General features: G+C 39.0%; 6 protein-coding genes and 1 long non-coding RNA gene across 16 annotated transcripts; 2 read left to right on the top strand and 5 right to left on the bottom strand.

Moving 5' to 3' along the window:
• Window positions 1–2,336: 2,336 nt before the first annotated feature.
• On the top strand, window positions 2,337–7,601 carry LOC138239404 (neurexin-4-like). Its single transcript, XM_069191068.1, has 4 exons — window positions 2,337–2,485; window positions 2,962–3,088; window positions 6,049–6,234; window positions 7,453–7,601. Exons 1-4 carry the CDS (start codon window positions 2,366–2,368, stop codon window positions 7,476–7,478), a joined length of 459 nt encoding a protein of 152 aa, XP_069047169.1. The 5' UTR covers window positions 2,337–2,365; the 3' UTR covers window positions 7,479–7,601.
• Window positions 7,602–10,586: 2,985 nt separating this feature from the next.
• On the bottom strand, window positions 10,587–26,511 carry LOC138216050 (carnosine synthase 1-like). The gene is made up of 9 exons (XM_069190827.1): window positions 26,212–26,511; window positions 23,023–23,271; window positions 22,320–22,409; window positions 21,023–21,519; window positions 20,314–20,518; window positions 16,395–16,480; window positions 15,800–16,031; window positions 13,061–13,323; window positions 10,587–11,931 (listed from the first exon to the last, which is right to left on the bottom strand). Exons 2-9 carry the CDS (start codon window positions 23,243–23,245, stop codon window positions 10,705–10,707), a joined length of 2,823 nt encoding a protein of 940 aa, XP_069046928.1. The 5' UTR covers window positions 23,246–23,271; window positions 26,212–26,511; the 3' UTR covers window positions 10,587–10,704.
• A 7,056-nt stretch (window positions 26,512–33,567) lies between these two features.
• On the bottom strand, window positions 33,568–45,277 carry LOC138239376 (transcriptional repressor NF-X1-like). Its single transcript, XM_069190826.1, has 6 exons — window positions 45,273–45,277; window positions 43,678–43,776; window positions 42,104–42,170; window positions 41,278–41,423; window positions 37,655–37,759; window positions 33,568–33,705 (listed from the first exon to the last, which is right to left on the bottom strand). The coding sequence occupies exons 1-6, from the start codon at window positions 45,275–45,277 to the stop codon at window positions 33,630–33,632; spliced, it is 498 nt and encodes a 165-aa protein (XP_069046927.1). The 3' UTR covers window positions 33,568–33,629.
• Window positions 45,278–45,298: 21 nt separating this feature from the next.
• LOC138239405 (uncharacterized) lies at window positions 45,299–48,742 on the bottom strand. Its single transcript, XR_011189878.1, has 3 exons — window positions 48,639–48,742; window positions 47,550–47,669; window positions 45,299–45,352 (listed from the first exon to the last, which is right to left on the bottom strand). It is a non-coding gene; the product is annotated as an uncharacterized lncRNA (long non-coding RNA).
• A 13,739-nt stretch (window positions 48,743–62,481) lies between these two features.
• On the bottom strand, window positions 62,482–79,016 carry LOC102683811 (carnosine synthase 1-like). Of its 2 annotated transcripts, none has more exons than XM_069191066.1 (9): window positions 78,993–79,016; window positions 76,340–76,588; window positions 75,614–75,703; window positions 74,316–74,812; window positions 73,635–73,839; window positions 70,296–70,381; window positions 69,701–69,932; window positions 66,952–67,214; window positions 62,482–65,828 (listed from the first exon to the last, which is right to left on the bottom strand). In XM_069191066.1, exons 2-9 carry the CDS (start codon window positions 76,560–76,562, stop codon window positions 64,602–64,604), a joined length of 2,823 nt encoding a protein of 940 aa, XP_069047167.1. In that variant the 5' UTR covers window positions 76,563–76,588; window positions 78,993–79,016; the 3' UTR covers window positions 62,482–64,601. The 2 variants fall into 2 exon arrangements, with proteins under 2 accessions (XP_069047167.1, XP_069047168.1); XM_069191067.1 differs by lacking the exon at window positions 78,993–79,016 and adding an exon at window positions 77,291–77,936.
• Window positions 79,017–84,525: 5,509 nt separating this feature from the next.
• On the bottom strand, window positions 84,526–116,536 carry nfx1 (nuclear transcription factor, X-box binding 1). 4 transcript variants are annotated; one of them, XM_069191064.1, is made up of 25 exons: window positions 116,376–116,536; window positions 114,693–115,616; window positions 113,953–114,114; window positions 112,977–113,054; window positions 112,186–112,291; window positions 111,952–112,023; window positions 111,534–111,673; window positions 111,159–111,258; window positions 110,038–110,255; window positions 109,514–109,611; window positions 106,974–107,004; window positions 105,606–105,688; window positions 104,698–104,806; window positions 103,603–103,722; window positions 101,753–101,832; window positions 100,769–100,999; window positions 100,119–100,192; window positions 99,324–99,425; window positions 98,761–98,802; window positions 97,585–97,683; window positions 95,998–96,064; window positions 95,170–95,315; window positions 92,161–92,265; window positions 86,934–87,094; window positions 85,990–86,067 (listed from the first exon to the last, which is right to left on the bottom strand). In XM_069191064.1, coding segments are annotated over exons 1-25 (3,369 nt in total). In that variant the 5' UTR covers window positions 116,395–116,536; the 3' UTR covers window positions 85,990–86,065. The 4 variants fall into 4 exon arrangements, with proteins under 4 accessions (XP_015209981.2, XP_069047165.1, XP_015209980.2 ...); XM_015354495.2 differs by lacking the exon at window positions 86,934–87,094 and having other exon boundaries at window positions 84,526–86,067; XM_015354494.2 differs by lacking the exon at window positions 85,990–86,067 and having other exon boundaries at window positions 86,074–87,094.
• A 13,256-nt stretch (window positions 116,537–129,792) lies between these two features.
• On the top strand, window positions 129,793–282,141 carry asap1b (ArfGAP with SH3 domain, ankyrin repeat and PH domain 1b). 6 transcript variants are annotated; one of them, XM_069191061.1, is made up of 30 exons: window positions 129,793–130,081; window positions 130,549–130,635; window positions 132,373–132,499; window positions 203,290–203,362; window positions 210,951–211,096; window positions 215,511–215,585; window positions 217,754–217,803; window positions 220,415–220,544; window positions 223,343–223,428; window positions 229,058–229,133; window positions 230,047–230,133; window positions 234,406–234,506; window positions 237,246–237,315; window positions 239,898–239,985; window positions 240,368–240,416; window positions 243,787–243,950; window positions 249,041–249,174; window positions 251,130–251,221; window positions 253,192–253,378; window positions 256,234–256,319; window positions 259,578–259,693; window positions 259,999–260,066; window positions 261,198–261,305; window positions 263,840–264,065; window positions 266,786–266,941; window positions 270,638–270,713; window positions 271,167–271,225; window positions 276,094–276,587; window positions 278,851–278,973; window positions 279,946–282,141. In XM_069191061.1, exons 2-30 carry the CDS (start codon window positions 130,577–130,579, stop codon window positions 280,018–280,020), a joined length of 3,381 nt encoding a protein of 1,126 aa, XP_069047162.1. In that variant the 5' UTR covers window positions 129,793–130,081; window positions 130,549–130,576; the 3' UTR covers window positions 280,021–282,141. The 6 variants fall into 6 exon arrangements, with proteins under 6 accessions (XP_069047162.1, XP_006634377.1, XP_015209936.1 ...); XM_006634314.3 differs by having other exon boundaries at window positions 266,786–266,956; XM_069191060.1 differs by lacking the exon at window positions 129,793–130,081 and adding an exon at window positions 130,146–130,209 and having other exon boundaries at window positions 266,786–266,956.
• The last annotated feature ends 1,229 nt before the right edge of the window (window positions 282,142–283,370 follow it).

Here is a 283,370-nt window from a genome sequence, read left to right as displayed (position 1 = left end):
ACCTCCACCTCTTTAGCATTTCTTCAGCCACAACCTGAAGAAATGATTCTCACAAACACGTGTACACATTGACACATATATTTTAATAATATTAAAAGTGCCCCTTTGTCCCCCATACTCAAAAAAGCAGAAAAAAAATCATTAATTGTCAGTTATACATCATAAAGACTTGTAAATCAAAACACCTAATATTTTCTTTATCCACTGGACAAAAGCTTACCTTCACTTTCGATGGTGGAGCATGGAACTTCCTGGAGATTAAAGGAAACTGTGTTACTGAATATCTGTACTTTACAGCTGGTGAAGCAAGCACAGAGTTCTTCATGGACATACATCCTAGTAACATTCTTCAGCCATTTAATCCCACATAATTACACATAAAAACTATTTTTACTTTTTGGAGCTTCCAAAATATATTAAAAGAAACTTGCCACTTATAACTACAATAGGTTCATTATGTTATTATCAGCAAAAATAATGTTACAGTTTTAGGTGACTGAGAAGTGTCTCTCAGATTTCAGATAAAGTTTGTGACACTTAAAGATAAAGTTTTTCAACACTTCTCACTTCAAAGCAGAAATGATGTTTGCTGAGGTCTAGGGGGTCCCTTGAGCAGAAACAATTTTAAAGTGTACTTTAGTATACCTAAGTAAGTTGTGGTGTAATGACTGTCAATGAGGAGTACAGAAACACAATAAAAGACCATATGAATGAACAAGAAGAGGAGGGAAGGATAGAAAGCAGGGAAGAAGGAGAGGAGAGACAAGAGTCCAGAGTTGTTGGCACCAGGCGAGAGCCCCCACTTCATGATCATCCAAACAAAACCTGACTAGAGCTACAGTAAATATTTGAACCTTGTTAGAGAAAGCTTGCTATTCTGTGTTTTTAGAGAACTTGGGCTTCCTGGGTAAAAGGTACCGGAGTAAGAAATGTCATTGCTGCGTAGGGTACATTTTTATGGATAGGGATATAGGCTCCCATTTATTTTGTGGCAATCCGGGGTGGAGAAAGAGACATTTAACTGTAGGTTGCTTTGTATTTAGTTAGAAGGCAGATTATTTCTTATTATTTCATGTGTAGGCTTTAAGGGTCTCATGCTTAGTACTAGTAGCAGTCTGGGGTTTTCTGGATGACCAGAATGTTAGGCCTCTGAAATGCCTGGTTTGTAAATATTGTACATAGAGTAACTTGTGTGTTGTATGTTTTGGTGTGTGTAGTGTAGTTTGTCTCCTCACTTTGATAAATATTTGTTTAACTAAGTGTGCCTGGATTATTGCTCTTCTCAACAAAGATCTGGCAGAGAAATAATTCACGTGCCTCCTACTATACCAACCGCCCGGGTATATTCTGGTGAAATCACTTACAAGTTGGGGTTTATGAAGAATTTTTTCACTTATTGACTAAACCGCTCAGACAATCTCTTTTCACCATTTTAGTAACCCCATTTTAGTCAGGGGGCCTTTTTTTAAAAACGATACAGTACATTTTCTTATAGTTCAGTATTTTGAGAGTCTGTTACATTGTGTGTCACACCACAGTGTCAGAATGGTGAGACGTTTTAATAATCAGGGGGGAGGGCCATAGCAATACAGCAGAAAGTGCAATCACCTTTTCCCAGTGCAAGTTCGTGTTATTGTGAGTTTTTAAAATTGGTTTGCGATTTTCTGAAATATATTCCATACAAAAATACAATTTGGACAGTCGCTATTTATTTGGATTTCCCCTTTCACTGAGGATGTCTACAGTATTCCATCTGGATTAGTACTGACCGAAGAGAGCCATCTACAGGCGAAAGGCGACATAACATCACTGCAGCAGCATTTAAGGTGGAACGAAAAACGCGCATAAGAATTTGGCAAATTAGAAACCAGCTTTTTTAAGTTGAATCAGAAGCATTTTTCTTAGCAATATTAGGAACTGCACTCCATTTAGTATCCGGATTCTACCTTGTTTTGGTGTTGGGAGGACCTAAACCTCCTAACTCACATTTTATTTCAATTTCTGAAGTACATTTTTGTGCTTTGTGAGCACTCATCCTCTGGGTCTGGATTTTACTGTGTTAAGCAAATTTTTACAGATTTTTTGAGCACTCTTACTGCTTAAATATAAATAAAATTAGATTTTGCCATCTCACTTTTACAATTTCCAGATCCTTTGTTTTGTTGATGGGTGTCATAGTACTATGATTCTTTTTACCATTTGTGTATATTGTCTCTACCACAGTGTGACTTCTCTGAGTTTGGGCCACCTTGTGCTGGCCCTGTGCTTGCTGCTAGAACACTAATGCAGGTGTATCTGTGATCTTGCTGGGCTGTGTCCTCCTGACTCAGGTATCACAGTGGTGAGTCACAACAGTGGGCACCGCATGCGTGTGGCTCCTTGCGAAGAGAAAGGCTGTTACAGGAAAGAGCTCCAATACGAAGCAGATCTCCCTCAGCTCCACGCCTTAACACAAGTGTCCAGGTCCTGCCAGCAGTATGTCAAGGTGAGCTGGGAGCAGAGAGCAGGAGAGAAGACAGCTGCACAGCTGTTAAAACGTCTGCTGTAGAATGTTTTCAAACTGACGTTGAGAAGTCAAAATAGCTCTTTCCTGAAGCCTCCATCAGAAGTTATGATGAGGTTGGTATTTTTCTTTAATTGACAGGTTATGAAGTGTTAAGTATTTCATAGAACTCATTTGCACAAACTCTACCCAGTTACAGCAATGCCAAGACTTATCTAGACTGAAAAGTAGAAAGACAAACAATTGTTAAACTTTCTTCATTTGCCTGTATTAAATACCCACAAATCTTCAGACACCCCTGTCATTAGATTTCACGGACATGTGTGATAAATATTTGTGTTCAGAATCATTTGTGTTAGCCGTTGAACTGTGGACAGGATTAAACTGGATTAAACTGCTTTGAACTAGTGTCCTAGTGTTTGAAATGCAGAGCCTGAACCTTGTTTTTCGTCCTGCAGCTGGACTGTCGGCACACTCGCTTTGTTCAGTCTGGCTGGGGCTGGTGGGTCTCATGGGACGGGCAGAAGATGCTGGACTGGGGAGGAGCTGAGAGGAACAGTGGGAGCTGTGCGTGTGGCATGACAGGTGACTGGGCCCGCCATCTTGTGCTTCTGTCCTCAGTCAGCCTGACGGACAGCTCTCACTCATTGCAGAGTCTGCATGTTTGGTGTGGTTAATTCATATGGATTCATTTTTCCATGGATCTATCTGTGGCATACGGGTGTTTGCTTTAATTTATATAATGCTCATTAGAACATAAGAACATAACATAAGGCCCATCTAGCCTGTTGTTGGTGGTGAACTTATCTAAAAACCTCATCCAAATAAGATATTTTACCGTGTAAAATTATTTTTTCAATTAAAGGGGGGTAATCCAATGTGAAACAAAAATCACATTTTCTGAGAAACTGGAGTTCAGAATGTAATATCATTATATGATAGTTATATGATCCAAAAATGTTCATAGTTCCACACTACTAATCCCAGAAATTTGTTTTTCAGTGCAGTCTTTTCGGTCTAAGCCACATAAAGATGCCTTTTGTACAGTATATAGCACCATTTGACTGTTTTCACTAATGTCACCAATGAATCAGTGTTTTACCTCTCTCATTTACTCATTACAATGTGCTTTTATATGCTAATGCCTTCCTATTTAAAGGCAGCTAAACAGCACTGAGGACTCAATATCTGAGACTGAATTGCAGATATACTGTAGCTGACTCCTGATTTTCTAACTACATATTAATTAGAGCTCAGTAGTGTTTCCACACAACTTTCGGCACATCCTAATATGTGACCTTCAGTTTGGCACTGCTTACAACTGATATTTTGTACCATATTTCTCCTTTAAGAGGTGATAAAAGGAGTTGTGTCATTATGAACTACATATACAGTACCTGTATATACGTACAGTACTATATAACAGCAACACACATCTCCCTGCCTGATTCCTTCTCCAATCCAGATGTTATGCTCTTCTATTCTGATGTATAAAGTAAATTACGAATATAATTTCTGCAAAACCTACTGCCATGATAGCTAGTAATCAAGAGTGATACAGATTGCGTTGCATTGTTTGTATGCATAAATGGTGTGCATACATTTTATTTATAATGATTTCAGAATAAAGACATGTGTCCCTGTGAGTTTCTCTGGTCAGGTAGTGGGTTTAAAGCAAAGACTCAACCATGAAGACCAAAAAGCAACTTAGGGAAATTCATTGAAAAGCACAGATCAGGAGAAGAGTAAAAAATATTGAAGTCTCTGAATATCCCTGTGAATACAGTTGATTAAATTTCCAATAAATTAAAAGTACCTGGAATGTCCATGATTCAATAATCAAGATTTATTTCCCATATACAACAAGTGTATTAAAATGCTAACTCATTCACGTGTACCCAGTAACATTAGAGAAAAAAATAGGCGCAAATTAAAAACAGACATGCACAATAAATTTAGACAACAGACATTATAATACAGGCAAGATAGGACCAAAGTATAGGTGGGAGCCCTGAGTCAAGAATATGATGTCTACTCCACAAAGCTGGCCTAAATTGCAGAGTGGAAAACCCATCAACTAAAATCCTGTATGGAGTTTCACAAAGCATTTAATTGATACTGCAGATGTGTCAACAGATTATGTGGTGAGGTGGAATGAAACTGAACCTTTTTGGTCTAAATGCAAAGAGTTATAACTATAACAAACTCAGCACAGTGCATTACCTAGTCATGAGTGCCATAAGAAACAAGAGTAAACAAGCTTATGTAGCCCATGTGGTAATTAGTAGTTAATTGATCCAAAGATCTCATCAAGCTGTTTCTTGAAAGAGCCAGTTCTTGGATGGGGAGTCAAATACAGTTTCAAAAGAAAACCTGCCCCAGTTTGCTAAAGACCATAAAAAGGGCAAAACATCACTTTTCAGCAGGACAATGGGCCAAATTACAAAGCCAAAGCTACACTGGAGTGACTTAAGAATAAAAAAGCATTGTGCTTGGGTGGCCCAGTCAGAGAATCTGTGGAAGGACTTGTAAACTGCTGCCCATACTCAATGGGACATTGTAAGCAAATCTACAAAGAAGAGTGAGTAAAAATTGCAAAAACTGGTGCACAAACTTACCTAAGACTTGTGTAATTGCTACCAAAAGTATGTACACCAAATACAGAGCTTACAGGTCTGAATGCTTCTGCAATCAACATTTTATCAGCTCTTTATTTTTTTCTGACATTTACTATGTTATCTTACCCTTAAAAGTTTTCCATTTGAACTCCCAGGTTTTGAGTAAAGTATTAATTTTACCATGCGTATGCAAGGTTTCAGTGTTATCTGCGTGTTCGCATGGGTTTTCTCTTGTTGCTCTGATTCCCTCCCACATTCCAAAGACTTACTGGTAGGTTAATTGGATTCTGGGAACTTTGGCCCTGGTGTGAGCGTGTGTATGTTTAAGTCAGTGTGTGCCCTGTGATGGACCGGCATCCTGTCCAGGCCTTGTTTCTGTTGCATGCTGGGACTAGGCTCTGGCTCCCCTGCACCCCTGTATCAGATAAAGTGGTTAGAAAATAGCCGGATTGATGTATGCATCAGTGTTACTTCACAAAGTGATACACCATAGGAGTCTGAATACTTTTGCAAAGCACATTATACCTGCATAAGGTTTAGCAGGCATTAGAGATCAGATTCTTTTAAAAGGAAATACCTTTATTCGTAATTTCAATATTTAAACGTAGCTTAACAGAAATATGGCTTCTGGGCCTCTACAAAAGTAGAGTGCCTTAGGAATAACATTCTTTTAATGCTGTAGCATTTTTTTGAGGTTCAATGTTATAATAATAATGCTTTTATTATTAGCTACTGAAAATTGTTTGACATCCAAATTTGTCTTACCGTATTTTCATTGCAGAACCTAAGAATTAGACTAATGTAAATGTGTAGATTTTGCAACAAGATAGCATACTCCGATTTCACGTCATGGTAGATCTTTTGTTTTTCATTTTTTATAATGTCCTAATAAGAATTGCAATCCAACTGCCTTGGTATTGGCCACAGGTACATGCTTTGGAATGAGGAGCCTGTGTAACTGTGACAGCAATGATCACGTCTGGAGGATGGATGAGGGTTTTCTCAGAGACAAAAACTCGCTGCCTGTGAAGGCCGTGCACTTTGGGGACACTAAGGATTCCCCTCTAGAAATGGCCTTCCACACTGTAGGAAAACTGACCTGCAAAGGGAAAAGTAAGGTTTGTTTTCCTTTTCTTCATATTTTGTCTAGTGTTATGTTTATGTCATGCTAGTGGCACGGTGGTGCAGTGGATAGCATCGCAACTTCACAGCACTAGGGGCTTGGGTTCAATTCCTGAGGTGCTATACAGTATGTGAGGAGCTTTTATGTTTCCTCTGGGTCCAGTATCCTCTCACAGTCCAAAGACTTACTGGTAGGTTAATTGCCTTTTGGGAAAATTGGCCCTGGTGTGAGTGTGTGCATGTCTGTGTCTGTCTGCGCTGTGATCGACTGGTATCGTGTCCAGGGTGTACCCTGTTTTGAGGCTGTTGCTTACTGGGATAGGCTGCAGCTCTCTTGTGACCCTGTATTGGATAAAACGGTAAGAAAATGGATTGATGTTCATGTCATATTCTTTTTTGGGAACATCAGCAGCTTTAAATACTGAATTATTTCAGCAATATCCATCTCAGCGATATTAGAGCCAGGGCTTCTACCATGCGATATTAGAGCCAGGGCTTCTCTTTACTGAGTTCTGCTTTTGCATATGAACTAGAGGTGTGGATTAGTAGAATTCCACTCTCGGGCACCATGGTAGCACACTGGTCAGTACTGGGGGAGTTCCATTTTGGACCTGGGGTGCCTCTGGGTGAACTGGTTTCCTCCCACAGTCCAAAGACGTACTGGTAGGTTAATTGGCTTTTGGTTAAACTAACTTTGGTGTGAGTATGTGCGTGTCTGTGTTTGCACTGCAGTGGACTGGCATCCCATCTGGGGTGTATTTCAGTGCTTGCTGGGATAGGCTCTGGCTTCTCCACGATCCTAAATCGGATTAACCCGTTAAAAAATGAATAGATAACATATCCTTCTACCACTTTGGGCTGGATGAGCTTGAGTTCTATACAATGTGGCATCCTTCATCATGGTGCTTAATCTCTGCTTGTATACAGTATGTGTATTTGAAACATCTGAAAATATCTGGAAAATGTGATAATTTGGACATTTAAGGATCATGCATAATAATACATCAATATAAGGAAATGACAAGTTAATTAATTTTAATTTACTGATGCAGGAATGTCTAATATTGATAATGTGAACAAAATAAGTTGCACAGTGATCCTATTTTACCTACAGTACCTTTTTTCTACTGAGGATCAGAAAAGGCAGCCAAAACCTAAGATTAAGACTGAATGTTGCTTTGATGATTTTCTTTTCTGATTTCGTTTCAGTCTCAAGCACATCACCGAGCATCTAAACCAAGGCATAAAAGGACAGCAGATATAGTTATTGGAGAGAGGGCATACCGAAGATTATTGGAAATTGTATCCCGACTTGCCTGAGAAACCAGTTGATTGTGGTTTGTTATAGAGCTTTTAGGCAAGACCTGCTGACATGCTGACATTACTCCTGAGACAAGAAATTCAAAGATGACCTATTTGAATTTTTAGATGAGAGGAAAGATTCACATAAGGATACTGCTGCACTGACTACAGGCATACAGTAGGAGGAGCTGCTCTGGTATTTAGACCTGGCGAACTGCATCTCTGCACCAGTTAACAGGCATCACTAAGAACTATTCAGCTTCCACCTTCAGGAGCTCTGGGTAGAAAAGACAGAAGGATTTTTAAAATGTGATGAGTCACAGACAATGATTATCAGTGAGTTGTGGATGCAAGAAATGTTTAAGAATAGCATTGGGGAACTACTGAACCAGTACTGCAGCACAATACACATTGGAGAGTATGTGTGCAAAATTCCTAAAGATTAAAAACCAATGCACTTTTGGTTTGTTAAAAGTTAGGGCACATTTATAATATTTTGTGTTCTCATGCATACATTATTTTATAAAAAGGTTAATCAATTTGGTAAAAATGGTAAAAAATGTATTGAAAATATTTCTGATTTTTCACTCATTTCTATGTAAGGTGGCAAATGATATCATCATAAGAAATATTGATGCATACAGTTATCAGTATAGTAACACTGAGTTATACCAAAACACAAAGTAGTTATGGTCACTTTCAACACTTGGTAGTCCTGTGTCCTTTACACAATGTGAAATGTCAGATAAAAGTCACAAGTAGCTGAAGTGACATTTATACAAGCTCATTTCAGTAGTGTTTCATTCCTACCCAGAGAAGATACAATGCGTAATCTTATGAGAAGCTGTTAGTGCCACTTAAGTTGAACTTGCTGCAGAAATAAGATAGGTTAGAAGAGGTATTGTCCAGAATAAAATTATCAATGTTATGTATTTCTTAAGGAAAAATTAAGAATAAAAAACTGAAGAATGCTTGTGTGTTGTTATTTCTGGCACAGTGGATTAATATGTATGAAATAATACCCGAAGGAGGATTGTACTGTTTGTTGTATTTAATGCAGAGCTATTTCACCCACTTTCCTTTACATTTTTAAAACAGTTCACATCATTATAACTTTAACTCTGTTATACAATACACAAATAAACACAAGTCAGTACATATCATCTCTCCATGACTTCCATCGGCTTGTAACAATCCCAACATAGCTCATTTATCTCCTAACAAAACCCAGCACCAACTACATATGTTTGACCATTATACAGTATATGGCCTTGCCTTTATGAGCTACTTTTCATTGTAAAAAGTTTGATATTTCTGATGTTCCCAGGGTTTTCATATTTTATTATCCTAGGAGGCCAATGAAAAATAAGTAGGTAAATGTTCAGAATCTAATCCAACAACCTTCACTGTTACTAGAAATTCCCTGAAGGCTTCTTATGTGATGAGAAAGGACTTTTAGCATGTAGTAACTTTGGCATTATGGTTGTCTTCAGGTTTTTTGGTTACGCAAGTTATCATTGAGGTATATTTTTTTTTCTTTATAATGTCCAGCTATTTTTCTTCAGTTAGGAACAGCAGAACGTAAGAAATTAGACAGTGGACTCATACAGTTGCCACTGAGAGAGTTAACACTGCAGTCTTACAGGAATACAACCAAACCAAGGGGCACTGTTACAAGACCTGATCTTTGACCCTCCCCCATCTCTACAGTACTTCACAAATCATGTTCCTTTTACAGCATTAGAGACTAACTTGAGTCATTGTGCAGCACAGAAGGCTATTAAAATACGTTTCTAAAAAGAAAACAATTTAAAAAACTAAGAACAGTTCTTTCCATTACAACATTAGTTTATTCAGTTCAGCTAGCCGTTTATCAACACCACCCTATACTGTAGCAAACTACTGATTACATGACCCAAATAATTCAAATATTAGCATCACACAAACTGTAAATTGACCCAAATTCAGCTTCTAAATGTAAAACAATGACTATAATACTGTGAGGTGAATCTGACATCAATGTTAGCAGTGTTTGCAATTCCCCTTACCTTCCTCAGAAGGTCTGAAATGATGTACACGTTTGTAGAAATGGCGGTATTTACCTAGCAGTCCTTAAACAAGGGGGAGAGTAAACATGGAGGAAGACACTGATAAACTCAGTGTGAGTAATTTACTCAGGTTAATTAACTCCAGTGTATATCATTTGGACCACCATATTAAAGAATAAACATTGAACAGTGCCAGGGCCATTCCTAAGGAGGTCATTAAGACAATCTCCATTGGAATGGATCACAACATACAGTGCATACAGGAACAGAGAGGGAGTAAGAGAGAAATGACAAAAGAAGGGAGAAAAGAAGTGGCTGAATGATGGGAGAGCTCTGTTTTAACCAGGCTGGGTTACCAGACAGGTCGTCTGAAAGCTGAATAGTATATTGAACTATGAGCATTATTATGAAACAACTTGATGTCTTATCTATTTGAAGAAATGTTGACGTCTTATATAAGATAAGATAAGATCACTTTATTGGCCATATACAATTTCTTGCTTTAGGAATTTGTCTTAAAGTTTCTCTCCATGAGACACACAGGCAGGGAGAGAGAAGCTTGGAGTCAGAGTGCAGGGTCAGTCATTTATATGGCACCCCTGGAGCCATTGGGGTTAAGAGCCTTACTCAGGGGCCCAACAGAGTAGGATTCCTCTGCCAGCTGCTGGCTTTGAACCAGCAACCTTCCAGCCACAGGTTCAGATCCTTAGCCACAGTGCCACTGCTCAACTAAATTATGGAATCCTCTGGCTAAAAATGTCCTCTCCTATTTTAATGATACATTGTTAGTAATGGAAAATTGGTTTTGGTCTGCCATCCAATGAATGACCATGTGCTGCTAAATGTTTGCTTATTTCCTGTTTGGTATTTTGGTTATAATACACTGATTTTCATGAATCGTGAGTTTTTCAAGATATTTGAAAAAATGCACTTTACAACAAACATGAATATGAAATTAATATGAAATTTTAAATGCACATTTTATACAAATTTATTTTAAAAATGCTCAAATTCTAAAAATATCCCAAATATTAAAATTACCAATGACAAAAAGCGTGTTAGATCCAATTCTTCATTCAGTAAAATTGCTTTGTGAAACCTCTCGCTTGTATTATTTTATGAAGTCCAAAAAGTACTTGACGGGATGTTTTTCTGAATCCAAATCAAGAATTTTGGAAGCAGCAATTAGCCTGTGGAAGGCCTCGTCTTTGTTGGGACTGAAGCTGGTAATGTTGAAGGAGGAAAAGTCAAAGTCAATTTTATTTTTCATGTCTCCAACCTTGATTGAACTGATAATCCCATTTTCCTCCAAAGCCTTTAATATTACAGGAAAAGAAGGGTTTTCCAGGGCCTGAACATGCTGAAAAACAGGGCTAGATATACCTACAACATAGCCTCTGGGTTCAGGGGTCCAGATGTGTGGATGGACATCACAGGCTATCAGAAAGGTGCACAGAATAATATCAGTGCCATAGACCGTCTTGATCCAGCTAGGCAGATAACTTCCACCCAGTCGTGGGTTGATCTCGATGAGCTTGGGGCCTGTTTCAGTCAATTTCATATCGAGATTGTAGACCCCATTCTTTAGGCCACAGTGGAGGCAACACTGGTATGCAGCAATGGCTAACTGGGTCTCTTTTTCAGGGCAGAGGCAGGTGGGCATGATGTGTGATGTGTTGAAAAAGTAAGAGAGTCCGGGAGGCCCACGATCAGAGACAAATGCTGCCAAGAGCTTCCCCTGAAAGATTATCAGGTCTACGACATACCTTGGGCCACTAATGAACTCCATCAGAAATGGTTCATTTTTGAATCCCTTGTTTATCATGTGATAAGTTGTTCCTTTTAAGTCCCACTTTAGGCTCTTGAAGTGCTGCTGGCACTGCAGGGAGTTCTCCACTATTTTGACACCCATTCCACCACTGCTTTGCTCCAGCTTTACTGCTGCAGGGAAGCCCACCTGTGCCATGGCCTCTTCGAGCTCCTGTTCACTGTCCACGGGTAGGCAGGGCACTGCGTAGAGTGAGGGATTGGGGAGATGCTGCAGGCCGTGGCAAATTCCCCCCAAGTGCCGATGAGAATTACTCTTCTTTTTGGCAGTAACGAGTGCTTCAAAGCCATCACTGGGAAGACCTAGTTCTTTGCACACGAGGGACGTCAGTATAACTGTATCGCAATTAAAAGTTGTGCAGCCATCGACAATCACGTTCAAATCCCGGACCATCTTGGATATGATATGGGCATGAGACTCATCTTGCGTGTGATCGCTGAAGTCGTGATGAAGAGTTTTCCACACCAGCGCAAAAGCAGGATGGGATGAATTGCAATCCACCAAGATTATCTAAAAAAACAGAAATTAACACAGTGGAATCTTACCAGTCTTTTTTGGCCATGGGTTTCAAACTGGGAAGAACAGCGTGTGTTGATGTCTATTTACATTCAGATGCTGTAGGATATTGTTCTGTACTTGAATAATCCTGTCATACTCTGAAATCATAGTTTTGGGGTGGCAGTGGATGGATTTGGAAGCAGAAACCTGTCAACTAGGACATATCTGAAACCTTTTAAGATCCTTAAAGGGGAAAAATAATGCCAAAATGTGACAGCAGTCACTTGGGAAACTAGCTCTTGATCTAAGTCACGAGACAACGGCATATACCCGTTTTATTGAAGTTATTTTTGTCATGAAAACCTTTTACATTTATTTTTGGGAATTTCAGATAAAACTCTCGGAGAGACCAAATTAAATTTAGGTCTTTATTGGCCACCGTTTCCTTTTTGTCTTTCTAGTTTCCTAGTTTTACTTACAAAAGTTCAGGATTTGATTTCTTTTAAAAAGGAGGCTTGGGAGATGAGCAATGGTTAAAATGTTTTTCCAGGCACGCTAAAGATACAATTGCTTCGTAATGATGAAAATCCATTTCAAGATGTATATTAATGCTACAGAGATACAATAAGCTTAAGATGTAATAAATAAGATGTAAACTATTTATTATTAAATGTTCAAATAAATACCAGCAGGGATTGACTGGTAAACAGATGAAGAAGGATACTAAACCATTTGAATTCAGTTTTGTCAATATTGATGGGGTAAAGTAAGATTGTAGAACATTTCACATATTAAGAATTTTTATTTTCTATTTTTTTAAAACATGGAAGTTAACATAACTGATTTATCTCCTATTGTAGAACAGCTCAGCTCAGGCTGTTCACTAGCATTTTAAAATTATGTGTCTTCAGGTAGGAAAATTAACATGCTCTGCTTATTATTTGCACCTCTGATCTCATCGAATGAAACTAGAAACTGAGACTTTTAATCAAAACAGTGCACATGTGATTTTCTTAAAAATAAGAAACACCAGCCTAAATATCACTTATGTATGCCCTGGATACAGCAATAAGTATCTTTAATGACGTCAACATTGTATGCATCAGAATTTTGATTTTTTAACTGAGGAGAGAAACCTTACCTTGATGTGATATTTCTTGGCTGACTGAAACACTATCAGCTTATTTACATTTCCTGCTCCTATGTACAGGATGGTCTTGTCAGCGATGAAAGAGAAGTGGGCTCTGTGGCACATGGCCTGTACGAGAGGCCCGACAGTGCTGCCCCGTTGGTGGGGCTGCAGGAGCTGAGTGGCAGTGCTCTGAATTCCTCTGTGGTGAGAAGTCAGGCTCAGGAGGAAAGGGTGCAGACTGTCCTTGTGCTGTGTCAGAGCAAACTCCACACCTGAGAGAGGCATATTTACACAGAAAAGTTCAAATATCTTCACACAAAAACTTATAATGAACTATAGACCATGAAAAAGGATATGTTTTGCAATGGTCATTTACTCATTTACTAGTTTACAATAATATTGCTTACGTTTATATAGCGCTTTTCTAGACACTCCACTCAAAGCACTTTACAGGTAATGGGGACTCCCTTCCACCACCACCAATGTGCAGCATCCACCTGGATGATGCGACGGCAGCCATAGTGCGCCAGAACGCTCACCACACATCAGCTATCAGTGGGGAGGAGAGCAGAGTAATGAAGCCAATTCATAGATGGGGATTATTAGGAGGCCATGATTGGTAAGGACCAATGGAAAATTTGGCCAGGTAGCCCGTGTTACACCCCTTATTGATTACATATTGAATTAAAAAAATCTATTTTTGTATTTTTTGGCCAATTAAGTACTTGCTTTTCACAGATTTCCCCTGTTACCCAGACCTCAATATCAGAAAATAGTTTATTTAGCTTAAATAAGATATTGTATGAATATGAATTAAATATACAACAGAACTCTGGAACCTGCTGGAATGTTATCTATGGACTGAATTTTTAAACCATGTTTTAAAGTTAGCTGAATTTGTATTTTCTAAATTTACTACCGGAATATTCATACAATATCTCATTTAAACTAAATAAACTATTTTCTGATATTGAGGTCTGGGTGAAATGTGTGAAAAGCAATTACTTAATTGGCCGAAAAATACAAAATATATTTTTGTATTCAATTTGTAATTGAATTAATGACAGATATATTTTAGGCCTTTTCAAGTACTTAACTAAGATTTTATGACAATTAAAGAAAATAAGTGTAATCTTCCAGTACTTACCAAAAGATAGAAAAAACAAAGTTTTCAGAACTTTGCTAGACACAATAGCCTAAGTTTTTATTTATTTATATGCGTCATAATAAAATGTACCCAAATATTGTTGGTTCGATTTTGAACCAGTACCACTAAAGGCATTAATCTTTCAATTTGTCCAGTTGGTCAGTATGAATCTGATACTGGAAAATCATAAATGATGGTACTGGGACTACTTCAGTTAGCCTATGTTAACCATCACCAAGCTGCCCAGCTAAGAGAAGACTCCTGAGTTAAAACTGAGAATTTTTCAGAAAGATAGGTAGCTACTGTAGATAATCACAGATGAACTGGTGATTCTGGACTACAGTTTATATCAATAATATCCTACAAACTACAGAACTGAAGTTAATCTACTGGACAATAAAACAATTCTAAGGTCTTAACAGTACTGTAGGTAGATTGAGATGTTTTGTGAATTTTTAGGCTAAAAAATAATGTAAAACTGCTTTGCATCTGTAAGGTTAAAGTTAAAAAAGAAAGAGTTGAACTGCCAAGTGGCATAAAAAAATTCACCCCATTTAATATTGTATTTGTAAAAAAGAGTAAGAAATTTAACCAACTCTAAAATACTAGAGAGGAACCAAGATAGACCAGCCAAAGGTAGGAAATATTGGCAGCATACAGTGAGATGTGATGCTTTGTTCCATAAATGTTAATAAGTAAATTGAAGTATTCCACCACACAGCTGGTACAAAAGGTTTCAAAGAGAGAGCAAAGAGCAGAGGACTAAGAGAGCAGCCTTGTCTGGTTTCTCAAGTCAAATGAATTTGAGTAGGTATCACTGACCCCAATAACATTCAGAAGCATTAGGCTGGATGCACTTTACAGAGTAAAGATCAAATTGATAAATTATCTTTCTTTCATCAACCCTCTCTGAGGGTGAATTAAGGAGAGAATACACGCATCAAGCAAACGGACTAGATATGTTACATACAATTTTATCTGTGTTTAGAAGAGATAGGCGATAGTTCGAGTATTTTATCGGGTCCTTTTTCTGATCTCAGTGAAAAACATGGAATAATTAGCTGGGGAAGTTATGCTTAAGATTTACAATGCGCTAGTAAGACCTCGCTTAAAGCTCATGTTCTGTTTGCCTCACTATATCACATTATAAAATGTATGTTTTATATCTTTGTCTCAGGAGATTATCAGACAGTTTAGGATAAAGGGGGGTTAATGTTTCAGTCAGGGAAAGAACTAAATCTCTTCAATTAAGAACAAAGGAGATTGAAAGGAGATTTAATTCAAAGATAAAAGATCCTATGAGGTTTTGATAGCATCAAGTTGAGAAACAAGGATTTGGTGTCAAACTGGAAACTAAAAGGGGATTTATTTCAGAAGAATACTAGGAAATACTTCTTTACAAGAACTGAAGATATCTGCAAACCTCAGGCTTTCCAGCCAAATACTTGAGGCCCAGGATCTGAACTCTTGTAAGAAATGGCTGGAAACGTTTAAGTCTCATTAGCTCCTAAATTACTAAATGAGAAAATCTGGCATGCATCATTTCTTATGTCCCTGTGTTCTGCCTATCCTTAGCGTATAAGGTCACTAAAGAGCAGTACCTATGAAATCAATCTGAGCAGTAGTCCCTCCCCTCTCTTCACTGGAGAGCTGGGACTGGTAGTCCATGATGCCTTGCATGGCTGCCTCGGCCCACTGCTTCAGGAGCTGCTGAAGTTCTGTGAGGTAGTCCTGCTTTGTGAAGCCCCAGTCCTGAAGTGTCACTTCCAGAGACTGCAACACTGTGGGGCTGCTTCTAATCGGAGCTTCTGTCCTGTTCACCCAGCACACTACCTGAAATGCAGACAAGCAACATTAGCACTGATGTCCAAAGCAGTGATACTTCCCCAGAGATCCTGCAGGATTTAAATTGTAAGATAAATATCTTCAAAAGATAATGGCATGGAAAAATTATTACTTCTCTTTAGATAAGGTAGGAAACTGGATGCTGGTGTTTCTTTCCAGATGTATCTTGATACAGATCATCTGAACAGTTTTTCATGGGGTGAAATTATACAGTTATCTTTACACACATATGGGGAACTTATTTGTTAAAATAACAGACCCCATAATTTGATAATTATCTAATATTATTCTACTTGGGTTCAACATCTACTGACAACCACCTGACTACAATATATTTTATTTGCACTGTACCTGCATCAACTGAGGCTGATCATCAGCAGAACGGCAAACTGTGGCTCTGATGTGGAGATCAAGCTTTCTTCTTGAAACCTCTGGCTCTGAATAAATATACAGTATACAGGCAGCTATAATAAATGTTTAAAACATATTAATTCATATCCATGTAGTTTCACTACCCTGTGCTTTACTGTTCATCATAACTTAATCAGAGAATGTCTGATTTCATTATCAACACCAGAAAACCAAGCCCGAGGTGTAAGAAGAATGTCAACTTTCATTTTTTAAAGTGAAAATTTTGACTGAATAGGAAATAATTATCATTATTTCCCTTAACCGTGTGACCCTTAACCATGTGGGTCATCAAACAAAATGTGAGTTCACATGTTTCAGTTCTAAATAGTGGAAACAATATCTTGATTTTCAGTGAAATTGTGTATATACCTATGTTTCATGTTAGTCCCCGTACATTAACTTTAAATAGTAGCAGGAAATGGTGTAAGTCTTAAATACATTCAGTCATTTATTTATTTATTGTATTATTAATGTGCTAATAAGCATTCCATTGTCTGTCCTTCCTCATTATATTGTTGTCGTACAATGGCACAAAACATTCTTGTGAACACAATACCCTGTGTCTTTCCTTATGCACTGTGGTACTAGAATTCTCTTGACGAACATTTTATGTGTAAACTGGTGTCACTAACATTGTGCAGTAAAAGACAAAGTAATGTTTCATAGGAATGACAATGCCCAAGATCGAAGCATAATGAACTATTATGGAGCTGATATTTGGCTTAACCTGCTTGGCTGAGGGCTGACCTCCTGCCCATAGGACGAGGAGGCCAGAACTCCCAAAAAGAACCAAGCGGGACCCCAAGCCACCAATGCAGAATTTGGAGGAGCCTGAAGAAGGTGTGGTCTTTGACGTACAGATTTTTGCAGCAGTAGGGTGGTCGGAGTGACTGTCTGCGTTCTGTATAAGTTTACTGTAGAGAAGTTGGCTTCTGTTGGCATAGGCGAGTTGCTTATTATACTGTAGGTACGTGTTGAGGTGTTGACGGAAGGGAATTCAAATGAACACGGGGTGTAAATGATGAGAAACCATGTAGACTCTTTGTAGATGGGAAAGGAAATTGCTGCTATTATTAGATTGGGTTAGTGGTGGTGATGTTATCTGGATGGATACGGGCCCATGTTTGTGATTTTGTCCCCCAAAAGCAGCAATGGAAATTGGAGACTCCTGCACTTGATTCGCACAGTGATCAGGAGGAGAGATGGAGGTAGACAGTAGCGACTTGGCCTTTTATAGCTGTTATAAGTTTGATGAGGGTTTCCTAGACGGACGGAGTAGCCGGCTCGAAGGAAATGCGGAGGCTTGTAGACCTTATGGCAAGTAACACCTTTGCTATCTGACGATAAATTAAGTGTAAGGAACTAACTGCTGCAGCTCTTGTGGACTCTGGAACTGGATAGCGAACACTGATGGCCTAATGACAGATCCATGTGGGCACTGTGGAGAGAAAAACAAAAATTCCCGTTGGGAGAAAATCAACCTCTGGGGGTCCCGGCCCAATGGATGCCCCCCCTCAGGGCAGCTAGGCATTTTTTGGATAGCTCCAGACTCTGGCTGTAGTACTGTAACTCATGGAATTTACATGTGTGGATATTACGTGAAGTGAGAGCAGTATTGGATCCAAGGAGTAGCGGTGTAGAGTGGGTTGAATGACCACGGTGCTCAATTGGATGTTGGGGATAGGGGCTTGTGTCAAGGGGTGATCGTTGAGTAGGCAGAGGTAGGAGGCTGGGTGGACCCAGAAACGAGAGGTGGCGACAGCAAGAGGATGAGAGGAGGAGGAGCATCCGGAGGATGAGAGGGAGAAAAATGGGCCCGGGGCCGGATCGGATGCCGGGGATAAAAACATGCATAGGACAGGGGAATGAGGTGAGGGACTTACCTGTATGGATGTAGAGGGGGGTGGCTTTGGTAGCTACAGAGGACAGAAGGGATGAGACTGAGGCTGAATTGGGGAAGGGGGATAAAGAGGCGACGAGAAGGGGATGCGAAACATAGAGCGGTTGGCAAGAGAAATGAACTGGATACGTGGGGATGGGGAAGCGAACGAAGCAGGAGCAATGTGGACATGGGGGAGAGATAAAGGACAGGGATGTAATGGGGACATGGGATGAAGGACTTACCTTAATGAGCTGGACTTAAAGGACTTACCTTAATGAGGTGGTACCAGTGGAAGAAAGGGCGAGAGAAAAAACACAAAGTCGGGACAGAGATGCAAGACATGGGACTTACCTGTATGGACATTAAATAGGTGAAGCCAAAGTAGCAGGGCTGACACGTGAGAGCTACAGACTGGGCCGGAAGTAGGACACCGGACAGACCCGGGGCTGGGGAGATGGCCGCAGTAGCAGAAGAGACAAAACGAATAGATCCAGGGCCAAATTGAACTCCGGGGATAGGGAAAATGAGACATGAATTTTGAAAACGCACACTTCCAAGACGAAGACCTGACTCCGTGAGCAGTGCTGTCTGAGCCTGGGAAATATGCAGTCACACGGCAGCCTGGAATGTGTTTTTTTTTAATAAAACGGAACACCAGGGGATCAAGACACAACGAGACAAGGACGTGAGACATAAGGGCTAGATTGGACGGAAACATGAATAAGACAGGGACGCAAGATGCAGGACAACTGCTGCCTGGGCCAGAGGTAGGACACTGGATAGGCCCAGTGCCAAGGAGTTGGCCGCCGTAGCACCAGAGACGGGAACCAGGGGCTAAATTGAACACTGGTCCAGGGACACGAGACGGGACAACTGCTGGCTGGGCTGGAAGTAGGACACCGGACAGACCTGGGGCCCAGGAGATGGCTGCAGATGCAAAAGTCGCACGCGAGGGAGAGGGATATCAAATTGGTATTTATAGCGTTTTGTGGAGGAAGGATGAAGGGAGTGATTGCTGATTAATGACGGCTGGGAACGATTGAACGTGGTTGTTGTCATCCCTCCCAAACTTTTGTTATATAAACTCCATATATCATATAGCAGATTATAAAATACTGTATATAATATATAAGCTATGCAGCTGAAGGGATTTGTATTATAAAATGCTTTTGCAATGTAGTGTGGCAGGTTGCCCCTTGAAACCACAGACCTGCCACTAGAAAGGTCATCACAAAGGACCACTTGCAAGGTAGCCTCATATGAGATAAGATCACTTTATTGGTCATATACAATTTCTTGTATTAGGAATTTGCCTTTTCACTTATCCCAGCTTGCTCTCCATGAGACACACAGACAGGGAGAGAAACTTGGAGTCAGAGAGCAGGGTCAGCCATATGGTGCCCCTGAAGCAGTTGGGGTTAAGGGCCTTACCCAGGGGCCCAATGGAGTAGGATTCCTCTGCCGGCTTCAGGATTTGAACCGCCAACCTTACACCCACAGGAGCAGATCCTTAGCCTCCATGGGTGTGTATTAGTCACTATTTTCAGTATATTATTCAGTAATGGGTTGGAATAAACATTCTCATCTGTCTGTAATTAGGGGGTTGACTTTAGTATAGAAGGGTGTCCAACTGCAACAGCTGCCGTTTGGAAGAAATCAGGGTGTGAGCTAGGAAACAATGGTGGTACAGCAGGTGTGTAATTTTGTGGTAAGACAGTTATTTCTGAATAACGAGTTTTATTTCTTTTAGAGTATTTTATTTGTGAGTTTTGTGCAAAGCCTTTAAATAAATAAACCCAGGACCCACACTACCAAAAGTAGTTGTTAAAATTATTTTATTGGCCATATGGTTGTGCTCTTCCTTGAACTTTATGTTAACAGTTTTTCACCTGTATATTGGTCTTTCCTCTTTATGTTTGCACTGCTCCTACTATTATGTATTGTTCTCTTAATTATGTTGGAGAGCCGAGCTTTTACCTTTGAAGATGACACTTTGCTGCAGCTTCCAGGGCTTCAGCGGCTGGACTGAGTCGTAAGACGCTGTGATGAGGATGGACTCTCCCTGCTGGATCCTGGGTAGGAGACCTAGTGCTGCTTGAAGGATTTCTTCTCCTGCGCTCTTTTGGTGAACTGTCACGTTGTCACGGAAACACCATTTTGCCCCAGAAGGTTGGACCATCACCTGTGGAGTCAAGAAACAGAATTAGGGTTTCTCAAAATTCTGGGCTCCCTTTACTCTTCAATCCTACAGTGTAGCCCCTCTTTCCAATTTTTCAGCATCATAAAGCTCTACAGCTTATTAGAGACATTGTTTTACAGAAATAGGAATCTGAAGTGTAAAAATGCAAATCCTAAAATTAAATGTTGGGTTTTTCTTTTCTGAAACAGAAAAGGAAGTGTTTGTCATGTAAAGGGTAAAACTCAGGAAAAAGTCAATCTGTTTAAAAAGAAATGCAATCACGTTGCAGTAAACTGGTCATTTTTGTAACATACATCATAAACTACCTTTTCTATATTTGTTCTTTTTTGGAAAACACATAGTTGTCTGTCAGCTTCATATTAAAAACCGATTTGAAATGCAAACTTGTATTTCATCGGACTAAAGAAAATCTGCCAGTTTATCTCTGAATCTTATACCAAGACTAAGTTTTATTGCGAACCCTGTTTACTCAGAAAATACACTTGCTTTGTGGCAGCTCTCAAGGTCAGGATGGTGCAGAAACTCTTCAACAGCCCCCAGCATGGCTTTCTGCAGCTCTTCTTTCTCCTGAGCAGAAACCACGGTCACCTGGGTGTTCGGGGGCAAGGATTTAAGGTTGGGGCGAAAAGCAAAGGCCAGGGTTGGTGGTACTTTAATGCCTCTCTGAGCCACCAGCTGTCTAGTCAGAAGTACATCCTCAACCACTCTGGTGAGCTCGGGAGAACCGCAGGTTGGACAGTCCAGATCCTCTTGCGTTATGGTGCCCAGAACTTGCCCATTTTCAGCCTCGTGTGGCATGCTGTGGTCACCCAGGGAGCTCAGGAAATAGCTGGCACATCGGGGAGGCTGGAAGGTGTCCAGGTTAGTGCAGCCCCCTGACCAAAAGGTGACGGCTTTGTGGATGAGGAGAGAGAAAAGCCCTGGGTGCTTTTGGGAAGGAGCCTTGGAGAGCCAAGAGGAGGACAAGCAGAGCATCACATGACCTGGGGTGACAGCAGAGCAGGAAAACGGAAATTATCAGCATTGATTCTTGTCAGCAACATTACTCCTAGGACCAACCCATGAAACATTACTCATCATAATGAGAACACTATAGGGCTTAACCAAGTCTAAGTCTAATGTTTAATGTGTAAGTTTTACTAAGTCTATTTGAAATGAGGTTCGCTTTCAATCAGAGAATTCCCATTAACCAAGAATTCATCCTTTCAGATGATAAAGAGATTGATGTGAAGCATTTTTCAAACTGGCCCCAAATGTGTGACACTAATTTGCTTTTGCAGAAGGTAAAACAGTCTCTTCAATAATGTACATTAATATTACATTTGCATACACTTGGTTCTTCTCTTAACTTGACAATTTTATTATGGCATGGGATATCCCCTGTACTGCTGCTACTCCCCACTTGTGTCCCAGAAGGCTCTGTGCTACTCCCAGGACCACTCACAATTTTCATACCACTTCTATGCAGATAACACTCAGATTGTATTCTCGTTTCCTCGTTACTCTTGTCTATTCCCATATGAAAAACCTGCCTCTCAACCTAAGCATTCATTTCTGTGCACTATAAATGTACAACCCAAGTTAGTAATAACTCATGCATATATTAAAATGTTACCTTTATTAAAAAAGGTTGTGATGAAAAGCTAAATTTAGCTTTAACAGATGTCTTGGTAAAACTGATGGCTGGATTGTAGCTGAATCAGTGACGAGCTTTATTTCTAGACACCAGAGTAAGCAATGGGCATTGATGCTGAAGGAATTCAAAGACATCAACAAAACATACCGGGACATCGCCTGCCTCCCTCCAGCAGAATAGGAAGATATTTGTCAGGTGAGGCCAGAACACAGATAGTCATGTTAGGATCAGTCAAATCTGCAGAAAGAAACAGTTCTATTAGTAATGTACCAAGCAGCATAAATGATTTAATAACCTTATTTAGAGATGAAACAGGGGTGGAAAAACATCAAATTAACCTTTGGCCCCACTGAAATGTCTTTGCTTCCATAAAGCTTAAAAAAAGGGAAATAACTTTTTTCACTGGAGGAAAAAGTTTAAGTTTTGAAAGTTGTCCAGAGTGTGCTTCGACCCAATCTAATGGCATTGCTAATAGGTTTCCATAAATCTTATCTTTGCTGTTGTTGAGAGAGAAATAAACAAAAGGTCCACTTTTTGAATGCTTTTTGAATGCTTCTTCTGTAACAATGCATAGCAATACCGCATTAAATTTAAGTAATTGCACTGCTTGCTCTTTGCAGTACTTCACTCAGATTGCTCCAGCAAAATAACCGGTATACAAATTAAGGCGGCTTGGATGGAAGTATCAGCCAAATAAATTATTATTAATAAATTAAAAGCAGAATCACAGGGTAGTGAGTCCATGGATGAGCACTGATATCACAAGGAGTACCTATTAGAAATAGAAAAGTTTGACTATTTCTAGACACCTTCAGAACCACTTTGCCAAAGAGCAGTGGTTCGGACCCACCTGCTCTTGGTGTAGCTGTGCGGTCTCTGGTTTCAGGAAGCCCCAGTTCCAGTAGTATCTGCTGTAGAGAGCTGGAATACTCTGACAGCCCCTCCTCCTGTAGGGCTGGGTCACTCTCCTCCCAGTGAACATGCGGACCGTCTCCTTCATTATAGCTCTGGCAGCCCACCTCATTCTCACATACTGCTTCAGGTGCCTTCAGTGTGTCCTTATTCCTCTGCATCTCTGATGGACCTTGTCAAGTGAGGCCTGCAGCACAAGTTGTTCAAAACACAATTTTAGCATCACCAGTGCTGTGAGCTGCAGATTACTCATTTTATTTTTTAAGAAGCAATGCTTTTCTTAAATGGCTCAAGATTGATATATATTTAAGGCTCTTAAATTCCTGCATTGCCTGATCTTTTAATGGTTGCACTATCTATTCTCTTAGATTCCCCACAGTGGGTAATGGAAGAAGCTTGATGATACATATCTAAAATTCGCCACCAGTTCGCTACGTTTGGCTGTATTTTACCAATGTACTTTTAATACAATATATCACAGGGAACATTTGTAAAGGCAGGTCTGTGCAGCGACAGAAGTCAGCATATGTACGGGCAGGACAACTAGCTCACAATTAGAGTTCAGATTTCCAAGAAGTCAGTCTTATTTCCTTGAGAAACTACCCATTAAGTCTTAAAAGAAAGACGTACATTTAAAATACATTTTAATCAACTTAAATGTATTTGTCTTAATTCATCCCCATATCTCTGAGTCCTCAATCTCTTACAGGAATGGCATTCATTATCAGAAATACAAACGTCAATTTATTTAACACTTCATGCTGAAAAGTACAGTAGAAAGAAGAAATACAATATGACGAATCAGAAGAAAGCTCAACAGCTGAAACTTTATGGTTGTTCTTTCTTCATGAATGAACCTTTAAGTTCCTTTGCAGTCAATGCATGTTGACACAGCTGTCCATTTATTATCAGAAATATGCTTGTTCCTGGTAAGGGACACAGTATCATGATTGTAATCCCTCCCCCTTAAGGGTGCTCCGGCTCTTTCACACAATCACAAACAAATGACTATTTTAAAGGAAATATGACTTGACAGTATTTTTTCAGAAGATATACTTTATTAATATTTAATATAGTGTTCCAGCCCTTCCCTACAAAAGCTAGATGCTCCCACCATTTCTGACTCTGCATTGAAAGATGAACGCCCGGAGGCCCGCCTACCACCAAGTTGCCCTACGCCTGTGTCTTTTGGGCATTGGCCTCCTATCGGCATCCTGAACCAGCCGACTCTGGGGCTTGGAACGCCTGGCCCCGTTACCCCTTTTTTATCTCCCCAGCCCTTCACCAAATTCTGCTCCGGTTTTTAACTTTTGTCCTCTACATCTTGTACTGGATTACCCGGCTTTGGACTTTTGCTTACTCTGGATCTCCTTACAGACTCCCTCTGGATTGTCGCATGGACCCCCCCCCCCCGAGCACCAGCGCACAGGTCAACACACCCCCCTGTTCTTCTACCAGCCCTGACCCTAGGCTACTTCCCCCTGTGTTTGTTTCACTCCCTTCCAGATTCTGCTGTCTGCATAGGGTCCTGAATGACGCAGCGTGATACACAGCAGCCCAGAGCCTATTCTGGCTCCACAGTGCTCAAGGTGGGACTATACAGTAGAACAGTCCACTGTAAGGCAAAAACTGGCACACAACCACTCAGGGACAATTTAAAGACACCTGTTAGACACCTGGCAGCCTTTTTTTGGAATGTGGGAAGAAAACTGAGCATTTGGTGAAAACCTGGTGATGATTTGTCTGGAAGTCAGGAAATGAGCCCTGTGAAGCAGAAGTCTTAAAAAAAAAGAGATGTAAAAAATGTATCGTGTTACTTCTTAAGAGGTTTCTGGCTGAGCAAGCAGAAATCTCTTTCCATCACTCTCTGTACCTCATAACATAATATTCTGCCACAAAATACTGTGGGTTCAGTTCCAGGAAGCATTGGGCAGCGCAATTGTTTATTTGTTGATTGAAATCGGAGGTTTGTGTTTTCACTGTTGTCTGTAAATAATTATGCATTTCTTTACAGTCATGACACTTGTTGATGAGGCAACGGTCAAGACCTGCTGTGCAAAAGCAGAGCATTTTTTTATGATTTTTTATTTTAACTACAAACCTTGGAACCACCCTGGATTCTTAGGATTTCACCTGTACGAGGAATGTGCAGAGGTCTCCAGCTGGCCAGCGTGACCTGCAGATCTTCACACAAGGCTTAGTTCCTGACTGAGCAAATAGCAAATCGGTCACACTCCTAACATTTCTAAACTACAAACTGATTTTTGAATTTTCCGTTGGATACCAACTTTTTAAAAAGGCATTTGACACCTTTCATTCAATATCTTTATTCGTCAGCTCAATTTTTTGTGAGATTTTCCTGTAGTGTAAATGCTTTACTTTTTGTACCCTTTTTGTCAACCTCATCAACCCTTGACAGAACCCGGCTTTTTCAATGACCAGCAGTTTATGGATGCTGTTTTCTATAAGACATTCATGGTATTAGTATTTTTGTTGTTGTATTACAGCTGAATTTAAAACATTAATTTAATATTATTCTAGAAGTCAAAATTCACTCTCCCACCCCCAGCACAGAGACCTTATACAGATACAGCTACCCTTCACACAATTACACATATAACTATTCTCATTTATACAGCACAGTGAGATTTGTATTCAATATAAACACTGGGCTTTCACATCGTCAGACTACTCGTTTAAGAAAGAAGTCACCAAAATTACACCAATATTACATCTGAAATGTAAGCTGTAAATTGGGCAATGTCTTGCAAAAACCCCCAAACATAAATAATAAGCTCATCACAGCAATATATAACAAAATTCACAAGAATGCATAGATATCTAGTGATTAAATGATCTTCGCATTTAACTAATCTATTTTTTGACAACTTGATTTTTTGCACTAGCAAAATAAAAGGCTAAGGTAACTTCTCTGGTCTACTAAATAACAAAATTATATAAAAATAACATTATGCAACATTGTGCATAATGTTTTTTTAAGCAGTGAAGAATATTTTATTGCAGGTATCATGTAAAGAATGATAATTAGGTGGTCTTCACAGTCTGGGACTAGACCAGGAGTTACTGTACAAAGCATTTTGCTGTCAAGTTTCAAAATCATACTCACTGTCGAGAGCTGGTGACGTCTCTTTTTCACTACTGGGACTGCTTCCTTTATCACACGGTTTTAAACGTATCGATGAAAACACAAATTATGCATAACCAAATGAGTTTAGGAGGGCTGCATCCAGTAGCTTCAGTTGTTTAAATGACATAGGCAGGGCATTCCAAACTTACAGTAATTCCAGCTTGTACATGAAGATTCTAACAGAGTCTCGTGGAATTTTATCAAAGAAGAGCCAGGAGAGGTATTCTCATTCACTCAGTAAGGTCTTTATTCATATTGCAATATGGGAGCCCTGCTGTCACTCTGGATAGTGCGTCAGAGACTCAATTGTTACAAGCAGTCCAGGGTTTTTATAAGATGTTCTGCTGTAAAAAAGCTCAGTGCTTTGTCCCTTCTAACACTTACCCTTTCCCTAAAACAAAACAGATTACATCATAAAAATGAAAGAAGAAGCACCACTAGATTTGTTTTCAAAGCTTATCAGTTACTTATCAGTTATCAGCTAATCTAATGACCCAGACAGCATATATTGTTTTGGTACATTGTCTTCTAAAGTAACCTAAACAGTATGTACTTTGTTGACATACTGTTTTCTAAAAATCTACCTGTAGCACAGCAGTTACATCCTTGAAATATATTTTCTAAAAGCACCAATATATTTTTTGCAAAGCTCTCTACATTTTAAGAATCAATTTACTTATTAGATTTCCATTTCAAGAGCTAGTGCACATAATGTATGTTTTAATAAACAGACTTTTCAAGCCACTTGGACAGGTGTCCAAGACACTTTTTCCTGAAACTTAGTTGCATTTCAAGATCATGCAATCCCAGCTTTCATTTTCATGTACTTTTTTATTTAATGAACCTGGTCCTTACATTTAAATGCACTGTAGCAACTATTAATTCACTTAGAATTTAGTGTTATTAAAGATTTCTAATAATCTTGGCATGCCTTGATCAAGCAGTCATTTGCTGTCTGTGGATGGAACAGGATTTTGGCTAAAGAGGCCCCTCTGATAAAAGAGATCATAAAGCTGTATTAAACTGAACAATGTTATCACATACTGTATAGAACAGACGGACTCCAGCCAGTCTCCAGGCTGATTTCTTCTTGAAATCACAGGTCAAAGGTTGCTATTCATCACCTAAAGGAAGATGCACCAATAAGTGATCAACAGAGTGGATATCAGAACCAAACCAGATGGCATTTCAGCCATTCACCAACTTGTGATGTCATCCATAAACTAGAACCCAAATCATTCTGGCAAGAGCTTCTTTTCAATGCTAAAACCGGTGGAGGGCAATCTTTGCAGACGATAGTACTCAATGGTCAGTCTGCAAAGGTTATGGAGAGTTTAAAATATCTGGGAACACATATTGATCAGAGGCTGAGTTACACTGATAATACAGAAAACATTTTTAAGAAAGCAAATCGGAGGCTGTTTTTAATTCAAAATCTCAAAAACTTTAATGTTAGTCAAAATGTCCTATAGAAGGCATATAAAAGCCTTGCTGAGAGCATCCTGGCATTTAACATGACAGTTTGGTATGGAAACATGGGGTTGAAAAACAAAACCAAACTGTCCAGTATTGTGGCAGAAAAAATAATTGGGAAATAGCAGCCCCAACTATTCAACTACTCAACTTGATCAACTACTCAATGAATGTATGAACTTTACATGTAGTCCCACCACTACCTATTTATTTATCTATTTATTTAGGTATCACATATTGTTGTTGTGATTTAATGTGATTTTATGTGACACTTTTGTTTCACTTGTGTGTTTTGTATTTCTGATGGAGAAGCCAAAGACAAATTTCCACAGCAGTGGACAATAATCTTTAAATCTAACTTTCAATCTAACTGGCAATCTGAATTTTCCAACTGCAAGCTGTCTGACTTAAACTTTTCTTCAAGAAGCTGTAGCGGCAATACTTGTTAATAAGACAGAATTAAGTGTTGCTGTGCTTTCCCAAATGAGGCCTCATCTCTCTGTTCATCTCTGTGGTGCAGCCACAGAGAAACTATTCAAGCAGGCTGATTTAAAGATGTTTTCTTTTGATAAGGGACAGCTCCCAAATGGGGATGCACTTAGCTAAGCCTGGCTATCATGATCAATGGTCATCCATTGGCGCCTATCTGTCTAGGGAGTGCCAGATGGACATCTGGACTGCATTCCTAAGTGTCAGTAGTAAGTGGCTCATATCTCACCTTGTTCAACCAATCACGGACTGGTAGGGCCGAGTAACCCACGTGGGACTCTGATGCCCAGGAAACTTTCAGCCAATGAACGAGCTGAAGTTCCTCCAGGTAAAAACAGGCAACACAGAGGGCCTGAGAGACTTTTTCAGACAATTCTAAAGGGAATTCAAAGGAGAATTCCAGGGCAGGATGGCCCAGGAGCAGAAGGCGCCCAAGGGCAGGACATTCTCGCAGCGCGCCTCCTGACCATCCTGAGACTCAGCCCGGACAACCACGGAACGGCCAGTGTGTCCGAGTGCCAGAACTTTCCTCTGTTCTAAGAGTCTAGAGCGGAGGTTGCCAGAGAGTAACCAGAGGATCCACCCGAGGTTAGCATCAGCAGCAAGCCTCGTGAACAGGTCGGAACTGTGGACAGCTGAATCACTATTCAGAACTAGCGCTTCATCAGGAATGAACTGTCATCTTCCTGACCTGCTGGGACCCACAGTCATCTTTTCTCCTGTGGACAAACTGCGCTAGTTAAAGCCAACACTAACTAGCAGGTCAGTGAGCATCAGCAGCGCACCGTCGCAAGCCGCACAGCACAGCCTGGCACGGAGCCAGAGAGCCCGCAGGAGATCTGAATCACCAGAGATTGGATGAGTATTCAACTTCAATGCATTACAGCTCGAAAATTCAATTGTTATCCCAACCAGTTGATATCAATTTAATTCCTAAGTTATGTACTTGTTTTGAGTATCCAATGTAGAAGTTGTAACCAAGTTTATTTACGAAACGGTCTAAATGAATGATATACTGAATGTATGTCCTCTTGATATGTGTAACACTTTGTAACTGATTGAATATATATCTTTTGTATTCTGATAACCCTCTCGATAAGATCTGTTAGATTTACATGCATATTCTATGTATTAATAAATGTATCCTCATGTATTAGTACCTGTGTGTGTGCGTTGTTTGAGTTATATCGCATCAAGAATCAATTTTGTGATTTACTGCTACAATTAATAACTGTCCCAGTAAATGTCCAAACCCTACAGAACTGGTGCCTTCAGAGACCACACTACAAAGCCATGCCAGGAGAGTGAGTCAGTAAAGTGCAGAATTCTGTCCAAGATATTCTTCTTGAAACAGATGAATCTTGAGCTTATGAACCCACTGTTATTTGTGCCTGATCACCAAAATTAGACAGTTGGACTCCTTTTTGTCAACATCCAGAATATCCTAGAATATTCTGAGCAAAGCTACTGTATATCCAAGGTGAGCTGAGTTCCCATTTTGACTAACTTGTATCTCAAGAAGACAAACTGCAAGATGCTACTTTGGCAGAGGTACAGCAGCAGCCTAACCAACGCAAGCTGCTAGGTAACGCCAGGCAAAACTTTCTCTCTCTTCTCTGTCTGTATCAGGACCCTCCCAGCAGAGAGAACCTGATACGGAAACCCAGCCAGCTTTATTTACCAGATCAAAGTTTAAACTCATCAAGGACATTTGGCCAACAGATTGTTGAGTATTATTTCATTATTAACATCCTAATTCTCAAGATCTGAACTGTTACCCCAAACACATTTGATGTTTAGTTCACAATAGTAAATGCAGACTAGTGTCTGAGAATATAAATGTGATTTAACTATATGAGACTGATAGAACGTAGAATGTGACACAATTTAGTCAAAGCGTTTTTTAACTTTTAAGTTATTAACTCTGATCTTTGTAATCCCTGAGTGAATGAAACATTAAAGTACAAAGAATTTGTTTCTTGCAGTAGCTCTTAAAAATCTGGTTTTATGCCTTGGCTCTTATACAGTCCACAATGTTTATCACAAGATCCATCACCTTTTCATTTGATGCCCCGTCACCAACGCATAAAAGGATATCCCAAACTAAATGAAACATCCACAAATTCATTGTGTACACCAACAGTAATTGTGGGTACTATTTCTGTAGTGGATTTCATTATACACATCTTATTATATCAAGGTATTACTGTGCATAGCTCCACCAAATAGCATGGCAAAATATTGGCATGATAGCCACTCTGATCAAGTATAGCAATCATCCTTTCACATGAACACAGTACCTTTGATTAACAATTACCCAACACTGGCACAGGTGGGAAACATTTGCCTTCCTAGAAAAAGGCAAAAACACCTGGGGATTGTCAAAGAACCTTCAAATTAAGGCAAATTCAGTTTTAAATTTTCAGGCAGAACGTTTTGAGCTAATACTGTATGTGATGAAACATGAGCATTTGAATGCCAGCTTCTTTGTCTTTTCCAGGGTTTTACTGTATATAAGTAAGCCCCTGCTGTTAGCAGGTGTTCAGCATGTGCATGAGAACAGAACAGAACTTTAGGTTAGGTTAAGTACTCTCACCATTGCTACCTTAGAGATGTGCACCATGAATATCACTGGGTTAAGTGTACTGGAAATGTTTGACAAAATAATTGGACTCACATCTAGTCACTAAGGTAACTTAAGTACAGGCCCTGGTCTGTTCTAGAATGAAGTATGACCCTTAATAGGTTGCAGTGATCCTTGCACTTCTGAGTAAGATAAAAAAGCATGAAGTCAGTATCCTGTCTTCTTTCAAGAAATGGCTGGATGAGATCCTAAGATTAATTAGGTATTAAAATTAGCTATTAAATTAACTATTATCTACTAAACAGGCTAGATGTGCCACTTTTCATTTGTAACATTTCTTATATTCTTAATATACACACAAGCACCAATAAAGAAGTTACAATAACAGTTAGGTCAAACAAGATTTTTGTCTTAAGCGAATGAGAGAATTACTGAATGTTGACAAATGCTCATAACTGATTTAATGTAGCGGATTAAAATACGATGCAAACTCAGATCAGTTATCTTTTAAGAAGATATTTTAACATCAGTAAAATACTTGAAATGTATGTATATATTTTTCAAGAGCTGATAATCTGTAAATTTAAAACAATATTTTGGTGTAGTCATCATTCTACTTTCAAAGGCCCTGTCTTTGTTCAAATTTAATGATCTAGTTACAACCACAGCCATTAAAAAAATTCTCAGCATACTGAATCACCAGCCTTAAATATACTGTCTAGCTCTCTGGTTCAGTTGATTGAAATAACGATTTAGCACTCTCCTCAGTGACAAAGAGTACATTACAAGACTAAAGTAAAATATTAATTTTGGACAATTTAAAATTTACTGTTGGTTGCATTTCTAAAAGCAGAAATTCAAACTGAATAAAACAAATTTTACTCATACAGTATATACTGTGCTGTATACAGTATACATTCTAAATTTGCTATTATTCATGTTATTAACTTCTATTATTAATGCATTATATATTCAAAATATTTAATACATTAAACCAATTATTTGCTTTCTGCAAACCATTTTTAAAAATCTTTTAAATATGGATGAAATAATTTACATACAGTATTTTACTATATAAAGCTATAACATTATATTCTGTATAATATTATAAAAATAACTCTGATGCATACATTTAGTGTTCCTTAATGGGAGATATTTCAGACAAGCTCCTGGAAGTCATTTTGATCAAAAATGTGTATCTCATGTGGAAAGGGTACAATTTTGCAACACCTACATCCATGGGAAAGTCAGTTACAGTAGGCAATGGTGTTTCACACACAACTTTTATCTTCAGATATGGATTAATTTAGCACTGTAACTAGTTGACAAAATAAGAGATTTAATAACACACCTTCAGGCTTTTTGGCTATGAGAATTTTATTTCTTAAGCAGGAAAGCTTTATCATACAAATTGATGCAAACGTGCAAATCGATAAACAGAAGGCCACACACATTGAACTGGCAAGTCTGAAAGCACCACACCCTTTTATTATTAAAAACAACCACAGATTGTCTGTTGATCAGCAGATCTGCAGAGGCTCTCCGAGTTATCAGCAAATACAGAAATTTTCAGGCTTTTACCATTCATGTGACAATAACATAATAGCTGTTTACCAATTCAAAAACTGAACTGCCCTTATACCTTGTCATAGCTTTTACTTGTTACAACTCTTAAAAGACATGTCAAGTTCATTTTAAGTAAGAAATATGACTAATGAATGCTCCTTTAGGTTGACTTCAGAAGATGGGAAGTCTTAATCTGCCAGTTTTAGGAATTATGTTATAATTATGAATTATCATTATTATGACAGACATATTTAATATTCTGAAGCTGGGGCACTTTCATAAGTGGTTTAATATTAAAGGAGGCCTGAAAAAAAGGTAAAAGATGATTATTGCTCAGCCAACAAACTTAGTGCAGCTAGAAAACAGTGAAAAGAGGCTGCCACAGAAGAAACGCAGACCGTTAAAATATCTGCATTTCTAAAACATCATTTGTCAAATTCAAATTATGTTGTACAGTATATGAAACATTTTAAGGTTTTTTTCAACAGTAAGGGAGAAATGTCTGCTTGAAAGTCACAATAATTTCCTATTGAGTATGAAGAAGGCACCATGGCATGGGGACTGAGAGACATCTGTAATTTGACAACTACTTATGCTGAATGAACATCACTGTTTTTTTCAGAGCACAATTCACAGATTCTAAAACCAAAATCACCCAATTTAAACCCAAGAAGGCACGTGGGAAGAATTAAATGTAAAGTTTAAAGCACACATATTAGGAATGACCAAAGATAAATTGACTACAGGAACAAAACTAATTACATTGTCGACTCGGCAAAAATTGTGACTGAGCACAGAAGAGGCTTTAGTGGAGTCGTGCTTTCCTTAAATATCAAATGCAACACACAAATGATTGCCAAGTCAACAATCTAAGGTAATGCACTGGTAGTTCCATTTCCAATACTGTCCTATTAATCTTTTCATACATGCAACAATTCTGGAGTCACTATGTACCAAATGATATACACTTAACCGTTAAATAGGGCATAATGTTTTCACTCCCATACAGAGATGACAACAATAAGAAGTGGTCAAGAATACACACAGATTGGAAGAACATTAGAGGGTCAAGCTATAAACCGTAATATTTGACTGCACAGAGCCAGTGTGCCTTCCCTGCTGCAAATAACTGCAGTAAAGAAGGAAGTCTTGCATTTTGATCATCTGGCCAAAAAAAAAACACAAAATGAAGGGTAGGAACCTGTCAGTTCGGTATTTGTTTGGCAGAGCATGTCTATGTATGTACGTTAATGATGCATTCCTTTTTTCACGCTTATCACTTCTTTTAATCCTGAACATCGAAGTAGTCAATCATGGGCTTCTCCTGCATGGGCTTGTGCCAACTGCTGCCGTTGCCAGTCCTGAAACAAAGCAAGTCAGAGAACATACCTCATTAAACTAGAAATGTTTCTTTTCCCAATAAAAGGAATTAAAAAAAGCAAAAGCCATAACGTGCAAAGAACATTATGGAAAAAAAGAACATAGCTACAGTGGTATGAAAAAGTAAATACACCCCATGAAAAGGTTTGTCTTTTTTTACAGTTTGGGACGAAAGGATATTTGATTGTCACTTCAACAATATTGATAGATAAAGGTTATTTTTTTTAATTAAGTCACATTGAAAAATCACTCATTTATACTATTTAAAATCAACAGAAATGCAATTTCCTTGTGCGGAAAAAGTTAGTACACCCCTACCTTTATCATTGCATCAAATGCCTAAAATTAGAATCAGGTGCACCAAAACAGTTGCAAATGATTAGAACATTGTTAGAGAGTAACTTGGAGGGCCCAGTCTTAAATAAACATCAGAAATCTGTGATCTGGTTTGGTCTTAGCATTTGAAGTGTGTGGCTACATCTTGCCAAGATCAAAAGAGAGCTCTGTGGCCCTCAGAGGAAAGATTGTTGATGCCTTTGAGTCTGGGAAGTCATTTCCAAGCAAACCACTGGCAATCTATCCAGGCCAGGTTGTCCTGCCAAATTCAGCCCAAGAGCTGACCAAAAGATGCTGCAGGAAGTCTAACCCCAGAATAACATCAAGGGATTTACAGGCAAGTCTTGCCTTAGTGAACGTCAAAGTGCATGAGTCAACCATCTGAAAGAATTTGCACAACTTTGCCCTACATGCGAGGTCAGGAAGGAAGAAATATATGCAAAACTGAAGTTTGGCTAAAATGCCAGATGTCTTTTCTGCCTCAGGGTCTGGCCAGCTTGACATCACAGAGTCAACCATGAATTCCACATTGTACCAGAGAAAACTTGAGGAGAATGTGAGGCCATCTGTCAAAAAGCTGAAGCTGAACCATAAGTGGACCTTGCAATAAGACAATGACCCAAAACACTCAATTCCACAAAAAATGGCTGAAAAAGAAGAAATGGAGCATTATGGAATGGCCAAGTCAAAGCCTAGATCTTAACCTCATAGAAATGCTGTGGGGGGACTTGAAGCGGGCAGTACATACAAGAACGCCCTTGGGCAGCACAGTGGCACTTTGGTTGGCATTGCTGCCTCTCTGAGCTGGGGCCTTGCGTATTTGTGTTTGTGTGCCCTGGCATCCTGTCCAGGCTGTACCCCTTTCCAAGACAGGCTCCCCTCGACCCTGAATTCGATGAGGCGGTTAGAAAGTGGATAAATGGATGGTAAATATTCTATATTCAGCTTAAGGTCTACATAAAATAAAATAGACCAGCCGGTATTTCCAGACAATATCTTTAGCCTATGGTAGAGCACACCTCTATTTGGATTTTAACATTTTATTGACATGCCCCCAAAATGCAAGATTTAATGTAGTGGATTCGATTTGAAAACTGGAGTTTTCAGTTCAGTCACGCTCTATACAGGTGTCCCCCAGCTTTATGCGGCTTCAGTCTATGCGAATTCGCTTTTATGCAACTGAACCCTTTCTTCCAAGTATCCTCTTTGTGTGAAAAAAAGTTTTTATGCGATCTGTGGTGGTACAGCAAATTCCAGCGAAACGCCCAGAAGCCCGCCAAAATGCACCGCAAAAACTATATATAATAGATGCAGACCCCATTTACGAGAGAAGCCAGTATTTTAAACGTGGTCTTGATAACATCCTGACGCCTTGAAAGGAACAGACTGGCTCAGTAGGCTAGTATTATGCAGTTTCTCAGGACTTCATCTCCTGCTCCAGGAACTTACTCTACTATGTAATCGTCAACCATCAGCACCCACATCTCGTTCCCTTGAGCCTTACTGTCTGCCCATTTTGGGGAGTGTTGATTTATTTTTAGTTAAAATAATATCCCAAATAATATATCAAGTTTAGTTTTAAATCTTAATGTATGTTAGCATGAATTTATAGGATTAAAAACGCAATTGGAACACCGTTCCACGCAACCCCCTTTTCCAGCAGGTTTAAGGTACTGCTTTAAGCGATTTCCCTTTTCGCAAGGTTTTTGCAGAACGTAACCCTCGCATAAAAGGAGGGATGCCTGATATGGGATTTTGATCATGCAAAATAATCCATTCACACATTTTATAACTGCTTATTCCAATTCAGGGTGGTGGGGAGCTGGAGTCTATCCTGGCAAGCAATGGGTGCAAGGAAGAGTACGTCCTGGATGGGACGCCAGTCCATTGCAAATGTAAAACGTTAATTCTCAAAATTCACAGCAACTTCTTGCTCTTAAAAAGACGCCTTTAGACTTAAAGATGTTCCTTATCAGATTAACAGAGAGATCAAATGAGTCTATCAGAACATATTTTACACATTTTGCTTGAAGATCAAAGGTACAGCATATTGGAATTTCAAAAAAGACCATAGGTGCCTAAAGACAAACTGACAGTCATAAGGATGTCTGTGCTCATGAGATTTAATGAGCTGATATCAATGTTTATGTGCCAAAAGTGTTAAAGGCCAAAAAGCTGTATAAAGACTAAAGAATGCAGGACCTATGACTTTTCACACTGTTGTATTTACATTAAAATATATATTAGGCCAAGAGAAAAGATCAATAAAATAAACTAGGCCAGAGTGCATTGAATATTCGTTTTCTTACATCTTTCTATATATTTAAGAGCTGTAGGTTACCAAATGGTGTAGATAATCAGAGACAAATGTTACAATTCTATGAGGAGGATTAACCCTGAAGAACTAAAAAGATTGTGATCTGTTAAGTTGTACAATGATAGTGTACATCACTATCAGAAGACATGACCAGATTATCCAAAACATTTTGTTTTAATATGATCCTATTTAAGCTTTTCCAGTATTACTAGTGATGAACAAAATAATGAAAATTGCTGTGTTTTTCCAAAGGTATACAGACCCTTATGCAGTTTTTACATTTTGCCTAAAAACTTGTCATGGCATTTTCATGGATCACATTGGCATTTACAAATATTATTTCTCCCTTTAAGAAAAATGGAAAAGTCACCGAATACGTGCACAGTATTACCTTAACAAGCCACAGAATTATCTGTGTGTCTGTGTGCATTATTTCAAAATAACACCTATCTCGGTCAGGTTCCTTGGTCAGGTAGAGCATGTCAAGCCACAGATTCAACCATGAAGACAAAAAGGAGCTTTCAAAGCAAGTTTAGGATAATAAAGTAATTGAAAAGCAAAGATCAATAGAAGGAAACAAAAATATTATCAGTCTCTGAGTATACCCATGAGCACAGTCTACTCAATCAAAACTGGTGAAGCAAAGTCCAGGCAAACACTCAGGGAAGAACAGTTTCAGTCTGCTACAGTTAAAAATGGAATGAAAATTCACCATTCAGCAAGACAACAACCCAAAGCACAAGGCCAAATCTAAATGAGACTTTTAATAGAAAATAACAGTAATTGTCCTTGAATGGCCCAGTCAATATTTTGACTTGAATATTTCTGAGAATCTCCAGAGACTTGAAAACTTTATACTATTACAACAGACATATTTCAGTTTTAGTCTTTATAGACATTTAGTAACTGATCCTACCCATAAAAATCCACAGCTTGAACATTCAGGTTTTTAGTAAAATATTATGTTTAAAACAATTTGAATGGACTATTTCGTAATTTCACAAAATAAAGGGATTCATAGGTATTGTCCAAAAAGCACTGCACACTTAGTGAGCACTACTCAACACAGCACTTGCCAAACTCATTTACGTCTCCAATATCAAGTCACTATAAATTAGAACGTTAGCCATATAACGTTTGGGTGCAAATATGTTTCCATTGCAAGACTAAAATAAAAATGTATTTCTTCCACCAAAGATTTTGTAAAAAAACAAAAACAAAATAGCAATAACTGGCCATTTCTGTTATTTTAGATACAGACAAATACAATGACTTACTTATTACTCTGCTGTTTAATGTGAGGGATTGGGGGTGGAGGTCTCACTGCAGCTTCTCGCTCTATCAGTGCCGTTAGCGTAGTGTTAGGACAGACAGACTTTCCCCTGGAAAGACACAATCGCATCAGATGGTTAAAAGTCACGTCTAGCTTGAAGAACGACACCTTCAGATAGGAGGTTTTCCAGTACTGAAAAGGAAATGTTTGAAGAAAACTCTCTGACAACTGGCATTTTACAGCTACAAATCAAGCTGAATTATTTGAGAACAAAAAAATCTAGATTAAATGATATCATTGCAATACAACAGAGATCAAAACGGGGAAAAGAGGGAACTCGCAACAGAACTAAAATGAAGCCTACTGAAGGGGTGTATTTAAATAAAGCTTGCAAATTAATAACCATCTATACAAGATTACAGTTTGTGGAGCTGAACCATGAAGTTTAGCTGTAGTTCTCTGTATAAATCCTACAAATTAATCCAACCATGCGAGTCCTTCCAGATATGCTGTATGTGTAACGAACAGTTCTTTCCGGACCCTATGCGGACGACACAGTCCGACGGAGTGGGGAAACACTAGGGAAACGTCATGCAGGAAAACGGGGCTGAAGACAGGGGGGCGTGTCCAAGGTGCGCTGGTGCACGGGGGAGGTGTGGCCGAGGCGAACAATCCGAGAGAGTAGTCCTTTGGGAAAATCCAAAACACACGAGAAAGTCCAAAACCAGAAGATCCATCAGAAGAAGGTATTAAAAACCACGAAGGCCGGGTCGGAACCGGCGGAGAGGGAACGGGAACGGGAACCGAGGTTAAAACCTTAACGGGACCAAGCGCTTCCAGGTCCCGGACTCGCACAATATGGAAATCAGATGCAGAGCCCGGATGAGCGTCAGCGCCTGGCTTTTAAGGTGGGCTGGGAATGGGAAACAGGTGCACAGAATAAAGTCTTAAGTGAAAGGGCTGGAGCACCCTTAAGGAGGGGGAACTAATATCGTAACAGTATGTTTGGTTGTAATGAGGCACACAACTGCAAGACATGGTCTGTATGAGAAAACAAAGGACTCTCACGAGCACCACAATGTTTCAATACCTGTATATCACTGGGAACAAAGTTGCTATGCTCTCTAATAGACAGCCAGGTGAAAGTGGACATCCCTGTTGAGTGCCCAATCAGATACAAACTGAAGGGATATTACTCTACGTTCCTAGTCTGAACAAGCTACAGAGGTAAAGTCTAGATTACGGACGAAATCACTAAATGAGTCACCAAACCCATATTGTTCAAGGACAAGTGAAACAGCTTCATTTTAAATGATCAAATGTCACTTCTGAATCTAAGCAAAGCCATATAAAAAACTGACTGGTGAGAGGTTTTCTCTTCAATATAGAAAAGTAGCATTATGTTATCAGAAGTCAATGCGCCCTTTCATAAATCCTGTCTAATCGTAATATACTGTATTAGACGCCTTATATGAGCTTTTAGTTTACTCAAATTAAGATAAAAGCAATACAACAGCCCCAAATGAAGCATTTATTGACCTTCCAAAAGGAATCAGTGTTTACTTTTTGCCTGTGAAATGTTTTCAAAAGCACAGTGGTCTATATGAAGCATTTAAAAAGGCTGACTTATTGCCACGTCGTGTCATTTGCCAAACCACTTTACCATATGGTGTTGAGGGAAGCCGGAGGCTACCTGGCACGCAACGAGCACAAGGCAGGGTACACCCTGGACGGGGTGCCAGTCCATCGCAGGGCAAGTGCAAGCAATCATACATGGGGATAATTTAGAGGCCACGGTAAAGGCTGAGGGGGGGAATTTGGCCCGGACACCGGGATAACTCCCAACTCTTATCGAGAAATCTTTAATGACCATTGAGAGTCAGGACCTCGGTGTAACGTTTCATCCGAAAGACAGCGCCCACTACAGTATGGTGTCCCCGCTACTATACCAGGGCATTAGGACCCACACAGACTGCAGAGTGGGCGCCCCCCGCTGGTCCACTAACATCACTTTCAGCAGCAACCATAGCTTCCCAGCAGGTACTGGTATGGAGCAGGCTCAACCTGTAACGAACAGTTCTTTCCGGACCCTATGCGGACGACACAGTCCGACGGAGTGGGGAAACACTGGGGAAACGTCATGCAGGAAAACGGGGCTGAAGACAGGGGGGCGTGTCCAAGGTGCGCTGGTGCACGGGGGAGGTGTGGCCGAGGCAAACAATCCAAAAGAGAAGTCCTTAGAGTATATCCAAAACACAAGGGTAAGTCGAAAACCAGGAGATCCATCAGAACGCGAAATTAAAACACGAAGGCCGGGTCGGAACCAGCGGACAGGGAACAGGACTGGGAACCGAGATTAAAACCTTAACGGGACCAGGCTTTTAAGGTGGGCTGGGAATAGGGAACAGGTGCAGAGAATAAAGTCTTACGTGAAAGGGCTGGAGCACCCTTAAGGAGGGGGAACTATAATCGTGACACAACCCTGCTTAGCTTCAGTGGGTAGCCAGTTGAGAGCTGCAGGGTGACATGGCTGCTGGCAGTCAGACTTATTATTGCAAAAGATTAATGTCAGAAAAATGACAATCTATTTTCTACCCGGTACACTACAATTGAATAGATTCGATTATGCCGATTAACATCTGTCATCAACATTTGTCATCAAAGGCATCTCCTCTGAAAGTCACAGGCTAGCAGTAAATGTGGCCACTGCTGGAAGCCATACAAGCTGTACATCTGCTACATGTTTGCAACAGATTGCTGATGCTTGTCTTCTGGGATTCTGCCATATTTCTCTCATAAGACTGGACAAATATATACTTTTTCACTGGTTTCTGAGCTCTAGAGGATGTACTGTATATGGTCACAACAATTCCCATAGACATTCAGCGGGACTCCTTATCTGGTGATAAGGGCATCCGTGGCATAACTCTCTCTTCCCATTTTGCAATTAATCAACTGTTAAGCAAGCAGCATGAAGACTCAACATGATTATTATTGTGCTTGAAGGTTGTCATTTCAGGTAAGCCCATGGGAAATGTAAATTTGGGGGCAACCCACTTACTCAGTCTCATCCTGACAGAGCGCTGGATAAAAGATTACATCAAGGCATTCTTTGGGACAAACTGTGCTTAACCATTTCATTCCTACATACTATACTGTAGTTCAGATAAAGGATGATACAGAGATGTTATGAAAAACACTGCTCTGCTACTATAAATTTGGGTTTCTTTTGCCGATATCCATACACTATGGATAAGATCATTTTATTGGTCATATACAATTTTGTGCATTAGGAATTCATCTTTTTAGCATACCCCAAGTTGCTCTCCATGAGACACACAGAGAGGGAGAGAAGCTTGGGGTCAGAGTGCAGGGTCAGCCATTGTACAGCGTCCCTGGAGCAGCTGGGATTAAGGACCTTGCTCAGGAGCCCAACGGAGTAGGATTCCTCTGCTGGCCACAGGATTTGTACCGGCAACCTTCCTGCCACAGATGCAGATCCTTAATCACAGAGCCACCTCTCCGCTCAGAGAATAAGAATGGCGAAGGAATATTGGACTCCCTAGAGCAGGAAGAGATCACTATTTTCTTGAAAAAGTTAAACGGACTGATGCACTGAAGTCTCACCTCACTGCTGTAATAACTACATTGCGCTTTGGTTCACTGTCATAGCTCACACTCTCAATCCCATAGACTTCTGCCAATTCATGGATGATCTTGCGATGCTCTCTGTTCATTGGAGGGAAGCAATGGCTCCTTTTTGTTTGCTTTCCCTAAAACATATGAATTACATTAATATTAAACATATAACATTAATATTAAAACCTTACAATTTTCATTTAATTATAGCCTTTGAAGTCAAGTTAAGATTGCTGAATGGTCAAGCAATGTGCAAACGTCTTAGAGATCTCAAGTACAAAAAGGAGTTATTAAAATCTGAGAGATTAAATCTTATGAGCAGACAGAAAAATTAATTTGAAAAGGGTATTACAAAACAATCAGGATGACCTGTAAGAAGTGTTAAAATGATTACTTGATCAGAAGCATTTTTCTAATTTAAATATCTAAAAAATGAAGATGCTTTCTGACATTTTATCTGTCACCTGAAGATTTAAGGCCACAATTTAACATTTCTGGTTAAGGAACTACAATTATCCTTTGTAATGAGGAATTCCAACACTTGCATATTTTATGTTTCTACTGCAAAGTGGGAGTCACATGAAAAAGTAAGTTTTCTTTTGACTGAGAAAAGCGAATAGAAAACTGTGACTGATTCCTACACAAGTGTAGCTTTACCTTTTAAACATTTACCCAGATTCAATAAATTATTGAATTTTTTACTGACAGCACATTTAAGTTGTGGATGGGAACAATAAAAATTCTACTGTAGAAAAGAAAGCTTTATAAATATATTAGACCACTTAGGCAAAGGTATCAAAAGTTTTGTTGTTACTTTACTTGCCAGTTCTACTAAGTTTTTCATTTCCTCCTCCACTTCACTTACAAACTTTAAGTCCTTCCTGTATTGACAAAGCAAAAAAATATCAGAATATGGAGGAGAGCTCAGTGAATAAACTGTGGAAATCATATAAAATGTATATTAGTCTTACGTATGCATCTGCCAAGATTGACCGTGATTAACAGTTATACATAATATATAAGGTCAGCAGTCCACAATAATATAATTAATTATAATGAATATATTATTTTGTATATTAATTTGTTCAGCACAAAGTTATCAAAATGAAAAGATCTGTTTGTAGATTTATCACATGTTGTACATGGTTGAGAAAAGGTCTGAAGTATTACCTTGACCATTCTCTATGATGTTAAAGAAAACTAAGCTTGTTGAAGTTAGAACCATCCTACTTAAATTTTGATGCTGCTTCCAGGCCTGTTAATGCATGATATTAGAAACTGCTTTATCATAGCTGCTGGTATAACAAGGAGAGCAATGAATTGAAGAACAGAAGTAAGAATATTAGGGTGTTACTGTATTGTTCAACCAAAATCTACAGTTTTGAAATGGGCATCAAGCAAGCAAGTCACACCCTGTATCTGTAAACTGGGATTTGAAATTGGGAAATATTGGAAGGAAGAGAAGGGCAATTACGTTTGGATTGAACGGTCTGGAAATCTGACACGGTTAGATCTGCAGGCCACCATTGATGCAATAATATACAGACCCAGCATACATTAAATGACATGCTCTGTGAGACCAAAACAATCCAGCAGAACGAGAAAAACTGCTACAAAATTGGAGTGCGGAAATGTTGAAATTCCTTAAAAGCAGAAGACTAGACAACGACTATTTTGAACACTTTTGCAAGTCTAAAGATTATATTAAAAAACAGTGGTTTGATATACTGCATACTTATCACAGCAAAAAGCAGACCAGACAGGGATTCCAATTCTCAAAGTAAGGTGTAGGCAGAAGTCACAGATAAAAACAGGATTTGTGAAAAACTGCTAACCTGTCTCTACCATCTGAAGAGCAGGACTTTTCTACAAAGCAAATAGGCTAGCGCCAAATATAAATTGGCACTAGCCCACATAAGTAACTCAACATCAGGGTTGAACTCATTTAACAGCAAATCCTTGTGTGTTAAAGAACAGGTTAAGGGTTAAGGTTCTGTGCGCAGACAAAACGGAATAATATCAATATCTGTATTCGCATGGGGAGAGAGATAAAGAAATGCCAGGTAGTCGCAACACCAGGATCACAATTCAAAGCAGCTCTTCACCAGAACCGTTATACATTTCACTGGCGAACAATGCATTTTAATTTAATCTGCTGTCTGACGTTCTGGCTTTTCTGCACTTTAGAGTCTTTTCTCATTGGCTTCAAGGAAAAGTACGACAGCTCATAAACATGAGTAAGAAGGAAATGTTCCTAAACAAAATAACAATGTGTTTACTGGCATGAAGTGTGGATTTTTTTTCCATGAGCACTGGTATGTTAAAAAATATGGAGTTTATTTTTTATTGTTTTACAATAATGGTACAGTATTTACAGTCACTTCTCACCTTGCATCATCCTTCAGGCTGTTGCTACACTTGGTGGAAGAGTTGCAGATGTTGAAAGGATCTGCACTCTGGTCTATCTGCAGAGCCTCAGCAAAGCGCCTTACAGGCGGAGGGAGAAAGTCAGGAAGTCACACCACAGTTGAACATAAAACTTTACATTTAAAGCACAGCTTGCCATGTGCTAGAATAGGGTCACTTCTAGCTCTGCCCCTTGGTGAGAGCATGTTTCTGTACTAGGAGGACTTAAAATTTAGAAATCTAGCCCAGACATGTGAACATGACAGAACTGCACAGCCAGGTATCTCCATTAACAACCTATTCAACCAGCTAAAAAGTGCGAAGATCCTGTATGTCAAAGAGGTATTTCACATTCCAACCTACAACATAGAACAGGAGACACATTTACAGGTTTCAGATGCATGTGCTCTTATGTGACCTTTAAAAAAGGTCAATAACAAAACAAATGAAAGATGAATTACATGCAAAATTAAGAAGATGCTGTAATATTTCAATTATAATAGATTTTGCATGATACGATACATATAACATATACCAAGAGGCATTAATATAACACTGGATCACGCTATTCATGACGAATGCCCAGTATTCATTTGATGCATTATTTCTTATGCCCTAAACGCCTCTCAGTAAATTGGTTGAACTTCAGGCACACATCAAAATACATTTAATGGGCTTGGATGGAAATCTAAACCTGAAAAACACAGAGGCCCTGCTTAGGATGGACAATCCTAAATCTCAGGGCCAGCAACTGGCTACTAACTTAAAGGACCATAAGGATCAGCATCATTTTTATTTTGTGTTGGCAATTCAATTATTTCAGATTACAAGTCTCACAAGAAACATTCACTGGCAGAAATATAATGCAATACCTGGCTTTTTTCATTTCCTTCTTTGTAACCAGCTGTCCAATTTCTACAGAGTCTCCAGGCTGCAGGTCAGAAAGTTATTCTACAATAAGAAAAAAGTAACCAGCTGTGGCCAGCAGAGGACTCCTACTCCGTTGGGCTCCTGAGCAAAGGCCCTTCACCCCAACTGCTCAAGGGCAGTATAAATTGCTGACCCTGTGCACTGACCCCAAGCTTCTCTCCCTTTCTGCGTGTCTCATGGAGAGCAAGTTGGGGTATGCGAAAACACAAATTCCTAATGCAAGAAAATGTATATGGCCAATAAAGTGATCCTATCTTATCTTAACAGTTCTAGCTCTCTCAGGACACAGCACTGATATTGCTGCATCAATCATCTTTGATGGTATTGCTGCATCAAAGCACTATTCAAGGGATTATGTTTCATTTTTGGTCTGTTTTAGTTTATTGTATATTAGTCTATTAATAAATCCTATTTTTAAGGATAAAGTCTATTTTATAAGGATCACTGGCTATAAATATATGCACAATTCAAAAATATTCATCAGTTCATTTTTCTATAGGTGAGAAGGGGGTTATATTCATAAGAGTCTGCTAAAAGGAAGTCAGCTTTGTGTCATTACAGTTTGTGTTGTATTACCCAAAATGTGCTGAGATAAAACAGGTTTCTAAAAAACAAAGCACTACTGTAAACTGCATTCATCTACTCACTTCATGGTTTCCCATACACCATTTCTAGGTGAGGTAGGTACAAGGAGGGCATGTCTCCTCGCTGTGACAGTTATGAAACACTAATGGAAGAACAAAAAAGAACAGTCATATCTTTTTAAAGTACATCTGAAACAATCTTAGACCCAACTGATGAAGGACAGTTACATGGACACAGTTAAGGTTCTATTATGTAACAGCACAATACAGTTCAAACTTAAAATACCTACAGGCTCTTATACAAAGTAAGAGGTGCTGGATATTACAAGTCTTCACATAAGAAAATGAATAAACTCCAGAATCATCAACCACCAGAAATACCCATCTGGTGATCTGACTGGGCCCTGCTGGCCTGAAGTCACTCTTCTGAACATGGACTATCGCTATGCCATGAGCTGTCAAGGAACAGGATGCCTGAAGTATGGTGTTTGTTTCAATCTTCCTAATTAAGTTAAATTAACCTTTAATTCGTTTTGTTTTGTTTCAAACAGAAAGGCTAGAAATTCAACAGCATGCTCCAGCAGAACAGATTTCTATATATATATTAATTATATGCCTAATATTTAAAAGTTAGCACCTATCTGTTTAGGGAAATTTTTAAATCCCAACTTAAGTGTTCTAGGGAACATTGAACTGTATGGTTACCTATTTAAACACAAACCAGAGAAGACGGCACAAGTACTTATTCACTGTTCGCATAATCACGTAACTTCCTCTGGGTTGCAACAAGTCATTAGCTTAACTACTAATAACTTCTGATATAGTGCCATGATACCATCGTAATACAATCTCAATAGTACAAAGCATAAAGCATGTTTTAGTTAAGTAAAAAACAATGCTGTCACGGACGTCCGAAGGGACTAACCGTGGGGAGCAGGAGAGCAGAAAAAGACCCATATGCGTAGCGGCGAGACGGGAAAAAGGCCCGGGCTCATTAGTGCAAAGAGTTCAGGAATGCCGTATAGAAACCTATGCCCTCAGGGAGCGGACATGGGGCGCCCTGGTGCTAGGCGGGTCTCAGGACATCCTAACGTCAATGCTGAGCGAGGACAGAGTGCAAGACCCGGAAATATATAGCCCAAGGAAGAGAGGGACAGGAAGGACAGCAGACCGGAAACTAGGGACAGGACAGAGAAGGAGCGCCCTCTGGCTGCAGAGGGCGTGACAAATGCAAAAGCATCAGTATATCTTTGAATTTGGTAGATCATTAAAATACCTCAGTAATCTTAGTATTCTTGCTTTGCAAACATTCAATACACTCAACTCTACCTAAGGTTGGAAAAAAAGATGCGCTTAAATCTATTATAAAATAATTACAATATAAATATAACCATTAGGGAAAGTATAAAATTGGTTCAGATGGTATTGCGCTACTCAAAAGGCTAAACGGAGAGGGATATGTTGTAAGTAAATTTCTGATAATATGCTTGTACTATAAACATTTGTTAATGTTTTCTTAATTGTATCTGCTTTGGAACAACTGTAATTCACTGGTCATGCCAATAAACCTTTTTGAACTTGAGTCTTGGAATGATAAATGTTGTTTGAGGTATTTACCTAGCTGTGGATAAGCATAGTAAAAAATATGATCAAAAAGGATCTTCTAGTAATATACTCTGGTTAATTAACTTCTTGGCAAACCACCTGACCCTTCAAGAGCTATAGAGTGTAGCATAAAAGACAGGAAAGAGACAGCAAGGAGGAAACAGAAAGAAGACAGGGAAATTGAGGGCACAGGGAGGAAGAGGAACACTATCACTCTCCTCTTTCTCTAAGCTTGTGGCATGCATTCTTTCTAGGTAATCTCAACCTTATTATTCAGACCTTACTCCCCCTTTTATGTAGCAAATCTGCCATATTGTAGGATCCTCAGACAGATTCCCATTCACTTTAAGGCATCTACTGTATGTTGTAGAAAGGGTGCTTTAGGGTTATATTTTTCATTTAGGGCACAGGGTTCTTCTCTTGTTGGCCTGTTAAGGTGCCTGTTGCAGTGTTTCAGGTAACAGGGGGAGGATTCCAGGAGAATAGGCCTCTGAAGCACCTAGTTTTGCATGTTGTATAATGTTTTCTGTTGTCTGGTTGTGTTATCTTATTGTTACTATACATATTTGTTTGACATCAGTTTTGACTTGATTTATTGCTCTTCCAGCAGAGCTATAGTAGAGAGTATAAAAACCTCACAGGCCCGAATTGTTTTCTTACCCCTCAACTTTATTTCCCATTCCTACATAGTAACAATATAATATAGAAATAATGAATAAGATTGATTGGTCTTACCTGGATGATCACATTCATGCTTTCTGGTGCAAAGGTTTTTGCATTCAGGTGGTTTTGTACCACAGGAGATTGGTGGGTAGATTACCGTTTCTCCACAATAGCATGTCAGTTCATCAAAGCCTGAGAGTGAAATAACATTTTTCTTAGAGATGGCACAGAAGCAGGGGTTGATTTTGAGCACACCACAGGCCCCCAACCCATTAGAGAGGCACTGAACTGAATGAGTAGGACAGCATGTCATTCAAGAAGCTCAAGGATTTGCCATATCTGATGGCTTAATTTACATTCTGCACATAAAAACAAGAAGTTTTAGCAAGATCAAGTTCCTTGGATTGCATCTGTCACAAGTCATTTCATTTCAAAGCATTATTTAAGGTAATAAGAGTTGTGTTTTGGCTAACCTCAATATGGTGTGCACAGAAATTGGTGCATTGAAGGTATCTTTGGTAAACAGTTGCCATATTTCAATACAACCTAAAACTGTAATTTTCTTCATTGAAGTCATCACTGTTTAGCAAAGTAAAATTTCACCTGAAATTTTACTCTGCTAAACAAAAAGTGGTAACCTGTCATTATGGTTAAACATAACGCAGAGAAAACACACAACAAATCACACAAAAAAAAACTTGAGCACAACATAAGAGTAGTGCATGCATGGACTGGGATGCACTTAGCATCAAAATGCCCCCAGGATCAGTGTCGAGGGAAAATAGATATCAGAAATACTACTAGATTTTATTCATATATTTCAGGGATCGTCTATGTTGTAGTGAAATGTCAGTGCTTCAGGAATTTTTCAGCACATTGTTTTTATGTTTTATTCAAAACTTCGCTGGGGGGAACTGCATTGGTAGAGGAAGCTTAGTGTATGCTCACTATTTACCGTTACAATTTCGAATTGTGAAAATACAGTAAGCTTCCTCCACCAATCATATCACTACACCTGTCTCTTGATTCATCTCGGGGCACAGCAGTAGAGAAATGTTGATACCTGTATCGGGAAATACGTGTCTTTGCGGTCCCGGTTTTGCACTGTGCCACTGTTTAAGCTTGGCAACTGGACAGCAGAGAAGAGGGCCGAGTACTTACTGGTTTGCCAGCAGGGCTGGCAGTTTCCCCGGTGGCAAGGCTCCTGGCACCGGTGCAGACCACAGTTCAGTTTATACCCACAGATCAGAGAGCACTTGTGCTCCCTGTCCTGTCAGGGGAAAACAATGGTGTTAGAGGTGTTTAGCAAAACTTAACCACTGATCCCCCAATCTTGTCAATGTCAGGAAGAAAAAATAAAATAAAAACAACCTTAATTCCATTCCCATAAAAGACGTCACAGAAAAAACGGTCTCTTAATTATTCCAATTGTATTTTCAAGTGCTTATATCAAATAATGAAGCTACAGTTAATTGTAAACACAATGTAGTTTATGTCATCACAGCTTCACAAGCTTCATAAGGTAAAAAGTAACTTCATAAGGTTGTACAGCTGCTTAGGTGGTGTCAAAACAATAACCTGGACTTGAACAGAAAGAAAACGAAAGAGCTAATAGTGGACTTTCGGAGACACAGGCCACACACTCACAGCCCACTCAGTATTGATGGAACGGAAGTGGAAACAGTCACCAGCTTTAGGTTTTTGGGAATTCACATCTCTAAAGATCTAACCTGGACTGTGAACACTGACTCTATCATGAAGAAGGCACAGCAGCGCCTTCATTTCTTGAGGTGCCTCAAGCGATGGGGGATGCCAATACATGTGTTGGTGAACTTCTACCGCTGCACTATCGAGAGCGTCCTCACCAACGGGATCACCGTGTGGTATGGCAACACCTCTTCGCGAGAAAGAAAGGCACTGCAGAGAATGGTCAATATGGCCCAGAAGATCATCGGCTGCGGTCTCACCGAGATTAAACAGCTCTATGAGGACCGCTGCCGTGGTAGAATTCTGGCCATCACAGAGGACAGTCACCACCCAGGGCATGAGCTCTTCACCCCACTGCCCTCAGGCAAGAGATATAAGAGCATATGGACACTTACCACTAGATTCTTCAATAGCTTCTATCCACAAGCAGTGAGACTGGCGAACACATTTAGCCATCCCCCTCGGACCACACCCACACCATCACCATCTACCTCATTGTAATGTATTTATTGTACGTCTCCAGTCATTGTTTACACGTCTGTATTGTTTACATTCAAACTGCCTGCATGTTTACTTGCACATTGTCTATTGTTTGTACATTGTCTTGATGCACTGTTTGCACTTTGTTTTGTTTTTTTACACTTGTTTTACAATCGAGAGACTTTCTGTAAGTAAGAATTCCATTGTACCAGTACCGGTTACATATGGCAATAAAGTTCAAGTTCAAGTTCAAGTTCAAGTAGAGGAGAGCTGTCTCAACAAAACCAAAAAGCTTATTACCACTAGGACCTTATGTCTATGTCTTTTATGACTAAAAAGGAACTATTACTGTCAAGAAAACCAAAGATGTACAGATGGACAATGAGCAGTGATAGTTGGCTGCATTGTTCAGAGTTTGGCTATTCAAGATTTTCTGTGAAAGGCAGATGTAACGATGGTGTCTTAGATGGTGATGATTAACTATCTTTGAAAAGAAGAGGGGGAAGCCTGCGTATTTTAGCACTCCCTTTTCCCAGTGCTTCCAAGTTTCTACAACACAACCATTTTTATCAAACACTGGCAATAACACAGGTTTCTCATTTATTACAAACTCTCAGATCTCTATCTGAGCTAAAAACAGAAGAGGTTACACATTGTACCTTAGCACACAATGTAATCAGTAAATCTGCAGGGCAGTTAATTGAAAGCATTCCAATAAGAGTACAGCGCGTACGTTGAGGAGATTATCTCTGTGTTTTATGTTCATTGCAGTTCAAGATCTGGGATTTAAAACATGACATTGCAATGATACAATCATGCTTTCACACTCACCATACAGCAAAGTTCATTACAATTGTGTCGGCCACAAGAACGCTTTTTGTTGCACCGCTTCTCACAAACTCACCTGCAATGAGAGATGAGTGGTGTCTGGGTAATCACTTACAGTAATGTAAAGCAATCAGAAGACCTTCAAAATACAGAAAAACGATTCAACCACCTTCCTATTCTAATAAAGCTGCTTATTTCTAAGGGTTGCAGCAATACAAATACACTCTTCTAAGCACAAGGCACACTTAGATAGGAAGCCAGCCCATCACAAGACACATACACAGAGGTACAATCTATACGCACCAGTTAAAGGGAACTGTGATCCCACTTTCTCAGACTGGTTATTAAATCTCCTTAAAAACAATACATTTATTGATGTTATAGAACAATTTAACAAAATTCAAATTAAGTACAAAAGTGTGAGCTTTGTGAAAGTCACGAACACACATAGGAGTTCCTACAAATTGCGACGTGATGCAACCCTTCCTGCTCACTAGTCACCGAAATGACTAATGTGATGTACGAGCAAATAAGTACAGTAGCAGATATTTCACTGCAGTAATCTTCCAACGTGATCCGCATGCAGAGTTAACAAGAAAGTAGTATTTGTTCACAAAACCTTCACAAAGCTGAGATCAATATTTCTATTGGATTAAAAGAGATTTACTCACAAGAGTAAGTGCTTCTTTACAATGTAATAAGGCCACATCATGTCACCGAACTTTTGTTGCCTTGTTCAGAATCACAGAACATGGTGCTGTAAATACTTGGAAATCTCGTCAATTTATGATGTAATTTGTAGGTTTTATAAGTTACTGTGTACATCTTACTTTTAATGTGGTTTGAAATGCACTCATCAATGCTCTTTCTAACCCCAAAATATAAAAAAATAGCATTGCAGTTCCCCATTAATCTAGGCTATGCCTTTGGAAGGTGGGAAACTGAAGAAGCAAGTGAGGACTTATACAAACACATGGAGACGTCCAGGCTCCACACATAGAGACCCAGGCTAGAATCAAATCCAGTAACCAAGAACTGAGAAGCAGCGGAGATAAATACCACACCACTGTGTCACTTAGAAAACATGATATCTATATTATAGTATTTAATAGTTAAACATGTTAAAGGCTCCACAGAGTGAAGAGATAAAGCACCTCTTTTGTGTTTGATTTCATTATAACCAAAGTTCTTATCCTGCTCGTATGAGAAACTGATACTCATTTTGACAAAAAAATCTAATGGATGATTAAGTCTACTCTATGATAGTTGCAGAAGACAGAGAACTAAGCAACATGACTTAGAGAGAGATGCAGGTACTACTGTGACTGCACAGGCCAGTCGATGATAAGTGATGTTCATTGAAGAATGACTCAGAGGTATCACTGACTGGTAAGGATTTATAAAGTTAAAACAGATAATATATTAGGTGATTAGTTTTCTTCTTCAATTCTTCATAATTTCTTAAATTCTTAAAGTGTTATTATACTTAAATACATCTTATACTGATGCTGTTTGTTTTGAGGGTGATGGTTAATTTTAATGGATGAATATCTGCTTATTTTAAGCTCCAAAATAAATTAGATATATAAAGTAACAAAATCAATGCAAGAGCCCTAGCTTACTAAATATTTTACAAAGCAGTGAATTATCATTTCATAATCATTCATTTCATAACATGCAAAGAACTACCATTTTGATCCATGTATCACAGGGCTCATTATTTGAACAAAAAAGCAGACAACATAATTATGTAGATCTCCAGGGCTAAAAAAAATGCTGAGATCTGAGCCAGAATTCCATGTACAGTATGTTTCCAAGGCTGTCATAACAAGGTCGTTCACATTTTCAGGTGAAACAAGTTTCCATCTTTTAGTGCGTAAATGAGATTGACACCACCTCCACCTCTTTAGCATTTCTTCAGCCACAACCTGAAGAAATGATTCTCACAAACACGTGTACACATTGACACATATATTTAATAATATTAAAAGTGCCCCTTTGTCCCCCATACTCAAAAAAGCAGAAATAAAATCATCAATTGTCAGCTATACATCATAAAGACTTGTAAATCAAAACACCTAATATTTTCTTTATCCACTGGACAAAAGCTTACCTTCACTTTCGATGGTGGAGCATGGAACTTCCTGGAGATTAAAGGAAACTGTGTTACTGAATATCTGTACTTTACAGCTGGTGAAGCAAGCACAGAGTTCTTCATGGACATACATCCTAGTAACATTCTTCAGCCATTTAATCCCACATAATTATACATAAAAACTATTTTTACTTTTTGGAGCTTCCAAAATATATTAAAAGAAACTTGCCACTTATAACTACAATAGGTTCATTATGTTATTATCAGCAAAAATAATGTTACAGTTTTAGGTGACTGAGAAGTGTCTCTCAGATTTCAGATAAAGTTTGTGACACTTAAAGATAAAGTTTTTCAACACTTCTCACTTCAAAGCAGAAATGATGTTTGCTGAGGTCTAGGGGGTCCCTTGAGCAGAAACAATTTTAAAGTGTACCTTAGTATACCTAAGTAAGTTGTGGTGTAATGACTGTCAATGAGGAGTACAGAAACACAATAAAAGACCATATGAATGAACAAGAAGAGGAGGGAAGGATAGAAAGCAGGGAAGAAGGAGAGGAGAGACAAGAGTCCACAGTTGTTGGCACCAGGCGAGAGCCCCCACTTCATGATCATCCAAACAAAACCTGACTAGAGCTACAGTAAATATTTGAACCTTGTTAGAGAAAGCTTGCTATTCTGTGTTTTTAGAGAACTTGGGCTTCCTGGGTAAAAGGTACCGGAGTAAGAAATGTCATTGCTGCGTAGGGTACATTTTTATGGATAGGGATATAGGCTCCCATTTATTTTGTGGCAATCCGGGGTGGAGAAAGAGACATTTAACTGTAGGTTGCTTTGTATTTAGTTAGAAGGCAGATTATTTCTTATTATTTCATGTGTAGGCTTTAAGGGTCTCATGCTTAGTACTAGTAGCAGTCTGGGGTTTTCTGGATGACCAGAATGTTAGGCCTCTGAAATGCCTGGTTTGTAAATATTGTACATAGAGTAACTTGTGTGTTGTATGTTTTGGTGTGTGTAGTGTAGTTTGTCTCCTCACTTTGATAAATATTTGTTTAACTAAGTGTGCCTGGATTATTGCTCTTCTCAACAAACCTCTGGCAGAGAAATAATTCACGTGCCTCCTACTATACCAACCGCCCGGGTAAATTCTGGTGAAATCACTTACAAGTTGGGGTTTATGAAGAATTTTTTCACTTATTGACTAAACCGCTCAGACAATCTCTTTTCACCATTTTAGTAACCCCCCCTCCCCCATTTGTAACAATAACATATAATAAAAATAATCTTTTATAGCCAATGCACTAACAGTTTACTAGACAGAGATCACATCAACATAATGCCTTTAACTTTTGTCATCAACAGTGTTCATTTACAGAGGCTCTACTGATCTATAAAAGTTAATAGTACATGTGGGCACCTTTAGAAGTAACACAAGCACTGAGGTGCAGATGCTGTCTTGTGGGATTCTGTCCCATTGTGTTTGGAACCCCTAAACAACCATTTGACTTATACAAACAGGATGAGGATGCTGTCATGTTGGGAAGACTCTGGAAGTGAAACAAGCCAGGGCACAGGACTATATCAATGTACAGGAGCCCTGTAAAGTGAAGCTACCGTCAATAATTACAAGTTGTGTTCTGTAGATATCCGACAGTCCTGTCCAGACCACCACACTTTGACCTGCCCATCAATTGGTATGTACAATTTATGTGTTGTTCTGCTGACGTGCATGAGCGCGGTCTAAACAAAAACTTAATATAATGCTGAAGAGGACTTGGTTCCACTGCTTGCAAGCAAACGTGAGATGTTGCTCCAGTATATGAATGGCATAAAGGTGCTGTTCTCTTGACAAACAAGGCACATTGCTTTGCTTTTTCTTTCACCAGATTTGACATTCAAGAAGTCCAATAACTGTCACCGTTGTCCAATCAACTCTCATTGAAGATGTAAATGAGGGCTTATATAACAGTCAAAGTCACTCAAGTATGAAGGTTAGTCATGAATGTACAATTAATCATGGCACACACAATGAAATCAATATGTAAAATATGAATACATTATTCTTCTTAAGGTATTCAAGCATAAAGGGAGCAATAGGTTTCTTCTGATGTTCAATGTACAAAAAAATGCTAAACTTACTACTGTATCTTTAGCCCTGAAGCTAACATAAACTAACTTGAGGAAACTGTTTCAGATAAAGAAGATAGAAACAAATCCTAAGTTTCATAAAATTTTAGTGTTATTATTCTACAATTGTTGAGAGGATCTGAAGGAATATTCTTAAATTTTGCAAAAAGAAATTTATCTGTAAGAAATCTTTTTATTTTAATATGGGGCATTATTTTCAGGGAGAGCCTTGTAGTTTATACTTGTCTTGGATGTGTTCACTTTGGTTTTAAAGCCACGTCTGCATTTGATGATGGAAGTCAGAGAACAAGGACCACAGCTATCTTCATGGCAAAGTTTTTCACAGAAATGAATGGAATATACAATCCAGATGAAGAGAAAAGGACAGTGGTTTAAAGCTGAAGCAAGGATAAAGTATTAAACAGGCCATTACTGTACTTCCATACTCAGATAAAACATAAGGAAAATAGGTGGACTGCATTCTCCACATAAAAACGATCAGATATTTTCTTATCAAGAGAAATACTGTATTCCAAATATTGTATTGCACGAACTACGAATTTATGCATCCGAGACAAAACTTCAGTTTGAATAGTACAGCATCAGGAAGTGAAAACTTAAATTATTTAAACTGTTTCTTCAAAGTCAAACTAAAGGCAATCAATGTTTTTGGTTTCGTTTTGCTCAGCTTCAAGACCATTTCAGTTCTCTTCCACCACACGAGAGCGAATCGGGAAGACTAACCCGATATCAAGACTGGACCGGCGGGGAGAGAGCTGATCCGGACGAGCCGCGAGAGCGCTCACTTGCAGAGCCGCAGGGCAGTGGCCTGCCACAGGTCTTCCCGCAAGAAGGGATTGCGTCTGTGCAGCTCCTGCACTTGGAGTAGCCCAGCTCCATCAACTTAAGCAGCGGAGTCTGCCCGCAAGGACAGGTCCGTACAGCCTGGGGGAGACGGGGGCACAGGAAGGCCCATACTGTATGTTTTCATACCCCTGCTGGTATGATGATTGAGCTGTAGCAGTGAGTCAAGCTGATTGGCAGCCCAGGTGGGGATGAAAGAAAAGCCATTAGAATCCATTACCAAAAGCATATCCAGGACTGCCTCAAACCTTCCGAGTGCTAGAAGTGCCTTTGCCTGTTTGGAGTTTGCATGTACTGTATTACCTGCGTTGGTGTGGGTTTTCTCTTGGTACTCCCTTCTCCTCCAGTCCCCCCTAATATATGCTAACAGAGTGAAGGGACTACACCCCCTCCTAGCAGTTGTCCCTTCAATAGTCCAGACAATCCTTTATTGTTGAAGAATTCTCACAGACCTCCCACAATTCTCTGCGTAGCTGGAATGTCGCCACACCCGGTTTCTGGGAGAGGAGTGGGGCTGGTGGGTATCCTGGGATGGACGCAGGATGAACTCTTGGGGACAGTAAGACTCTACGGTCTACAGTAAATCTACGAACAGTAAGAAATGTGCCTGTGGAGAGAGAGGTAATACTGGTTATTAGGTCATTCTCTACCACTGAAATCAGGGGATTCTTAACTCTTATTGTCGTTTTACCTCTTATTTCTGTTAAGAATCCCTGAACTGTGTTCCAGGCTCATCCAAAAGGGCAGAGAAACATTATGTGTTACTTGACAAATGTGGCTGATACGATTAATAATGTGACAATAATGAAAGTATTTTTAGTGACTTCACATGTATAAAAGAGAAAAAGATTTTTCCATGCATTTGGTATTTTCTTAAGGATGATAAAAAGGATAAAATGATAAAAAGCTTTGCATGTTTTAGTGCAAGTATGTACAGTACATTCTAAACAGCATATACTGTGCATGCATAAAATGGTGTGTGTATTTTATATATTTGAAATATACCATATAATTATATAATAGGTACTATTAAAAGCATAATGTGAAAAACAACTGTACATAGAGTGTGTGCATACATATTGACTGTGATCTTGGAGACGTGCAACTGCGATGCTAATGACGAAGTGTGGCGTTCAGATGAAGGCTACCTGTCTGACAAGGCCTCCCTGCCCATGAGAGAGGTGAGATTAGGAGACACCCGAGACATGCCAATGGAGATGGCCTTCCACACAATTGGAAAACTGTTCTGCACTGGACAAAGTAAGGTCATAAAGCAAATATGTTCTGGGAAGGTCTTAACTTCTGATATGTCTTATATTCATTTAGACCTACTAATTCATTTCCTTCTCTTTATACACTAACACCATCACTAACTTTTTTGCAATTCCTACTCAGCACAAGTCACATTGACCTTAGAATACCAAGGAAACATTGTCATATCTTGCCAAAAACATTCTCTCTGTCTGATTGCCTATTTTGACACTGCAGATTTAGTATTATGAAGAGCTTAAGCCACAGCTAATGCACAGCTTGGTACAGTACATCAGTCCTGAATAAATAACACAGCTCAGCACAATAGAGAGGAATCACATCATAAAACTGGATCGTTCATACTTCTTCATTAACAAGTTTGTAACATACTGTATTTTAAGACATTCTCAAGATATACAGTATGTTGGTCTTGTCAATTAATATATAGAGTAAGTACATGAAAAAGGAGAGCCCCAGTCTCAGGTACTGTAAGTGATTAGAAATTAATTAGCAGATATATTGTTGTGCAAACCCAACCACTCTTCACAAAGTTGGAAACTGACCCAGCAAACTGCCTCACTCTTTGTTCAGGCAACATTGTTAAATTCGGCAAAGCAGAAGACACATGGTTTCATATGACATAATCAATGTCACCATTCAATGCTAAAAATTGGATTCACAATCACTTAGGCAGTTGGGCTAGTTTTTGCTGGGCAACATTTTTTATTCCTCAGTCTCTCATAGTCGTTTCATGTTCCGATTGGAATGTATCCAGGCACAATATGAATTTAAAATTTCAAGCACTCAGGAAAGAGGATTTTAAATATAAACCAGTCATAATTGTGTGATTTCAAATTGACTTAAAATTAAAGGGGATCCATAATATTACATCTGATCTTACAAGCACAGCTTCTTGTGGATATGCAGTCTAGGTTTCCAGCAGTTGAGGAGTTAATTGCTGAGGAATTCTCTGACTGCATTCCCACAATTAAACTGAAGCACTCCGAGATCCGATTCCCTTTTAAGAGATGTTATTTCATGTTTCCAGCTGTTGTAGATTTCTTAAGTGTGAACAAAGAAATGACTAGAAACTGAGATGTCTTGGTGTTTTCCTTTGTGATCAAACATAACATCTCCATGTGGTTCATTTCTGAAAACAATGGATTATGTCTTTCAGCAAATGTAATGAACAACCTTTGGTGTTAAACCATGAAATTCCATTGATTCCTTTGAATGTCTTGTTTTTTTATGAGGACAGAAATAACTAAAATAAAGACGAAAAACACTGAATTTAGCAGATTTCAGTTCAACAGTATTCTTGATTAACGACATTAAAAATAGTTCTCTGACGGTACTGTATATTTATTTCTAAATTTGTATTTTATGGGTCGTATATATTGATTGCTAACAATTTGCCATCCATGCGTGATCAGAAATCCTTGTCTGGACTGTGGAAAGCCGGAGCCTGCCTCCATGGGACACATAACTGCTCTTCTCCTGGACAGGATGTGACTTGCAATTTAGAGCGACCAGTCCAACCTGCCAATATTTGCATTAGAAATTCAGCCAAAGCCAGCATCAAACCTCAAATCCTTCATTTGTGAGGCTGTCACGCCTGACATCCCTCCCTAGAGGGCGCTCCACTACTCCTGTTATTGTTATTGTTCTTGTGATTAACCTCCCCAGGTGTACCTTCTTAGGTGTATTATTTAAAGACTAGCTCCTCCAGACCTCGGGGCTCATCATTAGGGTAAGGATGTCGCGAGGCCCGCCTGGCACCAGGAAAACCTACGTCCGCCTCCTGAGGGCATAGGCCTCATCCCCGACACCTCCTGCTTCCTGAGCCCGGGGTCTGGAGAATCTCGCCCCGTCACCCTTGGACCTCCATGTTTTGTATGTCTGTGTGTTCCCCCCCTCCCGGGGACTTTAACCTTGTCATGTCCCAGGATGGATTTCTTGTTAATGGACTCTCAGACTGTACCCTGACCTGCCTTTGGACCCGTTTGGATTTGGATGCCGTTCTTTGTCTTCCCCGTTCACTGTCTCATGGATTGTCACTATTATTTTATGCACTATTAAACCCCTGTGTGTTCCCTTTTTCATGCCTCCTATTTTCTCCAGCTCTTACTGCATTGCATAGGGTCTACTACAAGACCTGACACGGATCTCAGTCCATGTTTGTGACAGAGGCATCACATCTGACTTTGCCAGGATTGGTCCTTGCTCTGTCTGATGCTGTATATTAATAGATGCCTTAATTTCACTGTGTCACTGTGATGCTCAACCTACAGGGTTATCTGCAAAGATAATAGTATTAATTTTGAAAACTTTCCAGTCTCTCACATGCAGGCCTTGACTCTCCTTTTACAGCACTGCCTGCCAGTGAAACTTATTTCTGCAGTGCTCAGAGCACACCTCTGTCTGATGCATTGAGAGTTATGTACTGAACATAACTGTTGTACTGTATTTGTTAGAAGGGTGTTACCCTGTCTTTACAGGGTTCTAGCCCATGCTATAAAAAAGGTTACACTGCAGTTATTAAATATGCCATATGGATTTTACTGTCAATTGACAAGAGTAAGGGCACAAAAGCATGCCGTTATTGCCCTGTTGTCCATCAATCCATTTTCTAACTGTTTCTTCCAAATCAGAGTCACAAGGGAGCAAGAGCCTACCCCAGCAAGCAATGGGCACAAAGTAGGATACATCCTGGACAGGACACCAGTCCATTGCATGGCACACACAGACACAGACACGCACACACTCACACCAGGGCCAGTCTTCCCAGAAACAAATTAATGTAGCAGTGTATCACTGGACTATGGGAGGAGCACCTGGAGTAAACCCACATGGCCATGGAGAGAACATATCAACTCCACACAGATGTATTTAATTAAAGGCCCCAGTATTGCAAGGCAGCAATACTCACCACTGTACCGCTGTGCCACTCTTTAGCACCCAGCTGAGTAAAAGATAAAAGCTTTACTTCTACTCTCTTAACTATCTGTGTTGACATTGTGCAGAGACCTTGGATCCAGTGCTGGAGTCTTGTGCAGCTCTGAAGGAGGCTGGCTTTGTGGAGTCAAGGCGATACATCATTGACCCAGATGGGCCAGGACAGGGGCTCTCCCAGTTCGATGTGTACTGTGATATGGCTTCTGACCCACTGACAGGTAAACTGAAGGCTAATAGGGGCAACACTTCACACCTAGCATTCTTGGATGACCTTTCACCTGTTCTTTTAATTGCTAGCTCGCATTTATCTAGTTACTCGAATCCCAGGTAAGAGTTCCCAGTTTTAAACCATTCCCTGCTTAATTTCCTTAAAGGATATTTTTAATTCTAACCATTGTTCTTAGATCTGCCTGCTAACCTGCTTTGTTAAAAAGCATGTAAAGCCCAATGATGGGGAATGAAAGTGCAGGGTCATATATATACATACTTTATAAAGTAAATACATTTTGTACTGTAGATATAATATTATTGCAAAATATAATTTAATTCAGATAAATTGGGGGCTGATAAATATGGATGATACAACTTAAATCTGTATATTTATTTTTTAGTATGGTTCAGAAAAACAAAACTACTTTTTCAATAAATCAGCAATTGATCTATAGATCAGTATAGCCAAATTAATTTAATGAGAAATTAAATTAAATCATAAATCTGTTTTCTGCAGTGAAATTTTCATAGTTTGGAACTTGTCTGAAGCATGTTGTGTAACTGTACTTTTTTGACACTTCGGTATGACATAAAATATGCCAGAATGAATAATCATGGAACAAATGCCCACAGTGGACATTCATAGTTGCGATTACAGGAATGTTAAAAAAACAGGTGGGGAGCTGCGTCAGGAGAAAGGCTGTTACAGGAAAGAGCTCCAATACGAAGCAGATCTCCCTCAGCTCCACGCCTTAACACAACTGTCCAGGTCCTGCCAGCAGTATGTCAAGGTGAGCTGGGAGCAGAGAGCAGGAGAGAAGACAGCTGCACAGCTGTTAAAACGTCTGCTGTAGAATGTTTTCAAACTAACGTTGAGAAGTCAAAATAGCTTTTTCCTGAAGCCTCCATCAAAAGTTATGATGAGGTTGGTATTTTTCTTTAATTGACAGGTTATGAAGAGTTAAGTATTTCATAGAACTCATTTGCACAAACTCTACCCAGTTACAGCAATGCCAAGACTTATCTAGACTGAAAAGTAGAAAGACAAACAATTGTTAAACTTTCTTCATTTGCCTGTATAAAATACCCACAAATCTTCAGACACCCCTGTCATTAGATTTCACGGACATGTGTGATAAATATTTGTGTTCAGAATCATTTGTGTTAGCCGTTGAACTGTGGACAGGATTAAACTGGATTAAACTGCTTTGAACTAGTGTCCCCTGAGGAAACGCAGAGCCTGAACCTTGTTTTTCGTCCTGCAGCTGGACTGTCGGCACACTCGCTTCGTTCAGTCTGGCTGGGGCTGGTGGGTCTCATGGGAAGGGCAGAAGATGCTGGACTGGGGAGGAGCTGAGAGGAACAGTGGGAGCTGTGCGTGTGGCATGACAGGTGACTGAGCCCGCCATCTTGTGCTTCTGTCCTCAGTCAGCCTGACGGACAACTCTCACTCATTGCAGAGTCTGCATGTTTGGTGTGGTTAATTCATATGGATTCATTTTTCCATGGATCTATTTGTGGCATACGGGTGTTTGCTTTAATTTATATAATGCTCATTAGAACATAAGAACATAACATAAGGCCTATCTAGCCTGTTGTTGGTGGTGAACTTATCTAAAAACCTCATCCAGCCACCATTAATAAATAAATTAATGAAAACACCAAACAAGATATTTTACCGTGTAAAATTATTTTTTCATCTAAAGGGGGGTAATCCAATGTGAAACAAAAATCACATTTTCTGAGAAACTGGAGTTCAGAATGTAATAGATCATTATATGATAGTTATATGATCCAAAAATGTTCATAGTTCCACACTACTAATCCCAGAAATTAGTTTTTCAGTGCAGTCTTTTCACTCTAAGCCACATAAAGATGCATTTTGTATATACTACCATTTGTACTGTTTTCACTAATGTCACCAATGAATCAGTGTTTTACCTCTCTCATTTACTCATTACAATGTGCTTTTATATGCAAATGCCTTCCAATTTAAAGGCAGCTAAACAGCACTGAGGACTCAATATCTGAGACTGAACTGCAGATATACTGTAGCTGACTCCTGATTTTCTAACTACATATTGATTAGAGCTCAATAGTGTTTCCACACAACTTTGGGCACATCCTAATATGTGACCTTCAGTTTGACACTGCTTACAACTGATATTTTGTACCATATTTCTCCTTTAAGAGGTGATAAAAGGAGGTGTGTCATTATGAACTACATATACAGTAGGTAGCTATTTCAGTAGTGTTTCATTCCTACCCAGAGAAGGTACAATGCGTAATCTTATGAGAAGCTGTTAGTGCCACTTAAGGTGAACTTGCTGCAGAAATAAGATAGGTTAGAAGAGGTATTGTCCAGAATAAAATTATCAATGTTATGTATTTCTTAAGGAAAAATTAAGAATAAAAAACTGAAGAATGCTTGTGTGTTGTTATTTCTGGTACAGTGGAAATAATATGTATGAAATAATACCCGAACGAGGATTGTACTGTTTGTTGTATTTAATGCAGAGCTATTTCACCCACTTTCCTTTACATTTTTAAAACAGTTCACATCATTATAACTTTAACTCTGTTATACAATACACAAATAAACAGTACACATCATCTCTCCATGACTTCCATCGGCTTGTAACAATCCCAACATAGTTCATTTATCTCCTAACAAAACCCAGCACCAACTACATATGTTTGACCATTATACAGTATATCGCCTTGCCTTTATGAGCTACTTTTCATTGTAAAAAGTTTGATATTTCTGATGTTCCCATGGTTTTCATATTTTATTATCCTAGGAGGCCAATGAAAAATAAGTAGGTAAATGTTCAGAATCTAATCCAACAACCTTCACTGTTACTAGAAATTCTTATGTGATGAGAAAGGACTTTTAGCATGTAGTAACTTTGGCATTATGGTTGTCTTCGGGTTTTTTGGTTACGCAAGTTATCATTGAGGTATATTTCTTTTTCTTTATAATGTCCAGCTATTTTTCTTCAGTTAGGAACAGCAGAACGTAAGAACTTAGACAGTGGACTAATACAGTTGCCACTGAGAGAGTTAACACTGCAGTCTTACAGGAATACAACCAAACCAAGGGGCACTGTTACAAGACCTGATCTTTGACCCTCCCCCATCTCTACAGTACTTCACAAATCATGTTCCTTTTACAGCATTAGAGACTAACTTGAGTCATTGTGCAGCACAGAAAGCTATTAAAATACGTTTATAAAAAGAAAACAATTTAAAAAACTAGGAACAGTTCTTTCCATCACAACATTAGTTTATTCAGTTCAGCTAGCCCTTTATCAACACCACCCTATACTGTAGCAAACTACTGATTACATGACCCAACTAATTCAAATATTAGCATCACACAAACTGTAAATTGACCTGAATTCAGCTTATAACCATAAAATAATGACTATAATACTGTGAGGTGAATCTGACACTTATCAATGTTAGCAGTGTTTGCAATTCCCCTTACCTTCCTCAGAAGGTCTGAAATGATGTACAAGTACAGTATGTAGAAATGGCGGTATTTACCTAGCAGTCCTTAAACAAGGGGGACAGTAAACATGGAGGAAGACACTGATAAACTCAGTGTGAGGAATTTACTCAGGTTAATTAACTCCAGTGTATATCATTTGGACCACCATATTAAAGAATAAACATTGAACAGTGCCAGGGCCATTCCTAAGGAGGTCATTAAGACAATCTCCATTGGAATGGATCACAACATCATACAGTGCATACAGGAACAGAGAGGGAGTAAGAGAGAAAAGACAAAAGAAGGGAGAAAACAAGTGGTTGAATGATGGGAGAGTTCTGTTTTAACCAGGCTGGGTTACCAGACAGGTCATCTGAAAGCTGAATAGTATATTGAACTATGAGCATTATTATGAAACAACTTGATGTCTTATCTATTTGAAGAAATGTTGACATCTTATATAAGATAAGATAAGATCACTTTATTGGCCATATACAATTCCTTGCATTAGGAATTTGTCTTAAAATTGCTCTCCATGAGACACACAGGCAGGGAGAGAGAAGCTTGGGGTCAGAGTGCAGGGTCAGTCATTTATATGGCACCCCTGGAGCCATTGGGGTTAAGAGCCTTACTCAGGGGCCCAACAGAGTAGGATTCCTCTGCCAGCCGCAGGCTTTGAACCAGCAACCTTCCAGCCCCTTCCAGCATCCTTAGCCACAGTGCCACTGCTCCACTAAATTATCGAATCCTCTGGCTAAAAATGTCCTCTCCTATTTTAATGATACATTGTTAGAAAGGGGAAATTGGTTTTGGTCTGCCATCCAATAAATGACCATGTGCTGCTAAATGTTTGCTTATTTCCTGTTTGGTATTTTGGTTATAATACACTGATTTGAATTTGTGAGTTTTTCAAGATATTTGAAAAAATGCACGTTACAACAAACATGAATATGAAATTAATATGAAATTTTAAATGCACATTTTATACAAATTTATTTTAAAAATGCTCAAATTCGAAAAATATCCCAAATATTAAAATTACCAATGACAAAAAGTGTGTTACATCCAATTCTTCATTCAGTAAAATTGCATTGTGAAACCTCTTCAATTGCTTGTATTATTTTATGAAGTCCAGAAAGTACTTGACGGGATGTTTTTCTGAATCCAAATCAAGAATTTTGGAAGCAGCAATGAGCCTGTGAAAGGCCTCGTCTTTGTTGGGACTGAAGCTGGTAATGTTGAAGGAGGAAAAGTCAAAGTCAATTTTATTTTTCATGTCTCCAATCTTGATAGAATTGATAATCCCATTTTCCTCCAAAGCCTTTAATATTACAGGAAAAGAAGGGTTTTCCAGGGCCTGAACATGCTGAAAAACAGGGCTAGATATACCTACAACATAGCCTCTGGGTTCAGGGGTCCAGATGTGTGGATGGACATCACAGGCTATCAGAAAGGTGCACAGAATAATGTCCGTGCCATAGACCGTCTTGATCCAGCTAGGCAGATAACTTCCACCTGGTCGTGGGTTGATCTCGATGAGCTTGGGGCCTGTTTCAGTCAATTTCATATCAAGATTGTAGACCCCATTCTTCAGGCCACAGTGGAGGCAACACTGGTATGCAGCAATGGCTAACTGGGTCTCTTTTTCAGGGCAGAGGCAGGTGGGCATGACGTGTGATGTGTTGAAAAAGTAAGAGAGTCCAGGAGGCCCACGATCAGAGACAAATGCTGCCAAAAGCTTCCCCTGAAAGATTATCAGGTCTACGACATACCTTGGGCCGCTAATAAACTCCATCAGAAATGGTTCATTTTTGAATCCCTTGTTTATCATGTGATAAGTTGTTCCTTTTAAGTCCCACTTTAGGCTCTTGAAGTGCTGTTGGCACTGCAGGGAGTTCTCCACTATTTTGACACCCATTCCACCACTGCCTTGCTCCAGCTTTACTGCTGCAGGGAAGCCCACCTGTGCCATGGCCTCTTCGAGCTCCTGTTCACTGTCCACGGGTAGGCAGGGCACTGCGTAGAGTGAGGGATTGGGGAGATGCTGCAGGCCGTGGCAAATTCCCCCCAAGTGCCGATGAGAATTACTCTTCTTTTTGGCAGTAACGAGTGCTTCAAAGCCATCACTGGGAAGACCTAGTTCTTTGCACACGAGGGACGTCAGTATAACTGTATCGCAATTAAAAGTTGTGCAGCCATCGACAATCACGTTCAAATCCCGGACCATCTTGGATATGATATGGGCATGAGACTCATCTTGCGTGTGATCGCTGAAGTCGTGATGAAGAGTTTTCCACACCAGCGCAAAAGCAGGATGGGATGAATTGCAATCCACCAAGATTATCTAAAAAAACAGAAATTAACACAGTGGAATCTTACCATTCTTTTTTGGCCATGGGTTTCAAACTGGGAAGAACAGCGTGTGTTGATGTCTATTTACATTCAGATGCTGTAGGATATTGTTCTGTACTTGAATAATCCTGTCATACTCTGAAATCATAGTTTTGGGGTGGCAGTGGATGGATTTGGAAGCAGAAACCTGTCAACTAGGACATATCTGAAACTTTTTAAGATCCTTAAAGGGGAAAAATAATGCCAAAATGTGACAGCAGTCACTTGGGAAACTAGCTCTTGATCTAAGTCACGAGACAACGGCATATACCCGTTTTATTGAAGTTATTTTTGTCATGAAAACCTTTTACATTTATTTTTGGGAATTTCAGATAAAACTCTCGGAGAGACCAAATTAAATTTAGGTCTTTATTGGCCACCGTTTCCTTTTTGTCTTTCTAGTTTCCTAGTTTTACTTACAAAAGTTCAGGATTTGATTTCTTTTAAAAAGGAGGCTTGGGAGATGAGCAATGGTTAAAATGTTTTTCCAGGCATGCTAAAGATACAATTGCTTCGTAATGATGAAAATCCATTTCAAGATGTATATTATGCTACAGATATACAGTAAGCTTAAGATGTAATAAATAAGATGTAAACTATTTATTATTAAATGTTCAAATAAATACCGGCAGGGATTGACTGGTAAACAGATGAAGAAGGATACTAAACCATTTGAATTCAGTTTTGTCAATACTGATGGGGTAAAGTAAGATTGTAGAACATTTCACATATAAAGAATTGTTATTTTCTATTTTTTGAAAACATGGAAGTTAACATAACTGATTTATCTCATATTGTAGAACAGCTCAGGCTGTTCACTAGCATTTTGAAATTATGTGTCTTCAAGGAGGGAAAATTAACATGCTCTGCTTATTATTTGCACCTCTGATCTCATCAAATAAAACTAGAAACTGAGACTTTTAATCAAAACAGTGCACATGTGATTTTCTTAAAAATAAGAAACACCAGCCTAAATATCACTTATGTATGCCCTGGATACAGCAATAAGTATCTTTATGACGTCAACATTTTATGCATCAGAATTTGGATTTTTTAACTGAGGCGAGAAACCTTACCTTGATGTGATATTTCTTGGCTGACTGAAACACTCTCAGCTTATTTAAATTTCCTGCTCCGATGTACAGGATGGTCTTGTCAGCGATGAAAGAGCAGTGGGCTCTGTGGCACATGGCCTGTACGAGAGGCCCGACAGTGCTGCCCCGTTGGTGGGGCTGCAGGAACTGAGTGGCAGTGCTCTGAATTCCTCTGTGGTGAGAAGTCAGGCTCAGGAGGAAAGGGTGCAGACTGTCCTTGTGCTGTGTCAGAGCAAACTCCACACCTGAGAGAGGCATATTTACACAGAAAAGTTCAAATATCTTCACACAAAAACTTATAATGAACTATAGACCATGAAAAAGGATATGTTTTGCAATGGTCATTTACTCATTTACTAGTTTACAATAATATTGCTTACGTTTATATAGCGCTTTTCTAGACACTCCACTCAAAGCACTTTACAGGTAATGGGGACTCCCTTCCACCACCACCAATGTGCAGCATCCACCTGGATGATGCGACGGCAGCCATAGTGCGCCAGAACGCTCACCACACATCAGCTATCAGTGGGGAGGAGAGCAGAGTAATGAAGCCAATTCATAGATGGGGATTATTAGGAGGCCATGATTGGTAAGGACCAATGGAAAATTTGGCCAGGTAGCCCGTGTTACACCCCTTATTGATTACATATTGAATAAAAAAAATCTATTTTTGTATTTTTTGGCCAATTAAGTACTTGCTTTTCACAGATTTCCCCTGTTACCCAGACCTCAATATCAGAAAATAGTTTATTTAGCTTAAATAAGATATTGTATGAATATGAATTAAATATACAACAGAACTCTGGAACCTGCTGGAATGTTATCTATGGACTGAATTTTTAAACCATGTTTTAAAGTTAGCTGAATTTGTATTTTCTAAATTTACTACCGGAATATTCATACAATATCTCATTTAAACTAAATAAACTATTTTCTGATATTGAGGTCTGGGTGAAATGTGTGAAAAGCAATTACTTAATTGGCCGAAAAATACAAAAATATATTTTTGTATTCAATTTGTAATTGAATTAATGACAGATATATTTTAGGCCTTTTCAAGTACTTAACTAAGATTTTATGACAATTAAAGAAAATAAGTGTAATCTTCCAGTACTTACCAAAAGATAGAAAAAACAAAGTTTTCAGAACTTTGCTAGACACAATAGCCTAAGTTTTTATTTATTTATATGCATCATAATAAAATGTACCCAAATATTGTTGGTTCGATTTTGAACCAGTACCACTAAAGGCATTAATCTTTCAATTTGTCCAGTTGGTCAGTATGAATCTGATACTGGAAAATCATAAATGATGGTACTGGGACTACTTCAGTTAGCCTATGTTAACCATCACCAAGCTGCCCAGCTAAGAGAAGACTCCTGAGTTAAAACTGAGAATTTTTCAGAAAGATAGGTAGCTACTGTAGATAATCACAGATGAACTGGTGATTCTGGACTACAGTTTATATCAATAATATCCTACAAACTACAGAACTGAAGTTAATCTACTGGACAATAAAATAATTCTAAGGTCTTAACAGTACTGTAGGTAGATTGAGATGTTTTGTGAATTTTTAGGCTAAAAAATAATGTAAAACTGCTTTGCACCTGTAAGGTTAAAGTTAAAAAAGAAAGAGTTGAACTGCCAAGTGGCATAAACAAATTCACCCCATTTAATATTGTATTTGTAAAAAATAGTAAGAAATTCAACCAACTCTAAAATACTAGAGAGGTTCCAAGATAGACCAGCCAAAGGTAGAAAATATTGGCAGCATACAGTGAGATGTGATGCTTTGTTCCATAAATGTTAATAAGTAAAATTGAAGTATTCCACCACACAGCTGGTACAAAAGGTTTCAAAGAGAGAGCAAAGAGCAGAGGACTAAGAGAGCAGCCTTGTCTGGTTCCTCAAGTCAAATGAATTTGAGTAGGTATCACTGACCCCAATAACAAGCAGAAGCATTAGGCTGGATGCACTTTACAGAGTACAGATCAAACTGATAAATTATCTTTCTTTCATCAACCCTCTCTGAGAGTGAATTAAGGAGAGAATACACGCATCAAGCAAAGGGACTAGATACGTTACATACCATTTTATCTGTGTTTAGAAGAGATAACAGGCGATAGTTAGAGTATTTTATTGGGTCCTTTACTTTTTCTGATCTAAGTCAAAAACATGGAATAATTATCTGGGGAAGTTATGCTTAAGATTTACAATGCGTTAGTAAGACCTTGCTTAAAACTCATGTTCTGTTTTCCTCACTATATTACATTATAAAAAGTATGTTTTATATCTTTGTCTCAGGAGATTATCAGACAGTTTAGGATAAAGGGGGGTTCATGTTTCAGTTAGGGAAATAACTAAATCTCTTAAATTAAGAACAAATGAGATTGAAAGGAGATTTGATTCAAGGATATAAGATCCTATGAGGTTTTGATAGCATCAGGTTGAGAAACAAGGATTTGGTGTCAAACTGGAAACTAAAAGGGGATTTATTTCAGAAGAAGACTAGGAAATACTTCTTTACAGGAGCTGAAGATATCTGCAAACCTCAGGCTTTCCAGCCAAATACTTGAGGCGCAGGATCTGAACTCTTGTAAGAAATGGCTTGAAATGTTTTAGTCTCATTAGCTCCTAAATTACTAAATGAGAAAATCTGGCATGCATCATTTCTTATGTTCCTGTGTTCTGCCTATCCTTAGCGTATAAGGTCACTAAAGAGCAGTACCTATGAAATCAATCTGAGCAGTAGCCCCTCCCCTCTCTTCACTGGAGAGCTGGGACTGGTAGTCCATGATGCCTTGCATGGCTGCCTCGGCCCACTGCTTCAGGAGCTGCTGAAGTTCTGTGAGGTAGTCCTGCTTTGTGAAGCCCCAGTCCTGAAGTGTCACTTCCAGAGACTGCAACACTGTGGGGCTGCTTCTAATCGGAGCTTCTGTCCCGTTCACCCAGCACACTACCTGAAATGCAGACAAGCAACATTAGCACTGATGTCCAGAGCAGTGATACTTCCCCAGAGATCCTGCAGAATTTAAATTTTAAGATAAATATCTTCAAAAGATAATGGCATGGAAACATTATTACTTCTCTTCAGATAAGGTAGGAAACTGGATGCTGGTGTTTCTTTCCAGATGTACTTTGATACAGATCATCTGAACAGTTTTTCATGGGGTGAAATTATACAGTTATCTTTACACACATATGGGGAACTTATTTGTTAAAATAACAGACCCCATAATTTGATAATTATCTAATATTATTCTACTTGGGTTCAACATCTACTCACAACCACCTGACTACAATATATTTTATTTGCACTGTACCTGCATCAACTGAGGCTGATCATCAGCAGAACGGCAAACTGTGGCTCTGATGTGGAGATCAAGCTTTCTTCTTGAAACCTCTGGCTCTGAATAAATATACAGTATACAGGCAGCTATATTAAATGTTTAAAACATATTAATTCATATCCATGTAGTTTCACTACCCTGTGCTTTACTGTTCATCATAACTTCATCAGAGAATGTCTGATTTCATTATCAACACCAGAAAACCAAGCCCGAGGTGTAAGAAGAATATCAAACTTCATTTTTTAAAGTGAAAATTTTGACTGAATAGGAAATAATTATCATTATTTCCCTTAACCGTGTGACCCTTAACCATGTGGGTCATCAAACAAAATGTGAGTTTACATGTTTCAGTTCTAAATAGTGGAAACAATATCTTGATTTTCAGTGAAATTGTGTATATACCTATGTTTCATGTTAGTCCCCATACATTAACTTTAAATAGTAGCAGGAAATGGTGTAAGTCTTAAATACATTCAGTCATTTATTTATTTATTGCATTATTGTTCTTCTATGTGCTAATAAGCATTCCATTGTCTGTCCTTCGTCATTATACCATTTTCATACAATGGCACAAAACATTCTTGTGAACACAATACCCTGTGTCTTTCCTTATGCACTGTGGTACTAGAATTCTCTTGACGCACATTTTATGTGTAAACTGGTGTCACTAACATTGTGCAGTAAAAGACAAAGGAATGTTTCATTAGGAATGACAATGCCCAAGATCAAAGCGTAATGAACTATTATGGAGCTGATATTTGGCTTAACCTGCTTGGCTGAGGGCTGACCTCCTGGCCATAGGACGAGGTCCTAGACAGATGGAGTAGCTGGCTCAAAGGAAATGCGAGGCTTGTAGACCTTATGGCAAGTAACACCTTTACTATCTTACAATAAATTAAGTGTAAGGAACTAACTGCTGCAGCTCTTGTGGACTCTGGAACTGGATAGCGAGCACTGATGGCCTAATGACAGATCCATGTGGGCACTGTGGAGAGGAAAACAAAAACTCCCGTTGGGAGAAAATCAACCTCTGGGGGTCCCGGCTGTCGTACTGTAGCTCATGGAATTTACGTGTGTGGATATTACGTGAAGTGAAAGCAGTATTGGATCCAAGGAGTAGCGGTGTGGAGTGGGAGAAATGATCCCAGTGCAGATTTGGATGTCGGGGATAGGGACTTGTGTCAAGGGGTGATTATTGAGTAGGCAGAGGTACGAGGCTGGGCGGATCCAGAAACGAGAGGCAGCGACGGCAGCCGCGGAGGATGAGAGGGAGAAAAATGGGCCCGGGGCCGGATCGGATGCCGGGAATAAAAACATGCATAGGACACGGGAATGAGGTGAGGGAATTACCTGTATGGATGTCGAGGGGGGTAGCTTTGATAGCTACAGAGGATGGAAGGGATGAGACTGAGGCTGAATTGGGGAAGGGGAATAAAGAGGCGACGAGAAGGGGACGCGAAACATTGAGCGGTTGGCAAGAGAAATGAACTGGATACCGTGGAAGCGAACAAAGCAGGAGCAGAGTGGACATGGGGGAGAGAAAAAAGGACAGGGATGTAATGGACACATGGGATGAAGGACTTACTTTAATGAGGTGGACTTAAAGGACTTACCTTAATGAGGTGGTACCAGTGGCAGAAAGGGCAAGAGAAAAAACACAAAGTCAGGACAGAGATGCAAGACATGGGACTTACCTGTATGGACATTAAATAGGTGAAGCCAAAGTAGCAGGGCTGACACGTGAGAGCTACAGACTGGGCCGGAAGTAGGACACCGGACAGACCCGGGGCCGGGGAGATGGCCGCAGTAGCAGCAGAGACAAAACGAATAGATCCAGGGCCAAATTGAACTCCGGGGATAGGGAAAATGAGACATGAATTTTGAAAATGCACGCTTCCAAGACGAAGACCCGACTCTGTGAGCAGTGCTGTCTGAGCCTGGGAGATATGCAATCACGTGGCAGCCTGGAATGTGTTTTTTTTTTTATAAAACGGAACACCAGGGGATCAAGACACAACGAGACAAGGACACGAGACATAAGGGCTGGGTTGGATGGAAACACGAATAAGACAGGGACGCAAGACGCGGGACAACTGCTGACTGGGCCAGAGGTAGGACACTGGACAGGCCCAGCGCCAAGGAGGTGGCCGCCATAGCACCAGAGATGGGAACCCGGGGCTAAATTGAACACCGGTCCAGGGACACGAGACGGGACAACTGCTGGCTGGGCTGGAAGTAGGACACCGGACAGACCTGGGGCCCAGGAGATGGCCGCAGTAGCAGCGGATGCAAAAGTCGCACACGAGGGAGAGGGATATCACATTGGTATTTAAAGCGTTTTGTGGAGGAAGGATGAAGGGAGTGATTGCTGATTACTGACAGCTGGGAACGATTGAACGTGGTTGTTTTCATCCCTCCCAAACTTTTGTTATATTTTGTTATATAAACTCCATATCATATAGCAGATTATAAAATACTGTATATAATATATAAGCTATGCAGCTGAAGGGATTTGTATTATAAAATGCTTTTGCAATGTAATGTGGCAGGTTGCCCCTTGAAACCACAGACCTGCCACTAGAAAGGACCACTTGCAAGGTAGCCTCATATGAGATAAGATCACTTCATTGGTCATATACAATTTCTTGTATTAGGAATTTGTCTTTTTTCATATCCCAGCTTGCTCTCCATGAGACACACAGACAGGGAGAGAAACTTGGAGTCACAGAGCAGGGTCAGCCATATGGCGCCCCTGGAGCAGTTGGGGTTAAGGGCCTTACCCAGGGGCCCAGTGGAGTAGGATTCCTCTGCCGGCTTCAGGATTTGAACCGCCAACCTTACAGCCACAGGCACAGATCCTTAGCCTCCATGGGTGTGTATTAGTCACTATTTAAAATATATTATTCAGTAATGGGTTGGAATGAACATTCTCATCTGTCTGTAATAAGGGGGTTGACTTTAGTATAGAAGGGTGTCCAACTGCAACAGCTGCCGTTTGGAAGAAATCAGGGTGTGAGCTAGGAAACGATGGTGGTACAGCAGATGTTTAATTTTGTGGTTAGACTGTTATTTCTGAATGACGAGTTTTATTTCTTTTAGAGTATTTTATTTGTGAGTTTTGTGCAAAGCCTTTAAATAAACCCAGGACCTACACTACCAAAAGTAGTTGTTAAAATTATTTTATTGGCCATATGGTTGTACTCTTCCTTGAACTTTATGTTCACCTGTATATTGGTCTTTCCTCTTTATGTTTGCACTGCTCCTACTAGTATGTATCATTCTCTTAATTATGTTGGAGAGCCGAGCTTTTACCTTTGAAGATGACACTTTGCTGCAGCTTCCAGGGCTTCAGCGGCTGGACTGAGTCGTAAGACGCCGTGATGAGAATGGACTCTCCTTGCTGGATCCTGGGCAGGAGACCTAGTGCTGCTTGAAGGATTTCTTCTCCTGCGCTCTTTTGGTGAACTGTCACATTGTCACGGAAACACCATTTTGCGCCAGAAGGTTGGACCATCACCTGTGGAGTCAAAAAACAGAATTAGGGTTTCTCGAAATTCTGGGCTTCCTTTACTCTTCAATCCTACAGTGTACATCCTCTTTCCAATTTTTCAGCATCATAAAGCTCTGCAGCTTATTAGAGACATTGTTTTACAGAAATAGGAATCTGAAGTGTAAAACTGCAAATCCTAAAATTAAATGTCGGATTTTTGTCATGTAAAGGGTAAAACTCAGGAAAAAGTTAATCTGTTTAGAAAGAAATGCAATCACGTTGCAGTAAACTGGTCATTTTTGTAACATACATCATAAACTACCTTTTCTATATTTGTTCTTTTTTGGAAAACACATAGTTGTCTGTCAGCTTCATATTAAAAACTGATTAGAAATGCAAACTTGTATTTAATCGGACTGAAGAAAATCTGCCAGTTTATCTCTGAATCTTATACCAAGACTAAGTTTTATTGCGAACCCTGTTTACTCAGAAAATACACTTGCTTTGTGGCAGCTCTCAAGGTCAGGATGGTGCAGAAACTCTTCAACAGCCCCCAGCATGGCTTTCTGCAGCTCTTCTTTCTCCTGAGCAGAAACCACGGTCACCTGGGTGTTCGGGGGCAAGGATTTAAGGTTGGGGCGAAAGGCAAAGGCCAGGGTTGGTGGTACTTTAATGCCTCTCTGAGCCACCAGCTGTCTAGTCAGAAGTACATCCTCAACCACTCTGGTGAGCTCGGGAGAACCGCAGGTTGGACAGTCCAGATCCTCTTCCGTTATGATGCCCAGAACTTGCCCATTTTCAGCCTCGTGTGGCATGCTGTGGTCACCCAGGGAGCTCAGGAAATAGCTGGCGCGTCGGGGAGGCTGGAAGGTGTCCAGGTTAGTCCAGCCCCCTGACCCAAAGGTGACGGCTTTGTGGATGAGGAGAGAGAAAAGCCCTGGGTGCTTTTGGGAAGGAGCCTTGGAGAGCCAAGAGGAGGACAAGCAGAGCAGCACATGACCTGGGGTGACAGCAGAGCAGCAACACGGAAATTATCAGCATTGATTCTTGTCAGCAACATTACTCCTAGGACCAACCCGTGAAACATTACTCATCATAATGAGAACACTATAGGGTTTAACCAAAGTCTAACTCTAATGTTTAACGTGTAAGTTTTACTAAGTCTATTTGAAATGAGGTTCGCTTTCAATCAGAGAATTCGCATTAACCAAGAATTCATCCTTTCAGATGAAAAAAAGATTGATGTGAAGCATTTTTCAAACTGGCCCCAAATGTGTGACACTAATTTGCTTTTGCAGAAGGTAAAACAGTCTCTTCAATAATGTCCATTAATATTAAATTTGCATACACTTGGTTCTTCTCTTAACTTGACAATTTTATTATGGCATGGGATATCCCCTGTACTGCTGCTTCTCTCCACTCGTGTCCCACAAGGCTCTGTGCTACTCCCAGGACCACTCACAATTTTCATACGACTTCTGTGCAGATAACACTCAGATTGTATTCTCGTTTCCTCGTTACTCTTGTCTCTTCCCATATGAAAAACCTGCCTCTCAGCCTAAGCATTCATTTCTGTGCACTATAAATGTACAACCCAAGTTAGTAATAACTCATGCATATATTAAAATGTTACCTTTATTAAAAAAGGTTGTGATGAAAAGCTAAATTTAGCTTTAACAGATGTCTTGGTGAAATTGATGGCTGGATTGTGGCTGAATCAGTGACGAGCTTTATTTCTAGACACCAGAGTAAGCAATGGGCATTAATGCTGAAGGAATTCAAAGACATCAATAAAACATACCGGGACATCGCCTGCCTCCCTCCAGCAGAATAGGAAGATATTTGTCAGGTGAGGCCAGAACACAGATAGTCATGTTAGGATCAGTCAAATCTGCAAAAAGAAACAATTCTATTAGTAATGTACCAAGCAGCATAAATGATTTAATAACCTTATTTACAGATGAAACAGGGGTGGAAAACATCAAATTAACCTTTGGCTCCACTGAAATGTATTTGATTCATAAAGCTTAAAAAAAGGGAAATAACTTTTTTCACTGGAGGAAAAAGTTTAAGTTTTGAAAGTTGTCCAGAGTGTGCTTCGACCCAATCTAATGGCGTTGCTAATAGGTTTCCATAAATCTTATCTTTGCTGTTTTTGAGAGATAAATAAAAAAAAGGTCCTCTTTACTTATACTGTTCCTTTTTGAATGCTTCTTCTGTAACAATGCATGCAATAACGCATTAAATTTAAGTATTAGTACTGCTTGCTCTTTTCCGTACCCTCTAGCAAGGTACCTCACTCAGATTGCTCCAGCAAAATACCCAGTATACAGATTAAGGTGGCTTGGATGAAAGTATCAGCCAAATAATTTATAATTAAGAAATTGAAAGGGTAGTGAATCACAGAGAAGTGAGGCCCAGGATGAGCAAGGAGTACCTATTAGAAAACATGGAGAGAAAAAATTATCTTTCTTTCTAGACACCTTCAGAAGCACTTTGCCAAAGATGTGTAGAGCTTCGGACCCACCTGCTCTTGGTGTAGCTGTGCGGTCTCTGGTTTCAGGAAGCCCCAGTTCCAGTAGTATCTGCTGTAGAGAGCTGTAATACTCTGACAGCCCTTCCTCCTGCAGGGCTGGGTCACTCTCCTCCCAGTGAACATGTGGACCGTCTCCTTCATTATAGTTCTGGCAGCCCACCTCATTCTCACATACTGCTTCAGGTGCCTTCAGTGTGTCCTTATTCCTCTGCATCTCTGATGGACCTTGTCAAGTGAGGCCTGCAGCACAAGTTGTACAAAACACAATTTTAGCATCACCAGTGCTGTGAGCTGCAGATTACTCATTTTATTTTTTAAGAAGCAATGCTTTTCTTAAATGGCTCAAGATGGATATATATTTAAGGCACTTAAATTCCTGCATTGTCTGATCTTCTAATAGTTGCACTATCTATTCTCTTAGATTCCCCACAGTGGGTAATGGAAGAAGTTTGATGTTACATATCCAAAATTCACCACCAGTTGGCTACATTTGGCTGTGTTTTACCAATGTACTTTTAATACAATACTGTATATCACAGGGAACATTTGTAAAGGCAGGCCTGTGCACTGACAGAAGTCAGCATTTGTAGGGGCAATACAACTAGCTCACAATTAGAGTTCAGATTACCAAGAAGTCAGCCATATTTTCTTGAGAAACTGCTTATTTCTGTAACTACCCATTACTGTAAGTCTTAAAAGAAAGAACAAAAGAAACCATTTTCATCACAGTCTGTTTTAATGAACTAAATGTATTTGTCTTCATTCATCCTCATATCTCTGAGTCCTTAATCTCTTACAGGAATATCATTCATTATCAGAAATACAAAGGTCAATTTATTTAATACTTCATGCTGAAAAGTAGAAAGAAGAAATACAATGTGACACATCAGAAGAAAGCTCGACAACTGAAACTTTATGGCTGTTCTTTCTACATGAATGAACCTTTAAGTGTTCCTTTGCAGTCAATGCATGCTGACACAGCTGTCCATTTATTATCAGAAATGTGCTTCTTCCTGGTAAGGGACACCGTTGTTAGACCGGGGCTGATCTGATCAGTAGATTCTGTGCAGGACTCAGGAGAGTGAAAAAGACACAAAGCCGAATCGCTAGGCAAAAGGAAAAAAAAAACAGGAACCCGGAAAGAAGGTCTGAACACGCAGAGTCAGAGACGAAGCAACAATCCTAAACACTAGGCGAAGTCAAAACCAGGAGGCAGGCAGTAGGTCGGAACATAGAAGAACAACGAGAAAGCTACAATCCAAAACAGTAGGCGAAATCGGAAACGAGAAGCAAGCAAGGTGATCAGAACCGGTAAAAATAAATCAAGAGAGAAACGCACACTAAGGAGCTCGAGGAGAATCCGTAATAATAAGCGAGGAAATGAGTTAAAAGGAGAACTAAAATAGGGACGGGAGAGAAAGGTGATTGGCATGTTACTTGCAGCGTGAGCTTGTGTCACAGGGTATGCGCGTGGGAATGCAAGAAGGAACAGAGATGCGAGTGGAATGCGTACAGTATCATGATTGTAATCCCTCCCCCTTAAGGGTGCTCCGGGTCTTTCACATTTGAGTTGATTTTGTGCACCTGCCCCCTGTTCCAGCCCTTCCCTACAAAAAAGCGTTTTTTTATTTATTTCTTGAAGTGTTTCAACTACAAACCCTGGAACCACTCTGGATTCTTAGGATTTCACCTGTACGAGGAATGTGCAAAGGTCTCCAGCTGGCCATCGTGACCTGCAGATCTTCACACAATAGCAAATCAGTCACACTCCTAACATTTCTAAACTACAAACTGATTTTTGAATTTTCCGTTGGACACCAACTTTTTAAAAAGCCATTTGACACCTTTCATTCAATATCTTTATTCGTCAGCTCTATTTTTTGTTAGAATTTCCTGTAGTGTAAATGCTTTACTTTTTGTACCCTTTTTCTCAACCTCATCAACCCTTGACAGAACCCGGCATTTTTAATGACCAGCAGTTTATGGATGCTGTTTTCTATAAGACATTCATGGTATTAGTATTTTTGTTTTTGTATTATAGCTGAATTTAAAACAATAATTTAATATTATTCTAGAAGTTAAAATTCACTCTCCCAGCCCCAGCACAGAGACCTTATACAGATACAGCTACCCTTCACACAATTACACATATAACTATTCCCATTTATACAGCACAGTGAGATTTGTATTCAATATAAACACTGGGCTTTCACATCGTCAGACTACTCGTTTATGAAAGTCACCAAAATTACACCAATAATACAACTCGAATGTAAGCTGTAAATTGGGCAATGTTTTGCACGAAAAACCCCCAAACATAAATAATAAGCCCATCAAATCAATATATAACAAAATTCACAAGAATGCATAGATATCTAATGATTAAATGATCTTTGCATTTGACTAATCTATTTCTTGACAACTTGATTTTTTGCACTAGCAAAATAAAAAGCTAAGGTAACTTCTCTGGTCTACTAAATAACAAAATTATATAAAAATAACATGTGCATAATGTTTTTTAAGCACTGAAGAATATTTTATTTCAGTTATCATGTAAAGAATGATAATTAGGTGGTCTTCACAGTCTGGGACTAGACCAGGAGTTACAAAGCATTTTGCTGTCAAGTGTCAAAATCATACTCACTGTCGAGTGCTGGTTAGGTCTCTTTTTCACTACTGGGACTGCTTCCTTTATCACACGGTTTTAAATGAATCGATGAAAACACAAATTATGCATAACCAAATGAGTTAAGGAGGGCTGCGTCCAGTAGCTTCAGTTGTTTAAATGATATAGGCAGGGCATTCCAAACTTACAGTAATTCCAGCTTGTACATGAAGATTCTAACAGAGCTAGTGCACATAATGTATGTTTTGATAAACAGACTTTCCAAGCCACTTGGACAGGTGTCCAAGACACTTTTTCCTGAAACTTAGCTGCAAGGTCATGCAATCCCAGCTTTCATTTTCATGTACTTTTTTTTATATAATGAACCTGTGCCATACATTTAAATACACTATAGCAACTATTAATTCACTTAGAATTAAGTGTTATTAAAGATTTCTAATAATCTTGGTATGCCTTGATCAAGCAGTCATTTGCTGTCTGTGGATGGCACAGGATTGTGGCTAAAGAGGCCCCTCTGATAAAAGACATCATAAAGCTGTATTAAACTGAACAATGTAATGACATATAGAACAGACGGACTCCAGCCAGTCTCCAGGCTGGTTTCTTCTTGAAATCACAGGTCAAAGGTTGCTATTCATCACCTAAAGGAAGATGCACCAATAAGTGATCAACAGGGTGGATATCAGAACCAAACCAGATGGCATTTCAGCCAGTCACCAACTTGTGATGTCATCCATAAACTAGAACCCAAATCATTCTGGCAAGAGCTTCGGTGGAGAGCAATCTTTGCAGACGATAGTACTCAATGGACAGTCTGTAAAGGTTGTGAAGAGTTTAAAATATCTGGGAACACATTAATCAGAGGCTGAGTTACACTGATAATACAGAAAACATTTTTAAGAAAGCAAATCGGAGGCTGTTTTTAATTCAAAGACTCAAGAACTTTAATGTTAGTCAAAATGTCCTATAGAAGGCATATAAAAGCCTTGCTGAGAGCATCCTGGCATTTAACATGACAGTTTGGTATGGAAACATGGGGTTGAAAACCAAAACCAAACTGTCCAGCACTGTGACAGAAAAAATTATTGGGAAATAGCAGCCCCAACTCTATGATTTATATCAAAATATAGTTCAAGTCAATATAAGTCATTTGTCCCCTCTGTAATAAAACTACTCAATGAATGTATGAACTGTACATGTAGTCCCACCACTACCTATTTATGTATCTATTTATTTAGATAAACAACATAATGTTGTTGTGATTTTATGTGACACTTACGTTTTGCTTGTGTGTTTTGTATTTCTATGGGAGAAGCCAAAGACAAATTTCCACAGCAGTGGACAATAATCTCCAAATCGAACTCAATCTAACTGGCAATCTGACTTTTCCAACTGCAAGCTGTCTGACTTAAACTTTTCTTCAAGAAGCCATGCCAGGAGAGTGAGTCAGTAAAGTGCAGAATTCCGTCCAAGATATTCTTATTGAAACAGATGAATCTTGTGCTTATGAACCCACTGTTATTTGTGCCTGATCACCGAAATTAGACAGTTGGACTCCTTTTTGTCGACATCCAGAATATCCTACAATATTCTGAGCAAAGCTATATCCAAGGTGAGCCGAGTTCCCATTTTGACTAACTTGTATCTCAAGAAGACAAACTGCAAGATGCTACTTTGGCAGAGGTAGCAGCCTAACCAACGCAAGCTGCTAGGCAATGCCAGGCAAAACTTTCTCTCTCTTCTCTGTCTGTATCAGGACCCTCCCGGCACAGAGAACCTGATACGTAAACCCAGCTAGCTTTATTTACCAGATCAAAGTTTAAACTCATCAAGGAAGTTTGGCCAACAGATTGTTGAGTATTACTTCATTATTTACACCCTAATTCTCAAGATCTGAACTGATATCCCAAACGCATTTGATGTTTAGTTCACAATAGTAAATGCATATTTACTAGTGACTAAGAATATAAAAGTGATTTAACTATATGAGACTGATAGAACATAGAATGTGACACAATATAGTCAAAGCGGTTTTTAACTTTTAAGTTATTAACTCTGATCTTTGTAATCCCTGAGTGAATGATCAGCATTTGTATTCACAGCAGATCATTTCAGATATATTCTATTACATTGTTGCTGTTTATGTATTGATTATATCAATAAACTACATAATGTATATTTAGAATCCATGCATGAGACTGTAAATTATGATGTTAGCTTGGTTGTTAAAAGTCAAGTACTCTCACAATTTACTTACTAACAATTTCTGATTGTAATTCCTGATATATGATCTGTTACAGCAAATTAAAACCCCCCAGTCTCCTGCAGTACTGTACATGTTTCTCTTACCAATAACTGTGCTTTCTGTGTGAGTGCACTAGTCAAAAAACTGTACTAACCCTTGTTCATATCAATGTCTTCAGAACAAATCTGAATCTGTTTTCTTAAGAAAGTACTTTTTGCTACAGAGTGTAGACAGTTTGACCGTGCCCCAGCATGTGAATGTAATGTAACATATTAAGGTACCAAGAATTTGTTTCTTGCAGTAGCTCTTAAAACATCTGTTTAATTCCTTGGCTCTTATACAGTCCATAATTTTTATCACAAGATTGATCACCTTTTCATTTGATGCCCCGTCACCAACGCATAAAAGGATATCCCAAACTAAATGAAACATTCACAAATTCATTATGTACACCAGAAATTGTGGGTATTCCTTCTGTAGTGGATTTCATTATACACATCTTCTTATTCTATCAAGGTATTACTGCGCATAGCTCCACCAAATAGCATGGTGAAATATTGGCATGATAACCCACTCTGATCAAGTATAGCAATCATTCTTTCACATGACCACAGTACCCTTGATTATCAATTACTCAACACTGGCACAGGTGGGAAACATTTGCCTTCCTACAAAAAGACAAACACACCTGAGAATTGTCAAAGAACCTTCAAATTAAGGTAAATTCAGTTTTAAATTTTCATGCAAAACGTTTTGAGCTAATACTATAGGTGATGAAACATTAGCATTTGAACACCAGCTTCTTTGTCCTTTTTAACTTTTAAGTTATTAACTCTGATCTTTGTAATCCCTGAGTGAATGATCAGCATTCGAATTCACAACAGATCATTTCAGATATATTATATTACACTGTTGCTGTTTATCAATGTATTGATTAAATCAATAAACGGCATAATGTATATTTAGAATCCATGCATGAGACTAAATTATGATGTTAGATTGGCTGTTAAAAGTCAAGTACTCTCACAATTTACTGAAACAATTTCTGATTGTAATTCCTGATTTATGATCTGTTACAGCCAATTAAAACCCCCAATCTCCTGCAGTACTGTACATGTTTCTCTTGCCAATAACTGTGCTTTCTGTGTGAGTGCACTAGTCAAAAAACTGGACTACCCCTTGTTCATGTCAATGTCTTCAGAAAAAATCAGAATCTGTTTTCTTAAGAAAGTACTTTTTGCCACAGAGTGTAGACAGTTTGACCGTGCCCCAGCATGTGAATGTAATGTAACATATTAAGGTACCAAGAATTTGTTTCTTGCAGTAGCTCTTAAAACATCTGTTTAATTCCTTGGCTCTTATACAGTCCACAATTTTTATCACAAGATCGATCACCTTTTCATTTGATGCCCCACCACCCACGCGTAAAAGGATATCCCAAACTAAATGAAACATTCACAAATTCATTGTGTACACCAGAAATTGTGGGTACTCCATCTGTAGTGGATTTCATTATACACATCTTCTTATTCTATCAAGGTATTACTGCGCATACTGTAGCTCCACCAAATAGCATGGCAAAATATTGGCATGATAACCACTCTGATCAAGTATAGCAATCATTCTTTCACATGACCACAGTACCTTTGATTAGCAATTACACAACACTGGCACAGGTGGGAAACATTTGCCTTCCTAGAAAAAGGCAAAAACACCTGGGGATTGTCGAAGAACCTTCAAATTAAGGCAAATTCAGTTTTAAATTTTCATGCAAAACGTTTTGAGCTAATACTGTATGTGATGAAACATTAGCGTTTGAATACCAGCTTCTTTGTCCTTTCCAGGGTTTTACTGTATATAAGTAAGCCCCTGCTGTTAGCAGGTGTTCAGCATGCGCATGAGAACAGAACAGAACTTTAGGTTAGGTTAAGTACTCTCACCATTGTTACCTTAGAGATGTGCACCATGAATATCACTGGGTTAAGTGTACTGGAAATGTTTGACAAAATAATTGGACTCGCATCTAGTCACTAAGGTAACTTAAATACAGGCCCTGGTCTGTTCTAGAATGAAATATGAGCCTTAATAGGTTGCAATGATCCTTGAACTTCTGAGTAAGATAACAAAAGCATGAAGTCAGTATCCTGTCTTCTTTCATGAAATGGCTGGATGAGATCCTAAGATTAATTAGGTATTAAAATTAGCTATTAAATTAACTATTATCTACTAAACAGGCTAGATGTGCCACTTTTCATTTGTAACATTTCTTATATTCTTAATATACACACAAGCACCAATAAAGAAGTTGCAGTTAGGTCAAACAAGATTTTGAATTACTGAATGTTGACGAATGCTCATACTGTAACTGATTTATTGTAGTGGATTAAAATACGATGCCTTACAAACTCAGATAAGTTATCTTTTAAGAAGATATTTTAACATCAGTAAAATACTTGAAATGTATGTATATATTTTTCAAGAGTTGATAATCTGTACATTTAAAACAATATTTTGGTGTAGTCATTATTCTACTTTCAAAGGCCCTGTCTTTATTAGAATTTAATAATCTAGTTACAACCACAGCGATTAAAAACAATTCTCAGCATACTGAATCACCAGCCTTAAATATACTGTCTAGCTCTCTGGTTCAATTGATTGAAATAACAATGATTTAGCACTCTCCTCAGTGACAAAGAGTTCATTACAAAACTAAAATAAAATATAAATTTTGGACAATTTTAAATTTACTGTTGGTTGCATTTCTAAAAGCAGAAATTCTAATTGAATAAAACTAATTTTACTCATACAGTATATACTATGCTGTATACAGTATACATTCTAAATTTGCTATTATTCATGTTATTAACTTCTATTATTAATGCATAATATATTCAAAATATTTAATACATTAAACCAATTATTTGCTTACTGCAAACTATTTTTAAAAATCCTTTTCAAATATGGATGAAATAATTTACATACAGTATTTTACTATATGCAAGATATATGAAGTTATAACATTATATACTGTATAATAACATTATAAAAATAACTCTGATGCATACATTTAGTGTTCCTTAATGGGAGATATTTTAGACAAGCTCCTGGAAGTCATTTTGATAAAAAATGTGGATCTCACATGTGGAAAGGGTACAATTTTGCAACACCTACATCCATGGGAAAGCCAGTTAAAGTAGGCAATGATGTTTCACACACAACTTTTATCTTCAGATATGGATTCATTTAGCACTGTAACTAGTTGACAAAATAAGACCGATTTAATAACACACCTTCAGGCTTGTTGGCTGCTGGATATGAGAAAATTTTATTTCTTAAGCAGGAAAGCTTTATCATACAAATTGATGCAAACGTGCAAATTGATAAACAGAAGGCCACACACATTGAACTGGCAAGTCTGAAAGCACCACACCCTTTTATTATTAAAAACAACCACAGATTGTCTGTTGATCAGCAGATCTGCAGAGGCTCTCCGAGTTATCAGCAAATACAGAAAATATTCAGGCTTTTACCATTCATGTGACAATAGCATAATAGGTGTATACCAACTCAAAGACCGAACTGCCCTCATACCTTGTCATAGCTTTTACTTGTTACAACTCTTAAAAGACACGTCAAGTTCATTTTAAGTAGGAAATATGACTAATGAATGCTCCTTTAGGTTGACTTCAGAAGATGGGAAGTCTTAATCTGTCAGTTTTAGGAATTATGTTATAATTATGAATTATTATTATGACAAAGACATATTTAATATTCTGAAGCTGGGGCACTTTCATAAGTGGTATAATATTAAAGGAGGCCTGATAAAAAGGTAAAAGATGATTATTGCTCAGCCAACAAACTTAGTGCAGCTAGAAAACAGTGAAAAGAGGCTGCCAAACAGAAGAAACGCAGACCGTTAAAATATCTGTATTTCTAAAACATCATTTGTCAAATTCAAATTATGTTGTACAGTATATGAAACATTTTAAAGTTTTTTTCAACAGTAAGGGAGAAATGTCTGCTTGAAAGTCACAATAATTTCCTATTGAGTATGAAGAAGGCACCGTGGCATGGGGACTGAGAGACATCTGTAATTTGACAACTACTTATGCTGAATGAACATCACTGGTTTCTTCAGAGCACAATTCACAGATTCTAAAACCAAAATCACCCAATTTAAACCCAAGAAGGCACGTGGCAAGAATTAAATGCAAAGTTTAAAGCACACAAACTAGGAATGACCAAAGATAAATTGACTACAGGAACAAAACTAATTACATTGTCGACTCGGCAAAAATTGTGACTGAGCACAGAAGAGGCTTTAGTGGAGTCGTGCTTTCCTTAAATATCAAATGCAACACACAAATGATTGCCAAGTCAACAATCTAAGGTAATGCACTGGTAGTTCCATTTCCAATACTGTCCTATTAATCTTTTCATACATGCAACAATTCTGGAGTCACTATGTACCAAATGATATAGACTTAACCGTTAAATAGGGCATAATGTTTTCACTCCCATACAGAGATGACAACAATAAGAAGTGGTCAAGAATACACACAAATTGGAAGAACAGAGGGTCAAGCTATAAACCGTAATATTTGACTGCACAGAGCCAGTGTGCCTTCCCTGCTGCAAACAACTGCAGTAAAGAAGGAAGTCTCGCATTTTGATCTGGCCAAAAAAAACTGTCAGTTCGGTATTTGTTTGGCAGAGCATGTCTATGTATGTACGTTAATGATGCATTCCTTTTTTCACGGTAATCACTTCTTTTAATCCTGAACATCGAAGTAGTCAATCACGGGTTTCTCCTGCATGGGCTTGTGCCAACTGCTGCCGTTGCCAGTCCTGAAACAAAGCAAGTCAGAGAACATACCTCATTAAACTAGAAATGTTTCTTTTCCCAATAAAAGGAATTACATAATTTTCTGTGAAAAGAACATTACGGAAAAAAAGAACATAGCTACAGCAGTATGAAAAAGTAAATACACCCCATGAAAAGGTTTATCTTTTTTTACAGTTTGGGACAAAAAGATATTTGATCGTCATTTCAACAATATTGATAGATAAAGGTTATTTTTTTAAAATTAGGTCACATTGAAAAATCACTCATTTGTACTATTTAAATCAACAGAAATTTCCTTGTGTGGAAAAAGTTAGTACACCCCTACCTTTATCATTGCATCAAATGCCTAAAATTAGAATCAGGTGCACCAAAACAGGTGCAAATGATTACAACATTGTTAGAGAGTAACTTGGAGGGCACTGTCTTAAATAAACATCAGAAATCTGTGGTTTGGTTGGTCTTAGCATTTGAGGTGTGTGGCTACATCTTGCCAAGATCAAGAGCTCTCTAAGGCCCTCAGAGGAAAGATTGTTGATGCCTTTGAGTCTGGGAAGGGTTTTAAAGCCATTTCCAAGCAATTTGTAGTCAATCACTCCACTGTCCAAAAGATCAACTACAAATGGAGAAAATTTCAAATCACTGGAAATCTATCCAGGCCAGGTCGTCTCACCAAATTCAGCCCAAGAGCTGACAAAAAGATGCTGCAGGAAGTCTAGCCCCAGAATAACATCAAGGGATTTACAGGCAAACAATTCCACAAAAAATGGCTCAAAAAGAAAAATTGGAGCGTTATGGAATGGCCAAGTCAAAGCCCAGATCTTAACCTCATAGAAATGCTGTGGGGGGACTTGAAGCGGGCAGTACATACAAGAAAGCCCTTGGGCAGCACAGTGGCACTTTGGTTGGCATTGCTGCCTCTCTGAGCTGGGGCCTTGCGTGTTTGTGTTTATGTGTGCCCTGGCATCCTGTCCAGGTTGTACCCCTTTCCAAGACAGGCTCCGGCTCCCCTCGACCCTGAATTCGATGAGGCTGTTAGAAAGTGGATAAATAGATGGTAAATATTCTAGATTCAGCTTAAGGTCTACATAAGTAAGATAAGTAAGATGGCGCTGACAGGGAAGGCTGCCGTCCTGCAAGCTCCCATTCGTCTTTGTCTATTTCTTTATATTTTGTTGTTTTTCGTACTGCTAACTGCACATACTGCTTGCTCGGTGATTAGATATGACTGACAAACACTTATAGACATAAGATCGAATATTGGCACAGTTAAATCTACACCAATAATTACTGCCGACTACATGGACTGTGGTGTCTCACCTGTACCTGTACTGGGAAGAAGACGGCGCCGTAGGAAGAGGAGTAAACGGGCAGGCGTTCTGGTAAAATTGAGGCAGGGCAGCAATCGTGTCCCCCTCCTGAGTATACTTCTTGCTAGTGTTCAGTCACTGGACAATAAACTGGATGATCTGAGAGCAAAGCTTGCTTTCCAATGGGACAATAAGAACTGCAATGTGCTGGTGTTCACTGAAACCTGGGTTGACCCGTCTGTTCCGGACTCTGCTATCCTCCCGGGAGGATTTTCTATTCACCGTCAGGACAGAACAACAGATTTGGGTAAGAGCAAAGGCGGCTGGGTATGCTTCATGGTAAACGATTCCTGGTGCACACACGTGGAGATTATTTCAACATCATGCTCTACACATCTTGAACATTTGACAATAAAATGTCGCCCTTTCTATCTCCCGAGGGAGTTCACACCGGTAGTTCTCACAGTGGTGTATATTCCGCTGCAGGCAAATTTTACAAAGGCACTGGATGAACTACACTCTCAACTTAACAGACAGGAGAATACACATCCTGAGGGGGCATTCATCATAGCGGGTGATTTCAGCGGTGCCAACTTGAAGAAAACAATGCCTAATCTACATCAACACATCGACTGCCCGATGCGCGGAACAAACACGTCGGACAATGTTTACCCTACCTTCCGGGATGGTTACAAAGCCCTCCCCCGACCTCCTTTCGGCAAATCCGATCATGCCTCCATTCTGCTACTTCCCGTTTACAAGCAGAAGCTTAAACAGGAGAGGCCAGCGTTAAGAACCATTCAATGTTGATTGGATGAATCGGATTTTATACTAAATCACTGTTTTGCTACCAGTGACTGGCAGATCTTCCGCGAAGCTGCCGAAAATAATATCAATCTGTATACGGACTATGTTACTGGCTACATCAGTAAATACATTGAAGATGTGGTTCCCAGGATTACTGTTCGCACATATCCAAATCAGAAACGATGAGTAAATTGCGAGATACACGCAAACCTGAAAGCTAGGACAGCTGCTTTCAATTCTGGCGATATGGATAAATACAAAAAATCCAGATATGACTTCGGGAAAGCAATCAAAATAGCGAAATACAACTACAGAGTAAAATAAGAGTCACATTATCATGTCTGCAACACACGGACCATGTGGAGTGGTATACGCACCATTACAAACTACAAAACGCAACCCAGCTATATCGCACAACGGTCTTCCTCTATTCCTGATGAGCTAAATTCATTCTATGCTCGGTTTGAGGTCAGTAACGCAGATCCATTCAGGAAGATTCCAGAAATCCAAAACGGAAACCCACTGATCATATCCAGAGCGGATGTGTGTAAAGTTTTTAAAAAGACCAATCCACACAAGGCTCCTGGCCCTGATGCTATCCCTGGCCGTGTTCTGAAGGCATGCACAGACCAGCTGGCAGATGTCTTCTCGGACATATTAAATCTCTCTCTAGCTCAGTCTATAGTTCCTTCCTGCTTTAAGAAAACCACAATTGTTCCTGTTCCTAAGAAACCCAGAGTCAGTTGCCTAAATGACTACCGCCCTGTTGCACTCATATCAGTTATCATGAAGTGCTTCGAGCGGTTGGTCAAAGCATACATCACCTCCTCACTGCCCGACACCCTAGAACCACTGCAATTTGCGTATCGCCAGAACAGGTCAACAGAAGATTCTATTGCCACTGCCCTCTCACACCTGGATAAGAAAGGAACATATGTGAGAATGCTGTTTGTTGATTACAGCTCAGCATTCAATACCATAGTGCCCTCAAAGCTTGTCATCAAGCTCCCGACCCTGGGACTGAACACCTCCCCTGTGATTGGATCCTGGACTTCTTGACGGAACGTCCGCAGGTGGTGAGGGTGGGCAGCAACATATCCTCTACCCTGACTCTAAACAATGGAGCCCCCCAAGGCTGTGTGCTTAGTTCTGTCCTCTAATCCTTATTTACCCATGATTGTGTCGCCAGGCATAACTCAAACTCCATCATTAAGTTTACGGACGATACAACAGTCATCGGCCTGATCACAGATGGTGAGGAGTCTGCATACAGGGAGGAGGTTGAAACCCTGGCAGCATGGTGCCAGGAGAACAACCTCTCTCTGAACATCAGTAAGATTAAGGAGATGATTGTGGACTATAGGAAACACCAGGGAGGAGATCACACACCTATCCACATCAATGGGACTGCAGTGGAGAGGGTCAGCAGTTTTAAGTTCCTGGGAGTTAACATCTCAGAGGACTTAACCTGGACCCACCACACCAGCATCGTGGTCAAAACAGCACGGCAGCCTCTATTCTTTCTCCGCAGGCTAAAGAAGTTCGGCATGCCATCACATATCCAGGCCAACTTCTATTGAGAGCATCCTGACTGGTTGCATCACTGCCTGGTATGGGAACTGCTCTGCCTGGGATTGCAAAGTGCTGCAGAGGGTGGTGAAGTCAGCGCAGCTCATTACCGGCTGTGAGCTACCAAACATCCAGGATATCTACTCAGCTAGATGTCTGAAGAAGGCCACGTCCATTCTCAAGGACCCCAGTCATCCCAGTCACAAACTGTTTTCCCTCCTACCGTCCAGTAAACGGTACCGAAGCATTCGGTCCAAGTCCAAGAGACTACAGAACAGCTTCTACCTCCAGGCAATAAGACTGCTAAACAGCCAACCTGCAGCTCCTTTAGCAAACCACCTGTAATGGCTACAATTATTTTTTGTTAAAAAAATGTCCCAAATAATATGTCAAGTTTAGTTTTAGTTCTTAATGTATGTTAGCATGAATTTATAGGATTAGAAATCCAATTGGAACACCGTTCCACACAACCCCTTTTTCCCGCAGGTTTAAGGTACTGCTTTAAGCAATTTCTTTTTTTGCGAGGTTACCCTCGTATAAAAGGAGGGATGCCTGATATGGGATTTTGATCATGCAAAATAATCCATTCACTCATCTTCTAACCACTTGTTCCAATTCAGGGTGGTGGGGAGCTGGAGTCTATCCTGGCAAGCAATGGATGGGATGCCAGTCCATTGCAAATGCAAAATGTTAATTCTCAAAATTCACAGCAACTGCTTGCTGTTAAAAAGACACCTTTAGCCTTAAAGATGTTCCTTATCAGATTAACAGAGAGATCAATGAGTCTTTCATATTTTACACACTTTGCTTGAAGATCAAAGGTACGGCATATTGGAATTTCAAAAAAAGACCAAAGGTGCCTGAATACAAACTGACAGTTACTGTATAAGGATGTCTGTGCTCATGAGATTTAATGAGCTGATATCAAGGTTTATGTGCCCTAAGGGTTAACAGATCACAGCTAAATGGAAATTAAATGTTCCAGTCAAACTTCTTAGGTAGCAGACCTGAATATTACATTTAAAAGCCAAAAAGCTGTATAAAGACTAAAGAATGCAGGACCTATGACTTTTCACACTGTTGTATTTACATTAAAATATATATTAGGCCAACACAGAAAAGATCAATAAAATGAACTAGGCCAGAGTGCATTGTATATTCGTTTTCTTTTTATCTTTTAAGAGCTGTAGGTTACCAAATGGTGTAGATAACCAGAGACAAATATTACAATTCTATGAGGAGGATTAACTCTAAAACTAAAAACATCCCGATCTGTTAAGATGTACACTATCATTGTACATCACTATCAGAAAACATGACCAGATTATCCAAAACACTTGGTTTTAATATGATCCTATTTAAGCTTTTCCAGTATTACTAGGGATGAACAAAATAATGAAAATTGCCGTGTCTTGCAAAGGTATACAGATCCTTATACAGTTTTTACATTTTGCCTAAAAACTTGTCATGACATTTTGATGGATAACACTGGCATTTACAGATATTATTTCTACCTCAAAGAAAAATGGAAAAGTCAACGAATAGGTGCACAGAATTACCTTAACAAGTTACAGAATTATCTGTGTGTCTGTGTGCATTATTTCAGAATAACACCTATCTCGGTCAGGTTCCTTGGTCAGGTAGAGCATGTCAAGCCACAGATTCAATGATGAAGACAAAAAGGAGCTTTCAAAGCAAGTTTGGGATAAAGTCACTGAAAAGCAAAGATCAATAGAAGGAAACAAAAATATCACCAGTCTCTGAGTATACCCATGAGCACAGTCTACTCAATCTTCAATAGACTGGAAAGTTTGTTAGAACTGAAGAAAAAACTGGTGAAGCAAAGTCCAGGCAAACACTCAGGGAAAAACAGTTTCAGTCTGCTACAGTTAAAAATGGAATGAAAATTCAACATTCAGCAAGACAACAACCCAAAGCACAAGGCCAAATCTAAATGATACTTTTAATAGAAAATAACAAAAATTGTCCTTGAATGGCCCGGTCACTATCTTGACTTGAATATTACTAAGAATCTGCAGAGACTTAAAAACTTTATACTAATACAACAGACATATTTCAGTTTTAGTCTTTATAGACATTTAGTAACTGATCCTACCCATAAAAATCCACAGCTTGAACATTCAGGTTTTTAGTAAAATATTATGTTTAAAACAATTTGAATGGACTATTTTGAAATTTCACAAAATAAAGAGATTCATAGGTATGGTCCAACAGGCACTGTCACTATAAATTAGAACGTTATCCATATAACTTTTGGGTGCAAATATGTTTCCATTGTACGACTAAAATGAAATGTATTTCTTCCACCAAAGATTTTGTAAAAAACAAAACTAAAATAGCAATAACTGGTCATTTCTGTTATTTTAGATACAGATGAATACAATGACTTACTTATTACTCTGCTGTTTAATGTGAGGGATTGGGGGTGGAGGTCTCACTGCAGCTTCTCGCTCTATCAGTGCCGTTAGTGTAATGTTAGGACAGGCAGACTTTCCCCTGGAAAGACACACAATCGCATCAGATGGTTAAAAGTCACGTCTAGCTTGAAGAACGACACCTTCAGATAGGAGGTTTTCCGGTACTGAAAAGGAAATGTTTGAAGAAAACTCTCCTACAACTGGCATTTTACAGCTACAAATCAAGCTGAATTATTTGAGAACAAAAAATCTAGATTAAATGATATCATTGGAATACAACAGAGATCAAAACGGGGAAAAGAGGGAACTCGCAACAGAACTAAAATGAAGCCTACTGAAGGGGTGTATTTAAATAAAGCTTGCAAATTAATAACCGTCTATACAAGATTACAGTTTGTGGAGCTGAACCATGTAATTTAGCTGTAGCTCTCTGTATAAATCCTACAAATTAATCCAACCATGCGAGTCCTTCCAGATATACTGTATGTTTTGATTGTAATGAGGCACACAACTGCAAGACATGGTCTGTATGAGGAAACAAAGGACTGTCACGAGCACCACAATGTTTCAATACCTGTATATCACTGGGAACAAAGTTGCTATGCTCTCTAATAGACAGCCAGGTGAAAGTGGACATCCCTGTTGAGTGCCCAATCAGATACAAACTGAAGGGATATTACTGTACGTTCCTAGTCTGGACACATGCTACAGAGGTAAAGCCTAGATTACGGCCGAAATTACTAAATGAGTCACCAAACCCGGATTGTTCAAGGACAAGTGAAACGGCTTCATTCTAAATTATCAAATGCCACTTCTGAATTTTAGCAAAGCCACATAAAAAACTGACTGGTGAGAGGTTTGCTCTTCAATATAGAAAAGTAGCATTATGTTATCAGAAGTCAATGCGCCCTTTCATAAATCCTGTCTAATCGTAATATACTGTATTAGATGCCTTATGCAAGCTTTTAGTTTATTCAAATTATGATAAAAGCAATACAACAGCTCCCAATTAAGCATTTGTTGACCTTCCAAAAGGAATCAGTGTTTGCTTTTTGCCTGTGAAATGTTTTCAAAACCACAGTGGTCTACACAGAGCATTTAAAAAGTCTTATTGCCATGTCATGTTATTTGCCAAACCGCTTTACCATATGGTGTTGAGGGAAGCCGGAGCCTACCTGGCAAGCAACGAGCGTAAGGCAGGGTACACCCTGGACAGGGTGCCAGTCCATCGCAGGGCAAGTGCAAGCCAATCATACATGGGGACAATTTGGAGGCCATGGTAAAGGCCAAGGGGGGAAATTTGGCACTGACACTGGGATAGATCCCTACTCTTATTGGGAAATGCCCGGGGATCTTTAATGACCCCTGAGAGTCAGGACCTCGGTTTAATGTCTCATCCAAAAGACGGCGCCCACTATAGTATAGTGTCCCCGCTACTATACCGGGGCATTAGGACCCACACAGACTGCAGGGTGGGTGCCCCCCGCTGGTCCACTAACACCACTTCCAGCAGCAACCATAGCTTCCCAGCAGGTACTGGTACGGAGCAGGCTCAACCCTGCTTAGCTTCAGTGGGTAGCCAGTTGAGAGCTGCAGGGTGACATGGCTGCTGGCAGTCTGACTTATTATTGCAACACATTCATGTCACAAAAATGACAATCTATTTTCTAGCAGGTACACTACAATTGAATAGATTCGATTATGCCAATTAACATTTGTCCTCAAAAGCGTCTCCTCTGAAAGTCACAGGCTAGCAGTAAATGTGGCCACTGCTGGAAGCCATACAAGCTGTACATCTGCGACACGTTTGCAACAGATTGCTGATGCTTATCTTCTGGGATTCTGCCCTATTGCTCATAAGACTGGACAAATATATGCTTTTTCACTGGTCTCTGAGCCCTAGAGGATGTATATGGTCACAACAATTCCCATTGACATTCAGCGGGACTCCTTATCTGGTGATAAGGACATCCATGGCATAACTCTCTCTTCCCATTATGCAATTAATCAACTGTTAAGCAAGCAGTATGAAGACTCAACATGAGTATTATTGTGCTTGAAGGCTGTCATTTCAGGTAAGCCCATGGGAAGGCAGCCAAAGACTTCAATCATGAATCACTGCACACTTCTATATTAACTAGCACCTGTGTCTTCTAGTAGGGCCAGTATACAACAATTAACAATTTCTCTCCTGCAATAGCTTGATGGTCCAATGACTCTTGATGTTGACTGAGAAGAAAACAGTTGCAATCTTTTCCCCCAGTTTTTTGTGCAAAAAAAAAATTGAAAAAATATGAGGCTAACTGAATAAAAAAAACAATTTTCTTTCAAACTAGTTAAGGTATTACAGTTTACAGAGTTACTGGAGGATGCCAAAAATGATGGCATTTTAAAGCACAACGTAAATTTGGGGGCAACCCACTTACTCAGTCTCATCCTGACAGAGCGCTGGACAAAAGATTACATCAAGGCATTGTTTGGGACAAACTGTGCTTAACCATTTCATTCCTACATACTATATTGTAGTTCAGATAAAGGATGAAACACAGATGTTATGAAAAACACTGCTCTGCTACTATAAATTTGGGTTTCTTTTGAAGATACAGTAGGCATACGCTACAGATAAGATCATTTTATTGGCGATATACAATTTCTTACATTAGAAATTTGTCTTTTTCGCATACCCCAACTTGCTCTCCATGAGACACACAGACAGAGGGTCAGAGCGCAGGGTCAGCCATTGTACAGCGCCCCTGGAGCAGTTGGGGTTAAGGGCCTTGCTCTGGCCCAACGGAGTAGGATTCCTCTGCCGGCCACGGGATTTGTACCGGCTACCTTCCTGCCACAGGCGCAGAGCCTTAATCACAGAGCCACCTCTCCACTCAGAGAATGAGAATGGCGAAGGAATATTGGACTCCCTAGAGCAGGGAGAGATCACTATTTTCTTGAAAGTGTGAAACGGACGGATGCACTGAAGTCTCACCTCACTGCTGTAATAACTACATTGCGCTTTGGTTCACTGTCATAGCTCACACTCTCAATCCCGTAGACTTCCGCCAATTCATGGATGATCTTGCGATGCTCTCTGTTCATTGGAGGGAAGCAATGGCTCCTTTTTGTTTGCTTTCCCTAAAACATATTAATTAAATTCATATTAAACATATAACTTTAATATTAAAACCTAACAACGTTAATTTAATTATAGCCTCTGAAGTCAAGTTAAGATTGCTGAATGGTCAAGCAATGTGCAAACGTCTTAGAGATCTCAAGTACAAAAAGGAGTTATTAAAATCTGAGAGATTAAATCTTATGAGCAGACAGAAAAATTAATTTGAAAAGGGTATTACAAAACAATCAGGATGACCTGTAAGAAGTGTTAAAATGATTATTACTTGATCAGAAGCATTTTTCTAATTTAAATATCTAAAAAATGAAGATGCTTTCTGACATTTTATCTGTCACCTGAAGATTTAAGGCCACAATTTAACATTTCTGGTTAAGGAACTACAATTATCCTTTGTAATGAGGAATTCCAACACTTGCATATTTTATATTTCTACTGCAAAGTGGGAGTCACATGAAAAAGTAAGTTTTCTTTTTACTGAGAAAAGCGAATAGAAAACTATGATTCCCACACAAGTGTATGTTACCTCTTAAACATTTACCCAGATTCAATAAATTCTTGAATTTTTTACTGACAACACATTTAAGTTATGGATGGGAACAATAAAAATCTTACTGTAGAAACGAAAGCATAATAAATATATTAGACCACTTAGGCAAAGGTATCAAAAGTTTTTTTGTTACTTACTTTACTTGCCAGTTCTACTAAGTTTTTCATTTCCTCCTCCACTTCACTTACAAACTTTAAGTCCTTCCTGTATTGACAAAGCAAAAAAATAGGGAGGAGAGCTCAGTGAATAAACTGTGGAAATCCTAAAAAAATAATTTATATTAGTCTTACGTATGCATCTGCCAAGATTGACCGTGATTAACAGTTATACATAATATATAAAGGTCAGCAGTCCACAATAATATCATTAATTATAACTAATATATTCTTTCGTATATTAATTTGTTCAGCACAAAGTTATCAAAATGAATAGATTTGTTTGTAGATTTATCACATGCTGTAGATGGTTGAGAAAAGGTCTCAAGTATTACCTTGACCATTCTCTATGATGTTAAAGAAAACTAAACTTGCTGATGTTAGAACCATCTTACTTAAATTTTGATGCTGCTTCCAGGCCTCTCAATGCATGATATTAAAAACTGCTTTATCATAGCTGCTGGGTATAACAAGGAGAGCAATGAACTGAAGAACAGAAGTAAGAATATCAGGGTATTACTGTATTGTTCAACCAGAATCTACGGTTTTGAAATGGGCATCAAGCAAGCGAGTCACATTCTGTATCTGTAAACTGCCAGGAGTCTGGGATTTGAAATGAGGAAATACTGGAAGGAGGAGAAGGGCAATTACGTTTGGATTGAACGGTCTGGAAATCTGAGATGGTTAGATCATGCACAATACTAGAAATCTGCAGGCCACCATTGATGCAATAATATATAGACCCAGCATACATTAGATGACATGCTCTGTGAGACCAGAACAATCCAGCAGAACGAGAAAAACTGCTACAAAATTGGAGTGCGGAAACGTTGAAATTCCTTAAAAGCTAAAGACTAGACAACAACTATTTTGAACTCTTTTGCAAGTCTAAAGATTATATTAAAAAACAGTGGTTTGGTATACTGCATACTGATCAAAGCAAAAAGCAGACCAGCCAGGGATTCCAATTCTCAAAGTACGGTGTAGGCAGAAGTCACAGATGAAAACAGGATTTGTGAAAAACTGCTAACCTGTCTCTACCATCTGAAGAGCAGGACTTTCCTACAAAGCAAATATCGGGGTAAATTGGCACTAGCCCACATAAGAAACTCAACATCAGGGTTGAACTCATTTTACAGCAAAGCCTTGTGTGTTAAAGAACAGGTTGAGGGTTAAGGTTCTGTGCACAGACAAGACAGAATAATATCAATATCTGTATTAGCATGGGGAGAGAGATAAAGAAATGGCAGGTAGTCACAACACCAGGATCACAATTCAAAGCAGCTCTTCACCAGAACCGTTATACATTTCACTGGCGAACAATGCATTTTAATTTAATCTGCTGTCTGACGTTCTGGCTTTTCTGCACTTTTTAGAGTCTTTTCTCATTGGCTTCAAGGACAAGTACGACAGCTCATAAATATGAGGTAGAAGAAAATGTTCCTAAACAAAATTACAATTTGTTAACTGGCATGAAGTGTGGATTTTATTTCCATTAGCATTGGTATGTTAAAAAATATGGAGTTTATTTTTTACAAAAATGGTACAGTATTTACAGTCACTTCTCACCTTGCATCATCCTTCAGGCTGTCACTATACTTGGTGGAAGAGTTGCGGATGTTGAAAGGATCTGCACTCTGGTCTATCTGCAGAGCCTCAGCAAAGCGCCTTGCAGGAAGAAGGAGAAAGTCAGGAAGTCACACCACAGTTGAACATAAAACGTCACATTTAAAGCACAGCTTGCCATGTGCAAGGATAGGATCATTTCTAGCTCTGACCCATGGTGAGAGCATGTTTACTCTGTTTCCGTACTAGGAAGACTTAAAATCTAGAAATCTAGCCCAGACATGTGACCATGACAGAACTGCACAGCCAGGTATCAGCATTAACAACCTATTCAACCAGCTAGAAAGTGTGAAGATCCTGTTGGTCAAAGAGGCAGTCAGAGGTTGGTAGTCAGTAGGAACACAATAGAAATACGTATATAAGACAGCACGGTCAGTGAGCAAAACAACAAATCAAAAAACAGACCAGTGTAGCTTGCTGCAGCAACAACACGTCTTTGCATCTGACTGGAATTGAGGGGGATTTATTGCCTTCACTTCATATTTGTGCCACGCATTTACGATCTATGCAAAATGTAGCCATTTCATGTGCTGATCGCCAAAGTGCAGCATTTTAGAATTCCTGTATGTCTTTCTTCCACATTTAATGGAAAATGCCAAGAAAGTGGTCCCAACCATGTTGTAAGTGTCCTTGATTACTGAAATTGTATTCAGAGACATTAAAATGTAAAAAAATGATACTGGTTCCAATACTCATTTGTTTAATCTTTAAAGCTGTGTAGTACAGTATATCAATGTACTGTAGCTTGTCACTTGCACAAAACACTACATCATTTAACTTTAACCAATGCGGGAGAAATGAAAGGCAAACATACTTCAAACCTTTTGCTTCTTTTTGTATTGCAAACCCTAAATGCAAGCATTTGTGGTTTTGATGTCTCAAAAATGATAGACATAGCCACTGAGATGGATGACACACAAACACAAAGATCCTCAACAACACCAATAAGTGGTCAGGTATTTAACAACATCCAAATCTTGGATAATTTGCCTTGGACAGTGGTATTTCCCTTCTTCCAGTATAGCTGATGAGTAACACTATCTGGATCTGAAAGGGGGACATCAATCTTTTAGGCCTCAGCCAAAACAACATGTGGTGGCTTTTGACTGCATGACCTACCTGACTCTTTCGAGAGATGCACACTCCTCATCACATTCCAACCTACAACATAGAATAGGAGACACATTTACAGGTTTCAGATGCATGTGCTTTTATGTGACCTTTAAAAAAGGTCAATAACAAAACAAATGAAAGATGAATTACATGCAAAATTAGGAAGATGCTGCAATATTTAAATTATAATAGATTTTGCATGATACGATACATATAACATATACCAAGAGGCATTAATAAAACAACACTGGATCACGCTATTCATGACGAATGCCCAGTATTCATTTGATGCATTTTTCTATTTCTTATGCCCTAAACGCCTCTCAGTAAATTGGTTGAACTTCAGCCCCACATCAAAATACATTTAATGGGCTTGGGTGGAAATCTGAACCTAAAAAGCACAGAGGCCCTGCTTAGAATGGACAATCCTAAATCTCAGGGCCAGCAACTGGCTACTAACTTAAAGGACCATAAGGATCAGCATCATTTTTATTTTGTGTTGGCAATTCAATTATTTCAGATAACAAGTCTCCCAAGAAACATTCACTGGCAGAAATATAATGCAATACCTGGCTTTTTTCATTTCCTTCTTTGTAACCAGCTGTCCAATTTCTACAGAGTCTCCAGGCTGCAGGTCAGAAAGGCGGCTGGCCATGGCTATAGCAGTTATTCTACAAAAAGAAAAAAGAAAAAAAGTCAGCAGTTCAAAGTAATAAATTGTCCTACAGTTTCTGTGCAGTTCCCATCTACAACAAGCCTGCATGCATGGAAAAGTACAGATTTCAATTGAACGGTTAGCATAATCTACATTTAGAGAAGGTTTGGAAAGGGTAATCTGAAAACACATTGATAATATTCACAGTTTTTCTGTTGCGGAAGCATGTGTAATACCAAGCATTACCATAATCTACATTAAGACATCAACATGTAATTAATTCCTTCCAGGATTTTTCTGGTGTTCATGTGATGGACACAGGGTTTACAGACCATATGATATTTGCTGGTTAAAGGACAAAGCACAGCAACAGCTAACACAAACAACTTTTAACTTAAATGTAGTTTGCATGGGGTGATTTAAGCTTTCCAATGCTTTCTGCAACATCACCTTATTGTATTTGGAGATGGGTTAAAGAGCATGATTGTGACAATTGTAATGATTCACCACATAAGAGCAGCAGACTGTCAGTGCACTCTGTCATATTACCTTAAACACACCATACTGTGCCAGAGGGCTCCAGGGAATAAAGAAAGTTTCTCCAGTGACTCTCTCCAGCCACATTAAATATGTCTCCTAATTATAGAGGAGGTTAATAAAATGCTCAGAAAAGATGACAATCAGTGAGGAAGTCATTTTTAATCCTCACCTCTGGTATGAGCTTGAGGCCTCAGAGCAAATCATGGTCTCCTTTCTGCGCCCACAATCGCACTGAAGCGCCACCTGAGGATGATGCCAAAGAAGGATTAAGGGCAAAGGTTTGTAGTCAGGAACTTACACAAAAAAGACATATACAGTATTTATGGCTTTACAGTAAGAAAACAGTAAGACTTCTTTAACTCTACTAAAGGATAGTTCTGTCATCTGATTTCACGAGCTTCCAGTTTTTCCCAGTACATTAATATAGTGGGTTAGGTTACCTGACACCCTCTGTCCAAATGCTTTCTAAAAAATTGAAGAAAATCAAGCAAAGCAATACAGTACAGGAATTTGTCTAAATAGCCTAAAGGACTTAGTCTAAATTGTTAAAAAGTTTTATAACAGCTCCTAAGGAGAGAAGAGAAATTCAGCAGAAGGAACGCAAGGAAAATAGGAAACTAAACTCACAAATGTGAGCAAAAAACCATTCCATAAAACAGCACACTCCAAAAATGTACTACCCACTAATTAAAAGGATGTTAAACAAAGATACTCCCTAACCCAGCAATAAGCAATGTATTTAATCTCTGCTCACTAGACCAGTCTGAAAATATTTTTCCCAAGGTTTACACCCCTTTCCAGGCTCCACTGCAGAAATACCTTGGCAGGGCAGGGTGTCCGTGGACAGGGAGAGTCTGGGTGGCACGGTGCAGCACATGGGTGACCACACTCCTGCCTCGCGGTAGAACAGGGCTGTTTACAGAGCTCCTCCGTCACGCACTCCCCTCTGTGGCAGATCCTTCGACACTTGTGCATCCCACATGTCAAAGCTTTGTTACAGGTCAGGCCGCAGGAAATGTCGGTTAGGTGACAGGGAATATTGCTCCTTTGCTGTAAAAATGCAGATGAAGTTCCAGTCAATGATTTGCACAAGTAAGCTAACTGCAAGTGCACAACTAGGAACTTGCCAGACAAGCAAAGCAATATTTTGTAGTGTTATAGCACCACCACATGCATCTTAAAAGGAACAGTAGCAATAACAGCAGTGCAGTGGCTCTGTGGCTAAGGATCTGCGCCTGTGGCTGGAAGGTTGCTGGTTCAAATCCTGTGGGTGGCAGAGGAATCCTATTCCGTTGGGCTCCTGAGCAAAGGCCCTTAACCCCAACTGCTCCAAGGGCAGTATAAATTGCTGACCCTGCGCTCTGACCCCAAGCTTCTCTCCCCGTCTGTGTGTCTCATGGAGAGCAAGTTGGGGCATGCAAAAAGACAAAGTCCTAACACAAGAAATTGTATATGGCCAATAAAGTGATCCTATCTTATCTTAACAGTGCTAGCTCTCTCAGGACACAGCACTGATATTGCTGCATCAATCATCTTTGATGGTACTACTGCATCACAGCACTATTCAAGGGATAATGTTTCATTTTTGGTATGTTTTAATTTATTGCATATTATTCAATTAACAAAGCCTATTTTTAAGGATAAAGTCTATTTTATAAGGATCACTGGCTATAAATATATGCACAATTAAAAGGAAGTCAGCTTTGTGTCATTACAGTTTGTGTTGTATTACCCAAGATGTGTTGAGATAAAACAGGTTTCTAAAAAACAAAGAACTACTGTAAACTGCATTCATCTACTCACTTCATGGTTTCCCATACACCATTTCTGGGTGAGGTAGGTACAAGGAGGGCATGTCTCCTCGCTGTGACAGTTATGAAACACTAATGGAAGAACAAAAAAGGACAGTCATATCTTTTTAAAGTACATCTGAAACAACCTTAGACCCAGTTGATGAAGGACAGTTACAGTACTGTACATGGACACAGTTAAGGTCCTATTATGTAACAGCACAATACAGTTTACATTTAAAATACCCACGGGCTCTTATACAAAGTAAGAGGTGCTGGATACTGCAAGTCTTCACATAAGAAAATTATCACATAGAAAACTCATCTGGCGATCTGATAGGGCCCTGTTGGCCTGAAGTCACTCTTCTGAACATGGACTATCGCTATGACCCCAGGCTCTCTCCCTATCTGTGTGCCTGTGTGTCTCATGGAGAGCAAGCTGGGGTATGTGAAAAGTCAAATTCCTAATGCGAGAAATTGTATTGGGTTAATAAAGTGATGTTATTATGTTACGTGTTCTAGGGAACATGGAACTGTATGGTTACCCTATTTTAACATAAACCGGAGAAGACGGCACAAGTACTTATTCACTGTTCGCATAATCACGTAACTTCCTCTGGGTTGCAACAAGTCATTAGCTTAACTACTAATAACTTCTAATATAGTGCCATGATACCACCCTAATACAATCTCAATAGTACAAAGCATAAAGGATGTTTTAGTTAAGTATAAAACAATGCAAAAGCATCAGTATATCTTTGAATTTGCTAGATCATTAAAATACCTCAGTAATCTTAATATTATTGTTTTGCAAACATTCAATACACTCAACTCTACCTAAGGTCGGGAAAAAAAAGATACGTTTAAATCAATTTTAAAATAATTACAACAATTATAACTATTAGGGAAGCTATAAGATTGGTTCAGACGGTATTGCGCTACTCAAAAGGCTAAACGGAGAGGGATGTGTTCTAAGTAAAGTTCCGATAATATGCTTGTACTATAAACATTTGTAAATGTTTTCTTAATTGTATCTGCTTCGGAAACACTGTAATTCACTGGTCATGCCAATAAATCTTTCTGAATTTGAGTCTTGGCATGATAAAGTTTGTTTGAGGTATTTACCTACAGTAGCTGTGGATAAGCATACGCCCAAGTAAAAACTATAATCAAAGAGGATTTTCTAGTAATATACTCTGGTTAATTAACTTCTTGGCAAACCACCTGAGCCTTCAACAGCTATAGAATGTAGCATAAAAGACAGGGAAGAGACAGCAAGGCGGAAACAGAAAGAAGACAGGGAAACTGAGGGCACAGGGAGAAAGAGGAACACTATCCCTCTCCTATTTCTCTGAGCTTGTGGCATGCATTCTTTCTTTCTAGGTAATCTCAGCCTTATTATTCAGACCTTACTGCCCCTTTTTTTATTGAATCTGCCATATTATAGGATCCTCAGACAGATTCCCATTTACTTTAAGGCATCTACTGTATGTTGTAGAAAGGGTGCTTTAGGGTTATATTTTTCATTTAGGGCACAGGGTTCTTCTCTTGTTGGCCTGTTAAGGTGCCTGTTGCAGTGTTTCAGGTAACAGGGGGAGGATTCCAGGAGAATAGGCCTCTGAAGCACATAGTTTTGCATGTTGTATAATGTTTTCTGTTGTCTGGTTGTGTTATCCTATTGTTACTATACATATTTGTTTGGCCTCAGTTTTGACTTGATTTATTACTCTTCCAGCAGAGCTATAGTAGAGAGTATAAAAACCTCACAGGCCCGAATTGTTTTCTTACCCCTCAGCTTTATTTCCCATTCCTACATAGTAACACTATAATATAGAAATAATGAATAAGATTGATTGGTCTTACCTGGATGATCACATTCATGCTTTCTGGTGCAAAGGTTTTTGCATTCAGGTGGTTTTGTACCACAGGAGATTGGTGGGTAGATTACCGTTTCTCCACAATAGCATGTCAGTTCATCAAAGCCTGAGAGTAAAATTACATTTTTCTTAGAGATGGCATTTGTTGCAACAGAAGCAGGGGTTGATTTTGAGCACACCACAGACCCCCAACCCATTAGAGAGGCACTGAACTGAATGAGTAGGACAGCATGTCATTCAAGAAGCTCAAGGACTTGCCAGATCTGATGGCTTAATTTATATTCTGCACATAAAAACAAGAAGTTTTAGCAAAATCAAATTCCTTGGATTGCATCCGTCACAAGTCACTTAATTTCAATGCATTATTTAAGCTAATAAGAGTTGTTTAATGGTCGTTTTTGGCTAACCTCAATATGGTGTGCATTCAAGGTATCTTTGGGAAACAGTTGCCATATTTCAATGCAACCTAAAACTATAATTTTCTTCATTGAAGTCATCACTTTCCTGAAATGTTACTTTGCTGAACAAAAAGTGGTAACCTGTCATTATGGTTAAACATAATGCAGAGAAAACACACAACAAATCACAAAAAAACAACAACTTATGAGCACAACACAGTAGTGTAGTGTATGTACTGTATAGACTGGGATGCACTTACTGTAGCATCAAAATGCCCCCAGGATCAGTGTTAAGGGAAAATAGATATCAGAAATGCTACTAGATTTTGTGAAGATATTTCAGGGATCGTCCATGTTGTAGTGAAATGTCAGTGCTTCAGGAATTTTTCGGCATATTGGTTTTATGTTTTAATCAAAACTTCGCTGGGGGGGGGAACTGCATTGGTGGAGGAAGCTTACTGTATTCTCACTATTTACCATTACAATTTCGAATTGTGAAAATACAGTAAGCTTCCTCCACCAATCATATCACTACATCTGTCTCTTGATTCATCTCGGGGCACAGCAGTAGAGAAATGCTGATACCTGTATCGGGAAATACGTGTCTTTGCGGTCCTGGTTTTGCACTCTGCCACTGTTTAAGCTTGGCAACTGGACAGCAGAGAAGAGGGCCGAGTACTTACTGGTTTGCCAGCAGGGCTGGCAGTTTCCCCGGTGGCAAGGCTCCTGGCACCGGTGCAGACCGCAGTTCAGTTTATACCCACAGATAAGAGAGCACTTGTGCTCCCTGTCCTGTCAGGGGAAAACAATGGTGTCAGAGGTGTTTAGCAAAACCTATACCACCGATCCCCCAATCTTGTCAGTGTCAGGAAAAAAAAAATCAACTTTAATTCCATTCCCATAAAGATGTCACAGAAAAAACAGTCGCTTAATTATTCCAATGGTATTTTCAAGTGCTAATATCAAATAATGAATCTACAGTCAAAACACAATGTATTTTATGTCGTCACCGATTCACAAGCTTCATAGGGTAAGAAGTAGAGGAGAGCTGTCTCAACAAAACCAAAAAGCTTATTACCACTAGGACTTTATGTTTATGACTAAAAAGGAACTATTACCGTCTAGAAAACTGTACAGATGGACAATGAGCAATGATAGTTGGCTGCATTGTTCGGAGTTTGGCTATACAAGATTTTCTGTGAAAGGCAGATGTGATGATGGTGTCTCAAATGGTGATGATTAAGCATCTTTGAAAAGAAGAGGGGAAGCCTGCGTATTTTAGCACTCCCTTTTCCCAGTGCTTCCAAGTTTCTACGACACAACCATTTTAATCAAACACTGGCAATAACACAGGTTTCTCGTTTATCTCAAACTCTCAGATCTCTATCTGAGCTAAAAACAGAAGAGGTTACACATTGTACCTTGGCACACAATGTAATCAGTAAATCTGCAGGGCAGTTAACTGAAACCATTCCTATCAGAGGACAGCGAGTACGGTTGAGGAGATTATCTCTGTGTTTTATGTTAATTTCAGTTCAAGATCTGGGATTAAAAACATTTCGTAATGACACAATCATGGTTTCACACTCACCACACAGCAAAGTTCATTACACTTGTGTCGGCCACAAGAACGCTTTTTGTTGCACCGCTTCTCACAAGTAAACACAAGCTCACCTGCAATGAGAGATAAGGGATGTCTGGGTAATCACTTACAGTAATGGAAAGCAATCCGAAGACCTTCAAAATACACAAAAATGATTCATCCATCCCCCCATTCTAATAAAGCTGCTTATTTCTAAGGGTTGCAGCAATACAAATGCTCTCTTATAAGCACAAGGCACACTTCGTGATCCGCATGCAGAGTTAACAAGAAAGTAGTATTTGTTCACAAAATCATCACAAAGCTGAGATCAATATTTCTATTGGATTAAAAGAGATTTACTCACAAGAGTAAGTGCTTCTTTACAATGTAATAAGGCCACATCATGTCACCGGACTTTAGTTGCCTTGTTCTGAATCACAGAACATGGTGCTGTAAATACTTGGAAATTTCGTCTCTTTTGTGATGTAATTTGTAGGTTTTATAAGTTACTGTGTACATCTTACTTTTAATGTGGTTTGAAATGCGCTCATCAATGCTCTTTCTAAACCCAAAATATAAAAAAATAGCATTGCAGTCCCCCTTTAATCTAGTCTATGCCTTTGGAAGGTGGGAAACTGAAGAAGCAAGTGAGGACTTATACAAACACATGGAGACGTGCAGGCTTCACACACAGAGACCCAGGCTAGAATCAAATCCAGTAACCAAGAACTGAGAAGCAGCGGAGATAATACCACACCACTGTGTCACTTAGAAAACATGATATCTTTATTACAGCATTTAAAAGTTAAACATGTTAAAGGCTCCACAGAGTGAAGAGATAAAGCACTTTTTTTTGTGTTTGATTTCATTATAACCAAAGTTCTTATCCTGCTCGTATGAGAAACGGATACTCATTTTGACAAAAAAATCTAATGGATGATTAAGTCTACTCTATGATAGTTGCAGAAGACAGAGGGCTAAGCAACATGACTTAGAGAGAGATGCAGGTACTACTGTGACTGCACAGGCCAGTCGATGATAAGTGATGTTCATTTAAGAATGACTCAAAGGTATCAGTGACTAGTAAGGATTTATAAAGTTAAAACAGATAATATATTAGGTGATTAGTTTTCTTCAATTCTTCATCATTTCTTAAATTTCTTATAGTGTTATTATATTTAAATACATCTTATACTGATGCTGTTTGTTTTGAGGGTGATGAGCAATATTGGGTAATTTTAATGGATGAATATCTATTTTAGGCTCCAAAATAAATTAGATATATAAAGTAACAAAATCAATGCAACATCATATACATCATAAAGACTTGTAAATCAAAACGCCTATTATTTCTTTATCCACTGGACAAAAGCTTACCTTCACTTTGGATGGTGGAGCACGGAACTTCCTGGAGATTAAAGGAAACCGTGTTACTGAATAGCTGTGCTTTACAGTTGGTGAAGCAAGCTCAGAGTTCTTCGTGGACATACATCCTAGTAACATTCTTCAGCCATTTAATCCCACATAATAAAACATAAAGACTATTTTTACTTTTTGGAGCTTCCAAAATATATTAAAAGAAACTTGCCACATATAACTGCAATGGGGTCATTATGTTATTATCAGCATAAATACAGCAATGTTACAGGTTTAGTTGACTGAGAAGTGTCTCTCAGATTTCAGATAAAGTTTGTGACACTTGGAAGAGTCAACACTTCTCACTTCAAAGCAGAAAGGATGTTTGCTGAGGTCTAGGGGGTCCCTTGAGCAGAAACAATTGTAAAGTGTACCTTAGTATACCTAAGTAAGTTGTGGTGTAATGAATGTTAATGGGGAGTACAGAAACATAAAATATAAGATCATATTAAGGAACAAGAAGAGGAGAGAAGGACAGAAAGCAGGGAAGAAGGAGAGGAGAGACGAGAGTCCAGAAGAGTTGGAACTTGAAGCTTGCCCCAGGCGAGAGCCCCCACTCATGATCATCCAAACAAAACCTGACTAGAGCTACAGTAAGTATTTGAACCTTGTTAGAGAAAGCTTGCTATTCTGTGTTTTTAGAGAACCTGGGTTTCCTGGGTAAAAGGTACTGGAGTTAGAAATGTCTTTGCTGCGTAGGGTGCATTTTTATGGATAGGGATATAGGCTCCCATTTATTTTGTGGCAATCCGGGGTGGAGAAAGAGACATTTAACTGCAGGTTGCTTTGTGTTTAGTCAGAAGGCAGATTATTTCTTATTATTTCATGGGTAGGCATTAAGAGTTTCATGCTTAGTACTAGTAGCAGTCTGGGGTTTCCTGGATGACCAGAATGTTAGGCCTCTGAAATGCCTTGTTTGTAAATATTGTACATAGACTAGATAGATACTTTATTAATCCCGTAGGGAAATTGATATGTTACAGCAGTCCAGCCCAAGACAAGCAAAACAGACATCAGAATAGTTATAAAACAAAATACAACAAAATAAATAAAAATAAATAGTGTAATAAATAGTAGACTACATAGTGTGTTGTATGTTTTGGTGTGTAGTGTAGTTTGTCTCCTCAATGTAATAAATATTTGTTTAACTAAGTGTACCTGGATTATTACTCTTCTCAACAAAGCTCTGGCAGAGAAATAATTTACGTGCCTCCTACTATACCAACCGCCCGGGTATATTCTGGTGAAATCACTTACAAGTTGGGGTTTATGAAGAATTTTTTCACTTATTGACTAAACCGCTCAGACAATCTCTTTTCACCATTTTAGTAACCCCCCCCCCCCATTTGTAACAATAACATATAATAAAAATAATCTTTTATAGCCAATGCACTAACAGTTTACTAGACAGAGATAACATCAACATAATGCCTTTAACTTTTGTCATCAACAGTGTTCATTTACAGAGGCTCTACTGATCTACAAAAGTTAATAGTACATGTGGGCACCTTTAGAAGTAACACAAGCACTGAGGTGCAGATGCTGTCTTGTGGGATTCTTTCCCATTGCTTTTGGAACCCCTAAACGACCATTTGACTTATACAAACAGGATGAGGACGCTGTCATGTTGGGAAGACTCTGGAAGTGAAACAAGCCAGGGCACAGGACTATATCAATGTACAGGAGCCCTGTGAAGTGAGGTTGCCATCAATAATTAAGTTGTGTTCTGTAGATATTCGACAGTCCTGTCCAGACCACTACACTTTGACCTGCCCATCAATTGGTCTGTTGTATACAGCCATTTATGTGTTGTTCTGCTGACGTGCATGAGCGCGGTCTACACAAAAACTTAATATAATGCTGAAGAGGACTTGGTTACACTGCTTGTAAGCACACGTGAGATGTTGCTCCAGTATATCAATGGTATAAAGGTGCTGTTCTCTTGACAAACAAGGCACACATTGCTTTTCTTTGTTTTGTTTTTCTTTCATCAGATTTGACATTCAAAAAGTCCAATAACTGTCACCGTTGACCAATCAACTCTCATTGAAGATGCAAATGAGTGCTTATATAACAGTCAAAGTCACTCAAGTATGAAGGTTAGTCATGAATGTACAATTAATCATGACACACAAAATGAAATCAATATGTAGAATACAAATACATTATTCTTCTAAATGTATTCAAGCATAAACGGAGTAATAGGTTTCTTCTGATGTTCAGTGCACAAAAAAATGCTAAACTTACTATCTTTAGCCCTGAAGCTAACAGAAACTAACTTGAGGAAACTGTTTCAGATAAAGAAGATAGAAACAAATCCTAACTTTCATAACATTTTAGTGTTATTATTCTACAATTGTTGATGGGAATATTATTACATTTTGCAAAAAGAAAAGGAAGTTTCCTCATTTATCTGTAAGAAATATTGTTTTCCCCAAAACAATATGGGGCATTATTTTCGGGGAGAGCCTTGTAGTTTATACTTGGATGTGCTCACTTACTTTGGTTTTAAAGCCACATCTGCATTTGATGATGGAAGTCAAAGAACAAGGACCACAGCTATCTTCATGGCAAAGTTTTTCACAGAAATGAATGGAATCTACAATCCAGATGAAGAGAAAAGGATTGTGGTTTAAAGCTGAAGCAAGGATTAAGTATTAAATAGGCCATTACTTGCATACAAAATAGGTGGACTGCAGTCTCCACATAAAAAATGATCATATATTTTCTTATCAAGAGAAATACTGTATTCCAAATATTTTATTGCACGAACTACCAATTTATGCATCCGAGACAAAACTTCAGTTTGAATAGTACAGCATCAGGAAGTGAAAACTTAAATTATTTAAACTGTTTCTTCAAAGTCAAACTAAAGGCAATCAAGGCTTTCGGTTTCTTTTTGCTCAGCTTCAAGACCCATTCAGTTCTCTTCCACCACACGAGAGCAAATCGGGAAGACTAGCCCGATATCAAGACTGGACCGGCGGGGAGAGAGCTGATCCGGACGAGCCGCGAGAGCGCTCACCTGCAGAGCCGCAGGGCAGTGGCCTGCCACAGGTCTTCCCGCAAGAAGGGATTGCGTCTGTGCAGCTCCTGCGCTCGGAGTAGCCCAGCTCCATCAACTTAAGCAGCGGAGTCTGCCCGCAAGGACAGGTCCGCACAGCCTGGGGGAGACGGGGGCAGGACTCGCAGGGCTGCGGGTGGCAGAGCTGGCTGCACCAGTGGATCTCACAGTCCAGCTTTCTAGGAGAAAAAGAAAGATCTGTTGTTATAATATAGCATATAAATGCTTTAAATACAATAAAGGGAAAAATACCAATGGCTCTGTGAAATAGTCAATATACAAGGAAACTGTATTGTTATACAGTAGACGGTTGTTTTTATTTTCTTATAGACTCCCTTAAGGTAGAATTTTTGTTCTTGTTTTTAAAGGGGGAGGGGGTTAGCAATAGTCCACAGAGGCACAGATGTGCAAAGCGCAACTCCAGCTAGCAAATCCAGCAGTACGCTTACAGAAAAGAAAACGAAAACCAAACATCCGTTCTCTTCCAGCACCTTTTTTTGATTAACATCTAATTCCATTGAAAGGTCACATACAAATGGGCCAGAGACATAAAAGTGTTTATTTAACATTTAGTGCCTTTTGAATAAAACTTTCCATCTGATTGTGCAATTCCTGCTTTCTTTCTTCTGCTCATTTAGATGTTGTGTTTGTCTGTATGATATTTCTTCAGTACGCGGCACAGTGGTGGAGTGTAAAGCTTTGCTGCCTCACAGTGCTGGGGCCCTGGGTTCAGTTCTGGACCTGAGGTGCTATCTGTGTGGAGTTTGTATGTTCTCCTCGTGTTCACACACTCCAACAACATACTGGTAGGTTAACAGGCTTCTGGGAAAATTGACTCTGGTGAGAGTGTGTCTGTGTTTGTGTGTACCCTGTGATGAACCGGCATCTCATTCAGGATGTATCCTACCTTGCGCCTGTTGTCAACCTTGAACTGGATAAAACAGTTAGAAAATGGATGGATGGCTACCGCTTCATTGCCATTTGAGCATTTTAGAAGCAGATACACTATATGAGTAAGGCTATTCCCCAGTGTTGAACTGTTTGATGCACACAATAAGGAAGCATATATGCACGATGCTTACTTTCCACATAATTTCTGACAAGAAAAGTGTCCAGATCCATCAAAGTTATCCTTATCTGTTCCACACAGCACTTCCCGAGAAACAGCTCCACAATAGCAGACTGAAAAAACAAAAACAGAAAGTCATTAACACTGCTCATCTGAATAAGAATGCCAGCCGCAAAGCAATAACCATTTCTGCATAAGAGGCTGCATCGAATTCATCCCAAACAACCAGATTGAAGGATATCTTACATTTTACTGCTCATTTATATAGTTCATTTGAACTGAAATAAAACGGACAATACATATCAAACCTAAAATCTTTTGCGATCTGCCATTTAGCTTCCCGATCTGTGAAAACCACGAGTAGCTCCCAGGAACACTGCCCGCTTACCTTGTGTGACCTGAAGCTGGCATGGAGGGCAGTTCCCAGCATGGCATACTTGGGTGCAGGTGTGCTTCCCACAGTTCAGTAGTTCTTCACACACCTCAGAACAGAGCACTGCAGAGGACTGGCCACAGCGCACAGGTTGACTGGGGAAGAAAGAGGGGTTAGACTCATTCCAGAACGTTTTCTTGGATACAAGTAATGCTTGTAGCCAAGGGTTTGTGAGATAATGTATCTTTTGCTCATTTTTTTAATTGGGTGAGAATTACAACTACAAAAGAGTGTTAGTAAATCAACATTATAGTACAAAATATTTCCTTACAAGTTTTGCGTGTTCATACGGAAGCCTGAAAACTGACTCAAAGAATTCCTTTGTGCGTGTTGCTAACTGGAAATACACAGTCAATGAAAGAATGCCTTTTACCTTGTTCTTCCACAGACACAAGATTTGGTTATAAAAGCAGGACATAACGGGCATGGTCCTGGGTGGCACAAACTGTAGAAAAAAAAACAACATTTGAAAACATTATTAAACAGCAGGAATTACTGCTGTGAGAAATGACATCAAGGCACAGTTCACAATTCTAAAATGGTGGGGTATACAGAAAAAATAACTAACAATTGTAAATTCATAGAAACAATATATTTTGTTACTCACATGTTGCAGGGGTGGGGGCAGTCCAAAGCAGATCGCTTTTTACCACACAGCTCTCCACAACTGTGTGGAATCTCATTTCTGTGCCACTCAGGGTTATTAACCTTGCCTTAAAAATTAAATTGAAAGCATATAAATTATTTTTTTTGTTAATGAAACACAAATCATTATAAGGAGCAATACAATCCTCTACACATCTCCTGATCGACTTTACAATACAATATCTCCCAAAATGCAGGAGTGGTTCTACAACCTAAAGCTCTTTAAGTAGTTCAGGTAGCTGTGTCAGCATGCATAAGCTGCAAAGGAACAAGTAAAGGTTTATTCCATGCTAAAAGGAGAAGAAAAACATTTTTTCAGTTGTGTATCCTTCTCTGGGTGTGGCTCATTAATGTTCAATCCAGAAAGCAAGTTTCAGACTTTGGCCCTAATTCCCCAGAACAAAATGGAAAAATAAATATTTGTGACATTTGTCTAGATTTTGACCACCAGGTGATCCTCAGCTTTCTGGCAGTGACCCTTGTTGCTGAATGCTTCTATCGCTGTCCCCCGTTTGACACTTCAGCTTTTATTTTAAAGGTGGAATTCCACTGTAATAACAATCAAACAACAGTATAATGCATGTAAAACGCAATGGCCAATTTGGGAAAGAAAAGTTACAAAAACAAGAAATTTGTGCATCCACTACCATGAAAAATAATCCTGAAGAAACATGCACAATTATGCACAATGTAGAATGGTAATTTATGAAGTTCTCCAAGGTATTTTAGAAGATAACAGAAAATTTCACTTACCACAAAAGCAGGCGTAAGAGTTTGGTACACGAGATGCTACATTTTGGCAGGCAGGACACCTCCACCCTTCATTCCCATCTGGAAATAGAGCCACACAAGGTTTACTCAATCACATCATTAAGTACACTGAGAATTATGTTAGTAAAATATGGCACATGCAATACAGTGAAGGCAAGCACATAATGCACACTGATTAGTGTGGGTTTAAAAAAGGAAAACAAAAAAAGTTGCAACTACTTGATAAATTGCACATCTTGATTTTTTTAAAAAGAAGTTATGAAGTCCAATCATGTTACTTATTGTAAACGGAACCAAAACTGGTGAGAAATAAAGTATGATCATCGTACGGCTATACTCTCTTCTTTTTATCTGTCAACCTCAATCAACTGACGCCCACAGAAGAAAGACTACAGGTAGGGCCGTTTCTACATGACCTTGCTAAATACTGTACATGCTCTCGGATGGAGAGACTGGGACCCCGGCAGATGACTGAATCCTAGCTAACCATTCCCCGCCCACTGTCACTGTTCTCAAAACTGCCAATCTAGAACCCTCCACAGACAGTGAAAATCAGGTTAAGAAATCAATGGGAAAATGTCCATGGGGAAAAAATACAATTTACAAAGGCTGTCATTTGTGGTTTTTTGGTTTTTACATGATTGAAACACAGAACACTTTTAAAAATCTGCTATTCTAACGTCTAATTAAATTGATTTGATCTTAATTTAATGTTTCAATAAACATGACTCCACATAAATCAATACAATACATTCAGGAGGGTGTATTGTGAGATCATGTTTTACTAAAATGTTTAGTCATGGGATTTGATGTCCTTCCTTAAAGCCATCTGAATAATATTTGTATGAAATCTGCACAACACTTCCCAAGGCAGTGTGATTTAAATGTAGCAGGCAGGGTTTGATTTTACTCAGGAAGATACAAAAAATTAGTCCCCTAGCCCCAGGACCAAACTTACCCTCTGCCTGAGAGGCTGGGGACCTGGCCCACTTTTTAATACAGTTGAGATGGAAGACGTGGTAGCAACTCTGGCAGCTCCACACTGGAGCCATCAACCGGATCACCTCACAGCAGACCATGCATTCGTACTTCTCCTCTGTGAGCTGTTCGATCAAGCAGCCTGCCCCAAGAGGGAGAGGGAAAGCACAATGATCCACAGAACTCAAATACCATCTTAAAAACTTGCGTAACGCCACCTGTCAAACTCGGTTCCTTTGAGCTAATGCTGAGAAGTCATCTGATCAGGGCCAGACAATGCCACAGCTGATGAATACGGGTTATTAAAGGGATCACTCTCAAATACATATGCAGTAGCTTTCCAGACATCACCTGCCTGACACCCAAACTGACTTTTGAACACATTCATTTGCATCGCTTTATTCTCCAAAATGCTAAGGGTCACAGAGAAAGTGGTCAGGAAGACTCTATTCCATCCGCTCTTTTGATTTTGTAAGCAAACAGATGCTTAGCATTTTAATGGAATCAAAAAAAAAGCATTTCTTCTCATTTTAGAACTGTTGTCTGCATTTGACAATATGGATACGTAGCTTCGAGTATCCCAACCAAACACTGGCAGGGCAGTGAAACACATGTAGAGAAATACTTCATGATAAGAGGCTAATTTTCATGTTATCAGTTCATGTTATCAGATATCAGATATGGAAAATGAAATAAACACAAATGACCATAGTGGCACACCTGTCTGCGTTTCCTTGCTCTTGGGCATGTCCACCTGCGTTTTATAAACAGGCCTCCTGTCCGCCTTTTGAGGTTTCTTCGGACCACGGTCTTGGAGTGGAAAACGCTTGCCGTGTCCCCTCTCGCTCCTCCAGCTGGGCTCCTCTGGACACCGGGAAGCGCTCAACCCCTCTGACGTGCTGAAGGAAGCCGCGTGGGGTTTGCCTGCCAGGCTCCTGTAGGAGGCTGGTCTTCTAAAGGTCTCCTCCTCGTGCTCTTGTCTGTGCCTCGGGGAGTTCTTCTTCATGCTGTGGTCCCGATACCTTTCCCCCGTCCTCTGACCCTTCCCATCAACTTCTTTACCAGCATCTGTGGACACCGTGCTGGACCAGTCCTCCGCAGTCCGGGTCTCCCCGACAAAAGCCCGTCTTCCCCTCTCGGTTGCCCCCCTCCTGGGCTCAGCAGCAGCAAACTTGTTTGTCTTTTTGGGCCTTACATCTCTCATCTCCTCTTGGGAAAGAGGGCCATTGTAGAAATAATTGTCCCTCTGGTTCTCCGTCTTCCAGTTTGACCCACCAATTCCAGACACTTCAGTGGAAGACTCTGTCCTGTTGCCCCCAGAGGGGTCAGGGTTATCTGCTGGAAGATTCCTTGTACTTCCGGGCTTTTGCCATCTCTGTGCCTGAAAGCTGTGGCTTCTAGCTCCTCTACTGCCTTCTCCCCGCTCCGCATGGTCCTGAGAAGGACTGTGGCTCTTCCGGGAGTCATGTTCATGCCAAGGCCTGTTACTGTGATATGGCCTGTTATAATGCTGCGATCGAGGACCTGCGTAGTGACCACTCCTGTTTCTGTTGTGCTCTGACTTTGGGTTCTCCCTCCTTGACTTCTGCTTGTGTCTTTCTTCAGGCACAAAATCAGCTGCATCTGGATTCAAATCCAGTTCCCCTGGGGGAACAAAAATGGAAACTTAAGCACAGATCAGCATTTTTCTAAAAGCACATCACAATCTTATACAGGGACAACGGAGAGAAACATTTTCTGTACTTCTGTAATAATCTGCAGTAGGGTTATGTCTGCAAAAAGTACTGACGTTAGTTTAAAAATTGGGAATATACGTTATTGTGTGTAGAGCACAAACGTGGATTTCCAAGGTTTATTTATAAGGTACCTCATCTCTCAGCGTTTATATAAAACGAATGTGTCATTTTTTCCTTCAGTACAAAGTTAGTAGGTTTGACTTTTCAGTGTAACTATGAACCAAATATGTTTCTGGACTCTGACCCAGCTATGATAATGTTTAGACACTAGGTAATATATCTACAAACGAAGCAGGCTTTTCAGAATCTTGCAGTTTAATAAATCACACAAAAAAATCTGAATTAATTTTAATAGATAATTTATTCTGGGGGAAAAAAAGGTTTTGTCACCGTGTTTTACGAGGTCACACAGGCAACCATGTGGTGAGCTGACCAACAGCATGATCTGTCACATCGCTGACTTGGTCCCACGACAACAAGTCGACATGTACACATCCCGTTTGGTTCTACATGTCAAATCGGACATTATTACTATAAGCAGTAGCAATAATACCTCAAAAGCATTACTGATAGCTCTGAAGCCAATATAGTAAAGACTAAATTTGATTATAAAAAATAACCTAGCATAGAGTAACATGGTAGCTAATAAAAAGTTTAAATGAAATACCTTCTAGAGATTCAGCCATTTAAAGCCCAATGGAGCGTAAAGTATGTTTTTTTCTGCTGATATGTAACAACGTCTTCTTTTCTTGAGGTTTTACATAATAGATGAACCCGGCCTACAAACTTCCTATCCCCGCAACACAACAAACCTCTGCGCATGCTCACTGTGATTGCATCAACCTAAACTTTATTGATAGGACTGGGGCCTCTGACAGCTTTTAAATACTGTAGGCTTCTTGGACTCTTTCCGAGGAGTGTTAACGTAATTCTGTTTAAGACAGACGTGGATATGGATAGCGGCAGCAGTAAGTGATGCAGTTACACAACCTGCAGTTATATCGATCATACAGGAAACGGATTTCTACCCTGAAGGAATGAAGTCTGTGCTTTGACAATAAAGAAAGGATGCGACGTGCATAACCTGACATTAGAGAGAGTTATGTAGTGTAAAAATGAGAAAGCCTTTGCTCAACGGGTTATTAAACATGCAATAAAAGACATAAAAGAAAATAAATTATTGTGATTCTTCAGGAAAATACTGTGGTTGATGTTTTGGGGTTTAAATTTAGATAATAAATGGTGTAGGTAAATTTAAGAATATTCCTGAATTACGAATTAAGAAAATTAAGAATAAGAGAAAATTAACTAAAAGGTTTAGATATTGATAAAACAAATTTAGAAAAAGCTAACTCATTAACAAAATTATTAAGTAAGGTTAACAGTTGTAGTTAATACTAAATTATATCTTAGATCTATAAATTATTATTTCTAAAAACATCTCCTAGTAAGGATCAAGATCATACAAAATGTTTTCACATGCAAGATGAGATGGTGTACTATATACGTTTTGTCAGTTTAATATAGTATGGAAATCGGTGTGTTATAGTCAAATCAACTGTCCTATTGCATTGGCAACAAATGCATGCAAGTTAATAGGAAAAATTGTGGTTAGGAGGTCTTTTTTTGTAAAGTCATCATTTTTTTCACATTAAAGTGGGTTTGGGAAAAGGAGAACATTTTAGATTAAAGGGCTGAATAAAAAAAAACTTTTCTTAGGTGGCAGTTTTTTATCAATAAAGACTTATGACACTTTAATGAGAAGAGGAACTTCTAATGAAATTGAACAATTTAGGAATAAAAGCATACTGTATACTGTATAATCAAATGGATCAAGGAATTTCTGGTTGAATGGACTGTTCATGTAAGAACAGGAATGGAATATTCAAAGAAAATAGATCTCTTCTGGGGAGTGTGTCATCTGGGTTCTGAGTTTGAAGCATTTGAAAGACTGGGACTGGGTTACAGTTAAAAGTGATGTAGAGCTTCAGATGAAGTCATAGAATGATGTAATGGGTGTGCCTGGATTGTTACAGAGTGATATTATACAGTACCGCTCCCCCTCATATTTGTTCACAGCAAGCATTTAACTCACTTTCTGAATAGGATAACAGAGACAAGGTTGGATTAGAAGAATGATCCACTGATACTTACACCTGTATACTGAAGTCCAAGACCACCATTATTCAAATGTACTCGATACACATGTAATTGTTTGTTTAATTGAACCCTAAAGCTTTGGAAAAAAAAACACTGCTTTTCTATGTGTAGACCTCCATTAGGGAGAGATTTAAAGTTAGCTGATCTAGGGATAGTTGAAGTCTCTAAAGCCCAGATAAACTGACATAGGGATACGTTAGGTAATATTTTGCTTCTTAAAATAACATTTTGGACAAAAGATAAATTCAGTTTTGAAATGGTATTTTGATAAGGGTTATGATTAATCTAGGGATAGTTGAAGTCTCTAAAGCCCAGATAAACTGACATAGGGATACGTTAGGTAATATTTGTTAGTCAGTATAATCATTACAATTTTAAAAGTGTTTAAACAGGCCACAAATTAAAAACTAAACAGAATTCCAGTTGTATTTTTAAGGTGAAGAAAAAGATTTTTGAAGATGGCTGAAAAAAGGGCAACATGTATTATTCTCCAAGAAACACAGCAATGCTGCTTGGAGATTTCATTGACAAAAATCTAGGTCATGTATGGAGGCTGGAATGTCATTTTGTGTTCTTAGTCCTCCTGCTTAAAAAAACTCTAGACATATAGGGAATCCACACACAAGCCTAAACCTAACTTTAGACACAACCGTATTTTTTATCCAGACACTGATTGCACTCTTAAGACTCAGCTGGTGGGTACAAACATCACAGGAGCTAAGTGTGTTCAGACATCAGCTGGAAGAAGAGTTTGGCTATTCCAAAACATGACACAAGTGGAGCTGAACACCTATGTATTAACAACATAAGATGAGAAACTGGCCATATCAGTCACAATTAAGCCACAATGTCTGTAACAGATAAGCCCTAAGATTTTCATTTCTACATTTGATAGGGACTCTGTATTTATACTGTATGATATGTATATGATATGATATTCTTTGCAGATTAACTTAGAATGTCAGAACTCCTGAGTGGGTGATGTACAATTTGGCTGTATGTATTGGGCCTGTGCACCAGAGGGCACCATTATCTAGTAATAATATAAAAGATGCTAGTTACATTTTCAAGATGGTGATAAGGCTTCCAAAAATTAAAACCATGTTGCAGGACCAAAATATCAGATTAACAAACACACTGTGTAAAATTTATTAAATGTAGGTCACACAGAAAAATTGAGGATGAGATGAGGCCTATAGATAAAGGGATGCTGCTGGTCATCTAATAACTCCTGTGTTCCTGTCTGGACCGCTGTCAATACTTTCTGCTGAATACTACTCAACTTTCTGCTGAATACTATTTGCAGGTTTCAAAACCCAGTCGTGAGAAATGGACTTGGTACTGTAGTGCTCTCAGGTTCATGTGGGTATGCACCCTCACCGCTGCCACCTCAGGCCAGGCCCCCACCACTGGGGACTCAAACCCAGGCCTCCGGTGTCACTCAACAAGGACCCAGCCACTTGAACTAATGGGAAATCTCCCTTCAGTCCAACGGCTGCAGTCCCTGCTATTCACAGGGAAGGGCGGTGACGTCACCACGCTGGTAAGCCGGCTGGAACCACCTGCAATGGTGGCCATATGCGCTCCAGTACCAAGCAGTGTGAATACCGTCTGTGACATCTGATACAATCTTGAATCATTTTAAAGTCGCTTCTCCTAGCCATCCAAACCCAACAAAGAAACAGCCATGTGTATCTTTTGAGGAGCTGGCTCCATTATTTCTTTCACATGGAATATCTAAACACGCCTGTATATGTAAGGGCAACACCAGGGCGATACCCCCTCTGGAACATTACAGCTTTACTATTGAACACTGAGCGCAGTTCCCGCAGACCGTTTGTTATCCCTGCCATTGGTTTTAAATGGTAATAAAGAAATCAATTTTCTTATTCTGCAAACTGTGGTTTAATTCCTTTATTCATGTTGTTGTTTTTTTTTATTTCTAGCCCCTTTACACCCACGTTATGCTTTTGAAAAGTGATTTCAAAAATACGCTAAACATTTTATCTCCAGTTGCTTTGCAATTAGAGAGGAATGTGTAAAGGCATTTAATGCATTATTCACAAGCTGCCCGTTTATGCATGAATTAGATCTGATTAATTTATATTGTGAGAATCCTCCTGCTTCCTGCTCCACTAAAATTAGAACCCAAATGCGGCTGTGGATACTTAATGGTATGTCTTACAGTTTTTGCCAAGCGTAGCTCTTGCATGAACACAGAACTCACTGATGGCTTGTTCCTATCCTAATTGACCTGGTCAATAATGCAGATATAGTGTTAATTTTCTTAGAATAAATTCTAATCCTTTATATCTCTGTCTAGTGAGAGTTTTCAATATGAAATGCTCAGACTAATTAAGTTTATATTGCATTAAGGATTTACTTTGGGTAAACTAGCACATTTCACCCATTCACACATAATACACAAAAGAAACATAGCAATCAAAGTGTCATTTCCCTTCCTTTTATGTCATCTTAAAAAGAGTCAAAGTGGTGGAAAGGCTATACCCTATCAGGTCCTAGACTTAATTGTCAAATCACCTTTTTAAAATCCCCAGAATCTGCTGCTATTACACGTTTTCATCAATCTGAATGTTTGCCAGCTGGCCTAAGAGAACAGCTGCTTAAAAGGTATTGCTCTAATTTGGTGGCATGAATTTACCTTATTTATTCCATAAGGCATGGAACTGAGGGTGGTTTTCCTTGAAAGGTATATAAAATAAATCTGGATTGATAGAAACACGATTTCTTCTTTGTCTACTACACCTGGGTAGCTTCAGTGAAGTACCTAATTATGTACAAGAAGGGAAATTGCCACAATAAAAAAGATGATCACATATGGTACATGCAGGACTGTGCTATTGCCAGTATCAGCAAATGGGTGGTTGTTAAGTGCACACATGTGCCAACAAAACATTGGGAGAATAAATGGTTAGCTTTTTGATAGCATGTGCTGCCAACAGGCTGTTTCAGTTAACAAAGATGTTGACTGTTACATCATAATCTCTAGGAGCAACTCTAAGTCAGTCAGTGAAGGATACAATACAATACAAGTACAATTCAGACTAAATAATTGTATCTGCAACACTTACTTGTTGGATGCAACATTTCAGTAATCCTGCTTCTCAAACCACAATTGTATTAAAAACCTTGTTGCATTATGGGAATCTGAATTTAGAAATAAAGCAGAATAGTATGAGACAGAAATAGGAAGTTAGAAGTCTTTGGAAAGATGTTATCTTTCAGAATGTACCAGGGAGCATATCAAAGATACAATAATTATATTTTTTTATTCATCCATTTTCTTAAACATGTTTATTAAATGTTAAATGTTCATTAAGTGTAGCATAAAGGAAACCAATTAGCATGACATATTTACCTTGGTTTTTAGCCATATTGATATAGTTATCTCACAATAAAAATTGAAATAATCAGTTTTCCTGAGAAAAGTATTCTACAAACCCATATTTTTTCCACTACATAGTAACATTACATGTCAGTAGTTTTGGATATCACCTCAATTCAGCTTCCTGGAATGTTCTTAACTGTGAACTTTAAACTCTCAGGTTTAGAACCTTGCAATGTAGGGTCCGATGTGAAAATGATGGGGGAGATGTGAAACATGTAGGAAGCCGTTTAAGTAGTGTATAGCAAATATTGTCTGTGCAGAAAATCTCTAACTTCACCCAAAGATCGAATGCAAAACTCCTTTAAAAGCATGAAGAGAGTCAATGCTTCGTATCGAACACATGAAGGAATTCTTGTACAGTATGCTCAATAAAAATGTCCTCGCCTCTGACCTCCTAATTGCCAAATGTAGAATTGAAGCTTCTATTGCAGACTGTTCTGGTTCCTACTGATCACATATACTGTATGTGGGAATTTTTATACAGTGCCTTGCACAAGTATTCAGACCTTTGCCATGCTTAATAACTTGCCATCGTGACACTTTTAAACAGCAGCTACTGTCCCAGTAAGGACAATCTTGACCTGTCCTAGACATGCCAGTCCATATGTTCAAAGCAAAAAAACAACAAAAAGAAGAAGTAAACAGATAATCAATTTGTAACAGAAATTGAAGTTATGATTGCATAAGTATTCATTGCTGTGGCAAATCTAAATTAATTTAGGTGTACAAAATTACTTTAATGAACCACACATTTAGTTGAGGGGCCTCTGTCTGTGTGCAATGATGGAATTTTCTCATCATTTCAGAATCTACCTCTGGAAAGTTCTTTAATCAGGTAGTGAATTTCAAGTGAAGACTCCACCTTGAATGAAATATTTACTACTTCAGAAATTACTCAATATTTGCTTAGAATATATATATTTTTTAAATTTACCCTAAAAATGTCCCAGCATGTCTTTGGACTGAATTTCTCATGACAAATGGACTTATTACTCCTTAGATAGTGCAATGGAGTATATGGAACACATATAGAAACCCCAAATTACTATTGTTTTTGCAATTTTAAATATTTCCATAAAAGTAACTGCATTTTCTGAAAATACATGAAAGTGCACAGGAAAGTTTTGTCAGAAATCTGATTGAAGTTGTAGCTTACACATGGCTTGGCAACAATATTGGATTTTATGTGAATTGTGAATACCATTTCAAAAATCATAAAAAAACGTAAGAGAGTTTACCAATGAGAGATGGATGTTCACTAAAATGAACAGCTGGGCTGAGATTATCAATGCCTTTGTGGAATTTAAATACTTGCATCAGGTCTCCTGTAGTCTCCTCTGTTTCAGCCTGTCAGCCTAGGGCATTCCCTTAAACCCTGGAATGTACTGTATCTGGTTGCTTGTCCAGAGAAGAGATTCCAGAGCAGCATAAACTTTCATATAATGTGACCAAAATTGTACACAGTATTCCTAATGAGACATTACTAGTGCATTATACAGTACGTGCTTTTCATAACATCCATTGACTTAAATTCTATGGTTCTAACTCTATATATTAACATTTTGTTTGCTTTTCTTAATTGCTTCCCCTTTGTCTAGAAGATGTACAGTAAATGATCTGTATTACCATAAACACCCACTGAGAGTCTTGTTTACCTTTATTAAAGAAGGGATCTTTCTCAAACTATAATGTTGTTTGGCATAATGTTTTGCAGAAATAACCTTAACAAGGTTGTGTTCCACGTTTATTCAAGGCCAGTACTAGCCAATCAGATTTAATCTCTGATCAATTTTGATTCAAATTGATTCAATCAGATTCAGACTAGTAAAGGTCATAACAATGTATACCAGGGTGGCCTCTGGATATTGAATCTTTCTGTTGTATTTTTGTTTTGAAATCCAAGAAAAAAAAAGTTGTTGTTTTTTATTCTACCTAACCTGTTTTCTATGCAAACTGCCTTCAGAACAAAATACATACACTCATGAATGGTAAGTCTTTTTATGATTGTGTGTTTACACTTTCCTTTCTAAATTTAGAGACAAAATTGTACTGTACTGTATGTTAAAAGTAAATGTTGTTCCTCCAGCTGCATGCCATTGTCAGTGTCAATGTTTTATAGTCCTCATCCTCTGAGATTCATGAGTTGAGAAGGCTATTACATTTCATCTTCCTGTTTTCTGTTCTGTTGACGTTATCTACCCACTGTCTTGGACAAAAGGGAAACACCACCAAGAGGAATGATTAAGCCTACATTCCTAAGAGGCACAGTTTCAAAGCAAAGGCTTTGCAAAAGACAGATAATTCTTGAGGGTGAGCAAACATTCTAGGCACAAAGTCAGCAGACCCACTGGGTCATTGAAAACATATATATTTTCTTAATAATCAACCAGAGACATTACAGGGCTTTTCTTGGACTTTCTCTGGACTACTGAATGAGTTATGATTTTAACAAAGCAAAATGTTAGGCCAGAGAAAAGGAAACTGCAAATAACAAAGCAAAATTCTGTAGAGGAATTCTCTAGTCTAGAGTATTTGTCTATAGCTTTAAAACTTCAAATTTACTTTGTTAAACTTAGGAGAACAACTGTGACATATAAATCAAAGTAATAAAGATTTCATATTGTGTCTTGTCAAGTTCAGGTTTTGAGATGGCTCAATCATGAACAGCTATTTTGCCCATTTTATTCACTTTGCTGAAACTGGACAGATGCAAGGATCTCACCCATACATTCTAGAAAGATCCTAGGCAATCTGCTTCAACAGTATGGCTGAGTAGCATCACCCTGACTCTCAGAACCTTTTGTGAAAATAAATGGTCTCTGTTTTCTGTCCTAAATGTCCATTTTCATGTGTCTTTGTGTGTATATTTTTCTGTGATTTGTTTTTTTGACCTGGCTGTGTATAATTCTGCTTTAAGATCAGCTTTGGTCATTATTTCAGTGTGTACAGATAAAGAATTAAAAATCAATACAGGGAGGATATCTTAAATGAGATGATGAGATGATGAATGTGTTACTAAATTGTAAAATCAATTTTGATTTGAATGTTTGTTAAATCAATCTTGCACCATAGTTGAATTTTACATGTGGCAATTGCATCTCAAATAAAACTTAATCAATCCATCAATTTTCTCACAACTTCATCCAATACAGGGTTGCAGGGGATCCTGAGCATAGCCTGGCATTCAACAAACACAAGGCAGGATCCATCCCGGATGGCACGCTAGTCCAGTGCATTGCACACACAAACACAAACACAGAAACGCACACACTCGCTCATTTTCCCAGAAGCCTATTAACCTACCAGTATGTTTTAGGACTGTTGGAGAAAACCAGAAAACCCAGAGAAAACTCATGCAAACATGGGGAGAACATCCAAACTCCACTCAGATAGCACGCCAGGAATTGAACCCAGCAACGCTGGCACTGTGGTGACATTGCTAACTCCCATGTCACTGTGCCACCCAACAGGATCTTTCAGATCTTTCAGTCATACAAATTAATTGACATCTTACCCAGACCAATTTAGCACTTCTCTCTGTTTTTGTTTGGTTTACAGTAGGATGTGCAGATTAACCCCGGCTTACATGGAAATCTGAGTTCCAGCTCTACCTTTTCTATTGTTAATTTGATTTCTTGTGAAAAGTTTAAATCGTTGATTATCAGCCCCTTGGTTCCATGTGTCCTGTACTCATTTATGTCCTCTGACTCTGATAATAACATCTGATAAGTTCCAAAAAATGTTTAAGTCTTTTTAAGCAGTACATTAAAATCTGGGTTATTCCTGAAAATATCAATGTCATCTTTTTGGTAGAACACATACAGTATGTATATTGCATATATATTATGAATGTGTACATCTGGACAATTCCATGACTAGGAATCCCCATGCAAAATCATGCAATTGCCAGGATTGTGTGGTTTTGACCTGGCCTTGATACATGCCTGACTGCTTGGGGCCCTGTAATGTTGCTACTGAAAACTGCAACATTTCTCTCTTGAAGTGTCCAGCTACCCTGGATGGCTGTGGGTCTACTACAGTAGGTGCCAATGAATTGGTGCCATTTTAAAAGCTTGGTCTTTACCCATCCAGGAATGTTGTGATGCCTGAACTGGTAAAGTTAGGCTATGCCTAACTGGAACAGTATAAAAATAATAATTGGTGATTGCATACATAAATCTAGAAAATGTTAAGCATTTTTGAAAGCTTCCAGGCGAATCCTTATTGACTAACTTTAAAAGTGTGAGTGAACTGGGAGAAAACCCAGAGGGAAATTAAAATAACACTGTCAGGTTTGGATGCCCGCTGTCTGCTGTGGATGTGAAAAGCGTCCCTTACCTACAACATGTGAGAAGCAAGTCTGAACCCGGTTTTAGGGTGATAAACCTGAAGCATACTTTAAGAGTGCTTTTTCAACAGCAGTAGTTCGAAGCTTGATAATAATAGTGATTCAGGAGCCCCACTTTGACAAATGTCCATCAGATTGCCACTGGAATGATACTTTTGATACTAACTGCTAAGTTTGCAGTTAAGTAGTTTAACAGTTTTTTCAAAGGAGCAGTTTGTAGTATAGGATGTGTATTAACAAGAAAACAAAAATGGCAGTCAGGCTGTCACCTGGGTAGTACAGAAATCCTGTTTCATTATACTATAATTGCATTGTTGCTTCTGTATATTTAAAAGTTGGAGTTAAATGACCAAACCAAACAGATTTGGCAAAGAATAAATAATGTTTTGGGGTGTATTTTGCAAATCGCTTGATTACATGTGCGGTGTATATAAAGTACCATTACAATCAATGAGGCACAATTAGGAAGCAATATCTAGGTGTGATGAAACCTGCTGTTTCAAGTCAATCAGTGTGTAATGGCTCCTTAAATTATGACAATTTGAATTTTGAGAACATATCACAGCTATGCATGACAGACGCGGCTTTTGATGCTCATGAAATCTACCAGGTTTTAATCCAATCAGTGTAGCAGTTCACAAAACAGACACAGAGTTTCAAGAACAAAATGGTACTTGTGTATGGTATGTGGTACAGTATATCCAAGGATGACAGTAACAGTCAACTGTTAATGGTATTCTCACTAGAATGGCACTTACCACTCTCAGATTTAATTGCCCAAGAGGTTTTTAAACAGCATTAGCATGAGTACAAAGAAAAAGATAGTCAGACTGGCATTATGGTTTATACATTCATCCTGTTGAAGCTAGAGATGTACAATTTAGAGTTAATTGCCCAAACAGATTTTGAGCAAGAGTAGTTTGCATGATGGGTCATGTTTTTCAAAATAGTGTGTGATTTCTTGCAGGCATAAAAAAGTACTGTAACAACATCTTAGTTACAAATGATAAAAAGCTTTGGATGTTGATGAAACCTGTAAAGTCCAATTTGATAGATTCAGTAGTTCAAAAGGCGACGTTCAAAAGGGTTTCTGAGCGTGCAGGCCAGCCTACCATCCTGGTTGACACAGTTCTGGTCACACATTCAATGGTTTGTCTATTCTGGTAAATCTGACTAGTATGAACTTGCTAATCTGTCTGTCTGTGCAGTTTCAAAAGTTCGGAAGAAAAAATATCGCTATTATCTTCCAATATCTGTCTTCAAAGTAGAAACTTGATCACAGTAAATGTTTAAGTGAAACAATCTGCTGTACAACATGTTTAAAAAAGATATTTCATTCGAAGATCTAACAGTTGTGACTAGGAAGTGTAACAAAATTCCACAGAATTGCTGAATCTGTCTTTTGTCTGTCTGAAACCCTTTATCAATGTATGGTGTGGTACAGAAATGCTGAGTAAGATATTCAGGAACCTGGGATAAGCTGAAGATGGCCAGCTTGTACACATTTACGGATGTGACAGGCATTAGTGCTATGTCTGTAGATAGGAGTTTCACTACCTGATTGAAGGGTGTGGGCATACTTGAAATTTGTCTAATATCTGGGGGATTAATTAGCCAATCTACAACATAATGGTGACTAATTCAACTATGCTGCTGTACAGAAAAAGGATTTCAAACATACAGACTTTCACAATCAGGAAAAGTTGTCCTTTCAAAACATTTATGTTACAAAAATTATACAATGAGTATAGGTGCATTATTTCTTGCTTGTCTCCTTTACTTTCACGGCTATAAGATTTTCAATCAGTCAGAATAAGTAAATACACTTACAGTGTAATGATATTATTGGCTGTATTTCAGCCAGTCTGGGCAGGATATAATAAATTGTGCAGGATATCATGATAGTTTCCGTTGAGCAAAACAGCAAATACTCGTGCAAAATACTAATAAGTATTATCCTTAACAATAAAAGGAAAAAACATAATATATCATGCTTCTGAATTTGCTTTATTTCTGTAGTTGTTGATTAATGAAACATCTAGAGATGTATCATAGAGTACTGTATACAGGCTTGTGGAATTACACACCTGAAAACATTATTGTTTATTTTTTATAATTATAAAATTGTTTCTTTCAGTAATATTGAAATGGAAATTATTTTGGGGTGACAGGGTGAATGTATTTCTAAAAAAAATTTTGAAGATAGATTTTATAACAATTTAATCACAGTGATGATTAACACTTCTGCCTCAAAGCTCTCACATCCTGGGTTCGATTCTTGACCGGGTCACCTTCTGTGTGGAGTTAGGATGTTCTCCTTTTGATCATGTAGGTTTTTGGTGGGGTTTCTTCTGACCTTACGAAGAAATAATGGCCAGGTTAATTTAGACAAAACATCTAAATTGTCTATGTGCTTGTATGTGGCTTATTGATATTGTATGGATGAACAGTAAAAATATTCTAATTATTTCCTCTATTTTTAGCATTACAAAACCTCTCTGATTTAAAAGCTTTGCGTTAGGTCCTACAAACAAGTAGACTTGGGGTATCCATGTCCAGACCAAAAAAAAGCTGCTGTATCTGGAGGTTATAAGGTCAGCTTATAAGGAAACAATTGAACTAATTATTGTATTAATTGGAACTATTAGCAACAATTTCCAGCTCTTAAGGTGCTTCTGATTTAATTATATGTTCAACAAAAGCGATTTCATTCACAGCCTTATCAAATCTGTTACATAGAATAAGTTTAACCTTGCAAAACATGCATTAGACTTGCTTTGTGCTTCTCAATGGCTAGGTTATGAGGTTATGTAAGCTTCAACTGACAAACAACAGGAGGATCTCTGGCTACATAAAGGCCACGCACTGATAACGTGTCCTTAAGGATATTCCTGTCATGCCAACATGTGCAGGAGGTCATTAAAGGAAATGGAAAGTACAGAGAGTACTGGTGAATGGCGAATGCATCCCATAAAGCTCTGTGTTGTGAAGAGCAATACAAATCCCAAATCACCTGCTTTATGCCGATTTCCTCACTGTTCCCTGCCCCTTCTCACGTACTCCGTTCTTTTGTTCTCCTATTCCTTATTTATTTGCTACTTCCCCACTCTTCCTCACACCTGGAGAAGGCTCCACAGTCGAAACGTTGAGCGGCTTTTCTTTACCTTTCAGCATGGGATTAATCTTTGCCTGTTCCTTTGCAGCCTATGCGTGTTGATGTAGCTCCCTGCTCAATCGTCTTCAAATAAACCTGAACTATGAAAGTCTGTTCATGACAGATACAGTATGCTCTACTGCACGTACAGTACCTGTAAGAATAACATTTCATGTCCATGTTTCATTTTCACGTTTTAAAGTGTTGGGGTAAAAGAAAGACAGACCAGAGGCCAGGCGGTGTTCCTACTGTACATTTACCTAGCTTGGTAAAAGGTCGGAAGTCCTGAAACCATTAAACTGGTACAAGCAGTCACGGGCTATGTTCCACATGTGCAGAGGCAGAAGGCACGTTCAGTGACACCAAGGAAAATCCGTCGAGCTAGACCCTATTCACACCCACTTTGAAGCCAAGCTGTGACAATGGCATCCGATGTGGGTGGTGAAGCGGAAGAACCTTGAACACCTTCCCATGGCATTGGGGTACCCAGAAGTAGCAATCGCTAAAAAACAGAAATATCCAATCCGGACAAAATGCATCTGAAACCAGCCATTAAGATTTCACAGAAAACGGGATAATACAAATGCGTTTTTTACAAGATTATAAAACACATATTTAATTTAGTTTTTGAAATACTATGTTGCCTTTTTTTTTACTGATGGGTCTTTTACGTGCATCTTCACAAAACATTTTATGAGCTTATACTGTATGACACTCGAGTAATATTAATACTCCTCACGATAATTATTACATTTTGACGTTTTTTACAGTCGTTTTCCGAAATGACTACAAAATATGCGTACAAAACGCACACAGTGAGTAGCCTGATTTATTTAAAATTCCCGGATAATGTTCCAATACTCCGACATCTTAACATTTAAACCGGAGCTAAATGCCAATAAACGCCGAGGAAATACTGCATCACTCCATAGAGTGTGTTTACAGGGATCTCAGATTTCCTGTTGAAGAGTTTTGGATTTCCTGAGTTCCTGTGCTGTTAGCTCCCAGATCCTGTCCATTGTAACTGGCCATGTAACCATGCTCACATGGTAGATTTTCCTTCCTGCCCCTGCGTGGCTGCTGATCTATTCTCGGGACCCACATGAAGACAAATCGCTGCTCTTTATTCGAACCCTTTCTGCAGTAAATGGATACAATCTTTCCTGTCGCTGGATTAAGTTACATGTACAAAATGAACGAAATATGATGGCATTTGGAGATATTTTGTCTTCTTTGCAGGAACTACTGGCTTTCGATTTGCCGTACAAAGTAAGGGTTGTGATTGGAATTGCAGCAGTCTTGGTAAGTTAGTGATTAAATTAGGCGTGGCTGTTGTTACATTGTTCAAATATTTATTTTCCATACATCTAGATGCATTGTGGTCATCTCGTTTAGATGGGAACGTGCCCACCGAAAACTTTTTTGCTGAGGTACTAGAGCCTTTTTTAACGCCCTGTTTTTTTCTTGCCTTGTTCATTATCATATCGCCATGTGAACATTATTACCGTTATCTCTGCTACTGTCCCTCCCTTTGTGTGATGGGCATTAAGACGTATTTGGCTAACAGTTATTCTGATCATGATAGTACATATGCTTAACAAATTATATTCTAAATATATTTTTTAATTAATAGAACTTTTTTTAGGATTTAACTATTTCCAGACGATTATTAAAACTGTTGGGCAGTTTTCAGTGTTCGTTGTGCGTATATGAGAACAAAAAGCATATATTTAATGGTATCTCAAGTGACTTTCGTTTATTTTATTCAGGTAATTTTGTTAAGGTGACTGTAAAGTCATGCGGTCCTCATCATCCCGATTATCGAGTTTTTCATCAAAAGATTCTCTATGGAACCGGTAAGAGAGGATTAACATAATTTATTGCACACATTTTGCTTACATTCTGGTTAATGTCTTTTTTTGTGCTTATTTTTCTTTCGCCTTTTGCGAATTGAAACAACTTATACTCGAAAGCCCGGCATAACACATTTAAAATGCTAAAGGTGCACAGGCCGTGAGCTCAAGTTAATTAAATCAGAGTGCACGCTGTAACAGACCGTAACAGAGTATTTGTAAATTTGACTCAATATTTTTCAGCAATGGTATATTTTCAACAGATCGTTGGAACCGTGGCTTTAACACTTCAGCTGCTCAATTACAGTTGTTGCACATTCTCTGCTACAGATCGCCTGTAGGCTGCGCTAGTGCATCATTGCGCCCACCGAGTTTGACAGAGGGTCGGGGCACGATATCACAGAATGAAAAGTGTTACGTCGACAGAAGTAGACACACAGGGATACTTAGTAACTCGTGTTTAACTGTTCGCCTGCGCTGCTTTATCCGTAGAATTTGTTTGTCACCACCCTTGTCTGTTTGGAAAAAAAATGCTTAAATGTGAAGTTGAAAGGAAATTACACTTTGTAAGAGAAACAGTATGTTACGACACAACGTGATAATTCCCATATTAAATTGTTTTATTTTAATGCAACACTTAATGCTCACGGAATGCAATGCATTACCATAGTATAATACTGTAAATGTATAATCCCCCATGCGGGCCTCCAAAAATAGCAATAAATCAGTATTACTTGTAGGGATATATGGGGCACTGCGGTTTTTCTGCACAGCAGAGGGTTAGACCCTGGCGTGTTTCTCAACGATGAGCCCGAACGAAAGCGAAGGCGGGTGGGTTTTAGTAGTCGGAGATAAAGCACCTTCTGGGCTAGTACGGTTAGAAATATAACGTCGTAGCGGTAGCCTGTGCTTTTTGAAGGGGGCATGCTCCACCCTTATTGTCCTTTTTCAATTTATTTTTTTGTACTGTAAACAACGCAGGGCCATCACTAAATTTGCATCGTAGTATGCAATGGAGATTTCAACGACGAAGACGGGATTCAAAGCATTTTGAAAATGCGTGCAATTCTAAGGACCGGTTCTGGCCTGGACGGCTACAGATGTCTAGCTTTTCAGGGCGGCTGTATTGTTTGTGATATTTAGGCATGCGCAGAGTTCTTCCTTGTTTGTCCCTGAGGTTCGCGGTGGGTGGGTGAAAGGAAGAGAGAGAGAGAAAGAGTGCGTGTATGTATGTGTGTGTGAGTGAGTGAGTGTCAGAGAGCAGAGATCGTCAGGAAGAAAAAAAAATAGTGGGAAGAGAAAAGGGGGAAAAGAAAATCTCAAAACAGACCGTTACAGCTGCTGGATCTACCCAATAAGTGGAATTGCAGGCGCAAACACCTACATTTGCGGAAAACGTAATGAGGACATCTGTTATGCTCCGATTTACAGCTTGTGTTGGTGGAAGCAAAGAAAATAATTAAAACTGTTGTGGACAGTGTTGCAATAGAAGCAGAGGTTACGGAAAAGACTGGAGGGGAGAAGGGGGAAATTACTTGGAATCCCCTGTAACCAAGGGGACTGAAATCGGCTAATTGCATAATTTCAAACAAGGCATCTGTTCTTATTTTTGCAGCTTTTTTGTTTCTGATATTGTAGTAAAAAGACACACATTTCCTCTCCTTGGCAAGTTTGCTCTTTAATGATTTAGGTTTTCCGTTTTTTCCCCCCATATCCCCTTTTCGCGTTTCCTTGCTGAAGGATGCCGGATCAGATTTCGGTGTCCGAGTTTCTCTCGGAGACTACGGAGGATTATAATTCCCCGACCACGTCCAGCTTTACCACCCGCCTGCAGAGCTGCCGGAATACCGTCAACGTGCTGGAAGAGGTAGGGGAGAGAATCACATCGCTGGGCGGCGGGGCTTCCAAATAATACGATTCGTTAAAAATGAGTGGTGCAAGCTACACTGGCAGTCGCTATATACTTAACTGATGAAAGCGTGCCATTTTAAAACGGTACCTACAGAACAGTATTTTCATATACGTAAATTGCAATGCACGGTTGCGATCATTTCCCCCCAGAAAATGAATGCCAAACACCAGCACCATAGATCTGCTTGCTTTTTAATGCTCACAAACCGATGCATTTCAGTGCAACTGCTTGAGACCCTTGTTTATAAACAATTGTTACTAACAATTCAGGCACGTAACATTGTATTTGGACACAATTCATTTTGTATTAACTCATTCAACGGTGTGTGTCATTAAGGGAAAAGGTATAGAATCATTAAAAAAACACTGCTATAACATGTTTTATTTTTTATTTGTACTTTCAGAATATTAGACATGCAAATAACGGTGTGTCACACTAGCCATTTGATATTGTGACTTTCATCTATCTTGGAATGAACGTGGTTCTTGCCGATTTAAACCAAATAATAAGAATGGCGATTTCTGGGTAGCTATCCACTTAAGTCTTGGCGAGCGAGGAAGAGCCAATAATTCATTGCGTATATACAGTACACTGAATAAAAGCTTATGAATGTGACTGTGCTTGTTACAAATGACTTGCGTAGCCCGGGTAAATTAGGTGTATAACAAATCGGTAATATTACGCCAAGGTCAGTTTAAGGTTGGGCTCCTGAGTGATGGGAATATTGTGTTATGAACTATTGTTGTTCTGAACTGAAAACGTTGCTAGTATTGTAACGGAGATTAATTTATTTGGAAAATAGTGATACAGATTTGTGTTGAAGTAGCCGTCTGATGGGATCAAGACAGCAGATTGTGGTGCAGCGTTTTTAAAAACCTGAATAAAAAATGTTACATCATAACATTACAACATACCATACAAAAATAGTTTGGAAAGCTGACATTTAGAACGTTTAAATTTTTAAAGAGGTGCAAAAATGGCAAATCAGCTGCATTAATTGTAATTGTTCTTTTAATATTATTACTGTTTTACACCGAGCAATGGTTGTCGCCCATAGTTCTCTTCTAAGGTACCCATTTATGTTGGGTTTTTGTTCTGCCCTTTATGCTCTTTATAAACCCATTCTGGATATGTTGTGTAAGTAGTTCCTGAAAGGATACTCGGGCCTGGCCTGTTCAATCCAACATTAATCAGCTGGAAGTTCACATGGACCATGAAGTGTTACATCCCTTACAAGGGTGAGATTTTGAAGTGCTACAAGAATTGGCAGCTTTTTAAAATATTTCCTAGCCTGTTATTGTTGCCATTTTGGAACTTAGGGGTGAAGCTGGCTCAGCACAGGACAATAATTGTAGTGTCCCACTGATACTGATACAATGCCCGTGAAGATTGGTGTGTGAACGATACCATCTGTTGTAGGCCTAAAAAGCATCTTTGAGGGTGACAGTCTATGGATTCAGACCATTAACTGTCCAACTACTTGGTTAAAAAAAAAACGTATCAAGGCTAAAGTAAGGATTTTGCACTTCATTAATATAGAGCATTGTGCTCCAATTAATGAGCCTTGAGTCCTTGATCAAAAATACAGCTTCAAAAAACATAGTAATAATTAAGAACCATAAACATGGATGCCAGAAAAGACAACAGAGAGTATCTCTGGCAGAACATGACTGTTTCTTGATGGAATGCTCCATTTTTTATTTAGAGAACACAGCATAGAACTGTGGATGTGAGTTTATGCACCCTTTATCTGAAATAAGTTTCTTCACGTGCATGTAAATGTGAATGGTGTCTTAGTTAAACTCGACCTTTCTGAGGGCATTTTGGGTTTATGTATCCTAACAAGCAAGGGGGTTAGGATGAAGAGGGTTCATAGAGAATCAGCCAGGGTTGTAGAGAATCAGCCAATTTAGGATACAGGGTGCGGAAGAGCAGTAGTTCTGTTTGCATCTGTATTCCCATAATGCTTCTCAATACACCAGTTGAAAAGCACATGCAGTGAGGTCTCTCATATGGGAAAAAAAAGTTTGCACCCTCTTTGACCTCCAGCCCATTCCCAGAGCTTGTTCTTGTTGAGCTAATGCTGATGTCCTGCCAGACAGGACCACAAGGTGACGTGTTAACATCCTAGGTAATCCACCAAGGAATGTTTTTTTAAATGCATTTTCATCACCCTAGTCAAAAGTCTGTTTATACAAAAGATCCCAGTTCTGACCAAAATGAATAATTTATAGTTCAACCTTATCAGATACTAATATATAGTATGTACAGTATATACTGTGTATGTAACAGTCTTGTTTATTAGATGTTCATTTTGAATCTGGCACAGAATTGAAATGCTTTCATATCAGGTACAGTAGTGGAATTTGTGTCTCATGATTGATTATTATTTTTATTCTCCCAGGCCCCTTTATATACAGTACCTGTGGTTTTTTGTCACTCCTAGTTTGAGGAACCACTATTTAAAATAATGGTTTGAAAGCTTCTCAAGAAGCTTGAATAACTACCTTTAATGTGCAGTATGTTCATGCCTTTGGGTGCATTGATGTGGTTTTGAAATGAACGATAATCTTGACTAGGAAGGGATATAGTTGTAGTTTCAGTGCAATTCCCTAGCAAAATATATCCACCAGTTTAAAGCTGAATGTCTCCTGCAGCATGCATTGGTATTCTGTGCGCTGTAAAACTGCAACTGAGCTTTGAAAGTGTAAAGTTTTGGAGGCCTGGTGTGCATTTGTAGGTTTTCAGAGTTCATAGTGTTATTATTAAAGTCGCCTGCTGTTTCACTGCCATATACAGTTGGTCAAAATGCCCACCTATGCCAGAATTTGGTGCAGTGGTTTTCCCTGATACCTGCTTCTGCACTGCTGTTCAGATTAAGAATATGGTGCTCTGCTACTGGCAGCTTTGTGACAAGTGATCAGATGCTTTTGTGGCGCTTTCCTTTTGCAGGAGAACCTTGTTAGGTGTCTGGGGATTTTGGAAAGGTACAGTATAGTGTGTCAGGTTTTACTGTAAAAGGTGTCTTCAGTGTGCATATCAAATCCAAATGTTCCTGACAATTTATGGAAGAAACATTTAATCTGCAACCATACAGAAGTACACCTCAGTGTAGATGATGAAAGTGAAGTACACAGCCTATATGCAGCACTTGCTATTTTCATTCTCACCAAATAAGAGCTGTAATTCTCAGGAAGGCCTTGAAATACATTTTAGAAAACCCCCTAAGGAAATAAGAACATAAATAAGGTTGAGAATGAGAGGAGGCCATTTGTTCCTTCTTGTATATGCGGTTGCGATTGATCTGAAGATCTTGTCCAGTTGTCTTGAGGAAAGCTGAAGTGTTGCTGTTTCAGTAAGGTGGTTGGCTAGCTTGTTCCCAGTTTCAGTCTTTAATGTCCCCCCCGTAACTTTCACTGGACTCCTCTGGTTCGTGTTTGAACATTGATCATGAAGAAGTGCACTGTGTTGACTTTGTGAATGCTTTAAAGGATTTTAATTCACTGATTCATCCCTGTCACGGAGCTTTCATTTCCTTCAAGAAAAAATAGAAAAAGATAAATCCGATAAATCATTGCTTCTTTAAAATATTTTTTTTGGTAAACAAAACACCAGCTGCACAAGCTTGTAGTTCTCTTGTTTTTATGTGCTGTGATTGTGTTTCCTATAATCCACTTCAACCATGCCCAGTTCTTGATGTTTAGAAAAAAACAAAGAAATTATTATAATAATGAAAATAATTTGTGTTTAGTAAAATATTTCTCTTTAAAAATCACTGGATACTATATGTTTCCAATACCATAGGACATATTTTGTTCCTTGAAAGAGAGCATAGGAACATCTAATGAAAAAGCAATAGAAATAGCCAGGAGTCTAACATTTGAAGAGTGTTTTTACTGTAGCTTAGCTAGCTTGTTTGAACCTGTCTTACAAAGCCTGGAGCACCTCTCTTTCTTAGTGCACTGTGCATAGGAATTTCAATTGCACACACACAACACATTCTCCCAGTCTCCCACCTGGGTAGGCTGTTATGTGGTAATGGTTATTCCAAATGGATTTCAGGAAAACAAATTAATTCAGAAATTCTTGCAGGCAGTGTTTGTTAGTAGGGTTTCACTGCTCTGCCCATAGTAACCGAAGGCTCTGTGATTTGTCATTTTGGTGGGATTGATGGAACTGTGAAGGTTTGGAGTAACTCAATCTCAAAACAAGAACATCGTTCTTCTTGCTGATGTGATTAAATAGGGACTGCAGTCCTGGGCTGTTGTTATTAGGCTCAATTAAAGTCACAGCACAATTTACTTCTCACTTTTTTAAATTATGGTTCTAAACAAATTGAGCAAGTGCACATTTTTAAGTCTGTAATTAAGTATTAGAATACTGAAAAAGTAAACAATGCTTGATTTTAGCTTACGGAAACATCCTTCAACAGTGTTAATTAATGAGCTTGTAATTTCTCCTGGGCACAAATTCCTCTCTTTGGTTTAGTGTCACTCATCCAGGTGCGGCAATCTGCATACCTGTATATGTATATGCTCAGAGAGGCAATAAAAGTGCACTCGGTTCTAATACTCAATTTTAATGTCTCTCAGTGTTTGTTTACATATGTCACAGATGTTTACTGGTATTGTCTGCCATAAGTTTCACAGGGTGGGTTGGACGGGGGTGTGAGTGATTTCCTGAGTAGTTTCTCACAGGATTTGAGTTCAGTTCACTTTCGATGACCACTTACAGTACCACCTCTTTTACTATTACTGTGGATGAGGCTGGTGGTGTTGGCCTGCTGCTGGCTTTTCCATGCTGTAGCTCATAATGGACTGTCTCACCGGCTGCAACCGCAGGGTCAGCAGTGGCATGAGCCCTCCAGCACAGGAGAGCATCGAGCAGCTGGATCCTTATTTCAAATGGCCGAAAACATCACTTTGAAAGCATCCTGTCATGGTTCAGTAAAGTCGCAAGGCCCAGACATGAAATCACGCAGGCCTTTTGTTTGTTGCTGCCTCACCCTTTTAATTCTAATTGACAAAGTGGTTTGATTCTCATAGAGTGTCTAAGGTGAGCTAATTGACCTGTGCTCAATGTAATCTAGGCCACATGATGCCGAAGGTTTCAAAACGGAGATAAACTTTTACATACATGTGCAATATGAAAACAGCACCTTGCAAAAGAGTTCAGCCCTTTCTTGTGGTCTCCCATTTTGTGAAATTACAAAATGATGCTTCAGCATTTTTTTAAGATGTAATATTTACTTCAAAAAGTGAATGTTCAAACTGAAGACTTCTGAGGGTAGAATACTTTAGAGCAAAGGTCAGCAAAACTAAAGAGAAAAAACTGCAGTATGTTGATTGTATAAATAGTCAAATTCGTTATCTTCGGACTTTGTGGAAGCACCTCTAGGAGCAAGTGCAGCCGTAGGTCTTTCTTGGTAAGTCTAGCAACTGTGCATACCAGCTTTGTGCATTTTGTGCCCATTCTTCTTGGCAATCTTGCTCTAGGTTTCTCACTTTGGTTGAGGATTGCTTATGGACAGTGGTTTTCAAGTCTTTCCACCGATTTCATAATGGACTCAATAGTCAGCACTTTGGCTGGGCCACTCAAGGGCAATCACTGTCTTGTTCTTAATCCACTTCAGTGTAGCTTTGGATCGTTGTCATGATAAAAGGTAAATTTGGAGTTGTAGGTCTGAAGCGAGTGTTCTTCTGAGGTTTAACCTGTGGCCTCATGGTGGAATCTCAAACCTGCTTCGTCCTTGCCGGACTGCTAAAGTCGGAGGAACTTCCAGATCTAATCGTTGATTGGCTAATGATCGACATTGCTTAATGATCGACTTCACTATACTTAAAGTGGTATTAAGAGTCTCTGAAATGTTTAAATAGCTTCTTCTTATCACTGCCTTTATACAACTTTTTCTGAGGTGATTTGAAACCTCCTTGGTCTCCGTGGTTGAATCTGTGCTTTAATTTCATTACCTAACTGAGAAACTTTACAGAAACTGGTGGATTTACTTTGAAATCAGGTGAACCACTATCATTGCACACAGACGGAATCTAATTGTGTGACATTTTAAGGCTCTTTATTGCATTTGAATTAAGGTGTGTCCCAGCAAATGGTTTGAATACTGTATAATCATCACTATTGCATTTTTCGTATTATTTAATTGTTTAGAGTAGGTTGCGAATATAACAGATATTAAACAGATCAAAAGTGTCTTAATTGCAAGCTTTAAAGCAGCATGTTTTTGTGCAAGGGCCTGAATACTTTTCACGGTGTAGTATGTACACTCAATGTCCAAAATACTTGGATCCTTACTAAGATCAGAAAGTCCGAACAGCTTGTAATGTGTGATTGGGTGTGAAGACAGACTTCCATTCTCTTTGCTCTGAACAATCCCTAGATCTCAATCCTGTTGAGTAGTGGTGGACAAGGCCGTATCCTATTCGAGCTCATCTTGGTGTTTGAATGGGCACATCATGTATTTGGCTTGTAAATGTATTTGAATCATGTTTTAAATTGAGTACAGAGTTTGGGTTTATATAACAATGGTAGCAGGAAAAAGAGGTGGAGAGGAGAATAAAAAGGAGGCATTAGTGGTTCAGAACATGTAGCTGTTGGTAATAAGGGTTGTAAGGAGGACCTTTAAATAGGGTAATATAGAGGACCTTTAATAGCTGTAGGTTTCCCAATAAGTCAGCCTGTTCTTGCTCATAGAGGGCAAACATTGTATTTAATTTGAAGTTCGTAATACTTTGGCAAGCAAGTTCATAGCATATTGAAGACTTAGAACATGTTCTTATTCATGCTTGTGACATGGTGTACCTGGTAATTTGCTAAATTTTTATTTAATGAGACATTTGGAAATACATGGCAATCATACAGCATCCTTACTACTGCTGCATTACTTTCTGTGTTGTGTTCAAGAATAGCTTTTGAGAAATGTCAGCCAAAGTTATGTAGGCTTGCGTTGCTGTAAATGCTCTGTTTCTGTTTTGAATTGATTGAAATCAAGTGCAGCTGCTTATGAAATGTAATTATTTTTTTTTGCTGCCAGTGTGTTACAGCTGTGAAATATTAAGATGACCCTTACTCCTAAATTTACACCCTTGTCAATGCTAAATGTTCAGCGGGTCAATTGCAGATGACAAAGTAGTATGAAAAAAATAATCATTTGAGATTGTAATATAGAGCTTTCTTATCCCAAAGGAACCCAGTACTCTTTATGTGCAGGAGGGGACCCACTTCATCCACTCCTCTTGGGTGTTGGAAAGAAGCTCCACTGCACAGCTGCTTGGGTAGAGAAGTGAGAAGATGCCTCATCAGATGCATTAAGAGAGCTGTAAAGGAACAGCTGTGCCTCTAAGCTGTCTGTGATGGTTTGCATTATGGATGTGCGACGTAAGAGAGCGGTTAGAAAGACAAAAAAAGTAACAGGCAATCGCACAGGGCAGGGAGAGCATAAAATAAGATCAATTTATTTTTTATTATCCACATACAATTCCTTGCATTAGGAATTTGTCTTTTCGCATACCCCAGCTTGCTCTCCATGAGACACACAGGCACACAGCCTGGGAGAGAGAAGCTTGAGGTCAGAGCGCAGGGTTAGCCATTTATACGGCACCCCTGGAGCAGTTGGGGTTAAGGGCCTTGCTCAGGGGCCCAACGGAGTGGGATTCCTCTGCCGGCCGCAGGTTTTGAACCGGCAGCCTTCCAGCCACAGGCGCAGATCCTTAGCCACGGAGCCACCGCTCTGCTGCTTCTCTATGAAAAGGTTCACCACACAGGTCATAAAGTCTAATTGGCAAGTTGTTATGGTAGACTAGTTAAGGGTTAGAGTTAAACGGAGTTAAAGATTAATATTTATTGGAGGTTAAAAGGGAGAAGTGGGATTGTTGTGCCATCAGTTTGGAGAGGGGTTAGAAGGGGTTCCCTTAAAGTTGGGGTAAGAAGGGAGAAGCTCAGCCTCAGCTCTCTTATTATTTAAAAAAATAGGTGTACTGTACAGGCAAACCTGGGGAGGCCGAAGCAGATTATGGACCAAGATAGGATGGGAAGGTTTTATACCAGGGGTGGTTTCACAATCCTTTACTGTTTATAGTGATGGCTTTACTATAAAGGTTACAGCAAATAGAGTTCAGGTACCCTACAGTCCTTCAAGAGATTTATGTGGCACAGGAGGCCAAATTTCACAAGCCCACAGAGGAAGTAAGCCAGGACACCAGGAGTAGCAACACTTCTCTTACAACAATACCATAAGAGTTTTTCTAACCAAGTATCTGGACCTCAGTTAAATGTCGCATTCAATGGATGACATCTCCTCCAGCCCAGTGACTCCTGTCATCATCATCATCATCATCATCATCATCATCATCATCATCATCATAATAGCAAATGGTTACACTTATATAGCGCTTTTCTGGACACTCCACTCACTGCTTTACAGGTAATGGGGACTCCCCTCCACTACTACTAATGTGCAGCCCCACCTGGATGATATGACGGCAGCCATAGTGTGCCAGAACGCTCACCACACACCAGCTATCAGTGGGGAGGAGAACAGAGTGATGAAGCAAATTCATAAATGGAGATTATTAGGAGGCCGTGGTTGGTAAGGGCCAGTAGGAAATTTGGCCAGGGTGCTGGGGTTACACCAGGATTTTTAATGACCACAGGGAGTCAGGACGTCGGTTTTATGTCTCATCTGAAGGACAGTGCCTTTTTATAGTATGGTGTCCCCGTCACTATACTAGGCCATTAGGACCCACATGGACTGCAGGGTGAGTGCCTCCTGCTGGCCGCACTAACACCTCTTCCAGCACAAACTTAGTTTTTAGATAAGCTTAGATGAGCTTCAATGGGTTGCCAGTTGTGAGTTGCAGGGTGATATGGCTGCTAGCATTAATATACTGGGGGATTGGTATGAATAGTCCCTCCAATTGGTTAACTAACACCACTTACAGCTCCAGAGGTCTCCCATCAAAGTACTGAGCAGACCAACCTTACCAGCTGGGGAGCTTTTGCTAATTTTTCCATCACCTCACTATCACATCTAGGCATGCTTGATGCAATTTCACTTTTAACTTGTAGCAAGCATGAATTACATCTACAGAGGAATTTGTATCTTATTTAATTGAAAACAGGGTTGTAATAACCTGTGTTAGATGACTTGTTTTCATTGCTTTGTAATTAGGCACCATTCATATGTGGGGTAATATATAATAGAAGAGTATTAAATTTAGTGCTGTCTCTTGTAAGTGCTGGGCCATTTACGTTTGAATGATATTACAAGCTTGGCTGTCATCTCCCTTGTGTGTTCTTCACTGGCAGCCCTTGAGAAATCTCATTCCTCACCTCTGCGAGTTTCTGGGACTGGACAGGATTGGTCTTTACAGTAGATGCGAGCTGTACTGGAAGTTAACTATACCAACGGATCCCACATGACCCAGCGTCATCATTGTGTGACCAACATGTCAAGTGATGACTACAGTCTGCTGACAGAAGATTTGGGAGGGGAACTGGAGCTCTTTTCGAACATACTTCAGGGCGTCATCAGAGTTATAGGTGTCTCGCTCGCATCTTTGCACCTGACCGTGCTGTATGCAACAAGAAAGCTTGTCTGATGTAACTGTTGCTTTCAATCTGTGATGGTTTTGGAATTGTTTCCATTGTCCATCCATTTTCTAACTGCTTTTTCCAATTTTGGGTCGTTGGGAAGCTGAAGCCTATCCTGGCAAACAACAGGTGCAGGGAAGGGTGTCAAACAAGAGAACATACAAACTCCACACAGATGGCACCCTACTGGATTTAAACCCCAGGCCCCAGGGCTGGAAGGCACAGTGCTAACTACTGCGCCACCATGCCACCATGTTCTTCCATTTGATGGAATTGCTTCCTAAATCACCACTTCTGTTCTTTTAGCTTTTTCAAAAATGAAAGTGTTCTAAACTGATTTTGAGTTCAGAAAAGTAATAATGAGAGATGAAACCTTCTCTGAAAGAAAAGGCTGGAGGTGTTGTTTATCTTCTGCAGTGATTTTTTTTAATGAACTTTTAAAGAAATTCTCAGGTTCATGAATCACCGATTGGACTTTCTGTTTTAGAATTCAGGAACCAAAGCGTAAACTGAAAACATCTGTTGGAGAGGTGCCCTCTGCACAAGGCTGCAGTAGCTCTTTTGGAATTCCAGCACAAGGGATCACATGACTTATTCCATTACATGAGTAACAGGGAAGCAGAGCTCTTTTCACACAATCGGGGATCCGATCCTCATAGCCACTGAAGCTGAAATTTCCATCTTTCTGTGGGGACATAAAAATGAACACACAATAAGGAAAGTTTTGAGCTGTAGTCAGCTTTGTTTTTTGAGTGTTTTGTTTTGTAAAGAGTAGTAATGTAGCTTCTGTGTTTTTCTAGAGCAGATTTATTTTAAAATAACTGATTCTTTTGAAAGCTACTCAGCAGAGCAACGTTACTGGACCATGCAGATTAAGCTCCCTTGTTGTTTTCTGTTGTTTCCATATCTCAGTTTGATACCAGTATGACTTTAAGGATTTTGTTTTGTTTGTGCTTTGTGTTTCGGCTGCCATTTTTGACAATCCAAATCATTGCATTTTTATTTTGCTGGAGGGGGTAATGATGAAAATGATTAATTTTTTTTATCAGGATGTGCTGAGCAATAGAATGACAATCAAACATTAAGCATTTAGTAACATAGCAAGCTGGAATCAGCTCTAAGATGTATAGTACGTTTCTGAATCTGTGCACTTTTACTGGCATTGAAGCAATACATTTACAAAGAAACCAATAGTGTGAACTCACCTTTCTGACCAGCAGTGAATGGTTTGCTGTGCACTTCTATTGTAAAAGTGGTTTGACCCGTTTTCAGTGTGCATAATTGGTTTAACATCCTGTTCCAAAGACCTGCTTTCATTTGTAATGTTTTTTTTTTTCTTGGCTTGAAAGCAGTGAATGTCTAATTGGAAGTCATTCCAATGTTATCAGTCCCTGGGTTTTAAACTTGTGTTTGCAGATATGATTTTCACAGCTACCAGTTAACCTCGGGTAAACCTATTTTGTAGAAGGCAGCAGTCTTTTCAGGAACAGTATTTTTGAGGATGTTAAATCAGTGGTGCCTTTTCCTTTACAATATATATGCTCCTTTCTAATGGTTGTCTCATAGCTCACAGGACTGTGAGTTTGACTTTATAGCTGGTGCATTGCTTTCCCATTTCTACAAAGCTACACTGTTTTTAATTCTAACATTAAACTCTAGACAAAAGTGCAAGGTATGTAGTTATAATAGGTGTAAAGTTCCATTCATTCTTGTGTTCTTTATTTGTTCACACGACCTTTGTAATGTTACACTGGGAAGCAAGACCTTTATAATGTAGCAATTTGATGCATTCCTACTTGAGCCTCAAGCACTAGCAGTACTAAGTGCTGGACATAACATATTTGTTACCTAATTTTCAGTGCATAAAGTGCATAAAAACATGTTAAGTAAAAAATGCACTGTTCTTCTGTTTTATAAATACCATATGTATTAAAGCCTAAAGCTTTTCTGTTTTCCTACTTCTAATCTTCTAATACATGACAGAGTTGTTTCTGAGGATACTTTTTGCACAGACACGATGTCGCTATTAGCATGAAGACCTGGTGACCTGTAAGAAATTGTACATTTTGAAATAAAATGAAAGAGCACTGTTGTCAGAAGTTGCCATTTTATAGGGCGTTCCCCATAAAGATGCGTTGCTTTTGAATCTCAGTCATGTGGAAAGGATCGATCAGGGGAGCAGGTTTTCTTTTTCAATGGGAGTCTTTAACCTGTGTTTGTGTCCTATTTTCTGGGCTCTTCTCCACTGTAATCCTTTATTAGCTGATTATTTTATCCCTCGTTACCTTGGTGCTAGCCTGCAGGGCTTCCATGGGGTTTTACACCAGTGTACCTGCAGATCATTGTCAGGCCCTACGGTATGTTCCTGCGAGGCGCAGACATCCGCTTCAGCAGGCTGGATGGTAAGGTCAGTGCTGTGGGGGACACGCATCCCATGCCTGACTTTTTCTCTTCCCTGGCCCCCCTAATGGTGGAAAGACCTGTCAGCCACAGTTGGAAGTTCACACTCACACGCCATTGTCCAGAAGAGGCTCAAAACTCATCTCTTCAGGGTGTGTCCATCTCCAGAGGATCATGACTCACCCTTACTTACAGTTTATGCTCTTATGCTGCTACTTCCTCCCTGTAAGTTTAGGATCCTACTGGTAGCTGTGCTTAATGTTTTCTGTGGTTTCATTGTTATTTTTATGCTACTGTTTTAATGCAGCTTGACCGGATGCAATTTGAAGTTGCTTTGGATAAAAACGTCTGCTAGATGAATATATTAAAAGTAAAATATAGTCTTGCAAGTTTTTCTTGAAAAGCTTGAAAACAGTTACTTCAGTTTATTAATGCCTTAGGAAGGGCAAGAAAAGCCAAAGAAGGTGCTGAAGCTCGAAACTGCCATTCTTAACTGGGGTAGTTTTTGTTGTTTCTGCTTCGAGAGCTGTTTTCAGAATCTAGGTTTCCATTGCTATAGTAGTGTCCATGGTTATACTGTAGATAAAGATAAAGAGAAGCTACCAGAGGGAATAGGGCAAACAAAACTACTTAATAGGATATGCTAGATATCAAATGTTAGAAGCTAGATAGGAAGGAAACATTATATGCACTGCTCTAGTAAGTGGGTGTCCATCATATGGTGAAGGCTTTGCTTTATCATCACATACAGTACCTATCTGCATAACACTGCTTAAAGAGGAACTGCAGTCCTGTTTTCTCAAACCAGTTATTAAATCTTGGTAACAAAATAAATGTATTGATGGTATAGAAAATTTCAAATTAAGCACTTGTGAAACTACTGTAAACTGCCATGTTGTCGCAAACCCCTCCTCGTCTCGCCATGTGCAAGAGTGAAAGTTCCCACAATTGGATGCAGCCCTTCCTGCTCACTAGTCACTGTATTGACTAATGTAAAGTGATGTACGAGTGAATAATTACAGGTTGTGCAGCAGGTTTGGATTAAAAGAGATGTATTTAAAAGGCTATTTGTTTAAAATGTCAGAGGGCTGCACATGTCACTAGACGTTGTGTTTTCTCGTTCTGAATCACAGAATATGGCACAGCGCATACCTATACATTTAATTAATTTTGTTCTACCTCCAGTTCTTGTGTACATTTTACTTTTATTGTGGTTTGAAATGCACTCATTAATGGTGATTCTTTCTAAGTTCCCCTTTAAAGAGAGCTGGTGAAGGCCTGCAAGGTGATATTTTAGATGCAGTGCATGCTATTCTATAACACTAGAAAAAATCTTGTTGTGGTTGCACTCATCAATGCTGTTTTTTTCTAAACCTGAAACATAAAAATAACATTGCAGTTCCCCTTTAAATGATTAGGAATCATTACAGGTTGCCACACACATGACCTCTACGTAGGCACTTGCAGAATAGAAACCATGGATTACAAACTGCACTTGAGACATTTTGTTTTATCAAAGCAGTTTGTAAATCAATAGGGGAGGGGTAGTGAAGAGTAGTTTTGAGGCTCTGGACTCCGGAACTGTGCTCTGGAGGGGTTCAATTTCTGGTTTTGTTGACGGCTGGTGTCCAACCGTGCGACATACAGTACTTTACCCCAATCGCTTAATTTCATATGGATGTGTGAATTCGTACCCTTATTGCTGGGGGTATCCCTACTTAACACTACAGAGACCAAGGTAAGCTCTGGCCTGTTGAGCTTTTAGGCTTGCCCTTTTCACTGTGTCATAAGCAACTGGTAGTATACATTTAAACTATGTAATAAAAACAGTTCCATTCCACTTTTGCAATAACATATCTTTGAAGAAGGTCATAATAATTGGCTTGTCTTGAAAGCAAGGGACTGTACTTGCTCAATACGCAGACTTTTCTATTTGGCCAGGCCAGACTCACCATCTGTAAGACTCGGAAGAATATGGCCTCAGGTCTGTGGAGGTGGTGAGGATGTTTTTAGGGGTTGGTGAAGAGCAGGGTCATCTTAGAATTCATGTATCATAAATAAGTTCTGAGTGTGTCTAAAGATGTTTTTAAAATGTTTTCTGTAAAGTTGTAAATGAAGAGTGGATTTTTCAAATATAAATATTATACATAAGGTTGTTGTGAAGGTGTGCTTTAACCATTTTTTTGTTTTGTTTTTCATAATAAAGGTGGGGGGTAGAAATTATTTTGGATTATAATGTATTTTCTGTGATTTTATTTTATCAATTTACAATAAAGTCTAAAATTCAGGACACTTCAGTAGTCCTTAAGGGGTCACATCAGTGCAGCAGCATCTGGGTTGCACACTGGCTACTGACGGACAGATGTGTTTGGGGTTAAGAAGTATAAGGTCAAAGTGGACGCTAGGGCTATCGTTTCTGCACATCATTTTAAATTGATCACAATTTGTTAAAAAATCCAGCTAATGCAGTATAATCTGTGATCGAAGGAAATACTTGCTTTCCGGCATTTATTATTTTTAATGAGGGGAGAGGTTTTGAGTAGAGGTGTAATGGATCGGTAATATCCATGTTTGTGTTTCAAATCTACACTCAGTGGCCCTGAGGCTGGGAAATATAAAGCCCTTATACTGTACTATATGTCACATGGAACAGAAACAGTTATCAGAAAGAAAAGATCCAGAGAATATAAGATGCTCTGACTACAGCAAGTTTTCCTTAATATATTTTGTGATCCAAGCTAAAGTTGCATGTGATTCTGAATTTTCATTGAGCTACCTAATTTCCATGGTTTTCTGTACGTGAAGTGGTTTCTTATGCTATAGGAGGAGAGCACATAGTGGATCAATAATTTCCTTGCCTGGAATTGTTTTCTTTTCTCCGCCAGAAAGTAAATCAAAATCATATCGTCTTCAAATGCGCTCGTCACTGCAGGAATCAACCCATGCCCCAAGCAAGCAGCTGTTCATTTTTTGTAGTTATGAAGGGAAAATAGTTTCACATAAAATGTAACCCTCTCACTGTAGGAAGTTTGAAATTGGTTTGTCTTGAGCAGCTGTTGTTCGGTACATTAGAAAGTTAGGGATAATCAAGATTAGGTCTTGTTAAAGACGAACTGCAATCCCAATTTCTCCAACTGGTTATTGAATCTCTGTCAGTAAATAATTTAAATGACAAATTTCGAGTTAAGTTCAAAATCGTTAACTTTGTGAAAGTACTGTATGTACAGTATGTTGCCATGTTGCCGCAATCCCATGGTTTCACCATGGGCGAGGGCAAGAGTTTGCAAGAATTGTGACGTGATGCAGCTCTTCCTCCTTGCTAGTCACCGTAATGACTAATGTAATGTGATATACGAGCAAATAAGTACAGATCGTGCAGCATACATTTGCCCGCAACATGATGTGCGTGTAGAGTTAACACGTTAAGTTCCATTTATTGGCAAAACTGTCACAAAGTCTAAATCAATATTTCTATTGGATTAAAAGAGATGTATTCACAAGTCTTCTAAGTAATGTTTTAATAGGGCACCGGACATTTTGTTGTCTCCTTCAGAATCATAGAATATGGTGCAGTGTGTACCTGGAAATTTCAGCTATTTTGTGATGCAAATTGGAGGTTTTACAAGTCACTGTGTACTTTTTTCTTTTATTGTGGTTTAAATGCATTCTTCAATGCTAATTCTTTCTAAGTTCCCCTTTAAAGAGAGCTGGTGAAGGTCTGGAAGATGGTATTTAAAAGTAGTGCTATTCTCTCTTATCACGAGAGGAAAAAAAGAAATAGGCTCTATTCAAAGAGTAACATTATTGCAACGACTTAATCAAATGGGTCAGATGGGCCAGATGATCTCCCCTCATTTGTAAACTTTCTTATGTTGTGATGGTACACACACAATTGCTTGGGAGTTGGTGTGATTAGTATCGTAGTAATTCTTAACTGAACTTGCTTTAATCTGGATTTCTTAAAATAAAAAAGCTCAGTTTCTGGTAGTGGATTAATTGTACAGTGTGACTGGACTTTTTTGAAAAAGAAAAGTTGTTGAAACAGTTAATGATGTCATATCTGTATGAAAAGAGCACTTGAGACTCAGCCTTCTCTCCTGCAGGAATTTGGTACCTACTGTGGGAATACTTTGATTTACTTTTGTGGTCCCCAGTGCTTTCTGTTCCAGTTCTTACTTCCACAGTTCTTTTCTTTTGGGCAAAATTGGCAGACCAGTACACCACACCAGTAACATCCAGTAAACCTTACTGCAGCCTCTGTACAGTGATGGGCTGGGACTCTGTTGCTGCAGTGTGCTTTATCTGTGACAAATAAGGAAGTGACTCTTGCAGTACAGGTTTGTATTTTGAATGTGGTACCGAGTGTTGCAGTTGTCATTTTTATAGCACGACAACCTAAAAGCTGAGTTCTGTTGGAGCAAAGATGCAATTACACCTTCCTTTAAAGGATTAATACTGCAGAAGTCAGAGGGCAAGCAGAGGAAACAGGTCATACATTGTATCCAGCCCTGTGGTATATGCTTAATGCTTAACATATGGCCTTTCTATTAATGTACTTCTGTATTGTACTTCTCCCAACCCTTCTGTAGACTCTGTAGCATGGAAGTTAATACAGTGACATTGAGTCCAGAGCTTGTAGGATTTATAGGAAACTTAAGTCAATATATCTGAACCGCTTTCAAAAAGAATAAATAATTTACTCAAACTAAGAAATCCAGAAACCCATATGGTTCAGTCTAAGGCTGAGCATCGATGCTTTAATTTATGTATGTAGTAATGCTTTCAATCATGTCCTAGATATTTGAGACAGTGCTTAGATATTGCTTGTGAACTTCTGGTCTATCCCTTTATGGCTTGGATTTCTGTTTTTGTGTAAAAAAAGTTAAAAGTGCTCATATGTTGTAGACTGCCATACACATCTGGCTCTTCAAGGATTAAACTTTGGCCAGTGGCCAGACCAGTGTTCACTGACCTTGATTCTGCTGTCTAATGTCTCACTGAAAATCTTCCCTTTCTCCACCAAAAAATGTTCTAGCCATTTTCTACTGACTGGACTTTCAAGTCCCAACAGGCCGTAAAGGGTTAATTTTTAAACACATGGTCCTTTTTTGTACATTTAGGAAATGCCTGCCTGTACAAAAAGTGGTTGCTGAAGGAGAGCTTGCAGAAGTCTGGTGGAAATGGTGATGCAAGCATGTGACATGCGCTGCATTGCAAAACGGTGGTTGCAGGGAATGGTGTGCTTAGCTCTCTCTGTACTGGGTGTTGGAAAAAAAAAACCTGCTTTGTCAGGATCTAGAAACCAGCTCTGCAGAACAACAATGTACAGCTGCACAGTGAAAGACTCGGCTGTAATTTGAAAAAAGAATGCGCTCACTGAAGTTCAAGCTAGACCACAGCAAAGAGCGTTTTCTCATCTATTGTATTCAGTGTGGGGGCTGTTACTTTTTTATGGTTTGTTTCTGTCAATACTGTAGATCATACATGGAAAGGATGTGTTACCATGGTGACATGACAGAGAAAGGAGCATGGCCCTGTGTCTAGTGTCCCAATCTTGTTTTCGGTTTGATTTGTTTCAACATCTAACTTCTAAAGAGTTTTTCATGCAGCTGTACCAGGATAATTCAAGGTGTTGAGGTATCTGTCCTCTTCACAGAAATAATTAAATAGTCATTTCAGTTGGATGCAAGGAAAGCATTTTCCTATGTAATAGATCACTCTTGGGCCCTTCAGTTTGCTAGGCCTGTGACAGGACAACCCTCTCAAAGTTCTACCTTTGATAAATTGGTCGTTTTTTTCTTGTAATGAGTTTCATTGCAAGAAACTTTTCCTTGAAAGTTCTAATAGAGTAACAATGTTGCACCTTATTCATAGGCATCCAATCAGATATATGAGCTATGTCGATATATTCTATCGTTCTATCGTTTTGATGATTTTTTTCTTTAGAAAAACATGGAGGTGGGGTTGAGAATTTGTCACAATAAATTCCTCTGATTATGTTAAAGGGATTCTTCTGTCTTACTCAGCTAGAGGTGAGTCTGTGATAAATATCCCCAACATATTTAGAAGCAGTTCATGAATATTTACTATGTCGATTCCTTATATTCAGATCTGTGGAGTTATCTGAAAAATAAGTTTACAAAATGTAATATTACCGCAGTCTATTGTATAAGGTGTTACTGTGTTGATCTTAATGTTTTGCAAGGCAGGTGACTTTATTTATGGTGACTTATAGTAGTGCACAATTGTAAGGCAGAAGGGTTGGTATAGCTGTTGTTAAGTTCTCTAATGTTTGATCAAATCATTCAAGTTTTACTAACTAGAATATGCCCTTTTCATTTCCTAGATCATTTTAGATAGTTATCTGGTAAGTAAAAAAGAAACCTTTTCAAGGAGTAAACACTCCTGAAAACTGATGATAATTAGCACTGATTCTCTGTTAAATTCCCACGCAAACATGAAGCAGCTGCAAGTATTTCTGATTGTTAACACATTCGTCAATCACCCCTAATTCGAAAATCAGATTAGCACAATTTCTCCGTGACAAAATAGATGTGACCTAATGAAAATGCCAAATTAATGATTTGTTAATTAACACTGGCATGAAAATCCCCCTCTTCCTGTGTTGTGAAACTGGCTGCAGAAATAAAGCTGTCTTATAAACACACATATGGCCATTTTCTATGAAGCCATTTACTTTTCTTTTTCAGTTTTCTCCCCCAGATTTTCTAAGATGATGTTTGTGGAACATTTGGGCTTGCAGATGATCATCTGTAGCAAAAAGACAACCTTTCTCAAAGTGGCACCTCTCAGATGTTACATTAAATGCTCATTGAAAAGGATGACAGCAGTGGTGAGGTTCTGTAGTTATTTGCCTGACCTCAGAACAGTTAAGAACTAGACAAGGAAATTGATCAAATTAATAAAAAAAAAACAGAATTAAAGTATGTTGATCAGATACAGTATGTTGTTTAACATACTGCACGTGGTCAATGATGTGGTGACTTTGCTGTCACCTGAAAGGCTGCTGTTCAGTGAAGTCAGAAAGCTGCTTGAGTCACGTTGTAACTGGTCTTTGGACAGTGGAGAGAGCCTCATCTGCTGACTACTTTTCTTTTTTTTTTGTTTCCTCTGAGGCCGAGTGAGTTTTTTCTCCACCACTTCGACCAAGTAACACACACTGCTGTGCCTTCTGAGCGCGAGTAGGCTCTGCAACCACGTGAATAAAAATAACAATTGAAATGCTAGTGTTTCAGGAGAAAGTCTGACTTTCTCATTTGGTCTTGATTTTCTTTTCTAATAGCATATATTAAACCAACAGTTCTGTTCGCTGTGAATGAACATTTTTCATTTCGAAGAGTTTAACATGACAGAAAGAGGATCATGGTCCAGTACTACTGGACTGAACAGTACATACAGAGATATACAAGATATTATGTATATCACTAATGTATAGGTCTTGGACAACCACAATGGTCAATTCATAATTCATGGTCACACAGAGGGAATTATTTCTCAGTATGTGGCATGCTTGTTAGCAGAAAGGGCACATCTTTTAGAAACTGACTAAATGTTAGAAATTATTCCTTTCTCTGATAAGGACCAAAAACAAATCTTTAAAAGCTGTTATACCGTTGCTATAAACAACTTCAGGGATCTATAGACTGAAAAACCAGCATGACATTTTCTTAACTTAGCCTATTCAGAACTGGAAGGACCAAATCCATTGAATTACAAGATTTCCCACAAACCTTTCTTTTTTTACTTGATTTGATCTATACGAAATCAAGCCTCTTTTCATGCTTTGCAGTACATCTTCTCTAATAGTTCCTGGAAGTCTTATGTTGTTGATTTTTTTCCTCAAGTGCAATGAATGACATTTTGGTCAAGTTTGGTTTTCTTTTGCAAACTGTACTGCATTTTTTAAAGAAAGCTGAGGAATATGCATGATTAACTCAGGGCAGTTATTGATTGTTCTAAGAAGTGGCTAGTTAGCATAGGCTTTACTACAAGACTGAAGAATAATAACAGGGTTCATGCAGTTGTTTTTACATTGTGTATCTTTAGGTTTCTCATTTCCTTGATTTTACTTCCCTTTCATGATAATCATGAATATGAAGGTGTAAAGCTTGACAGAACAGAAGACTGTTACCACATCATCACATCTCGGGTTTGCAGTTATTCAGTGATCAGAGATATTTTTCTAGTAATTCAATAAATTATCCGTAGTAGGCAGGGATATTCTTTAAACATAGAGCAGCAGTTCTGCTTAAGGTAACAACAGAAGGTTGTTTCTGGTAAATGCTGCTTCGTAAAATAACGTTCAACTTTTTTGAGCTTGTATAATGTGAAAAGGTCATGCTCAAGATTTTCAAGACTGCAGCATTTCTTTTTCTGTAAGATCTGAAAACAGGCGTGATGTAATGAATAAATGAGCTTAAAAGTGGTTTCTTCCCACCCTACTTGCTTATCTGACAAGACACAGCAGTCCTTGAGGCATGACATCATTAATGTCGATTATCATACAGTACATCCCAGTTTAGAGGTAATTAAGTGTAATGCAATGAGGATTACAGTACATTTTAATTACGGCAACATTGTATTGCAGAAGCACACCCTAATGCAAACATAAAATGGATCCAGCATTGACTAATCTGAGTTATTAAGAACTTAATTCTTGCTTTAAGTTTTTAGAAATTATTTTTTCTTGTGTGGTACAGTGTATTTTAAAAACCTGGAAACAGCAGGGCAAAGATATTCATAAGTACCAAATTAATGAAGCAGCTAGAGAGTGTCTTGAGAAAGTATTCACTCTCTCCCAATGAAGTCCCATTTTGTTGCATTTAGAGGTGTTAGTTTTTCCACTGTTTCACCCATATAAGTATTCAGTTACAGTATTCATGTTTTGATTAAAAATAGTCAGAAAATGTGTATACTTCATATGAAATTCAGCAGAATGGGACATAATTGGGAAGGAGCAAGAACTTTTTTCAAGACCATGTAAGTAAAGGATCACTGGGGAATTGTGTTGCTTACGGTTACTTAAGATTTGTTTGTGTGATGAACACCACTATTTTTTATTTATTTATTTGCAGACCAGTAGCATAAAAAACAGTTACAAATGAGACCATTTTGCTTCATCTAATCTATTTAAGGTTGTTAAGAGCTCATCTCATCTGTCTGTTCATTGAAACAAACCAGGGTATCGACTTCAGCTACGTACGTGGCTGGGTAGGTGATTCCAGACTTGACCCTTTTAGGTTAAGGGTGCATTTTTTTTAACTCTCCACTTGTTTTCTCTGGTTGATGTTTCACTGATGATTCTGAAAGAAGTCCACTGGGTTGACTTTGTCAAAGCCTTTGAAGGTTTTGAATATATAGACCAGGTCCACTCATAATAATCTCTGTCAAAGATCACGAGGGTTCAGATCAAGAAAAAGGTTCAGAAATTATGCGGAGCCACCATTATTGATATAGACAGGGTTACAGAATCACCAATATTTTTATCGGACTCTTATAAAACCTTTGATGTTGATCAATACATACAGCAGTATATAAAGAGAATAGAATACAAGGATGTGTGTGTTAATGAAGTGTATGTGCATATAGGTTTATGCAACAGCAAATAGGGGGTCTGTTTTTTCTCATGGGTTTTGGCGGGTTAGGTGTCATAAAAAATATTTTTTTATATTATATATTTTATATATCCTCATATGCTTCTTTAACCTGTATTGTGTATGTGTTTTCAAAGGTTCTAAAGTCGAGATTTTAGGGTTTCTCAGTTTAATAGGTGATTTACGGAGTAGTTGATATGGTGTTTTTTCAGTTTGCTTGAGCAGCTCACACAACACGGAGATTCTTGAAGAAGTCTTGCTCTCCTTTAGCTAGAAAAGGTGTTTGCCATGGCAACAGAAGGACACTGTCATGCTGGAACGACTATGGCTTTAGTAAAGACATCATATTAAACAGACTAACAACTGCACCTCGTGCCATTTTGAGCAGGTGGTGCGATTTGAAAGGTGGACCGACGAAGCCGCTTCATTAAACTTCCTCATGTTGACATGAGAACAGTAATTCTGTTCTGTGATGCATGGGACCAAAAAATTAAAGCTGCTTAAAATTCCACATTGATCCTATAGACAAGTTACACATTAAAACTATGAGGTTATTGGCTGGAAGTTAGAACAGAGTCAATGAAATTATTTTTCATGTGCCATACGCAATTGCAAGTGTTCATTTAAGAAAGTTCCTGTTTTGAAATTCATGTCACTCAAAGACAGCGACCAGTCAGTTTAGATCATTCTAATGTTGCTATTAGTTACTGATGCTCTCAAATTGAAACCTATGCAAGGTTTACACATCACACCTGTATTTTTCAAAAGTACAGAAACTAACGGTGATTAACAAATCACAGATGATCTGTTTTAGACAGAACTGTTTAAAAAGCTTACCCTAAAAAAATCAGTCTTCAGTTAATAAAAAATATATACTGTATAATAATGAAACGTTTTCTGTGTAGTCTGCTTTATATTTTTTATTACACTGGAAACATTTCCAGTGTGATACACACAAAAACACTTTCACTTTAGGAATAATATTTTAGGAAATTGCTTGATGAAGCCAAATGAATGCAGCTCTTTAGTGTCTGTTTGAAAGTGGAGTTAAAATAGTGCTGCTTAACAATTAGGTGGTTTTGTAGTAGTTAAATGTAATGTTGAAAGATAAATGAATTCCTATGGCTTTTGTGCCACCTGCAAGCCAAATTTCCTACAGATATTTTTTGTTCCTTCAAAAGCTCTGAAGTCACCCTGTTTTTTGTCTTGTTTTGGAATTTTGCCACTATGCCAAGCTGTCTAGAGCTCTACTAAGTGAAACATCTGCTGTCATTGTGAGTGTTATCAGACCACTATTTGTTAAAACCTGATTCCTGAATTGAGAGAGCCCGAAGGAGAGTACAGTGATGTCAGTAAGGATGTCTTTTGTATTCCTCAGAGTGTTTAAATCTGGCACTGTAACCTTTTCTGGTTCGCATTTTCCAGTCATAAAGCTTCTAGGATATGACACTTCTTTTACTGTGGATATTTTGTTGTGTAACTGATGTCATGAACTGTGTCCAGCAGTTTACTTCAGAAAGCCACACATGAGCTTTCGGAAGGCAAGGCTGAAACAGTTGTATAAGGGGTAATGTGGAGGTTTACTGCTCGCAAACAGATTGTGGGAGGTGAAATTCAGTATATTATACAGGATGAACTACTCTTGTCCATCTTCTCTGGCATGGCGTGGTTAGCCAGTAGTTAGATGTCCACTTATTGTATATGGGACCAAGTTTCCTGAGGTCCAGTGAAGTTTTCTGACTGCCACCTGTCCTGGCTCTCAGTGTTCTCTGCCGTTATTTAGCGAGCATCAAGCAGTGGAAGTGTTTGTTATTTTGCTAAGCATAAACATTTTATATCAGTACAGCAAAAGTGTAATGGATGAAGACAATGGTACAGTATGTGCCTTGCGTGTGCTTTACAAGGTAAGGACATCTGCAACGAGTGATTTGGCCTCACGACTTAAGCGTTTCACTGAAAATGAAAGTTAAAAAAGTGTGAGTGTTCGTAAGAAATTGAGGGAGGGAAAAAGAGGTGGTTAAAATGCCACAAATAAATACACAGATTGACCTCCGGTGGTCTGCCAAAAGTGTATGACTTGACGCTGGTCAGGCCCTGAGGGCGCCAGAGTAGTGAGGTTCAGCGTGTTCCAGTGCACCAGCTTGTGCAGAGCTGAGCTCTAATCTCATCAGGAGGCTGCTCTGATTTAACCCACTATGGGATTCAGTCTGCTGTGCTGGGCTGATGTGACATCATCACAGTTCGACATAATTCTGACACAAATTATGGAATTTAGCGTCAAACAAATAATGAATAAAATCTGAATGTAAGAAGAAGCTGCAGACATGAGGGGATTTTTTTGCCTTTTCTTTTTCACACAAGACGTTAACGTAAGTGTTCTGTTGTCTGTGGCTCACAGAAGGACTACTTTGGGGATTACCAAATGCTGGCAGAACACAAGAAGCATTGTCTGACTGAGGGCCGAGCTGGTGATTGATACTATAGCAACTGATTTTTAAAAAAGTTTTACAGGCTTAAAGCACAGGTAAGGTGGAGATTTTAAAGCTTTACTAAAACTTCCAAAATAAGGGAATTGCTCAATTCAGAAGATTGATTCTTGATATAGAATTCACAAGGTTGTAATTATACAATAGAAACTGCTTTTAGGCAGCAAAAAGTACCTTTCATTTTCTCCTAGAATGGCAGTCTGGAGCTCAACTTTCTTTAGACAAAGGAGAACTTTAAGCCCTGGTTGAGTTTGTTGACATACTGTAAACATACACAATTGCACAATGATCTTGCTATTTCAGTATCTCTCCTTTTAATAACAAAATAATAATAATAAACTTTATTTTATATAGTGTCTTAAAAGGTGGCTTCTCAAAGCGCTTTACAGAATGACAACAACAGTAGATAAAAATAATACACAAGATAAAACACAATTATAATACAAAGAGGAGACCGGGGATGGTGATACTAAGTAAATTAGGAGCAGAGGGGTAAAGAACAGAACCAGTTAAGTAAAGGCTCTTCTAAAGAAGAAGGTTTTGAGTCTGGTTTTGATGGAGTTTAGAGAAGGTGACTGTCTGATATCATTGGGGAGAGAGTTCCATAACAGGAGAAGGACTTGTCACCCATAGAATGTAGAAAGGCTTTGGGAACAGTTAGGAGACTCGAATTGGAAGAGCGAAGGTTGTGAGGTGGGGAGTAGGGTGATAATAGTTCAGACAGGTACTGAGGTGCCAAGCCATGCAGAGCCTTATAGGTGAGCATGGGGATTTTAAATTCTACACAAAATTTGACAAGAAGCCAGCGCAAGGACTCCAGGATAGGAGTAATGTAATCACTTGCACTAGACCTGGTCAGGATTATGGCTGCTGAATTTTGGACATACTGCAGTTTGTTCAATGTAGATTTAGATACCCCGGTGAGTGGAGCATTACAGTAGTCCATTCAGCTTTTCAATAACAGTGATAACATACTGTAGGGTGTAGTCTAGCGATATCTCTGAGGTGAAAAAATAATGTTTTGACAATATGCTGCACATGTGGGTCGGATGTTAAGCCAGAATCGAATATAACCCCAAGGTTTTAAATTTAGACTGAATCTCAAGTACAGAACCATCAACAGATAGGGTTACAGGATTGGCTTTACAAAGTTGATGGAGGTGTGCCAGTAAGCATGACTTCAGTCAAGATGAAGGAAATTTTGAGTCATCCAAGTTTTTATGTCAGAGATGCAATTAGATAGAATAGAGACAGCCACATCAGTGTCAGGTTTGGTATGGATGTATATTTGAGTATCATCAGCATAGAAATAATAGCTGAGGCCATGTGATCTTAAAAGCTGACCAAGTGGAAACATGTAAATGCTCTAAACCAAGGGCCCAGTATTGAGCCCTGAGGAACACCAGACTTAACAAGACCTATACCCATTAAGAGAGACAAAGTGACAACGTTCAGTGATGTAAGACTAGAACCATTTGAGAGCAGTGTCAGAAACTCCAAAGAGTCTCAAGATGGGAAAGTACGATGTCATGGTCAACAGTGTCAAAAGCAGCACTGAGATCAAGAAGGATGAGTATAGAAAGTGAACCAGATTCAGAAACTATTAGAAGATCGTTAGTGACTTTGACTAGGGCAGTTTCTGTGCTGTGAAGTTGACGGAAGCCAGATTGGAGGCGTTCGAAAAGGTTATTTACAATGAGGTGGTTATGTAACTGAAATGTGACAGAACATTTTAGAATTCTTGCAAGGAAGGGTAAATTGGAAATGGGGTGAAAATTGTTTAGATTTGTTTAACATTGTCCAGAGCCATGTTAGGCTTTTTTGGCATGGGGGTAATGGCAGCAGTTTTGAGGACCGTTGGTACAACGCCAGTGCTCAAGGATTCATTTATAATATTGAGGACAATGGGACAGAGAGAAGAGAAACAGGGCTGAAATAAAGTGGTAGGAATGGGATCTAAAATGGATGCGGTGGGTTTCACGTGTGTAACTTGTTTATTGAGGGATGCTGGGTCAAGAAGAGAGACATTGGGGAGAAGGGAAGAGCCTATTCCGGCAGACAACAGGTGCAAGGCAGGATACACCCTGGATGAGACGTCAGACATGCAAACACAGTCAGCAGCACCGATATTCCCAGAAGTGTATTAACCTACCAGTATATCTTTTGACTATGTGAGGAAATTAGAGCACCCAGAGAAAACTACAAGAACATGGAGAGAACATGCAAACTCCATGCACATAGCACCCCGGTAATTGAATCCAGGACCCCAGAGCTGCGAGGCACCAATGTTAACCAATGTCTCGCTCCACTAAATGTATCATGGTTAATAATTGTCCCGTTTATGTTTTAAATGTTTTAAAGGGTCTTTAATGAGTGATTCCTTGTAATAGGGTCCTTCAGCCTGACAGTATAGAAAATCCTTGTCCCGAATTGGTATGTTTGAACACTATTTTGAAACTCAGAATCTATGAACAGTTGCTTTCAAAAGACAAGACGTCAAAGGTTGTAGTGCCTCCTGTTAATTGCTTTTGAGTCCTCTTTAAGTACTTTCATTGTAGGCTGTTCTCAATTCCAGCAGTGACTGAGAATTTTAAGACAACACTAGTACGTGTTAACTGAAAAGCACTATATACTGTATATACTGTACAATATTACACCCAGAATAAGCAGCCTTCATACACACTGACATCTTGTTGGCTTGGAATTTTGTTTTTTTTGTGAAAGACACATATTTTTCATCCACCTTTGACTTTATGCATCATCTTGCCGTTAAGCAGGATTTTAAGAACGATTCAGTATCTGCATCATTTTCTATTCTGGCTAGGACCCCTTGTATAAATACATGAAGCTGTTTTGGTCTCTTAACCTTTAATTTGTATCTACATCCACATCTGTTGTGCTGTTCTTCAATTCTATCATTTTCCCTGCTCAGATGCACTAATTAGCTAATGAAATAACTCCCCAAAGCTTATTGCTTGATATTGTACAGATGAAGCACGTAGGCTTTTTGTCTGTTGGTAAAGACTTTTACTGCAATTACTGTAATACTTATGTCATATTGTCTTCTGTGTATGTAACCATATGTACATTGGGTACTGAGTGTAGTGATTTCATGTCCCTGAGCTCTCTGGAACATCCAGAACCTCTATGTCAGATTTGATGTTTTCTTGGGCTGTCCAGGGTAGGTGTTCAAGGTGCATTTAAGACACTGATTTGAATCTGAAGTCCAATCGCATGTTTTGCAGTGGTGCCATGATCCAGTTTGTATGAATTCAAGCTCATCACAAGTTGACGTTTTGACCGATTTTGCAGAGAAAGGGAACAGCAGAGCCCATAGAATATAGAGAGATTGCTGTGCAGTGATGTCCAGTCCTGACTCACCTGATTCAAATCCCTTGCGCCTGGGTACTGGTCTGCTGATGCAGTGGGCTTGACCGTCAATGGGACTGTGCTGCTCTTCTGTTGGGGTGTAGGCCTGGGACAATGACTTGAATCTGGGATGTGATTGGACACTCTTGTGGAAAATGTGGACTGTCCTGTTAAGTATGAAGGAGGGATGGGGACTGTTCGCTTTCATGAATAACCAGATTGTTGCCGGAAACTGTGTCATCCTTATGCTCGAATTAAAATGCTCAGAAGGAGTTTATAAACAAAAGTTGTGGTGGGAAGACAGCCCCCGGGCTGTTCCACTGACCTAGTTTCCTTTTTTGTGTGCTTTTGTTTCTTTATAGTTTTGGCTAGTAGAAGTGGTGGGGGGAGGTCTTGCTGTGCCTGTCCAACGGTATTCCTCTTCCTAGTAATTTCCTCCAAGGAGCTGGTGTTTGTGACAGGAGCACAGCCAACAGTCGCATGCAGTTACAGTAGGAGGGATGTACAGCAGCAGTACAGTAAATTCAAAATATATCCAATGTCTTTTAGTGAGCTGTGTAGCCTTACAGCATGCGTTTATTCGGTGGCCCTGTCAGATAATCCAGGCAATATCTGTGTCACTCCTGTTTTGTTTTGTGACTGAAGCAATTTATGCTGCAGTAATGAAGTACGGATGGAATAGCCTTATCTCACAAGGATTATTGCTGTTATTTTAATAGATACAGTAGTGTTCTCCAATAGCTTCTTTCTTCCTAAGAACGCTGTTTTAAAATTCTGCTTGCATTTGTGTATGATGCACACAATTCCAAGATGAGCATGGGAAAACAATGTCTTTTAACATTTCGTCCAAACTCACTACTTTGTCTTATGAAGACACCTTTTTTTGCATCTGTCACTCTCTTTTCATTTTTTAGACTGCACTCTTCATCTCATCATGCTCAACTTGAAGTGTTTACTGTATATGATTTGTATGCTGCCCGGGGCAGAATTACAGATATTGATTCTCAGAAACTGTTTTTGAATTGCTTTAAAAAAGCTGCAGTGACGAACAGTGAGATAGATTCTTACACATTTATTTCCTTGTCTTTGTAACATCTTAACAATGAGAGTCAATTAAGACGGAAACATGACCGTGCTCAAGTGAAACATAGTTTCTTGTACATTACGAGTAACAAAACCACAATCACAGAAATAGTTTCAAAAAGGTCTGTGCACCGTTTAGTTGGCGCTTGTTAGTAACCTTTTCAGATGCCGTTTGTCAAAAATGATATAACACTACTGTGTTCACAAGAGAACCTGGTAATATTAGAAGTTGAATATTGGGTTTCATGGCACTTTTTTAACAGTAGGAAAAGGTTGCAATGGTGTGCTTTCTCAGAGTGTTATTTTGTAACACCAAACAAAGAAACGCATGGGTTGTTTAGCCTAGCAATACATAAGTATTAGTTGTATAGAGTGCATAGTTCACTAACGTGCTATTCAATACTTGCATCTGAAACGTCTGTGCTCCAGCTCACGTAATAGGAGTGCAGTGTTTTCTGTTATGTGGTGTACAGGAAAAGTGGGAGAATATCCAGTCGCTTTTGTGTGCAAGTACTGCAAGTACTTTTGTGTTCCAGTGTGCAGAGTACTGGAAAACATGTAACATTCCTGGTATCCCAGAAGATCTTTTTAGTTTTTTGTTCGTTTGGATTTTAAGCGGATTTCTTATTCTTGGAGAGCAATGTGACATTTTAAAATATCTTTCTTTAAATAGTTTAACCTTCAAGGAGAACGGTGCTGTATGGTTTGTGGTTATCTGTGTTCGGTAATGCATTCAAATTTTGCTTCAGGCAGCAAGGGGGCAAGGAAAAGCATTTGCAATTCCGTTTTTTTTTTTCAGCTGACTGCTCATCTCTAAACATTACAGATACATGGAAATAGGCTGTTAGCATTTGTGTTGGAATGGCCATTCATATGAAGTTTAGCCATTGTAATAATGGTACAAAATAGTGGAATGAAGATGTTGTGGTTATTCAGCAAATGGCAGCCCATGACATTTTCATTATTCATTTTGCTTTCTAGAAAAAGAAGGATGGATAAAACTGCCATTATTAAGGTTGTATGTCTGGGGCTCCAATGTGTTTTTAGCTAGAAATGTCACTGAGCCTAATATTCTAGCAATTATTATTCTAATGTTATTTTCAAGAATTTGCCCATTTCTGTTCAGCCTAGAAAATCTCCAGCGTCATCCTGTGTTTCACATGGAACCCAACAACACAACTGTGAAACACCATCATATTTTCTCGTGTTTTAGAATGTTTTTTTTTGGATCTGGCTCTGGTTCTCTGTTGACACTTCATAAGAACTTGTTAATTATGCAGAGAACTGCAGGGGCTTTGCTACTTAATGTGATAAATTTCAATTAATTTCTTGCCAAGAGAAAGAGTGTCAGTTTGACACCTACTTTGCCTTCAGGCAAATAAGATACTGGCTCTTACAATCCTCTTCTGCTCTAGGAGCTGCCAGGAATCTGAATTGATGTCTAGATTCTTGATTATGTGATACTGCGCAGAAAGCTTTTGTCATTTTTTTGTCATTCCACAATGATTCATTGAACTTGTGGCATGGGTGTGACCTTTTTCAACCTACCAGTTTTCCTTTAATTTCTTACATTTTAAAACCACTAATTGTAGAAATAAATGTATAGTGAACTATACTGAAGATAAGATAAGATCACTTCATTGGCCATATACAATTTCTTGCATGAGGAATTTGTCTTTTTGCATACCCCAACTTGCTCTCCATGAGACACACAGACAGGGAGAGAGAAGCTTGGGGTAAGACCACAAGGTCAGCTATTTATATGGCGCCCTTGGAGCAGCTGGAGTTAAGGGCCTTGATCAGGGACCCAATGGAGTCGGATTTCTCTGCCGGCCACAGGATTTGAACCAGCAACCTTCCAGCCACAGGTGCAGTTCCTTCCATGTACCCTGCCTCATGACTCTTTGCTGGTCAGTGATATGCTCCAACAGTTAGAAAATGGATGGATGAAACTAATGCTTTAATTTGTTGATAATCTAAAGGATATTTCATGACTGATAGAATTTGATGTAAATCATTGAATTGTTCCTTTAAACAAGATATGTATATAACTGTGTTTTATGTTTTCTCCTGATGTTAGTTTCCCTGTGTTAGGGTAGGTTCTGGAGTACATGTTTCTGTGTTTTGCATACATATTGATTTTGCAAAAGAGGACTGCATTACTGTTTTTGTTTTAGCTTAGTGCCATTGGGAAGGGGAACTGTGTTTACTATTTAGCCAACTCGTTCTCTTCCAAGATGTGCTGGAATTCCATCTGTGAAGCTGAGTAATGTACAGTTAAGAATGTTGGAAAGGTATACAAATAATCTGTGACATATGAGTAAAAAACAGTTCCATCATAATTTTTTTCATAAATGACTTGAGGGTCAGGAGACTGCTATTTTAAAAAAAATATATTAAGATGTGTCCGTTTCCCATATTATAATGTTGTATTGCAGATATATATTTGAATTGCATGACAGTATTGTGTTCAAGATTGCATTTCAAAGAATTTGGAAGTATGATGGAGTGTGTGATTGGAGAACTATAGTAAAGCATGATCTTCCATGGATGAAGGCAGGGGAGACAGATGCATTTGTATTTTACTAAATCCATAAATGCAGTAAATCATTTGAAATTTGGCATACAGCAATACTGGAGAAGCAACACACTTGGAAACGAATGTATTTAAGTGTTAATATTCTAGCTTTTCCTGTTGAAAAGACATTTCATTCAAGATGACAGCTGAACATGTGTGCTTTTTTCTGTTGAATTCAAAACACTTTCCAGGAAGAATATCAAACTGAACCTATTCACAATTACCACATACATCTGTAAATAGCATTTTACTGAAGAAAACTATTTTTTGGAAGTGCGTTCTTGTGTTGAGTCATGCTCTTTCACCAGCAGTCTCTTATACTTTATTAATTGGAATACCAGTGGAGTACTGTTGTGTGGCACTGTGAACACCTACATTGTATGCATGTGCTGAACCAGGTTTGACTGTTCAAAAATACTTGAAGATGCAGGGTGACTCAGCTAGCCTCTAGGATGCAGAAGTAATCATCTGCAGACACGTAATAACAAGTATTGTTGTGAATAACAATTGTGAGGCTGGTAAATACATACCTGCCTTAACAAGATATTGGAAATGGTTCACATACAATTGTAATCTTGGCACCAGGGTATCATCTTAGCATTTCAGAGAAGCAGTTTCATTATCTTTAAACTTGTAGCTGCTTTTAAGCTGATTCACTCGGAATAATGAAAGGAAGATCCTAGAAAAGGCTTACATCTTTTGATGTCCAGTGCAGTAATTGGCCACTTTTCCTGGCGAAACAGTGCTTTCACGGCCAGGAAACATTATGAGCATGAAAATGACAATAGCAGTGAATCTACTCTTCAAGAACAAAAAAGGATTGCTTTCACAGTTTCTCCTTTTTTGTTTAATTTTCTTGCCTTTGTATAATTCTGCAGTGATAGCTAGTCATCATATATCTTAGTATTGATACAGATTGGCATGATCTAAGTGAACACAGATGGGAAAAACTAAATCTGAATAACCCGACCCTAATAGGTTCTGACAGCTGTCTGTTTATACATAGTATAGTTTTGGAAAAAACACATGAAATTGTTGAAAGCTAATAGCTTTCAATTACAATTACTGTACAGTATATTCATCAAAATCCACACCCAGATAGATTGTTGCAGAATCTAAATGTTGTCGAACTGAAAGTATGATTGTAACCGTTTACTTTTTAATGAAAAAATAGGACTCAGTGGGTCATAAGATTGATTTGAACAATATTGCAAAAGTAATAAGAATATGGCTCAGGAAGTGTCAACCTGACTTGCACATGAGTGATGACATTGATCTAACATTTTGGGATTTAAACAATTATGTATGTTTCAAGGATGTACCATTTTCAGATATGGCTAAAGAAAGCAGTTTCTTGATAAAAATGAAAATATATTTTTAAACAATTCTGTTGTATGATTCCTAACTGCTAACTCCCCAGGAATGAGTTCCTGACTAATTCCTGACTGCAGCTGTCTCAGCTGCTCTTCTCTTGCCTGTCTTAAGTCTCTTATACAACTTTCCATCTTGTCCATTCCACTCCAAGAGCCTGTTCACCCCTCAGAGATGGGTAGAAGGGAATGATATAGGAAAGAATTTCCTATATAATTCAGAGCTGCTCAGTCCCTGATAAGCTCCTCAAGTCTCATCTGTTTAACACATGCAGTATGATCTCCGAGCTCCTCTAGTTTGTGCAAGACTCATTGATTTATTCTTTACTGTATAAAAATATTTCAATATATTGAAGTTGCTTTTGCTAACATTTTCATCTAAGGCTGAGACTATCACACAATGGTGGATTTAAATTGAATTAAATTCCAAAAAGAAGGACATTTTACCTCAGAAGAAGAAATATAGATATAGGTAACTATGAAAATCAAGAACCAGACTGAATCTGTGCTTTAGTCTGGTCACATTTAGCTATGTTCTAACTCAATAAATATGCTACAGTAAAGGAAATGGTGATTTCTTTCTCCAGTTAAAAGCTCATTAAATAAAGCATTTCTGAGCCAAGGAAAATGATCGTGCTAGAACAAAAACCAAAGTACTGTATGCAAAGTGTCAGTCCTTACCATTAAAATGAGCAGATTTCAGGAAGCATGTTTTATCTGTTTATTCCAAGCTTAGCCTGCTGTAATGGTCATCAGCAGGTTACAAAATGTGGTGATGGTGAATCCGACAGTCAGAATGATTCAGTTGTGGTTTGGAGATGCTAATTAATCTTAAATGAATGACTTTATTCACAAATGAAAAGAGTCTTTGTCACAACTTCTCGGCGATACTTGTGTACACAATTAAAATTGCTCACCAGCTTTCTGGCCAACTAGATCCCAGAGCTAACTTGGATTTTGTGATGTTATAAGACTTTCCCTAGGATGTTGGTCCTATACATGGCTGCCACCATACCTAGTTCATACCCAGTTATATGGCTAGGTGGATTGGAACAATTGAGGTTCAGCAGCTTAATCAAGGATACAGCAATGTTGGTTTTTTGGGATTTTGAATCCGTTTTAAAATTGGACCTGAGCTCTCTAACCAGTAATTTCAGGGCACACAGGGTGGGCCAGAAGTCAAGCAGGCCTTCCCTGTGTTGAAAAGGTAGGAAGGACCTAAAGTTCAAACTGAGAACAACTGGGAGAAGTGAAAGGAGAAAGGAGTGCTTGCTTTTTCTCTAAATTTAAATGTAAACCAAAATACAGGCATTTTGTATTTTGCATTCAGGCAAAAATTATTGCTGTGCAGCAGTTATATCGTTCCATCTCTGTCATCTGTGCTCAGCTGCTCCCAGTAAAAAACATTTGAATTGCAAATTTTTGTCGGGTCTGGTGCTGTTTGATGGTACTTTTATTTTGTTTCCTTCATGTAGTGGCTGCAGCCTGCAAGAGGTACAAAGGTCCACATGGGTGTAAGCTGGCCTAACGGTATAAGTCTCTTCCACCTAGATTGATGAGGAGGCTTTTGAAAGCAGTCTGACCCTTAGAACTCTTGACTTGAAAGCTGGCGTTTTAAATCTTTTGAAATCCTTGCTTCCAATTTTCGGTTTGTGGTAAAGGATGCTGTGGGATGACCTTTGGCCACGATAATTTTCATCACGGTTCTGACTTCCTCTACAAGGTGGTGCTTTTTTTTTTCTGTGAAGCCCAAGTGCTCTTCTAGATCTCATTTTGATACATACATTGCAAGAAATGCAAGAAGTCTGAAACAACCTTGAGTTGTAAGCTTATATAATATTTTTGGCTTTGTTCTCAGAACCATTTTCAGAACGGTGGCTTGCCAAGAGCTGTTAAATATGTTTGTATATCTCTCTCTTCATCTCTCTCGATCTCAGGTTTTTATTTGTGAAAAAACATGAAAGTTACGGTGTGTCTCCTGACGAACAATATCAAAACTAAAACACTTCACTGTGGCAAGTGTCATTGGATGCAAATTAACATTCTTTTCTGCAAAGAAAATGAGATTTTCCAAGAAGCGGTCAAATTTCAAGTCCAAAATACTTCAGAACTGTAGATCAAACACTGAAGTCAGCCAGGGACTTCAAGTGTTTTTTTTTTGCCTTACTTGGTGCACTTCACTGTCATTGGTCTGACAGGCTGGTTTGTGGAAGTGGAACTTGTCACAGACCTGCATTGTGTGTTGGTGTAGCTTGATTGATTTTTTTTTGCCACTTTTGTTTCCTGTTTAGTTTGACTGGGTAGCTTTGCACTCAAGATTACAATTTTCGCAAAGGGCTGACCCTTGAAACCTTGTGTAATTCAAAGAGAATCAGTTGCGCTGTTTTGGGGGAATTTATTTTTGTGTGTGTGCGATGGTGGTCAGGAAGTGCATTTTCCTCTTCTACTTTAATGCCAATGCGAACAAAACCACAGCGCTGCAGTGTTTCTCTTGCCTGATGCCTTCAGCCAGAGAGTGAGAGCTCAGAACAGAAACCTGCGCAAAACTGCACATGCGTGTCTGGCACTGAAATTCTGGATTCTGTCGCTTGCAGCAATAGGGATTTTTATTACTTGGCCTTGAAACCCCACTTGATACTTGGCTTTGGGGTAGTTCATGCAGCTTTGGGTCTTTTATTATTAATAATAATAATAATAACTGCTTATACTTATATAGCACTTTTCTGGACACTCCACTCAAAGCACTTTACAGGTAATGGGGACTCCCCTCCTCCACCACCACTGTGCAGCCCCACCTGGATGATGCGACGGCAGCCATAGTGCGCAAGAATGCTCACCACACATCAGCTATCAGTGGGGAGGAGAAAAAAGTGATGAAGATGGGGATTATTAGGAGGCCATGCTTGGTAAGGGCCAGTGGGAAATTTGGCCAGGACACCCCTACTCTTTTCGAGAATCAGGACCTCGGTTTTACGTCTCATCTGAAGGACAGTGCCTTTATGCAGTATAGTGTCCCCGTCACTATACTGGGGCATTAGGACCCACACAGACTGCAGAGTGAGCACCTCCTACTCGCCCCACTAACACCTCTTCCAGCAGCAACCTTCATTTTTCCCAGGAGGTCTCCCATCCAGGTACTGGCCACACCTGATTAGTTTTAGTGGGCTGCCTAATGATGTAATTAAATAGTTATGTTGGAGAGCTGCAGAGGATTCAGAAGGAGGGTGATTCCATGAAAGGTAAAAAGAAGGAAGCTGCAGCAGATGAGTACATCATGCGTCTTGACTTGTGAGATCAACCACATGAAAAGGCCTTGCTCAAAGTAGAGTGCAGGCCAGCATGATTGAGAGTCATCATCACTCTCATGTGCCTTTGTGCCTGAATAATTAGTCTGATTTGAGTTCAATAGATCCTTCGCTGCTGTGACATTTTGTCAGATGTGTTGAGCCGAGCAAAAACAGCATGTGTTTTTGGTTAAGTTTGTAGACACCCATGCTGTAACCTTTCCTCTGGCTGTCCAATCAGATGCAGCAGAGTTGTAATTGGTGCCTGTCCTCCCAGTGGCATATGGCTGATGACGCATGGCTGATGACGTTTGCTGTGCTCATCTTCAGTGTGGGAGCATATAGGATTGAGTGACAGCAGCCTGTTTTGAATTGAGTTCTAAATCGCAAACATTTAGTACACAAGGTATAACCATGTAGAATGTACTGTATATTGTATATTTTGTTATGTTGTGTTTACTGGTTGATTTTACATATAAAAAACAAAAACAAAATATCATAAATCATGCTTAAGTCATTACAAAAATTGTGGGGTTTCCGTGTTGTTGTCTGCTCCAGAAAATTAAAGGTCATACACAGAAACTGAGATCTGAGATCTGCCAGCAGAAAACGCATAGGACTTTAATAGGGTGTTTTTTTCCCAAAATTGCATGAATGAGGCATACAGCAATTGACTCTTTTATTTGCGATTCTAACTGAAGCAAGCCAGGTAACAAAGTGAAAACCATTTTAGTGCTGTATTTATCAAGTGTTTTCCACTATGCTGCACTGACTGCAATTTTATTTTAGAAAAAAATCACTATACCCCTGCAGGATTGCATAAATGGATCGTTTACAATGAATATGAAGAACATTGTTTGGCATTTCCATTGTGGTGGTGTTCTCTTGCTGTTTTTTGGAAAACGAGTGGAAACTCTTGTACTGGTAAATGTTATAAATATATTTAACTAGATCTTCACACATTTGAGCAATAACGTCATCATCAGCCAGGGGCCTGACAGATGTCTGCTCCTCACAGCCAGGCAATAGATTACTCTGCGGGGATGAAAGTCTTACAGGATGTGGATGGTCTGGAGTTAAATGTCTCATTGGTAATGTCTCCTGATGATAGATGCCGCAGAGTTTATTATAGGGGGTAGCAGGAGGTGGGGATGAGGGGTTGTTTATTTCATTTTCACTCCAGACAGTGGAAAAAAAAAGTCATTGACTGGGAGGGAGGCCAAATTATAAATGAGAAAGCACCAGCCGTTTAGAAGAGAGGGCAACTGTAGGGAACTCATTGGTTGCATTTACGTGGATAATTGCAGAGGCTAAAAATAGGAAGTAGAAGCTTTTTGAGTTTTCACCCATGATGGTTTAATTACTGTTTTTTGCCCAAGAGTGAATGAATACACAGACACATTTGTTGAATATACACATAACGTACATCGGGGATAGCCAGCTCTGATGTTCTTCAACTGTAGAGGTTCCTGTTTTTAATTTAATCAAACATTTATTTTTATAGATTAATTGTACATTTTTCTGGTTCTTAATTGATATAAGGGAAATGAGAAACCGTGTTGGACTATAATGGTTTTCACTGCTGTGTGCTTTCAGCTTTCGGTTTGCGGTTTCGGCCTTTTTAATAAAAAAAATGAAATTGAGGTACTGTAGCAATTTACAGATTCTCGTCTTCTGCTCTTGTCCTGATGATGTCCCTTGGGGGATTCTTTTGAGCGGTGATGAATTACTTGCAGGTTTTCCAAGTCGTCTTTTTTGGGCCCTTTTGTTATTGCCCTAAAAAAAGACTTAAACATTCCTTCCAAACTTTTACATTTATTTGCAAAAGGAGAAGCAAATCCAAATACCTTGCAGCTCAAATGGGTTTTAAGTAGACCCCCATTTATATTTCCACCTTAATGTTTTCCTCTTGAACGGTTTTGCTGTAATGTATAGTAGGTTATTCAAACAAATGTGTAGTGAAAATTATACGCTGTGGAGCAATGACATGTGATGGATGCTCCACTGTGGACTTTAACAGTACTCACCAGAGGACACTGTACTTGCTCAGTGCGACCATCATTAATGTTCCCAATGACTTGCTTCAATCCTGTTGTGGTCACTGGTGATGCAGGAACCTTTTATCACTAACACATGGTTCAAAGTTTCCATGATCTAGATGTTTGAAACCAACTACATTAATGAACCACCTTAACTGCCCCTTTACAAAACCACCTTTGCTTTATTGCCAGTGTCAACGTAAAGGATTATTGTGATAATAAAGAAGTTTTGTATATTCTCAAGGCACCTTTACAGTTGCACATCTCGACTTTTTTGAGCTAAGGAGGTCTGGTGTTTTCCATTGCGTATGAGGAACATATTAGTCAGAGAATGCTAATTTACACTGTTTTACCATAAACTGGCCCTGCAAAAGAAGTTACGCTTTTTCACAGTAGATATCGGGTACCTGGAAGGAATGAGTTAAGCTGCATCGCAGTTGCAAAGAGCCTCCCTGCATAAGGGCAGGGAACAAAAGTAGATCTCTTTTCTCTTCTGTGACTGTTTTGGGCTTATCTAAACAAATTTTATCTTTTAGTAATGAGAATAAATTATTCTGTGTGAAGTCTTGACAAAAATGGGTTATCTAGCCACCTATTTATTTTTACCCTTACGATTGCTGTTGTCGTTATTAATACTTAAATGGCGTTTTCTCTCAGAGGCACAACGCCCACAGGGGAAGAGATGAAAGGACACTTTCTTTTTTTTCTGGAATTAGGTAATTTAATGAATCTGAGAAATAGATATAGACAGATTCAGTTCCACCAGATTGCTTTGGCCTTTCTGACCGTAAGTATTCAGAACTATGAAGGTAGGAGCACATTTTTTTCACCTGGAAATTACAAAAGGTTGGGGAAATTAGATCTTTAAGAGATCCTAGCACAACAGCTGCTCTTTAGGATGCCATTACACAGGATAAAAATGACCGAGTGTTCACTGTGAGTAATTATTAAAGGTGGAAATTGTTTTGCAACATGTGTAGAGTTAAAACTAGTTTGTGATGTGCCAGAAGCTTTCTGCAGCAAACCATTAACTCTAGAGCCCGTTCAATCAGAGCTGGAGCCTTGCATGGCCACTTTTGTCTTTTTAGTTTCACTGGGTAGATCCAGGATTCCATTCTGCGCTTGTGCTGTTGAACATTTAAAGGCAGCAGGTGGACAAAAATTTTCTTCAGTTTAACCTGACGATGAGTGAGAGTGGACCATGGAATGACACTATAAGCACGCAAATTACATTTGAACATGTACTGAAAAGAGTATGAATCTCCAGTGCCTAAGGATAACTTACTGATTTGGTGTATCATACATAAACTAAACTTGTGTAATTGTGCTCAAAATCCTCAAAGACTTTGATAAATGTGGACTTATTCATCATCACGTGACATGGTGAACACAAGTGCTTTTAAAATAGAGAACATTAAACACTTCTTTACACAAAGGGCTGTGGGAGAATGGAGCAGGCTACCCAGCCACATTGTTGACACTGATGCCTTGGCTTACTACAACAAATGGCTAAATGTGATCCTTGGAACAATTAGTTGCTAACTGTCAAACAGACTCACAATAGCGTTCTTATGTCCTAGTTTCTCTCACTGTGCCTCTAAAATACCTGTATCCTTGCTTATGACTGTTGTCATAGTAAATGGTAATACGTTGTAGCAGCTGAGGTGTTTCCTCTAATTGAGATGCATCTGTTCAGAAACAATATTGCTTAATCCAACATAGGGATAAAAAACGATTGTGAAGTTTAGAACTCTTCTATTTTTATTATTGTGCAATTTATTTCTTTCCCCTTTGTAAACCTATATTCCAATTAAATGCCACCATTCATCAACTCTCATCAACAGTGGTTCTCCTGTACCAAAAACAAGATATTATAATTGACCTGTTATGGCCTGGTATTTTTTAATAGTTCAAATTTAAGATAATAAATGTGAAGGGAGAGCCTTTGAGATGCAATGACGTATTTGACTTTGAACCAAATAGTACAGACAAGTGTATTTATTTCAGCATATTGTCACAGGGAAAATGTAATGTAATAACTTTCCTTTACTTTAGTTAAACATATGTTTTGACATTAAGCTATTAAATATGTAGTCCATTTTACAAGAATATCGAGATCATTTGACCTTTTATAATGCATTTTTCTTGTTTCTAGTACTGCTCAAAACACAATTGTTTTTGACATGAACACTGAAGTGGTAAGACAAAAATGTTTCTGGACTGTTAAAATTTATTGTAATGCATTCATAAATTCAAAAACCTTTTTAGTATTTATTCCTCATTCTGAAGTATAGTGACAGTGTAACATCATACACTCAAGCAGTAGTTAACCTGATAAAATACAGTAAATGGAGGCTACCCAAAATCAGTTTGTACAAGTGCATACCAGGAGCATTATATTCTGTGAACAGCACAGGGCATCGTTACTTTCAGGCCTTGAGAAAGGTCAGCACTGAACTGTTACAAGAGTAACACTTAAGTGAGGTTCTGAACAGCACAATGTTTGCTCAGGGCATCAATACTGTCCACTAATGTTATTCCTGAACCATTTGTATGTTTATTTTAATGCATACATTTTTTGCTTTAGGCTCTGTCTGTGTACTTGGATGATGGGTGAACTCATTTTTTCTGAAGCATTGACATTAGTTTGGCCAAGCACCATGAGCAGCCTGTGTTGCTGAGTTTAAAATCCAGACCAGCTTTAAGTCTGGACCAGTGGGGTTTGGGATCCATTACCTGGATGAGCCATGTGACTTGTCCGGCACAGAACCCCTCAATTGAGAGACATTTTGGAAACCTGGTTATCATAGAGGTTCACATTTTTAACTAATTTTTATTCACATAGTAAACAAATTAACAAAAACCAACAGCAACACAAATTAAACAATCAAGGGCGGAAGTGCTTCTCTTTCAAAAGTTTGCCCATGAATTTCTTTTGAGCGGGGGTGATACTGTTTGGTTTCGAAAAAACCTATTGGATAATTAAGTTTTCAACTGAAGCACTTTCTTCTCTTAGGGGCTTTCACACATACACAAATGACTTTTGTAGTTTGAAAAGTGAAAACATTCCCAAGAAGAGAAATGAGTTACACTGTAAAAGGAAAGTTTGTAAATTTCAGGAAATTCTTACAGTAAACAGATGTGTGCTCATCCAGGGTTAGTTGAAGGTGTTTGTGTAAAGATCTGATAGACAAGTGCACACTGACTGAAGAGTTATTGATTGTTTGGTTACTCTTTCTTTTGGTTTTGTTCTCATTTAGCTCTATTAAAACCGGATTACCATTTCAAGGAAAATTTCACAAAAAGGAAAGTGAAATTTTAAGAGAACTGGTTTTATGTACTGCACACTTGTAAATGTTTATTGTGTGTGATGTGACCTGTAATTAAAAGTTTGAGAATGGCAGATCATCAAAACTCCTTTGGGGCACTGTCTTTGTCGTATGTTTATGGGATGTCCATCTTTTTTGCACAATAAAACACCAATGTTTTTTTCTCTTTTGCTGATGTTATCTGCTTGCACAATCAGAATTTTTAATTCTAATGGTGTTTTAAACTTGTTCTTGAAAGGACATATTTATACTGTACAGTATGTATTAAATTGTTACTCTCAGTAGAGAAGTTAATTGGAATTCTGAGCTTTTTCCTGCTCTGTCTCTGCCGAAATAAAAAAAGACAATAAAATTAAGACAGCCTTAACTACAGGTGTTTGTAGCAATGAAGTAATAGTAAGACCTAATTAAACTGAGACTTGACTTTTAAAGCAATTTAAAGCATTTTGTGGAGCACAGAATCAATTCTTCCGTCTAGACTCAGAAATTAAATGATTAATATATAATAAGAGCTCAAATTATTTTTTTGTAATTCAGAAAATAAGTGTTTAAGTGTGACTGGTGAAATTTTGCTTGATATTGCTTGCCTAGTTGTGAATGAAATCTGAGACAGTATTAGTCTTATCTTAGAAAAGATGGCTGTGCATAGCAATTTATAGCAGTATAATAGTTTTACAGGTTTGTGTTATGTAGTCTGCTTCCCTTAACTGGACAGTTTGTTGAAACAACATGCCAAAAACCTCAGATTCTTCTGATTCTTCTGAAATGAGCGTCTCCACAGAATCCTCTGATTAACTATTGTATTGCTATTGTACATGCTACAGTACATGCAAGCATTTTTTACCACTCTCTGGTTCTAAAACTGTAAAAGTGAGTTTAGGACTATCAGTCTGAATAATGTAAGGAAATACCTCTAACAACATTTTACAGTTGATTACAAGTAACTGCAGAAAAAAATGTGCCTTTATGCTGTGTAAATCTCAATTGCTAAACCATTTAATAACTGGATCATTGCTCGAGACATTCCAAATCTCTTCTTATTGTCACTTAAAAAAGTTTTTTAAGGTTTATCCAAAATTGCATGGTAAACCTAAAGCTAGCATTTAAACCTTGCTTCCTGGTTGCCTTGAGTCTTTGTTTTTTTGTGACTAATCTTGGATGGAGCATAGTTATTGTTTTAAATTAAATGTATGATTGCAGTGCTTCAAACTGAAATCCAAGGTGTTTTATAGGCAATTTAAAATAATAACATTGTCGTGATGTGATTGTAAAAAGCTGGAAAAATCCTATATACTGTACAGTATGTCTAACAAAGAAAATAATTAGGTACAGTTTAACTGACTATTTTGATTGGAAAGAAAGCCCAGAGGAAACTAAGCCCTCCAGGACCTGAGACTGCTGCTGTAAGGAAAAGACCTCAAGCAAGCATTTGCTGGATATTCCTTCTTTCATGGAAGTCTGGGTGTTTTAATGGAAAATTGCTTTGTAAGTGACCTACTTCATATGCAGATCACGCTCAGTTCTACTTCAGCAGCATTTAAATCCACATAATCTGAGATCTCATAACTACAGAGCACCTCTGCCAAGTTTAATGGGAGTTGAACCATTCATTCTGCTGGAGTATTTCCTTGGATTTGCAAGTTGTGAGGATTCAGAACAGATATGCGAAATGTAACAGTGAAACGGTGGACGTCGTCACCCTCTTCATTTGGAGACATCTGTATTGGGACTGTCTCCAGTAGTGGAATTCAGTGATTTGTTAAACGTAATACAAATTACATTTAAGAATTTAAAGCTTTATAGTTTACAATTACAGCATTACATTAAGCTTCATATACAGTATTTGACACCGTCTCTGTACTCATCCTGGCAGTTGGTCTTTAAGACATCTTGTGCATTAAATCTGTGCAATTGCGTAGTCATTTCTGTTCAGTCTATAAAATGATTTTTTTTCCCAAGTGATGAGATGACAAGGTCCTTTTTCATCCTTAACGAGAACATCCAAATTAATAGCAGAAGCAGCTCTGTTTCTTGGTTTGGGAAGAGTTTTCCTTGGGAAGAGTTATTTTTCTTTGTTCTTGAGGGGGGAAGGCATGTTTGTTACTTGTGTGCAATATTGTGTTGCGTGGACTTTTACCTGTTAATAGCTTTGACTCCTGCATGATGGCTGCTTGTAACAGCACCTGTTAGGTGAGATAAGATTAATCTCCATTAACTTGGTCAACAGAGTCGTTTCAACTGTGAATTCCCCCATTTCTTGGAAGTGCATGGGGTAAGCAAAAAGGCAGCACACCAAGACTTACCCAGTACAGTAGGTTGAAGAGTGAAGCATCTCATGGAACCACTCATTATTGACCCATTCAGAAAGTAAGGAAAAATCAGGGAGACTGATTTTTCAGATTCAGTGCAGGAAAACTATTTTTGTTACTGGCTCATGATCAGTAAATAACTACACCTCAATGCCAGGAGCTGTCTGCCTAGCACCTTTAACAATGCGCTTCAATAAAAAGGAAGCAGGGAAAATGAGGTTGCCAGCTTTCTGCTGCAGTTCAATCACTGTTTTGTAGCGTTTCACCAGGGCTTACTCTTTGAGAATGGGAGAGTGATTCATCAGTCACTTCAAACACTCAGCCAGAGAGTTGAAAGAAAAATAGGGTGGGGAAAAAATGAGAAAGCCAACTGTAACAGACAATAGTTTTAGACATCTTGTGAATAAAGTGTTTGCATTTATTCAGAATCCAGAGATGTTTTTCAGTAATGCATCTGAGACTAAGCTGAAATAATAAACATCCACTTTTTATTCATGAGTCAAAGCTATAGGGATGTGTCCTCTTTTCCATCTGTCAGGCATAACATACAGGCCCAAAATATTGTAAAGCACCAAGAACATGTTGCTAGTCCTTGTTTATTATTTATTTAATCTAAGATGTGAGTTTCCGTCATCCACAGTTAATGTTATGCTTAAAGGGTGTATTTTGACAAAGGTTAACAGCTGCTTCTCTGTTATTCTCATTTTAATTAGCTATAATAAACAGCTTCACCTTTTAAACAGTTGCAGACACTTAATGGCACCTTTTCTGCTTTTGTGATGCATATCAAGCTAAATTAATTTGTTTCTGTAGTTTTTACTGGTTTCATCAGCAATGGAAAAAACATTACAATTTACTGTAAAAAAAGTGACTCTGTCCTATTAGGGCCATTGTCAGGTAGGGTGAAATGCGCCACTGTAATGAAGAGTTGTGTCGTAGTCTTTGTTTTCCTGCAGTTTCTTTTTCTTTTGATTCTTATCTACTGTGCATTGTGGTTGATGTTGTTTCTCTAGTGCCAAGAAGTCATCACCATTCTATTGTGAAAGGATGAAATCAGTGTTGAGCACTGGGGAAGGTGATATTTTTATGCATCAATGTGAAAATACTTTGAGGAAAGCTTTGTGTATTTTAACCTATGGAGATGAAAGTGCAACTATCACAATTGTATTCTTTCAGTCAGTAGAATCTGTACGGAACCTTTATAAGGTACAGCTGGTTTTTAAAAATATTAACAACAATGTAATGGGTAAATAGCTTTAGAGAATAATTTCCAACACTTGGAGTGCCATCTAAAACAAGGAAACTGCAGAAAAAAGTAATGTGTATATTCTTTGCCACTTCTTTATTGTGTGGAGTTAGGACGTAATATCTTGGAATATCATGTACTGTACATCATGCAACCCTTGTGCCTCAGCAGGTTTCAGGAGGACAAGGGCCTCTACCGAGTAAAAAAATATGGGCAATGACTGATTGTTAAAAAAAAGGGCAGCAGAATGTATGATTAGCAGGATTAAAATATAGTAAAGTTCATTACATGCATGTTTTAAGATTTAGTCAGGTGGGCTGTTTAGTAAGGAGCCTCTTAGCAAAATGTCGAAAGTGATTCACTTAGGGACTCTATTCAAACAGTTCTTAACAACTGAAAATGTTTTTATTTCCTTTGAAGCATGTTATCAAGCTTCTTCTTGACCTTGAAAGTATTTTGATCCCTGCCTTTGAGCCATTTGAGAAACACAGCCTGAACCAAGATGACCTGGTTTGCGGTATTGTTTTCTGCTGAGCCCTGAAAGACTATCATTACGTTTGAGTTCTGCGCTGTGGAGATGTCTCATTACCTTGAATTAGAAAGTGTTATAAATTGAGATTGCCACCTTCCAAAATAAGATTAAAAAGACCTTTTAAAAAAAACATAGGCCTATGTGTAAACAGAAACTTAATCCAGCATTTGGTGTAGTTTCCATTTTAATCTAAAGGGAAGCAAAGTGTGGTTAAAAAATCCCTTGTCTCGTTAAAAGAAACCAAACTCTCTGCTGACAGTCTTGTCCTTGGAATAACCTCCCTCAGACAATGCAAAAACATCAATGCAGGATAACTCCTGGCGACATCGCTGGCATTAATGTTCTGATGTACCCAGTAAGAGCAGACCAAGGGCTGTCTCTGCAATTGAAAAATCTCTTGGGATTTCAGCATTTCGCTGCAGCCCTTTTGACTCTCATCTTTGTGTTGTCCTAATTACAAATTACAGAGGAGCACTCTAGAAATCAAGTTGGCAGAGCTCTTCATCTAACAGAACAAAATGGAAGCTTCGTTAATGGGTTTCTGAGGCTTTAAGCCTAGAATAAACTGCATTTGTTTTTTGCAACACCATTTTGCACACATTTCCTCATGAAAGAAGCTAGGTGCAATGTAAGTTTCACACCTTATGTTGATTCCCAGCATTGAGAAACGATGTAATTTGGAAGTGAAAAGGGGAATTTAGTACTGTAAACAAGGCTCACCAAAGAAACTTCAAGCTTGAAATCAAAAGGGTGGGCTCTTGTGTAGCTGAGCTGGCAAAGGCTCCATTCAGTAGGCTAGGGACCTGACAGCAATCTGACACTGGCTGCTTCTAACCTGGGCTGTGTCCCTGGCTGGCTGGAGTTGGGGTTCTAGTCCAGGTATCAGCTGAGTCTAATGCTGGCTCTGGGTTTCCTGAGGTTTCCATGCCTGCTTGGTACAGTACTTACAGTTTAATAATAATTAATAATAATTCCTTATACTTACATAGCACTTTTCTTGAAAACGTCGATCAAAGCACTTTACAGGTAATGGGGATCCCCTCCACCACCACCAATGTGGAGCCCCACCTTGATGATGCAACGGCAGCCATAGTGTGCCAGAACGCTCACCACACACCAGCTATCAGTGGGGAGGAGAACAGAGTGATGAAGCCAATTAATAGATGGGGATTATTATGAGGCCATGCTTGGTAAAGGCCAGGGGGAAATTCGTCCAGGAAACTGGGGCAACACCCCCACTCTTTTCAAGAAATGGCCTGGGAATTTAATGACCACAGAGAGTCAGGATCTCGGATATATATCTCATCTGAAGAATGGCGCTTTTTTTTACTGTACTGGGGCATTAGGACCCACACAGACCGCAGAGTGCTTCCTGCTGGCCCTGCTAACACCTCTTCCAGCAGCAAACCTTAGTTTTTCCATGAGGTCTCCCATCTAGGAATTGGCTTCAGTGGGTTGCCAGTTGTGAGCTGCAGGGTGATATACAGTAGCTGCTGGCTATATTTATACTGTGAGTGTGTTGTGTTATTGATACTCAGATTTAGGAAAAGAGGGACTCGAGTTGTGGAAACAGGTGAGAGGCTGGAGAGCGCAAGATTTGGAAGGTGTATATGTCATAGAACTGTAGTGACTGATTTGATTAATATTTTGCAATTCCAAATTGTTTTTAAAAAGTGTTTGGCTCCCAACTTGTGAATTTATACAGTACATAAACTCGTAAACTCTTTTATACATAAAAACAAACTTTTGTGGAAATTTCAGAACTACATAATTCCCAATATTTCACAATGGTTATTTCTAGTTATCCAGTCTAATTGCGGTGTCAGTTAAAATGGGACTGCCTAGTCTGTTTATGAAATGCTATTTGTGTACTTTTCTGCTGATTTTTTTTATATGAAAGGTGAAGAGCTAGATAAAGGATTCAGTGGCTGCCTGTTTTTGACCATTGTGGTTTCCTTAGCTGTGCTTGCTGTGTTTATAGATGAATGAATCTGAGTTTCTGTGCTTTTCATCAAGCTTCCTTCTTTTACCATCCTCAGAAGTAAGTGGTTCACTTGCCACTTCCCACTGAGGATACAATTAAGATATTCCCTTACAGATGTTAGGCTACAATTCAATTGACAAGGGTCCAAAGAATCCCTTCCTTGCAGTGTCATTATTTTTGCAGCAAACATTTGTCACTCATCCTTGCTCATGTCACACTCCAAAGTAGCTGTCTCAAGGGGACTATGATAAAAACGCGGACTCTCATGAAAACCTTGCAGATTCAAAGTAGACATGCTTTCTTCCTGTTTTTTTATGTGAGTGCAGTTTTCTGTGCGCTGCATATAAAAAGCTGTCCAGAGATCTCAGAGCAAATTGGCTTTCTACCAGGCATTAAGAGCCTTGGTCTGCTGGGAGATTAAGGTGCGACAGACAAGGAAAAAAGTGAAATACACAGCATAAAGTACAAATCATTGGTAGCTTGTAGCTGAAGAACTGGGTGCCTCCTCACAAACAAATCATTTCATTTCAAGCTCTGTTAAGGCATAATATCCTCCAGAGCAACATCCGTACCCTTCTTTTTCTCAGGCCAGGTCTTGAGAAATTCAGTGGATTAGCCTCTAAGTGGAAATGGTTTTGAAACCCAGAAGTGATGATAACTTGTATTAAAATAGACAAAGGAGGGGACATTCCAGTGGAGTTAGGCTTTTATTCCTAGTAATACTGCCTCGCTTCAAATATGTTTTCTGCAGAGTTGTTAAGGCTGTAGACTACAATTACTGTGTTAGAGCTAGACTGTTGAATGAAGGACAACTGTGGTTGCAGCTTGTCTGGTAATCTTAAAGGGTCTTTGGCTGAAGTTGTACGTGTTGGTTACATTGTGGCACCATGGTCACTTGATGAATGGTTATTTGGGTTGGTGTCTTTTCATTGTAATATGTGTGAAAACAACAGATGTGTATCTGTACAAACAGAAAAGTGACATACAATACTGCAAATCTCCACACATTCCATTTTGTTTTAGAGGTGCACTGCAGTTGAAAATCTATAGTAAGTATCTAATATTGTGACGGAAAGCAAGATAAAGCATTTTTTAAAAATCTTTGTCAAAAGGGGTAAGTAGTAAAGTTGTAACAAAAAACTTTTTTTGTATAAAAGAACCCCTTTCTTGGAACAGTATTAATCTACGTTAATCAGAAGTACAGAGGGCTGGGTTGTGCCGGGCCAACTTTGAGGTATGGGTTACATGAGCAGTTCTGATCAGCTTTTGTGTGTTGCTCAGATTGAAAGCACTGTACGTTTTTAATGTTTTTATATGAGCAAAAACACAAACATCTAACTTGAATTAAAGCTTAAATGGCTTTAATTCCTTCAGTCATTCTAATAACACTGTAGATCTGTCAAGACCTTGTAAACTCTATTCCTCCTTACCTTTTAAGTGTGCAAAGTTTTAATTTTCACTGGTGATATACAGTAGATGCTACCAAGGAGTGCAGTCTTTAAATTTTACAAGTGTTCTTGCAAGAACATGAATACAATATATTCTCCTTAATTTTCTACTTCTTAGACATATTTAGAGAAGAATACTATTTTATTGCTTCTTCCCACTGATTGACTGTAAAAGTTATGTTTTTGGCAGGTAAAACAAAAACTAAAAGTTTGTGTCTTTCGAATGTAGGTTTATCCAAGCAGAAACGCTGAAAATGATCTTTAATGTCTGAGTACAGAGGGCATTTTCAGTCCTCAACCCCATTTAGGTACTGCCCATTGGTTTAAAGGTCAAAATACAAAATGCTGCAGGGATTTTGGTTGTTCCTCTGGACTGCAAAAACTTAATTGTTTTTTTGTACTGTGGATGTCGTGTGACCATATGAATCAGTGAATCCTGATATCTTTTGCAAAACTCCAATATCATCATGCTTGTCTTGTGTAAGTTAAAACATGATCAAAAGCACAATCACAGTATATTGTTATGTGGGCCACTGTAATAAAAGTAGTTTAGAAATGGGAAGTAACCATAAGACAGTGCTGTAAAAATGAGTTGTAGCAATAGCTACCTTGTGGAGAAATGTGCTCATTCTCTGGGTTCGTCTAACAGCGTGAACCATTTTGATTAGTGGATGCTGGCTGTTTCTTCTAGTTATGTGATGGCAGTATCAAAGGGTTTTTTTAATGCTAAAAATTCTTAAAGTGTAAGATGGGGATTGCTATTGAATAAGATGTATCTATATGCAAACTGGTTTAAAGTCTGGCAGGCGTACAGTATGTTCATGAAATAGGTTTAGAGAGTTTTTCCATGTACCCCCCAAAACTTTGTTCTGGGTAGTTAGCATTCATCATGACTGTCAGCTGCAGCTCCCACACCAAAGAAAGATGACACATTCCCCAAGAAAACGGATTGCAGAGCCATCTGTTGTTTATCTCAAGTGCACTGGATTCAAACGCAAACGATTGGACTTTCAAGTGTGGCGGAAGGCAGGCACAGCTTTTACAGGACACACCTGCCATCGTAGATGTTCTCCAGAGTCAGCGTTGCTTTTGACTCAGGTGTGTAAGAATGGCATGAATACAATTCAAGGCCCCCACAAAGCGATTTAATGTGTGTCTTCCCTGACTTTGAATTCTCGTACATGGTGTTTGTGCCACAGCAGAGGATTATGGAGTTGGAGGTAGCACAGGTGAGCATAGCTGCCTTCCAAGCAGTTGACCCGGGTTTGATTCCCGGCCAACGCAGCGATATTTAGGCGGAGTGGTGGCTCTGTGGCTAAGGATCTGTGCCCGTGACTGGAAGGTTGCCGGTTCAAATCCCGCAGCTGGCAGAGGAATCCTACTCCGTTGGGCCCCTGAGCAAGGCCCTTAACCCCAACTGCTCCAGGGGCGCTGTACAATGGCTGACCCTGCGCTCTGACCCCAAGCTTCTCTCCCTGTCTGTGTGTCTGTGTCTCATGGAGAGCAAGCTGGGGAATGCAAAAAGACGAATTCCTAATGCAAGAAAATGTATAGGGCTAATAAAGCAACATAATCATTATCACATTATCATATCTGCAGTGATGGATCTTCAGAGGTTTTAATTCCTCTCAGCTCTGGAATTAGTCACGGCTACTCCAAGATAAGATAAGATCACTTTATTAGCCATATACTACTTCTTGCATAAGGAATTTTTCTTCTCGCATACCCCAGCTTGCTCTCCCATGAGACACACAGGCACACAGACGGGGAGAGAGAAGTTTGGGGTCAGAGCTCAGGGTCAGCCATTTATACGGCGCCCCTGGAGTAGCTGGGGTGAAGGGCCTTGCTCAGGGGCCCAACAGAGTAGGATTCCTCTACCAGCCTTAGCCACAGTGCCACTGCACCGGTGGGATCTGAGGGATCCCCAGGTTTGAGGACTGAGGGATCCACAGGTCCACCAAAGCCAGTTAAAGTGTTTTCCAGTACTACGGATGTTTTTATCCCATCTCTGAGCTCAAGATCTCACAAAAGAAAAAATGTTCTGAGCATGGCTTTGGGATTTTTGGGGATTTCATTCTCCCGCTAATCTTACTGCTATATTAGGGATATTTTAGTGAATGTGAATTTAGTATTTGAACTCACAAGAGGCATAAGTGACAAAACCACAACTTTTCTGCAGAATATGCAGAATTCATGATTCTTATCGTTATACCAGATTCTGCAAACGTGGCACTGAATATCCCATGTGTAATCTTGATTAGTCTCAAGTTTTTTTGTTTTCGCACAAAGACACAAAACAGGACTGTGGGTAATCTTGTCATTGTTCTAATGTTCTAGTCACAGTTTATAACATTGACCTTCGTTTTTTTTCCACCGCAGTGTGGAGGGAATTTTTCTGAAGTTTCATTCCAGTTTTGGCAGTTAACTGTATATTTGGAGCTGATTTTGGTCCATGCAGGTTTTATATTAGTGGCTGATCATATCTTGTAAAGAGAGAAAAAACATTCAGCCTAGCTTGCTCAATGCACGTAAGTCAAGTTTAATTTTTATAAATATTTCTTGTAAAACAGTGTCAATGACAATGACTGGGGTGACTTTCCTAACAGCTTGTTTGAATTGTATTTTCCACAACCCTGAGACATATGCTACAGACTAAATGAGAGACTCTAATGAACAGTATAGCAGACTTTTTCTGGGCACATTGAGAAACCCTAGAGAATAGAGCACAAGGAAGGAGATGTGTTACTTTTAATAAAATAATTAATTTAAATCTGTATTTACTGCAGAGGGGTTCACAAAACACAATGTCAACAAAAATATCAGTCTTAAAAATGTATGGTTTAGCAGAGGAAAATGTAGGTATCTACATAGAAAAAAAACAGTAAAATGAAGTGTCAGTTACAGATGTTTGTTTCCTATTCCATATCAGTATGCAAAATGTTATAAGTATTTGGACATAAAAAGCTGCAACACTTGGTTAAAACTTGTGGGAAGAATTGCTTCATGCAACAGCATTTTGAAACATGCTGAGATTTTCCAAGTTTTTCATGCAGTATGTCATGCTCCAATGGTGTTCATGTACAAATGTTTTTTTTCCCCGAATGGAAAAACTCACTAAGTTTCATTACTGAACGGAGCCTCACATTCAGTGAAGAAAAAACAGGGCAAGGAAACTTAACAGAATATTCCGATTGGAAAAATCCCCATCCTTGATTTTCAGAGACGTTCCCCTTTAGCACTAGAATCAGTACAGGCATATTCCTTGTTGTGCCCGTGTTGCCAGGCAACCATGCGGTAGGTGTGTTTTGAGACAGGGGAGTGCTGGGAAATGGAGAGGTGGATGGATGCAATAAACAAGCTGTGTAAAAACTTGAATTGGTCTGGTTTTGATAGGAATTTAAAGTGATGAACACTTAATGACTGAAATCCCCTGTGGAGTTTGCTCCACTGCTGTGTGACCAGCTTGCTCATTACTTCCCATTTCCTTGAGGGGAACACTCAGAAGGGAAATGCCATGTCTGAAAGAGGAGGATAAGGCTGGGGACAGGAAGGCTGATGCGGCTCGACTTGGAGGGGGTCAGGCTTTATGGCCGACGCTCAGGGCTGTCGCTCTGACCTCCGAGAAGGAAATGCTGCTGCCACGCATTTCCCCCGACAACGCAGCCTGTCTGCAGCTTAACACAAGTCTCGTTTTCTGCGGCGAACTCGAAAAGGTTGGAGTACAGTACGTGCTCGAATTGGAAGCTGATTTTTTTTAACCACAAGCAAATCTTGCGGGGCAGATTTGATTTTTTTTTTCTGATGATGAAGAGGATTTTGCATCCAGAGATCTTCACCAAGAATAAAAATTATTTTCCGAAAACTCTTGAAAAGGACAGCCCCTATTTGTTTTTAGACATAAAAATAGAAAGTCAAATGCTGGTGTCACTGGACAGCTGTTGTCTGCTGTGGCCTAAACCAATTTCTAATGCCATAGCTAAGTCTCTTCTTGCCAGTTAATTTCAGTTTACCCTGTGACCTGAGGGTGTCTGACCATTTTACTTGCAATGGGACTTATTTAAAACAGTGCTTTGAAAGTGGTCCCACTATGTCTGCCTTCAAAAACACTTCCTGCCTTCACAAAACACCAACTGTCTCAGTAGCTTCTTGCTTTGTTTTACCAGACACACATTCCAAAACCAACCAGAGGTCCTTACAGGTTTTAGTACAATAACCAATATAAGAGAATAAGTCTAAATGACTTCTATAGTGTCTGGTTTCATTCCCAATCAAAATGTGGACTTTATTCTTCCAGAACTCACTTTGTTTGAAGTAACTCTTTGTTGAACTTTGTCTTTCAGTTAATGCAGTGCTGTCTTTAACTTGGTCTTCTTAGTAAGGCATTAATGACACTCTTTTACTCACCAAGACATTTGTGCAGCTACAGTGAAAAGGGAAGGAGGCAAAAAAGAAAGACATTTGTCGGGTTTTGTACCTCAGTGCACTGCATTCACAGACAGTTGGCAGAAGTGTAGAACTTATTTATATTGAATGTTAACTGCGCAGAATTGCTGCACTTGACAACGTTTTGTATAAGCAAGTGAGTGCTGGAGATTTCAGGTTATGTCCTGAGGTGCGTGATGATGTTGGTTGATCTTTTTACCTTTATGTTTATGATGAGACAGACTGTTTTGGAATTTCTGAATCGCTGAAACTGAGGTTCAGTGTCGAAAGGGTGCAGAGGAGAGCAGAAACCAGATCATAAAACCGGGAAATAGTACAGATGAATAGGCACAGCCGTGAGACCTTTAATTCAGTACAAATAACATGACTTTTCATTAATGAACGTAATGGTCCACAGAAAAAACACTGTGGCGATGTTAGCTGGCGTCAGGCCTTATGCTGTAGTTAGTGTTTTTCGTGTTATTGGCAAGTTTGCTTCTGAGAGCACTGTGCTCATTATTGGCATTTGCTGTGTTTTTCCTTAGTTTTGAAAGACCATCCTTTGTCCTCATTGGCGGCATGAAGGTCTTGTTTCAGTAGTTTCTCCCTCAGCAATCTGAGTCTGTCATTCTCGTTTTTAAAGAAATAATGTTGCTATAGGCCCTGTAAGAGGACATCTTTCCTGCTATGTCCTGCAGTCCCTTGGCAAGACCAGTGATAGTTATGGGACAGGTTACTACAGTATATAATCATAAGTGGGGACTTACCTCTGACAGTCTGCTGACTGAAAAAGTGGAGCAGATCCTCATGTACTGTATAGCACAGGAAGCAGAGTTCAAGAGAGAAATTGCAGAAGTGGAAAAGATAAATGCAACTGATAGAGTGAATGAGTGTAAAAGAGTTGGTGTTTGGGTGTTTTTTTTGTTTGTTGCCAGTAAGAAGCTTAGCTGCCTGGCATATTGAGAGGGACCTGAAAGGAGTCTGTTTAGGCCTCAACTAGGAGCTTTTGTCTGGGTTGGGTTTTTCACATCATTGATGCCTTTGTCTGCCTTTTTCCTGAGACTGCACCTGTTTTCAAGAGCCCACAATGCCACCCCACCCATGTAATGTCACCCCTCCCATTGTGGAAACACGAAGGAGGGGAATGAGAATTGTGCCTGCCTTCACCCAGATTGCCCACAGGAGACTAGCTCTCTCTGCCAACACTGTAAGCTCACAGGTGCTGAATAGTCACAGACGTTAGTATGCCTTGGGAAGCTCAAGATACCCTATCTCCAGCACACCCCACCCTTCTGGGGATTCTGGTCAAAGTGGGTTAATGGCATATCCCAAACATCAGCTTGCAACATCCTGATAACAGGACTCAACATGTAGGCGGAGTGAACCACTTTGGTAGTTGAGCCATTGTATAGCCCCATACTATACCATGTTGCCCCATACACTGACAAGCTGAAGGAACTGAAAACTTTGGTCCAAACAGTGAAGTGTTCAAAATCCTCAATGGCATTGTCCAGTAAAACATTTTGACATAAAGAAGTCAACCCAGTGAAACCAGAGAGCACAAGTGGGAAAACTACATGGAAGTGTATTTAAAACCGACAACAGTAGGCATTTCTTTACCCAAAGTGTTGTGGTAGTATGAAATACACTACCCAGCCATGTTGTTTAAGCTGATAACTTGGCTTCTTTCAAGAAATGGCTGAATAAATTATCCGATCAGTGAGCTACTGGCTGCCTGACAGTAGAGAGGAGATCATTTAGGTCACCTCGCCTTTCTAGCCTTTCTAACCTGTCCTTATGCTCCCACTTATTTATTTGTCAGAGAGTTAAAATGCAAAGTTGCCTGATTCTGCATAAAACATTGCTCGAGGGGGGAATATTCACACACTTGCATTGTCATTAAGCAGAAACAGCTCTTGTCATAACGGAATTCGTGTCCTAAAGAAGAATGAACTTCTTCATTGAGCTACTTAAATGACACCTTTATCTTCAATGTTCTTGCCTTCCTTGTTCAAACTAAAACTTTATTCTGGGTTAGGGACTTCTCAATGATCGGAGTTCATTTGCTGGATTTGGCCGCTAGATGAAAAGGAATGCATAATGATAATCTTGGCATTATCTCCAAAATACCAATTGGGAACGTAGGATCAGTTGATTTTCAAGTGAACATGAGGTGCGTGCTTTGGTTTGGACTCGTGGCTAAAGCTTTACTTTGCACATTGAAAAGAGGTGCAGATAATGACTCCGCTGCAGAGTGCAGTTACTGTACATGGTGATGCTGCTTGAGTGATAGACTGGGTAACCTGCCATAGTCTTCTGACTTTCCATTTATTGAAATTTAGCCTTCATTTTTAAAGTCTGCAGATTTTGCTGTGCAGATATCGGGGAAAAAAGATGGGTAAATATGCTTGTCTTCCTCCTACAGTACATTTGCTTTTAATTCTGTACATTAACTCAGAATTATAGTATACTGTAGGTGTGTGTTCCTTGTCTCATGTACAGTCAAATATTGTGAGAGATAAATAGAAGTCAGGCATCAGTGATGAAGATTCAAATTTGCAATGCTAAGGAACTGTTGAAATGAAACATTGTGGCATAAATGCACTAAATCTCAAACAGCATTCTTCACAGAAGTTCAGTTTTAAACATTACTCATCTGTGACTGTATTAACTTTCAAACTGCCCTGAAAACAGATTGAAATACCTTTATGTCCATGTGTACCTGACTCTTATATTATCTGATTCTGTTTGTGCTGAAAATGCCTAATTTCAGGGCTGGAAAATGTTTTTTTTTTATCTCTTTATTGTTTGAGACCTCAATTTACAGAATGGTCTTTGTCTATGGTGAAGAGTGCTTTCTTTTCAAATGTCTGATCTGAGGAGTGTCACTGTTTTGGTCACTCTCAGATTACACCTCTTAATGGCAGTGGAATTACATGATGATCCTTGAGTTTTTTTGTTCTCCGTGAGAAATCAATGGCATTTAGTTCCCTTAAGCCTTTTGGAATTTGCTATCACGCAATACATCAGTTGTGAAAAGATTCTTGCTTCTGAGTGGCACATTAGACAGGATAAGATCTCAGCCCACTACTCCCCCTGCTCTCTTACGTGACATTTTTTTTGGTTTCAAACTGGGAGTTGGGGTTGCCCTTGAGATCCAGTATAGGGTAAGAGCTGAACCACTCCCAGCTTGCATCTGTGCAGTGTGGTTTCTCTGAAGGCCTGGGACTGGGACTGCTGCATTATTAATATCAGGCTCTCTCCCTTGGCAAAGGCTAGGCTTGGCTGCTCACTGACTTCCTGTCATGAGCGCCATAATGATATGGCTGCCAGCACAAGCAAAAGCACAGCCTTCACTTTTTCCATTGCTAGCTCATTTTTTAAATCTTTACCCAATTTGTTTGGATAAAGCTCTATTTTAAACTCCATCTTAGCTGTTTATGTTACCTAAGTGCTTAGTGTCTGAAGTAAAAACATAGCAAGCTGTTAGTAAGAGGGCCCCCAGTTTACACAGAATGAATACAGCAAGGTATTTTTGCAGTGGTCATTAATGTCTGTGCTGTAACTTTTATACACAAATGAGCCCAAAACTGGCACAGACTTCGGAGGCTTTTGAAGATTTCTAGAATACCGCTTTAACTTTATAAGCTGGGCAAAATCACTTTCAGCAGGGTTTATGAAACACTTGGTGGTCATAATCGTTATTGAAGTTTAAAATTGCAGTAGTGAAATGTAATAACATCAGGTTGGAGATATCTCTAAAGACTTAGAAAAGCCCATTTTAAATTTGTTTAATTATAGCCACGGCAAGACATTAACTTTAAGCTCCTCGTTTTTTTCCCCTGACTTTGTTTCACTTATTTTTCTGAGTTAAACTAAGTATAACTAGGGTGAAATGCCTATGGTTACTGGTGCTGTAAGGTAAAAGTAATCTATTGTGATTTTGTGTCGATCTGCGTGAACTGCAGAACAGTAAGAGAGGCTTTATTTAAATTGTATAGTGGGAACTCTTGAAAAGGGATCTTATCACTTCAGTTATTGGTCGAGGAGGATGAAATGCAGTAAAATGATGGTGATTTTTAGTGTGAGTGTGCAAAAACACTGTACTGGTAATTTTCAGAGGAGACTGTCCTTTCCATTTAATGAGAATGGGTGTTATGGTGTCTATGGGTTCTTCTAAATCTGCCTCTTAACTCATTAAATATAATAATTGTTGCACTCTAGGTATTGGTCCAGTAGTGCACCAGCAGCCATATCACCCTGCAACTCACAACTGGCAGCCTATTGAAGCTAAGCAGGTGTGAGCCTGGTCAGTACCTGGATGGGAGACCTCCTGGGAAAAACTAAGGTTGCTGCTGGAAGAGGTGTTAGTGGGGCCAGCAGGGGGTGCTCACCCTGCGGTCCATGTCGGTCCTAATGCCCCAGTATAGTGACAGGGACACTATACTGTAAACAGGTGCCGTCCTTCGGATGTGATGTCATTAAAAATCCCAGGGCGTTTCTCGAAAAGAGTAGGGGTGTAACCCCGGCATCCTGGCCAAGTTTCCCATGGGCCCTTACCAATCATCCTAATAATTCCCATCTATGAATTGGCTTCATTACTCTCTGCTCTCCTCCCCACTAAAAGCTGATGTGTGGTGAGCTGCCGTCACATCATCCAGGTGGATGCTGCACATTGGTGTTTGTGGAGGGGAGAGTGGAGTGTCCAGAAAAGCGCTATATAAGTGTAAGTAATTATTATTATTATTATTATTATTAATGAAAGCTAATAATAGTGAAAGCCAGCATGGAGGCAATGTTCAATAAGCGATAATTCCACCTTATTTCTGATTTGAGGGATCTAAATGTATTAGTATTGTAAGTTCACACAGTAGCTTGGCACATGTCAAGCAGTACTAAATGCCTGAGTGCAAAAGGAAACTAAAATGCTCTTTTTTATATTTCAAACAGTATATGGTTTGGGTAAGTGCTATGAATCAAATTCTTATACAGTGTTTTCTTTCTGTCATTTAGTGCAAAGAAAATAGGCACTCATCCTAAAAATAATAAGGTTCCTACGAATTCTGAGCAATATTCGATGGCTTAAAATCCATTAAGGAGAAATATTACAAAAACATAAATACCTGTGTGCTTCTATTGACACCTGGGGAATCACTCAATCTAATTAATTACAGTACAAAAACGAAAAAAGAGAGCAACTAATTCACAAGGCTTTTGTATACACCTCTGGGCCTGGTCTAAGTAGGATTGTTTGTATGAAAATGCGGCTTTTGGGGCATCAGCTAGTCTAGGGACCGTTACACAGTTCTTTCTATTCTTTTTTTATGGAAGGAAGATTGCTGATGCACGTACTTGGGGATTAACAGGCTGCATTCAGTGAGCAATACAGAAGAGGCAAATTGCACAGCTCGGGAATTCTTTGTATTGTTTAGCCATAGGCCTGGGTGTTGCTATGGAGCAGGGTTTGCTTCTCGTCACTGGGTGCCAAGTGATTTAGTCTATAGGCTCTTGGACACTATAGACCCTCTAGTTGGAGGTGCATTTAGGGCATTTTCACAGGTGTTCAGACCACTATTCAGATGGAAGGCAGGTTTTAAGAGCTGGAGTGGGTTTTGTGTAAAGAATCCTGAACAATACTGCTGCTTTCCAGCAGTTAATGTGCAAATTTTGCCCTTTCTGACCATTACTACATGGATCTTTTTCATCAAAGTATTAACAATCCTGTTATGGTGAGCCCTCATTTCCAAAGCCCATATGTATTTTCTTTCTCTGGACCTGCAAAAATACCTAATGTAAGTACTGCAACACAAAGAATAAGTGCTTGAAACAAAATGGATAGTTTTAATAAGCCGAATTGATAATTTTTTTTCATTGGTCCCCTCTGTCTTATTGTTTTTACCCCATTGACGTAAATAACATTCAGGACATTTTTAAAACAAACAAAACAAATTAAAAAATCATCTTGGGTACTATCCTGCAGATGCTGAAATCTGGGTTGTGCACGAACTGACATGTCTTTCTGATGGAAAGAAACATTTTTTCCACTTCCAGTTGGAAACAAATGCACATTTGGTACTGTATATAGAACCTAACCTTTTGTCCACAGGAGCATTCCATTGGTAAAGACTGAGTTGATACTCATCCCAAAAAAAACAAATAGATTTTTATTGTTTTTCATGGTAGAAAGCTTCTTAATGCAGCTAAGTAAAACAATATCTTGGTATCATCTGCTGGTTTCAGGTTTCAATAATACTCTTTTTTTAATACTGTAGTTCTGCTTGTTACGAAAATACATTGAATGGACCAGATCCATGGCCATGGGTTAGTTATGTACAGTAACCTGCTGGCAGAGTTTTTGTTCTTCTTGTGCTCTATAAAAGTACATCTAAATTGCAAACAATATTTTGAGGTTTATATACTTTCAGACCAGAGATACTATTAGCTGTTTTGTCTCTTTAATGCAGACATTTCTTTGCTGTCACTGTACTTCAGTCTTTGTAATTCAAGATACTTATTAACTGGAACCACCTCCCTCATAACCCACACCTCTTTATTTTCTAAGCAAATGTAACATTTTCTTCCAGTGCCGAATCCAGATTTGGCAATAATGTAGTTTTTGTGTGAGATTTTTATTTTTATTTTTTTTTTCATTTTAGAGAACAAAACAAAACCGTTTTAAATATAAACCACCATTATTCAGCCTTACTTTTACATTACACTTTCAACTATACATCCCAAGCAAAAATTGTCTATTCCTGTTTGTTCCCCTAGTATTTTACAATTATCTAATTTTTAAACAAAACTATATACATTCAAAGTGAGGAAGATGTATACATTTATGAATATGAAAAGGGAGGAGACAATATAAATGTACCTTATTAAATTTCAGTTATTTTGTATCTCAACAGAATCCAACCTTAAAGATTTAATGTACTGAGCCCATCTAGACCAATATTTGATTTGTTTTTCATTTGTAATTTTAGTGAAAATGTTATTTTTTGTGTGACATTTTTATATCTATTTTATCTCAACAACTATGACCTTCTCTGACAAAGTGATGGTTTTCATCTTTCTATTGCTGAAGGACTAGCTCTCCTGGTACAGTACCTGTTTACCAGAGTCTTACTTAATAACTAATTAATACTGGATCAGTTCCACTAAATAATTAAGGAGGTGGGTGTAACAACGTCTCACAGTCTGGTATGAAATAGAAGCGCATCTCTTTGTAAACCCTCCACTGGGCCCTGATATGGCACGTTTGAAAAAAATATTGGTCGAGCGGCCAAGACAAACAGCACTGCAGCAGCCCCTTCATTTTGGTTGGCAGCTGTAAATTGATAGCTGCAGATAGCAAACAGTAGGCAGTGCGTGCATATAGGAATGCAGCTTTGTTTCACATTTCACCCTGAGGTAGATTACCAGAGTCCAGAGCTGCTGCTCGCGCAGAAACACTCGGGCTGCCCAGATCAGTTTCCGGCTGAATTTCTCACTTCATCAGTCTAGTCAAATTCAGTTTGGAGGGTTCTGAATCTGTGTGTAGTGTTCTCGGTTTGAAATCCTGACCTCCTTAAATCATACGCGAACCTTGCGTTAGGAATCAATCTTTGAATTTGTTCCTTAAATTCAGGAAGAGCAGAATGCATTGCTGGACTGCTGCGTTTTGGTAAAAATAGAGCCTTGTAATGCTCATCTTTGTGTCCAGCTAAATTTCTGCCCTGACATACAGTGCTTATAACACCTCAAACAATGTAGTGGCCTCTGACTGCAAACTTAGTCTTGTGCCATTCAAAGGCAATGGGTGTCTGGTGTACCAGCATCCCTTGCAGTAGTGTCATAAATCCGCTTGGTTGTCTCCTGTCTGAATACTCAGTTACTAAGCACCTAAGGTTTACTTTGCACCTCTGAGATCTGACACCCCAGACTTCCAGGTGATATTGTTGCTCTAAAGGTGTGGTTATAATGTTGTGAAATGTGCTGCTATCTACCCTCCAGACTTTGTTTTGTTTGTAATCAAATACTGATTTGAACCTCAAGATGTGAAGACTAGGGAGTTTACCTTCTTTACCTCCTGTCTTTCTCAACATTCCCACTCCAGCACTGTTGGGTTTTTTTTAAATGTTTGAACTTAGCTAAAAATAAGATGGCTAGGGTCACTGTAGAAAGGCTAAGGTTCCACTTGCCACTTTTGTATCACAGCTGACAATAAAACTCACTTTGCCATTATAGGCAATGAGGAGTATGCATTGAAGTGGCTCTTTCAAAAATCCCAAATAAAACTTTTTATCTCATTCAGTTCTCTGATGCCCGAATACTGAAGTTGTCACATTTGTTTTTTTCAATCATTGTAAATATCTGCATATTGTATTGGGAAGGATCTGATTATTTTTCTCTTTAGGCAATTGAAATGTGCTGGTATGTATATCACAGTATACTTTTATCTTTGCCAGAAAAAAAAATCTTAATGAGATTATCAGAAAAATGGCAGCGAGGATTGTTTTTTGCACGTAAAAAATCAGTCAAGTTAGTAACTTCTTGCAGCCGGGATAGAAATCGAACCCTCCCTCATCCCATATGGTAAAAACCTCAGTAAGCCAGGAATGGAACCTCAGTAAGCCAGGCTACCTCCTACTGCCATGAGAATTTATTCGGCATCCACGCTCTGCTATGTAAATAGCTTTTGATAAAAACATCTGACAAATTAATAATAAAATCACATTTTTCTAAATAAAGGGAACAGAAACCACAAAATTCTAGACAGAAGAAAAAGATTAAATGTTTGAATGCTTTTGTTTTGGAAAGGGTGTAGCTAAGAGAGCAGATGTAAAAAGATGGGCAGACAGATCCATAAATACTAAGCAATATTTTTTTTTCGTTTTGTTTTTTTATGTAGTCATTATATATCCTCATCATTTTTTGTTTGCTTTAGAAGTTAATATTCCTTACACTAATCCAGTTGTCAAGCTTGGAAAATGTCAAAAGAGGGAAAAGAATCCAAGTCATGCAGCTTTCTGGCATACAAATCATTCTATTTCAGTCCCCAGCATTACTGTATATTATACGTCAACAGCTTCTCAACTTCATTGGGGAGGTTCAGTGTGAGGCTCATAAGGACACATACTTGAGTCATCATAGATTAGGTGCAAATGAGCAGACCAGGACTGAGGAAGACTGCATCTGGCTGTTAGGTCATTGATGATATAGCTTTGTAAATGTTCTCTCTGCCTCACCCAGCTTCTTAAACTCACGTTGGCTTATTATGTTTGACCATTAAGTGAGCAGGAATTTGCAGAAAAAGGAGACTACGAATGTAGATTACAACAGATAAATAAAAAAAATGCTTAGTTGAGGACAGAGGCTCCTTTTGACACTACTCACAAAATTGTGACACTTGTTTCAAGATGACTGTGAATTGGGATGCATAAATTGTGTACAGATATGTCCTTTTCTCATACCAAATATATGAATGTTACAGTTCATGTGAGAAGTGGACATCCAACCTTATTGATCTCAGTAGAAGATCACAGGGACTTTAAGTCTTAAATGTGCTTCCTCTTAGTTTTCACTTGTGTCCTAAGATATTTATTCCTTTGTTGTTCCTTAAGAAGTGTTCTGAATTGTCATGCTGGTTGTAATTTTAAGTTCAAACCTAAAAAGATTAAACATTTTATCTTGTGTGTGACATCTTCGAGGTAAAAAATAACTAATTGCTCTACAGAATAATTCAGTATTCTTTTCTGTAACATGGAGACCACGCTCAGAATATAATATTCCAAGCAAGGCCTTACACATACAGAATAAGTCGCGTCTTTTTATTTTTGGCAGAGACCCATCCCCAGGGCACTGTTCACAGAAAGTCTGCAAGGAATTCGGATGGTGCAATTCCATTGTCATCGGACCAAAGTCTCGCAGACGGAGGCTGAGCAAATCAAGTTATCAGCACAGGCAGCGCTGTGCTGCATCACCCCAGATGTTACATTACTCGCAAATGTAGGTCTGTGCGGCAAACATATGTGCCCTGCAGAAGACAGACCGGTTTCCTGCTGAAGTGAGTGGCGCAGCAAAATCAACTTACTGGAAACCAAAATGTTAACAGTGCAAAACAAGCAAGAATATCCCCCAAGAGAGTGCAATTTACCTGTTTTTACCAGTGATGCCAAGTGTTTAATTCAGATTTTTCTTTACATTTCCTCCCCGAAAGGCTGAGGAAAGGAGATCAGCAAGTTAAGCTTGCTTTGTTATTCATGAACTGAGTGTCAATTATTAATATGTTCTCTGTGGTGATGCTAAAAATGTGCATTTTGCACTTTCCCTTGCACCGAAATACAGCTTACTGTAAACAGGAAATAAGCAGCTTGTTCTCAATTAATTACAAAAATTGAAAATGGGCAGAATGATACATTATTTGTTGCAAGTGCTTCGACTCTTCACTGTATTGTACAGGATTATGTTTGTTTTAGTGTTAACTGTTGTAGGAAGACACAAGTGAAATTATGGTAAGAGCACTGTGAAACATAGAGGCATGGTAAAACAACTGGAGATGGGAGAGGCTGGGGCAAAGCTATATACAAGTATGGGGGGACTACTTATAATGTTCCCCCTACTTTTGCCATCTATTTTAAGTTTTTTATTACCATCCATATCCTAAGCACTTTATCCAGTGCAGGGTTTCGGAGAATCTGGAGACTGTCCTGGCAACAAAGGGTGCAAGGCAGGATACACCCTGGATGGGACGCTAGTTTATCGCAGAGAGGACACACACACAAACATGCACACCCACTCTCACAGGAGAGCAAAACTACTGTGCCCATTACAGTATTCCAATTTAATCTAAAAATATTTTGCAAATTTATCATAATATACATAAAGGGGAGAAGCCTTTCACTCACAGCAAGGTTGGCTTTTTTAGTCCTAGAGAAGACTTTGTGTTTTAGTTGCAGTTGTTTTAGTTAAGTATAGTAACTAATTGATCAGAGGGTCTCAACCAGATGGTTTTTGAAGAAAGTCAGGTATTAGCTTCTAAACATGGCTGGGGAAGCTTGTTCCATCCTTCCACCTGCCTTTGTGTAAAGGAGAGCCTCCTGTTCTCAGTTTTAAATGCATTACCACACAGATTCCACATGTGCCCACTCGGCCATGTTTCACTGTTGATTCTGAAGAGGTTTCAGATGTTTTTTTCAGGCACCTTGTGATGTATGATTTTCTTAGTTCGAAACTAAAACATTTCAGTTCCTTTTGCCTGTTAGTGTAACCTTTTATTTTTGGGGGCTGTCTTTGGTATTCATGGAACCTTGTACTTGGTAGCAAGAAAAATTTGAACCTACAGATTAAAAGTATTCATGCTGGATATTTTTCCCCCTGTTGTACATTAGTTTGGTCTTCTAGTGTGCAGTGGCAAACTTCCCTCTATGGGACCTTTGCCTCTAATTTCATCTAAAGAAGATCAAAGCAGTTTGACCTTGGTAGGAGAAGTCTTAAGGGCATGGCTGGCTGAGGAGGGTTGAAAATAACTGGGAAAAAACCTCTAGGGGAAATACTGGGCTGCTTAATTATGCCATGAAATTTAATTAGCTTAAAGTTCTAAGCATTCTTTGTCAGCCACCAGAACCAAACCTTAATTTATTTATGCATGCATTTTTATCTCCAAAAGCAATGTGGTGAGTTTTGTTTTGAACATGTTGAAGGGAGATCCTTTTTTAATGTATTTTCTTTGCCTTCTACCTTGGATAAACCACACTTCATCCCCATTCAGCTTTTAAATCTGCACCAAGTTGCAGAGTTTCACAATTTTTTTAGCTCTTGATTTCTCACATCAGCCTTTGTACCGTTGAAGTCAGGAACTGCAACTCCAATTGCTTGGTTCATTTTTGTGTGGCAAAACTGTGCCAGCACTTTGGAGTAAAAACTGAGCTACAGTATGTACAGTATGTGTGTCAGGTAATGGATATTGTGGAAAAAAAATAATATTTTCATGACATGGTTATTGTTATTGTTTGAATGATTAATGTGTGCTAAAGATTATAAAGTAAATTAACTGTACTGGTTTGACCATTGTGAAGTGTTCTTATTAACAGTAATACTATGTGTACACACATGGTCAAGATGGTCCTTTAACACGTCACTTTCGCAACACAGTGGACTTCTTCAGAATATGCAGAGAAACACTAACCAGATAACACAAGTGTGAACTACAGTACATGGAAAAACCAAGAATGGGAAATGCTTCTTTTCTCGAAAGGAAGGTGAAAGTATGATACACTCTATTGAGCCATGCTGTTGAAGCCAATACGCTTGGTTTCTTTCAAGAAACGCCTGGGTGAAATCCTTGGATCAGAAAGCAACTACCACACCACCTAGATGAGCTGAATGGTCTTTCATTCATAATTCTTATGTCCTTAGCTTACTTAGTAAAACCCAAAGCTGGTTTACTGCCTTAGTCATCGTTTTTCGTCTTTTTCTCCAAAATACAAAAGACTTGTTTTGGCAAGTGTGCCGTATTGCTGACTGCAGAATAAGCATGCAGTTGTGAACAGTGTTCTGTGTGCCAATGAGTCATTTTATTGCAAACCCTTACTTAAAGCTATAATTAAATTAGTGTATATATTACAGCCGTGTAGTTAAACGTAAAACTTTTTAGGTCTGTACGCCTGATTGTTTTGACAGCTTGTGTTCTGTGCACAGTGGATAGGGAAACTGAAACTCAATCATTTTTGTGAAAGTCATGTGTGGTGTCAAACCTCATTTACTTGCATGCATTTATACAAAGTACAGTGCATGTCTTTTTAAACAGCGCTTGCAATCATCAAACCAGAATGGAAATAACACCTTCTAAAGGCATGCAAGGCTTAGACATGAGCTCTTGTCTTTACAATCATGCTGGAGTCCTGTTTTGAATGAGAGAACTCTTTCACTGGGCATGAATCAGTTTTCTGTGAGCCGGCCATGGTTTCTTGATATTGTTCGATGGGCACTGGGTAATTCATTGAGACACTACAAGTTGTCGTCTTTCCTGTAGCTGTTTTTTAATTGTTCGTCTTCCAAATTACTTAATCACCAATGATTATAGTTTTGTTTTGTTTTTTAATCTTAAGCATGGTCATGTCACAATACTTTGTCAGGGGATTCCTGCTGGAAGGCTCACTTGTGAAACTGACAGTGCCGCCAACGTCAATAGAAGAACCATTGAAAAGAAAACTATACATCTCCGTGAGGCCAGCTTATTCGGTTACTCACCAAGTGTTAAAGGTGCAAAAATCGAGCAATGCTTCTGCCTGCTTCTTCCACTCACAATACAGTTCTGTGTGTCTTGGCACTCTGGTGTCTCAGATGGGGTCAGGCCCACACAGACATGAGGTCTTGATTGCTCTTGTTCATCGTTGCAAATGAATGTTTTCACCTCCTTAGTTCCTTACAATGGCACCATGGAGAGACTGGAGTGAATTTTAAGTGACAGAAAGCTAAGCATGTTGATGTCGGCTGTGTATTTTTTTATATTTTATATTATTTGGTCACTTGCATGTAATGATGGCAATAGAATTATTAACAGTACGGTATAGATTCATTAAAAAAAATAGTTTTGCACTGAAACTGCACTGTTCTCTCTTTCTATGCGGAAAAAGTAATTAATTTTCTAGATTAACAAAGGAAGTAACAACCAGAATATCTAGCAGTCTGATAGTAGATAAGAAAGATCTTTTTTTGTTAAAAATATAAACAATATATTATAGTACCTGTGAAAAGATGTTGGTTTCTGTCGTAGCTGTGAAAATGTTGGTTTCCTCTATCACATGTGGGCACAACTTGTTATATTAGCACAGTTTCAGAATTGTGTTTTCTGGCTGAAATTGCATACTGTAGTTGATTGATATATTCGAAAATGCAGAAGGTTTGTTAAATTACTGTCTTGTATTCTCAGAACATAAAATGTTTGCAAATCCATCTAGCTCATTTAATACTGTAATATTATTTAAAACATACATTTAAAATGTTTTTTTAGTAATCATTTTAAATGTATATAATAACATTAAAACTAGTGGTTTAATAGTACTATTTGGCTGCATGTTTAACTCTCTGAACAATTACATACCAACCAGATTACTCAGAATCTTGAACGAATACATTCCATTTTGATTGTTAATAGTATTATCACAGTATTTACAGTACTACTACATATGCTGTGTCATGTCAGCTGTACTTTAATATGCATAAGAATATCACTCCTCTTCTCTTTTAGCTTGACATCAGCAGTCTTGTCTTCTTTATCCTAGTCTGACATCTTCATCAGTCCTTAAATACTGAGTTTTCAATATATCAAAAGAATCTTTCAGAAAATAAGGCAAGCATATGGATTTTGAATTTTGGTTAAATGTTTTTGCACTCAGTTAACTGTGTTGCATTAGCAACAATCACTTTGTGTTGCATTAACAACACAAAGAGTTGATTTGGCACAAATCAAGAAAATAAACACAGAAACACAGAAAGGGGCCAACATGCTGCCAAAGAACAACACCTTTGTCCTCTGGGTGTGATGGAGGCTGGGATAAGCCATGCCAGGTGGCTTCATTGACATTGGAGCCATGTCTACTTTAGAGCAGATCATCCAGCAGATGCACAAAATTGTGGCACAGTTGTGCAGAACAATATCGGCTTGCATGCATAACAGAGCAATCTGGAGGAAGGTGCAAGTATGTCGGTCTGGGCAGGAGAGTGCAGCTTCTGCAAAACTCAACTTGTAATAATTGATAGGAACATAACTGCACTTAATTGGTCAATTCCTGGGATATTGCTTGGGTCCCTTTCGCGTGGGTTTATCCTGAAATAACACCATTCCATGAGGACATTGGAAATTTGTATGCTTGTGTAAAATCCAGCATATTTGTGAGATGAAAATGCGGAGTGTCTATTCTGCTCACCTGACATGATCACCATTGAGCACTTGGAGGATGAGCTGGGATGAAATGTGGCATCTATTGCTCAGGGACCAGTGATTAGGCCGTTAGCTTTTCTGGGTCATGGGGCAGAATCCACCCAAATAACATCTGTAAGCTGGTGCAAAGCATGTAGCACACTCTCCTCTAGCTTCTACCTGTGCTTTGCCTGGCCATTAGAATGACAGAACACCTGTTACGAAAAAGAATGTTCATTTTCCTGACAACTAAAGAAGTGTTAATTATTTATTATTTGATGTAATGTAATAACATAATGTCAGTGACAGTTTGTCTGTTTTGTTTCACATGTTACTGTATGTAGAACAATACTGCAGATGCAGAAAATTAAATATCATTATTAATCTGCTGCTTTGCAATCTTTCCATGAACAGAGAGTTTGTTCTTTGAGACTTAAAAAGATAAATTAGGTCAAATAGATAAATTAGGTATAAAAAATGACTAGGTTAGTTGATGTATCAGTGTGTCCCTATAACAGACTGCTCCTGGATAAGGCATGAGACCTCTTCCAGTAAAAAGCATCTTGATAGTGAAAGAACAAATTGCAACTCAGTAATAATCAGTATTTTTTTTGTTTAGATAGTTAATTAGATCCACGTGCCACCAGACTTCTAGTTCTGTTTAGGCTTATCAATGATTTAATTTACTTATTTTTTTAAAGAGTTGGATGTTGGGAATCGATCAAATAAAAGTCAAGGCCAGGAGTTGAAAATTTACTGAACAGAATAACTCAGCTGAGAGTGATTCCTGACTGGTCTTCAAAAACCACAGAGTGTTTCTGGTTTTAAGCTCTGTGGTGATCACAGAGTCTTTAGTGAGCAAATTAATTTAATTGAATTAAATAATTTAAATGATCAAGTCCCGGTAACTGGGGGAGTATTTTCAAATGTTTTATTGATTAGAAAAGGAAAAAGATGCAATGCTTCAAAAGCAAAGATGATTTTCTTCAGACCACTGGTGCTGGTGCTCATCATTAGTGATCATTAGTGGGTAGCCAAATAGAAACTGCAAACATCGTATAAAACCTTACTCTCCAGGCAAACACACTACAGTCACTTCTCATGAGTAACAGTGACAAAACCTAGGGCTACAATAAGAGACCTTTCACTGTATTGCAGAGCAGGCACTCATCCCAGCATTGTTACAGGCTTGTACAGGGAGTAAAATACTACTTCTGGTCATGAAATAAATACTGTGTGCTTTTTTGGATGCAGGCCAGAGTTGTAGTTAATAGAATGTCAGTTAGCTGAACCACCTCCTCCATCAAAAAAGCTTTCTTATAAGAATTTCATTCCTAAAATGTTAAATTCACTTTGAATTTCAAGTGTGCAGATGGATTTTGTTTATGGGTGCCTCACTTTCCTCCTTCCTCCCAAAGCCAAACTGGCTACATTCATTGGTAGAAGTAGTACTTTGCAATTATGTTTTTGAAGTAGAGGAATAAAGCTTAGTAAGAAAGAAAATGCAGTTTTATAGTACCTTCACTGTAAGGAGTTAGAGATTCAGCACAGTCATCTCCTGGACTCTGGCTCTCTGATTTCTTGTAGAATTATGATGATTTATTTAATTTACTTTTCTAAGACTTGCAATATATCAAAGAAGTTTAATTTTATATTCTAAAGAATCCAAGGTATATGGATGACATTGAACCTGGCATTTTTTGTACTGAAATTCTTGAAGTGCACTAACACAAACGTTTGGGGCTATTCAGTTTAGTTATTGGTGAAACTGTGCTACATTTGACTTTGGTACATCAGCCCTGATGTGCCATTTAATAAATTCTCTCTGTTTCCATTGACAGCAGCCATGCTCAATAGAGGGTATGACTAGTTTGCCCGACATGATAAATGTGTCTACTAAGGGCAAAAACAGAAGGAAATAATCATTGTTGTGAACAGGCATACAGTGCTTTAATAAAATGTCTGTGCTGTGTTGATAAGTGCCCCATGTTTCCGTTAGCTTGTGCACTAAATTTACTCAGTGGAGTAAATTTGTAAATTTGTACGAATAGGCCAGTTGACACAATACACACTCTATACTTCTCTATCCGAGTGAAGAAAGGGAAGGGTTAAGTGTACTGGTTTGGCAGAGGCACAGTGCTAACATCAAGGTATCTTTGCAGCACGTGCTGTCATGAAAGCTACTGTACGTTTAGGGGTAGAAAAATATATAGAAAACTGCCTCTGAGGAAAAAATCTGTTTCTGCATTTTTTTTTTTATTCTTGCCTATACTTCAATATTTATTGTTTGACAAAGAAGCTGTCATTGAGAGTGCTTTTTTCATAAGCCTTCCAAGAGAGGTTACAATCAAAGCGACTGCTTTACAGAAATCTGGCCTTTTAACTTTCTTAAATCACTCAGGAGTTACTACATTTTTATTATATAATACTGAAGCCTGGATATTGAAACCCTTTGGCAGGCTATTTATTAAGAAAACAGAATTTCCTTTCAGAGGAGATAACACTCAGGGCTCAGGTTTTCTACGGTTATCAAACAACAGTATTTATACTGTACATATGTTTTCTGTGTTACTGTATGTCATTTTGCAGTTTGTATAAATCAGGAAGAGATATGGGTAACTGATTTGTACTGTAGCTGTTTATCATAATGTTCAATTCATTGGGAGAAAACAGCACAAAGTGGTTCTATTTTATCTGTAATTTTAAAATGAGTTAATATTTTCCTTCCCCTTATGTTTTCGTAGGCTTTAGATCAAGACCGGACAGCATTACAGAAAGTGAAGAAATCTGTTAAAGCAATATACAATTCAGGTCAAGGTAAGAGATGCACAGTTTCCCTCTTCTTCAGAACAGCTGCCAGTTTGTTTGCAAAAGCTGTTGTATCCTGGGCTGAGGTTTTATTCTTAAAACATAAGAACACATGAAAGGTTACAAACAAGAGAGGGGTGTTTAGCCCATCGTGCTCAGTTGGTTACTCATAGCTAATTGATCCGAGGGCCTCATTCAATGGCACTGGCTTCAGCACCATGGCTGGGTAGCTTGTTCCATACTCCCACAACTCTTTGCTTAAAACGTGCCTGCCGTTTTCTGTTTTTGTTGAAGAGCTTCAGAGGTGCCATGTTTCTTCTGTGTTCTGAATGGACATTTCATGGACAAGGGGCATTAAAAAAAGGTCATAGAATGACTTCTTTCAGAACTCAGAGGTTGCAGCAGTTTGCTTACACATAATTTGTTATGCTTGTGGGATAACTGTGCACTGTGGGGGTTACAGTAAAGTGAGCCTCCTGAAACTAGTTGTAGTGGTCACTGCTTTTAAGTTGCACTTAAGCGGTGTACCCTTTCTACAGTATCCATTTTTATTCTTAAAATAAAAAGGTATCAATCAATCTTGAGTTGTCTGGCATCATGGTGTTTTAAGATAATGACATTTGGAACCCTCTAGGTCAGTGGCTCCTGGCTTGGGAGTGCCAGACATGCCAGATTTTGTAGAAAGGACAAAATAAGCACATGCACATAAGTAAAACTACTTTGTTCTGTCAGATCTATGTATTTTAAGGTACACTTGTCAATCAAGCAAAAAACACAGATCAAAAGGTCATTATACTTTCAAAATAGAAATATTATAAAGATCGTAACAGATACAGCATGGCTTACCTGAGCCTAGGCACATTCATGCGTTCACCTATAGAGCTGATAAGTCTCTGGATAGACTACCTGTCACTATTCCTGTTGAAAGTATTTGGTGTAAAAGAAAAGTCTAGTCAGGGCAGGACCTTGATGACATGTTTCTTTCTTAATGTCATGCCATTGTAATCCCAGCACTGTGTGTTCTCGCATTGTCCTTCTGGAAGATTGCCACTTGCCGATCTGCTCATAGGAAAAGAAAACCTACCATCTTGTGTTGAGTTGTTTATACCAAAGTTGTTCTTGTGCTAAAAGTGATTTCTCTTACACCATCTGAGTTCCACAGCCAGCTCACTTGAACAGTGCAGCAGTCAGCACAACCTCCCTGCTTGTGTTGACTTCTGTCAGGTCTGTCAGGGGAAGGACAACACTTACTGATGAATGAAATGCTCCACCACTCTCTCCTGCTTCGGATGCTGTCAAGCTCACAGAGGATGGCAATTTCATTTTAATCCAGATGGAGAGCCACAGTGATTCCTCACAATTTTCAGTGTGTCGTCCTAGAATTTCTCTTGCTGCAGTAATTAAAGTCTAAAAACAGTTTTGCACATGGGATAGACAGATGAGGTGATCCTGGGCCAATGTGATGACCCTCTGGTTTCCAGGTTGTAGCCTTTCCCTTAATAGAGCATGTTTCCTGGATGTTTACCTTTTTGTTCTTTAGCAACTCCAGTGTTGCTTTGGGCCGTTGTCATGCCGAAAGGTGAAATTCCATTCCAATTTCAGCTTTCTTGCAGAAGGCAGCAGGATTTCCTCAAGGAATTTTGGGTAGTTTTCTCCATTCATTTTCTCTTCTATCCTGACAAGTGCCCCATTCCGTACTGAGGAGAAACATCCCAGCAGCGTGATGCTACAGTACCACTGCCATTCTTCACAGTAGAGATGGCGTTCTGTGAGTGATGTGCTGTGTTGGATAATACTTTGCATTTAGGCCAAAAAGTTCTATTAGTAATAGGAATAGGATCCCCTTTGCCCACCTGCCATATACAGGTATGCCAGATCTGTGAGTTCTTGGGATATTGTTGGCATATAATCTTGGCCATTAAAGCTTGTAGCTCTTTCAAACTTGCAATTGGCCTCTTAGTAGGCTCTCTGACCAGTCTACTGTACTTCTTACTTGGTCATCATCCAGTTTGGATCATCGGCCTGATCTCAGTAGGCTCTTTGTTGTTCCATACACCATCCACTTCTTAACAATCATCATAACAGTGCTCCGAGGGATATACAGTACTGTATATGGCTTTTGAAATCTTTTTATATCCATTTCCTACTTTGTGCCTTTCCGTCTCTTTACTGAGAGGTGCATTACCCAGTAGAGATGAGCTACAGAAACAGATGACTTTCTTATGAAATCATCAAAATTACTACGATTAAACCGTAGACTAATTTGCAATTGCTGTTACCAAGGGCTGTGTTGCTTTCATTTGTGAAATACTTTTCGGAATCTTTGAGGGTTTTTTTTCATTTGGAAGTTGTGTGTTACTTTCTGTGAATGAAAGTAACATAAATTCTGATTTAATTTGTTTTTATTAGAATGAAGGCCTATGGGTAGGTAAGCAAAACTTATAAAAATACAGTTTTTGTTTGATGTGTTAGGATGTAAATACTGTATTGCATAAACATGGATTATAAAACTTCATTGCACCACCTATTGAGCTAAATTGTCCACCCAAATGGTACCTGGTGTTTATGTACAGTACACACAATTTAAAAATTCCACACTTTTGATTATATCTATGGCTTTAAATATGATCCTCACCTTGCCAAGGGAAAACATTTAGTTCCTGGTCATTTTGAAATATTGATCACTAATCTTAAATGGATCCAACTGAAAAATGTTAGGCATTGAGTCCACCTAAAAGAAACAAAAAAATAAACACTTATATGCTTCCCTGTTTTAGCACATATTTGCATGTAAGTCTCTCTAGATGAAACAGTCTTTTAAGTGCAAGGAACCATAAAACAGTCATAAGTAACACACAGTAGACTGTAATGCATATTTTTTCAGTGCTTACTAAACAGCTTATGAGCTCTGGACTTGTTTGCCCAGGTCTAGCCAAAGACATGGCCTATGGCATATGACATGGCCTAAATGACTTTAAATTTGTCATTTCTTGTTAAGAATTGTGATCCAAATTAAATTAAACATTTTTCATTATGGGTCACTGATTCCTTTTTTTCTCCTCCGGGCATTTGTTGTAAAGCTTGTGGAAAATGTGTGAAACAAGAAACATTGGTCTGATCAACAGAAACATCTTTTTATGGCACACAACCCTGTCTGAATTCCTCTGAGACCTAAGCATGCAGTAAAAAAGCCTATTTTACTAAAAAATATATCTATGTTGGATTAGCTAGGACTTTGCAACTGAAAGGGAAGTTCTCTTCCTCTATTTTTCACAAGCTGTAGTTGTTGCCTTCCAAGTGAGTGAAGTTATTTTCAATAAAATTTGTTCGGACAGGTAAAGACCTGCAGCAATGGCATTCCTCCTTATTGCTGGTTGGGTGTGTTTGTTGCCAGGTGTGCCCAGTGTGCCGCTGCCACAAATGGCAACACCTTATCCCCCCCAATCTTAGGAGCTTAGGGATTGCAGCTCCTAGCCTGAGGTTAGGAACAGCGAGGAGGAGGCAGGTTTGGGCCTGATTTTTCACCATGGTAACAAGGATTTGAGGAAGGACTGTGGAGATGCTGCGCCTTTCATTGGAATGTTCCACTGGTCCGACCTAAGAGGGAGGATGCTGTGTGGCACTGTCAGGTCAGGTTACATCAGTCCCCTGTCAAGAAAGAATCATCTTATCTTAATCAGTCTGTTACTGTTCTGTTTTTCGCTTGCCAAGAACAAAACAGAGACCACTTAAAAAAAGGTTCCTGTCCATTTCCTGTGGTTCCAAAGTCAGGCAAAAGTAGTTAATGGCAGACTGTACACATAGTCATAACTGCTAATTGGTAGACTGGGACTTTAAATTCATACAGTATGTCCAAAAAAGTTTACATATGGCTAAATCTGATGTACAAAAATGTTTTTTAAAAATATTTTACATCACACACTGTAAAATATCACTTGCATGCAGCAGCATGTTTTAACAGTATATTTGAATTGAGTCTTATCAATCCAAAACAAATAAGCCCTCGCCAACCTCTGACCTGTGTTATAAACATCCCTTGTCCACACTGTTACAGAGTGTAGATACAGACGTGATCACAGAGTGATTTTGGAGTCTCGCCAAGTTGAACTCAATCTCTGAGAGGCAGTTGTACACTGGGGATTATGGGTTTTCCTCAGCATTGTGGTTAGTTTGGTGTTGGTCTGCTGCTGAGAAGTGTCACTGGTTAATGTCTAGGTCTGTGTGGCTGTTGCCTGCATGGCTTCTAATAGGAACTGAACCAGAATTGTACCTGCCACCTTAAGTATGCTCCACTCCTACTCTTCCACAGCTGTATGTTAATTACTTAGCCCTAGGGCTAAAAGCAGAGGATTATGTTTTTAGTGGCATTGATTCCCTTACTTTTTAATCAGTTAGTTTTAAGGATGTAGATCTTAATCACATGAAATTCAAGACCTCTAAAGTAGAGAGTGATTATTTTCAATAAGACTACAATTTAAGGCAAGATGCCATGATGTTAACAAGCATTCATGATTTACATGGGATGTCATTCTTTATATCAGAAGAACATTTGTTTAAAAGCAATTAAAATAGCTTTTTGATGTCATTGGGTTAGAATGTTCATTTTGTTTTCAATTTCAGTATCAGGTTGCCTTTTTAATAAAAAAAATAAATAGAATGTCTTCGAAGCCTCTAAAAAAGTAGACTAAACAGAGACAAGTTAAGGGGTGATGTTCTAATTGTGTGTAGGTAAAATGTGTTCAACGTCCATCGTTTAGTTATCATTGCACTTCATTGTGTCCTCAGAATTATTTGAAGCTCTTTTTTCCTCTGGAGTCACTGTTGGCATTCAGCCTCCTTGTGGTAAGGAATGGTAGTGCTTATTTGTGAGTCAGTTTTTTTTAGGTAAAAAGACAGATGACCTAATAATGTCATTCTGCCAAGGGAATCCATATCATAAAACATAACAAAATTAAATCCATATGAGGCTAGAATACGAAGCAGCACTGCATCTTAACACTTTGAATCCTCGACAGAACTTTTCATTTGTCATATGATGGCCTTATGAAATGGAAAATGTTGGATTGCTAGGAATTGTGTCAGAGTATGTAATTATAAACACATGAACTGGAGTGTTACTTTCTCTGCCTTTTTTATAGTTGACTGTTTTTGCATTGTATTATTTCTATCAGTACTATTTTTATTTTCTTAGCATTTTTTTAAACTTGCACCCTTAGTGAAATGGCTTTCAGTGACACATACTGTAAGTGTTTATATAATGAATGCTTCACAAACTGTGTCATGAAGCCTTCAGGAAAACCAATTTAACCCCTTTTCTCTTACTTTCCATGATGTCCTGATTGCTTATTTCAATTATCTTGAAACTGACCAGCTTACACATAGAGATGTGGCAGTTTTACTGTCAGAAGAGAATCTTCCATCCTTTAGAATTACATCTGAGCCCTGAATTTTCCAATAAGTGTTAACTCAGAATATTTCCGTTTTGCTTATAGTGTATAATTAGTTCAGCCCCTTTACTGAGTTTTGATCTTTATTTATTCATGATGTAATTTACTGTATGTACAGCTGTTTTCCATCCTATGAGCATCTATTTCAAACTTAGCCCTAAACTGATGGCACAAATAATCCACTTTGCAGATTGTTTTAATGGATCCATGTGCCACCAACCATAAAATTGGGTTATATAATACTGGTTTAAAACCGAACTTTCTGTAAATTACAAAACATTAGGATTACGCATTGCAAGGTAATTTTACAGTGGTCATTTAGCAGTGTTTGAGTAGGAAATACTCTTTCTTTCTGACACTGCACATGCAAAGTGTGCCAAGGCGTTACATCACTGGCCTATGTTTGAACAGAACGGTAAAGCAGTGCACAGAGTGTCGTAACCATCCTGACCGTTAATCTGAATGTATTTGCCTTTTACAGTAATTGTAGTGTGTTAAGGCAGGATTGTGCTCCTGGGGGCTGTTACAGTCATTATTAGGAGCTGTACAACAATGGTAGGTATCCATAAGAACACAAAGAAGGTTACAAAATAAAGGAAGCTCTTCTGCTTACCTAATTCACATGGTCCCTAGCTAATTGGTAGTTAGAGCATCTCATTCAGCAGTGTCCAGGATATGATCTTTGATAAAATGCCTGGATACCTTGTTCAAAACTCAGATAATCCTTTTTTATTTCACTGTTAATTCTTCAACCCCATTGGTTGAATTTGTCTGTACTTTCCAGCATGAGAAATACCTGGCTCAACATCCCTTGTAGTTATAGTCTTCTCTGTAAAAAAATGATCAATTCTTTTAACCTATCAGGGAAAGACATTTTTTGGAATCCAGAAAATTAGCTACATTGATTTAAAATCTGTGCTTTTAACTACTGTATATAGCATCATATTGTTTAGCTATTAATTGCTTTCCCACATTGTCTACAACAGTATAATGAAGTGTCAGTGTTAATGCATACATATTTTTACATATTTGATTTAAATTAATGATCTTGGAAAGCGTTACTGTGATTACAGTCTGAATCAATAGAGAGTTTATGGATTAAATCCAATCTTTGATTTACCCTGCCTGCAAATTTGAAAACCAGTAGCCTATACCACAGTGTGTAGCTTGTAAGTAGTCAAGAAAGAAGCTGCATGGTACAGTATATTTGAAATTCACTTTCAGTAGTTGTATTAAAGTTTTGCCTTTATCTGGATCTAAGTCAGTCACAGCAACAATCAGAAAGTCTGTGTGTTGAACCATGGGGCTCTACCTGTGTGAATCTGCATTCATTTGTGATGGGAGAGTTGGTGAGGACGGCACAGAGGTGAGAACAGGAAAACCAGATTGCTCCCAAATGGATACATAATATGTCATTTTAAGAAATAGCCTGGTTTGTCAGATTTAATTATATGCTGTCCCATGGTCTGATATACATTGCTAATAACATTTTTACAGTCATTTGGAAATGCATTTAGTATCTGTGGGACTCAGTGGGACAGAGATAGTACGTACTGGGCAAAAATATCATTTTCTGTGACTGTCCCAAGTATAAGAAGATGGCTCTCAAGATATTTAATTGTACAAATAAAGAAAACAGTTATGAAGAGAACGATGAAGTGCATCAGTTAAATGTTCCCACTTGTGTGTCCTGACTCATGTTCACCTGTTAATGCTGAAGAGCTCTCACTTCTACACAGATAAGCACCTCTGTAGACAGGCAGAAGCCCCTCTGGAAGTATCGTGATAAAACATGAACTTTCAATAAATAAATTATAAGCAAGGAGATCTGGGACCGTGTGGTGCAAATATAGCACAGCAAGGTGGGCTGTCTGTAAATTCAGAGAAATTGTGACTCTTTGTAGTTTACTTGTCTGGGATTTATAAAGAGCAGACTCAAACAAAATGGAGTTCAAGCACAGCTGCTTTATTAAAGCAACAAATATTGTATTTCCAATACACAGTATTTCCAGACGTTTTGGGCATGTGGACAACTTACACAAGAATGTGTACAGTATATAAATTAGATAAGGTCATGTTAGTGGTAAATAATTATTTTTATAACTTTTATGTGCCTCAAACCCATTTGTATTTGTTGTTTGTTTTCACAGAACATGTTCAAAATGAAGAGAACTATGCACAAGCCCTGGACAAATTTGGAAGCAATTTCATAAGCCGTGATAACCCTGATCTTGGGACAGCTTTCGTGAAATTTTCCACTCTTACAAAAGAGCTGTCAGCTCTGTTGAAAAACCTGGTAAGTGTTTTTGCTGTGAAATCCTGATGCAGATGTGTATATCCTGTATTGTCTTTAAGATTGGCTTGTGTTTATTCTAAAGCTATGTTCACCTGGTAATGCTGAAGAGCTCTCACTTACAGTATACACAACAGAGCACCTCAAGCAGAAATCCTCATGAAGAATTGTGATAGAAGATGAACCAAAGAGAATCGTTAGTGTCTGACTACAGAGTTAGGCCTTGTAATTTAATGAAGAGGAGACTCTTTAGTTTTGTTTAAAGGGGGCCGTTTACATAATGTTCAGGTTATGCTTTGGAAAAGTCAGTGTATCATGACTCACTTAAACTGTTTAGATTTGCACCTGTTAATGCACTGAGAAGGTTAAATGTTTCCTGAATTGCACGCAAAGTCATTCAGTCAAACGGGAAGTTATTGCAGAAGCTGAGCTCAGTAAGATCCTGGCTTAGAGACAGAGAACAAATTCAGCATGCAGTTTTAACTTCGATACAGATTATATTTTCACTGTGCAGATTAAATTATCCCTTACATGTGCAGATCAAGTGTAAAGCAAATTCCGTACACTATTATGCCACTATAGAGTTCCTTATAGATCAGAATTTCAGTGGAATATGTAGTAGAAAGGGTCTTATTTAAGATTAAAATATGAAGAACATTTATTCACTGAGGACACTGAATTTGTTTTGGCAGTCAGTGTTAGGTTGGTAAAGTCTGTTTTACTCATTTTTTCCATTGCAAATGTTTCCTGTGTTCCAGTATCAAATTGGTGTTTGCAGATACTCCATCTCAGACTGTGTCCATCAAGTTAATTAGGGTTTAGTTGCAACTCACTTGTATTGTAACCTAAGCATTGTTTTATTCTCATATACACCACTGGTAACCTACTATATAATTTGAGAAGTTCAGGCATGTTCAGATTTAGATCCACCCAAACATCGATACTATATCCTGCTATAAATTTTGTTGTTGAAATGAAAAGTCTGGAAAAGCTTTCTAGAAGCTTGTTTGTTATGCTTTCGTTTTCTGTTGCCACGTGAAATGTAAATGAAGAATCAGCAACCTCCTAAAATTTAAAATTCAGCAACATGTGTTTGTTTGCCTTCCAATATGTAGGTCTTGACTCTCTGCATCACCTCATTTGCTGGAGAGGAAAACAAAATAGTGACTTTAAAGCCAAGGTCTTGTGGTATAATAAATCCTACTGCACAAAGGCTTTACTGTACATCGATGACAGTGAACTTTGTCTTATCCTAGACTGGAAAATACATTTTTTTGGTTCAGCACCCTGTGATGTGTTTTCCCATAGTTCATAGCATTATCTAATTAAAATGAATGGCTTACAAAAATGGAACGTACTATATTCAATAATGTGTGCTAACAATTTCCAGTTTTGCTTGTAGAGAGTGCAGAAAACAGCATTCACATGGACAGCCATATATATCCCCATAACACCATGCTTTGTAAAGGACAGATGTGGCTAGGTAATATGACTGTTGTATGCCTGGAAGTAGCTGGTACAAATACATACTGTAGCACCTGCACATGAAAGGCAGCCTGGAAGTTCATATGAGTTGGCATTTCTGTATGTTTCAGGTGGGTAGCTGCGTCAGCATGCGTAGGCTGCAAAGGAACAAGTCATAGGTTTATTCCATGCTGAAAAAAAAGAGAAGAAAAAAGAAAACACAACATTTTGGCCGTGCAGCCGCCTTCATGTGTGAAGAAGGCTGAGGAAGGCTCTTGAGGAAGAACCTGAAGAAGGCTCCACGGCCGAAACGTTGTGTTTTCTCTTCTCTTTTTTTCAGCATGGAATACACCTATTACCTATTTCTGTATGTTTACCAGTATTGACTTATGTTCAGAAGCTTGATAAATTTCTGTTCATATATTCCACATTATTTAAAAAAACCTTACCTGACCAAATGGAAAATAATGAAGTTAAGAACCTATTGATGACCTTCACACAAGGCACTGTCAGAGGCTTTGGCTAAAAGACTTTGAACTTGGAACGAGTAAGTAGTAGTAGAGACAGAGCTTTGATGTACATCGTAGAAGCTTTTTTAACGGTGATCTCTGGGCTATATAGTAGGCCCTCCTATAGAAGACAGGGCCCCTTTCAAGAAAGAAAACAGTCTGGAGAAGGAGGCTGAAGGAGCAGGATCTGAAATTCAGCTCAGAAATTGAAGACTGTTGGTGTAGTGAAGGCAGTTTGTTTCAACAGGACATGATCACTTGTTAATGCTTAGCTCTGCTTATGCAGTGTAGCATATTCTGCGTCAGTTTTTGGTCGTCTTCTTTCAGCACAGACAGAACTTTGACAAGGCCAGTGCTGTTAAAGTATATATATGGATACATATAATGCCTTGCAAAAGTATTCAGCCCCTTCCTGTGTTTGTTCCATTTTGTAAAATTACACAGTGGTGCCTGCTGTACATAGTTTTTAAAACTTAAATTTATTCAAATCGTGAATTCTCAAACTGATAACTTGTTTAGAGATTGGGGTATTCAAGTCTTTCCACGGATTTTCAGGAGGAGGCTTGGCCTAACTGGGCCACTCAAGGACACTTACCTTCTTATTCTTAAGCCACTCCAGCCTTCATTAGGCCTTGTGCTCTGCATCACTCTAATGGTCACCTCAGTTTCAAGTCTTTAGCAAACTGAAACATATTTTCCTCTAGTATTTTATAATAATTATTATAATAATTGCTTACACTTATATAGCACTTTTCTGGACACTCCACTCAAAGTGCTTTACAGGTAATGGGGACTCCCCTCCACCACCACCAATGTGCAGCATCCACCTGGATGATGTGATGGCAGCCATAGTGCACCAGAACGCTCACCACACAACAGCTATCAGTGGGGAGGAGAGCAGAGTAATGTAGCCAATTCATAGATGGGGATTATAAGGAGGCCATGATTGGTAAGGGCCGATGGGAAATTTGGCCAGGACGCCAGGGTTACACCCCTACTCTTTTCGAGAAATGCACTGGGATTTTTAATGACTACAGAGAATCAGCACCTTGGTTTTACGTCTCATCCGAAGGACGGCACTTGTTTACAGTATAGTGTCCCTGTCACTATACTGGGGCATTAGGACCCACATGGACCGCAGGGCGAGCGCCCCCTGCTGGCCCCACTAACACCTCTTCCAGATTCAGCCTTTTTCCCCAAGAGATCTCCCATCCAGGTACTGACCAGGCTCACACCTCCTTAGCTTCAGTGGGCTTCCAGTTGTGAGTTGCAAAGTAATATGGCTGCTGGCCATACTTGATTGTACTTTGCCCTCTTCATTTTTCTTTCAACCTTCCCAGGCCCTGATGAGAAGCATGTTGTTGCCACCAGTGTGCTTTACTGTAGGGCTGGAGTTTGACTAAGAGATTCTTCTTTCTTTGTACTTTACTTGTTCCTGTACATTTATATATCATATATTCACATCTCAGTGCGCTGTTGGGATTTAAGGGAAATGGATGCAGCCACTAAAAAGTTATAGTTCCATTTATATTCCAGACAGTTCCTCTTATGTTGGTATATCTGAGGTGCAGCTTTGTTCATGGTTTAATGATATCTGTGATGATTTGACACTCGTCCCCGAAGGTATTACATTAAAATACTTTAAAACTGCATTATTACCTATTTTCTGGGTCGTCCTGTCTCCATTTTTCTTTCTGGGAGACTGTGCCCCTCAACGATTGTTTGGGAACAGCACCCTCACAATATCTTTGAATATACTGCAGCTTTTTTTCATGCTCGCCTTGTGTTCATGTGGGTTTTATCTGGGTGCTCTAGTTTCCTCCCACATTCCAGAGACAAGCTGTTGTCATTAATTGGCGCCCCCGTATATGTATTCCTGCCCTGAGATACACCGCCATCTTGTTCAGGCTGGTGCCTGCCTCATGCCCTTTGCCTGGCAGATTATACACTAGTTCACCATGACCCTTAAGGATAAAGATTTGAAATAGACAGATTTCTTTAAATAAGTGTCAGCTTTAGTAATCATCTTGACTGTTATTCCATTTTCATTAATTCACTATTCATTATTTAATTAATTTGTAATTATTGCAGATTATATGTAAATACAACAGAACTGTACAGCACTTGTTTCGGCTTCCAGTCCTGCAGTAATTCAAATCGAAATTCAAACCGAAGTCTCAGCCTGTGATAATTCACATTCCCCATTTTCTTCCTTCATACTGAGGGGTTGTGGAATCATTTTTTTTCTGCTCCTGTTGAGATTTGTTTCATTGACAGTAAGGTGTTTCCAAAATCTATCAGCATGTCTTACATGAATGTTGTTTGCAAGTTTGTGTTCGCAGTACGCAAGTTCTTGTGTTCTCATATAGTGAAATAAATGTGCATGCTTTTAAGTGAGCAATACCTATGGTATCGTTCTGACGTGCTGCGTTTTCCTCCTCCAGCTCCAGAGCCTGAGCCACAATGTAATCTTCACCCTGGATTCCCTGCTGAAAGGAGATCTGAAAGGAGTCAAAGGGGTAAGACCGAGCATTGTGGCTGTTGGATTTTATGTGACAGTAAATGCCATTTTGAGGGACGCTGCCTTTTCCCCCAACCATTATGAGAGAGTGTCTAATTACAGCCACTGTGTGAATCTGGACAAATGAATCTCCCTTTTGGTTCCCTTTCAGTTCAATTTAAATTAAGTGGTTTAAAAAATATCTTTTAACAAGGTTTAAAATATTTCTTATTGTTCTTTGTAGAGCCCTTGTATTCCATGTGTTGGCATAAATTAACCAACTCTTTTATAAATGTACAAAGTTTCATATCACATGTTGCTTCAGAGGATGTTTATAAACAAATTCCTTGTTTAGGAGGTATGGTACATTGTTTGTGATGTTTTTTGTAATTTCAGTCACAGAGAAAAAGGTATGCTTTAGAAGGACACATAAAAGTATTTGTCAAAATGTATAATGTGTCAATAAAGTAATGATACAACAAATAGCTACTTCAAAAATAGAAATGGTCTTGTCTCAAAACCCTGTTGACTCAGAAAAATGCTAATATAAAGAACTAGTTTTCTGCAATTTCCCTCACGGGATCAATAAAGTATCTATCTAGTTTTATAAGTTAACTTGTTATTGCCATTGGGTGTTGGGTGTCCTATTGTGTCATCTAATGCCAGTGAAAATTTGAATTTAAACTTGAATTTGGTCAAGCAGTATATTTCTGAAGAAAAAGAATCAGTGGGAATGGCAGTCTTTAGCAAAAAGGGTTTATCCAGTGGCTGTACCATTTAAAATTAATATGCTTTGAAGAAGTTAATTCAAGAGAAAAATAGAGGCATTTGTTAAGAAAACCAATTTCACAGAAGACACCCACTCTCTGTACCAAAGAGAAAGGCAAGAATCCAAGTCGAACAATAATCAAGTACTCTTCTTTTGCTTTGTGTGTTCTGAGCTCTGCAGTTTATTTTGAATGTCTGTGATTTTAACAGATAAAGATTTTTCACTTTTTTGACTTCATGTTTAAGCTCTTGCCTTTCTTTCGGGTGCACAGAGCACGTCTGTCTTGTGTGGATTGATATGTGCCAAGACATACACACCTTTACAAGGCAAACGATTGCTGGACTTGTATGATGAGAGACGCAGTGACTCACAGGACTCTTGGGGAACTGGGAAGGTTTTGCTTTCCACTGAATTAAGACCCCGATCCATAGCATCTGTCAGCACTCAGACACTTCACAGCACTCAGCATAATGTTCACATAGATCTGGATGTAGGAATACACTTTTTGATGTATTCATTTTTTTTAATACCTTTCCTTAGTGTTATACAAAGTACATGATACTGAAATGGAAAATTTTGTTTCATGGGCAATTTTTATTCTAGATCAGTAGAAAACATTTTCTTCATTTTGAATCTTCCCAATTAAAAAACAAATCAGTTGTTGCAGCTCAGCTCCCTACGGCCAGCCTAGTCCAAGCTTTTCTTGTGCTTCAAACAGTTTAATCTGAACCATTCTACATTTTCGCCGTCTCTGTTGAGTTAGCATTGTGGGGGAGGGAAGCAGCTTTCACTTGACAACACCAGAGGCACCCAACATATCCCAGAGTTCATTGATGTACAGCTTGCCAAGCATGCCCTGTGTAATGCCAACAGTGCTCCCAGTTATAGTGGAAACATCATATATATATTATTAACATTGCCCTGCCCTTGATGAACCATTCAGGAGAAAACCACTTTTCTGTCATGGAATATTGTGAAAATAACATTTTGATAGGGCAACACAATGATGCAGTGGTTAGCACTGTTGCTTCACAGTGCTTGGTCCCCGGATACAGTTCCAGGCCTGGGCTGTTATTGTATCTGTATAGAGTTGTATGTTCACCCCAGGGTTTTAGTTGGTTTTCTCTGGGTGCTCCAGTTTCCTCCCACATTTCAAAACCATGCTGGTAGGTTAATTGGCTTCTGGGAAAACTGGCTGTAGTGTGAGTGCGAGCATGCGTGTCTATGCCCGGCGTGACTGTGAATTGGAAAAACCAGTTCAAAAATAGATGGATGGATGCTGTGGGTGGCATTATTAATTTAAATTCTTTTTAAATCATTTTGCTAAACTTCTTTCAAGTGAGAATTTCAGGTTCAAAGAGGTTTTTAAGATGGAAACCTTATACTGTGTTCTTAATATGGTTGTCTGTATTTTGTAGGATATAAAGAAGCCATTCGACAAGGCATGGAAAGACTATGAAGCCAAGTTGTAAGTTGTGTAAATATGTAGTAATGTGTGTTTCTAGTAATAAATAAAAAGAGATTGTATTTGTTTAATTATTAACATTATTTGCAGATTAGGTTTATTTTAAGGTGCAATGTTCAGTGTAATGGTGAATGTTTTAGTAAATTAGTAAAATTTGGAGCAGGTGACATGCAGACAGATGTTTTAAAACAACAGCATTTTGTTTCTGGCTCTGTTCCTTGTACCGATGATGCAGTTTACTAAAAAATAGGAATGTGGCTATATGTTTTATTTTAACGTTTTTCATCATTTGATTACATTTTGATTCATTTGACACATTATTTCTCTAGTACTCTTATTTTGCTTCCATGGAATGCTATTTCAAATACAGTTTTACTTCAAAAATGTCATCTGTAATGTATTCTCTGAATTGCATTGTATCATTATAGGATTTTTGTATTATGTTATGTATTATTATGCATATTCTTACAATGCTGAGTGTATTCTTGGTTTAGGGTTCATTGCTGATCCGTTGTCTGGTAAACATTTGTACATGGGCGTTGCCAGTCTGTGCAGTGAAGTGATGCCAGTACAGTTTGTACTGAACTCCGCTTCTTAGATCCATCCAGGCTGCCTGTTGAGAAGTTCTGGGAACAGATGGGATTGGTCCCTGACTCAGTCTCAACCTGTTAGATCTATGCCGTGTGTGCTGGCCTAAATATATGTTTGTTTGGAGCTTTACGGTCCCACTTACTGTGATTTGCCATGTTTTTTAGTTGACCTTTTTCAAAAGGGCAAGTTTCCTTTAGCAGGCCTAAAGACCTCAGGGAAACCAGCACTGGATTCAGTCTGCAATGGATCTGATCTGATTCGATCTCTGTCTACCCCACTGGGTCATGACTGAAGCCACCATTCTTCTTTCACCTGTTCATCTACAGTAGATCATCATAGAGGAGTGCCTGAAGTGTCTACTGCACCAGTGCCATCCTGAACGCGGGGTCCGTTCAGTTTTAAATTTCCTCAAGGGCTTGGTTAAGAAGTTTCACAGAGCAACCTCAATATAACGTGGTTCTTCTTTTTTTAATAAATGTAGGCAGTGTCAAAAAACACCATTTACGAAAGGTGCATATTTCCCATACATTGTGTTATTTTTTTCACTACATATTCCTTTGATTTGCATTTTGTGCATCCCTCCCGAAACAGTCAGATATGATCAAACTCTCTTCTTCTTTCGGTCAGCATCATTGTTCCCATTGTTCCCCCTGGAACATAAATAACATAAAATGGCTTTTTAATTCACTTCACCTTCTGTAATCGTCAGTCTTTCTTCAACAATATCATTTTCTCTTTTGGCTGTACCCTTTGTGGGTTCATCTGAGGTTGAGCAGGTACACTACAAGGGTTAGCATGGGTAATAGATCTCTCCATTAGACTGAAAAAGGTGCTGTCAAAACGTAGAAGCTGCTTCTGTGGACAGTACCGCTGTTCAGTACAAGAGTTTCAAGAAACCCCGCAACATATTGTACCCATTTGTAGCCGATTCAGACTTTGCCTTCTACAGTGAAATGAAATAAAACATATCTGTCTTAGGAGACATGATAATACCTGCGATATATCTGAAACCGCAGTATAACAAGGCACATTATGTCAAGGTTGCACTATAAGTGTACTAGTTGGTGTATAGAGCTGAGTTATTTTTTAAATACAGACGACAAGTGAAAGAAGTAACAAAGTGGGAAAATAGATTAAATACTGTTGGTGGAATCTATAATGACTAGCGGTACTGTATGTCGGTGTCCGCACAGCCCTTTTTTATCTGACACATGATCACTTGAAACAAAGAAATCCCATATTGTCAGTACCAATAAATGATAAAGAAAATCTTCATTTAGTATACTGTACATTCTGAAGTCTCTCACCTGCCTTGTAAGTAAACTGTTTCATGCTAAATGGAGTGCTACGGTCTATGGATTTCAATATCATAGTATTACATGGCACTATGGGTGAGAACATCAAAACAAAGTTGATCTCTGTAGCTACTGTACAGACACAGCCTGTGTCTGTGTCAAGTTTGTAATGTTAAATTAAAAACAAAATACAGCCTGGATCAGCAAAGAAGTTTCTGGAAAATGTTCAGGACCTTTACCACATTGTCAGAATGGCGGAATATTTTCTCTTTCATTATCAGTGATTATCAGTTCAATAACTACTAGGCAGAAAATGAAGAAAGGGGGATGTTTTTTTTTAATGTAACACATTTTAAAATGTTCTTATTTCATCAAACCCTACTTCGGTATTATGATAACAAAATTATGAGCATTCTTCCCCTTAGTGCCTTTGTAGTAAGGGAACAAAAACTCATAAGATTGGGCAGAAAATATATAAGCAATAATGTGATTTGTTTTAATATAAATGAATGAAAACTAGTGTCACGGTATTGGGAGTAAACACCTTCCTTTAAAATTGCACAAAATATTCTGCTGTAGGCTGCTCTATAATCAAGCAGGGTATAAGAAATATGGTATAAACCCTTTTGCAGAAAACGTAAGATTCTAAATGAAAGTTGACTATTATTGTTATTGTATGTAGAGAAAAACTGTTTCTGCGTTCATTCAAATTCTTTGTTTGAACCTAGTACAAAAATTGAAAAGGAGAAACGGGAGCACGCCAAGCAGCATGGAATGATAAGGACAGAGATCACGGGGGCAGAGATCGCTGAGGAGATGGAGAAAGAGAGGCGTCTCTTTCAGCTGCAGATGTGTGAGGTATGCAGGTGATTTTTTTTTCTTTTAATCTTAATTGCGTTCTGACTGTAGCAATGCAAAATTCGATTCTGCTTGGAAGCCTCATGTGTATTACCTGAAGGTCTAATATAAAATAGACAGCAGTGCTTGGATGTTAGATTTATTAAGCACCGACTGCTTGCAGGAAAAAGTTGTGTTATTTCTCGCACGTTATGCAGATCAATTTTCAGAAACTTCAGTAAAAACTTGGTGAAATTATGGGAATTCATCTCAGTTAGAACATATAAATATACATGGTTAGGGCCTTCACATTTGTGAGGGTTTGGTGCATAGAACAGTCCAGATAGCCAAATTCCCAAGTCCAACCCATAATGCACTACAGTATAGAGTCTTTATGGTTAAAAGACACAAGTAACCCTCCCTTATATGATAATTAAAGTGCTAATTCAATGGCTTTAAGTTAATTTAAATATCATTGATCACCTAAAAGGAACAGGCAACACAAACCTGAAGTGATCGGTTCAAATAAGCAACATTAATCACTCCTCTGCGTCCAGCCTACACGCCCCACTGTAATGAAAAGGACAATAAAACTGTCAGGAAGTCTGTAAACTCATCTCCAGCCTGTCATTCCCCATGCTGCTGAAGGAGATCCAGGAATGTTCATTACAACACAAAAATGACCTCACTGAGATGTGAATGCTGGGTATTCGGGATTTGGGCAGGGGGCAGAGAGAAAGGCTCACTTGCTAGCTAGATCCCCTCTCACAATCTTTGCCTGTTGTGCTGGTAATTTGAAAAATGTGGTAAACATCATCCTGGTTTCACTCCACTCTGCTCTTCCTTCATCTAAGGCGCAGTCGGCCAGACCACATCGCAAAAAAGCAATCGTCGAGACTCCACTATGCAATACATAATATTATGTATTACTGTAGTTACAATTATGTTTTAAAGTGCTCCGAATGTCTGGTACACAGCACCACCATTCTACAAAGTGCACATGAAATCTAAAGAAGCTGGAATGTAGTAAGATACAGGCTGATGACACAGTAGAGTCTCATGGGATAAAAATTGAAATGACTGGGGAAACTGTTTGTGAGGGCTTGTGGGTACGAAAAGATGAGCAAATGACATACTGTAGTGCGGATGATGCTTCTTTCTGAACAGCCCCACTGGCAGGGCTGTTTTGAGGTATAAGCGGGAGCTGCTGGGGTTGATGCCCCTGCTGAGCAGCCCCAGGCTCGCAAGAAGGGTTTCAAAGTCAGTTTCCTTTGAAAGCCTCCAGTCAAAAGGATCTGATCCAACACTGGATTAATGTTCAGGTCACCAGCTGCAAGACTGCTTGACAGTCTGCAGAACTGCTTTTCTCTAAAGAATACAGTAGATGAGTAAAGAAATTCCTTTCTTACTGTGCTTTGCCCAGCAAAACCAAAGTCATTTACTGTAGGATGCGGTGATGTGGGAATATTGATCACAAGCCATTTTGAAGACGCATTTTCCTAGAGGAGGAATAGTAGGAAACACACAAACTCGCACACACACTATGAATGAGGACAGTGGATTCTCCAGTTAAAACTCAAAACTCAATATCTGGAGTATATAGGCCATCTGTTAAAGCAACAGTATGCATGTGCCTGTGGTGTACTCTTCCACACAAGTCTTTTTATCACCTCACGTGTTGTTCTACAATGGTAATTCTGCGAGAAATGGCACAGAATGATTTTTCTGTGTAGTAATGGTTTTTGGAGTTGGCTCTGAGTTTAATCGGAGTATATAAAGAAGACTGAGTGTAAATCTATAAGAGAATTTTGCTTTCCTTCAAACACCCCAGAGAAAAGGTAATACAGTGCATAATACATAATAAAGGTAATACAAGACCCAAACGGGTCTTGTGCTTTTGCTTTTAGTCACCATCTGATGACTGAAGATGTTATGAAGATATAGACTTCAGGGTAGTTTCTATTTTGGTTTTAATTTTACAAGTTGTTTGTGATTTGTTTGAAGAGTTGTCCTTACACATCCTTCATTATCATGCTGAGTGAAGTTCTTTTTTTCCCCCCAGATTCCAGGTGTGTAAATATACATGTCAACAGCAGCTTTGCAGTGACTAAAGCTGAAAAGTAATTTGGTTACGTCTTCTTGTGGATGCCTTGCTGAAAACATACTGTAGCATTAAGGGTGTTCCTTGAGTGACCCAGCATATAAGGGACTCTCTACAAGCTGAGGCGCTTTGTTTGAGCTCTGTGATCCATGTCAAGGATGCGAGCCTGGGTTACGTCACTAGCTGACTGTGACTAGAATTCCACAGAAGATGTTGTCGATTGGCTGACAAGGGGGTGGTTTAGATTCATGGAGCAGGCTCTCACCACCTGGTAACACAGTGATCCATTGACACACTGTTACAAAACCCATCGAAAACCCACGCAAACCCGGTGACAACATACAAACTCCACACAGATAACAGCCCAGGTCTGGAATTTAACCCAGGGCCCCAGTGCAGCAAGGCAGCAATGATAACCACTGCACCACCATACCACTCTCTTAAGATTTTTTATATTTCTGAAATTCACATAAAGTTAAGATCTGGTGGAATGATATTAGGAAATAAAGTATATTCGAAATTGTGTCTTTGTATGAACGCTTTTCAGCAGTCAAATATGGTTTTCATTGCTGAAATGGATTTTAAGGATTCACTCACAAGAGCTTGATCACAATAGATTCTCCTGGATGTTCATTTTACTTTATTTTAAAGTTTGATAAGGCTCGGTTTACCTAATGTTCAGGTAAGTCATGATGTGCTTTTTCTCTTTCTCCAATAGTATCTGATAAAAGTGAATGAAATCAAGACAAAGAAGGGAGTGGATCTTCTTCAAAACCTAATCAAGTATTACCATGCGCAATGCAAGTAAGTAAACATGTTTTCCTTGAGCAGTCTATTATTCTCTTTGGTCTGCTGAACTAATAGGATAATTTAGAGAAAAGTCTTCTCGTCTTAGTATTGTGTGATGCCATTTTTTCCAGCTCTTCATTTTCGTCTAAAATTTCTGTTCCTTTGTTTCTGTAGGGCCATCCATATTGCACAATATTACCTATATGTTATTGCATGCATTTGGTAGATGTTGATTTAAGTATACCTGAAGGATTTGAATATGCAATCTCTTATCAACCCATTGAAATCAACTCCGGAGATGTGCTGTCCATGATTTTTTGCTTTTACTTAGGTTCTTCTTTCCCCCCTCAAAAAATGAAATGCTTTGATTGTGTCCTGTGTTTCCCTGTGTAATTTAGATATTTGACTTTCCTAGTCTGGGTTTTTGTGGTTCCCTAGTGTCATTTTCCATGGTTACTTACTGTTCTGTCTAAATGAGCTTATGAAAAGAGTTGTGAAAGCTGAAAATGAGGAAATTGCACAGCGGAGGAAATGAATTTGAGATTGTTAAGAGAGTCGGAGTCCCTTGCAACCTTAAGCCCATATGCAGCTAAAATGAGCTTAAACAGTAGAGGTCATAGCAGGTTTTAGACTTTACAGTCCTCGTATGTCACATTTCATATTGCATTTTGCAGAATACAGTATGTTTAAAGGGACAGTTTACTATTATGTGGTCAAAATACAGAGTATTTGGCAATCAACTTTATTTAATACGGTTGGATGTTGAGGAAATTGTTCTTATGTTTTACAGTGACTCTGGTACCCAATTGCTCATCCTTCCAGGCAATTGGCATTTTCAGATTGTCTTCGATTTTGTTTTACAAAGCAGCGACGAGGGGAAGTCAGAACATTGAAAAGTGTGAAGTCAGCCCTGGTAGCTCCAGTCAGGCAAGGAGAAAAGAGCAAGCCAGGGTGGGAGTCATTTACAGAGAGCAGTGCCACTAACAACAGGTTCAGTGCAGCATAGCTCTGAATCAGCTGTCATTAAATTACCTGGGAGCTTGCCTGCGTTTTCCAGCTGTCATATCCAATTAATTATGTTTTAATTAGGAACACATGAGTACTGGAGAGACCTGCAGCCCTCACTGTCATATGCTTGGTGAGGCAGAAGTTCTGCGCTGCAGTGTGAGCTTTAACAGCGCTGAGTGATGTATACTCTTGAGGGACGTTTATAACTCAGTTTGAACTTTGCAAGGGAATGGGGAACAAATTTGATATGGGCGTTTAACCAAAGATTGTTTCTCATTGCATTTCAGTATAAGGAAAAATGCATTAATTGTTCCTAATTTGTGTGGCTGCTACTTTTAATCAGACATGTATTATGAGGGTTAAGACTCAATTACCTTGCATTGTGAAGATAATTTACAATCATGCTGTAGGTTTTCCAGGTGAAGTCTGACCAGCTGAGTTCTGATTTCTGCTGATAGCTGGCTTCACCACATGGGTGATAAAATCACTCATGGTAGATTGCAGTGTGCAGTTTTGGTGTGACTTGTTAATTAGTCTGAAGGAGGAGAAGCCTTATAGTAAGAATTTCAGTCTGCAAGAGAGGGAACATTTACAATAGATGAAAGCCTTGTTTGCATTTAATGCTTTCCAAAACGCAAACATAAAACACATTTTTTTCTATGTGCTTATTTAATGTCTCACTATAGTTTGTGAGTTGATTTGCAAAGATTCATGATGCTGTTTTAACTATTTCTCTGTGCTATTATTTAATATGTGGAGAACAAGCATCTTAGTTTTAATTTCATTATGTCTGTGGTGTCTAATAGCCAGCATTCACTGTAATTCACAGCAGTGTTATAGCCTTATAGCCTGATCATGCCAAATATGTGGAGTTAAGCAAGGTTGGGTCTAGTCAGTACTAGGATGGGAGACATCTAAGAACAGCCAGGTTGTTGCTACTGTAAGAGCAGGAGTTGCCAGTATTGTGGGTGGCATGGTGGCACAGTGGTTAGCATTGGTGCCTCGCAGTGCTGGGCTCTGATTTCAGTTTCAGACCCGGGGTGACCCAGAATTCTTCAGCCTGGAGACGTTCATACAAAGTTTAATGCTTAGAAAATGATGCATACCCATTTTGTAATTCCACAAGTCACAATGGGAGACAATGGGAAGGGTCTGATTTATTTATACTAGGCACTGTAGATTAAAAGTGCTTTGGGATCCTTTGTAATGAAAAGCACTGTACAAGTGCAAGGAATGATAATCATTATTATTACCTCTACTGCTTCACCTGCCCTAATTCAGTCTAAATTAACTCATGTATTCACTTTTTATTCCCAGTTATTTTAAAGATATAACATAATGAAGTTATTATGTTGGCTGTGCAGTCCTAATTAACGTCTGAATTATAATAAGTATAAAAGTTCATTTTAACCTTTTCAAGCTCCAGTCCACCATCTGTTAAAAATACCAGGCTAAATTACCTTGGTATTTAATGAGAGAGTGCTGTGCATATTGACAAGGCTAGGAGCCAAACAATTAATGTACTGTACTGTATTTTACAGGAAGGTGCAGTCAAAATGTTGATGTAAACAGTATTTAAGAACATAGTGAAATGGTAAAAAATTCTGTAACACTTACCTGTAATCCAGGTGGGGGCTGACACGTTTAAATAGCATTTCACGGTTTTTCACCTACTCTTTAATTAACATTAGGAGTGATGGGACTATTGAATCGTCAAAATCAGGTCCTAAAATATTTAGTTTATTCTTGAGCTGTTCAAGCTAGTTAACACATGGTTTCTGTAATTATTGATAGTGTAAGGCACTCAAGGGTTCTGAGAATATAGAGATTAAAGTAACAGCAGGTTCTATTGTAGTGTATTGTAATTGTTTTGTTAATTATTTGATGCCTTTGATATTGTGAAAACAGGAGAACATCTTGATAATAAATGTTTTTTTTTATTTAGCTCTGTTCAAAAGCCAGCCTCATAAATACACTTAAAAATTCTGTTTTATATATACACTGTATGGCATATATCCATTTTCCTTGAGTCCCAGTTTTGTAGACTAAGCATAAATGCACAGACAGCACATTAAGACATCGCTTTGCCTATTATCCTTAAATGACAGCTTTCAGCTTTCACTACCACACTGCTGTGAAGTAGTAATGGGAGAGAACAAAAAAAAAGGTTGAAAATTGCTTCATTTTAGATAAGGAAAGCCCTGTTCTTTAAATAACGGCAATTTGGTGCCTTTGTTAAAACAGAATATCTTTTTAATTTACTTATCAATAAAACATTAATCCTTGGGCTCAAGATGTTTTTAAAATTAACATGGGCCTCGTCAACTTTGATAGTTGCTTTAAATGACTGGAAAATTGTCTGAAATTGACTCGACGCTGAGCTGCTGAGAATTATGTTGGTCATTACTCTGGCCACGTCTGCCTAATAAGGAACATAGGGAGCTTTTCATTTTTTACAAATATCAGTTTATCTGTCTAACGGGTAGTGCAAATTGATGTTTTGGGGTTAGAGAGAAGTGCTAGACATGGTATGTATGCAAAGGAACACGTACAAATTGAATATAACTGAGGAGGACTGCAGGGCTGTTTTTGTTGACCTTTCAGTGTGAAATTAACCTCTTCTCGTTCCATAAATGTTGTGGGTTACGTCTCATCTAGACTGCCCAACTGTTCTTGGAGCTGGCTGTTAAATTTCAAATATATAGTAACTGTTTCTCTTTGGGATTCATAGCATCTCCTCAATAATATTGTTTTTGGTATTTTGTAATTATTTAAGTCTTTTGCTCTTTATTTCTTAAATACGTTCCTAACTTGTGGTTTTCAGTCGTAACAACTAGTCCTAGTATTTGATGATAATTGTACCCGATAATTACACACATCACTCCAGGATCTTCTGTCATGCCTTAACCTTAAACAAATTAGCATGTGTGCTACATGCAGTTACATTACATGGCAAGTACAGTACTTCTGGATACTGAAAGGTCTTAAACAAAATGGACAGTTTTGATCTATATCATCTATATAGCCCTTAGATGATAAGATTGGTGGAATGGAGGAGTCCTTGAATCATGGGGAACCAGACTCTTGAAATTCACACCTCAGCAGTGCATCAGGGAGACGCAGAAAGTCCCAGTTAGAACTTTACAATTGAAGTAGTGTTTATTGAATGGAAACCTAATCCACTTCTTTAAAAATAAGTATGCGGCGACAGTTGTGCTTTCTGGGAATATTACTATACTCTATGTTCTTTTCACTGTAAGATTATATAGCCCTTAGATGATTGCCTGCTGCCTTTGACTTTATTCTGGTTTTCTGGAATAGGAACTGTTATCTTGCACAGTGAATAATATGAAGCAATTATGTGGAGTCATAATGTGATGATCAGTCTTGCGTATAAAGAATTGCCATTTTTAATATGCTCAGGACATTGTTAAAAAAATAGGGTTTCGAAAGCAGCTGCGTTGCTGGCAAACACTACTTTGACCAGGCAGAACTGTGGCATGAAACCCCTGTCATCTTGCTGAAGTTAGGAAAAGGAACTAGTATTGTTTGTGGCACTAAACACAAGTGAGACAGGAGAAATATCCCCAAGGCTTGTGTCAGTTTGTGTGAGGCATAAAGGGAGTGTGTTGGCCCTTTTTTATTCTCAGGCTACAAAAATGTTCTTGTCCTCTGTCTGGGGACAGCATCTGCAGGGAGGAAGTTTTACTGAATAAAAAAGTTTCACCAGTTCAAAAGGAATGTAGCCTCTGACTTTTTGAAAATAACTCTTCATTGAAGAAGACAAAGGGCGGATTCTCAAGTGGAGCTTGAATCTGTTGCCAGTGGGTTGCGTTTGAAACAGCCCAAGAGGGAGATAAGGGGAGAGGACGTTTGTGTTTGAAGAAAGGCTCTGGAGGAAGAGAGAACGTACAATATGAAAGGTTACAGACAAGAGGACAACTTTTGGCCCACCTCATCCAGCCATTTCTTTCATGAAGCCAAAGTGTTGGCTTCAGTATTGCCTTGAAAGTATTGAGAGAAGCAAAGGCACAGTTCTGCCACAGACAGTCCAGCTGAGAAGCTACTGAAGTTATAGAATTAGGTCAATGGAACCCACAGTGAAATTCCTTTCTCTTGTCTTATTTTTGAAAGTAATGTCTGTCTCCGCTCATTGAGCACTTCATAATTTAACAACTGCCGTTCAGACTGTAAGGTTGAAGTTACAGACTGGCTTGAGAAACCTGATGAAGGTTTTCAGCCAACTGGTCCATTACAGAAGACATTGAACTCTTAAAAAACTATTAAACCTCTTCTAAATTTTATTGTAAAGACTGTAGACTGACAGGTTTGTGAGAATTTGTATTAGAACAAGGTGCTGTTCAGCACATGACTGCACAAGTAAAATGCTGAAAGCAATCATTTTGGTATTCATACCCCTACAATATTGTGTGTTTTAAGTGAGCAGGAATGGATTACTTCAAGAACAGCCCTGTTTTGAGATAAAATGATACTTAGCTTGTCAGTGATGTATCACTTGGAATATGGCATATTATAGTTTTCCCAAGCCATTGAAAAGAAAGTTCCCTCTTCAGGAGACATGTAGACATAAACTGATTTAATTGTGGATTTGACTTTTCATTTTTTATCTTTTCAGCTTTTTCCAAGATGGCTTGAAAACTGCAGACAAATTGAAACAGTACATAGAAAAGCTTGCTGCTGATCTGTACAATGTAAGTGCCAGAACACAAAGAGGCTTTTATCGTGATGCTGTATAACAGTGGTACTTATTTTTATTTTTTCCAGGTTATTATGCTTTAACCTTTTTTAAAAGATCTGCAAGTATGTTAAACCTCTCAAATAATTTAAATATTGCCAAATGTCTTCTAAAACAGAAAAGTTTCTTGCCCTTATAGAGTTAGATGAGATATTTTAGGAGATATTTTACAGCCTTTTTTAAAAAAAGGAAAAGTAGGTAAGACATAAATAAAGAAATTTGTCAGAGAAGAAAACAACAGTCCCTATCTGGCTCAATGAGTAAAAGCAGTAAATGGCAAACCATAATGTCAAGACTAGAGTTTGGGTTTAGTCTGTTAGTCTGACGAGGATTCTTCAAGTGATGTCTGACAATTGACTGAACACTGTCAGGACTGGGAAAATGTGTGATTGCTAGGCTGTCCTTAGCTTGTTGCCCTAAAGCAAATGCCTGTGATTTACATGGTGCTTGTGGGCTTGCAGTTTTGTTAAGAGAACGGATCCATTAAATTAACAGTGCTGGTTAGATCTCTGGAATTGTAACTAGAAGGTTGTGAGTTCAAATCAGTTCAGTTATGGGTGTGGGGCACTGTTGTTGTACCCTTGAGCACGGTACTGTACATCACTCAGAGTGCTCCAGAAAAATGTCCAGCTATATAAACGGATTTTCTCCTGGTTGTCATTGTAAAAGAAAATTTGTTCTCAATTATAAGAGTAAGAGTGTTGGTATTTTAAAGCCTATGAGTCTTGAGCTGAACAGTTTTTTAGATTTACTGTATTTCTACTGACTCTTTTTTTACACAGACATTAGAATAGCCTCTGGGGACCTGTCCCATGCACTAAGTGCTGGCTGAGAATCATTGATATTCTGCAACTGTTTCTGCCATTTAGATAAAGCAAACACAAGATGAAGAAAAGAAGCAGCTGACGGCTCTCCGAGACTTGATTAAGTCCTCTCTGCAGCTGGACCAGAAGGAGGTAGGCCCAGAAATGGGATTGAGCCAACTCAAAACCTGTCCCATCATGTTTAATTTACATGCGCGAAGACACTGCAGTCACAGCAAAAAACAGTCTATGAATGAGAAAGCTCATCTCTGCTGTATTTTCCTTCTGTTTTTTATTTACTTTTGGAGTTTGTGACATGGAACAGAACGGATGGCTTGAAATGGGAATGGACCCTTGCATTGATAACTCTACGTCTGAATGCTTTCCCTGAAAAAAGTCTTAATGGCAAAGCATTTGGAAATGCATGAGGAAGTAGCAAAGTACAATACATTTCATAATATATTTTTATTTTAATTGCAAAGTCTACTGCAAAGTACACTGCCTGAAATTGGCTTGACAGCCAAGCAATAATAAATACTGCAGGTAAACTTGTTTGGTGCAGTGGAGCAGAACGTTTGCAGTTCTGCCTTTAGAGTTGCCAGTGCTGTACCATGCTGGTAGCCAGTGTGAACTAGGCCTTGCTGGTAACCAGTGTTGTGCCTCACTGACTGCTCAGTGTAATGCCAATTAGACTAAAGCTAGAAATGGCAACATATCTTCGTCAATTTGGTTACTTCCAGTTTAGCACCCTTATCTCCAGACTGGCTGCAACACTGATGCACTGATAGTATGTTTTATGTCAGTCGTTATGTTCTACTTACTGTACCTATTCAATATGTGAATATTCAGATACTCAAAATCTACTTATTATCTACAGAATGACTGAGCCTTATTGAGTGGCATGAAGGACAACATAGGATGTCCTGCTTTTGTTTTGTTTCACTGTATTCTTGTGTCAGTTAGGTTGAAGTAATAAAGTAATAATTTATTCCTAAAGCTTGTATCACCCTATTAAGCTGGAGATAAACAATACATAAACATGGATTATGTCAGAGAGACAGCGTTTTTTCTGTTATGGTGTTCACTGTAAGAAGACCTTGCTGTCACAGCAGATGATGCATTTTTCTCACAATGGACCTGGCCACCATCTTAGCTTGGTACAGTACTGCACCGAGGAGAGAGCTTAATTTTGCTCTCAGGCATGTAGTCCTGTCCCTGAATTGTTAAGAAGCCTGAATGAAGACATTTCAAAACCCATGCATGGTCTTACTGGAAACTCTTTTACAAGTTTTTTTTTTTAATTCTTCTTAAACAACTTTCTAAACTGTAATGTCAATACAGGTACAGTATGTCCTTTTCAGATGTCCTACAGTAGATATTGACTACTCCAATTAAGTCATTTATATAAATCCGATGTAAAGTACTTTAAAGCATTATAAAACCTCCCTGTTACATTTTTAATGGGACAACAACATTTTGTAAAATGTTAATCAATAACGGAATAGGACAGCGATTAAATGTACCCTTGTATGTTAAGTGCTTCCTCACAGCAGTAACTCTTTTAGCAAATTGTGCACAAAATAAGAAAATGCATAGAGAAAACGTTTGTGTGTAACAAATGCACAAATAACTAAAGTTTCATATCATATTAGAATTTTATTACAAAGTGGAAGCAAACACCACATTGAGTTATTGTTTATTTCTCACTCTTAATTATTTCACAATATGTTATTTATGCTTGAATGCTTATGACATGTAAGAGTTTGTGTGAACATGCTGCATTTTTTCTTTATGTACAGTGTGCAATTTAGTGTTTGAAAAATATAGTGAATGTCATGGCTAAAGAAGTAAAGGTGCAAAACAACAGGTTTGGATTTCAGCTGTACCATCTGGTATCCATTCTGGTGGCGGTAGTGGCCAGACACCAATGGGGTTAGGTGGCATACAGTCAGCTGGGGTATCCTTTGTCCACATTGTACAAGTGAAATCAGGGGCTAACCAGTCTTGGGAAGAGTCACTAGGGAGATGGTTCTCTAATCAAGTTACCCCTAAAGTCCAAATGGTCCTCTCCGTTGTGCACTGCAGAAGGCGGTTACTGGCCAGAGTTTGTTCAGTTCTTCAAGGTCCTTGCTGGAGGAAAGTGATGAGTCAAGTTAAATAATAACTGCCAATTCCATAGTGGTGTAGAAATGAGAGGAAAATAACTGGTAACAATATTTTTTCACTGTGGAAATGTGGGGAAATCAGTTCTGGGCCATTTGTTAGGCTGTTTTGTGATTATATCCAGATTCACCGTCATGTACTATAAATTGAAAACATTTGAACTACAGAACACAGGTTCTGTAGTTCAAACATTTGATAGGAATGTTTGTCTATGAAATTAATGCAAATCCAGAAGATACAGTATGGTGGTTTAACTCTTAACATGCTAGAAACTGTGAATTTGTGCAGGAAAACCACAAAGTGGAGGAAAATAACGCATAATATGACTGAATCACAACAACCCTTTCTACTGTGTTTGTGAATTGTTTTTCCTGTTGCTGTTCATAATGGTAACGATTTATTGCATCTTGCTTGTATGTTACTCTGTTGTTACCACACATGTCTTTGTTGTGAAAAAGTGCAGCTTATATTAAGAGCCATTTTTTCTTTCTCTGTCCTGCACCTTTGTTTTGTTGTTATGCTTTTCTGAGTTTGGTCCAAAACTGCTGGAGGGTTTCATGCTTTGTTTCGACCAGTGGATTCTGGTTCGTTTCGAACTTGGACCGTACTGCTGAGAACGGGAGAGGTCTCGTGTTATCGCAATATGTGAATGCGTGCAATTCCTTATTGCATGACTCTTTGAAATCTAACCTGGGGCTTCTTTCACACTGTGCTTCTCTTTCCCTAATGCCTGTCCTGACTGAAGTCCAGGAGAGTAAGTTGTTGTTGCATTTTGCATGTTCTGAGTGTGATGAGTGCATAGTTCTGTCTCTTCTGTCAGAGCAAAAATGGAAGCCAAGTGGCTCTTGCACAAAAACAAATGGGAACTGGCAAGTAAGTTATGGGTCTACACTACTTTTGACAAATCAACACAGCTTTTGACACGTGTGTGTTCCACTCGCGTGGCATTTTTTACATAGCGGGTTGCATCTCTGAAGCGTAGCTCTGATCTGCTGCCTATTATCAAAGTAACACAAGTACAGTTTTTGTTGTCAACAATATAGCACTTATATTGAGAAAACTGTAGAACCAAGAAACATATTCAATATCGTTCCAACATATTATCCTGTTTAAATAATAAAATTTTATTTAACTTATTTTATTAAATGTAATACTCATACAGAAATATCGGTAGATGAAATGGCATTCCTGACTGACTATTTTATGGTGATGTCCTTTTTTTTAAGGACTTGTAGCAAGTTTTACCTTGTCCATGTTTGAAATTAAACTTTCCACTGAAAGCACACAGGATCCAATGAGACTCGATCATTGTTTACTAGGCACAGGGTCTAATCAGCCAGTCAAGCACTTCAGCCACAGGGTTTTGACAGACAGCTCAAAGAAAACAGTAGCTAATGGCCTAATGCTAATCTGCACTCTTCCAAGCTACCTATAATTTTCTTGGGGTAGGGGACCATCAGGATGTGATAGGGTTGGCATATTGAAAAGATAAATATCTGCATTGCATTATATACAGTATCTAATTTATGAGAAAAAATTTACTTGATGCATAAACATGACACAGGGCGTCATGACCTGATTCGCTGCACATGCTGCCAGTGTAAATTGGAGCATTACTGACAACCAAATACTAATAAATACACAACAACCATAGATCAGACTTTTATTGCTGTACAGTGTCAGAGTAATGGAATTTAGTCACCAGGTTTCTTTGGATTTGAACAAATGTCAAAACAGATTAAAACACTGTTTCCATGTCATATTTCTTGTTTCCAGCTGATGTTGACTTTGTTACTGTACATTTCCAAGTCCCTGTGTTTTTAAGGATTTGAAAATTTTGGATTGCATAAGTCTTTTAAGAGCTTGTGGGACTTTAGTTTGTACTGTAGGTTCTTAGTCCACCTTATGACATTGCTTAAACTTAATCTTAATTTAAAAAAAGTTGGGCTTTCTAGACCCAAGTGTCCATTGTTTGATTGTAAAAGTTCTTCAGCTTACTTGACAAATTGTATAAGGGGGACACAACAGTTCCAACATTTTTTTTCTGTTTGAGCTAAAATGTGCAACATTTTACATTGATTTACTTCAAAAAATAATTAAAGAATATGTTGTTGTTTCCTTAAGTGTTTGTAAAACCACTGGTAATGTAAGTGTGAGATGTGTTTAGTGCTGTGAATGTCATGAAGATAAGTGCTCACATAAAGTTTGTTTTTTAATTGTTAAGTGTTTTTAATATCGACTTTTGTGTTTGTTGTAACACAGGACTCTCAAAGCAAACAGGGAGGATACAGTATGCACCAACTTCAGGGCAATAAGGAGTTTGGCAGTGAGAAGAAAGGATATCTTTTAAAAAAAAGTGATGGGTATGTTTGAGTTTTTTGTAATTTCCAAATAATCCGCAACACAGAATGAGTTGTGTGAAAATTAAGCAGCTTAGGCATCACTAGTTCCTTATTGATTACTACCAAAACAGAGCATTCATACTGTATGTCATAAGTGCTGTTTTGTAATTTCAGTGTCCCAACTTGTAGAACACCATGTAAAGTGTAACTGTGTCTCTTGCCTTTCATTTCTCTTAAAGTAGAGGTTTCTTATAAATAACTTTTGCTGTACTTGGATTTTATTTTGGTTGAAAGTTTGCATTTTATTTCCAAAGTCTATGAGGTTTTTAAAAGAGAGATCACTTTATTGGCCATATACAGTTTCTTGTATTAGGAATTTGTCTTTTCACATACCCCAACTTGCTCTCCATGTGACACACAGACAGGGAGAGAAGGTGAGGTCAGTGTGCAGGGTCAGCCATTTATACGGCACCCCTGGAGCAGTTGGGGTTAAGGGCCTTGCTTAGGGGCCCAAAGGAGTAGGATTCCTCTGCCAGCCGTGGGATATGAATCGGCAACCTTCCAGCCACAGGCGCAAATCCTAAGCCACAGAGCCACCACACCTCCCCGATATAAATACACTTAAGCTTAGTTGTTAGTTATGAAATAACTTCCACTTAGTTGTGAAATACTTTGGGTGACTAAACTAATTAGGAATCCAAACAGAACCCCTTTAGCTTCACTAGTTTGACTCATGATTTAGTTTAATTCTCTAGTTTGACTGCACATGAGAGCATTCTCAATAGGACAGAAACATGAGCAAAAACTTGTTGTATACAAAGTGAAAGTACACTGAAAGCAAGTCAGACTCACACATTTAGTCTGAACAAGAAATAGGTTTATATAGAATGTGCAAGGCTGCAGGTGTAGGCTAGTTAAAGATGATCTGCAAGATGTCCTATTTAATTCTGGTTACACTTACACAATCTATAATGAGAGATGTATCAGCTCTGGGCATCTGCTTTTGTGTCTTGGATACATCTCAACTGAAAACATTCAACCATGGTTTATGTAAGCCTCCAAATGAAAGTTAGCCCAACTTGTTCATTTGGTTTCATCCAGCTGCTTCTTGAGGTTTATCAGCCTGTGAGCTTCAGCAACATGGTTGGGCAGTTGACTGTGGGTTGTCTGGCTAGTAACAAAGTATTACATTGCAGGCTGTGGTCTGTTTCCTGCAGTGTCTCGCAAATGATCTTGTATTCTAACACTGTGCTAGAACAGTGGCGGCACTGCTGATGTATCCTTGATTTTTAGGAGCTGTGCCACACCTTGCAGTGCCAGAGTATTGTTCCATTGCTGATCCTGGCACAGCATGGCGTTGCCCTGAGAGGCAGTGTCTGTGAGGCCATCACCTCACAAGGACAAACATGTAGGTTAATAGATGGCTCTGCAAAAAGATTGTTTTTTAAATACAGCACTTATAAAGTCACAAGGAGATGACAGCATGCAAAAGCAATCAATTACTGCTACTAGAAGCACAAGCAAGCCATCAATATCTTGTTTATTAAGAAGGAAATGTGTTCTGGTGTGGGAGACGAAAATATCAATTTTCAGTAGCAGGTTTACATTACAGGTTTAACATGTTCTTCTGTAAATTCCTTAGATTTAACAAAGTTTAAAATCATTTAAGCTGAGACAGTTCTGAGATGGTAGTTGTTACCTTTAAGTAGGGAGCTGCGTCAGCATGCGTAGGCTGCTAAGGAACAAGTAAATGTTTATTCCATTCTAAAAAGAGAAGAAAAGAAACATTTCGGCTGTTGAGGCTGCACAGCCTCAAAGAAACATTGGGTTTCTTTTCTTCTCTTTTCAGCATGGAATAAACCTTTACTTGTTCTGTAGTTAGCTTTATATGTATGATACCATTCCTGCTGTCCACATGTTTTAAGGGAAGTATCCTGGTGTGACTTTATCACTCTAAGTGATATATACCATGTTGACGTGGTGTGGATCTTTCTGTGGAAACATGGTATGGATGACCTAAGGTGTGTGTGGAGTGTGTTGTAATGTCCTCTGTGGAGGATAGATTTTGGGCTAACATTATTGACATGATGCAGAAATGTGTTATGGGTTATTCTGTGACCTGTTATAGATGACTTCAGAGTACGTGTGATCAGTCTCATGAAGCTTGTTGTGGGCGAATCATTTGACATTTCTTCAGAAATGTCAACCTGGGCTGTGGGACTTGGTGTGATATATTTCAGAATGGCACAACAACAGTTACAGAAATGTCAGAATAGCTTACTGCTAGACTGATTTTTTTACACGCTTGTTAAATCATGAAGTTTCTGTTATGATTTTATGGAAATTGTTATTCTCATCTTTAACTGTATGTGCAATAACATTTGTTGTCTTTAATTAAATATACATTTATTGAATTATGCCGTCACGTAACTGAAAAATCATTTAACAACACTCAGCTATCAGGCTGGAGAGTGCCTCCACAGCTGTCAACTTTGAACACTGCAGCAGAACAGCAAAATGTTTGAATTATAAAAGTTATTTTAGAACCGGGGCTCATATTGCTGCCTCTCAGCACTGGGGCCCTGGGTTCAATTTGTGGGGTGCTATCTATGTAGAGATGATATGTTTTCCCTGTGTTTGCATGGGTTTTCTCCGGGTGCTACAGGTGATTTAGAAAATCGATGGATGGATTTTAGATCTGACCTGATACTCAGCATGGCACATTTCCTCTAACAATCTGGGTTTATTTTTCACTTGCAGGTTGAGAAAGGTTTGGCAGAGAAGAAAATGCTCTGTGAAGAACGGTATTCTGACAATTTCACATGCAACAGTAAGTTTTATGGAAGAGCTATATTTCTGTGTAGCTTTATTTTTGCCTGATGAAGTCTAGGTGAGTTAGTGAAAGGAGGCTGAATACTGGGCTCAGTCTAGTCCTAAGTGAACATCACTGATTCACTCTAACATTGATATTGAGGTTAAATGGGTATTAATTGAAAAGCAAAAAATTCTGCATGTTGTATTAGAATAAACATTTTTAATATCTGATAGTTAATGTTATCATTAATAACATTGGGTGTCGAGTAAGCATTTAATTTCTTTCATTACTTTCCACTTTGACTTTGGAGATACATGCAGTAAAATATACTTCTGAATACAGTCAGAAAAGTAAGGTACTGAGGAGTTACACACATTTAAATTCTTTATTTGCAGTTGCCTATGTGCCTTTTTTTACTTTACTTTTTACTTTCCCTACATTTTAAATTAATTTTCTCCTTTGTCTTGCATTGTTATGATTCCTTGTATGTAAAAGGCACAACACCTGTACAGGGAGTGGATTACCTAGTGTGTGATAATAAAAAACGTTTTGTTTGCTGTTAAAAAAGTAGAAGTTGCAGTTATATAGGTTAGGTGCAGGTTTCTTCAAAAGAGATAATTAGACATAAGTGAACACATGCTCAGATGCGTTTCAGTAGCAAGATTCAGGCTGTGTGAGTGGCCATGGGCATCTGGGTTATGCAGCTCCCAGCTGAGGAAAGTAAGGAACTGAGACGTTACACACATTTTAATTCACTATTCTGTGCAATCTGAGGAAGATGGAAGTCAGAACAGTTGTTGGTTTGTAGTTTTTTTTTACTGACATGTATGACTAATCCTGCGCATGTGGCTTCTTGGAATATTTCACTGTGTGGCTGCTGTGACAGAAGAGAACACATCAAGAAAGAAATTTTAGTGTTGTAAAAAATTTTAGTTTTTTACAACAGCATGAAATAAACATTAAGACCTACTGTGTGAGCTTTTACTTAGCTCTTGCAAACTATAAAAATGTTAACAGGATTTAGCGATCACAAAAAAACATTGTAGCGAGAGCATTGCTGACTTCTGTCTTTTTTTCTGTGGTGGTACCTAGGCCAGTATCACTGCATTGAATATACACATTATGACAGCAGCATAAAGGGGTTTGTGCTCATAGCTGACACTTGCTGTTGCAGAAAAATGATGCGATTAGGCCCAAGCAGGGTGTAAGGATGTGTCGAACAAGAGGCGGAAATGTGAGGGCGCAGGCAATCTTCAAATCAGGGTACAGATGTATCGGAATGCTTTGAGCTTTAACAAGCCCCAGGGTGTCTGAATTTCTTTAATCCTTTTCTGCACCTCTGCCAGTTTGGCATAGAGTGCTTTAGTGAATAACCATTAATTTGTTGCTGATATTCATCTCTTTTTTTTTTCTATGTACAGTCATAATAGCGCAACAAGACCACAGATAAAGCTGTCGGCTTTGCATAAACATTTGTAATTACAGACGCTCTCTTACACATGGGTTGATTACGGTCTTGCATTTGGATCACAGAGCTTGTTTGTGACTTGTTCTCTCTAGGGTGTCGGTCACATGACCTGCTGCTGCCCTCTTATTAGGCGCCGAATCTAATTAGAAGCTGCTGTTGCAAATTGAAAGAATGCGTCTGAAAGTTCTCCACCTTACAGTGGCTTTTTTTTACTTTCCCTCCATTTTCATTTTGGTTCTCCTTCGTTGTCTTGCATCATTATGAATGCTTTTACGTAAAAGTCACGACAGTATTACGTGGAGTGATTGCCTATTGTGTGATCCTATTAAAAATGTTTTGTGTTTGCTCTTAAGAAAGAAGTTGAAGTTACATACTGTACAGTAGGTTAGGCACAGTAGGGTTTCTTCAGCAGTGTTGATGAGAAATACTGTAAGTAAACGCACTCCCAGGTACGTTTCAGTAGCAGGATTCAGGCTGTGTGCAGGTGTCAAGAGCTTTCTACGGTATACCTGTTCACGAGAGACAGAGGCAATGTCACTGCAGGGTGTTGTCACACATTCTCACATTCTCATGTGGGAAAAAATCAGGAAAGATTTTTTCATTTTTGGTAGCAGCAGAAGTAAAAGGGATCAAACAAGTTCGATCATGTTTAAATCTTCAACCCTCAGTTGTATTAAAACTACTGTGCTGCACCAAGTATATTAGTCTTGTGCTTTAGAAACACCTGTATTGAGATTAAAAATTAATGTGATTTTGATTAAAAACATATTATTTAGCAATTTGACCTCCCAAATGTGATTAAAATCTGGCTTTTGTGTGTTTGATTACCAACACCACAGCCATAGGTTTTAAAGACAACACAGCATCTAATGTATTAGACATTTTTTGGGGTTTACACCAAAATAGAAACTCATCAATATTTTATGAATAGTCAGAATAGAAGTTAGTAAATCATTGTTTCATTTCTTGAGGTGCATTTTTCTTACAGTACAGACTTCTGTAATGTTGGAAGAATGTGCGTGTTGCATTAAAACTTTGGTGTTCAGTGTACATACAGTATGCTTGATAAGCTTTTATTTTGTTTCCTTTATTTAAACATCCCTAACGTTGCATTTTCTTCTCTTTTCAGTCCAATAGGCAGCCTGTCAAATTGAATCTACTCACCTGTCAAGTTAAGCCGAGTGGAGAAGACAAAAAATGTTTTGATCTTATATCTCGTAAGTTTGGTTGCAGCATAATGTAGTGTGCTGAACAGCAGACATCACAAAGACCTAAATTCTCTCCAGTGCCTTTCTTTGATTTGCAGATTCAAATAGCTCTTGGTACAACAGTGGCAACTTTGTTTTCAAAATGTCAGGAGCGAATAATTGCTTTTGCAAATATATGCTGTCTGTTCTGACCTTTGAATAAGAGGCATTATGTACAGATGTAGAAAGTTAAAACAAGCAAAAACAAATGGAATGTTCCCCAGAGTTGGGTTTTGGTTACAGAGTGCTTACGCAGCCAAGAAAACCTTTCATGCTGATTCTTTTGAAACTTTGGCAGCTGAGATAATGTTTCCCTGTCATTACTTTTCTAATTGTTTTATTCTCTTTACAGATAACCGAACATATCACTTCCAGGCAGAGGACGAACAAGAATTTGTAATGTAAGGAAAAAAAGGATCTTGCTTACAATTAATGTTTTGTATATTCCCAGAACATTTTTTGTATCTGACAGAAAAGCCAAGCAGACAATATCAAGCGCATCTTGTACAGAACCTTTAGTGTTTAAAGAACTTTTAGTGGTTTTGGCTGCTCTTAATAGTATTTGCATCAAAATAAATCAGACCCATCCACACTTCAAGTACTCTATGTGTCTGACAGCACAATGAATCCAGTCTGAAACTGTTGCTGAAGCTAAGAAACAAACATCAAATAGTTCATCCTGTTTTTTTACAAATGTAGCGTGTCATGAAGAGTAATATAAGTAAAGTGCCAAACAATGAACAGGCCATTTTTTAATGTGTTGTTTGTACATAGGTCCAGTCATCACATTTCTGGTTCTTGTGTAATGACAGGCAATGCATACATATATTTTGCTTATTGTTTTTTTTTTATTCCCAGTAATTGCTCCCTACAAGAAGGGGAAAAAAGCCCAATTAAATGTGAACTGTGAAAAAACTGTGGTACAGAAAACTGTGAACCCCCTGGCTAAGTCATGAATACTGAGCAGAGAACAGAGATCTGTGCCACCTGCGCAAATGACAGCATGCTGTTTTGAAAAGTGGGAGGCAAGAAAGACATCACAGTGATCCAGATCATGGAAATTTTGGCTATTAATCATGCTGTTAAATATTTTTAAAATTTGGGTTACATTTCCACTGATTTAAGATTTTTGTACCGTGTACATAAACTAATTTGTTCCAGCCTTTTAAAAGTAATACACATCAGACAGTTATCCCTATGTGAACAGGTGTTTTTTGTCCCTAAATGGATTCCAATCCCTAAGCTAACCTCTAAACCCCTCAAACGTCTGTAAGACAGGCAGGCACCCTTTGGCAGGCATTGCTTTGGAAATAAATTAGAAACTGATGTTTATACAGAAACTGCAGACAGTAGTGGTAGGAGTAAGTTGCTGAACACTTTATCAGCATTAGAAAACAAGGGGCCTTTGATCCTCAACTTTCATAATCACAGAGTTCAACATTTTTGCACTTTGGTATAATATTTTATTTTTTTCACTGAGCTTTTGAAGCTGAAAAAAGACCTGTGTACTGTATTATCATTTCCTAACACAGGTTCACACTTTATCATTCTTTTCTTATTTTTAGTCCAGTGAGGCTACACTCGAATTGGCATTTGTTGAATTTTGACACATTCAGTAATTCAGATGGTACTGTTTAGAAATCAAATAAGAAAACAAAATTGAGAAATCTGTTTTTTGCATCATGTTACTACAGGGACTCTTATGAGCAGTAATAAGGCTTTGGGTTAGGTTTTGTTCAAAAGTCAGCAGAGCTTAATGGTAAAAAAAGTATCATGGTTGAATCAAATAGGCTCTTCTTACTTGTATCTGTTCTTATGTTCTTAAAAGCACAACCTTGATTTATCCTGTAATCTGACAATTTGGCTGTCAATCCAGGCTGTTCCAGAAAGCAACCAGGAGTCCCCATTTCGCTTTAAGATCTGGTTAAGTGCCACTTTCTCTGCACTAGGCAGAAAAATGTGCAATTTAACCAGGACTTACAGTGCCTGCTCTTACAAACCTTGTCGTGGCATATTTAATGGCCATGACTTTAATGGCTTTAAGTATTCAGTATTTGAAGAAGTACATCTACTATAACACTGTGCCTCTGCTCACCATTTTGGGCCATTGATGTGGGAAGTCTGGTCTAGTGAGTAGAGTGTCACCTAGTGGTTCACAAACACAGCAGCCTGGTTTCCCATCCCAGTATTGACTAGGACATGACTTGCTTAGCTTCAAGATTAACTACAGGGTGGTTACACTGCTGTCAGTTATACTTTGAAAGTATACATTATACTTATAAAAGGATGGGCATCAAAGAAATGTTTTGCATTGTAGGGGGTTTTGGGAAGGCTTGTGCTTTCATCATAATCACCTCCTGTCTTCAACAGAAGCGCTTCTGTAATCACCTCACCTCCCTGGCTGTTTACAGCGGGGAACAAATATTGATCTGTTGGGTGTCCGTGTTGACACAGCACTTCCGAAAACAAATTAGTTTCTCAGCAAGTCAGGGTTTTCACTGCAGGTCACATCAAATAACACAAGAAAGTGGTAAAGTTTATAAGCATTTAAAAACATGCATCTTCCTCTGTGTTTGAGGTTTGGATCATCATTTTGAAGGATATAAGTTTTCGGGATAGTTTTGTACGTTGAAACAACATTTGACTATGAACACAAGTGTTCTGAGGCATCTTTAACAAGTAGAGCTTAAAAAAGTTTTTTTTAATATTTAGGATTAGCTTTTTAACATCAAAGTAAGACTTACTGTATGTATGTATGTACTGTAACTACTAGGTATGTGGGTTTATACATTTATATGTTTCTACATTTATACTTTGAAATATAAAGCTCTACCATAAAAACATAATTTAGGTCCATCTAGATATTTTTTCAGTTGCTCATTGATGCTATGATCTCACCCAACCATTTCGTGAGAGAAGCCTAGAGTATCAGATTCTACCACGTGGCTTGTCAGCTAGTTCTATACTCTCACAACTGTTTGCGTCAGTAAGTGACTCTTCTTCTGATCCAGCATGTTTTGAAGCATCTTTAATGTTGTAAGAGACCTACTGTACGGAGTCAGAGCAAAATGCAAAATAAACAGCTGATTGATTAACAGCTATCACTTTAAATGGAGGAAGCAGTTTAAATATGACCATTTCTCCTTGGACAATTTACTTATCTTTAGAAGGGATTTTGTTACAGTATGTTGTGCATAGCAAACCTTAAATCTTACCATGCCTGAGTATTTTTTTAGCTAATTTGTTATGCTGCATTGTTCAATTCTTCTAAACAGACAGAAATTGAATATAATGTTCTTAAAAAGGTGAGCAAATGTGTCTTCATTATGTCATCTGCTCTAAAGTAAAGCCTCTGACCAAGAGCCCTTATAGTTCTTTTAGGAACCTTAGGAAAGCTCTAACGTGCAATAAAAGGGATATTTATAATTTAATAACACAAAATGGGCATAGAATGTGCACAAACATCAATTAAATGTTTCTGTGAGCAGAAGTACTTTTGTAGAAAGTTCTCAAAGCCATCTGCTCTGAAGCACCATGTCTAATTGAATTGAAGACAGCCATTGTCTAAAGTTACAGACCATGACAGAAATGGAGGAATTTGGTTTGGAGACTGATATGTTTCTAAATCATTTATACCACTTTCCAATTTTGCAAGTTTATTTTCATTAAATAAATGAATATTAAAAAAATAACAAGATTTAAACATGTTGATGAAGCTGTCAGGCCCAGATCATGCAGACTGACCTTTTTCTTTGTTGGTGTTCCCTGTAGCTGGATATCAGTGTTAACCAACAGTAAGGAAGAGGCTTTGAACATGGCATTTCGTGGGGAGCAGAGCACAGGGGAGAACAGTTTGGAGGATCTCACCAAAGCCATCATTGATGACGTGCTACGAATGCCTGGCAATGAGATCTGCTGTGACTGCGGAGCACCAGGTGGGGAGGCCTGTGATTTGAGGTCTGGTGTCAAGGAAGCTTGTTTTTCCCAGCTCACCCCACGATTTCTGTGATATCGGCTTGTTTCCATCTGTGAAAAAGGTTCCATCCCTTTCTGTTGAGATGTGTACCTCTGTGAGCCATGCTATAAGTCTTATCATATGGCGTGTTCAGTTTCTTCTTCAGGTTTATGTGATTGACATACAGAAACTAAGGTCTATTAATTCTGTTTGGACGTTCCCTTACCTCAGATCCTAAGACCGCTGTTGCTTTGAATTTCTATAAGAAAAGACTGGAAGCAAGTTTGCTGTGTTCAAGAGTCTGGCTACTATTTTAAGATTCGCATGATGGTTTTCTTTTCAGCATGGGATGAACTTCAGTGCGTTTATTTTGCATGTCACGTTGAATTCTGGTTGCCTAGCTGATCTCAAGAATCGACCAACTTTCAGGCTTTTTTCCAGATACTATGTATAAAGAAAGGAAAACTGAGCTTGTGATCTTGCTGACCACTCCTGTTTCCAGACATTTGTCCTTCACTGGTTCTTAGCTGCGTTTCTAAGGATCCATATCGCGGGCAGAAAAATTGCTGTGAAAATGAGCTTTGTTTAATCGTCATTTGTGGGACGACAACAACAACAGCCTCTTCTCAGCTGATATGATAAAACCATTTGTTATGTTCATTTTCTCATTCTCAGCACCTGTAGAAAAAAGCCTAATGGTGGAAAAAATCCTGTCTCGTTGATAGTCATGACTAGAGTGCAACATAGGCCATAAGCTAAACAATTAAGATTGTAAAAGCAGATTTAAAAAAAATTAAATTAGAAGGTAAAAACAAGCTGACATGCTCAAACGTTAGCATTGTTTGCATAGCTTGAATCATAGTAACTGTGGATTCAGACAAAAAATCAATATTGGCAAACTGTGTTAGCAGTGGAAAAGCACCTAAATTTAATTTTTCAGACTATTAAAATTGGCTATAGAGTTCATCCAGTGGTAATTCTTGACAAAAACCACCACACTTCAGAGCTACCAAGAAAGAACAGTGTTGTAATTTTTCTGGTATTGGTTCAGTCTTTGCTACCCATTTAACATTTTCTCTTTATTTTTAAAATGCACAACAACACTATACACAGATGTATACATGTGGTCTTACCCTGATGCTGCAGGAAATAGAGGTGCACTAATCTTCTAACTGTAGGTTCCACAAAAAGTACTATATCTGAGATTTGGAGCGATCTTGAATATACCCCTGAATATTCCAGCAGTAGATAATAGACGTGAACTTTATTGCTCCAGTTTCAGAAGAAAGTCAGGAAAACCACCTGTCTGTGCTGCAAAGGTTAAAATCTGATGCATGTTCTGCGACTCTGTAACATACAAAAGTACTGCATGTAGCAGTCTTGAAATGCAGTCCCAGTGCACTGTTATTGTAGCAATAGTAGCAAAGTAAATTGTCAAATATTTGCACAATACACAATTTCCAGGATATCACAAATTGAACAGGGCTAAAGACGACCTTTTAGGGGGAAAAAGATAAAAAAAATGTATTTTATGAATTTACATAGATGAAGAACTACATGATGCAAGACCTTTATATAAAATGCATACACCATTAAAAAGTCTAACCCAGATTAAAAAAATAGAACTATTTCTATTTAAGATCCAGTTTTAAAGCCACAATTCCAGTATTTTAGTGGGTAATCCTATATTGTGCCAACCCATCTGTCTTTTGACATCTCTGTTGAATGAGCTAATGTTTAATGTGGAATTTATTGCCGCTGTATATAGAGCAATATACAGCAAGAGGCAACTCAAGCCATAGAACGTGCACATACAGTAAATAAGCTCCAGGCCCAAGCCACCCCAATTAAAAAACACATGAAAAGCTAAATTTGAGAACAAAATGAAGGAATACAGATACAAGGAATTATAGCTAAAATGATCTCCTCTTATGATTGAATAATAGTGGCCTTGTTGTGCTCCTGAAGTACCAGATTAAAATGCTCTTAAAAAAAACATCATTACATTTTAGTTCAATATGAATGTTACCATGTAAATAAATATTAATTGATGAGCAGCACTTAAATTTGTTAATATAAGCCACCAATCATATGCTTCAAGACACTTTAGTAAAGAAAAGCAGTTAAACTGCTACACAGAGGATTTCCAGGTGTGGTCATATGTACAAACCATGTCTTCCAGTACTAGATTCACTATGTTAAATAATAAAACCCATGTTTCACGAAAGTGGAAAGCGCCAATTCAAAACGTGAGGGCGGGGATGGGGTGAAGTGTTTCTTTCACTGCAATCATTAGAGGCAGCAGAAAAAACACAGGAGTTTCTAGCTGGGCCAAAACAGAATCGCCCTGATCGCCTTGGGCCCTTTCAGTTTTTGCCCATCTCGACCCAGCCTGAAACCAGTAACATCTGGGCCAGTAAGTATGTTTCTGTCCCTGACATTATCAGTACACAGCAGCATGTGCCAGAACAGAGCTTGTATGGTGTTCTGATCTTGTGGCAGATGTGTGCGTTTTTTTGGGGGATTTTATTCCGCCCCCACTCACAATGTATTTTCATCAGTTTGAAGGGTTTTTCTTATAAATCCCTATTAGTTTTTATGGGTGGAATTTTAGTTTACTGAATCAGCATGGTGTCTGTGTTGTGACCTGTCTCAGCAGTTGACAGCTGGCTACTCTTATAACAGCCTTCCTTTCTGTGCTCTTGTTTTCTCATTATAGTGCTATCCACTGCACATTTTCCCTGATACTGTATCTGCTGTAAAAAAAAAAAAACAAGATTCAGCACTTTGGTATGCACAGATACTTCCCTTGACAATACCCCTCACTGCCTGAGAGATGGTTCCTGGCTTCACCGTCAGCAGAAAAGCAGGTTGTTGATGGAAGAGGATGAAAATTAAAATATTAGAGGAAGAGGCCACTGGAGAAGATGCATCAAACACTCATATTGTACGAACAGGATTAGAATTAGACTCAAATGAAGATTGTGTTGGTTTTAGAGCTAAATTGGCAATCTTTGAGAAGCACTCAGGTGTTTGTGGTGACTTATCACTGTTGTCCTCCAGGCAATATTTGGGGAGGTCTTCATGTTCTCTCGTTTTGTGTTTTCCAAAATTTGAATCTGTGATTTCACGATTGACAAACCATCGAGAAAATCTTATGTAAATTCGGATTTGTTGCTGCTCCTACCAGATGAGTCCCCTAGTGTTTGTGAGATGTGACAAAACCCCAAAACGTGGCTCAATTGCCAAGAGAATCTTGTATAGTACATGTGTAGAGTATCAGTGCCTTCATGTGTTGAAGACAGTAGGCTGGTTGCTGCCAAAACAGATGTCCTCTTTCATTTTTTTAATGCTTCTTTAATAAAATGTTTGATCAACCCAGCCATACATGTAAATAGCTTTACAATACATGCATAAGCTTTATTAAGATATTCAAGTAAGGCATTATTATGTTTCCGAATGTGCTGAACGAGATACACTAACACTGATAGCATCTGGTGCAGTATATTTTCTTCACATGTCTTATTTATTGTTATTATTTTCATCTTTTCAAAGATTAGTGTGTTGCTTGTAATTTAATCCAATATTCAGCAGCTTTTCTTAGATGTACTATAGACATGAACGAATCTATTGCCTGCAAAATTCAACCAAACAAATGTAACGTTTTCCACTGAAAACCTACAGTATCCTAGTTTTTCATGGCATCAAATCACTGGTGGACACCATGTCTTGAGGCAATATATATATGAGTACTGCATAAGCAGTTTATTATACTGTATATCGATTTAGATTTGAAAACATTTACCTTTGTTTTCTTATTTTTCCTAGTTTTCATATATTGTATATTTTCTGTATTATGTTGCATGGCATGAAAGTTCTAACAGATGTGTGTCCAGGAAAATTTCAAAGTCATGCATTAGTAGTAGTTGAAATTTAGTTTTAAGATTCTTCACTGCATTGAAGATTCCTCACTTCTGTGGACTCTTTGAGTCCCTGAAACTTTGTTTTGTGGTGATTTGTGTCTGAACTGTTCTTGCAGAGCTGCTAGGAAACATCTTGAAGTATTAGACAGACTGCCTCTGACTCTGGGCCCCACTCCCCTGTGTCCCACAGGGCTGGGAGGAGGGGTTTTGCTATCAAGAGTCACTGACTCTAGACCAGAGTCAGTGACATCACTTGGAGAGACGTGAATTGAAATACTTATACATCCAAAACCAAATTCTAAATGTAACAAAGCAGACAATAATATCTGGGATTCTCAGTCTTTTGAGGAAGCTGATATTTTAGGTAATGATATCAGAAACATCTGTGAGAATTTTAATCACCCTGAGAATTCACCTGCCTTCCAAAGCAATGACTGAATAGCTGCACTGGATAGGAGCTGTGTGCTTCTTATTTAGTATATTTACTCTGTTGCTAAGTCAAGATTCTCTATTTATAAATAGATATAATAAAACAGAATTTAAATAAAACCAGAAGATGCACTAGATACTGTTGCCTTAATGCTAGGAGGACACCTTACTGAAAGTCTAAAAAAATAAAATGAAGAATAAATGAATTCATGTTTACGAACTTTCTTAGGTGCTGTCCCATACTGAGCCACAATAGTGGCTTTTGAGTGCTAAACTCACTTTTCTCACACTACACTTATTGTTTCATAACTGCATAAAAGAAAGGTTATGCCAGCCTTGTGGCTGTAGATTATTGTTCTTCTGTCTGCATTTAGGGATGCTTGTGGCTCATTTTGAATGCGTGACTAAAAAAAAGTGCTCAAATTAGACAAAAAAAATCCAGGATGAAATGCCTAGTGGGGGGAATTACTAATGTTAGGATCCTTGCTCCCCCTTCTGTCAAAACCATGGAATTGCATTGAATACAACAAAAAGAAAAGTTGAAGCTGTATTTTTGTGCTCTGCACCTTTTTCTGTGTTCTGTATTTCTTTACTGGGGAATCATCTATTTTCTCCCTGTACGGTTTATTAATCCAGGCATTTGAGTCCATAAAGATGTATGTTTTTGCTATAATTGTTCTTACTAGTTTTCTTCTCTTGCCCCACTTCTGTTTTTCAGATCCCAAATGGCTCTCCACTAACCTAGGCATTCTGACGTGTATTGAGTGCTCGGGGATACATAGGGAAATGGGGGTGCATATTTCAAGAATCCAGTCTATGGAGCTAGATAAATTAGGGACTTCTGAACTCTTGGTAAGTCATAACACATGTGATTTTTAAAATAAGTGTATTTACTGTTCTTTAGATATACAGTACAGTCAGAAATGTATCGGTATGCTTTGTTTGAATCAACTTTGTTCACTGGTTTCTTTGTTTATAAAGTAGTACATATTCATCAGTTACATTTTTGCCTTATTCATCAGTCATGATTTACATTGTTTTCAGATTTTTATCTATCAAGCATTTGTTCTAGCGAGTAGCAGCAAAGACTTCAGGTAAATTAAGTTCATACAGGGCTTGATGTTACTTGGTGTGTACGATGGTCAGATTTTCTCTTGTTGTTAGTCAAGATGTAAGGTCCTGTTGATGAGGAAAGCAAGAGGCATAATTGCATTTTTACAAAAGCTGAAAAATCTAACTTTACAGTTCAATATGGCTTCTGAAGAATTTGTAGAAAGTGGTTTTCAGAGAGTCTAGAAAATAATTTGTCATGAAGTGCTTTGGAGCCCTTTGATGTGGTGTTAATGCATTTAAGCCTTTTCATTCCTTTCTCCCACATCACTTCTACACAGCCAAGGTTGTTTTAGATGATATTAATTACTGAAATCGTTAGTGAAAAAACCAAGAGGCATAAACACGCAGACCAAGCATGGTCTTCAGTTTCATTGTTATGCGGATGATACTCAATTTGTATGTTAAAGCCTCATCCCCCTCTGATCTCCCACCACCGTCACTCATCTCTTGTCTGTGTGACATCAGTCTTCAGCTGACATCAAATTCCCTGAAGGTTAATAGAGAAAAAAACACCAGGCAGAAATGTAGGCAGAAAATGTCAGCTGGAAAAGCTAGAGAGCTTTATGGTAATGGTGGATGTGAACATTTTTGATTAAGACCTTTTTTCAGCTTAGAAATATTGCCCAAATTAGACCTTTTTTTATCAGTGCCCAATGCTGAATGCTTGCTTCACGCATTTATACCATCACAGCTTCATTTCTGCAACTCTGTGCTCTCTGGGCTTCCTAATACTCTTCTCATTAAGTTGCAATATGTACAAAACTCTGCAGCTAGGCTTCTAACTCAGACCAGACCTTGGCAGCATATCACTTCGACTCTTAAATTTCTCCATTGGTTGCCTATTGGTTCTCCATTGGTCTCCATCAATATAAGATCTTGTTATTGACATTTAATGCACTAAATAATCTAGCTCTAGCTAATCATGCATCTCTGCTGAACTCCCTCCTGTAGGCTCTGCTCAGTTGAGGCTGGTCCATTGCTAACTGTCCAGGACTAAATCTTGGACATTTTGTGTTCATGCATTTTCTGTCACTGCTTCATTGTTAAGGAATGCCCTTCCTCTGACACGCAACAAGAAAAGAATCCTATAAAAAAATCTTGAACTGCCCCAGTAAGGAAGAAAGAATGATTCTACAAAGCAAATTAGCATACAATTCCCCTTTGAGTTCTGCGTGTGTACCAGTTGTTCAGGTGCCTAATACAGCTCCTTTATCTCAGGAGGATACACATGTTTCAATTTAAATCGGGAAAATATTTTTAAATATCTTTGTCACTGTTTATTTGGCAATTGCAGAGCAGTGAATTCACAAGTGCAGGTGGGGAAAGCACAAGCATCTGATTTTGCTGAAAGTGTCACCTTTCGTAAAACATTAATACATCGTCCCTGGAGAGCTGCATAAGAATCAATATTTTCTCATGTAGATTTAGAAGTGCTAAGTGGAATTTTTTTAACTGCCAAAACCTGGGTTCTCAAGACACTAATGTTATTTTCATATTTCGATAAACTAATATTTAACATCAGACCATCTTTTTGTCAAAGGGGGAACCCTTTAGAAAGGGGGGAAATTAGGACATCATGCACCAAGCATGGAGTTTACGATTGGAGCTGAACTTAATTTGTGAATACTGCCCTTTATTATTACTGTCCTAACTTCAGTTCCTTGCTGACATTTTATTTGGTGTCTGTTTTTCAGCTGGCCAAGAATGTAGGAAACAGTAGTTTTAATGACATTATGGAAGGAAACCTTCCTTTTCCTTCACCGAAGCCCACACCATCAAGCGACATGTGAGTAACCTGGGGAATGTACAGAACGTGTTACAAATGTACTGTAAGAATCTGCGTTAGCAATGTCTTATGAAGAGGAATTAAAAATGTGTTTTTAGTAACAAAGTTCCTCTGTCAAATGTTCTTTAAGGTGCTGCACATCTGAGCAAAATATAGTTGCTTACACTTCTATTGTGCTTTTCTGGACACTCCACTCAAAGCGATTTACAGGTAATGGGGACTCCCCTCCAACACCACCAATGTGCAGCACATACCTGGATGATGTGACAGCAGCCAAAGTACGCCAGTCTGCTGACCGCACATTAGCTGTCAGTAGGGAAGGGAACAGAGTAATGAAGCCAGTTCAAGATGGGGGATTATTAGGAGGCCATGATTGGTAAAGTCCAGGGGGAAATTTGGAAGGAAACCAAGGTTACCACTCCGACTCTTTTCGAGAAGTGCCCAGGGATTTTGAATGACCATGGAGAGTCAGGATTTTGCGTCTCATCCAAATGATTGAGCTTTTTTACAGTATAGTGATAGATACAGTACGGTATACTGGGTCACCAGGACCCATACAGACTGTGGGGTGAGTGCCCTCTACTGGTTCCACTAATAAATCTTCCAGCAGCAACCTTAGCTTTCCCAGGAGGTCTCCCATCCAAGTACTGGTCAGGCTCACACCACACCAAAATATTTCATACAGTATGGGCTACTGGTGGCTCAGACAGGTGAAGCTATTTTTTTTAAACATGAATAGAAAAGATAATCTGCAGTTCAAAGCAAGGCTGTTTCATTACACAAGTGTGACTGAGTCTTCATGAGCAGCAGCACACAATTGTATTGTCAGTTTTACAAAGGAGGGGAGGTCATAGTCTGTTTGGTAGTTAGTCACTTATTGACTCAAGCATCTCATTCAGCTGTTTCCTGGCCAGGGCTTCAGGCTTCAATAATATGGCTGAGTAGATTGTTCTACTTCTGTACTCTGGTTTGTGTTTCACTATTGTTTCCATTGATTTGACCTTGTCAGTGCCTATCAGGTTTTGGAAGTACCTTGTTAGTCATCTTTGATCAAATTATCATATCTGTGAGAGCAGCACCACTACTCGGCTCCATCTGTGCAGATACCAGGGTTGTAAAAAGTTCTCAAACATGTCACTTGAGTCAAAGTACTGTTACTTCCAAAAATAAGCAATTCCGTAAAAGTTTCCATTTGAGAAAACTACTCAAGTAAACATACAAAGGTGTCATAGCATCTCGGAAATATAGTAGAGTAAACGTACCATGTTTTCTAATCCAAAATACTTCAGTGACAGTCAAAGTAATGCCACGCCCTCTGCAGCCAGAGGGCGCTCCTTCTCTGTCCTGTCCCTAGTTTCTGGTCTGCTGTCCTTCCTGTCCCTCTCTTCCTTGGGCTATATATTTCTGGGTCTTGCACTCTGTCCTCGCTCAGCATTGATGTTCGGATGTCCTGAGACCTGCCTAGCACCAGGGCGCCCCACGTCCGCTCCCTGAGGGCATAGGTTTCTATACGGCATTCCTGAACTCTTTGCACTAATGAGCCCGGGCCTTTTTCCCGTCTCGCCGCTACGCATATGGGTCTTTTGCCGCTCTCCTGCTCCCCATGGTTAGTCCCTTTGGACGTCCGTGACAAGTAACCCACAAATAAAATACTTAAATAAAATACGGACCTAAAACAAAAGCGCTCGATTACTGTAGTGAAGTAGTTCTGCTTTGTTACTTCACACCCCCCGGTAAATACTGCGAACAGTGGTTCAAGTGGAAGTTCTAGAGATCTTTTTCTCCTCTGTGTGCTAGTAGAAAGAATCTGATCAAGTTAAGAACTGTAATTTCCAGCCATAGCTGTACTGCCTTATTTTCAAACTTGATGTTCCCAAAAAGGCTCTAAATTTAGACAAGAAACTCAGTGGTGTTCCGGTAAGACAGAATCCTTAGCTGCTTTTTGTGTTGTTGTTTGCTTACATCAACAGGACAGCGCGCAAAGAGTTTATCAACGCTAAATACGTAGACCACAAGTTTGCTCGGAAGACCTGCACTTCAGCGGCCGCCAAGATGAGCGAGCTGTTTGAAGCTGTGAAATCCAGGGATCTACTTGCACTAATTCAAGTCTATGCAGAGGGGGTGGAGCTCATGGAACCACTGCCAGAGACTGGCCAGGTGAGGGCTCCTGCTGTGACTGTCTGTCTGCTGATCTGGCCTCAAAGGGGGTCGAATGACTTTGACCAGCAGAAGAATTCTCTTGTTTCTGCTTTAACCTTTAAAAAAATATTCTGAAGAATTCTGACACTGGAAACGTTTGTGCCTGTCGTCAGGCAGACCATAATAGCGAGAAAAGGATTGAAAAGAGACAATGGAATGGTAAATGATAGATTGCTCTCTGTTCTACAGCAGTATTTATACTCACTGCTTTTATGGTTAAAAATAAAAGACCAGAAAGGCTAAAGGCTAAAAATTCATCCATTCACTTCAGTTACATGTGACAGTATTTTCCGTTACTCACCCTTGTATTTCGTCTTAGAATCTGTTCTGATCCATCCATGAACACAAATAATTTCCTGTATGTTCGAACCTAAATAAACTTTGTTTTATTGTGATCCCAAAACCATTGTATTTCCCCAATGATATTTCTTCCGCCGTGCATGTACTACTGCACTTAGCTGTTGTTTCCCACTGTTTGTACCATATTGCTGCAATGCACTAGACTGTACATAATTCAGATTGCCTTGAGGATTAAATACAAACATACCTCTTAAATTGTACAGTTCAGTGCATTATTAAAATAGATTGGTGCAGGTGATATGAAAGTCAGTTCTCTGTGATTTGGTACTGTTGGAGTATTTGTAAGAAATCTGGAGACTAAGAGAAAGTGATGAATTTTGAAAAAAGGGTTATATAGATATAATATAGATTATATCGATTATTAAAGGTATTACTAAAGGTTATGTGAATTTTTAATAATGAAGACTAAAAAGGTGTAATATTCCCAAGAGTAGGTTGTTCAGTATTTGTTTCACGCTGTCCATCAGAGCCTGTGTTGAATTTGAAGGCTATGCTTAAGGGAGCTTTTACATATCCTGTAAAACTTTGTGCTTAAAGCTGTGTCTTGCATATGATTAGCGATAAACAATATAGTAGCAATGGTGTAGATATTTGTTTTGGCTGGGACAGGCTGACCGAATTTTGCACGTTTCTCAGTATTCCTGGGCTATAATTATAAGTTTTTCAATAAGTAATAAACTTTTATTTGGGAAATCTGTATGAATGCATAATGCACTAAAATGGATAATGTATAGCGAATGTCAAAAGAAACGAATCACTTACAACTGCAACATATTCAAAAGATACTCAAACTCTTTTCTTAGCGCATACACTGACATTTTATTGGACAGGCATGTCCTAGGTAAATTCATTATGGTGATAAATGGGTAACAGTGAAAGTCACAGGCTAGTAGCTTGTGTTGGAAGCAATACAAGCTGTACACATGAGAGTTAATCATTGCACCTGTTGCGGATGCTGTCTTGAGGGATTCTGTCCTGTCTCGTAGAGCCTATATAAGCACGTACAGTACCTGTACCTGTTCAGTGGTCTTTGTGTGATTGTCGCGGTTCCGCGCGGGGTCGTGCCCCCCGCCACCCGTTCCGTCCCACACACCTGGGGCGCGAACCCGGGTCTCCGGCGTAACGCAACAGGGCACCAACCGCGTGAGCTTAAGGAGACCTCCCTTAGCCCAGGCAGCTGAGGACCCTGCTACGCGCAGGGAAGGCGCTGACGTCACCACACTAGCTCCACTACATTTGAACCCTAGAGACCATAGGTTATCCCAGCTCATCCCACAATTAAGTGAGGCTGAGTTCTAGAGTGTGAGGCATTCTCATCTCACAAGAAAGCTGCACGAGAATGTGTGTTGTCCTGCTGGGTCGTTTTCATGTCAGCTTGAACCCATAGGAAGGGTAGAAGGTGATGTCTAGATCAGTCTAGCACAGTGGAGTCTCATTGCCATTAATTGCAACAAGTAGAGTTTGGTAATGGCTTGATACTGTGCCTAGACCGTCACACTGGGATGATGATGATGTGTCAGTATTGGAGAGATGTGCGAGATCATGACTCACAACATGTGGCGGACTGCATTTAACTGCAATTAAATTTTATTTGCCAGGTTAGAAATTGTTGGTTGCGATCAATCCCAGAGAATGAGCCTAAGTTTGCCAACTTAGACCAACCTTCAACCTCTTGATGGCACAAAGGCATTGTCCTCTTGATAAGCGGAGCATTTTGGGTACAGGTTAAATCACCTCATTACTTGTGGCCAATGAACTCTTGGTAGTGAGGTATGAGGTTTTAGTGCTTTTGCAACTGTCAGAGTCACCTAGGGTGTATCAATCTATCAAATAAGGCCAATCAATCAAAATGAAACCAGGAATATGGAGTGAGAAGTGTCTTTTACAGCTCAGTCATGTATGTTTTTATGTTTATTTTGGCCAGAGCTTTTATCTTTAAAAGCATTGAACAGTTACTAAGTCATTCACAATTCTTGTCTAATGTCATTATGTGCTTCAAAAAATAGTTAAAATATTTAACTGTGTAGCTTAAATATTTCCTTTACTCTTTGTGTGTGTCATGGAATTCATAAATATTTGTCTGAAGACTCCCATGTGTTGAGACGATCAAAAGAAAAACAAAAAAGCAAACTGAGACTTTGGGGATTTCACAGACAAAATTGCTTTCGTATTCCATAATTGTAATGCCTTTTTTCTTTTGGTCATCAAAGGCTTATTTAGTCTTCAGAGCAAAAGCAGTAAAAGCTAATTCTTTTGTTTAGAGCCAAAATAAGAAACCCATGTTTATTAACAAGGGGTAATTATTTAATGTCTGCAAGGAAGCTTCACTCCTTAATTTCATAGTCCTCTCAGCAGTTTTTATTTTTATTTTGGTGTATTTGTTTATTGAAGATGGGGTCTAAACCCTACTAGCACATCTTCAGTACTGTTTTTTTTGTTGTTGTTTTATTCAGGAGCCAGGAGAGACAGCACTTCACTTCTCAGTACGGACTGCAGACCAGACCTCACTGCATCTGGTCGATTTTCTTGTTCAGAACAGGTATGGATCAAATGAAAACAGAGGACTACGCAGTTACAGTTAGGAAGCTGTGACAGGGAGTGTTTTTTACAAACATTTCTGATTAAATGATGCAAGTGTGTGGAAAACTATTGTTACTGTATACTGTATAAAAGACCAATATTATCACACCCAGGATTAGAACCATCAACCTTTTATTGACATTATAACATTTAAAACTTAGTGTTATCATGCAGTGACACATTTGTTGTGCACCTATCTGTGGAAATAAGTTCAAGAGGAAAAGGTACTATGTCAAGGTTAAAGTTCATGGTTCAGCTTGTTCTCAGATGCCTCCAGAAACAAGGAGTCTGAAAAACTTCACCCAGTCTGAAAGCAAACAAAAGTAGTAGGTGGCCTTAGTCAATCGGGGGAAAAAAACAACATGAACTGCTATATTTCCCTAAAGTATTGCCATTTAGCTGTGTTGTCACTTTGTGGTAAAACACTTGCAAAATGTTGCAAACCTTTTTTTCAGTCAATGGCTGTACATACTGCTGAGGTTGTTTTTAATTTATCATGCCAGAGTTGCGATTGTGTGCTTTTCAACACTGATTTGCTTTTTTTTGTTAGGAGAATAATGAAAGAGAACCTTCAGATAAGCCAGGTCAACTTTCTGTTTCTAGTGGTTACTTATCTGTGTGGTCATATTAAATCTACAAGGTACAGGCCCATAGAAAGTAAACATTGATGTAAAACAGTAGTATTTTCATTTATTTGTGGTTCAATTTCCGTGTGATCAGTAAGATTTTTACTGACAATACTGGTACTATTGGTAGTGGTATCCTGTTATGCAACTTGATTATACTGTTGTTGATATCTGTTGAAATATAAATCACACTAAATCCCGCAGGCTATGTTAGAAGATATTGTCGGTAGTTCACTTTTTGTGTTTTTTGTGGTACAAAGAAAATTTAATCTAGCTGTTGGAAAGAAGAAAACCCTTTAAAATGTTAAAATTTATAGTTATTGTTGCTGGAACCAATGCATTGAAAACCCCAGGTTTTTAACTAATGCTCTTTTTACTGAAGCCCTCAAAGAAAAATGAGCTTAATCTGAAAACGAATTGCTTCAAATGGGAGATTGCCACTCTGTGGTTAAACTGTTCTATACAGTCATTGAGTTTTCTTTCTGTTCATTTTTTCTCTTCCTGTGTTCCCTTTTATATGAGAAAGAATGCTTCAGAAAGATTATTGTATATACTGTATCTAAACAAGTAAGGTTAAATTGACAAATTCTTAAAATTATTATACAATGAAGTGAATGCTATAATTTGTGACACATTGTTCATTGTTGACAAATTCACTTCTCTAGAGTCAGCACTATGCAGTGTTGACCAGTGTTGCATCTCCTTAACTGGACAAAAAAAAGTCATTTGTCTAAAGGCAGCATTAAAGGCTTTCCAAACATAAAAATGTTCAACCTTCTATACAATTAGTGAAGCAAACATACCAAAAAATGACAATAATCTCCATGTCATTTCCTAAATCCCAATCCAGAATGTATTTGCACTTCCGACACTCCTATCCTTGTGGAATAAGAGTGGAAATAGAAACTATGGGGAAGACCATTTAAAACTGAGAACAGGAGGCACTTTCTTACACTTAGGGTAGTGAGAGTCTGGTCACCTAAGGTGTATCAATCTGTCGAATATGGTCAATCAATCAAAATGAAATGAGCTATTGATAGGGCTGATGGGCAAGCTAGAGGGGCCACTTGGCCTTTCGTACATGATATGTTCTTAAAATATGTCTGTTACCTCCCTTCAAGCTTGGTCTTCAGAAGTAACTGCAATTTTAACTTTAGCTCCGCCCCAGTCCTCACACTAGTTTGAATTCCATGTGAACCCTAGCCTATGATTAAAATGTTCTTGTAGGAGACAAATATTACAATACGATTCAAGTGTAACTTCAGCATCACTCTTATGTTTAACTGTAGCCTTAATTCAGATTAATGATGACCCAACCCTTTACTATAATCCAAGCCATATTCCTGAAAAAATATTTTTTACAAAATTGGATAAGAGAAATTTGAGTTCCATGTGTAGGAAGGTTGTTGCCATTTGAGGTCTGTTAGACTGGTAGTTAATTTAGACAGACTTTCAAATATTTAAGGCTCAGATTGAGTTGGACAGGTTAAGTTTTATATCACTCTGTAAGGTAAGTGCTATGCAAGTATTTTGTTTTAGCTATGATAAAAAGTAGGGAGCAAGGTACTGACCAATAGCCCTTATCCCAAATGTTGCCCATAGCAAAATTTAAAATTAAGCACACCTACACCTCAAACTTTTTTAAAGTTAGCCATTTCAAATATAGCTTTAGCCCTGAACACAAGCTTTAACAGTACTTCAGACCCTAATTATAATGTTATCTGTGTGGTAGCTTTGATCTAAATTGTACTTGTTAGAAAGAGCTGGAGTTAAAATCATCTGCAAGTATCCCCAAAGTCACTCTTGCCTTTAATAGCAACCCTGGATCCATGTAAGGACATCCTGGTCCATTGCTAATTTATCGCTTCTTAATTCTGGTGCTGGTTACGACTAATGCAGCTAGTTTTGGCTGTAGCTGAGCTCCCTTTCATTGACAGTAATTCAACTCTTAATATAGCTAATTATCTGCTTAATTAATATTTATAATTCTAAAAAGCTGCAGATTTTTAATATACCCTTAAAATGTAGTAAGTAATCTCTGTCAGATTAATCTCTGGCAGATGAAGAACATTGCGAACATTGTTTTTTTTTCAACCATCAAGTTAATCAGCAAATGCTGAAGGTTACCAGGACTGAGCAATCTTGCTTTAATGTAATGCTCGCTCTTCACATAGACAAAAGGAAGGATATTAAAAATAATTGGGGCTGAATTTGAACAGTAGGTGTTCTGTTTTGAGGCTGTGGGTTTATCATTTTCAAGAGGAATAAGAATTTTTCAGCAAAGGGGTTCTTCCAATTTTTCCACTGTATTTTACCATTTCAAATTCTTTTTAAAAAAGCAATTCTCAGTGGTAAAAAATGCAATCTGGGTCTGGATGTGATGGTAATGTCAGACCTTTTGATATTTTGGCAACTTCAGGTAGTAACAAACACCCTCCAACTTGAATAGATAACCTGCAGTTAAGTAATTTGTCACTTTTCAGAATCCTTTAAACCATGCTGTCTGCTGTACAAAAAAAACAGCTCGTTTCTGTCTAGATAATAGGTTTTTGTTCCCTGACAACGCTTTTTATTTCTTTTTTGTGTGTTAGTGGCAACCTGGATAAGCAGACTGAAAAGGGAAACACAGCACTACATTACTGCTGTGTGTACGAGAAACACGAATGCCTCAAGCTCCTCCTGAGAGGAAAGCCGTCTACTGATATAAGTGAGTCTGTCTCTCTTGAGCCAGGAACTTGGAAATACTGTGGTGCAAAGAGAGCGAGCACATTAATTGAAGATAGAAATAAACCTTCTAAGCAGACAAAAATAAATATCTTGGGGTTTTTACTGTCACCACGTGCAGTTGTCATTGTCACAGTATTTTCACTTTACCTGGGCAGTGGCTATGTGCTTGGTTGAAGAGTCCCTAACTAGTTAAAGGGGAGAGGGCAGATGATTTTTTTTTTTGCTGTTTTCAAAGAAAAGATCCATTCCTAATGCCTCCCTAGTGAAAGCTCTTCATCCTTGCAGCAAACCAGAATGGGGAGACGGCACTGGACATTGCCAGGAGACTGAGGAATTCACAGTGTGAAGAGGCAGTAAGTGTTTCATACTGTTTCATAGTGTTTCATACTGTTACGCATTTTTTTTAAAGCTTCATATTGTTGGTCATCTTAGAAGGCAGTCTAGTGTAGTGGGTACATCTCTGGCCTCATACCTGGTGGGTTGTGGGTTAAGTCCCCAGTGTAGACAAGGACCTTGACCCCAGGTGCTCCAGTCTATCCAGCTGTATTAGGGAACCCACTGCTGCAGACACATCCAGGGGGAGAGTCATGTGTTCTCTGCCCAATGAGCCATTGTGTGTAGCTTGAATGGAATAACCTACTTACCTAGTTTTTTTTGGTGGTAAGTCTTCCTTTAACCGAAAGTGACTTTCCTAAAAACATGAAGTGTCTGTCATCATTAACAAGAAGGTGAAAAACAAACCTGTTTGTGAGAAGTTACTCAGAACAGCTTCTTTGAACTGAAAACATAAATTCTGACATTTATTGGTCAGAATTAGTCAGGCTGAGCATTCTGGTCAGCTACAGTCTTTATTCAGTCTTTTGACTATCCAATATTTTAGTATTCTCTATGAAAAATACTATATTCCCTATAAAGCCATTTAATTGTTATTTCCAAGAAGTGTTTTTACTGTTGGATGTGGGTTTTATTTGCCTAGTAATACCCCTACACTTGACTTCAAATCTTTAAAAATTAGGTACTCATAGTAATTTAGTGCTTTCAAGGAATGAGCTCTTATCTAGTTGAACACCAGTGAATGACTTTCTTATTTGCCATGAGAAACACTGTTTCTACCACTAGGTGGCAATGATAATCATGTTGCATTCATTTGTAATGTATCGGCAAAGTTTGGATTCATTCATGTAGTTTGTGAGCGTGTATCCATTCCCTCCTGCATTTTATTGTATTTTTAAAATTTGTGATATTAGTTAAACATCAAATATGGTCAGCGCAGCATTTTTTAAATGTTATTTCATGAAAGACAAATTCAGGTAGTGTATTTCATGAATGTTTTAGCACTACCACTGTATCATGGACTCTAGTGGACCCAGTTCATATGAAAGGAGAATTTGAATGTCAGACGCTGAATATAGCTTGCTGATTGATTATTGCCATGCCGTGTGCTGTTACTAGGTTCACTACAATATCTCGCATGCTTCCCTCAGCTAGTCCAGGCTGCGGCTGGCAAGTTTAACCCTCACGTTCACGTGGAGTATGAGTGGAACCTGAGGCTGGAGGAGATCGATGAAAGCGACGACGACTTGGATGACAAGGTGAGCACAGGAAGCAGACCCACGTCGCAGCTCGACTCATTTCCATTACAAACAAGAGGCAGGGGGTTTGCTACTGTGCTCAAATAACTGTAAGGTGAAACCTGTGCATTGAACAGTGAAATTAAGTGTGGAAAATATGCTGGATCAAGGGAAACTGGCCTTTGGCTAGCAGCAATGCACTCCAGAGGACACCACATTGGCTCAGTGTGACCGGTGTGTGTTAGCGTTGGCTTGTTTGAATGGTAGGACATCGTACTGTACATGGCCACAGTAAGCTGCCCGATCCCCACACTTGTTTCCCTTGGCCTTGTTTGTGTGAGCGTACATTTGTATTACTACACAATACACAACACACATTTTTTGATGCAGTTCTTTGAAAAGGCTTTCTCAGCACCCAACAGTGCAGTTGTCCAAACATCCCTTGGCACTGACCCTGTAGTGCAAATTTCAGCTTTCTGCATGACAGTCCAAATATCAAACTATCAGGTGTCGATGTGTCTGTGTCAGCTCCATTTTATGCTTTGTAACTTGCTCAAGCTGTTTCATTTCTGTGTCAAGACTTAAAACGTTCATGTGGATCTCTTTAAGCATCCCCTTTTAGCCATACAAATATCTGATGCAGATATTTCATTATAGTTCATACAGAAGCCATCTTTTTACATTTGTCTTCTCAAGGTTTTAAAACCACTTTCAGTCCATTCACAAATGGGCAGAGCATGAGAATAGGTTGATGGTTTAAAAAGTAGTGTTTAATATTAATATTTTACATGAATCAATGTAACTGACAACACATTTGAGAAAAATCTAGACAAAGATGCTTAAATAGTAGCGGAGAGTAAAAACAGCCTAAGAGATCAAAAGCCCAAGATCCAGTAAAGGTCATTATGATTAACTTGTAAAGTAACTGTAATAATGTCACTGCTAGTCAGCAGATATTCTCTATTCAGAAATATACCCACTTAATCAGACTGGATCTATGGTCCAGTGGCTCTGTTACTCTTTAAGATCTTATGGACTTGCCCACCTCTCTGCCGAGCTGCAGGTGTTGTCGTGCTGTCTCCAGAACCAGAAAGCCAACTTACTGTGACACCCTGAAGTTCTCTTATGTTCAGATAACTCAACTTTATTTGTCATTATACATACACGGGTGCATAGTATAGTGAAAAGTGTTTCTCTTGCAGGTGCAGTATATAAATCGAAAGTAATACAATAACAATAACAGTGTAAACAACAGTAAGGTCCCAGTGCAAATCGTCAAAACCTGCGCAAATACGCAAACAAACAGGACAAAAACAGTGCAACAGTTCTTGTTCAGGGTTTGTGCTCCTTGTTGTTTCGCCACGATTTCAGATCTTCTTTCATTTTTAGGGATTTCATTTTTAAGGGATGCTACACCGCTCTAGATCTCACTGCACAGCTCCTACACTGGCTGCTTCCGCAGTAGGTCTTATGCTACAGGTTTTCAGAAATTCCACTACTTCAGCAAACTCATTCTCTGTCTTCAACTACTCTGTTAATTGCAGTACTACTCCTGTACAGGATTATTGTACTTATTCCTATTCATCCCCTTCTGGGTGACAGAAAGCTGTTCCTCTTCACCCCTGATCCATCTGGAAAGCAGAGGGGGTGACTGTGCTTTTCAGGGACAGCTGTCCACTCTGCCCCAGGGACCCATTGCCTAGTCATCCTAGCAGCAGGGCTCTTTTCCTGGGTCGCTGTCTCGTCTCTCCCAGGTTGTTTTGTCGTAGGGAGGAAAGCCATGTCGCTCCTGCACTAAGAAATAGGTCGTCACACCTAGTTACCATTATCTGAACTTTTATGTCCGTTACGCTCCCAGGGTTTGCGACGACCCTGCCTTGAAGTGGTGCTCTCGGCGCTGAGAACCTTCCCTGGCTGACGGGGGAAGCAGAGGGCTCCTTCATACACCATGTGGCTAATTCCACATGCCTGATCATCGATTAATATTTGCATGCTCACGTGGAACACCATCCTGCTCCCTGAATCTTGTGCTCTGCGGGGTGTTACTGTTGGCCCCGTGTGTCCTGTATATCAGACCAACTGTTAAAAATACAGAAGACCAGAAAGAGCCTCACTGTAGACAAGCCCAGAGCTTGTGAAAGAGCAGCAGGAGTCTGATAATGTCTAACAAACTGGATCTGAAATACTTCTTCATGGCAGTCTTCTTGTTATGGTACTAGAATGTGCATAGAGTGAAGAAAATTAACACACATATCTGCTCCACTATTGATTTGTTTCTCTGGAGTTACTAAGCATGAGCTTACAGTTTCTAGATATAAATCCAAATATGGGAGGCCTGCAACAGATTTAACAGATATTAAAGTCAGGTACTGTATGTTGGAGTCAGGGCACATTTTGAGGATTTTGCTTGCCGTTACGCTACAGTGTTGGTAAGGAATCATGGTTACACATTTGTACCCGGGGGGTACAGGAAGGCCAGTGAGGGCCCCAGGAAGTGAACCAGCAGCCGAGCCAGCTGAAATGTGTCCTGCCTCTTTGTCGGTTTGCCCTTGCAGCCCAGCCCGATAAAGAAGGAGCGCTCCCCCAGGCCGCAGAGCTTCTGCCACTCTTCCAGCCTCTCTCCCCAGGACAAGCTGGCCCTTCCGGGCTTTGGCAGCCAGCGTGACAAGCAGCGCTTGTCCTACGGCGCCTTCACCAATCAGATATACAGCGCCAGCACCGACTCCCCCACTTCGCCTGGCATCGATGCTCCTCCTCTTCCTCCCAGAAACGCAGGCAAAGGTAGGCACGCGACTGGGACTTCCGTGGTTCTGCGGCTGTCACGCTTGATCAACTTGGTAAACCAGGTGTGAGCTATGGTGCTGTCATGAGAATACATTGTTATTATTCTGTCTGCTGGTTACATACAGTACATAATAGATAGGGATGGCTAATAGGTGTGTTGTGGTCCCTCCGATACTGTTGCCTAAGGATCATACATCAGGAATCGCTTGGATTCTAGAAGAGAATGGCAGACTGATCCTTTTTTCAAAGACAAAATCATGTCACCCTTTGTGCCTGCTTGTGTGGTCTTGGCTCAGATTTATACACTCATAATAGGGGTCTGATCCTTTCCACTAATCGTGACGCTGTAGCACTGCACCTCAGGAGCACAAAACACTGTGTGGTAATGTTTGATTCGTAGTACTATTTTTTATATTTGTTTAATAGGAAAAAAATATTTTTCTGTTTTAACAATTAAGAATTGCTTGGTTTTATTGGCTTGCAACACAGACCTTCATTTGAAGCTTTCCTTTATCCAGTTTATGCAAAGTGGCAAATATGCTGGTAGTTCTTTGTGTCTTTATCTTTTTTAATTTTAGAATCCACACTATATGAAACTCTCTGATGGATTTGAGTGGCATAGCTGGAATGTTGCAATGAAATTTATTTTCAAGGAATGCTTCACATTTGTGGAAACAGAAGCAAAGGCAATTTAGTTCACTTGCAATATTAGCTGTAATTTCTTCTTATGAAGTTATGTGTATGAAGTTATATTTATTACGTTTCTAAGGATCTGGAGGTAAGTAGTTATTTCATAAAAAGCCAATTCCAGGAATGACTTTGCTCTGGGAGATCTATAAGTATGGAAGTTGATTAAATGTTGAAAAATTACAACTTGATGAGTATTGAACTTCAGTATTCCTATGCTAGATTTCATAGAAAAATTGTCAAAGTAAAGGTAATTCTTAACGTTCAGTATAAAATTAAAGCAAAGGAAGTATGAGCATTTTATACAAGTTTAAAAAAGTTTATACAAGTTTTTGAAGACCTACAAACTGTAAAGAGTTATGGAAAAGCATCATCACCATCACTTTCAATAACTGTTTATCCAACTCAGGGTAAATGTGGCCCAGAACCTATCCCAGGAAGAATTGGCCAATAGGCAGGTTACACCCTGGATGGGACACTAGTTCATTGCATGACACTCACAGACACCAGGGCCAGTTTCGCAGAAGCCAATTAACCTACCAGCATTTCTTTGGACTGTGAGAAGAAACCAGAGCACCCAAAGAAACCCACAAGAACACAGGGAGAACATACAAACTCCAGACAGGTAGCACCCCAACAATTGAACCCAGTACCCCAGTGCTGCAAGGCAGCAATGCTAACCAAGCACAACCGTGATTAAGGAAAATCTTGAGACACAAATTAGTTTCAAAACAGAGGGCCGTGTCAAACTGTTAATCAGTGATTTACAATATTAGTTGTACAATGCCTTCTTGCATAAAGTGTACTTATAGCACACATGTAGCAGATGTACTTGATTTGCATACAAAACACCATGAAGAAGGTTGTTTTTAATTGAAAAGTTGTATCACTCCCTGCAATAACACTTCCCAATCCAAACAAAACCCAGTTCTCTTTGTGCTCTAAACTAAACTTCTACATATTCCTCCCTATCAGTAGTTGGGCAGCTAAGATGTTTTTAACTGTCACCCACCAAACTGTCTTTCACCAGTTGGTCAGTGTTAGAGGATGGCAGGTAACCCCTCACTGATTTGTGGGGAATGTGGTTCAGAAAATGTCTACCATCCTCTGTTGCAAGGGCCAAAAATGCATCAATTATGGTAATGTAAGTGAATTTGACTTCTTTAAATGCCAATGCTGTAATCCTTCTTCACTTCATGAATGTACATCTATTGAGAACAGAAGACTGCAGCAGCCAACAGTACAGACATATCTAGAGTAATTTAATTCAATGTTGTTAAACTAAAAAAATGATATTAGAAAAATACATTTGAACTTGCAGTTTGTATTTTTGGCATATTCATCATGATCAAGCATTAAAACACACAGAGAAACAGGGCATTGGCTTTAATTGATTAATTAATCTGAAAGGTTAAAATAATAATCATGTGGGTCATGGGTTACACATTATAAAGTTTTTTGTTGTACTCAATACTGTTTTCTTCAGCAACAGCCTCAACATTTTGAAAACTGTCAAGTATGTGTTTCCTGCACATACTGCAACACCTGTTATGCGTTTGTGGCACCCCGATTCTAGTCCCACAAGTGGTAGCTCCATCTCTTTTGGGTTATATTCTTAAGCACAGCTTTACATTTTAATGAGGCATCTACTGAGAAGTCTTATACTCCTGTATGTTCTTATATGGGTGCATACAAACAAACGTTCCTTCCACAGTCATTTGTTTACTCATAACATTTTTTTTTTAGTTACTGTCGTTTGTTTCTGGGCACGTCAACATTGTATTTTGTCGTCATGTGGTTGTTTCTTGTTGCATGAATCCGTGTGACCATGAAGTCTGAAGGCGAGATTCTGCTGCTCCTGCCCTGGCCTGTTTTTGAGCCAGCACCCCACCCCAAACCCTCCCTTCAAAATAATCCTGTGCCATACCTCTCTATCCACAGAGGAGGCCTGATGCTGTCCACCGATGGCATCAGTGTGTTTGCGTCTGGGGTCCTGCTATAGTAAGCCTGTGTTATCTGTGCTCTTCTAGCTCCTTCTGGCCCTCCTTCCACCCTCCCTCTCGGCTCACAGCCCCCCAGTGGCAGCTCCACCCTGTGTAAGAAGAGACCGCCGCCCCCTCCCCCCGGACACAAACGCACCCTCTCTGACCCGCCAAGCCCTCTACCTCACGGCCCACAGAATAAAGGTGGGATTCCTTGGGGTGAGTCAGTAAAAGAAAAGAAAGAATGAAAGCAAAAAAAAAACCCACGAACACCGGGGTCTCTGTGCGGTGTTAAGTAGTGTAGTGTTTCCATGACTGCACTGCCTAAACCATCACTGCTGTTGCCAACACGACACCACAGGGTTCCTTGTTTTGCTTAGACATTGCCAATTGCAAGCTGAAAGACTCTTAACGCTGTGAACAAATAATTTTGCGTTCTTTCTTGTATCAGTTCTCAGTTTAAACTGTTTTTTGTATTCTGTTGATATTGGGGTCAATTTGTAACTAAGGCCTAAAATGTTGATTAGATTTCCACGAGAATCAACTCAATAAAACAAGTCTCTTATGAATTTCTGAGCATGTGAGCCAAAAACAGTGCCAGTCCTTGTCCTACATAATTTCCCCCGTTCTCTAGGATTCAACAGTGAAATCTGTTTAGAGCCATCTTTGTTTTAACTCTTTCTCATCTGTTGTACTTTTCTGTTTGGTGAGACAGACTGCTGAAGTATTTGAATTGCAAATGTTTCAAAACCGAAAGCTGAAAAGACATTTTTTGAGCATTTGAAAATTTAAAAATGAAAAAACTATATATAAATGAGGTTTGAAATCTACAACAGTAGATATTTCCTGGGTTTTAGTTGTGCAAGGAGCTACAATATAGACAGCATATCTAGGCCTACATTCAGAAAACTTTAAGCACCATGCTTGTGTTTTTTTATTAATAAACAAAACACAACGAAGCCATAAAACTGTGACACAAATCAATAAGGATGATGATCTTAGAACTCCTGACACCTTAACCTTTTAAAACTTTAATGTTGATTTCATACCCTTAGCAGTTAGTTTTTTGTGGTAGTCAGTGATAGTCTTTTCTGTTCCTGAATGAACTGTTTTCAGTTCTTAGAAACCTAATTTAATCAGTTGTGTGTGAAAACCAAACTGGCCTGTTTGGTTTTCTCAGGTGAATTCAGGAGCACAGGGGCAATGGTTGTGAGAGCAATCCGCGGCGTAAAAAGAAATAGAAAATTTTTCTTTTCTCTTTCGGATGCAAATAACAAAAGAATGAATCACCTCTGAAAATGAGACAGTAATTGTTGCCAACTTTGAAAACGGAATTCAAGTCTCTGAATTCTGGAAAAAAGACCAATTTAAGGAAGGGAAGGGTCAGCATTGAATAACTGAAGATTGAAAATTTAGGAGCGTTCTTTGATTTAAAAAAGTCGTGCAAAACCTGAGATCCTCCAGCTTCCACTTCCCAAATCCCGATCAGCCATAGATAAAAAAATCAAGAAAAGAATATTTAAAAATAGAGTAGGTTTCCATGGCTACCTGTAGTCAGTAATGCTTACGTTGGCATTTACTGTCTATAACTCATAAGACTTAACAATATACATAGATTGCATGAAAAAATATGGTAATAAGACCATATGTAGGTCTGCACCCATTCAAAACGTTGATCCAGCTGCCAGATGCGAACTCCAAACTAGTCAGTTGAAGGTAGCTTTTTCTAGTGAGATATGGAGTTTGGCAGGCAAGTGAAAATGTAGAATTAATTCAGGCCCAAATGTATTTTTTACAGGATTGACTTGCACAGGATGAGTCTTTTTTTTTGCTTTTTGGGTTACAAAAATAACAGTATTATGTCCATCAGTCAGTTCATTGCTGGAATGGGATCAAGCAAAAAAAAATATCATTGAGGCAAAGCCTATTAATGAAATAAAAAATAATATTTTTCATCCATTTAAACAATAGTATGAATGAGGAAAACATCCCAATTCCCATTCAGGGGAGGGGCCACAAAGTTCTGCTTCCCAGTCTTTTCAAACCTTTCACTTGAATGCCTGAAAAGTCCTGAGATCTGGTTACCACTACAGCCCAGTTTGGAATTTAAAATGATAAATATATTTCTTGTCCTTCAGTGTCAAGTCCTAGACTGTTTTGTGGGACAGTGTTATGTGTCAAGAACATGTCTTTCCTGTCTGTCACACACTTCCTTTTAAAAGCTGTAACCCAGCAGACCTTGAGTTTCCAGTTGCTTTGTTTTTGCAACCGTAAGCAGCAGGCTGTGTCATTTCCAGAAGTGTGTTGCCATTTTATTGTACATTATGGTGACCATGTGGCGTGAGGCAGTCAACTCCATGATGTCTTTGAGTTTTCCACAGTAAGACGTGTCCAGAGGCGCAGATTGTCTGCATCTCCATTTTCATACTGTGTGGGAGCACTGCTCTTATTGGCTGACCACAGAACATGCATCCATGTAGTTGTATCAGGAACATGTCACTGAAAACATACAGTACTTCAGCACAAACATTCACCATCTAGCTAAGAGTCCTTCTTCCTTTCCAATAAGAAAATGACACTTTGAGGTAGACCTCTCAGGGTGCTCTCCATAAAGTCTGCAGATAGGTGAATTATTTCTAAGTTTTTGTTTTCCTGCACCAGGATTTGTAAAACCCTTTGAGGAAAAGTGCAGATTCTGTGAATAGAAGGCTCAGAAATCGTATTGCCACGTCATGTAACATGCTACTTGGTCAAAGTGTGTGTGTAGGGCAAACCCAGAAATCCAAGACAGCCATCTCTCAGCCAATAACCATATAAATAATAAATAATATAACTATTTTTAATCAGATGAGTCATTGTGAATCACTCTAAAAAGTGAACAGTATACTTCAAAATGTTAATAATAATTATGCTAACATTATCATGTAGTAAAAACAGAAAGATGAAGATTTTTAGTTAAACTAATTAAGAGTGTGTGCCATAATATATGAAATTTGTGTATTTACAATGTATTCAGTATTTGAAAATATTGCTTTTAAGTTAGTTAATTACATTTTTTTCTGGCTTAGTGTCTGTCTTGAACTCCCCCACTGCACTGACAGCAGTGTTATCATCTTCCAGACTAGGACTCTGCACCTCTTCTCTTGCAAAGCCAAAATGTCCACTGGTTCTCATTCCTGCTGAACTCTGAATGACTTCATTGGAGCAATCATTTGCTTAATCAGGAGAGGCAAGCTTTCCAGATTTCTGCTTATCAGTCATTGAAGGCTGTCTTGAAAACCAGCTGATCTGCTGCTATCCAAGATACCAATTACAGCAGTAATTTTGTTGTCACTGGACCAGTAGGTGGTGATCTTCCCTCTGGACTAGAATGGACCACAACATTGTGCTGTAGCTGTCCTTTGTATTTGATGACTTGATAACAAGCATCCTGCGGCACTGTTCGAAGGGTAGAAGTGTTATACTTGGTAACCTTGGTAACGTGGTAAATTCCACGTGTCATCCAGGTGGGGACTGCTCTTCAGTAACGGATGGCGTTTCCCCTCCTATATGTATCCTATTTATTAGATAAAGCCACCCACAACACAGTTTACACAGCTGGTAAATAATGGGGGTGCTTTTCAGTGTCGGTCTGAAAGTTGTAGTTGCAATGTTTTCTGCAGAGGGGAAATGAGTCTGTAGCAAAAGCAATATTTTCAATTATTGTAAGTTGTATTTCCTGCTTGCCAGACAAAACCATCTTCTCTCAGACTATTACTACCTTGGATAACTGCACAAGATTCACATATACTGCTCTTTGCTTTGTTTTATTGACTGCAGTATAATGTTTAGTACAAGACATCTGGTTAATGCTGACTCAGCTTGGCATTGGGATTAATCTGCTTTCATCTAATGTTACAGGAAATGACTCCACTCCACCTTCAGTAAACAAAGCGTCTTCTGGGAACAAGTTTGAAGGTATTCTTCAGCAACAAAGGTATGGCGATGAGCTTAAGCACCCCAGCATTTTGGGACCCTTTTTATAGTGGTACTCAATGAAAAAAAGTGTGTTTTATTCTGATGGACATGATCTTTGCATACACCTAATTTTCTCATAATTGTCAGTGGTTAATAAATAAGCCTTTCAAACTGTATGGCTAAAATTGAGGCCACTTTGACCACTTCAACTGCCAATTTATAAATGTGCACATCAGGAACATTAGTTTTTTTTTTCATCTTTGATTGATGTAATGTACGTTTAGTAATATACAATATGGAACTAGAACAGAAATAACTTGTGAGATATGAATAGCTTTCTTAACAAGAGAAAGAACTTGGAAAGTTCTTAACCTTCCTAAAGGTCAACACTGAATTCCACTGAGAAGAATGATAGGTGACTTTGATTACAGGAAGCACTAATGTTTTTGTTGTCTTGTGTTTTTTTTTTAAGCACTAGCACTACAAAATCCACACTTGGCCCGAGAGTTCTTCCCAAACTACCTCAGAAAGGTAAGCAACGGTCCAGTTTGTAGTACTGGAGTTTGAAAGAGTCTCGAGATTTGCAAGGCTTTCTGACAGAATACTGTCGCAGTTAGCCAGATTTAGCCACCCCTATACCATTACATCATATACTAAAAGTAGATGGTATGTATGATTAAAAGACATACAGTAAGTAACCCTCCTTTATATGACAGTTAAAGTACTAATGCATTGGCTTCATGTTAATTTAAATAATATTGATCAACTGAAAGGGACAACAGTAATCACAAGCTTATAGTAATCAGTTAAAACAAACTATGTGAATCCCCCCTCTGTGTCCAGCCTGCACTTTCTCTCTGCTTTCCTGATTAGCACGTGTTGTAATGAAAAAGGCAATAAAACTGTCAGGAGGCCTGTAAACTCATCTCCAACCTGTCATTCCCCGTACTTCCGACCCAGAACCGTTTGTTACAATCCAAAAACAAGACCACCCTAATATGCGGATACTGGGTAGTGGGTACTTGGGCACGCATCAGGGAGAACTTCACTCACTAGCTAAATTTATCTCTCAATCCTACTCTGTTGCACCACTCATTTAAGAGTTGCAGTTAACATCCTTCAGTTCAGTGTTACCTAGCTCTGCTTCTCTTTCAAGACCAAGACCCTATTGGCCAGACCGAATCGTGAATTTGCGCATGTTAACATCGCAGATGTTGAGACCCTTACTGTGATATTGGATAATAATTATGTGTTATAAAGTTGCAAAAATACAGACCCTCCTGAACCACAAATCATGCCACAAACATACCCAGATCTAGTTGCAAACACCACATATTTAAAATATTTACGACATCATAAAATCTCTTAATAGTTTATATTCAAGAAACTTGAACGTCCACCGCAGACAGCTTGAATGCAGATCATAATAGAAGATGATGATTAGAAGAGGATCTTGTGTACAGTATATAAGCTTAGCCTTGTGCCAGGAATCGCTCATGCTGGCCTTGTTTATGTCACCGTACACCAGTACAGTGTGTCATTGTTTGGATCTGAACTTGTTTTGCCTTTTATTAGTCAAGACATTACAACAGCAAGGACAATTGAAGCAAGAGTGCCAAGGTTTACAATATCAATCTTATTGCATCGCATGTGCAGCCATGTCAGTGTTAAATTGCTAAAAAAGAGTGTTTCAAATGCTTTTCTGCACTAGGGAAAGATTAACCTATATGTTTGTGAAAACGAGCAAACCTTTTAAGCTTTTGTTAGGTTGCAAGGTATTTTAAACACAAATATACTTGAAGCAGTAATAAATGGATTTCCTTGTTTATAGATGACTCTTGAAACAGGAATATTTCAGCTTTTTAAAGCTATCGGGCATGCGAAACAGATGTTAGGGGGCAGTGCGGCATTGACGTGTCTTCACCAGTTTGAGCTGGCGTTTTGCCTGCCCTGACGCAGGGGAGGCAACTGGTGTAAGGACAGTAGGACAGTGAAGCCTATTGCCAGTCAAAAGGAGCCCAGGGCTTTGCCAGCAGTCAGATCAGGATGTGCCCTGAGCTGACGGTGCAGTCTGGGAGAGCAGTAGAGCAGGCAGCGAGGGGAGGACCCTCGGGAGTCTAGGCGACACTTGGAGAGGACGGAGTCTCGACAAAACTCTGAATGTGTGTCTCAAGTGGATTTCGTTCCTTCTTCATCCCCCGCTTAAGTGACAGGATAATCCATCTCGGCCTACATTTAAAATAACCGATGAGCAAACTTAACGCTGCAGGAATCCATAATATAGACTGATACAAATACAGTGTGTTAATTCAATGATTTCATGTCATGTCAAGACAACAGAGTGAAACTGTTACATTTTACTGAATATGTATCTAAAACTACAATCTGTATATCATATATACTGTATACAGTATAAAATTCAATACAAAGCAAACAATTATACTGACAAATGATAGAGTATATATAGTCAATGTAATCTATGTAATCATTTAAATTGTAAATCAATTGAATTAATTAAATTTAGTTCTGATACCTTGTCAGGATCATGGTTGGCTGTGGCTCAAACTAAGGATGAGACTTCTACAGTGTTTATCTTCGTAGTAATTTATTCTTGTGTCTGCCATTATTGTTATCCATCCATTTTCTAACTTCTTCATCCAATTCAGCGTTGTTTGGGCAAGCAAGATGCAAGGCGGGATAAACCCTGGCTGGGACGCCAGTGGGTCTCAGGGCTAATTTCCCCAGGAGCCAATTAACCTGCCAGTATGTTTTTGGAGTACGACAGCAAGCCGGAGGACCGGCAAACATGGGGAGAACATCGAACCTCTAAACCGATAGCACTTCATCTCCAAAATTGAGGGTCACAGCGAAACTTGGCAGCAATTCTGACCATTGCGCCATTGTGATGCCCATTATTATTGTTGTTGTTGTTGTTGTTGTTGTTATTATGATAAGTTCCTCTCACCGGATATTTTTTGCCAGTATTTTGTAAATCCAGATCTCAACAAGAGATCGAAGCGATTTACCCTAACACCTTACGAAGGATGTGTGCAGTGCCCATTAGTGCAATCTTCTGCTGATGGATGGCCTGGGAGCACCAAAAGGTTATGATCAAATCCCTTTTTGAGTGTCCCTCAAAAGTGCTTCAACTACAGTATGACGGGCACAACTCTTGTCTTCACATTCCACATCCCGCTGATCTCAGCTTCCAAGTCCTTGTATTTACTCAGTTCCTCAATTTCTTTAATCATGATGTTCGAGTCATCTGGAATGCCTATATCGATCAGCAGGCATGTTTTCTCTTTCTTGTCATGCAGCACAATGTCAGGACGGTTTGCTAGTATTTTTCGATTTGTGAATATGGGCACCTCCCACACGACGGTAATATCAGCGGTGTTGACAACCTTTTCGGGTACGTGTTCGTAGTACTTGCCAGGCTGTTGTATCCCCAGATGCTTGCACATTGTCCAGTGGATATAGCTGGCCACCTTGTTATACTGGTATACTCGGACAGTGCAAATGTTGTACAGCCAGCAATAGTATGGCTAACATGTTCTTCTGCATTATTGGACATTCTGCATTTTCTATCAACTGGCTGTTTCAAGATGTTCTTCTGGTAGTATCTGGTGTTGAGTGCTTGGTCCTGAGCTGCAATAATCAGGCTTTCTGTCTCTCCTTTTAGACTAGAACTGTGTAACCATGCCAAAGACGCCTCTTTATTATTATTACTATTATTATTATTATTATTATTATTATTATTATTATTATTATTATTATTATTATTATTATTATTATTATTATTATTATTATTCATGGTGGTACAGTGGTTAGTATTGCAGCCTTGCAGTCCTGGGGGCCTGGGTTCAGTTCCGCACCTGGGATGCGATCTTAAAGCTGCTCTAGGTGTGGCATGGTGAGAGGCAGAGCCCTTCAAACACCAGTCGTTGACCGTTGGTGATTTGATCAGCGACGGCTGCGGGTGGGCTTCCAGTCATGTTATTCAGCAAGGCTGACCTCTGCATGCATATTTCTGCGATTTGGGAAGCTAGCAGGCAATACAGGCTTACTTTGCTCATCCATTGCCCTTGAGGGACTGGGAGTAATAGCGACAAACCCGGAGGGAGTTGGTCGCTTCAAAGTCTTACCGCTTGACTTGAGCTGTGTGTCTTGCCTTTGTGATTACAAGCTACACTGCAAGTGGAATGAAGTGGCTGCATGTTTAGATATTGCAGACTGACTGAGTGCAGAAGGTGGTGGCAGCTGCAATGGCCGTGGCAGAGCACAGTCCAAGTGCGTTTAGTGTTCCCTCTGGTAATATTTCCAGATTGCAGGCTGGGGGCGCCAGGAGTGCAGACATCTGTTAGTAAATGAAGCCTGGTGGCACAAGGCAAAGGCTGTATGCCCACTCGGTGTCCATGGCCAAATTGAGCGCAAAGTGCGGTCCATCCCCGACTAAAGTCAACGAGCAGACTGGCTGGGCGTCATGAGCGCCAGCAACTGTTACATACTGTATATCTTTGTTGAATGTTTGTGGGTTGTGAAACACTGATGGTGACTGGAGGGTGTCTGCTATGGTAGAGAAGACACTACGGAGCCAGAAGCTCTGATCTCTGTGTCCGTTGTGGGATATGGAATATGTGTGTCATTCAGAGATCCTAAGTCTAGCTATCACTCCAAAACAGCATGAAAGACACAATAACTGACAGCAGCTAGGTTAATAACACAGAATACCTCAAATCTAGGGTGAATACCCCAGAAGGAGGCCATATACAACACTATCCTCAGAGGAGAGTGCGTGAAGAGGGGAATTATCTCTAAGGTTAGAGTGGAAAGTATGCCTGACCATCTGTGGAGGAAGAGGTGATGTCATGGACCTGCCTGGATCAGCCCCAAAGTGTAATCCACACTACACAACATACAGTAACAGAATGTTCCCCCCATGTGTTTTGGGGTTTCCTCCCATGGCACAAAAACCTACTGGTAGTTTAACTGGCTATTGGGGAAAATTAGTTACGGTTGTGAGCGTGTGTGTTTGTATCTATGTATGACTGGCTTCCCGTCCAGGGTGTATCCTGCTTTGCGCCCTTTGCTTGCCAAGATAGGCTCCGCCTCCCCTGCAATTGATGATAATAATGATGATCTGGGAGTTTACAAGGTAAACAGCATTAGGTTTTTCTAATCTTTATTGTCCCATATAAACAGTGAGAGCAAAGTCCCATTTCTAATGATGACCTGGAGATATTTTTGAATTGTTTATACGTTTAGATGAGTGACGTCAGTCAATTATTTGTTAATAAACAAAGAATTAACGGAAAGGGTTACCGATTTGAAATTACTTTTGTTCTAATCATCACAGCAACAACAAGGCCAATCCGTAAATTGTGTTCCTTCTCTTGCAGTGGCATTAAGAAAAATCGACACCATCCATCACCCTTCCATAGATAAGTCCAACCAGCAGCCCGATGTGTTTCAGAAGTCTCCCCAGGCTGCAGAGATCCCTCCGAAAGTTCCCTTGCCAGAGAAGCCGCAGCCAGGGGACCTGCCCCCCAAGCCGCAAGTTGGGGATCTGCCGCCCAAACCAGGAGAACTGCCTCCCAAACCCCAGCTCTCTGACCTGCCCCCCAAACCGCTGCTCGGAGACCTCCCTCCGAAGCCTCAGGTCAAGGACCTTCCTCCCAAACCTCAGCTGTCAGAGGTACCCCCTAAACCCCCAGGTACAGACACCCCTCAGAAGTCCCTCCCTGGAGAATCGGCACCCAGACCACCGCCTTCTGACAGCCCTGGATCCAACCAGCTGGGCGAGGCCGCTCCCAGACAGCTCTCGGAGGACACCAATGGCACACCACCCGCCGTGATGGAGATGCCAGTTCCTCTGCCCAGGAAAATCAACACGGTCAGTGAAGAACCTTCCTTGTCTGCCATTTTAAGAGCCGGGAGGCTGAGAGAGTGGGGCTTTGAACAGGCAGTTAGTTGTAGGGAAACCTGAGATTGAGACTTAGATGTCCTCTGTCAGTCCTGAATTCTCTTGAATCTTTCTTTTCAGTACGCTTTCAGTACAAGTACTCACTCTGAGTCTAGGTTGAGCTCTATGTGCCCAGATGAATCAGTTAGCCATAACTCTATTAACATCACAGCATCACCTTCGGCTTCCCAGGCACCTGCAGGCCAGCAGTGATGTCAGTGAGAGACCTGTTGCTCCTCTATTATGTTATTTGTAATCTTGGAACTGAAAATGATTTTTTTCCCATGTGTGTACCCTCACAATTTGGAATTGGCAATTGCTGAGCAGTTTGTCTTACCTCTATGACTTCTGCATCAGCAGTAAGAGATCAAGGACTATTCATGCACCCCTGCTGCACACCCTCTTAGCTACTTGTCACACAAGCTACATGTGACATGATGCGTGATGGCACACTAAATCTCACGGCTGGAAATGGCTGAATAGCATTTACTGTTGAATAGCAAACTCAGGATACCCAAGCCAACTCAAGCCTGCTCAACCCTAATGGAACTAAGCCCTTTGGGAATCCTAGATGAAGCTGACTAATGAAACAGCCAAGTCTCAACTTACTAGTGTCTGTGCAGGGCATAGCATGTGCTCTTTTACTGCTCAAATGCCATAGAAATCCTTTAAACTGACATATTTGTAATGCGAGGGATGCAGCTTACCAAGAGCGAAATAACTGGAGGAGAGGAGAGACATAACTTAAAAGGTAAAAGGTAACTCTGCTTCGCTTTTGTGAAATATTCTTACGTGTCATTTTCAGAGGTTTTTTATTGCTCAGACGTCATTCCAGTTTAATTATATTCTAGAAGGGATTCTTATAGAATATGCAGAGATAACTGACAGTTCTTTATGTGTACTGTAGGTTAGATTGGTAAATGCTCAAAATCCAATAATAATTATTACTAAATTAGATCAAGCATCTGATAAAGCATAATTTGTGTTGTGTTGCCCAAAAGCCAAGAGAAATCCAAGTGAGTTTTCTTATTACTTTTAGTGGTTTGGAGAAAAAAGTTTTCATTCTGGCTGGGGTTGATAGAAGAGGAAATAGGTCAGGGAAGAGAAGTGAACTTGTCAAGTTTCTGTGCCCGTCTCAGATTTGGGACCTTTCTTTGGGACTATTCAAGCTGGTGTTCAGAGTGCTAAAGACATATTGACTGCCTTAAAGTAACTTTTTTCTATCCCTTTCATTACTTAATGGCTTAAATTGAGTACACCATTACAACTACTCCATACTAAAGATCAGCTACTGTATGTTATTGAAAATTGTGACAGAACATGATGTTAAATCTAATTTCCTCATAAAATTAATGGGGTAAGATGTCAGGGAAACATTTTTCTGTCAGACAAATCTTATACAGGAATAAGATTTAAATATTTTAAAATGTACTCATCAGTGATCTGATCTTGGCATTATTCCACATTGCCACAGTAGTTGGAATAAGATACCAGGATTTACCACGTACTGTACTTGCCTGCATCAGAACGCCTTAATTATGGAGCTGCTAAGCAGACGTTCTGGGGGAGGTCAAATTGTAATTTTGCACATCTGCTCTCTTAAGCAGACAGAACGTTGAGAACCAAATACTGCATGACTTATACAAGCTCTAAAAGGTCAACAAATTAATAAAACCACATTTAGTGGGTGTATGTGTGTGTTTGCGCAGGAGTTCAACCAAGTGCAAAATAATTTTTGCTGGAAGTTTTTAAAGTAATAACAAATGAGTTAAAACAACAAACACATACAATGACACAAAAGGCTATTGGGTATGAAGTCATGATAGTATAATCCCTTTGAAAAATCTGGGTAGATAGTGCCATCCAGTGTGCCTTCTGAGTGAACACTTTGTTTTCCAGGATGTAATTGTATTTTTTGTAACCTAGAGACAATATTTTCACAGTCGACAATCAGTCCACCACAATGGGATCTAATTTTGTCTAGTCTCGTTTCAAGTGTGACGTAATGGTATTGCTGAAAGTACTTTGTTTAAGCTTTGTCAGAATCCCATCTAAAACTGTGCTTGTGGAAACTGAGGGCACCCGGAGTGGAGTCATGGGCATTTATTCGGAACTCCTCTCTTGTGGATTTGAGCTCTGAAACTATTTACTGGTATAGCATACTGGAAAGAATAAAAGAGTGGTCTGCTTCCAGGGCAAGAACAAAGCAAGGCGGGTCAAGACTATCTATGACTGCCAGGCCGACAATGATGATGAGCTGACGTTCGTGGAGGGAGAGGTGATTATTGTTACTGGAGAGGAGGACCAAGAGTGGTGGGTGAGTACAGAAAAAATATAATGACAAAAATTAGGTCATTAACTAATACTTTAACCGTTACAATAAATTTTTTAGAATAATAGACTTTGTGGCAAGAAGTCTAAAGTTTATATCTCACTTCTGATTTTACAGAAAAAAGAACATAATAATCATTCCTAACATTTATGTAGCACTTTTCTGGACACTTCACTCAAAGTGCTTTACAGGCAATCCCCACCTGGATGATGCGACGGCACCCATAGTGCGCCAGTATGCTCACCACACATCAGCTATCAGATGTGAAGAAGCCAGTTCATAGTTGGGGATTATTAGGAAACCACAATAGGTCAAATCCAAGGGGAACACTTAACACTCCTACTCTTTTCAAGAAGTGCCCTGGGATTTTTTATGACCACAGAGAGTCATGACCTTGGTTTTATGTCTCATCTGAAGGATGGTGCCTCTTTACAGTATAGTGTTCCTGTCACTATACTGGAGCATCAGGACCCACACAGACCACAGGGTGAGCGCCCCCTACTGGTCCCACTAATACCACTTCCAGCAGCAACCTTAGCTTGCCTGGAAGGTCTCCCACCCAGGTATTGGCCAGCCTCACACCTGCTTAGCTTCAGGGTTGTGCCAGTTGTGATTTGCAGGGTGATTTAGCTGTTTTGACTATTTTGTTATGAGCACAAAAGAGCAAGTCTCTTGTATGACATTAACCATCTCAGACTGGGATTTGTTAGGGACCACGTGTCACTGGGGCTGAAGGTGGACCTTAATGCTTTTGAGCGTCTCTAACATTAAAGACGCTTGTTTGGAAAACAGCAGAAGTTTCACTGGCCTTAATTATTAGTCCATATTGCCGTCTTATTGGGGGTAATTTGTAGATATCAAACTAAAGAAGGAGTGAGGGATCTAGATTCAAACACTTGTCCTACGCGAGTGCGGAGAGATCTTTGAGTGTTCGGTTTTATGTGCTTTTGTTCACAGATCGGGCACATTGAAGGGCAGCCTGAGAGAAAGGGCGTGTTCCCCATGTCTTTTGTTCACATCCTTTCTGATTAGCGACCAGCTGGACCTGCACAGGGCACATCATTCATGCACCGCACTATGCTTCCTTCCTGCAAAGAGTAAGACTGCTGCCACCCCACAGCCCTGGGCACCTCATTGTGTATATAGCAGCTGTTAAAATAATAAAAGAGAACGAGAAACACAAAAGATAAAATAAATCATGTAGGTTCACCTTATGAGGTGTAAAGTACATAGATATTGTAAATATACTGTGTTATCCTGCCTTTGCCAGTATTATCATAGCCTTGGAACCTGGCCTTACTGGGTTTGCTGTAGCCATCCTTGGAATCTAGCACTTACGTAACATCTCTGTCTTTGCTGTTCAGCTGTATGTATGTACATACATATACATATATATGCATATACACTCATACAAAAAATGCCCTGCCTGCGCTTACAAAGCTTGGGCAGTCTTGTTCAAAGTTCTAACCCGTATAAGCTTGACTGTCTTAACGTTAAGATCATCTCTGTGTTTCTCAGTAACATTGCAAGATCAGGAAAAACAGACGCATAAAGGAGTAAATTAGTCTTTAAGTCTTCACTTCTCTCTTAAAAAAGAGAGTGCAGGACTGAAAAATGTGGTAAGATGGTTGTGTAACTTCCACAGAGCTTACCAAGAATGCACGTCAAAGGATGAAATATATATTCATTAAATGTATTCCTAATCCTCGCTTGCATAATATTTTTGTTAATGAATGTGCTTCGTATACACTGTCACAAATGTCCAGACAATATCAGCATTAGCGACAGCTGTCAGACTACTTGAAGTCGTTCCATCTTTAGACAGTCCAGAAGATGGCAATTTTGTTTTATATTTTTCACCTACTGTCCTAAGCTGGTTGCACTAAAAATCCTTCAAATTTGCATGGATTTCTTAAAAACTTTGTATATTCTGTCTCTTTCATGACTTGTCCGACTCTGATTAGAAACTGGAACGTTCCTTTGGTGAAGTGGCTCTGGTATATGTTCCTCTCTAGTTTCATGATACAAGTTGTATTGTGATCCAAACTAAATGATGCATCTCACACCTGAACATCTTGCGAAATTTCCTGTCATTCGCAAGTGAGGGCATTTCCATTTTGTTCTGGAGGTGCACTCTGTGTAACGGTATCCCTCTGGTGTCTGGACACCTGTCTGGAGCTATCTGGCAGGATAGCGTATACATGCACATATACAGTATCTAGGTATTACAGTGTCCTAGCATGTGGTCTTCTCTGGAAGGTATGAGGACATTATTAAACTTTTGTGATATATTGGATTGTGAAATATGTTTTTAGAAGCTCAGCAGTGGCTGGCGAAGGTATTAATAGAATCATGCTGTACCAGAATCTTATTGTGCCTCATTAATTGTTGTATTTTATTTAACTGTGCAGGGGAATGAGCAATTTGCATTAGCTATTAAAATCCTTATTGTATTAACAAGAAACAGTACATTGCTATATGAAAGCTTCCAGTGTTATTTAATGTTCCTGGTCCATTACATTTTAAAGTTAACGTATATGCTGTATATCCATTTGAAAGTGTGTGAAAATTCACTTCAACGAGTATTGAAAATAAAGTAATTTTTATATGTAGAATACAGTTTGTCCCATAGCTGGAAATTCAAAACTGGATTTCAGATTATAATTTCCAAAAAACAAATTTCCCACCTGTTAAACAAATTAAATATAAACCTTGGGCAAGAATATACCCAATGAACAATTTGTGTAGATGTTTAGGCTTGGACCGTGTTCATATTTCTTTGAAAAGAAACAAAAAATAACAGGAGTGCAATTGTATTTTAGTGAATATTTATTTCATCCAGAAGAACGATGGGGGACTCTCTCTCAGAGGAGCCTGTCAAATGTCAACTTCTGCACAAGGATCTTTTTTTTTTAAAGCTGTTCTGTTGTAAATGGCTCTGGATATGCTTTTAAATGGGTTTGCCATGACTGTTTTTACATATTTAATTGTGAGAAATAACTGGACTAGATGTAAACCTTCAGATTTGACTTCTGCTCAGCTGCCAGTTCTGGTTCCAGTATTGAGTTGTGCTGTTTGAATAGAGCAGTCAAGAAGGACTTCCACCCTGTCATTCCATTTTATCAATTAATAAAAGTTTTATGTTGAAGAAAATGACTTCATGCCTCTTTTGTACCCAACAGCCCTGACTGGCAGTGACATGAGGCTCATCCATCCATTTTTTAACCTCTTGATCCAAGGCAGGGTTGTGGACACCAGAGGCTGTCAAGCAATGGGCGCAAAGCAAGATGTATCCAAGACAGGATACTGTACCAGTACATCACAGGACACATACTACCACAGACAATGCATAACTGCACCAGGGCCAATTTTACTGGCAGCCAATTAACCTACCACTATTGTCTTTGGACATGGAAGAACTGGAAGCCCCTGCAGGAAATCCATACATGGAGAGACCATACAAACTCCACAGAGATAGCACCCCAGCTCCAGAATTGAACCCAATGCTAACCACTGGGACACCAGCTATAAGAGGTCTTTCTCTTCAAGGTCTAAGGTAAAATGGAGCACTGGGCAGTTCAAAGTAAATCTAAAGCTCTTCCTCATGCAGTCATGGTATTAGGAAGTTTAATAAAGCCCTGTTACTGGTAAAGGGCATCAATTACAACCTTTGTCTTCAGAGGTTGACAAAGAAGGATATTTTAAAACTATTTGATTTGGCAGGGTAGTGCAGTGATATTCACTGGACTGTAGGGCTTCCCTCCCCATCAAAACTCAATACATGTTAAACTGTGCATTGCATCAAACCGCTTTTTCAAGGTCTTTAGCTACCAAGAAGCTGAAATTACACACTGAAATACTTCAGAGTACTCTGGCAGAGGTACTTAAAACTGTTTAATTAAGCTTTTTTCCCCAGTTGCTTTAAGCTCTTACAGGGGTACTGCAGCATCTCCATCTACAGTATATTTGAATTGGAGATATTAAATTGACCTACTGTACATCTGACAGATTAGCTCTTGCTTTGCCATCATGATCTGCCCATTTGAAGAAAGCAAGTAGGCCTTTAGCACTGGCCCTCTTGGTAACAAGAGCTATTAAAGCCGGCGGAAAAACCATTAAATTGCGATACAAAGCAAGAATACTCCCAGGGATGTAGCTAAAGCTTGAAGCAATAAACTGGTTATTGCAGAAGGCTTTTCTGTGCTTTGGTTATAAGCAAATTCAGCAACTACCAAGGAGACATACTCAAGTTTCTTTAATCTTCTGGGTGGTGCCAGAGGAGATGTACATGTATTGCTGATTTTTGTAATTTAGTACCACATCGGTCTTTGAGTCCATCACCTTCAACATATCCCCCTCCCATTTTATTTCCCAATTTTGAA

This window comes from Lepisosteus oculatus, chromosome 6 (genome assembly GCF_040954835.1).
Source record: "Lepisosteus oculatus isolate fLepOcu1 chromosome 6, fLepOcu1.hap2, whole genome shotgun sequence".
Lineage (NCBI taxonomy): Eukaryota > Metazoa > Chordata > Actinopteri > Semionotiformes > Lepisosteidae > Lepisosteus > Lepisosteus oculatus.
Note: the sequence above shows the minus strand (reverse complement) of the source record. Positions and strands in the feature narration are given on the sequence as shown.

Bases quoted from the DNA above. Each gene is read 5' to 3' on its own strand.
- LOC138239404 (XM_069191068.1), top strand. From the start codon at position 2,366: ATGCGTGTGGCTCCTTGCGAAGAGAAAGGCTGTTACAGGAAAGAGCTC. The intron at 2,486-2,961 runs GTGAGCTGGGAG...TTCGTCCTGCAG, and splicing joins CCTGCCAGCAGTATGTCAAG to CTGGACTGTCGGCACACTCG. The intron at 3,089-6,048 runs GTGACTGGGCCC...TATTGGCCACAG, and splicing joins CTGTGCGTGTGGCATGACAG to GTACATGCTTTGGAATGAGG.
- LOC138216050 (XM_069190827.1), bottom strand. From the start codon at position 23,245: ATGCAGAGGAATAAGGACACACTGAAGGCACCTGAAGCAGTATGTGAG. The intron at 20,519-21,022 runs GCAAGTGTATTT...TTGACTCCACAG, and splicing joins ACCTTGAGAGCTGCCACAAA to GTGATGGTCCAACCTTCTGG. The intron at 16,481-20,313 runs GTAAAAGCTCGG...ATATTTATTCAG, and splicing joins GCAAAGTGTCATCTTCAAAG to AGCCAGAGGTTTCAAGAAGA.
- LOC138239376 (XM_069190826.1), bottom strand. The intron at 41,424-42,103 runs GTAACAACAAAA...CATATGTTTTAG, and splicing joins TAGTAGAACTGGCAAGTAAA to GGAAAGCAAACAAAAAGGAG. The intron at 37,760-41,277 runs GTGAGACTTCAG...GTGTCTTTCCAG, and splicing joins GTAGTTATTACAGCAGTGAG to GGGAAAGTCTGTCTGTCCTA.
- LOC102683811 (XM_069191066.1), bottom strand. From the start codon at position 76,562: ATGCAGAGGAATAAGGACACACTGAAGGCACCTGAAGCAGTATGTGAG. The intron at 74,813-75,613 runs GTATGTTTTATT...CTGTCACCCCAG, and splicing joins GGGAGGCAGGCGATGTCCCG to GTCATGTGCTGCTCTGCTTG. The intron at 70,382-73,634 runs GTAAAAGCTCGG...ATATTTATTCAG, and splicing joins GCAAAGTGTCATCTTCAAAG to AGCCAGAGGTTTCAAGAAGA.
- nfx1 (XM_015354494.2), bottom strand. The intron at 112,292-112,976 runs GTAAGTGAAATT...TTAATTTTTAAG, and splicing joins CTCTTACGCCTGCTTTTGTG to GCAAGGTTAATAACCCTGAG. The intron at 110,256-111,158 runs GTAAGCATCGTG...TTTTTCTCCTAG, and splicing joins TGTCAGAAATTATGTGGAAA to AAAGCTGGACTGTGAGATCC.
- asap1b (XM_006634314.3), top strand. From the start codon at position 130,577: ATGCGGTCCTCATCATCCCGATTATCGAGTTTTTCATCAAAAGATTCT. The intron at 264,066-266,785 runs GTAGGCACGCGA...GTGCTCTTCTAG, and splicing joins TCCCAGAAACGCAGGCAAAG to CTCCTTCTGGCCCTCCTTCC. The intron at 266,957-270,637 runs GTGAGTCAGTAA...CTAATGTTACAG, and splicing joins TAAAGGTGGGATTCCTTGGG to GAAATGACTCCACTCCACCT.